General features: G+C 41.5%; 10 protein-coding genes and 1 long non-coding RNA gene across 33 annotated transcripts in view; 7 read left to right on the plus strand and 4 right to left on the minus strand.

Moving 5' to 3' along the window:
- rpl31 (ribosomal protein L31) overlaps positions 1-1556 on the plus strand; it is a 2193-nt gene extending 637 nt beyond the window's left edge. Inside the window, exons 2-5 of the mRNA XM_078243942.1 lie at positions 1-49; positions 278-403; positions 1295-1407; positions 1492-1556. The exon at positions 1-49 is cut by the window's left edge and continues 55 nt beyond it. Coding sequence (XP_078100068.1) covers positions 1-49; positions 278-403; positions 1295-1407; positions 1492-1523 — 320 coding nt within the window. The 3' untranslated portion in view covers positions 1524-1556. The remainder of the gene's footprint in view (positions 50-277; positions 404-1294; positions 1408-1491) is intronic.
- A 1361-nt stretch (positions 1557-2917) lies between these two features.
- On the plus strand, positions 2918-7039 carry chst10 (carbohydrate sulfotransferase 10). Its single transcript, XM_078243887.1, has 6 exons — positions 2918-3039; positions 3346-3489; positions 3572-3681; positions 4357-4582; positions 4803-4908; positions 5513-7039. Exons 2-6 carry the CDS (start codon positions 3384-3386, stop codon positions 6063-6065), a joined length of 1101 nt encoding a protein of 366 aa, XP_078100013.1. The 5' UTR covers positions 2918-3039; positions 3346-3383; the 3' UTR covers positions 6066-7039.
- A 3643-nt stretch (positions 7040-10682) lies between these two features.
- On the plus strand, positions 10683-44322 carry LOC144513065 (mitogen-activated protein kinase kinase kinase kinase 4-like). 9 transcript variants are annotated; one of them, XM_078244138.1, is made up of 32 exons: positions 10683-10959; positions 11300-11365; positions 22711-22767; positions 26284-26409; positions 26638-26748; positions 26869-26959; positions 27061-27191; positions 27332-27386; positions 27474-27552; positions 28395-28570; positions 28703-28775; positions 28891-29101; positions 29241-29402; positions 29972-30058; positions 30709-31182; positions 32515-32664; positions 33249-33527; positions 34192-34292; positions 34444-34583; positions 34813-34907; positions 36156-36334; positions 36491-36620; positions 37035-37337; positions 38735-38852; positions 39261-39431; positions 39583-39726; positions 40074-40208; positions 40460-40560; positions 40650-40799; positions 40890-41049; positions 41222-41361; positions 41569-44322. In XM_078244138.1, exons 1-32 carry the CDS (start codon positions 10903-10905, stop codon positions 41650-41652), a joined length of 4536 nt encoding a protein of 1511 aa, XP_078100264.1. In that variant the 5' UTR covers positions 10683-10902; the 3' UTR covers positions 41653-44322. The 9 variants fall into 9 exon arrangements, with proteins under 9 accessions (XP_078100264.1, XP_078100256.1, XP_078100257.1 ...); XM_078244130.1 differs by lacking the exon at positions 30709-31182; XM_078244131.1 differs by lacking the exon at positions 30709-31182 and having other exon boundaries at positions 39264-39431.
- Positions 44323-45821: 1499 nt separating this feature from the next.
- LOC144512738 (putative ribonuclease ZC3H12C) lies at positions 45822-60370 on the plus strand. Of its 3 annotated transcripts, none has more exons than XM_078243635.1 (7): positions 45822-45929; positions 49786-50038; positions 53485-54359; positions 54519-54658; positions 54771-55005; positions 55408-55514; positions 55650-60370. In XM_078243635.1, the coding sequence occupies exons 3-7, from the start codon at positions 53554-53556 to the stop codon at positions 57230-57232; spliced, it is 2871 nt and encodes a 956-aa protein (XP_078099761.1). In that variant the 5' UTR covers positions 45822-45929; positions 49786-50038; positions 53485-53553; the 3' UTR covers positions 57233-60370. The 3 variants fall into 3 exon arrangements, with proteins under 3 accessions (XP_078099761.1, XP_078099763.1, XP_078099762.1); XM_078243637.1 differs by having other exon boundaries at positions 49977-50038; XM_078243636.1 differs by lacking the exon at positions 49786-50038.
- Positions 60371-61138: 768 nt separating this feature from the next.
- Positions 61139-66768, minus strand: LOC144512740 (uncharacterized). Its single transcript, XR_013501030.1, has 3 exons — positions 66568-66768; positions 64489-64621; positions 61139-62846 (listed from the first exon to the last, which is right to left on the minus strand). It is a non-coding gene; the product is annotated as an uncharacterized LOC144512740 (long non-coding RNA).
- A 1357-nt stretch (positions 66769-68125) lies between these two features.
- Positions 68126-92392, minus strand: LOC144512739 (radixin-like). Of its 3 annotated transcripts, none has more exons than XM_078243640.1 (16): positions 92191-92392; positions 90025-90118; positions 79110-79193; positions 77446-77541; positions 76964-77086; positions 76670-76821; positions 76417-76500; positions 75944-76090; positions 74281-74377; positions 73991-74154; positions 73362-73492; positions 72740-72900; positions 72481-72573; positions 72076-72312; positions 71653-71697; positions 68126-71011 (listed from the first exon to the last, which is right to left on the minus strand). In XM_078243640.1, exons 2-16 carry the CDS (start codon positions 90034-90036, stop codon positions 70847-70849), a joined length of 1791 nt encoding a protein of 596 aa, XP_078099766.1. In that variant the 5' UTR covers positions 90037-90118; positions 92191-92392; the 3' UTR covers positions 68126-70846. The 3 variants fall into 3 exon arrangements, with proteins under 3 accessions (XP_078099766.1, XP_078099765.1, XP_078099767.1); XM_078243639.1 differs by having other exon boundaries at positions 71653-71700; XM_078243641.1 differs by lacking the exon at positions 71653-71697 and having other exon boundaries at positions 92191-92391.
- Positions 92393-95051: 2659 nt separating this feature from the next.
- mcf2la (mcf.2 cell line derived transforming sequence-like a) lies at positions 95052-142563 on the plus strand. 4 transcript variants are annotated; one of them, XM_078243529.1, is made up of 31 exons: positions 95052-95141; positions 97067-97192; positions 117714-117794; positions 119744-119858; positions 122470-122560; positions 128836-128949; positions 129095-129211; positions 129462-129611; positions 129743-129867; positions 129991-130105; positions 130198-130317; positions 130918-131109; positions 131261-131452; positions 131549-131702; positions 131828-131880; positions 132188-132267; positions 132506-132572; positions 132688-132803; positions 132986-133055; positions 133180-133272; positions 134096-134188; positions 134285-134410; positions 134515-134736; positions 135190-135282; positions 135368-135446; positions 135541-135613; positions 135723-135823; positions 139330-139439; positions 139557-139669; positions 140049-140152; positions 140365-142563. In XM_078243529.1, the coding sequence occupies exons 2-31, from the start codon at positions 97126-97128 to the stop codon at positions 140442-140444; spliced, it is 3306 nt and encodes a 1101-aa protein (XP_078099655.1). In that variant the 5' UTR covers positions 95052-95141; positions 97067-97125; the 3' UTR covers positions 140445-142563. The 4 variants fall into 4 exon arrangements, with proteins under 4 accessions (XP_078099655.1, XP_078099652.1, XP_078099653.1 ...); XM_078243526.1 differs by lacking the exons at positions 95052-95141; positions 97067-97192 and adding an exon at positions 99244-99493; XM_078243527.1 differs by lacking the exons at positions 95052-95141; positions 97067-97192 and adding an exon at positions 101942-102143.
- Positions 142564-143792: 1229 nt separating this feature from the next.
- Positions 143793-155292, plus strand: cab39l (calcium binding protein 39-like). 2 transcript variants are annotated; one of them, XM_078243347.1, is made up of 9 exons: positions 143793-144279; positions 151974-152100; positions 152463-152627; positions 153222-153340; positions 153445-153613; positions 153783-153842; positions 153993-154058; positions 154192-154335; positions 154494-155292. In XM_078243347.1, the coding sequence occupies exons 2-9, from the start codon at positions 151999-152001 to the stop codon at positions 154671-154673; spliced, it is 1005 nt and encodes a 334-aa protein (XP_078099473.1). In that variant the 5' UTR covers positions 143793-144279; positions 151974-151998; the 3' UTR covers positions 154674-155292. The 2 variants fall into 2 exon arrangements, with proteins under 2 accessions (XP_078099473.1, XP_078099474.1); XM_078243348.1 differs by lacking the exon at positions 143793-144279 and adding an exon at positions 146724-146818.
- Positions 155293-155990: 698 nt separating this feature from the next.
- cdadc1 (cytidine and dCMP deaminase domain containing 1) lies at positions 155991-164334 on the minus strand. 2 transcript variants are annotated; one of them, XM_078243346.1, is made up of 11 exons: positions 164231-164334; positions 163038-163138; positions 162449-162626; positions 160418-160715; positions 160127-160333; positions 159925-160046; positions 159750-159799; positions 158406-158575; positions 158092-158281; positions 157960-157993; positions 155991-157880 (listed from the first exon to the last, which is right to left on the minus strand). In XM_078243346.1, exons 2-11 carry the CDS (start codon positions 163083-163085, stop codon positions 157780-157782), a joined length of 1398 nt encoding a protein of 465 aa, XP_078099472.1. In that variant the 5' UTR covers positions 163086-163138; positions 164231-164334; the 3' UTR covers positions 155991-157779. The 2 variants fall into 2 exon arrangements, with proteins under 2 accessions (XP_078099472.1, XP_078099471.1); XM_078243345.1 differs by having other exon boundaries at positions 163935-164320.
- Positions 164335-164615: 281 nt separating this feature from the next.
- Positions 164616-172234, minus strand: rcbtb1 (regulator of chromosome condensation (RCC1) and BTB (POZ) domain containing protein 1). Of its 3 annotated transcripts, XM_078243726.1 has the most exons (14): positions 172151-172234; positions 172025-172051; positions 170992-171286; positions 170434-170584; positions 170138-170304; positions 169263-169421; positions 169071-169178; positions 168820-168962; positions 168455-168518; positions 167909-168035; positions 167688-167814; positions 167413-167564; positions 167187-167317; positions 164616-166676 (listed from the first exon to the last, which is right to left on the minus strand). In XM_078243726.1, exons 2-14 carry the CDS (start codon positions 172039-172041, stop codon positions 166536-166538), a joined length of 1782 nt encoding a protein of 593 aa, XP_078099852.1. In that variant the 5' UTR covers positions 172042-172051; positions 172151-172234; the 3' UTR covers positions 164616-166535. The 3 variants fall into 3 exon arrangements, with proteins under 3 accessions (XP_078099852.1, XP_078099854.1, XP_078099853.1); XM_078243728.1 differs by lacking the exon at positions 172025-172051 and having other exon boundaries at positions 172117-172199; XM_078243727.1 differs by lacking the exon at positions 172151-172234 and having other exon boundaries at positions 172025-172110.
- Positions 172235-179359: 7125 nt separating this feature from the next.
- Positions 179360-243579, plus strand: LOC144512709 (fibroblast growth factor 14-like). 4 transcript variants are annotated; one of them, XM_078243585.1, is made up of 5 exons: positions 179360-179459; positions 218609-218719; positions 225082-225185; positions 242839-243037; positions 243431-243579. In XM_078243585.1, exons 1-5 carry the CDS (start codon positions 179366-179368, stop codon positions 243577-243579), a joined length of 657 nt encoding a protein of 218 aa, XP_078099711.1. In that variant the 5' UTR covers positions 179360-179365. The 4 variants fall into 4 exon arrangements, with proteins under 4 accessions (XP_078099711.1, XP_078099712.1, XP_078099709.1 ...); XM_078243586.1 differs by lacking the exon at positions 179360-179459 and adding an exon at positions 209849-209870; XM_078243583.1 differs by lacking the exon at positions 179360-179459 and adding an exon at positions 210361-210553.
- The last annotated feature ends 214 nt before the right edge of the window (positions 243580-243793 follow it).

Below are 243793 nucleotides of genomic sequence, written 5' to 3' on the forward strand. Positions count from 1 at the left end.
TGGTGACCAGAGAGTATACCATCAATGTCCACAAACGCATCCATGGAACGTGAGTACTGCAAGGACACAGTTTAAGGGACATTAATGCACATCCCATTTCACAGGTGTCTTGAAATTCTTTACCCAGACTATTCAGACACAATGAAATGACGACAATATAACAATGTTATTTGCACAAAGCTTCTTTTTTTTTCCAGCAAGTGTTTAGTATTGTTTAATAAATTACAAAATAATGATCAGTATTGGAATTGATCGATTTGTTGTTTTCTTCTTGCAGGAGTTTCAAGAAGAGGGCTCCCCGCGCCATCAAGGAGATCCGCAAGTTCGCCATGAAGGAGATGGGAACTCCTGATGTTCGCATTGACACTCGCCTCAACAAGGCAGTGTGGAGCAAGGGTGTCAGGTGAGGTGATGCACTGTAAATACTCGTATATGAGCAAAAGTAATGACTGCCCAGAAATATAAACCTACTTTCACTGCATACTGTCCTGCCCGTGCTACATCACAGAGCGCTGTGAGGAAAGAGCATGGTTTGTAGGGTTTCTGTGAGATGGTGTAATATAGCATAAGTGCATTTCTGTCTGACAGTCATCACTTTACTCGTCAATTAGTGACTGCCACCAGCTTGTATTTAAGAAGTGTGACAAATGTTACAACGCACAACAAAAATAACCTTACTGTAAAAAACAAACTATTACGACTGCCCAGAGTTTCTCATTGTAATACTAAATGTTGCATACATCTCACAGCTTTGTTTTTAGACCTTTTTGCAAGTAAGGGGCAATTACATTTATGAAAACAAATCTTTTGTGGCGGAAAAATCATAATACGAAAATGTTAATCGCTCCGTCTTACTGTCAGCTCAGGCATGAAGTACCTTCCTTATGCACATGAGGCATACGCAAGTCACTGTGGTTGATTTTAAGAGATGTGTAGAAAGTACAGATACTTTGAATGCTGTGTTTGATGAATAGACTGTACAAGGGGGTTGGAGGACTTGGGGGACAAATCCTTTACTTTGAGTGGGGTGTCGTAGTCCACCAAATAATTCTCGGGTGTCATTAAACCTTAAATGTTTGGCAGTGCTCAAAGTGCAGTACACCAGCCTGAAGTGAATGTGGACTTTAAAAGTAGTTTGACATCTTGTTAGGTCAGTGATTTTTATTTAATTTTTTTTTTTACACTGAAAAAAGTTTTTGACACATGTAACTTAAATTGGAGCCATGACACACCTGCTAGCCAATGAATGGTTACATTTAGTGAAGTTCGTAACATGACGTTGTGTGTTGTGTAGGAACGTGCCATACAGGATGCGCGTACGACTGTCCAGGAAGCGTAATGAGGATGAGGACTCCCCCAACAAACTGTACACCCTGGTCACATACGTTCCTGTCACCACATGCAAAGGTAAATGCACTACTAACTGATGATGTTATTCACCTACTGAAGCAACAAAGATATTTAATATTTTCTCCCCTCTTTTTCGAACAGGTCTGCAGACAGTCAATGTTGATGAAAACTAAACTCTGCAAGTCGAATAAATCCATTTAAAAGGACCTTTTTTCTTGTCTATTTCTTTTTCTGCACTTAACTAGATGTCATATTTGGGGTGTTTGTTAGATTTGAATTATTAGTTGTAATCATTGCAGATGAATGTACATGGAAATAATGTCCTCAACCTTACAAATTGCATATAAAGGTCAATTAGAACCTAACTATATACTCTGAAAACAGAAATTGTTTGTAATGACATGCTTGTTGAGAAGACTGCTCCTACCTTTTCACAGTGATAATTGTTTCAGGGATGCAGACAGACCTTGTCCCTTTCTATGAATGTCTTTTAGTATGTCTTCTGTCCAGTGATAGTCCTTACTTGGCATTAAGGACTGATATTGTGGCATCCGTGTTACAGGGCTTTTTTATAATACAAATGGGATAGTCGCAAAAAGTGCTTTGCCAGGTCATTAGTATGATCAGCTATGGGCAGTATACAATTGAATCATAGTACTCAATGTATTTGTCACGTGAAAGCATATCAAATACAATTTCAGTGAAATGTAAACTCAGTTCCTGCAATTTATGCATTTAAACTAATATGTTTATGCTTATTCCCAAAGCCCGCTATGATCTCCTTAGTCTTGCTGACATCAGCAGATCAGGTCCTCTACTTGTCATTGTCTGTGATCAGGCCCGCCACAGCTGTCTCGTCAGCAAACTTGAAATGATTGACTGCTTGTCATTGTTACAAAACGAAATGAATGCACTCAAATCTGTATTAAGCACATTATTTAAGGGAATACAATACTAAAAGTGCTAGTTCAACGCCTTTTGAACTATGCTTTTACCAGAGCAGTCTCAACACAGATGCCAGAGGGAAGACCCCCAAAAGCTTTAGTTATTGAGATACACTTATTGGAGGTAGAACAAAGCAAAAGAATGTTTTTCATATTTTCTTAGGTCTCCTACATCTGGAATGGATTATTGTATAATATTACTGCATGAGTGATTAAACTGACTGATATTATGAAACACCCCATAAATTAAAGACGTGCAAAGTAAAGCCAGGCCAAATGGGAGATGTTATGACCTCAAGTAATTTCATAATACAAGCTCTGATTGATCGCAAATTTGGTGTGACAGTGGGGTGGGGGGGGGTTTGAATATATCCGACTACACCTTGGATAAACATAGCTGCACTTTCATATGGCTCTTTGCAGTTTTGCTTATTTAAAGCTAATGTACTTGCACTTACTACTTGTTGTCTGGAGTTTGCACCTTCAGGGTTGAAAGCACAATTGGAAGTCTCTTTGGATAAGCGTCAGCTAAATGACATGTCATGTAATGTAATATATTGAAGCATTGAGGAAATAAGAGTACTAAACGTGCGCTGCTACTATGCTGTCGCTAGTGGGAGCTACTTGTTTGTTAGCAGTCGGATGTTGTGAAGAACATGGACGCAGCAAGCTCGAAACAATGGCAGCGTTCAACATTTCCTCAAGAGTTTGTGCAGCTGTGAAGTTGCTGTAACACACCAAGAAGGTAAGACGCAAGGCTGCTCTGGTGCTGTGTCGGTTCTGACATATTGAATTGACCTCACCGAGAAAGACTAGTATGGTTCAAGTTGTCTGCTCCATGTCTGGGAGGGACGGGTGAGGCTAGCTGGTTGGCTAACGAACTGACCAGCAAGCTAAATACAGTTAACGATTGCTACTGTTATTTGTATACGCTAACATTAGTCGTTGCTATCTATTCATATTAAACAAACTTGAGCGCGCGCGCGCGTGTGTGTGTGTGTGTGTGTGTGTGTGTGTGTGTGTGTGTGTGTGTGTGTGTGTCTCTCTCCAGGTGGGAGCGCCGCTCAGTGTTTCCATGGCCGTCGGCTGATGGGCGAAGCGATGCGGCACCACTGGCTGCTCCTCGGGGCTTGCGGCTGGGTGCTGCTCATCCTGATGTTTGTCAGCAAGTTGATTAGTTTCAGAGCTGTAGATGGTAAGCTGGCGTATTTTATGATGATTACTACAGTCAGTCATAGGGGTACATGTGATTAGCCCACTTTAATATGTATTTTCAGACTATGGAGACAGGGTTGGTGGTCAGAGTTGGACAGTGCCAGGCACCAAGGTGGTTAAACCCATTCCTGTTTCCAGCCCAGAGAAACCAGTTGTCAAGCCAGCCGATCAGGTGACCAATGAAGCTGATTGCTAATTATACTCCATCACTGACTACATTTGAAACAAAGTCATTCACATTTTTCTCTCTGCAATAACACCATCATATGCTCTTTTTTTAATTTACATTTTAATTACAAGAACTCTACAAGAATACAAAAACAAATACACACACACACACACAACACAAGGACAATACGTCAGTGGTTACAGATAAAACGATATAAATGTATATACTTAGGAAGTCATTGCATTGCCAAACTTTCAGCTTGAACAGTCAAAACAGACCAAAACTAAATTTCTTTTAAGCGTGTCCGTGGTCCATCGAAGCCATTATCTCTACAAAGCTGAGGCTGCACGTTCCGTTTTCCAATTTGATTTTGTTACTTTCCAATCCATAAGAATAATCATTTTCACATACACAAATGCAATTTTTTTTTACTACTGTTACTGCAGATTTCAGTCCGTCCACTTCGGCTCCCAACAGACACACTTCTGGCCATGGTGATCGATCCACATCTCAAATTAAACATACCATATTTTGGACTCTTGGAAAATGGTCTTATTTCTGGACAGTGCCATACCATATTCAATTAGTATTAAAGTTCCTCTCTCTCCACAGCCATGCCAACACCATCATATTAAAAACAAGGTTATCGGTCACATTAGTGTTGTGTGTGTGTCTCAGCCCTCAGCGGTACCCACAGTGACAGATTGGCAGTCAGTCGTTGAGAGGCGAATCGAGTTGCTCTCCACTGTCTGTAAGAACAGCAGCCTCAGGAATTTGACTCACGTCTCCATCAGCAAGTTTGTCCTGGACCGCATCTTTGTCTGCGACAAACACAAGATCTTGTTCTGCCAGACGCCGAAAGTGGGCAACACACAATGGAAGAAGGTCCTCATTGTGCTCAATGGTAAGTATGGGTTGGATGAAGGTGATAGCAGTGTCTACTTTAATGATAAGGAATAGCTGATGAATACCATTTGTGGTTTTGTGAGTGAGTAAAACATGGGCAAAAGCACAGAAATAAATGAAATATTTGTAAAACATGGTGCTGTATATTTACAGTGACTCGAGGTCTGTTTGTTAAATTTGTTAATTCAGTTGATGACTTATGCTATTAACATTGGCAGGAGCATTCCCCACCGTGGAGGAGATCCCAGAAAACCTTGTTCATGACCATGAGAAAAACGGCCTGCCCCGTCTCTCAACACTCACGCCGCAGGAAATTACCCACAGGTTAGTTAGGAGTTCCAGCAATAAATGTAGACGTGTCAGGCCCAGGTAGCACGATGTGCTAGTAGTTACTGTGAATGGATGACAATTGCTGAGAGAGCTTTGTTCAGTAGTTCCCAAACTTTTTCTGTATCTAAACAAAGGGGAGACTGACAGACAGATTGAACAGACAATGCACTGGTTCTCTGTCAAGGTGCGAGAGAGAACGAGAGAGGTGCGCCATAATCAGCTCAACCAAACAACACTGCAAAGTTTAGACTTTGAGATTGGCAGTCGAATCAGGCTCCTTAGATGGAGTTGTGATCACCACTAAAAAAAAATTCTCATCGTTGTGGCGTTGCTTTACGTTCACAGCATCCTTTCACAAACATGTCCATGCTTTGCTAGCAGTGCAGCAGAACCATGCATCAATTATTTATATTTAGCCTTCTAGTTTGGGAACCACCCGCTTAGTTGATGCTAGTATAGGATCCATTTTAAGGCATGTGATAAGTATTTACGATAGTCCGCAAGAATGCAGAAATGCCTGCTGTGACAGTCCAAACAATGAATACAAATGTCATCCTTCACAGCCATTTTCTATTAAACCCTGTATGTGCCTCCACAGATTAAACGCTTACTTTAAGTTTTTCATCGTGAGAGACCCCTTTGAGCGCCTGATTTCTGCATTCAAGGACAAGTTTGTGAAGAACCCACGCTTTGAGCCGTGGTACAAGCACGACATCGCTCCAGCCATCATCCGGAAGTACCGCAAGAGCCACCGCGACAGTGACCTCGCCGCCTCCGGCCTGCACTTTGAGGACTTTGTCCGTTACTTGGGTGACGTGGACGGCCGCCACCGCATGGACCGGCAGTTCGGTGAGCACATTATTCACTGGGTGACTTATGCAGAGTTATGCGCACCGTGTGAAATACACTACAGTGTGGTGGGCCACCATGAGACACTGGAGCGGGACGCCCCCCACATCCTCAAAGCAGCAGGCATCGACCATCTGGTGTCCTACCCAGCCATTCCGCCAGGCATCACCCGCTACAACAGGACCAAGGTGGAACACTACTTCTCAGGCATCAGCAAGCGGGACATCAGGCGTCTCTACGCACGTTACCAGGGTGACTTCCACCTATTTGATTACCCAAGGCCAGACTTTCTACTGAACTAAAATGATTAACACAGACTAAAAGACATGTTTTCATATGAAATCCTCTCAACGTGTTTGGTTTACTGAGACAGAGGTGTATTGTAGCTGACTGCGTGTCACCTAACTAACAGACCTAAAAGGCTGGTATGCAGTTCTTATTTTAGGAATAACTGACATGTTGTGGCTTTTGGCTGTATTTGCAATGACTTTTTGATTAACTAATAAGCGGGCTGTCCGCAAACCTGTAGTGTCACGATACAGTGAAGAGAAAGAAAGCGTTGCTGCAAAAGATGGGATGTGAGTACAGGCAACGCAGTCACATAATGAGATTTAGCAGTAATATAAAATCTGCCGAATTGATCATTTTGTGTGGGAGGGGGGAACAAAGTCAACATAAAGATCAAATGCAGGTACAGAACAGATTTGCTATCTTATATTTAATGTTCATGAATGGATTATCCTTATAAGTCAAAGAGGTGTACTCCAGGGTAATGCCAGGGATACGGGCCCGTTACCCTGTAATGTAGCCATTATACTGCACTGTATGGATCACCAGTTTCAAAGATTCATCTTGTTAAGGAATACTATGGCTAATGCTATGTGTTTTGACATGTCATGTCTTTTCTGTTGTTCTTGCTATCATGCTTGACATAGGCGAGGAGTCTGTATCAGGGATGCCAACATTTTTGGACAAGTATTGCGAATGGCAAGAATATAATGCGAACTAATTGGACATTGATATTTTTCATTGATGTTTTTAAGAGTTGCAATCAGTGTTCACTTTTTACCATTGTTTTATGCTTTATGCAAGGCCTATTAAAGTAAATTATTCTTCAAATACCATGAAACAGTGAAACGAAGACCTTGGTCCTGCCCTGACCCATACTGTAGCCATTGTTCTGGTTGTTCTGCCTTTATGAAATGCCTATGACTCCATTTATTAGCTGTTACACTACACTGGGACATTGGAAGGAAATGAGCACTGGATTTTAAAGGATCTTCCTCTCAGAAATGTACTGTGTAAATGTTCTTAACATGACTTGCAACTCAACATTTGTATTACATTTTTTCTTTTTATAATATTAACCTGACACCAACAGTGTCTCAATTGTATGACAGCGCTGCTTCCCGGCAACCTTTTGGACAGGCGGTCATAATACAGGAAAACACTAGTTAGTAATAAAGTTCCATGTGAAATAATGTGCTGTTTTTTCTTCTAACTAGGAGAAACTCAATGTTTAAATTTCAATTGGTGTGAGCTCTATAAAAAGGTACATATACCATCATGTCACACTTCTGGATGTGATCCCTTAAAACATGTAGTGTGGATGTTGCTGCAATAAATAACAAATCCACAAGGTGGCAGTACACCATTTAAAATTTGACCACTGTAGTTATTATGAGGCCACAAACCCTGTTGGTCCTAGGACCAAATATCACAAAGGATTTTTGACATGATGATGACATTTAAACAATGAGACTGAGGGCGAAGCCATAACTTCATAGGCAAATGTCAGCAACAAACATTTCAAGACAGTGCTGTGTGGAGCAGTATTTACATTATCAGTGTCATCTATATAGGTTTACCTTAAAGTGCCCATATTATGCTCATTTTCAGGTTCATAATTGTATTTTGTGGTTGTAACAGAATAGGTTTACATGGTTTAATTTTCAAAAAACACCATTTTTTTTTGTACTGCACATTGCTGCCGCTCCTGTTTTCACCCTGTGTTCAGGTCTCTGTTTTAGCTACAGAGTGAGACCTCTCACTGCTATAACATCTTTATATAACAGCTAGGTAAGGATCACATCATCTAGCTAGCTGTTTGTTTCTACAACTTCAGTTGTACAAGGCAGGATTAGCCGGGAGACTTATTGTAAACGAGGGCACACTTCCAACTTTGCGTGGAATACCTGCAGAATAGGGACATGTAAGTAGTTATTTTGTGCGTGTTGTAGCAGTGCTTTGCCATTCAGAACGAGCTAGCATGCTAGCATGCTAGCGCTAGTATGCTATGGTTAGCCACCTTGTTTCGGCTAGTGACGTAAAAAGCCCTGCCGATTTTAAACAGCTCACCTGGAGACTGAAGGCAGGACACATTCAGAAACTGTATCTCACTCAAAACAGCGTGGATGTTTTTTTTTCCAAGTTTGTATGCATGTGGAAGCACCAGAGACACAACATAACACCCCAAATCCCAGAAAAAGTAATTTTTTTCATAATATGGGCACTTTAAAGAAGATGGATTTAAGTTAATTAATGGACCTTAAGCAAGTGTGTTACGTGTTACACTGAGTGCTCTAAGTTAAGACTTTGTGTGTGTGTGTGTGTGTCTCCCCACTGCCAGGTTACCGCTCACATCCTGTCAGACTGGTTCCCTGAACGCTGAGGTGAAGTTTGTTTAACAAAAGGCTTAGCTTTGTTTTATTGAGGATTAGTGTTGAATAACTAAAACATTGCGGACGAACATTTTTTCTTGTCTGCAGTGGACTTAACACAACACTATTAACACACTGCCTATTCTTTTTGTATTGTTAGTGAAGATCCATGCTGGGGAGTACCAATGTATTTAAAAAAAAAAGTCCTCTGTTTGTGTAACTTGTGTATACCATACCATGTACTATGTAGCTGTATACACTATATTCAGCTGTATCGTGCTTTGAAAGTACGGAAAGATAGTGCTGAGCAGAAGTTAACCTAGATCAATGAGGGTACTGCAGTTTTTGTTTTTTTTTATAAGTAGCACCTTTGGGTGCACGGCTGAAAGGCTTTTAAAAATTCAGTATCCTTTACATTGATTTGCCATGATGGGAAACTGAGGCTGCAACTCAGACAGAAAGAATACAGACTGCCTGCTTGGACTGAGCTCTAAACAATGTCAATATAGAAGAGGTAATTATTGAAAAACATGATGTGATAAAATACTCTTCTGTAGCTATAGGCCTACTATATCCCTATATGAAGAAGGTAGTAAAACATTTCATCTTAAAAGCCAGTATTATACATTTGGTTTGAGTAATGATGAAATGAAGTAGTGCTATTTATTCCTCATGTCCCATGCTGCTTTGAGAACCACTGCACTAGCATACCCAGCATCACTCCTGAGATTGCTCACTTGCCACACCCATGATTACCAATATTGACACTCGAACATGCGCATGTCCATAAGGATGCTGTGTGGTGGGGGGGGGGTCCGCGCCTGTCTGCCTCTCTTTATCTGACCTTCCCCGATACTTGTGTTAGTTGTTTAAATACTAACATGCACGTTGGTATACAGGTATACAAGTGGTAAGGTGATTCTGTGTGGATAGAGCATTAAAGATCATCTCGGTATCCATGCTTGGTGTATTGAGGCCCAGCCCTTTTCTATCTGTGTGAAGCCGACCGGCTTCCTGTGTTTGTGCGGTTCTCAATCAAAGCTGAGTCAAGTCAGACGGAACCAGGCAGGATTAAAGCGGAAATTAGGCAGTTTTTCTTTCAACATAAAAGATTTTCGAAGACAATTTTGACTTGCAGGCACTCAAAATAAGAAATTGTATAAAAAACAACAACTTGGTAACTGTATGATATAATTTTTACCAGGAAAGCAGGTTAATATAAATTGTATGAGTCTTTATGGCCCATGCCAAATGTTTTTTTTCTTCATTTTATAGGTACATATAACACTTTTGCTCATTCAGAAAAATATGCTATTATTCACCAGTGCCTGAGCCAGCAAATTGCCTTGATAATGCCAGTGGTGGACAGTAACTACATTCACTCATGCAAGTAATGTAATCATGCATTTAAGTACTGTACTTAACCTAACTAACCTCAACATTTTACATACTTGTAATTTATTTGTTTCTTACTCCACTTTATTTATTTTAGAGCTTTAATTACTAATTGATTTAAAAAAATCTGATGTGTCATACTCAACCAAATTAATAACTGAATTATGATGCATATATAGGCATAAAGTAATTAAAACATTAAAGTGATGCTTACACATTAATTGCAATCTAATAATATAATGCACAGAAATGGGTAATTCTTCCTACTGACGCTTTAGTATATTTTGCTGACTACTTATGTACTTTTACTTAAATGTCATTGCGAATGCAGGACGTTTGCTTCTAATAGGGTTTGTTTACACTGTAGTGTTACTACCTCTACTTCAGTCACTTTGCACACAGGGCCAATGCAGTTTCAAGTTTTTTTTTTTTTTTTTTTGTAATATGCACAACAATTAGAAGCAGTCTATGCAATGAAAATCTTGGATCTCAGGCTTCCTCTAATAATAATAATAATAATAATAATAATAATAATAATAATAATTATGTATACAAAGAAAAGTAAGAATGAGAATCTAGGGCATAATCAGTGCAAAAGTTAAAATATAGAGATACACAAAAACATATATAAAATAAAAAAATATTTGTGGTAGACAGGTGTACAGTAATTGCAAAGTGAATACCGAATACAAGCTGAGGCCATTTGAAAAATAAGAGAATTATTATATTGCTTAAATTCACATTTTTTTCACAATGAAACGAGGATATCGGTGAGGCTTTTATGCTGAAACTCTTAGGCGGAAGCCAAAGTTTTCAGCCTAGCTTGACAACAGTGGCACGAGCAGGGAGAGAGAGAGAGAGAGAGAGAGAGAGAGAGAGAGAGAGAGAGAGAGCGGACAGGGAGCCCGCTGCTGCCACCTCAACATGGAGTAGCGAGATCCCCGCATTTACTGCTAAGAAGCGGATCCCACAGAGAGGAATACGCGACGGCCTCTATTTGATTTATCCGCCAAAGTCATTGCAAATGATCCAGCAGCAATTATCTTTCGTAAACGCAAAGGAAACCTCTGCTTTTATTTGAAAGATGGCGAACGACTCTCCAGCTAAAAGTCTAGTAGACATAGACTTGGCTTCATTGCGGGTGAGTGCTGCCGAACCGAGCCTATGTTTTTTTGTTGTTTTGCTATCTTTTATTTCACCTTGCTCGATTAAACACATGTCCCCCAGTCTGACTATCATGAGCAAGTTTTAAACTGTTCCCAAATGCCCCTTGTTGTTGGAGCTGAAGTATTGAAAATGACCGCTGAGCCAAAGCGAGGTGTTGCCAGTGTCTGGTTTTCCTTTGTTCGAGATGCATTTGGCATGTAGGGTAGACCAGGGCGCAACAGCTGGCTCACAGTGGACACTGTTGTGTATAAAAGAAACATATTATAATTGCTATTTATTCACACTAAATCGTCTTTCTGTCTTTTTCTTTTCAGGATCCAGCTGGGATATTTGAATTGGTGGAGGTAGTTGGAAATGGCACCTATGGACAAGTATACAAGGTTGGTTGGAGGCGCAGTGCATGGCCTGTCCTGTTTTCACTGTGAATGCTCAGGATTGCCAATGTTTCCTCCCCCCTTATCAACAAAGAAACTGACATGTATCTTTCAGATGGTGCAATCAGACCACATCATGGATGATTAACGTTAACCTGAAAGAAACAGAGATGTAATGTTAGAGTTTCCAGTAATGGTAGTTTGTTTTGATATCAGTCTGATCATTGTTTAGCTGGAAGTGTGTGTGTAAAGAGTGAATCAGACAGTCTAGTGTCTGAATCATCACCTATCGTGCATCACCTGCCTTACTGAAAAGTAGGTGAGGAGGCAAGGATGGAGAAACGATATCTGCCATAAGACTAATCCTGCTGGCCTCACGTTTCTGTCTGCAGCTCATTCAATTTTTTAATTATTATACCAAAACAACAATCTCAACAACAAATTTCATATCCTGTTTAAATCAGGACTTTTCCAGTTCAGTGGATGGGAATCCCACTCTGGGCCATCTGCTCTTGGTGTCACATTTCTCTGTTGAAAATTAACATTGCGGCTGTTGAAAGACATTGCCAAGGAGGAAGCGAGAGAGACACAGCGGGTGCTCATGTAGAAGTCAAAGATGTGGCCGATGTGTTTGATGGAGGGATGGCCTTGGATTGGAGACACATCTGTCCATCTGCCTAATGTTGCAATGGGCCTCCTAGTATTTGTTATTGATGCAGCTAGCTAGTCAGGAGGCTCCATTTTGTTCCCTGCTGCTACACTGTAAGATGACATTTACCACATGCCTTTATGTTAAGCAGACATCTAGTTTGCTAAGCTCGGTGCAGACTGTTAATAGGCTAGTAGAAGCAGACTAGCCCAAAAAAAAAACATCAATTTGCTTGTGCACTTAGCAGCAAGCTAAGCTGAGTATTTAATTCTGACAGCCCACAGTGCTCCAGTGACCTGCATTCAATCCCCTAGTGCAGTGAACTTCCAGGGTCTCCACCGCCTGAACTCACAGAGCAAACCCATCTGTGTGCATGTGCTCGCATGATTGCCACACCTGAAATCAGCCCTGTGCAGCATGGAGAGAAGGAGCGGATGATTGTCATTAGGAAGTGTGATGCAGCGTGCTATCTTGCCACCAGATGGTTTTGAGCCGGGCGTATGGGACAGAGAATTACTGCTTCTCGCTCTTTTTGTTCCTTTAATCTCTCGTTCCATTCACCGTCCAATGCTAATTCTATTTGCGAGTGCTGCTGTGTGGGAATGGAGCTTGTACAAGAGAGGGCTGTCAGATTAGCCTGCAGTTAACACAAGGACATGGTCGTAACAGCCTGAATGAGCTAAGCCAAACCGTCTATAGCGAAGTTATAGCTTACTGTAGCCCAATACAGCTTGCTGCAGTAGCCTTTCGATCAGCTGTCGGTCACTGCATTGACTGTCATGTTAACCAGTTGAATGGGCATGTGGCCTGTGGTGGTGGTGGTGGTGGAGGAGGAGGAGGGGGGTGTTTGCAACTGGTAGAAGAGCAGCTGTCCAGTTCCAGACAGAACCTGCCCACCACTCTCACAAAGCTGAGTTTGTCCACTCACTCTTTGGGTCTCTCAGTCCGTCAGTCAGTTGGATCCACAGAAAGGAGGAGTTTGTCTGCAGGGTTTCAAACGCCAACCGACTAAATAATCACAACAGCCCCCCAACTGAAAACGGGGTGGAGTTTCATTACCCTCTGAGGCCTTTTCTGCTTTGTCAAGCACTTGGTCACAGATTGCAAGGCCCTTTTAGATCACACAGTGTGACCAAGCTTCTTTACTCGTTGATTTGTGGTGACTTTTGGTTCCTTTGAGACAATTTCCGTTGGCTTTTTTTTTGTCATTTAAGGCGGACTATATGTAGTAGAACGTCTGATCTTGATAAATATGGACTTTAAAGTTAGTTTTCACAAATGTCAAGCGTAAAAGTGCAGTTTTTATTTATTTATTCATTTCTATTTTCGCTATGATGATATGTGGAGAAAAGCCTATTTGTTTTGCAAGCTTTCGCTGACTTATGCTTTGAATAGTTTTTCGTGCATTGCTGTCGGTTTAAAAAGGATTTTTTTTTTAAATCACACAAAGGTGGTGTAGAAAAACATAACCTCCTTATTTCCACAGCAGAATAGAAATAGAAATATTTCAAACAAAACTCAACTATAGGTCCTAATTAAGACCTATCGCTGCTGGCCTAGGATCAGATCCCACAAAAAATATATTTCTATATCTCTGCTGTGTTGCACCACATGCAGCTTTACCCAGAAAATTAAAGAACCAAGCTGTTCTCTAAGACCTGAAATACCATGTCAAGGTTCTTGTGGCCATGCTGTGCTGCAGGCTCTCTAGCTGTACTCTCTGCCAAGTGGGCAGCCGTTGCCCCTGGAGAGGTGCCAGATTAAAGTCAACTTCAGAAAACACAGCACAGCAGAATTTGACTGACAGTCAAAAAGCACTTTTTTTAATTTTACTTTGGTCAGCTGGCTTATCGGAATGTGAGCTTGGATCTATATACAGATTGATCACCCTTGTGTACAGTATTATTATCATGAGTGATTCATTAATTAGAAAAAGTATTGGGGTCATATTCTTGTGCTAAAAACTAGGCCGCAAAAGAATTTATTGCAACATATACCCGTGTTTTAACCAGATTATGCTGCGCTGTAAACCAGTGAATGATCTATACCTCCGTGTTGCAAATAACTACCCACTGGAAGCATTTTACTATATGTGTCTGACGTCATTAGTTGTTTAAAAATAATGCATTTACATCCACACTCTTTGAAATCACTGCCCCTTGCACTAGAGACTCTCTCTGGCTCAGTATCTCAGGTGCCTCACTTACTCTGGATATAGTAGTAAAAAAAAAAAAAAAGAGAGAGAGAGTAATGATAACATACCAAAAGACATAATTCCTCAAATTGTGCGTGGTATGCAGGGAAGATTCCCTCTGCTTTACAGAATGGCCATATATAGTCAGGCCTGAGGCTCCCGAGCCCCTGCTGACCTGCCTCCATGCCTGCTATGCATCCATGGGATGTGCCAAGGCTGTGCCACCATTATTTTCATACCATCATGTCCCTATGTTTCTTATGCATGCGTGTGTTAGTTAGTTAGTTAGTTTAATTTTATTTCTGTGGCATGCCAAACATTTGGCCCATCCCACATGGGATGCCACAAACTTAATTTTATACAAATAATTCTGAGAAATAAATGAATATATATATATATATATATATATATATATATATATATATATATATATATATATATACACACACACACGTACATACACACAACACATCCTCATCTACGGCTCATCTCGGTAAAGAGCTTTTTTCCTTCCTTCTTTTGCAGGCTTTCTCAAGATAACTGGCTGATTTATATGTTTCACATGTGAACAGCCATCTCAATCTTTGAGCATCATCCATATTTACCAAATCAATCTCTGCTTTTATCTTACTAAACAAAGAGTCACGCTGTTCACAATAAAAAGGACCGTAGAAAATAAAATGGAACTCATTTTCTATATCATTCAAACAACACACGGGACAGATCCGTTTTTCCTCTTCTACATTAATATATCGTCCCGTTTCAGTAGTCAAAGGTAAAACACCAGATCTGAACGGAGCACATAGAGATCTTTGCCTTTTAGACAAATTATATACGACATCATTCTCTGTGCCATATTCAGGTTTTATCATGCAAAAATAAGCAGTTTTGTGTGTTTGTCTAATGGTTAAAATCTATAGTGAATTTACTTGGGGGGGGGGTCTATTGATAGTCACCAGTTGGCTGAATACTCACCACAAGCATAAGTATCCAATGGAAAGATGATTTATTTTTTTATGTGCACATGCACTACACAAAACACACTCATATCATATGCTAAAGACAAATTTCCTCCAGCAAGCTAATTCTGTAGCTCAGCAGCTCCACCTCTCTCAGTACTGTCCTCCCATCTCCTTCCTTTGTTTTCTCCCCCAACCTTAGGGGCAGCCTCGCCCCTGCCCTCAGGACAAGTAGCTCTCTCTCCTCTGGGGGCTAGCTATGCCTGATGGGCACAAGGAGTGTGAGCTGCTGCTGAGGAGGGAGCTGAACCTCTCCTACCAGTGCCATATGGTGCTGGGTGGGACTGGTGCTTACCCCAGTGCAGTAGTTATCAGCAATCAAAGCAGCAAGGTGCTTTGAATGTTTGTTCAAATTGTGGATTTTATCAAATAGGCTGGTGCTGGGATCTTAATGCAGTTTGCAAACAAGTGACCGATGCTTCCGATTGCATTTCAAAATCAGTGATGCCATGTTGCCGCATCAGTTCACTGTAAAGGGGGCGGGAGATGTTGTCTGACAGTTTAATCCCCATGGACCCCATTGCCAATGTCTGGGAAGTATCCAGCCTCAGCAAGACAGAGCTAAGCCATGTCCAGCCGAGCCTGACTGATATTGGATTATTAGACATCAGTGTTAATAATCCGGTATTGGTCAATCACTATCATAAATTTCAAGTACCCTAGTAGAATCTAGCAGAAGCCTTGTGATTATTTTTTTTTAATATGCAGTGATGTGTGACTATTTTGCGAGTCAAATGAACTTTACTGGATTTAACCCTATTAATGACTTGTTACTTGCAGAGCAGTGTATTAGATGTCAGGCTTGCCTAATGAAGGAGCTGTTGTTTAGAGCTCATTGCTAAAGGTCCTGGGAGCCTGGGTGCTGAATGGCTGTGTAGCTTTTAGGTCAGAATCAGGGGGTATTGAATGTGTCACCCATGCTGCAACAGGGGCCAGGTTCCCATATTGAGTCACACTTGCGCTCTTTTTCTATTTTCACTGTTAGCACACAGGCTAGCAAATACATTTGTTTGTGCTCTTTTGAAATGGCTGAACGGCATGTGTGAAATATTTTAAGCTGAAGTTGAAGCAGACGCACTCAAACACACACTCTTCCACTCTGCATCCTCTCTAGCTGACACAGTATGCATCTCTTTTGCCCCCGTCTCCCCCACAGTGACCCTCTCCCTAATGGGTGTCACAAGACCCACAACGTCCCCTGACTGGCCACGCTGCCTGAACAAAACTCTCTGTGTCTATCGGTCCGTGAGCGTGTTCATGCCACTGTCTGTGTGAAGCTCATTGAGAAACCTCATTACCCGAGTGGCGTTGAGATGAGACACAAAGGCGCTGGCAAGACGAGACAGTCTCTTGCCTGTCTTTCCCCAGCGCCTTTTCTTGACGGCTTCTTTTCTCTTCAAGACCACTTCTTGTTTTAACGTGCTAATGTGCTGGGACAAATAGATCCCAGCTCAAATCATAAATGGAACTTTCTCAAGAAGAGTAAATTCCTTTTCTTTTTAAAACCCACTCAACTTGCTCTCATTCCTACCACATGCAGTTGAATTAAAAACCATTTCCGAAACAACCGCTCATCCTTTAGTTTTTATGTTATTTTAATGACATCATACCTGGGCTAAAGGTGTTTTTCCTACAGTGAGAATCCCTTTTGCATCTTTCCCTGCTTTAAAAACCTGATGTGAAATAGACATACCTATCAATTACAGCTATAATTTACGGCATTTCGTTGCTGGCCGATTCTTTAATTTAAACCTGTAAGTGTAATATTACAAATTTCTTTTTAGACAAGGCTCCAACATGCATTTTTGATCCTTTACAGCAGCCAACTACTGCACTGTGATCAATAGATGTACAGTCACAGTCATCAGCTGGCCTCCTGTTTTGTGATCTATCTTTCCATGTGTGCTTGCTCTTCCCATTCACACATCATCCTTCCCTTTTCCCAGCTTCTCTCCTCATCTCTCCACTCACTTCCTGGCTTTTATTCTCCTTCCAGTCTCATCACTGTTTCTTTCTTTGTCTCTGCCACCTCTTCCATCCTTACTTCTCTGGAGTGTGTGTGTGTGTGTGTGTGTGTGTGTGTGTGTGTGTGTGTGTGTGTGTGTGTGTGTGTGTGAAAATTGGGTCAGTGTGCTGGAATGCAGCAGCAGTATAAAGTGGAAGAACCCAGAGAGGCAGGGGCGCAAGGCACTGCCCTGGCTCTCATGTGCTGCTGCTTACTGCCAATTGATCATTTATTTCCCCGGCATTCACCTGATCTTGTGTGTTGTGGAAGGCGTAGGCACAAGAAGTGTGCATCTAGGTGTACTCAAGACCTTTGTATCGTTGCTTCCCAAGGTAGATGGAGGCTGTGACCGGCTTATTTATCACCTTCTATCCACCCACCTACTCACTCTGCCACTTCAAATGTCAACTTAGATCTTCACATGACCCTACCAGCTCACACCCCATGACGCACACATTCCCACCGGTGACCTTTTGAAGAACCAAACCATGGCACCCAGTAGTTCTCTCCCTCCCTTGCTGTGTGAACTAATAACATGAAACCGAGTTTGTTTTGCACCTACATGGCTAGTTAAAACGCATGTCGCTCAATTTCAGCACTCTGTTGTGCAATGGCAGCGTGAGCCAAGTTTCTTGTTGGTGGGGGGGGGGTAAAGTAGGTTGACCTGCTTAGAAAGCCAGCCAGCATTTTGAAGTAGTTGCTAAGTGTGATTGATCTTACATTAATGTGAAAGGTATAAGGAGGGAGAGGTTATTTGCTTTCTGGTCAATTAGGATGCAGAGGATACGAGCCTTGTATCCTTATCCTATCCGTGAAGAAAGTGTATGGGAAACGGCACTCTCCGTTTGTCCACACTGACAATACTGCTGAGCATTACTGCTCACTTCTGTTAAGTGAAAATCCACCTTAAAACACAAATCACTGGTTTCCTAACCATGATCTTAAACTGTTTTTATGTCTGTAAGCTCAAACATTGTGGCAACACCTGATGCATGTATTTTGCTTTAACTGGCACAGTTTGTAGTTTATTCATGAAATAATGCTCATTTAATAGGACATTTTCAAATTCTACAAACCCCTTATGTCAGCACTTAGTTTAATAGAGTAGCCAGCTTTTGAAGTGTCTAGCGTTGAGTTAGATTTCTTCTCCAGCGTTGTTAACAGAATGGTATATTTTGTTTTGGGTAGATTTTAACTTAATGCCTAGGCTAGGCTCTAAAGGCAGTAAGTCAGTCAGTGGTTTAGTGCTGAGCTGGAGAGAGGCCAGCAGCACATCTGGCCATGGTTAAGAGGAGCTGCGATGGAGGAGTGGAGATGGAGGCCAGGGAGGACTGAGTGATAGCTCAGTGCCTCAGATAACCCCTCCACAGACACGCCTAGCTGGCTGCTCATAAGGGGGCCCTATAGGGCCTAGCCGCAGCCATCCTGTGAACAACCCATGCTTGTAACAGGGGCCCAACCACAGGACTAGAGCTGAAACCATCAGTCGATTATCCATTAGTCTGTCGTCAGAAAATTTGATTGGCAACAGCTTTATGAATAATTCATTTGTTAATTTTCAGTTTTGATAATGGTACTGCTTCTCAAAATGTTAGGCTTTTGACGATTGATCAATAAATAGTAAAAATCAACAGATAAATCAATAATGAAATGATTAGTGGCAGCCCTAATATAGGACAGTTGGCCTTTAAAAAGTAGAGAGTGAAAGATGTTGTCGGTCGGTTTTGATGAGAGGACACAAGACAAGTTAGCATAGACATTACTGTATATTAGTTTTCATTTACAAAATGTGTTTTTGAAATTCAGTGTGTCAGATGCTGCATTTTCTTTCTTAAGTCAGTCATTACTCTATGCATTGTTACGCTTAATGATTAAATATCTTTGTGCTGGGTGCCCGGATAGCTCAGTTGGTAGCGCAGGCGCCCATATATAGAGGTTTGCTCCTCGACGCAGCGGGCCTGTGTTCGACTGCGACCTGTGGCCCTTTGCTGCATGTCATTCTCCCTCTCTCTCCCCTTTAATTTATTCAGCTGTCCTGTCAATAAAGGCCTAAAAATGCCCAAAAAAAAATCTTAAAAAAAAAAAAAAAAAAAATTCCTTGTGCTTGAGAAAGGCATAATTTATGGCTTAGACGACTAAAAGCGGTCACCAATATTGGTAATAAGTTAATAGTAGTGTAATTATTGTAGAATACTTCCCTACCAATGCAAAGGAGTGCCAGATCCATGCTTAAACTTGGGAGCATGGCAACAGTGCCTAGGGCAATATCCTTATTTAAAAAAAAAGTATGATGTGATAGTATGAGTTTTGGACTGTTGGTCGGACAAAATTAAAACAATTTTTTAATTGGGGAAATCTTCTGCAAATTAATGGATGATGTAAGTAAGTGTTAGTCATAGCCCTAATCTACTGCTGTAGCTGTAACTTCAAAAATGCTTAATTTACAGTCTGGATGAGAAATATCTGATGTTGACTTTGGCACATTCCATCATTTTGTTTGCCAGTCCCTCTTAGAATAACCTAATTAATAGTAGATTTGTAAGATCTATTCAGCATATTTGGCAACATCCTTTCTCCAAATACAATTTTCACAAAAATTTGTGCTGATTCACAGCATTTGTAATTACTTTACTTTATTACAGCTTTGTGTCAACCCCAGGTAACTGCTCAGTGTTCTCCTTTTTTCCAAGGACAATGGATGGATGAAATGAGGGGAATAAGCATGTCAAGAAACTTGTGTGTAATCCAGCCACACATCACATTTCTCATATGCTTATGTTGTGCAACCCAGTTGTTTTGTGGTATCAAAATGCAATAACCTTGTGGCCTAGATAACCCTATCTCCACCCACAAGCTAAGCGATGTTTATGTTTTATACGACTGAAATGTCTTCAGGCGTACAGAGAAGAGAAGGAATCATAGCACATTCATATCCTCATCTCCTGCTATCTATTCCAAGTGATGGATCTTTAAATCACCAATAAACCCAATGTAAACAGACATTTTTGTTAGGCTTTAATAGGTTTACACAGGTTTTATTTAGGCACTGTAAAAATTGTAAGACTTACCAGCTTTGGTTTAATTACAGCCAAAAAGAGACACGAATGGTATTGTTAGTATTGGTGAGCTGTATCCCACAGATATCTGGATGGAATTCAGAGTAAGCTGTCGTGCTTAAAGGACAGTTGAAGAAGTGCAGGGACACAATTGGCGTCTAGATTCTACAATTTCCGACCTCTTTTCTCGATCTCTTTTCCCCGTTTTTAAGAAAGAGAAAGCCGTTGTCTGATATTTACACCATTTACCTCTGCAGGTGCAGTGTTTACACCTAGTGTGGGCTGGAGGACTGTAGCGTTCATGTTTACATGTGGGCGCAATCTTGGAAAACAATCATGAGCAGTCGAACGCCGTGCAACCAGTAACATAGCTCAAACACAGCGTTCTTGATTCGACTGCTCATGACTGTTTTCCAAGATGGCGCCCGCTTGTAAACATGAACGCTACTGTCTTTATAATCTATCTTTTTAATAAACGGTCTGTACACTTACAAAGTTCTCAATCAGTCTTCGGTTTACATGTAGGGACCCTCATTATGCTACCGTTGACGCATGGTGCTATTTTGAGCCTTGTTAGTGGTATAAAATAGCGATATACCATGTGCCCCGAAAGCTAGCGTTATACCATGTGCCCCGAAAGCTAGCGTTAGCAGTTAACCACCGGTTTGCCGTAGCTTGTTTAAAGCTATAGACGCATTCGATTAGCATGAAAACATGTCCCAGAGAACGTTCGACTCCGTAAACATATTTTATTAACCCCTAGGTGCATTTTGCGCCAGAATTGTCCTTTAAGCAATATTGATTCCTGTCATAAGAGAAAATGTTGTGGCAGTGAGTCACTGTTGACTCTCAGTTTGGGGTTTGTAGCTACAAACAAAATGGTGATTTATGTAGTAACATTATGCTTTCAATACTGTGTGTGTGTGTGTGTGTGTGTGTGTGTGTGTGTGTGTGAGAATCAGCAAGGCTGTGTTTTATTGCCTATAAACTTTTCATTTGTAAGAAGAATGATGTGACATTTCTTCCATCTGAAGTTACACTGGCTTGCTTTAGCTGTTAAAATGGTTTCAAATTAATTTCCTGCTGTTCAACTAATCGACTAATTAATTAATGAATTCACTAATTGTTTCAGTTCAATAATAAATAATAGTCACCAGACTTTCAGAGTCTAATTAATTCGTTTAATTCATAAATCCTATGACCACCAATCAACTTTTCACTGAAGGACAGTACAAGTGCATAGTTATGAGGTTGACGACGTCTGAGTTCCTCCTGGTAACACCTGTGACCAGTGTACCCAGCAAAGGAGGCTGCATCAGCACGAGCAGCGAGTACATGGGGCGCTGACAGCCATAATGTCAGCTTCACTGTTTTTGTAGTGGCGACCCCTGGGATCAAAGTGGAGAGGATTAAAGGCATTGTAAGTGTCCCTCTCATCCCCCTCTCCTACCCAGTGAAAAAACAGGGGCCCCTAAGCCCGCATGGCTTTTATTGTCATAATCCATACACTTTCAATTGACTGTGGAATGCACTGGCTGAGATGATGGTGGTGGTGTTTGTGGGGTTGTCCATATGTGTGTCTGAATGTGCATTTCCTCGTGTCCTCCTCCACCTGCAACCACGAGGTCTGCACAGTGTATTGATGTATGTGTCTCTGATACAGTTGCTGCAGAGACACAGCAGCGCTATCACTGCAGTGTTGTCCTAAAGAGCCAGAAGGGGAATACCCATACCCAATTGGGCCAGCTCCCAAAAAAGTCCCATGCTTTATCTCCTCTTTGGGTTTGGGGATTGGAGGGAGGGGTAGTAGAGAGGCCTCTATTTCTGTCCTTTGTTTATGTAAGGAGTGGTATTAGGGTGTTAGGAGAGCAGAAAAGTCTGGGAATGTTGACTATATAGCTTTGGAAAAATATGCTCATCTGTGGTATGTACTGTATATAGCAAGTTTACTTATACCGTGGGATACATCAGGCTTGAGATTGTAATCTCTAATGAGAACAATTAAACAGTTGAATTTATGTTTAAACCCCAAAGATATTCAATTTACAATGACATAAAACAAATCACATTTTAGAAGCTGAAACCGCCAAATGTCTGGGATTTTTTTTTTTAACAAGAAAAACAATGAAATATTAGGAACTGACAGATGACCCTGTGACGCCCAATCTCATGCAACCTGGTGTGAGATTCATCATGGCGGCACCATGCTGCTGCTTACGACGATCAAGTAATTAATCATCAAATCCTTTCGTTGCAATACAAATGTGTCTTTTGTATTTTGAGTTTACATTCTGTGTTTCTGTCAGTCACACGTGCACACACTTCCTTAGTTCATTGATCATCACCTAGTTGACAGTTAATAAGAGTACGATGAGTTTGCCAAGTGGAGTGTGGATGCTCACGGTCACCTCGTTTTGTGTCTTCACAGGGACGACACGTCAAGACTGGACAGCTGGCTGCCATCAAAGTCATGGACGTCACAGAGGTAAGGCTAAACAATAGATTGTTCCAGCTTCGACATCACAATGCAAGCATGTGCAGTAGTAGTCATAGTAGTGGTATGCTTGATAGAAAATGAACTAGTAACAAAGTTCTTGCATGTATTTCAGTCTTTGCTCTTATTGTCTGGTTAATATTTAAATCGGTAGACATTCATTGGAGATGACGTCTAAATGTTTTTGAGCTTACAGAGGAGAAAATGCCACGTTCTGTAATGAGTCCTTCCCCCCATAATAAACAGCATGGGAGGGGTAGAGGCAACAGGATGCTTATTGAGTGAAGTGCGTCATTTAGCGGCCAGCAGGCTGCCCTCAGCTGTGGGAGGTCCTGTCTGCAGATGAGAGAACACACACACACACACACACACACACACACACACACACACACACACATATATATGCAGAAACACAAAGCAAAAGGTTTCAGAGTAGCAGTGAAGGCCAGCGGGGCCAACCACCCACACAACCATAATAATAATGGAGGTACACACACATGCACCAATAACTTGTATAATAATAAGTAAATAGCTTTACTGGTGAATTCTGGAGTCTAGTGAGGTAGTTGCACTTGTAGTGTTAATCATCAAAGTCTTAAGTCATCAGCTTCATTTTCATCAATGCAATTATAAGGACACATGTATCGCTATTGGCATTGTCATCAACATAACTCTGAATAAGGCTACTGATGCAGTGGCAGATGTTTGGCCCTTGTGCCCCGACTTGCCTGCTGCCACTCCTCAAATTAGCCTACGTCATAATGAATCATGAGTGACACACTTATTTGTTATAAAGAATATTGCCCAACCGTTTCCTGTTCTGTGTGATGGGACACTACTGTAGGTGTGCCTTCTAGACATGTAGTGACTTATGGGAACTTCTATGGAAGTCTTTTGTCACATGAAGCAGGTGCCCACTGAGACTAAACCTGTTTTGCCATATGTTGTGAAAATGAGTGCTGCAGTTGATCTTGGGTGTGTGCCTTTAACATTAGCTTGTGCTGCAGTAAATGTCCTGGACGACTATCTTAAGCCATATTTTATTACCTGCACACGATTGAATGATTCATTTATGTGTCTCCACCATTAACATGATAAAGCTTACTTGGTAGATCATATGCTAATCCAATTTTTCACTATTTTATGACATTTTATAGTCCAAACAATCAGTTGATTAATTTAGAAATGAATCGGCAGATTCATCAATGAGATTAATTGTCAGTTGAACCTCATGGTCACTCATTAGAAAGAAGTACCTGGATAGATGGAGAATATATTCTTACCGATATTGCATTAAGTAATATCTAAAGTTACTTTAATGCTAAAACATCAGTGTGTGGCCAACTCAACAAGGTCTTGGACTTAAACTTTATCTTTATCACACATTTTTTCACAAGAAAGAGTCATGCTCATCATCTGTTACCCGATCATCATCATCATCACTATGGTTTAGTGAGGCCATGTTGCACTCTCTCCTCTGTCCTGGCTGTAGAGCTCATCCACAGGCACGCTGGCCTGTCCAGTGTCACTCTGACCCACATTCTCATCCCTGCTCCACATTCTCAAATCCAAACACTCCACTCCTTTTCTGTGCCGTCCTATAGCCCTGAAGCTAAAAATGGATGCCTTTCTACTTGGGCTTTATTTAGTTAAATATTAAAAGCATTTCCGATCATACTGGTATAGAGTTGATTACATGATTTGGGGCAGATAATGATTTTGTTCTTGTGTAGATGCTGTGTACTCCTCATAATCAGTTTGGGACCCAGCATTTAAACACTTCATAAACATCATATTGTCTTTGTTTTGAATTGTCATATTGCAAAATGCATTGTGAAGTTTTCAGCGAATAAGAACAGGGCTAACTATCTAGACTGTATTAAACAGATTTGTTTAAACGTCTAATGTTGGAAAAGACATGAAAACAAACTGAATTATTCCATAAATTACACAATGAAAATTCTGGTCCACCACTTTTAACGTTTAAACCTTGTAATATGTCGTCTTGAATTGTATCCTAAAGCATAATGCGTGAATGTTATGTTTGAGCTAGTACTACATATTAATAACCTTGTGTGTCTATTTAGCCATTGTTTCCTCTCATATCCTCCGTGTCCTCTCTCTTTTTCTTTCTCTCTCTCTCAACATCAACATATGATTGTGTCAGTCTTTCCTTCACCGTGTACCTTGTGGTAGCGAGGCTTTCACAGTCGGGAGTGTGATAATCCAACAGCTGCACAGCAGAGAGGGGGTTGATGGGAGAGGGAGGGTTGGAGGGGGGTGCACACAACAGAAAGGCTTACGTCAACTCAAACGAGTCGTGCAGCAGCAGAATGGCCGCCTGCATAGACAGCCAAATGCCATTTTGCTATAGGTGATGCATGCGCAAAACACAGTGTAGTAATATGCACACATAGCATCCCCTTTCTCTTAATTTCACCTCCATTTTTGTGCTGTGCAGCCCGGTGATAATTGAAATAAAATCACTGTTAACATAAAGAGGCGCACAATGTAGTCTGCAGTGATAATGCTGTGGTTTCTGCCCCCCTCCTCCCACTGTACTTTCTATAGGAGAGGCCATGGAACCATAAAGCAAAGCACTCGCGGGCTGACCCCTGCATGTGTTCAATTAGTGTGTCACTGTTAATCATTGTCAAGTTACTATTGGGTGCATGCAGGGAGTTAGCACTGCAGCTAGTTGTGGCCTTTTTTATCAAGATGAGATACTGGTCAGGTTTGCTTCTATTACTTGCGCTAAAGGACATTTCCAACAGAGACTATAAACACTGCATTAAAGCTACATCTGGCAGTTGATTTCCCTATGACGTTCAGTATCTACAGGACCCATGTGTCATTATCATGTCCGTTTTATAGGTTGCTTTTGATTTTTAAAGGCATCCATTTTCTTCTGATTTATTACTCTTCCATTAGGTGGCCCTACACCCATTATGCATGATATTTACTATGTTTTTGCATGTAAATGGTAAAGGCAGGATTCTTAGCTTTCCTCCCAGCTCTATGCAACTCTATTCAGGATAATGTCTGATACTAATTGATATCTGTAGGGAATTCGCCATCGATCTAATTTAGTTGCTTTGTTGTTGTTTTTTACAAGGGATTACCGATAATGGCTACTGTACATATCAACTCACAATGAGACTCACTCATGCATCATTAATCTCTAAACAAAGGACTCATTTGCTAGTAGACAGACGACTCCTACTGCATTGTTATATAGCTGGGTCCCAGACGAAAGATGAATAAGGCCTAACCAGACTGAAATGAAACCACACCACATAGCTTGACACTTGCTACGACCCTAAGTATGGAAGTGAATTGATTTGGATCTGAAATGAAATGTCACTCAAGGCCAAATGATGATTAAAGGCCATTGCCACACAGTGATTATTGTATTTCATCAAAAGGATTTTCCAGTGGGAGGACAAACACACTATTGTCTGTTTATAACTTGTGTGTGTGTGTGTGTGTGTGTGTGTGTGTGTGTAGGATGAAGAGGAGGAAATTAAACTGGAGATCAATATGCTGAAAAAGTATTCCCACCACCGAAACATAGCCACCTACTATGGTGCTTTCATTAAGAAGAGCCCCCCAGGACACGATGACCAGCTATGGGTAAGTCCTCAAATCCATTCAAGATATTAAGGTTGAGTTAGAAGTATGGAAACTATGTAGCTGCCGTGATTATTTCTTCCACCAACTTTCCTTTTTCAATCATCTTAAGCTCTATGATCCCTAACCCTCTAGTATTTTCAATTTGTGTTTAGTTCATTTATGTCATGTTATTATTGTATGGCCATGTATCACTGACTTATCTTTTGATGATTCATACCTGATTTTTAGTTGGTGATGGAGTTCTGTGGAGCTGGTTCGATCACAGACCTGGTGAAGAACACCAAGGGGAACCAGCTGAAGGAAGACTGGATCGCTTACATCTCCAGAGAGATCCTTAGGGTGAGCTCATCCTCCTCTCCTCTCCTCTCCTCTTCTCTTCTCTTCTCTCCTCTCCTCTCTCACTCATGTCCTGTGTGTGTGTGTGTGTGTGTGTGTGTGTGTGTCTCTCCTCCTCCTCAGGGTCTGGCCCACCTTCATGCCCACCATGTCATCCACCGTGACATCAAGGGCCAGAACGTCCTGTTGACTGAAAATGCCGAAGTCAAACTAGGTGAGTGGTTTTTCCCATGTTTTTGCTAACTTTTCCTCAGACCAGTGTCTGAGGTGACCAACACTTTGTTGACTGTGGTCACTCTTAATTACTCTCTCTAGTTGACTTTGGCGTGAGTGCGCAGCTGGATCGGACAGTGGGGAGGAGAAACACCTTCATCGGGACCCCTTACTGGATGGCCCCCGAGGTCATTGCTTGTGACGAGAACCCAGACGCTACATACGATTACAGAGTAAGAGCCTCCATACAAGTCTAAAGCACTCAAGACTTATAACAGCAAAACGGGTGTATCGCAACTGTAAACACTTGATTTGTCTGAACATATGTGCATGCTGCGGTTTTTTGGTTAATGGGTGTTGTTTTTTCACGCAGAGTGATCTGTGGTCTTGTGGTATCACAGCTATTGAAATGGCTGAAGGAGCACCACGTGAGTAACAGTTTTTCTTAATATTAGTGTTTTTGTGTTGGTTCAGTCTGTTAAATTCTTAATGGTGTTCTGTGCGTCCTCTTCCAGCACTTTGTGACATGCATCCAATGCGTGCACTCTTCCTTATTCCAAGAAACCCTCCTCCCAGGCTCAAGTCTAAAAAATGGTGAGTATCAACCAGAACCGGTGTGTTCTCTGTGTATTTCTATCCTTTTCAATCCAATCCCCCCTTTTTAAATCTTGAAACAAGTTTTTTTTAAGATGTTTTATGTATATATTTCTTACTTTGCCTCTTTGTGTGTACTTTCGTGCATTTAGATTTTATCTCTGACCTCAGACCAGACAGCTACAGAGGCCTTTTCCTCTGTGCTTTGCTGTTGAGCTAAACATCTGTGGTACACCTGCTCTGGCAGTCTCAGCCTCTCCTGGCACGCACCGCAGCGCTGCTCTGGACGCAGTGCAGAAAAAACTTTTTTTTTCTTTTCTCTCCGCTAGCACTTGAGCTGAGATGAATTGCTTTCTATTTTTAACAGAAGTTGTAGTATGGCCTGGCTTCTACATTATGGATCCTATCTTGCATTACATAATGCATTGCATTGATGCACATTGTTTTGCTGTTAGATCGTTAGATTTGTTTAAATTGTTTGATTGGGGGCAGGTGCAATGGTGATGATAATTTCATTGTGCTGCGCCCCATATTTCAGAGGTTTCATGGTTTATATGGGATGAAAGGTTCAATGCTGCCTGTCCACATGCATAAACCTCAATTCACACAGAAAACCAGAAGCTGTGGAGTGTTTGGGAGACTTGAAGCGAGCGAGTGTTGCTAGGACTGATGGGTCATTTGTAATCAGAGCTTGTTTGCAGAAGTGTCCGTTTTACTTAGAATCCTCGGATGTGCTCTATGCTTTCATGGCTGAAATATTTGTCTGGCATCCGCTGTCTCTGTTATGCATTTTCTCTCTCTGTTGACTCTTCTCCCCTGCTCTTCCTCTACAATCCCCACAGGTCCAAAAAGTTTTTTAGTTTTATTGAGGGCTGTCTGGTGAAGAACTACACGCAGCGCCCCCCGACAGAGCAGCTGCTGAAGCACCCGTTCATCCGAGACCAGCCCAACGAGAGGCAAGTCCGCATTCAGCTCAAAGACCACATCGACCGCACCAAGAAGAAGAGGGGAGAGAAGGGTACGTCTGTCGGTCTTTGTCTTCACTTGCCAACTTTTTGCTTTGCTTCCCTTTTTTGATGTATTGCCACTGAAATCTCATGTCATCTCTCAAGCCATTTTCTGGTGTGATTTTTAATTTTTTCATTTACAGATGAGACAGAGTATGAGTACAGTGGCAGTGAGGAGGAGGAAGAGGATCCCCCAGAGCAGGAGGGAGAGCCCAGGTATGCTCTAGTAGTTACAGCACTTGTTAAAAACCTACTTATTGGAAGGCATTACGATCTAAACCCAGTGTCTTTCCAGTCTAACCGGTATGTCCCGATTCCTCCCATCGTCCAGCTCCATTGTCAATGTGCCAGGTGAGTCAACGCTGCGCCGCGACTTCATCCGCCTGCAGCAGGAGAACAAGGAGCGATCAGAGGCGCTCCGCCGCCAGCAGCTCCTCCAGGAGCAGCAGCTCCGGGAGCAGGAGGAGTACAAGCGCCAGCTACTGGCCGAGAGGCAGAAACGCATTGAGCAACAGAAGGAGCAGAGGAGGCGGCTGGAGGAGGTAGGATGATTATAATTTTTTTCTAGGACATTTGCTTCTGTCATGAAGCTCTCAAGAGATGAGACTGATCTGACTGCCGTAAAATCATGTTTTTTTTTGTTGAGCAATGTTGACATTTCTTTGTCTTCTGCTCCCACAGCAACAGCGGCGTGAACGGGAGATGAGGAGGCAACAGGAGCGCGAGCAGCGTCGGCGCGAGCAAGAGGACAAGAGGCGCATCGAAGAGATGGATCGTAGACGTAAAGAAGAAGAGGAACGCCGGCGGGCTGATGACGAGAAAAGAAGGAACGATCGTGAACAGGTCAGCTTTAAAATAGTTACTTAAAATGTCTACAGTGGGGGCGCCTGGTTAGCTCACCTGGTAGAGCGTGCGCCCCATGTACAGAGGCTCAGTCCATGTCGCAGCCGCTGCGGTTTCGGTTCCGTCCCACGGCCCTTTGCTGCATGTCGTCCCCCTCTCTCTCCCACTTTCCTGACTTAAGCTGTCCTGTAAATTAAGGCAAAAAAAAAAAAGTAGAAAGAAGAGTGTCTTCAGTATAAGTGAGGTCTCTGGCACTCTCATTTCAAGATGGACTGGAGGTCTGTTAGTTCACACATGGGTGGAATTTGCTAGTTGTTTAAAAAAAAAGAAGGGGGGATGCTTTTTAGTGAGTTTCAAAATTCTATAGATCCTTGTGCAGTCAGGGAGCCGATTCTTAGTATGTAAATTTGATGTTGACTGCTGGCTTAAATGTCTTCTGTGAGATTTTCAAATTGTTGTTTGAACGGGACAGGCAACGAACCTAAAAAAATAACAAATAGAGATGAAATGCAGGAGGTAAAGCTGGACATTGTACAAACTACACTTTGCGCCTTTGCTTTGATTGACAGGAGTACATCAGACGTCAGCTGGAGGAGGAGCAGAGACACCTGGAGATGCTGCAGGAGCAGCTGCTCCGTGAACAGGCCATGCTGCTGGTCAGTCTCACACACACACACACACACACACACACACACACACACACACACACACACACACCACATGCTGCCCATTATAGTAATGTTAAAACAAGTTTTTTTATATGGTTCAGATTACAGTAACTTGTGCATCAAAGTTCAGTTAACCACTGCAATCAAAGATCTCTTCAGATCATAAAATTGTTGAATCATTTATACTACAAAGAAATGTTTTGTTTCTCCATTGTATCACTTTGTCAATGCATCCTCTTCCTTTTCTTCACATTTTGTATTATTATTGTAAAGTGAACCAAATCAATAATTTGCCAAAAGATTGTAACTCCAGTCTTCTTCTGCATTTTTATATTTTATTAGATTTATTCTGTTTCCCTCAGTCTGCCACATGCATTCTATTTGTAATAAGGATTAATGCAGTATGTTTTTTTTAATGTAACTACAAAGCACAAGTTGGCTTCACAGTCAAAATGGAAGTACTGGGGTATGAAACAGGCAAATGCAGTAACAAAGTCAGTCTGTATACAATGTGTTTTTAAGGAAAGGAATTAAAAGATGGCGCGGATTTTTAGTCAGTTGGTTTGTCAGGCCGACACATGCTGCCAGCTCTCCCGTCTCTTCTCACCACCTTGAATCAACCCCACACTCTGCAATAGGAGTTCAAGTGGCGGGAGCTCGAGGAGCAACGCAAGGCCGAGCGACTCCATAAGCGCCTGCAGCAGGAGCAGGCCTACCTGCTGTCGCTCCAGCACGAATCCAAACAGTCGCCTGGCGACAAGACCAAACTCCCTTCAGACCATAGCAAACCTCCACAGACTTCCTCCCTGCCCCCTGACAGAGTCCCCAACACAACCCCTCAAGCTCAGGTCCTTGACAGTACTGTTTCTGTAGCAACATGCTCATATGATTCCTCCAGTGCACTTCAGACAATCCCCTCAGACAGCCCTAAGTCCCATGCAGCAGTGCCAGAGAAGACTGACTCTGATGAGACATGTCCCAGCCAGCTCTCCAACTCCCTCAGCCCTCCTCATACTGAAACCCCCACTGACTCTGAACCTCGCCAGGCAGAAAGTTTGGAGCCCGATAGGCATGCAGAACCTGTCAGTCATCCTCCTCAGCCTATCAGAGAGGTGAACCTCCTCCTTGGCTCTGCCTACCCCGCTGCCTGCTCTTTCTTCTTCTTGCTTGTCTTCCCACAGCCTCAGTGACTATGATAATAGGGGTGGTGCGAGCAGCAGATGATGGTTTTCTTTAGCCCAAATAGTTGCATTTCATCTGGCATTTTCTGTTTTGGATGCTGTGGCGTTGTTCCAAAGCAAAACCAAATTTGTTACAACGCAGGCCCTCTCAGCCAGACCCTTTGAATGAAACAAGCGGGGGGTACGATGGAGAATAGAGACCCAGAGGCTCGCAGCAACCAGCCTTTTTATGTCCTGAATAAAACGGAGCTCTTCTCCTCCACTCTCTCTTGGCACTCGCTCTCACTTGCACTGTTGCTAGTCTCCTTGACTACTAAAACTGTTGGATGTTTTCTCAATTTTCACTTGAAGCAGGCTGAGCAAGAGAAATAATCAGTTTATAGGTTTGGGTGAAAGTGGAAAAATAAGCAAGATTCACAATTGACACCTTTTAGGCTCCATTTTCAAATAATTTCTTTATATCGTTTCCCTGTAGAGATAAAGGTTATTCATTTCTTGCTTACATGACCATCCTTTAGGCTTTTATTATTTTGAGTTCCCATATTTTTTCACTTTTATCTATTATCTTTTGAGTCCAAGTACTCCTTTCGTCCTCCTCAGAATATTATAGAGAAGTGTTAGGAATTTCTCTTGATCTTTAATGGCCGACCTCTGAAAGTCTTCGATGTGGCTGTTTTGTTTTTGTGTGGATCGGGCCGTTGCATGTGGATGGCTGAGGCCCAGACTAACATGCAGGACACCTAAGCAGTGTCTCCCTTCATCTACAAGGTTGTTCCGTGTCATTAACAATGATCTTTTCCACCATTTATCATTCAGATGTAATTTCAAGGATGTACTTGTTTGAAAGAGTCCTGTCTCCAGCTCTGTCTGTGTACCTGTGTCTATACGGCTGCCTTGAATGGGTTTCAAGCATGTTTATTATCGTTGCCAACAAATGTTGTTTGTCAGTTAAATATGAAGGTTTCTGAGTATGACAACAGACTCCTAAGGAACAGTAATATTAGAAGAAAAAAAAAAGATGGGAACCATTTTTAATCAGAAAAGATCATCTGTGCCATTGACCAGTAAATGTGTGGACCCTGAATATGCAAATATCGGGTGCCCTATTTCATGGTCTATACACACATTTCATCTTTGCCACTGTTATTTTAAACTTTAGAAGTGGTTCCCTTCTACTTGGATTTTTATCTATGTTATGTCAATCATTGAAATATTTCACCTTACCCTCATTCCATCTTTGTCCTGTACAAACCCTCATCCCAGGCCGACGAGCGATACCGTAAGAACATTCAGGGCTCCCCTCAGATTGCCCCTCCTCCCAAGCAGCCCCCTCTGCCGCCCCGCTCCTCTGAACCGTTCTCCAATGGCAGCTCCTCCGAGGCCTCCGCCATGCACCGGCCCATGGAGCCTCAGGTAACTCCTCCTCCCTTGTATTTTCCTCTTCCTCCTGTCGCTCTCTTCCTCCCTCACTGCTGGGTTTGTGTCAGTTGCAAGGCTTATTTGCTATCACTCTCATATCTATATGCTAACAATTAAGCCACCACCAGCAGCTGGTTAGCTTAGCTTAAAGACTGGAAACGGGTGTAGACAGCTAGCCTGGCTCTGTCTGAAAGTCACAAAATCTGCCGACCAGCACCTCGATTGTTCACTTGGTAACGTCTCCTTTGTTTAATCCGTAAAGTGTAAAAACGACACGTTGTGGTTTTAGCTTCATATTTACAGACATGAGAAGGATAACGATCTGCTCTAGCATATTTCCCAAAATGTGGAGCTCTTCCTTTAAGCATTTGTATCAATCTAAAGCCCAGACAATGAATCACATCATCACGTTGTGTTGTGCTTTGTCTGCTGTATGCATCTGTATCTATCTAAGCACATATATGTGAAAAAGCCACACACATCTTCCCCCATGTCTCACTGTGTTGTCTGCTTGTTTCACCTCCTCTTCCTCCTCCTGCTCCCCCCCCCCCCCCCCTTCCTCCCTCGCTCCCTAAAAGGTCCAGTGGTCCCACCTGGCTGCTCTAAAAAGCAGCAACAGCGCCGCCCCCTCTCCTCCTCCTCCTCCGCCCGTGGTCTCTCGCTCCCAGTCCTTCAGTGAGCCCGGCGGCGTGACCTCTAGCTTTGCACAACTCCACCTGCGTTCCCAGGACCCCCACCATCACCACCACCACCCATCGCCCGCACGCACTGACCCCCAGCCCCAAGCTCCCCTTCATCACCCTCAGGCCCATACTAGGGCCGAACACCAGGCCAGCAGCGAAGAAGTACCTCCCAAGGTAAGGAGCTGACGAGGGCCCCCTACTCCCCATCCCTTTCCTGCCCCCTCCCTCGTTCACTTCTTCTTCATGCCAATCACTCACCCTATCGTGCTGTTTGTTTGTGTTTGCCTTGATGTGTTCAGTCTCATTTCCTTCAACATTGAACGCTGTTGTGAAACACAACTACTATAAGTTGTGGTTAAATTAAACTAGGAAACTTTGCATTTCTGTGCCAGCAGGCGACTTTGCACATTAAAAACTCAATAATGATTTAACATGATGTCAATAAACAACACAATAAACTAACCTAAATTAGTTCTCAGTGTGTAGTGGGGGTGCTGGTGCTGGAGAGGTCGTGCCATCACTAAGAATATCCATGTGCTTTCTTTAAGTGCTCAGTTGTTGTGGGTTAAGAGGTGCTCTCGTACTGTATTTCACTGTTTGGTTTTGATGCATCACTTCAAGGATTATGTCCATACACATGGCATACTGGGTTTATCCAATTATAGTGGATTTGGTGGTTTCTTGTCTTTAAATTCTTGTATTCGATAAGATCAACTGTAATTCACAATGTTATGCTCAATGTCTATAGCAAAAACATTGAATTGAGTACACTTATCTGTTTTTCTTGTCATACACATACCTGCCACTATGTGAGGACATTTTAACCTGTTTCCTCCAGGTTCCAGTAAGGACAACATCCAGGTCTCCGGTACTGTCGCGCCGAGAGTCCCCTCTGCCGTCACAGCCCGGCAACCAGGGCGGACAGAGGAATGTTGGCGGGTAAGTAAAGAGACCTCACGATTCTCTCGTTTGATACTTCTTTTCTAAGTTGTGAGGCAGTTGCACACATTAAAACTGTTTTTAAAGTTGGAAAAGAGTATTTTTGGAGCATTACTTGTGCTTGTTAATGTGACGTTGTTCTCTGTGACAGTAACGTGGAGCAGCGGCCGCTGTGGGACCGAGTGGAGAAGCTGCAGCCTCGACCAGGCAGTGGCAGCTCCTCCGGCTCCTCCAACTCCAGCTCCCAGGCCAGTCCTGGTGACCGCTTTAGGCCACGCTGTGAGTCCCCTGGTACTGTACTCAGCAACATTTCACTACCTCTACTAACTGCTTATTAGCAATTTATCATTATTACTATAATAACACCATTCTTACTCATTACTATGATGTGCTATCTGCTCACGCTCCGGTAGGTTTTCTGCTGTTATTATAAAGCCGATTAAAGATCGTTTGAGAGCAAACTTTCCTTGCCCAACTCCGTTTCCCCTCACTAACTCTCCCTCCTTTTGTTCCCTCAAAGCTTCCTCCAAATCTGAAGGATCGCCTCTCCAGCGGCCTGAAAATGTTCCCAAAAAACCAGATGAAAAGAACCTTGCCAGGCCCACTCGACCAGCTGTAAGTCCAGTGTTACTAAAGTGCTGGTTAAACTTGTTTGATGCTGAATAGGTGAAAACTGTTTTGTGTCTTTCTCTATTTTCTACTACTCTAATTATTCAACCACCTGGTGCAACTTCTCATGAATCCAATGGTTCGTGATTGTTGGGGAACCTCTTAGGGTGATGCGGTAAGCCTATTAAATGAGATTACATTATCACACCTATGCTATGCTTGCACCATTGCCCCACTCATTGCATTATATGATAACAGTTTGTGATGAAAGAGCTGTTTCTCCTAATGCAGTAATTCTTACTTCTGTCATTAGTTCCTGTCCTTTCTGCCTGATAACCTTATGCTGGTGTCTTTCCTCGTGCCTGCACAGTTTTTTTTCTCACTTAATTTGCTTGTTGTCGACCAATGGTACTATGAGAGTTAACCCTCTGCAGCAGCTTCCTCAGCCTGCATTTGAATGCGACCACGTTTGAATGTAAACACACTCCTCCTGTTTCCTTGTACTTGCCAGAATTACTCCTAGTCTCACCTGGCTGTGTTGTTGGATAAATTGTGGCACATTTGCTTTGTTGAGCCTGTCTGGGAAGCGTCCCTCCTCCCTTTCTTGCTCGCCACTGACCTTAAAAGACTGCACTGGAGTCTGCAAGGAACAAGCCGAGGGCAACATGGTTACAAGACGTGGACTTTAGAGGTTACACTAATCTAGGAATCAGAAAACAATTAAACTATGATCTCATTACTTGATTTTCCAAACATTATGCCACTTAACTCACCGCATCCTAGAAGTTAGACTAACTCAAATCCTAGCCCAGGTTTAACAAGGTTTCAAACTGGCATTTTTCTTTCTGTGGGCTCTAATTGAAACATACCCACTCAAGGACAGGTCTATTGGTTAGAGAAAAATGTACTCTTGGTCTAAAAATAGACAATGCAAAAACAAAAAAGATGGCAACATTTTCTACTCCACGTACCCCAGAGATCTGAGGCTGTAGGTATATGTAAAACATTTTAATAAAGTGAGGAGGGATGACTTCAAGACTTCAGGTTGTCTCGAAAGCAGTGCAGTATTTAAGATGAGTTCATTTCTTTTAGAATTAATGTGTGTATTTGTGTGGCGCCAAATTTACTTAGTAGCTTTTTGATTTGGTCGGTGCACAAATTTAGAACCTGACAAGGGGTCATTCTAGTCAACCTGAGATTTGCCAAAATATCGGACTTGCGTCCTTTCTAAGACTTCCTTACTGTCCCTCTTAGGATCTGACAGCTCTGGCCAAGGAGCTCCGCGCGGTAGAGGATGTGAGGCCTCCCCATAAGGTCACCGACTACTCCTCCTCAAGCGAAGATTCGGGCACCACCGATGAGGAAGACGATGAGGAAGTGGACCAGGAGGCGGGAGAGGAGTCCACCTCAGGAGCTGAGGACTCCAGGGCTGGGTAGGTAGAACTGTGATGATGTCGTGTCAAAGTAGTTTGTTGGCCCACGCTGTCTGTTGCATTTATCTTTCTTTGTAAGAAAGTATTCTGTCACTTCTCAAGTGTTGCATGGCTTTTTTGCATGACTGTTAACACTGGTCTGGTTACGGACATCAGATATTCCCATGGCTTCCGCAGGAGGCTGAGTAACGGCGAGACGGAGTCGGCTAAGACCATGCTGGTTGAAGACTCGGAGAGCGACCAAGCCATTACACCCTCCAAGGATGGCACGCTGGTCATCAGACAGGTAAGAGGAGGAGACTTGGAGGAATTGTCCACTTCTTAGTTTAACATCAAGATAGTTCTTGTTAAGTTAAAGGCACATTCTGCTTGCATATAGTTGATAGAAATGTAATTTTTCTTTTTCTTTGTCCAGTGTCAGTGTTGTTTATCCACTCATTCTCCGACATTTCTTTTTATGTTTTTAGTCCTAATAGACTTGCTGCTTCACATTTCACATTTACAGATGGGTAATGTGATATAGATTGCATTTAATGCGACATGCTCATCAGTGGTGGTCTCCAGAGATGAATTTAACGAATATCTTGTGTAGAGGACAGTAAATGGGAGTTAATACAAAGCAGCAGACTAGCAGGCAAACATGCATCTCTTTCTGTCCACCTGCTTGCTCGAGCCCAAGTGTTCCTGTTCTTGCTTCCAGAGCACCGTTGACATAAAGCGATTGGTCAATCTCTCCTCCTCCTCTCCCTCGGCTGGCCCTGGTAATTTCCACGGCCAGCCTCAACCCCCCAGCCACGGCCTCGCAGAGAAAAACGGCTTTGCCGGCCGCATTCACCACCTACCAGACCTTATCCAGCAGAGCCATCACTCCCCTTCCTCTTCCACAACCATCCCTTCCTCCTCTTCCTCCTCCTCATCATCTTCCTCCTTCCCCTCATCATCAAGCTATGCCAGTCCTGCCATGTCCCCACAGAACCCCCTGGACAAGCTCATTGCCATAGAGGTATGTCACCCTCACATCAGCGAGACAAACAACGGAGGAATGGACTGTTGCAGAGTGGTACAGGCTTAGACATGCACAGTAAGCAGATTTGGCTCAAGTAGCAGTTGCATGTGTTTGTTCTATCTAGTTTGTGTCCAGAATGATAGAGGATTTACCGCTCCAAGACTCCCATAGAGAAGTATTATTAAGTGTCTGATTGTACGTTTTTTTTATATGGCCATCCTCTCCCTGGACTTGAAGCTAGGTAAAATAAATTACTTGCAAATGTTATTTTCTTTAAGTTATTTCAAGCAAGATTGGGAAATTTACCTCTGTAGCAAACACACCATCTCCAAGCCTGTACACACCCAGCGTCCATCCTTGATTGTTGGTTGGAGCCTCCTCTACACTGCCCACCCCCTCTGTGTCATCCTGGCTTCACTCTGGCTCTCTTCTGCCCCCTTCTGGCTTGGCTATCACCTCTGGTTCTGCAACCTCCTTCCCTCCTGCAATTCTCTGCGTTGCACTGTGTTGCTGCTAACACTGGTGCCTTCTGGTGGTAGAGCATGGTCATGGCATGGAGGAAACTAAACTGGAGCTTCTAGGGTGAACCATGAACTAGCATCTCTTAACATTGCAGTGTTGGGTGATGGCATGGCTGGTGTGATGGTAGGGGTGAAACAGGGCTATATAATTGAAATATTTAAATACGGAATGGACTGCCAGTCCTCAAGCACACATGACCTACTTACAGAGAAGAAATCACATTTATTTTTAATATGTACTATTATAGATTACGGCCTCTTTGGTGGTGTGACACACGCGTCACAAACAATGCTCATCTCTGGTGGTGGAATTACTAGCCTCCTCTGTGGAACAGCTTTTTCCTCTAACACTTCACAGCAGCCAGTGTGTCGATCATTTCTCATTTCTCTCCACACATTTCTTCTTGTCACACATGTCTTTCCTCTCTAACGTTTCTGCTTTAAAAAACCTAACATAACTGCACGTCGTCTTTTTCATTTAATTTGTCACAAACTTGAATTGCTGTGCCAACTATGTATTCCCAGTTGTTTGTGTCATAATAATGTAGTTTGATTGAACACAGTTAAGCTGAATGCTGTTTTGAGCCCCCAGAGGTAGAACTGTAACTCATACGTTCAAAACAGAGGGGGCCTTTTGCTATTGTAGTTTATAAATCTACAGTCATTTTTATTTTACAAATCAGTGTAACAATCATTTTTGGACCAAAGGCCTAATCTCTGATTGTGTTGGGCCCACTGTTTCCTGTCAGTGTTACAGTTGTGTTGTCTCCTCACTTCATTCTAAAGTTACCTAAATGATTAAAGTCCAGTTATCTTCATTGTTTTCTATGCTGGCTAAGAACAAGTTGAACAATGTCTTTAAATCTCTCTCAGTCCCAGTCAGAAAGCAACTCCATGTCCAAACACAAGTCTTCCTCTTCCTTCACTCCCTTCATCGACCCTCGTCTTCTCCAGATCTCTCCATCCAGCGGCAGCTCCCTCAACAACATGGGTAGGTCGACAACTAACTGAGCAAATGTGTTTATCAGGGCAGCTCAGTAATTAAAAACTGTTGAACGTAGTCAGCGTCAGTTCCCCTTGAGAGAGTTTTTATGAGCAGTAGCTTCTAGGCCAAAATTTTTTCCTGCACTGATAAAGAAATTGTGAAACATCTGAGCTTGAGGTGATGAGTCAAGTTGAACGCTGTACAGTGTTATGCCAGGGGATATTGTCAGTATAGTCCCATAGACTCTTTACTGTAACAACTACAAGATTGATGGTAATAAACTGAAGAGATGGGGGCAGATAAACGCACAGATAAGCGTACACGGCACCATGTGTTCAAACCAGGCACCAGGTTGTTCATTAATAATGAAATCGCATGATGGCATCTAGCCTGACCTCTATGTGCACCCTCCAGTAGCATTTGGGCCGGACGGACGGCTTGCAGACCCGCTGAGGTCCGACCCGTCCCGTAAAGGCTCAGTGGTCAACGTCAACCCAGTCAACACTCGCCCGCCCAGCGACACGCCAGAGATTCGCAAGTACAAGAAGAGGTTCAACTCTGAGATCCTGTGTGCTGCACTGTGGGGTAAGTTATGGCAGTGTGCTGCTGCATACAACCATTGTTGGGGACTCGTGGTCTTGCTCAGAAACACCTCAGAAGGGCGGTTGCTTGTTAAATCTAATCTACTCTGGTATCCATCAAAGCTCTACTAACTATGGGTGTTTGTCTGTTCCAGGAGTGAACCTGCTGGTGGGAACAGAGAGCGGTCTGATGCTGCTGGACCGAAGCGGTCAGGGGAAGGTCTACCCTCTGATCAACAGGCGACGCATCCAGCAGATGGACGTCCTGGAGGGACTCAATGTCCTGGTCACCATATCAGGTACACGTCTTTGGCAACTGAACACAGATATTGTTGTTTTTTTTTTTCATTCATTTTCAATCATGTAGAAGTAGTGATGAAGGTTTGGATGGCTGAGTGGTTTTATTGGTTGGACTATTTAGAGTTGCTGTCACTTCTGAGAAGCATCTTTTATTTTCTTTGGAGACATATAATGCCACAGTCTGACCCATCTCAGAAAACATATTGTTGTCATTGCATTGTCGCTTGCAACACTGACGGCTATAAACCTTTCGTTTACATGCCGTCCACAGTGTATAAATTGTGACTATATACTGTAGCTGTGAAAACCATATTTATTTCTCTCAATCAAACTCCACCTCCTGCAGGTAAAAAGAACAAGCTGCGAGTGTATTACCTGTCGTGGCTGAGAAACAAGATTTTGCACAACGACCCCGAGGTGGAGAAGAAGCAGGGTTGGGTCAATGTGGGCGACCTGGAGGGTTGCGTCCACTACAAAGTCGGTACGTTTCCTCGTCCGTCACAGATTTCTGAACCTAAGAGAGGGTTTTTTTTTCTTTTCTTTTCCCAATATGTTTAGGTAGGACTTTGAACAACATACAATAACAATACGGACGTTTGAAATTAGACATTACCTTGACATACATCTCTACTCACATACACAAACACACAACCTAAGAGAGGGTTAAGATTTGTAAATAAGCCCTGCTTTAAGCAATACTATCACTCACGAATTACTCGCTTTTCATTCCAGTGAAATATGAGAGGATTAAGTTCCTGGTGCTGGCCTTGAAGAACGCTGTGGAGGTGTACGCCTGGGCACCCAAACCCTACCACAAATTCATGGCGTTTAAGGTAAACAGTGGTCATTCTGCAAGTAGAATTTCACACACCGAAGATGTAAGTTTGACCTGACTAACTTATTTCTTCATGGTTGTCTTTAGTCTTTTGGTGATCTGGTGCACAAGCCTCTGCTGGTTGACCTGACAGTGGAGGAAGGCCAGAGGTTAAAGGTCATCTATGGCTCCTGTTCAGGCTTCCATGCTGTGGATGTGGACTCTGGTGCCGTCTACGACATCTACCTGCCCACACATGTAAGCACTTCAGCGCAGTCTGTTCATACCTTGGTTTTTTTGCCCCATGTGCTTTACTCTCTTAACTCTTCCTCCTTATTCTTCCCTTAGATCCAGACCAGCATTCAGTGCCATGCTATCATCATCTTGCCCAACACTGACGGGATCGAGCTGCTGGTGTGTTACGAGGACGAGGGTGTCTACGTCAACACCTACGGGCGCATCACCAAGGACGTGGTGCTGCAGTGGGGAGAGATGCCAACTTCAGTGGGTAAGTGGGGCCATTAAAAAAACAAAAAACAAGACTCAGTTTATTCTCATGCTCAGTCTATTATCTGTTCTTCCGTGAGGGAAACTGTGGTGTCTTTTTTAAATTTAAACAGTCTTATGAATCTGGGCTCCTCTAGTCATCCCTTCTGTTTTCTCCCTCTGTGTCTGAGCAGCCTACATTAGGTCAAACCAGATAATGGGCTGGGGTGAGAAGGCCATAGAGATCCGCTCAGTGGAGACGGGCCACCTGGATGGCGTCTTCATGCACAAGAGAGCCCAGAGACTCAAGTTCCTTTGCGAGAGGAATGACAAGGTGATAACATAAGTCTCTGTTGCCTGCCTTCCTACTGTTTCTCTCTATTTTCCAACTATCTCAATTGATTTTCCGCTGTGTTGTCCTGGATAATATTCCACAAACAATACATGTACCCACCACAGACACGAAAAAGATCACATCCTTTACCTCCCTGAGTACAACCCGCTACATCTTGTTCTTGTCTTGTTGTTCCCTGTCTATCAGGTCTTCTTCGCCTCCGTGCGCGCCGGAGGTGCCAGCCAGGTGTATTTCATGACGCTGGGACGCTCTTCCCTCATGAGCTGGTAGTCGACATCCTACCACACCAGCCAACACGACGACCATACCTAAGCAGTGACCAACAGATGACGATTGTGACTATGACCAACAGCGACGAAGAAGAGAACAGCCTTGAGCATCTCGATGGAGGGAACAGCTTCCTCTCAACCTGCTCGGGCAAACAAACAACGGATAGGACTGTAATCATGAAAAGAAGCCAGGGACGGGTGTGTGTTTAGGGGGGGGGGGACAAGGAGGTGCGTTCTGTCCGTGTCCACTGAGTGTACTAGTAAACTATATTACGACAACAGAAACCCCTGATGAGCCTCTAGGTTTTTCTCACCCAACCTTTGAGCCGATCCCCTCCTCCTCTTCCTCTGCAGGACGTGGGATCTGTTGCCTGTTGATGGTGAATCTTTATGTGTCATAGTAAAACTTTGCATCCTGTACGTGTGTGAATGGAGAAAACACTGAGCATGTGAATGACTGAAGGGACTATTAAAGAGGCTAAACGCGGCTGTTACTGTATCGAAGAAGACAAATACTTTATGTGCCACACCTTGAGTGTAGCCGTTTGTAGCTGTGTCTAGTCCAGGTCCTGTTGAGGTGAAGTGAATTCCTATTCCCACCACGGTAGATTTCAACGTCAAGCATGTCATTTAACACTACTTCACCGCCACACAAATAAGGCTTGACATGTAAATCTGCCTCTGTATCTTCACTTTTTTTTTTTTTTTGCCTTCTCCTTAAAGTAAAGATTTTTTTAAGGGACCTTCTTGATATATCCATTAAATACAGGGTACTGGATATCAGCGTGTACATACTAACTACATCAACCTTGTAGGCTTCAGACTCTCGCAGGTTTTACAGACACTATCTCGTCTTTTACCACATTGCCTCACGTACTGTAGGTTATGTCGGACAGAAGTAGCCCTGTTTATGACAGCATGTTGCTTTGGTGTTATCGACTAAATTAGCTCCAGTTTTTCGTACACTGTATATTTTGTATGTGACTTGCTGCACATAAATAAAGCATAAGAATGCAGAACACACCCATAGATGAGTTTTAAAGGAAAAATCCACCCTATTTATCAAGCTGTCATTGTTGCAATTTGCTTCTCTGGTCAACCGGCTTTCCCTTAATCTGCTTCGTCTATTGCAGTTGCACACATCTACTGGAAATATGAAAACACTCCAACCAAAACCACAAATGGACCCCGTAATGTGAGATGCATTAACCAAAAGCCTTTTTTTTTTATTATTATTATTCAGGTGGATTTTCCCTTTAACATCAGTCATAAGTAGGGCTAGGATAAACTGTGAATTAGACATGCAGAATTAGCAGGTGGTCATTAAGGTAGCATGGAGGCCAGTGGGCAGAAAGGAATAAAAGGCAGTGTGTATAGATCCAGAGGGCTGAGAAGAAGCTTTGAACATCACACTCCACAAAAAGGGGACAAAATCAGGATGAGCTGATTGTCCTCCATCTGCACGACGTTTCAATCTCACATTTACACTATCATCCAAATTTAAAGGAGACTTCTTAGCTTAATGTTTAGCTAAACAGTTTGCCTTAGTAGGGTCTCCGGCTGATTAAAACTGCTTGAAATCCTCTGCAGGTTTAAAAGTTAAAAGTGAAGAAGTTTGGATTTTGTGTACTGTAGGAACACAATGTTGGACCTCCTTTTGCCATTTTGAGCTTCAGACAGGCAATTAGTTAGTTTACTCAGTCCAGTCTGGATTGAAGAGACAAATACTTTAACTGGATCATTATTCCATCCCAGAATTCAATTGGCGTCATTCTTTACATTTCTTCCTTCAAAACCCGAATGACAAGGCAAGACTTGTTTGTCACGTTAGACATCATGTTCATGTTAGACAGTCTCATTCCCCTGTTAAAATGTTGAATCCATCCTGCAGCTGTGTGTATGTATAAATGAGAAAACTATATAACAGGACTCATGGAATTTGCAAGGTCGTTACCGCAACCCCCCCCCCAAACTCGACTCTTTGACCCTGCTCTCAGTAAAGGTGGTGCCTTCACTGTCCAAGGTGGGACCTGCTGAGAGCTGCAGAACATGGGAATGAGATGCTTTCACTGTCCTGATCATCTGTGAAAGGCAAAGAAAGTCACGTTCTAACAGCAGTGTTACAAAACCACTTCAGACGGCGTGAACTAAGCGGCATATTTTTAACTCTGACTTAGTTTTTAGTCTTGTTTCTGCTATTTTTATTATGTAACCCTTCAGACAAGTATGCGACTGCAGTGGTTTTTAAATTGTAATGCACACCTTATGTTGGAAATGTTTACAGAAGCAATTGTTTTGTTAAACCAATGTGCATCGATATGAATATTTATGGTTTATTTTGAGGGCAGTTTTTCCCTTTTTTTTGTATTTTGTATTCCCTTTTTGTACTATCATTTAGACGTTTGTGTACAGGAATAATTCACTTTTGCTCACGTCTAGAGTGTGATTTCACAGATTCCTCTACATCCTGCTTAGTGCACAGTGTGCCCCTGGCTGTGTGGCAGCATGGATCAAATGTTTTCTACCACCCAGGTGCCAGGTGACACGTTCCCCCTCAAACGTCTCTCTGCCATGCCTCTCTAATTTATGTCCTCTCTGTGTGTACTATGGGAATTACTGTATTTTCCTGAAGGTCTTTTTTTCCATTGAATAAAATCAGAAGTAATTTACAGTGTGGTGTTGTTGATTTCAATAGGTAGGATTCCAATACAGTCCCTGTGTTAAAAAATACTACTACAGTAAAAGTACTTATTAGCTAAATCTACATAAAATATCAAAAGTAAAGGTACTGATACATTGTGTCTGTAAGTAGTATTTTGTACACTGTTGGGTTGTTACATCTATAACAATGCATCATATTTTATAGGCTGGGAAACTTAAACCGCTACCTCCATACTAGGCATGCAAAAGCCACATACACAACATATTTCACGAATAATGTCATTTTTAAATGTTGTAAATTAAAAATGTTATGTGACTGTGTTAACTACTCCAATCTTGTAAAAGAAATCAAGTATGTCAAGGGACTTTCTGGTTAAATAAGTAAATCATGTGTTTTGCATGTAAAAATATTAATTTGTGAGCTAGTAAACTAATGGTTGGTTTTTTTTTAGATAATTTTTTTGGGGCATTTTTAGGCCATTATTTTATTAGGACAGCTGAAGGAATGAAAGGGGAGAGAGAGGGGGGGATGACATGCAGCAAAGGGCTGCCGTTCAGAATCAAACCTCAGCTTGCTGCGTCGAGGAGTAAACCTCTATATATGGGCGCCCGCTCTACCAACTGAGCTATCCAGGTGCCCAAACTAAAGTTGTCATAGAAATGTAGTGGAGTAAAATACAATTTTGGAATTTGAATTGTAGTATTAAGTACACATTTATGTTAAAGCCCATTTTCTTGTATATCACATCTAAATATTTGCTTGGCGTGGCCGGTATCAACCATATTAATGCACCTGTTGCCTGGCAATTTTGACCTTCCATAAATCTTCACAGGGTATCCATCATAGACTGTATATTAATATTAACAGTCTATGGTATCCACCCCATACTCTGTTCTAACACATGCCTCATACTATTGTAAATGGTTAGCAAATAGTTATAAAACTTCCTATTAACACCACATTCTATCAATTTAAATGCTAGAAGAGCTCTATAAATTAAATAAATAAATATCCCAGTGAGGAAAAAACTCCTGCCCACATCCCCCATTTAAAAACGTACTCTTATTTATTTTAACCACGAGATGGCGCCGTTGCGCACTTCACTGCCCTTCCCACATATGCTTCCTAAACATGTTGGCAGTTTAGTAAAGTTGGCCTCGATAGAAGGCAACTAATACCATATAGTTTCCTATTTACGCCAACCGTTTAATAATGGGTTACAAGCATTATCTTAAACTTTATTAGAGACGTCTGTTTTTTCCAAATAAGAAATGTATTGCAAATGAGGTTAATGTGAATAATATAGCTTCCGGAAGCAGGGTTATCAACCTTTTTTTCCCCTTCACAAACCAAACAAACGTAAGATGTATTATGAACAATACAAGTTTTCCTGTTAAGTTATATATTATTCAAACACGTAATTGAACCACGCATTTGCTTTTATTCTGAAATACCGTCAGAGCGGAAGCCGACTCGATATTCTTTGTAACTTGACTCAGTTTGGCTGGGTCACGCTGCAATCCAGCCGGATGTTTTGCGTCGCCAGTATGTGATGGGAACATTTGCTCATTTTATCACAAAGCTAATCTTGCGGCTCCAGCGGCGGCCCTGACCAGGTGAGCACCCGTATACAGCGTTAGCCGAGTGGACTTGTTAGCTAAAGGAGCTGCAGGTTGGTGTGGGTGAAAGCTGCAGGGAGGTCGTGACGGTGTAGGTTTGCAGTGACCGTGCACGCCCCTGCGCGCTCCCCAACAAGCATTATGTAGTTTCTGTGGGTTGTAGCCCCTTCAACAGGCGGATGACGGGGATGCTGCTGTGATGTGTATCACCTGTTTGACTCGAAAACCAGGTGAACATGTATTTAAACTAGAGGAAATGGAGTCTGTGTGCTCTGGAGTGAAGAAGGCCTGAGCAAAACACCAGCTTCCACTAGTTTTTTTTCTGCTGGAATCATGAAGGGGCACTGCAGGCCCTGTCAGTCTTCTTTTTCAACCTGTCTAGTGTTCATTTGAATGTGCTGTCTCTGACAGCTGTGTCTATGTTACACAATGGTTGATAATGGCTCCCTGAGGATCAGAGCAGTAGTAGTCCCGGGTTTGGGTTCACAGTCTTTGATGGGCAGGGGGAGGTGGTGTGAGCACGAGCCCCAGCAGCTGTCTTTTTATTTCATCCTCTCTTTTAACTTCTGTAGCCCTACATCCTCCCCGACTTTTTAACTGTGGACTGGAGATCTGGCTGCTGCTTCTGTCTTTTCCAACGCTCCTCGCAAAGGGCAGTTTTCAAGGGCTGATATAGTCAAACAACCCCTCTTATGTTAATGCACAATATCCTTCTTACATCCCATAGTTATAAGTCATTAAGTTAACTTGCAAATAAAATGTTCATTTCATTGTATTTTAAAGATCTGATTGGTTTGAGAGCTGCAGCAGTGGTGTTTCGGCCGTTTGCCTTTCCTCATTCATCTTCAAACTTTATCTGATTTCCACATAATGAGTATTGATTTGAAAGACACATGCATGCAGAGTGTTGCCATGATGTCCTGAATTGATCTATAATGGCTGTTTAGATGCATTGCTTGGTAGAAATGCAGGGGTCAGAAATCCCTTCTTTTGCTTAGACCTGGCTCGGATTGTACATTGTGCTGAAAAACCTTAAAAATAGTAATTAAGTAGCAACGATTAATAGTTTTTCAAGCAAAAAAAGCCAAACATTCCCTAGTTCTAGCTGTTTAATTGTGAGTAGGCTTACTTGCTGACTCTAGTTGTTTAAACTTTAAAGTGATAATAAACTGAATATATTTAGGTTTTGGACTGTTGGTCAAGCAAAAGCAAGCAAATTTAAGAAGTCCCCTTGAGTTTTAGGAACTTGTGCTGGGCATATTTCACAGTTTTCGGATGTTTTACAGACCAAAGATTAATCAAGAACCAAATTAAAGCAACGCTGCAAAGAATTAATTTCTCTGTCTGTGCTGTTTCCCTTCTCAAAACTTTTCTTTTGCCATTATTAAACTCCGTAGCTTGAGTTTGTTTTGTGTGCATTCAGTGTAATCTGTCTCCAAAGAGGAAAAACGATCACCCTGCTGCTGGTGCTGCAGTTGTTGGCACGCATGCACGCACACACACACACACACACACACAGACACACACACACAGACACACACACACACACATACACACACACCTGTTTGTTAAGACAGATGGTCGACAGGGTGCTCTTGTGTCTGTGTGTTTGGATACTGTGCAGTTGGTCAGCTGTTGTGTTTCCCCTCATTGCCCTTATCTCGCTGCGTAAGCTGACTCCGAGCACATTCTTATTTAATCAGGCAGTTGCTTTCCTGTTGAGCCACTAAGCTGAAAGGACTCCTATTTTATTTGGCAAGTCGACTGAAAACACACACTAAAACACACTGACGCACAGACTGCTTCTTGTTGCTTTAGATTACATACTAACGTCTTGCTGCCAAGATAAATTGTGCTTGATATGTAACCTTATCTCACTAAATTAATATTTCTGTTGGCAGACATGCTGCCTTCCAGTCTTATGTAAAACTATGACACTGGGCCATGCTCTTTGACCAAAAATTCAAAAGCATTCTCTGGTTTCAGCTTCTCTAATGTAGGGATTTGATGCTTTTCATATTATAGTGAACTGGATAACTAGCAATTTGAATACCTCTCCTTGGGCTGTGAGACATTTTATAGACCAAATAATAAATGGAATAATCAAGAAAATAATCTGCAGATGAATCCATAATGAAAATAATCAGTTGCAGTCCTAATTCATTTTACAACGATTTAAAAAAAAAAAAAGAAGGGGAAATCAGCTGTGAAGCTGGAACCAGAGAATGTTTGGCAGTTTGACTGAAACAATAAATACATTGATTAATAAGCTAATTGTCCCTTTTTCTCACTGTGTATCAGCAGTCATGAATACACAGTCTGAACAATAAAAATCTTAAATTTGCCTTTCTCCTTCCTTTACAGTGTTTCCTCTGTTGATTTTGTAGTGGTGGCCCACCATGGCAAAATTGGCTGCCACTCACATTGCAATTTAACAACAAGTAGAACTATTCAGAGGTTATTGGGTCTGTCCAGTTTAACTCCACGTGGGGGGTGTTGTTCAGACAGACCTGCCCCCACTGCTAAAAAAAAAATCCTAAAGGAAACACTGCTTAAATGATCAGTTTTGAAACTGAAACAATTAGTCAACCTTTTACTTATTTTATTCTTACATCTTATAGACTAAACAATTCATTCTGAAAACGGTGACGTTAAAAAGGTGAAGACCGTTATTATTATGCAGTATGTGATTATAACTATTATTTGAAAATCTTGGTATGGATCCAGAGTCCTTTTGTTTTAGTAGAAAATGTCTTTGGGATGTGTAGACAGCTCAAATATTTAGTCTGATTCAAAGCTAATACATAGTCTTCTTTGGCTTGCTTGGTGCATTTTATTTAACTTTCTCCTTTTTCCACCCTATCTATGTTATCTCCACGTTTCCAGAGTGCCACATAGCTAAATATTGTGTGCATATTCCTACAATGAGTAGAGTATTGCAGCACTAAAGTGTCCAGCGAAAGTAGTTCAGTCAAAACTTTATTTTCTCCCCGTTGGCAAGTTTTTTTGTGAACTGCGCAATGGGAAACATTTACTGTATGTATTTTAACATGTATTTGCATCAGTGACACTGTTGCAAATAACTGCTATTATATTACATTCAATATCATATTAACATTGACGTGACTTTATTTTGAAATCATTCAAATTTCGATTATTTGCACATTGGCTCCGTAATCACATAAAAGACAGAAAGGCAAAGATTTGTGCTTCCGAGTCATCTGCCCCAAGTGTGCTGCAACAATGAGGAACAGGTCCCCTCCTCATACTCATGAGGACATACAACTTTCTGATGTCTCTCGCCCCCCACACTTGTCCTTTTTCCCCCTTTCAGCCCTGCCACACTCTCTTTCCTTTTTGCACTCTCTTAAAGGCCACGCTAGTCTTTTCTTTCTGTTTTGAACCCCCCCCAGTCCGAGACAAAGTGCGGAGAGTGACTGTGGTGCTCTGTAGCCAGGTGTTCTCCATTGCTGCCCAGGGCCGTAATAGCACCACCCTTCACACTGCAGCTGCCCCCCCCAGCCTCCCATTGTGCAGCTCTATTGTTCAGCCGCCCACCCCCTCGTTGATTCATCGGCCACACAGGCAAAGTCCTTTCAGACTGAGAAGGTGTGTGTGTGTGTGTGTGTGTGTGTGTGTGTGTGTGTGTGTGTGGTACGCGTGCCTTGGGGTAACTGGGTGTTGCAGGCATTTGCCCACAGCCACTCCCCTCCTCCTCCCCTTGTGTCTGTGGCTCATTACAAGGCCGCTCTGCTCTGATTGGTGGAAAAGCAGCCACTCTAAACGAGGGAATGGCAGACATTGTTGGTCCATCTGTTCTGCTACTCATTGTCCAACTTGCCTGCTTCTGTAGAAAGAGAAAAAAAAACAGCTCTGGAAGACACTCAGACAGTGAGGACAGAGACGTTTGGCTGGAGTTGGATGCTCTGCTGTACCTGCAGCAAAGACGTGCGTCGGCCTCGGATGTAGCTGCTCTGGGAAGTTTGGGACCTGTTTCTTTTCCGTTTCACCTGCAGTGTTTTCTAATCTGATTTTCAAGAATAGACGTGCGGAAATGAGCTGATCTACTTCACTTTCTTCATTCTTTGTTGATCTTCTAAGGCCTGGTAAGTGTGTCTGCCTATAACCTGATTTATATACTGAAATCTTACTTCTTAGCTTCTCTTTTTGTGGCGGTTCTGAGCTCTGTTCTGATCTCTATTTTAAAAAAGCAACTGTGATGTTTACTACCCATGTCTCATTAGGGCCATTGAAATGATGCAAAGGGCCCTAGGTAAAGATGTGCTATCTGCATGACAGGCAGCAGGGCTGCAGCATCCTAAATCACTTTAATGCTGACCTACCTAAATATTTAACAGAACTGACATGACCTAAATCACTGAATTTCCTTGCATTTTAAATAGATGTCAGTCATGAAAAGTTCACATTGCTACGTTCATAATAAAGAGGAGAAGGTGCATTCCAGCTTCTGTCTAATGATGGCTTTGGATGTGAAATATTGTACAGAAAAGATAAAGTAGTCTTACTTTGAACCATACGTACCACAGGGCCCAGCTGTGACTGCCAGTCTAACCACTACATCTTTATGTGCAGCCTCCAGTCACAAGAGTTTGTAGCACAGGACTACACCTGCCTAAACTTTGCTTTAGCCTTTAGCCAGCTATGGGTGCTATGGTAGTTGCTTGACATTCAAATAGTGTGATCTGTGTTGATATGAAACTTGATGGGGGGGGAATGGGCCAGTGTCATGTGGTTTTGGGTGGAGATAATGGAAAGAACGCTTCTTATCTCACATGAGGCTAGAGGTGTGTGTGTGTGTGTGTGTGTGTGTGTGTGTGTCAGTTGCGAGTACCGCTCAGCAGACATCTATTGTCTAGCTGCTGGCGGGGAAAGCGGCATCTATACACACACAGTATTCCCCTGGTTGATTATTCTGACTGGGACAGCCCCTTTTTACAAATACCTTTTTGCACAGTATCAGGCATACAGCAGTATACCGCCAGACAACCCCTCACCTCCTCCCCCCCCTCAAACCCCTTTACCCCCTCTCTGACCCACTGCATATACACAGACACTTTTTTTTTAATTTTTTTTTTTTTTACACAAAGCTCCCACATACAAAGCGCTGTAAGGGCTGTGTTACATATTCATTACTGCCTCCATCAAAGCCAGTAGTGCTGCTGATGTTTGAAAGATGCACCCACTGAGCCTGGAGGTCTGGAGATGGTGATGAGGTGGCTCTGCCGTTGGTCCGTTAACACTAGGCCTGATTTGGGAATTCCACAATGCACTGAATGCATTATTCTGTGGCCCTTGGACCACACTAGAAGACTTTTAAAATCCAACCACTTACATTTAATCAGATCACACATTTAACAGGCTTCAACAGTGAAAAGCACACTATTCAGATTTCTGCCATTAAGCAGCTAAAACAGGATTATTATATTTATAGACAAAACAATTTATCCATTAATCGAGAAAATAACCTGCAGAATAACGATAATGAAATGAATGATTAATGGCATCCCTAGATTAGATGGGTCAGGAATCCATTACCACTTCATTATTCTGCGTTGTTGTGAATGGATCCCATTGTATATTGTTTTTTTTGCCTTTTGATGATCATCTCTTTGGGTATCATCTAGTGCTGATACGATACCTGAGTTTTGGTACTAATACAAAACAAAAATGTACCTTTTCTATAGATTTTTTTTTTCTCCATTTTAACAAAGAAGCCAAACTTCTGAATGTTGAATGTTAAACACAAGCTGCTGTACGAGAACTTTGTCTAAATAAAATAGTGTGAAGTTGGCAAAGTCTTTTAAATTAAGGTGCTATCTGATCTAAGAATACACAACATTACGAATCTGACAGTTTTTGTTAATTGTTGCTAATGACACAGTTCTGTACCTAAAGTAGTGAGGTTTTATATAGGGATGAACTGATGCAACACGTTCTCTCCCAATGTAGGCTGGATGATAGCAAGCTTTAGAGAAATGGAAATGGAAAGATAGTTTGGATGTGTCAGTTTAGACCATCAACCAAGTAGAGTGAGCATAAAATGTTCCCAATAGCCCCCACTCAGTCATAGAGTCACTTTGTGAGGTACACATTGTATATATATGTGTGTGTGTGTGTGTGTGTGTGTGTGTGTGTGTGTGTGTGTGTGTGTGTGTGTGTGTGTCTTCATATGTGCATAGGTACCATCAACGCCCACATTCGTTGATGCCAAGGTCCCAGTCCTAATAGCAGGTCTATTGTTGTCTTGGTGGCGGGGTGGGTTGCCAGTGAGGCACACTTAAGCCTGTGTGTGTGTGTGTAGGGGGGGTGTGTGTGTGTGTGTGTTGTGTGTCGCAGACTGAACGCTGCAGCCTCTGTCTTGGCATTTGGAGGGGAGAATGCTTTCAACAGCTGTAGCTTAGCAACAGTAGCTCAGCCGCGTTGCTAGGCAGCCCTTTTTCATAAAATGCGCTCTCACTCCAGCCCACCCCCTACCCACCATCTTTAAGTCACTTCCCCCTCCCGTCATCTGGTTTGTCCAGATAACATGGGTTTGACTTGATTTTGAGTAATGTCCAGGTTAAAGCGCTTTAGGCTAAATCGAACTGCACATTTACATTTGTAGAATTCGCTATTATTGTTTTCTTCTGGGAAAATATTTTATTTTAGATATGAATACCTTCAAGCCGAAATTTCATTAGACTTAATTCTGTCCAATCAGAATACAGCAGGCCTGTAATTTTGCTTCTACAGTTTAACATATCAGTTTCCTGATCTCAGATTAACTTTCCAAAGTGCTCCCTGTAATTTGTGTGCAGCTAAACCTTTGACACCAATCAGATTAGCCTAACCAGATCCCATGCCCTTGTTGCTTGAATGCAATACGTTGATGGGCTCTAGTAGCCTCAGATCCCCTCAGTGTTTTAATGAGTGACTCCACCACCCCAGTGGGAAGAAGCATATGAAACTTAATTAACAGGTTGAATGTAAGGGGGGAGGGTCTGTTGGGCCCATCGCTAACGGCTTCACCCTCTGTTGACCATTAGATTAATGTGCTTTGACGTGGCCCTATAAAAACACGCTGGGGCCAGACTAAATAAAAACGCGGGAGTCCCTTAATTAGGGTGAGAGAGGCCCCCTTGGGTCTTTGAGTCAGCCAGTCTGTGCCTCAGCAGAGTCCCAACTGCCTGAGACAACCAGTCAGAGCCAGTGTAAACAGCTAAGGCAAAAGAAAATACAGGTAAAATGTCAGATTTTCCTAAAGTGACAGTCAGTGTTGACTCTGAATTATCATGTAACAAAGCATGCAAATTCTTCATTATGCAAATGATTCCCCAGGCATTTTAGTGGACTGGTTGCACCTGTAACCAACACCATACTTATTTTTAAGTATCTCTCTGCACTTAAGGGAGTTACCCATTTTTTTACCCAATTTCCCTGTCAGCATCATATTCTCTGAGTGTCATCTCAACATGTATAACATGTCAGCTGGACCTAATTTCCTGAATGTACCTCACACTCCCTCCCTCCTCCTCTCTTTCTTTTACTTTAGGCACCAATGAGTCGAGCTTTGTGAGAGGGCAGCAGTCAGCCCAGTGTGCTGGATGTCTGTGACAGATCCATGGGCCAGAAGGACCATGTGGAGGCAGGAACAGGCCACCTCGACCTGGGGCTGGATTTGGAGTATCTCCACGTAGCAGGGGCCGACCGGCAGGCTGGCGGTGCTGACGTGCCCCCTGCTATGGAGGAGCAGGGGGAGAGCTCCGGCAACAGCAGCACCGCCAATTCCCCTCCACCGGCTGTGGTGGATGAAAATGCCGGGTCTGATGCAGAGTGCGAGCCGGCGCCGTCTTCCAGTGCCCCCCTAACTGACCCGGATGGAGGAGAAGGAGGGTTAACTCACAGTAAGAACACCCACCAGCCCCTTTGTCGGACCCAGTGTGTGGACTTAGGCACTGAGGGTCCTCCTGAGCCCCCGCCTAAACCCCCATCAGACCTTGAACACGACACCCCTGCACAGTCCTCACCCAGCTCCCCACATAAGCACCCACCTGAGCCTCCGTCCGATCCCTCCTCATCAGAGCCAGCGGCCGAGGCTGGCGGGAAGGAGTACCAGGCTAAGCTGGAGTTTGCCCTGAAGCTGGGCTACTTTGAGGAGACAGTGCGACTGGTGCTGTCCAAGCTTGGCCCCGACACCCTCATCAATGACATACTGGGAGAGCTGGTCAAACTGGGCACCAAGTCAGACAGCGAGCAGCCGGCTGGATCATTAGCCTCTACCTCATCTTCTTCATCCTCCTCGTCCTCCTGTGCCTGTTCAGATTTGCTGGACAGCCAGAGGTCAGACTCGCCCTGTCCGTCCGACTCTCTGTGTGACCAGGACAACCTGCGGCCAATTGTGGTGGATGGCAGTAATGTAGCGATGAGGTGAGCAGTCTATGGTAACCGGTTTAATAAAGACACATAGTTAAATCACTTTAAAATATCCTTTTACATACATATTATATGTTTATTTCTGATTAACCTACATTAAAACCGCAAATGTTAATTCGCTATTATCTTCTGCCTCTTAACTATGTCCTGCAGCCATGGCAACAAGGAAGTGTTTTCCTGCCAGGGCATCCAGCTGGCTGTAGACTGGTTCCTAGAGCGTGGCCATCATGACATCACAGTGTTTGTGCCTGCGTGGAGGAAAGAGCAGTCCCGCCCCGACGCCCCTATAACCGGTCAGTGCAGCAGGCTGATTGAAACAAACCCACAATGCATTTGATAAAGTTGAGAGATTATTATTCTGGCACAGTACTTTTCTCAACCTTACCAAAACTCCCTCCGACACAGATCAGGAGATCTTGCGTCGCCTAGAGAAGGAAAAGATCCTGGTCTTCACTCCCTCACGGCGTGTCCAAGGTCGGCGCGTGGTTTGCTATGACGACCGCTTCATCGTCAAGCTGGCCTACGAGTCAGACGGCATCATCGTCTCAAATGATAACTACCGAGACCTGGCTAATGAGAAGCCTGAGTGGAAGAAATTCATCGATGAGCGGCTGCTCATGTATTCCTTTGTCAATGACAAGTAAGTAGAGGTGGATCTGTGAGGGACTTATTCTGTCAATATGATAGATCTTGATGACTTAAATGTGATGACTTGGATGTGTTCAAAGAATTGTGACATTTATGATTTATGTCTGTAATTTTGAACTCTGAGATCTTAGTTACAGTTCACCTTTCGTATCCCATTCCCAGCTATTACTCTATCACATCTGACATTTGGTTTAACAAATGCTGTGACAGCTGACATTTTCACTTGGTTTTAAAAGGAGAATTACAGCTTGTTTTATTCTGTCTACCTCCAGTTCCTCCAATCATTTAACATTGAAAATAAGAGATGTAACCTAAAGAATATGCACCTATTTTTATTGTCCTTATTGTCATGTAACTATCTTGTCCTTTCTAACCATCCCCTCCCTTCTTTCAGATTCATGCCCCCAGATGACCCTCTTGGTCGTCATGGCCCCAGCTTAGACAACTTCCTGAGGAAAAGACCCGTCATGCCTGAGCAGAAGAAACAGCCTTGTCCATACGGTGAGAACACAGATATGCACAAAATTCACCTAAATGCACATACACAGAGAAATAACAACCCATTTAATTTTCATAATTACAATCTGGGGTATAAGAACACACAAATGTAATAAAACTGAGACATTCTGCCTCCAGGAAAGAAGTGCACTTATGGCCACAAGTGTAAGTACTACCACCCAGAAAGAGGTGCTCAGCCTCAGCGTGCTGTGGCTGATGAGCTGCGTGCCAGTGCCAAGACCTGTGTCGCCACAAGAAACCAGGGGGACACTGGGTTGGTAAAGAGCCACAGTGTGCCAGCTGGCAGCATTGAGGCAAAAAAAGGCGCCCAGAAAAGGCAGTCCGACCCAAGCATCCGAGCTCTGTCGTACAGTGATGCTGAGGAGAAGCTGGCAAAAGGGAGGGCGGAAAGCCAGAAGAACAGTATGTGTGGCAGTAGCAGTGGGAGTATACCCATGTCCTCAGCCCCAGGAGGCCCTTCATCCAGTTTCAGCCTTCCCCAGGACCAGCAGTCCAGAACAGTGACCCCTCATAGTCTACCAGCCCCCAGCCATGACCTTTACCCTCACTGTGAGTCTCCAGACCTGAGCTACTACTCAGTAACGCGTGCTTACTCTGGCCTGAGTCTCTCCTCCAGACGGAGCCCAGACTGTCGCTTCCCCAATGACACAGACCTGCGGGTGGGCTCGATGGGTTCAGCCGGCTCCGAATGCGGCAGCGAAAGCAGCGTGAGTTGCGGGAGCAGCTGCGACTCGTACAGTGAGAGGCCGTGTCCCGGGTGCCCCCCAGACACCTTACTGGAAGACAGCATCCATTTTGCTAATCCCCACAGCCGGCTGTATCCCCATCATGCCGCATCAAACCATGAACTGTGTGGCCTTCATCCGGCCGATTACACAAATATCCAACACAGCCACACGTCTAATACAGGAGTACATAGCTACCACCTGAGTATGGCACGCGGGCAGAGCTGTGCTCACGATCAGCCTCCACCAGAGGCTCCCCAAAAGCGGCCTCTATACCCCTTGCCCCCTCATCTCCAGCACCAGCCGCTGGCTGCACGCTCCAGCTGCCCAGGCGACTACCACTCAATGCCCCAGTCCAACCCTCACCCCCCTGGCTCTCCTCTCGGCCGCTGCCTGGCCCCCACGCGAGGAGAGAGTGTGTCAGACTCGCATCTGTATGAACACCTCTCTACATCGCACCATCACCACCGGACAAAAGCTTTACCCAGCTGGGACTCGTACTACAGACAGGCTCCTTTACCGCCGTCCAGGTATGAGCCATCTGCCTATCAGAGCCTGCCAGACACACAGCAGTCATCCTGGCACGCCCCTCCCTGGGCACAGGACAACTACACCCAGCACCACACCTCCCACCCAGCTCTCCACCCATCCCCGACACATTACTTAAACCACCCACCGCCTCCAGCCCACTCTCCGCACCCGCCTCACCCATCCAGCACTCCTCTCCCGCCGTACCCGCCTCACAGCGCTCACCTGGCAGTGCCCTCCCACGCTCCTCCTTCCTACATGCCGCAGCACCCAGAATCCCCTGCACACAGCCGCTACGGGGACATGAGGGAGAAAGTGTACGTCAACCTGTGCAACATCTTCCCCTCAGAGCTGGTGAGCCGCGTGATGGCCAGGAGCCCCCACATCGCAGACCCCCAGCAGCTGGCAGCTGCTATACTTGCAGAGAAAGCCCAAACAGGGTACTGAAGAACAAAGGAAAGTGTGATCTCCCATTAGAAAACAATAGCAGTTATGTAGTCGGAGTAAAAATAGGAAAACACAAACTGTGGGTGGTTTGCATCAGCAGAGCAAACTTTGCCTTTGAGACACTTGAAAGCATGTTGGGTTTGCATGGTGGTATTTTAAATACTGGAATGCTTTTGGATTGTCTACATGTAGAGCTTTTTCTTTTCTTATGACATTAATGAGACAATGCATAGGTTTCAAGGATATAAAATGCTAAAGATAATCCAAATCCAGCTCTGGTTATTGTGCAGGGACAACTAAATCCACTGAACTTTAAGAAGTGTGGAGAGTGCAAGTCATTTGACAAAGTCTTTGACTTTGACACAAAGTGCAACTTGTTCCAGACCTGCCCAGTTAGTCTTTTTTTATTTATTTAGTAGCTTATTATGTGTATTTCACATGCAGGACTTTTAATGCATCAAATTCAAAAGGCCCTTTTTTACACCCAAATCATAACCTAGAGTTGGTATCACATACATCAAACCTATTATGATTCTGATTTGTAGTGACTGTACACTGTACCTACTCTGAGCTGAGTCAAATGGTGTTTGCAAATTTTCTTTTCTTTCATGTGCAAAGCCAGACAGATGGGATTTGTTTTACCTCATAACTATACAGAAAAGTGTCACAGATTTCACTGAATCATTTTCTTAGTGTTACGTGGAAAATCCATCATCACATGACAGTTTCAAACTACTATTTGATCAAGGTCTGTGTATTGTATTAATCTCTTTGTGTGCGTTGTGTGGCCATTTGTTGGTAAAAATGGGTGTCTGAAAGATGGTCGTCTTATTTGAGATGACGTCAGTATTTTGGTCAGAGTTGTAGCTGTAGAGATGGGTGACCCTGTCGTGTGTACCTTAGTTTTAGTAAGGGACATCTCTCTCTCTTTCTCTCTCTCTCTTTCTCTCTCTCTCTCTCTCTCTCTGGCCCTTTTCATTTGGGTCAACTCTGGCATCTGCTACAGACAGAGGACATCTGGACATCAGAACAAAACATGTATGTATTGTAAATATATTTAAGACTCCCCTGCTGGGCTTTTGGCTAACAGCGTCAACTGTTGTCTGTAGCAGATCCCAGCTGAATCCATGCTAGACGGAGAAAAACCTTGTTTGATACAAATTGTATCATTAACTAAGTCGCTGATGTTATATACAGTACATGGACTTGTTGATCAGTATCTAACACTCTTGATGTATTGCTATATGATGAAATGCATTGACAACAGTTATGTTCCAAACGAGATGTTCCAACTCCTAATCTTGTGGAAATTGCTTTTGAGACAATTATTTCAAATATGTTATGAAACAAGAGGAGTTGTCTGCCTACTATGTTTAGGTATCACAACTTCTTTATCTGTGCTTTTGGGTTTTAAAGCTGGCTTATTTTTTTAAAGGAGCTCCAATTCAATCATGTGAGAAATATGCTTTGGTTTACTTGTTAAATGCCCATTTGAAAACAAAAGTGTATTAGCCTGTTTTTTTCACGGTTAGGGTTGGGGTCAGTTCATTTTAAGCTTCTTTTTTTTTAGCCTCTTTTATTAAGTCCTTTTAAAGTAACATTATACAACGTTATGCTTGGAATAATAGATAATTTAAGTTTTATCATTAAATCATGAATTAAGTGAACAAACCCCAACCATGTTTAATAAGTAAAGTTTTATATTTGGGTCAGTCCCATATCCCATGGTGGCCATTTTTAATGTCTGTAACACTCTACCAAAGCTCTACCTGGAGTATTTGCAAATGTATAAGACCATGTTTGCCTCATAGAACCAGAAATGATCCAGTCAGTAAAGAGATCTCGAGAATAACAACTACAGCTGCTCAAATGTGGACAGACACATTTAGCTAGCTAACTGGAATGGGAAGTGTTTTAAGGACAAAAATATTGAAATATCTTTGTGCACAGTGCATTACAGGACGGTAGTTTGAAGAAGGGTTTTAATTTCTCCACACACAGGAGGCTCTCTGAGCACTTGCAAAGCTTATGCCAACATGTCCTTGTGTAATTACACACCTGAACTGTTGAGATGTAACATATGCTGGGATGGCCCAAAAATTGAAATTCAGACAAACGTTGCACTTCTATTAGTAGGGTGTTATATATTCTGAATGCAGCATTAGCCTATCTTTGACTAGCTTAGGTGTACTTAATCAGGTAGAGCCCAACCAAAGTGTAACGCCAGTTCAAAATGGCCACAAAGGAATTAAAGTCTACAGAGTGAGCTCATCATACAGTTCATTACAAGCCAGCTACATAAAGCCCACAGGTTTCTTTCCTGTCCAACGTGTCACATTGTACAAATAATGAATAATTGTACAATGACGTGCTGTTGATGAGAGAGAACCTTTGTGTGTATTGAAGAAGCGCCTTCTCTCTGGCCTCCTGGCACTGTGTGTCAGTGTGGCACCTGAGTGTGGGCCAAAAGTAATGCCTCTTCATGGCATTGTGCTTATGACACATCCAATACTCTGAACTATGTTCAGCTAACTGTTATGCATGTTTTGATTTGTTTTGGTTTCTGCATGATTCCTTGTGTTTAATTTGTGTACATAGCTGTGTTTCTGTCCTGGAAGCTTTGTCTTGATGTTACTGTGAGATGATTGTAGCTGTTGCGATACCTCTAGGCTTACTTATATAGAAAACTGACTTGTTTTTCTGTTTTGTTTCATATATCATTTAGTATTGATTTCACAACAACACCCCCCTTTACAATATAAAGTCAAGAGGGAATGCTATTTGTTTTCTGTAAGGCTTGAAATTTACTTCAAAGGATCAGGAAGGATATTTTAGAATGTTTCCCAATTTTGCTTTATTACATACATTTTATGACAAACTTCTTTGGAAGTGCACTTGGCCATAGGTAGCGATAATGGAAATGATTATGATAAGTTGACTTCTGTGCTGCAGATATTTAAATGCTATACAGGCCACAACACTGATAGAATGAAAATCCTGTTTCAAATTAGTCAGTAGTAGAATAAGTGTAACTAATTGATTATTGTAACATTCTTACTGTAACTGTGATTGTTCATTAAACGACTGCCTCGAAATGTGATATCCATTGGCACTGTTGTAGTACCACCCCACACTTATTACAATTTTAAAACATTTAGAATATTTCATTTAGAAAGCCCTGTACTTTATCTTCCTGTAAAAGTAACATTTAGCCTGGTATTATTTTGCGTAATAATAACAGTACTTACAGTACCCAAGTCTTGGCAATCAGGGGAAACAAAAATACACACTGTAACTAATACAAATATAGAAATAGTTAGATTATTTGCCCAGAAATGCCTATACACTTTTATCCTGCAATAGTTGTGTCCTCTCCAATGCATTTTCTGTCTGCTACTAGACACCAGTAGGCCAAATCCCACTCTATCCACACCTCTGTGTCTCTCTCTCACACACACTCACATACATACACACACACACACACACACACACACACACACACACACACACACACACACACACACACACACACACACACACACACACACACACACACACACACACACACACACTACAAGCCCCTCCTGCGTGTATCAAGTTAGGGTTATCTATTGGCTGAGCAAGCTGTCGCCTGTCATGTGATTGGTCGACGTAGCCATCAGTCAAGACAGTCAGCGGCCAAGATGGCGGCGGCTAAGGGTAAAAGAAAAGCTTCTTTCTTTCATACAAAAAGATGACTCAATAACCATTCAGTCGTGGATTTATCTTCATGAAATTATTATGAAAAGTCACTGAAGTACCACGCCGGATTACTAAACTTCTGGAAGCGCTACGATTGCACTGAAGTCCTCTGTCCTTTGAAACGGCCAAGCTGTTAGCTATCAGGCTAAAAACACAGACCAAGGCTAGGTTGATTCATCATTTATTTATTCCATGATAGATTAAAACGCTTCTGGATGGCCTACAATGACATAGAGAACTTCGTTGAAATAGCGCATTCTTCCGCTTCTAAACAAAAAAAAAAAGTAAGTCTCTGCACTGTCTCTGGAGATATGAAATATGACATTAATTAATTAACCCATGTTTGGTCTGTAACTAATTTCACATATTAGGTGTTCTAGCATTGTGATTAGTGGAATACTTTTGTATGTAAATGCATGTTGGAGAGGTCTGAGTGTGAGCCAATGCCAGAGTAAAAGTTAAGTATGACATACTGTGGAAACACCAGACATATTTTCTGAAATAAAAAAGTAACACAGCCATTGTTTTATCTGCGTTTAGAAAGAGGTGGGTGCAGGAGCCACCATCTTGCCAGAGGCAGTGCTAGTAGCCTACTACTGTCGTCTTTTTAGTCTTGCTGACATTCATGAGTAGTGGGTGTAAATGGAGTGAAGCAGGGTACGTAAAACCCAGCCCTTGGGTAGTCTGGTGTTAAGGATGAGGGTGGAGGAGGTGTGTCCGCCCACCCTCACCACCTGGGGTCTGCATGTCAGGAAGTCAAGGATCCTCATGCACAGTGAGGGGTTTAATCCCAGGTCCTTGAGCTTTGTGACGAGCCTGGAGGGAACTATGGTGTTAAACGCTGAACTGTAGTCAATGCACAGCAATCTCACATAGTCCTCCTATCTTTTCCAGGTGAGATCGAGTGGTGTGGAGGATGTGTGCTATGGCGTCTTCTGTTGATCGGATGGGACGGTCATTTTTAGACTTTGCCACTTGTTTCAGGGGTTGCCTTCCTGGAACTGTAGTTCCACTTTCTTCCCGTAGTCCCTTTTTGCCTCCTTTACTGCTCTTTTCACATTGTAGGCTGCTGCTTAGAGTCGTGCATTGGATTTTATTCTTAATTCAAAGTACACAAGTATTCTTAGCAAAATCTACATAATGTATCAAAAGTAAAAATACTCATTACGCAGAATAATGGCCCACAGCAGTTATTTAATTATATATTATAAGATTACAATAACTAATAGTAACTATAATAGTCTATGTATAATCTTCATACATAAACATTTTATTTGACTGCTTTTTTGGATGTTTTTATATTCTGTAAATGTACAGGAATTATCTAAAGTAAAAGTAGTCATGCATGCAGAATGTGTATATTTATTATACCATATTAATTCCTGCTTGAGATATTTTCAGTGGCAGAACTGTCACCTTCTGTATGTTAGACCCAGATTGTGGTGTGTTGTTTATAATGCTGAAGAAGTATAATAGGACTATGTAGCGATAGAGCAGAGTGTAAACTGCTGTCTTCCCTGTGTTACATCTTCTAAAACCCGCTGGTCAGGTGGCTGCTTTGGTGTTCAGAAGGTTGTAGTTTGAAGCCCTCGGCAGGTCTGTCGGGTTTAAAAGAGTAAACACACAAAGCAATGTGTGAAATGTTTTAAAGAATTTGTGCTGAAGCTGAATGTTCTGTCAGCTCATGACAACGATGGCAGCGTTAGTGTTAGAGTTGTTGGTAAGCTGTCAGAGAAGACGTGTGAGTGTGGTAGGCTTGGTGGTGTAGTGCTGCTGTTGTCATAAATCTCTGAGAACGTTTAGCTGGTTCCATCTTCTCCACTCAGATGGGTTTTGAATTTGACATTTTGTAGACAAAACACTGAAAAGAATGCTGCCAAGGGTGAAAGCAGATTGAAGTTATTTCCGATACTACTACCCTTCATCGCTTAATATTGTTCTCCTCCCGCCCTCAGCTTCATGCATCCCTGAACATTAACATATTTAAATTGTGTAAGTGCCACAGAATCGTTCTAACCATACAACTTTGCTGGTAATTTGTTACCAGCAAAAATTAAATACGAGAAGACATTAAATCAAACGCACACTTTCAAGCACTGTGTGTGTTTAGAAGTGCTGTCGCCCACCATTATTATGCCACAGTTACAGTTAAGTTACATAGCTTGTTTGACCTGCTGCCCAGAATAATCCAATAAACTCTCTTCCTCTTGTTTTCTCCCCAGATGAGTTTCTGGACCACAACTGCCTTCTTCATACTGTACTAACGGTATTTTTGTCATGTGTTATATGTCATGATTTTTGTGCGTAAAAAAGGGCTAAAAAAAGTAATTGTATAGTATGTCGAAAAAGTGATTAAAAATCCATAGTATAGTATGTGGTAAAAGTGAAAAAATCCATAGTATAGTATGTTGAAAAAAAGTGATAAAAAGCCATATTATAGTATGTCGAAAAAATTTGATAAAAAAGTCATAGTATAGTATGTCATAAAAAAGCCATAGTATAGTAGGTCGAAAAAAGTAATACAAAAATCCATGATAAAGTATGTACTCATAAAAAAAGTAAGTAATAGTAGTAGTATTATGTGTTATGTCAAAAAAATCAATGTAAAAGTCATACAAAATGTCTAAAAGTGTTGTTACACAGTTAAACTGCATTACATAAAAGTGGATGTACATTTTTTAGGTGTAAAACCTTTAAATAAATTATCTGTCGGGGTGATTGAACCCATTACCTGCGTTTCCTCAAACCAGAGTTCTGTCACACTGAGCTAACTCCTCCAATACTAAAAGCCTTTTCTGTAATTTCGTGCTGGGAGGTTGGTTGGGTGGCACTGAGTGTGCAATAATAGTCTCGACCAAGCACGTTGTCAGGTTCAAGACCTGCTCGCTGCCAGTGTATGTGCAAACCACTTAGGACACACATAGGAATAGACAAATAAAAAGTGTGAACAATAAATAATAGTACCATCAGCTTCAGGGATAGCTCACTGAGATAAGCTACTAACTCAACAATCAAAGTTTTTCAACTTTGAAATGTGAACAATAAATACAACTTCCAACCACTGTAGAGTATCAAATCAGATAGCTCAGTGTGATGGACCACTGGTTAGAACAACACAGGGCTGTGAGTTCAATACTCATGAGGAGTATACCTTATGATGAGGTCCAACACCCAGGAATACAAGGTCCTTTACCCAGGAGACTGGGGTTTGTGCCCTGTGTGTTGTGGAAAAGTACTTTCTAAAACCCAACTGTCAGTGTCTCCATAAAGATGCTAAGGACAGTTGGGATTAGGAAAGTACTTAACTGGGACATGAACCCTGGTCTCCTGGGTGAAAGCCCTGTGTTGTCTTTATGACACTTAGAGAAAAAAATCATGGTTGCAGTTGGCAAGAGGTAGGGTGTGCACAACCCCTTTTGGGAGAGTTGGGGTACTTTGCTGCTCCCTGACTGCTACCAGGATTTCTCCAGCTGTCTAAACCCCAATGCTGCCCCTTTGGGTGGTGCCTACCTTACCTTGCCTTGTGTGTTGCTGCTGGGGCATGCTGGATGTGAACCTGGGTCTCCTGGGTAAGGGACTGATGCTTATTTGACTCTGCTGCCACCTCTGCCGCCACCTCCAGCAGTTACAGCGTGCAGTTAAGACGAACTGTTGGGTTTAGGAAAGAAAGAAATTTTCTGTGAAATGTAGGATACAAACCCCAGTCAGTCAGGGTGATTGAACCCAAGACCTGTGTGTCCTCTAAACAGCATTCCATCATGCTGAGCTATCTGATCTTATACTCTGCACTGGTTGGAAGTTGTATTTATCCTTCACATTTCAGAGGAGAGAGGTTGAAAAACTATTGAGACAAATGTGGGATTTGATCCTTCAACCTCAGATTGTTGCGTCAGTAGCTGATCTCAGTGAGCTACTTCTGAAGCTGACATTTCAAGTTTCCATTCTATTATTGGTTGTTCACACTTTGTCCTTGTAGACTAATTGATTTAATGTGACAAATAAAATGTATTGATTAATTGGTTGATTGATGAATTGGTTGGTTGATTAATTGGTTGGTTGATTTATCTGCTAATTGACTGGTAATTGGTTGATTAATGTATTCATTGATTGGTTAATTTGTTGATTACTTAAATGATTAATTAGGAATAGCTCACTGAGATAAATTACTGACTCAATAATCTGAGATTGAAGGATGGAAACAAGCTAAGGTGAGGGTTAAACTTTCAAGAAGACTGGAGGTTGAGGGTTCCATCCCCTCTGTGGTGCTGTCATTTTCAAAGTCTGAAAACTGGAAGGAGAAAAAGCTAACTTGCATTAGCTTGACCACTACAGGGAAAAGTCACAATGAATTAAACGTGTGTAAAAGTTGGGTTGGGAAAATACCGCCGATCACTGCGACTAGTGAGTTACTTCATTGATCTAGGATCCCCATTAGTTGTTACTGTAGGGGTGAAAGAAGGCTGGTGTGCTGCTATACTGTGGATTGGTTACTCTGCTTAGAATAGTACTTTACACATAAAGCTCTTATAAATATAATATGGTACAGTAAACATACACATTCTGCCTGCATGTCTACTTTTACTTTAGATACTTCCTGTACATTTAGCAGCATATAAAACATCTTATATAGCAGTCAAATAAAATGTTTGAAGAAGATTATGCACAGACTATTTTAGTTACTATTAGTTATTGTAATCTAATAATATATAAAATAACTGATGTGGGCCATTCTTCTGCATAATCAGTACTTTTACTGTTGATACTTTAAGTACACGTTGCTAAAAATACTTGCGTACTTTCAACTAACTAACATATTTCAATGCATGGCTCTTGTATTTGAGTTTCTTTACGCTGGTTTCGTTTCTTTTACTCTACAATCTGAATAATGATCCACAAGTCAGAGTAAATGGTTTGAGTGAATTATTTTTTTTAAGGTTCCTGCTTCTCCAGTTTGACTGATTCAATGAATTTACATATATACATATATATTATAGTTTTGCTAAGTAAAGGATCTGTATACTTCCTCCACTGCTGGTTTTAGTCTTTATTTCACCATGTAGCCAAATATGTGTAACTTCTATTAATTAAGCCATCTTTTTTTCAACAGCAGAGGAAACTGATGTGTTTGTTTTGTTTTACACCAACAAGGCAGGTTGAACACTATTAAAATCCTTGTGTCTGATAGTTAAACATTAAATGTCTAAAATGAAACAATAACAAATATAAGAAAATAAATTTCTAAATAATACAAATTAACAACATAATACATTTAAATAAATGGTCTAGTAAAAGTTAGTATATTCAAACTATTAATTTGTCTGCCTTTATAAAAGTACATTGTTTTGTTTGAGGAGACTGATGTGTAAACACCATACATGAAGGGGTGAAGACACGTCATCGTGACGTAGGGTTGTATACAAGGAAGTGGATTGTGAGTGTGCTGGCTAACACATTCTTGCTAGCTACATAGCTTTAATTTACAGCTTTTACGCAGCATGTTAGCGGCACTTCTAGCGGTAAATCTGACTCAAGCGTTTAAACAGCAACACCGTGTAAAAGTCTACCAACAACACAGAACTCGTTACGTCACTTACTAAATGGTGAGCCAGGAGCACGTGCAGGTGGATAGCGAGTCTGGTAACTAAAGAGAACATGTCTGCAAGTTATCCCACACCAGTTTACTGGCACGCAGGAAGAGGAGACTGTCATTACGAGCCGGCGGAGGACTCTTTCTTATTGGTTGACGCCCTGGAGAAAGACGCAGACAGGCTGCAGCTGATGACGTCAGGTACAGCTCCGACCTGCCGAGGGCTTCAAACTTCAACCTCTCTGAACACCAAAGCAGCCACCTAACCAGCGTGTTTTAGAAGATGTAACACAGGCTACTTCTACATTTCTACATAGACTTATGTGTATATAACATTTACTTTATTCTGTATTTGCGTGTATATAAAGCTAGAAATGTATGTCTCGAATAATTACCAACAGTCATTTATTTTTGCGCTATCATTTGTTGTTAACACTACTGAGGACAATACTTAAACATAGAAATAAACATAGACAGGTAATCATAAACATAGACACAGAGAGTGAGAATACACTTGATATAGAAATGGACACATAGACGCTAAGCATAGACAATGGACACATATACATAGAAATGGACACATAGGCACAGAAGGTAAGCATAAACAAGTATTTAGATGTTACACAGAAACAGTAATATGAACATTAACACTATGGACCCAATTTCTGACCAGAGAAGTGGCTCAGCAAGGTAGGCTGATACCTCAAAGTCTGAAGTGAAAGGATCAAATCCCAGCTCCCCTGTGTAGCCTAACAATCTTGAGATTGTCCAAGTATTCTCCTCAGTAGTGTGAACTACAAATGATAGAACGAAAAACCAAATTGTCAGAGCTCACCAAGAGGCTGACTTAAGTGATATTTCATAATTTGAAGTGGAAGGGTCAAATCCCACCTCTGTCAACATAGTTTTTTCATTTGCTCTCCTCAGTAATGCGAACAATAAATACATTGAACCATAACAGATAGCTCTGCAAGATAAGGTGTTGTAGATGAATACTGGAGGTTGAGAATTAAATTCTTATATCCCATTTTATTTACTTTTATTTTATTTTTTGTTTAACTTCCTTCCCCACCACCCCTTTTTTTCTCTCTTACCTCTGAAACATGTCTGAAAGAAGATCTCAGAGTAAAAAGTATAATGGAACTGGGCTGGGAGTTAAGTGAAAATAACTCATAGTTCTGAGAAAAATATTTAATTTGTCATAACCTGTATGTGCTTTCCGGAATAAAGTGAAGTTAAAAAAATAAATAAAAAAGGCGATTGAACCAGGCCATTAGTAAAATGTTTTCATTCCAATCTTTATTCAAGATATTGGTTTTTAAAGTGACCAAGTGGCTCCAGCTTGAAGCCAAATCAGTCAAATCTTAAAATGGATCTAGAGATATGGATTCTGCTGTTACATCCTGTGAAAAACCATTGAGATATGAATACATCCTGATACAGAAATAGCTCAGCAGTATGATATTCAAACCTCATTCTGAATTATATACAACAAAATGAGCTTGAATACTTCACAACGCCATTAAATCTGTGATATCGAACAATACAAATGGGCCAAAACACAATCAATTTAAAACTTTTATTTGTGAATCAATGAAATTAATTGCAATCCATCTGTGCCTTCGATCTTAAAGAATACATGAACATAAGGAAAAAACAAACGGCAAAATGTGACAGCTGGTGCCAGAGCAGGCATCATCACAGACACTGGCTCCATTGGAGGGGACAGGCAGGTCAATGACATTGTGCTGTGAAAATAAACTAACTGAAGCCTTACAGCTTGAATGTGGGGGTTGAGGGTGTGGATGTGTCAACAATAGTTTTCCCCTCCAATGAAGCTGGTCAGTATAGCGATGCATGCTGCCGGTTTAGGTCTTTGAACACAATACAAAAATATGAGCTGGAAGCACAGGATCTTTTTTTCACCTGCTATGGCAAAACAATACACTAACAATTGACACTGAAGTTAAAACACAAAAGGCAGGATTCAGTGTCTTGTTGCTTACAAGTGCTTTAACTTTAAAACTCTTGCCTATTAAAACAATAATAACCCACAACAGCTGTCAAGTATAGTGTAACAAATAATACCATAAACATTTTTCATCATATTGTTAATTAAAAAAAAGGATAACTTTATGTTCACTTATGTCAAAAATGCACCTTGGAACATATTTTCCACCCCACAAAAGATGGAGTTAGTTTGTTCGAGCAAAAACAATGTTGTCAGATGGGAATTTATAATAAGATTTGAAGGGAAGAAATTGGCCTACTCTCTATTTGATTCAAGACACTTGCACAATTTTCAATAGCAAGGTCCGTTCACATTAAGAACTACGAATAACATCTCTTTACGTATTCACAAGTCTCAGTCCCATGATCCATTGCAGGTCTGCAAACTGTCTCCTTGAAGTGAAATTGAAACAAAGGAGAAAGTTCTGCGCAGACATTAAAGGGAATTAAATATTATACAGGAGAGCCTTCTTTTAAAACAAGGTCTTGAGTCCCGGCAGCTCTGTAGACCCAGTCTGTCACCACCAACAACTTAGAACCAAATGATTCACAGGTCATGACCAAATTACCTTATTTATTCTGAAAATTAGCTTTATACTAAAGTACATCTTAATTCTGATATTTGCAACATTTATTTATTTCCCCTTCATTGTTTGGGATTCCCCCCCCCCCGGACAAAATGACAATGAACCAAAACATCTGAGCAAGGCCAGGAGCAAAGAGAGACCGTTGTGTAAAACTAGCTCAACCTAGATCTCAATGAGAACCCTTACTGTTCTCTTGAAATCCTTAACCCAACGTACAGCCACAAGGCGGCTGACAAAATATAGCCTGCCCATGAGCACCACACAAGGATGTAACGGCAACCAAGTAAAATCATGACCTTATTGGGAGGGAGGGAGGGAGGGAGGCAGGGGGGGGCCACACCCTGAGTGTTTGACTGTCAGTCACCACTGCTAACATTACTGAGGTAGAGATTTGTCCTGGGTCGAGGACTGATGTTTTCATAAGCTCCCCAGCCAGAGAGGTGCCAGGTCTCAGCTTCTACACCTGCACACATGTATATACTTTCTCTCTCTCTCACACACACACACTCACACACACACGGTTGGACAGACGGACAAACAGCTTAGACATCTCTCTGTTCCTCTGTCTGTCCATTTAATACCCTAGCTTCCTTTGTGAGCTGGTAGGCAGAGAAAACCATCTATGGTGACTGGGAATGAAACACTGGGATGCAACTAGAAAAAAAAACACACACACAACTACCAATTAGCTTATCTTCTAACACTTTTAAGCTTGTGGGTGATAGCTCAGTGGCACAAGCTCATTGCATGCTATCACCTCCGTGTGAAAAAAAACACTTTCCCTTTGTTACCTTTGCTACATTCGTTCATCAAAACCTGCCATGTGACAAGTTGGGTGGCTCTTTTCCCTACGAGGGTCAATTCATTTACTGCTATTCTTGATATTGAGCCTGGAATTAAACTATTAAAATACTGCTGTGCTTTTTTTTTTTATATATAAACCTGCAACATTCAAATAAAAGTTTAAATTGACTGAATAGAGTGAAATGACCTCAGCTCTCTAATGACTCAGATGCTAAGAGTATTAGCATGACTTGTGATATGTTTTGACATGATGCAACATAAGCAGCGCTTGGACGCTGAATTAAAATGATTTTCCCCAAACTCCAGTCTTTATTCATAGCCTGCAGCTAAATGTGTTCAACAGACAACTAAAAAGAAGGGCATCATCAATAAAACGAGTCAAACCAAAGCGGGTTAGAGGGAAAACAACTTAAAAACAAGGAGAAGACAGGTAATCTTTAACTGAAAACATGGGATCATACTCAACTATTGCATACAAGTCGTCAAAAACCCCCAAAAAAAACAAACTAAGTAGCTTTATATGGCCATGTTTGCTCAAAAAAAATTCCAATTGCTTCCATTTTGGTTTTAACAGTTTCTCTTTTCCCCTGTGTTTAAGGATTACAGATGATCTCTGCAGTACGATGATATTTGCTTGTTCAGAGTGGCGTGTAGGCAGCTCCATATTGGGGAGATATCTGTAACTTTCAGAGAGATGTGGGGCAAGACTTTGGCAAGTTTGACAAGATGATTTCTCAAGATTGCCTTGGGGTGTAGAGGGGGACATGGTGGGACTACAAGGATGGCAGCATCTGTTGTCCACGAAAATGAGCAGCCGCTGAGGGGAAAAGTTCAGGAGCAGGTACCCCTCAGGGAAAGAGGGGCGAGGGGACAGCGGTGCTGTTCTCACATGGACTCAAACTCATCGATGCGCTGCTTTGTGTTGCCCTGTCGAATCTGACGCAGCGTTTTGTATTTGTCTCGGCCTGCTTTCACATTCTCCGCGTGTAGCACATCATTCTGTGTCTTCTTGGTTTCATCTCTGGCATCGGCCAACTCTGAGCTTAATGTCTGGGAGATAAACGAGAAGGAAGGATAAGAGGACGAGGAGAAGGATGGAGGAAAAAGATGAATAAAAGCAGCAAAGATGAGGGTAGAAAATGAAAGGGGAAAACAACAGCGCAATAAAGAGGCATTGAGGTAGCAGAGGAGAAAAGTGGAAAAAAAGAAACAAGACACCGGTGCAGAAGAGCAATAATGGTAAATATATGCCTCAAAGTAAACATCTGATTGATGCAAAGCTACAGCCTCTGGCTATGTGTTTAATATAAATAAATCCTTCCAATAAGGGGTGCAACAGTACAACTTACTTTAAATACTGAAGCAGAGGTTGGCAGTTACATAGGTTTGAGACAGAGGACTGTTTGTTAATTCATTTTCTTTCAAATTTATTTAGTAAATTAAGCTTAATAACTGAATTTTTCTTGCCATAGCTTCAGTACAAGTCCTGGTTTAGGCAGTAGCCCGGCTTAGATCTACAGGCCCTGGAATATATTTAAAGTTAGGAAAGATATGGAGAGATTTGATGTACTTTACGATTGATTAATTACTTGTATATCTTTCTGAAGCCAGGCTACAGTCTAAGCCAGCACATTGACTCCTGTTAAAAGCAGGAGTTTAAAGAATGGACAGAGAAGTATGCCTTATCTTACCCTTATTTGCCATTTCTTGGCTGGTGTTTCTTCTTTGCAATAAAACTGCTGTTAGAAAATAATATAATCTTTAGTCATATTAGTCTAGTTGTTATTTGTGTTTGTGAGACTCAAATCTCTTTTCGTTAAAAAAAATAAAACCGGAAGGATTTTTGTTTAGATTACACAGATTTACATTGTTTATTAAAAAGAGGTGGTTTTATTCTAAGTGTTTTATTCATAGGGTACGTTTTAGACTCATTTCCACTACATGGGGGTATCATTTATCAGATGCGGTTTTCATTTTTGGGGATTTAAATGAACTTCATATTGAGCGTGAAAGTTCATTTGAACATGGGAAAAGCAGTTCCCAGGGTCATATCATTTTGGCAACGAACTTTGTGATATGTCAAAAGTTTTGACATGGCCCTAAAACCCTCTCACCTGCAGCTGTTTCTTGACCCGCTCGTTCTTCTGGGCTTCAGTGACGCGCGCCTCTTCACTGCGGAGGTCTAACTGGCTGACGCCTTCATTGGAGAGCTCGGCGCTGGCTTCCGCGTGGTTTTCATCCTGCTCATCATGCTCACTCTCAGCATGGCCGCTCAGAGGCGCTGGCACCACAGTCATTGCAGACTTCAGCTCCTCCTTGGTCTTCTCGAGGTCATCCTGGGCTGACAGAGCCTGCAGGTGAGGGCAGTGAGAGGGAGAGGGTAAGACAGAGACACATACCGAATTCACACCAGGCCGGGAAGAGTGAAATATATATATGCTGGTAGACCGTGAGTGTAAAAAGACATCTGAGGAAGCCCATGTTAGCCTATGTAGGATTGGGGGAGAGGAGTCCTGTACCTTGTGCTGCCATTCTGTTGCCTCATCATCTTTCTTCCTCTTGGCTTCTTCCAGGAGAGCGATCTTGGCTGTAAATTCAGCCAGTTCAGCAGCCTGGGATTAAATAGAGACCCTGCTATTACACACACTGTACATTTACACACACAAGAATGTGCTCATCCTGAATTATCAATAACACACCAGTGAGCAAACACATACTGTAAATCCACATAGCCAACCTGTAATTGCTAACACCATCAGTGAAAACAAACGCACGCACCAGTTGTTCCTGGGTCTTCTGCTGGTCTGCGGCCTGTTTGGCCAGTTCTGCCTTGGCCTCCTCAGCCATTTGCCTCTCTCTCTCCAGCCTCTCGGCCTCCTCCCTAGCTCTCTTTCTCTCCTGCTCCAGCTCCAGGGCCCGGCGAGTCTGTTCTTCAAGCTCTGTGGAAGGGCAGACACACAGACAGGTTACACATCATGTCTATTTTAATTTGATCTTCTACACATTTCAAATTCAAACTTCAGTAGGATCTCTGCTGGTAGTGACTGTTCAAGTCAGGTACTGTTGATGCAGGGAAATCAATCTGAACTAATACATTAGGTTTAACCTCTGTTGTTCAAGTCCTGATGTATTATCATCTCTAAATCCGACATTGGACATGGTGCTAGGGAAAAAACAACTTTCTGAACTTTCTGATTACATACAAACGGGAAAAACAACCAGAGAGATTAAAGAGATATCAACTTTTCAGTTCATTATGATAAGTATGATGAATAGACCTGTTTTTGGCATTGATCACAGCCCTAAAGAGATTCTCTGATTTGACAGACACGAGGAGGGGAGAGGAAAGCAGCAGCAAAGATGAATGAACAGATGGATGGATAAAAAGAGAAACGGGTACCTTTCTGAGCTCTCATCGTCTGATCTTCAATCTGTCTCAGCCTCTGCATGAGCTCGTCTTTCTCCCGCTCTATCCTTTCCTTCTCTTTCTCTGCATACTCTCGCTTCTTCTTCTCATTCTCCAGCTGAGCCCTGAGAAGTTTAGTAACAACATCTTTCAGTATCTTTGAGTGAGAAACCTACATTTTACTATATTATAGTGACAAATACAGAGAAACACAGCAAATCAAGCACTCTTATGACCTGAATAAAGTACTCAGGCACTCCTTTTGCCTAGGATAATGTATGTTAAAGAGGCAAGACTGCCCTCTAGTGGAAAAAGCTCTACCTGCTACTTCTCTGTTTGGACATGTATTTATGTTTTGTCAAAAGTCAGTGAAGTGGGGGGGTGGGGGTTATTGCCATAAACACAATGAATATACATTTTATATGGTCTGCAAAACTTTAGATATGCGCGCGCATATACATATAAAGAAATTTAAATATATATGTCTGTGTGTGTGTGTGTACACACACACACACACACACACACACACACACACACACAAATTTCTTTTCAAGAAGGCTTTTCTATGACCTCAGGAACAAACTAAAATGACAACATGGGTTCACAGTATTCCTGTGCAGTACCTCTCCATCTGTTTGTGGTGCTTCTCCTCGCGGGCCTGAGCCTTCATCTGCTGCACCTCGATGGTGTCGGGCTTTCTCCTCCTCATGTACAACTCGTGGTTACCCATACACAACGCCAGGATACGCTTGTTGATGCGCAGCCGCGGGGCATAAAACACAAAGTCCTACATGTTTTAAGAAAGAGGGGCGAGAAAATATATTCTTTAATGTGAAGCACGACATGTTCTCTGTATACATCAAGCAGAAAGTCAAATATTTGACGTTTTTGAACTTTTGAATCCGACACTCACAGGTGCTTTCTTGTCGATAGGTTTGATGACAAACTTCTTGTCATTGAAAGAGATGTTTCGAATCTCACTCCACGGGAAGCCAATCTTTGGTGTTAACCTGGAAAAATAAACATTTAAACTTCAGCGTCCCACTCACATGATGATATACAGCACAGGGTGTAACACAGTTGGTTGTAGAAAGTTTCATTCAGCCAGCAGATGGTGCCTAGTATGAATAGACCACTTTACAGGAAATCATGAGACTGAATTTACACTTTGATCTTCAAATACAGCTTTTCAGTTAAATGGTCAAGAATAGTGACAGGAAAGAGAAGTAGGTGGATAAAACTTAGCACTACTGCCAAGATGTAAAAGTATGGTGGGTGTTATCTAATCAAAAATGAACAAACAAATAGAAAGGAAAAAGAAGGGATGAAGTGATAATGAGATTCTTTTGTTTCCTTCCCGTCACCTAGGCAAGAGAAGGATGGCAGCTGTGCTGACCTCAGGTAACAGACAGGAAAGGGAAAGTAGTGAGAGGAAATGCTACAGGAGTTGTGATTAAATCTATCCTTTCTTCCACAAAAGGGGAAACATCTCTGACCAGAGAGGACAGGAAAGACTCTCCTACAATGGACAACACAGTCTTCCTTTCTCCACTTCTAAAAATACCCTTGCTTCCTTTAAACTTGTTGAACATTGTGCATCTCATGTTGCCATCAAGCCTCCCACGAAGTGAGAAAATAGAGATAGTCTGGCTGATTGGCTAATATCAATAAAAAAAATAAAAAAAAGATGCAATACAGAAAGGCAACAGTTTTGTAAAAACTGTAAAATGTCCAACCAAGTACGTATCTTGGTCACAATTCTTTAAAAAAAAACAACAACTTTTGGATTATTTACTGACAATAACAGCAACAGCAGCTTAGTGGACAGAAATAAACAGTGTAATATTCATTGGCAAATAGATCTGTATTCTGGTACAGGGTACAGATTTAGGATCACTGCATTAACTAACTTCAGGTTTTAAAAAAAAAGTTCCTGCATGCTTGTGAACACATTTACAGTACTGATTTTAATTGATAAAAAAAAAAAATATATATGTCATAACTCATATTTATAAACGCCAAAGCTAAACAGACGGATGTTCAATAAAGTAGAACTAGTCTGAGTGCTTACAGTATGTGCACTGCGGTCATAACAGAAAGAGCCTGCACAGAACCCACATAATTATCCCTGTCCTTTGGGCATTGGATGACTTAAGTCTTTGGACATCTATAAAACATATTAAAAGCTATAGTCAGATGAGAAATAATCCAAAAACAAAAAGCTCCAGGCAAAGGAAGCATACTCATGCTCAAGGCTCTGGCTGTGATCTTGTTGTGAGGTTGGGTGATACAGCAGGTTTAACAGACACCGTTATGATGACACGGTTGGCACACTTCATGTCATAACTGCAAACCACAGCTCTGATCCCCTTGCAAGCATGTGGTAGTATGTGACTGGATTTAGACCACAACACGACATCCATTTTGGGGGAAAAGAAACTGGTATTTGAATCTGAAAGCTGAGGTCTTAACATGTCTCAGCCTTGATGGTAACTTTTAATAGTCTTCACCATTTTGTAAATAAACTCAGCAAATCTGTTAGTGTGTGTGTGTGTGTCTGTGTCTGTGTCCCTTACTTGTCTTCGTGTTCGTAGATGTTGAGGCCAAGGGCATCCACCCCCAGCCACAGCTGTGTGCCCTTCTTGTTTTTGATTTCAAAGTAGTTGACTCCGTACATCTCCAAGTCCTGGGCGATTTTAAGATATTCCATCATCGAGTCCTCTCTGGAGAGGAGGAACATTAGCAGGAGTCAGAAGATTATAAATCATATAGTTTTTTATTTTAGAAAATGTCCACATTAATATTAGTAAAACAAAACCATTTAATTAATTTTTTTAAAGCGAATTACCAAGTAATCATATGTTCAAGTCATACATTCCAATAAAGGAAGTAAACTTTTGGTAGGTCGACTTTTGGCCTTGTACAGCCCTCTAGAATAAGTATATAGATATAGTTAAATTTCCTAAAATGACACAAGGCCAAACACCTACCCTCCGATACAAGTTTTCTTTGTCTCTCTAAGGGGTTTTCAGGAAAGATTTAAACATACCTGAGCATTCCTCGGTGTTCTTCGTGCCAAGTCTGTATCCTGTCCTCCCACTGCTCCTTGGTCAGCTTGTGCTGCTCCAGGACTCTGTTTACACAAAACACAATGACTTTACCTGAAGGGATGTTTAACAGCACAGAATTGTTTCCTGGAGAGGAAATCACTGAAAATTCCAACAACAGATGTTTTGATGTGAAAACTCAACACTTTGGCTCGCATCAGAGCAATAGAAGTTGTGACATTTTTTTCCAGGTACCTCTGAGGAAGCAGCCTGTCATGGGTAAGATACCCAGGCTTGTGGACATCTTTGTTGTAGTCTCCATACTTGGCCTGGACAGAGTATGACGCCAGAAGCACAGCCGTCTCTGGGGGACAGTAGTTCTCATCGTTCAGGATGGCCTCTTTCACCTGGCGGAACGGCAGGGAGTGAAGGAGTAAACAAATGGAACAAACCTATTCATTGTATTCAGCACTGCTTTCCCCCCTAAATATCAATGTCAAATTCAGTCGAACATTTGGATGGAATATTCACGAGTGAGCGGCTTTATACCTGCAGGAAGAACAGTCTCTGAGTGATCTCCTGGATTAGTTCCTCTGAGACATCCTCAGGGAAGAACTTGGCTCTGAACTTAAACTGCAGTGGGTTCTCTTTCTTCACATCCTGCTGGGTCACCTGGATGAAAAAGACAACATCATCAACATTTATCAGCCTGTGTGATTTTATATTATAATTTCCTTTAATCGATATCATAGCAGGACTGTAATATACAAGCATATTCATCACATAACACTACTATAATCTGTCACTATAAGATCTTTGGATATCTTTGGGGGGGGGGGGCTGTATGTGAACAGTTGACACACACATAGGATGAAAGAGAAACAGATAACATGTGAAGGAAAGGACCCTGACAAAGAATTAAAAAGACAAGGAGGCAGTGAGATAGTAAAAGGAAGAGCAAGTGTGTAAATGAAAACTGTGTTTTTTGGTAGTTGTGACAAAGGATAAAATGAACGTAGAGGAAGTCTAACCTTCTTATTGAGTTTGAGCCAAGTGCTGTAGCCTTTACTGTCCACATACTGTAGTCCAAAGAACCAGACCTCCCGCAGTCCTACTGTCTTCACCACCTGACAATAAAACAAAAAGAAATCTTGCAGGTCTTGCATCACTTTAAAAATTATGTTAAATTGCTTCTTTTATTTTATAGTGACAGATATAAACAGACAGGAAATGGTTAACAAGAGATAGGGTGATAGATAGTGGCTCCCACTGATGTATCTTGCATGTTTATTGAGATATCGAGAGAAACGAGAAAAAATGGTGCCTGTGGTTGTAGTGGTTTAAAATTTGGACTGACTTTTGGAGCCCTTTTTTTTTTTGGGGGGGGGGGGGGAATCAAGAGAAGGGCAGTTGTGCATTATATACTTGAGTTATGTCTTGTGTATGTACCATAGAGGGTTTTCACCGACGTCACATTCTGGGCGGTAACCTGGATGCGCGGCCATATTGGAGGCACTCTGTGTAAACAACTGAATGGAGTAATGGAGTATTGTGCACTTTGGATACTTTATGTCTAAACAACAGAAAAGCTTATCAAAACGCATCCAAGATGCAAAGGCATGGAAGGACGCGATATTTTGAGAAATTGCAGTTTATTGGCGGTGCAGATCCCTACAAGTTGGCTCCCTCTTCTTGGATCCATGGCGACCCGGTGATTCTTCCTTCAGTTGCATATCCCGATATAGTCAACTACCTGGTTTTCTCACCGAGCCCATACACAGCAGAAGATCCTACAAAAGTTTGGGAACTTATAACCAGATGGTGTGTGGATGGGTGAGGGAGACGCAGTACCAAGTCATCAACGACCAATGTGTTGTGAAGGCCAAAGTAATGCAATAACGTCTTTAATCAACCTAACCTTAACTGTATGATATCATTGTGATACTCGAGGTGTAGCCAAGTGACTCTCAATAGTTTTTTGTTTTTTTTCAATTCAAAGGCCGAACAAGAAAGATTTTTCCCTCGTAGATCCTGGTTGAGCTTTGCCAACCACAAGCACCTCCTTTCCTCTGATAACTTCTGGCATTCCTCTCCCTGGTTTTTAATAACTTTTGGAAGTCAATAATATTCCAAATGTTTTCCTTGGTCTGACCTATTGGTACAACCTAAAACACGACAATAATTAACCATTTTCCTTGACGCCGTTCGGGATCTACTTCAGTGCCTGTGCTTTGTTGTGATGCGGAGTACCTCCAACATGGCGACTCCGGGTGTGATGATGCGTCGTGAAAACCCTCTATAGACTTAAAACATTTTTATCAGAGGAGATTTGGTATTTTAGTTTTCTCTCTGTGTGATCATGGACACACCTCCAACACAGCTGTGGATCATCATGTAATCATGATTTGTATTTAAGCACTATACACTATGTCACTTTACTATTATGTGTCTTGAGAAAGGTCCTTGTGACCGAAAAGTCGACCGACCAAATAAACCAATGCAGAGGTGACAAATGTGTGCGGGAATTTTCTTCCTTTTCTTGGAAAGAGACAGGCCGTTGACGTGCCACAAAGGACCCTGGTCTGAATTGAACCAGGATCATGGTTAACCAGCAGGAAGCCTACATACATAATTTTAGCTATTTGGAAAGCGGTAAGCAGTCGACATTTGTGGTTATTATGTCACCCATGCTCACCTGGTCAAAGAGCTGTTTTCCTGTGGTATTAGGTTGGATGGCAAACTCCAGCTCCGCATCCATGGTGGTCACACGGACATTGATCTAGAAACCAAACACAACAAGAAGTTTATTTTTTTTCTCCATATTCCACAGGCCAATGTTTTACATGGAGTGATCAGATACAGCACTGCTGCCTGACCGTTCCTATTACAAAAGGTCACAATGCCCTCTCTCTAGTTTTCTTGAATTGTACATTGTTTTGTTTACAGTGAGAATTTTGAAATCAGGCCAAAAAACCAACTTCTGAAAAAGCTTTACAGCATTTTGTTTAAACTAGTAAGTGGATATGCCTGGGACAATTACTGCCATACTACAATAATATGATGTCTACCTCAGCCTTGAGCTCATTACTATGAGGACTATATATTTTTTATATTTATTTTTTTATTTCGACTACACATCCACTAATCTAAATCATCAATCGGGCAACATTACTTAATAAATTTGTAAGATGCATGGCTGTTCAATTCAGGCCTGGGACCTTTGTTGCATGTCTTACCCCTCTCCCACATTTCCTGTTTGTATCTCTACTATCAAATGAATGCAAAATGAAGAAATAATATCAGGACTATTTATACTTTCAAATCTGAGTTAGAAATGAGTGCTGCTGTCTGTGCTTAACTCGGACATTAATAAGCCTGTTGTATGTCATGAAATAAAAAGTTAAACATAAGTTTACTGTAGGATGTGGCACACATGTATCAACACAACTGACAACGCAGAAGTGCTGCCGTCAAACGCTCTCAATCGAGCGAAATCTTCCAAGAAATTAGAGAATTCCTGCAGAAGAGAATGGAAGCATGTTAGCTCAGTATTCAATTTGTCAATCCCAACCCAGGTTTTGTAAAGGGGCGGTGTGAATTTGCATCTCTCCCCCTCTTTCCATCCCCCACTGCCAGAGTGAGCAAGCCCCACCTTTCAAGGCAGCCCACTACTCCAGGACCTCTGTTGGGGTGGAGCAGAGGATAAAACTCAGTCATTGGTTGCCAGTAAAAGGCAAGGGCGGTAGGCCAGCAGCAGCTGATGGCAAAGAAACAGAGTGGGTCTGACCTCCGAGGCATCTCACATCCTTCCTCCCACACCTACGCACACACTGAGCGGTGCGTCGCTTTAGTAGGGGTTAACAACGCAAGAAGAGAGACAGAGGGAAGTGCATGGTAGAGAGGCAAAGTGAGAGTGCAAAAGCAAAACATTTAGCAAGAGTACAGAAAAAAGCGGTGGAGATTGAGTGCAACAGGAAGCAAGAGAGATGATCTGGGGTGAACTCCCTTTGAGATTAAGTTACAGCGAGGTTACTGTACATACGCCAACCATACAGAAAAGGAGGGAAAGGAAAAGAGACACAATGAACAAACTTGAAGAAAAGAACCTCTCTTTTTCCTCTTTGCAATTATACACAAAACCTCAGGAAGGCTTACTTTGCATTTCTCTCCCTCTCCTCTCAATATTTCTTCATGGTCTCTCCTGCCTTCATCCCTCTCTGTTTCTCTCAATATCCGTGCAATGAATAATCCATGAAACTTGTGTCTATACAGCACATAGCTGGACTCCCCCACACCACATGGAGCTCAGACCACAATGTCTCCCACTCATTAATTACCCATGAAAAGTTGCAGCACTTTCACTACACTATAGGGCCTGTTCTGACCTGGTATTAAAATCTGATCTGAGTGATCCGATCGCAAGTGGACAGCTCTAGGCGCATGCGTTTTCACCTGTCTGTAGAATGTGTCTCCAAATGCATCCTCAGTGACGACTTATGATCGGATCTTACTTCCCCGCTCTATATGCAAATAAACATGTACATCATTTTCATTTGTATATAGGCTGGTTGGGTGTGTACTGTTTATAATGTCAGTTGTTACTTTCACATAAATCAAGTGAAAAATGAAAAAGCGCTGCCCACAGTCTGCCTGTGTGCCGACCATAGACTGTAGCCTTTATAAAAGGGTGCCGACTGACAGGACCTGTGCAGGAGAGAAAGATGTTTTTAAGAGTCTCAGTGTGTTCAGCTCTCAGTAAGTTTGTAGCTTCTAACGGAATCTCTGTGGTTTGAAGTTTAGTTTATATTATAACTGCTTTATTTTACGTTTCATGTTCGTTTATAGGAGTCGCATTACATTACTGCTGTAGAGCCCCAACATTTCCTGATTTTGCTGCTTCATAATAAAAGCCTTCAAATACCAAAATAATGGAGGACTTTTATTGTGAAGAACTTATAGGAAATTAAACTCCACACAGCGCTGTAGCTCTGGTAATGCGAGACTAATAAATAACAGAAGGAGATGACATAAGAGCACGAAGTTTTCTAGCAGCCTAATGTCCTACATTGGTGAATTTGGCAACGTTTTATGAAACTAAAAATAACGTTATTTTCAAAGCAACAGTGCTGCAGAGAGCTCGAGACAGTGGGGGATATAGGAGCAGGCAGCATGCAGGAACAAAAACACTGACACAATACTAACAGAATATGATGATGATAACATCCAAAACACAATTCACTCAGTAGTTTGTGTGACATGAGAAATACTTTGAATGAGTAGGCTAGCCTACGTTTTTCAGCTCACAGTGGAATAGGCAGTCTTTTGGCGTTTTTCCATTACATTGTACCTGCTTGACTCGCTTCGACTCTACGCACTGTGCGTCAGTTTTCCATTGCAGATTTTAGTACCGCCTCAGCCTGGCTGGTCGTCATAGCGGCGCCGCAGTAAACTGCCGTGACCTCACACACACACACACACACACACACACCCACACACGACGTCGAAGGTGTTGTTGTTGCCACAGCCAGAAGACACATTTTGTTTCAAATGAAGCTGGAGGCAGCAAAAACACAGCTGACTAAACTATTAAAAAATGGTGGGTTTGTTCACGACACCCCCCTCCCCCTGTCGCTTTCACGTCACCTTTTGGTATCGGCTCAGCTCGCTTGGAACCTCGACTGAGGTGGTACTAAAAAAAAACTTTTTTTTTCGTAATGGAAAACCACTATAGGCGAGTAGAGTCGAGGCGAGCAGAGCAGGTACCATGTAATGGAAAAGCACCTTTTAATGTGGACACAGGACACATTCCTGTTCTCACTGCTATTAGAATGTGGACACCTAAGACTCAAACCACCTCCAAATACATTTTTTGCGATCCAATCTCAATGCTTCCTCAATGCGTCCCAAGAGTGTTTTCACCTGTCCACTTGTAATCTGATCACTCAGGACGGATATTAATGCCAGGTGAAAACGGGGCCAAAGACTTCTCGCATGGACACTCCTGCCAGGCCTAAACTATTACTGCAATGTGCGATTCAACATTGTTTTACTAATCTGGACTAAACTGTACGCCTGCCCCATGTTCATAATCTAACCTTCTTAAGGCCAAGCTTTATTTTGGTTGGAAAATGTGGCCAGCTTCCCGGGGAAAAGATTAAGTGACTAAATAATTGTATTCTGCCTTCAGTCAGGGTCCATTTTCAATGGATGCAGTTTCTCTAGTTTGTGCTCTTTGAGACCAAATCTCTGCTATTTCTGTTGCCAATGTGTTATTCAATGAAGATTCCACACAGAGAGGCACTTGACCTTAAGACCTAGGCTTAATCCATGTCTGGGAAATCATATATAACCCACAACATATGCAAGTTATCTGCAGGGGAGGGAAAAAGAAATGGATTCAGTTGGTTTTTCAGGCAATTAGGTGAAATCAGAGTTCAGTGTGATGGACAACACTGGAGTAGGTAATCTCTATGTAATGAAACAGGCTTGTATAGTTTTTAGAGTGACTGTCCTAAGCTTTTAGAGTTGCCAGCAGGCGATGAATAACAGGAAAGAGATGCACACACATTCAGTACAAACGTAGATCGATCAATTAACATTTTAAATCATTTTGTCCAGGATATTTACTGCATGAACAAAATTGTGCCTGCTCTGCAAAATCCCGATTTTTCAGTCAGCACTTAATTGACAGGGAAACATTTAAGAAAATTCAGCTACAAAAGCAATGGTTTCCAGCAGGACAGTAACGTTGGTAGTGATTTCACCCAGGCAGATTTTGGTCACTGCCACAGTGTCACAACCATGCAAGATGCAGTCAAGAAAGTTTACAGCTGTGTGTGGTTGAGATCAAAATAAAGGACAACTTTAAAAATGGGTGTAGTCTGAGCAAGGGCACCAAAAGAGAACAGTATTTAATGAGCTTATAATTAAAATCAAGTCCAATTTTTAGTTTAGTTTTTTTGCATGGTTCAGAGATGCTTTATGAATGTGAGTCTAGATCACTCTGGGCACTCTACACCAATGCCATTGACATCCAATAACATTAGCTGCTTTTTACAACACTGTCAACATCATTTCAATGAGGATGGTAAGGATATAGTTACATAATAGAACATGAGCTAACTAGGAAACCAGCTCTCGGCTCTGGTTAGTTTTGCTAAGATGCAAGATACTTAAAAACTCAAAACAACAGACAATATGAATCCAATTATAAACCATCAACCAGAAGAAATATTTGAAATGTCAAAAAGAAGAAGAAGCTAACAATTATGTTTTGCAAAGTTCTATCAGAAGTAGTCTCGCATTGCCAGACCTACATCCACAGCGCTGCGGAGGAGGGTCTGGCTAGTTTACACAAAACATTCCAGGAAGGGAGAAAAACGTGCTCTGGTTTATTGGCATTTCTTTAAACCAATCACAGTCGTCTTGGGCGGTGCTAAGCACCGGACAATGATGGTGCCTCTGCAAAATAGTCTCGGGAAGGATTTTGTTTCTGTGGAACATGTGTACGTTCGAAGGTCGTTTTAGTCGTGCAACAGAAAACTCAGGTTTGACAGATAGTCTAGCTAGCTGTCTGGATTTACCCTGCAGAGATCTGAGGAGCAGTTAACCATAGTCCTCAGAAATCCACCGGAGTTTAGAATGACAACGCAAAGAAAGCAGAAGGAGAGGGACATCCGGCCAAAAATGAGGGACATCCAGCGGAATTTCTGGCAGCATTTGCACAATCCCAGAAATTAAACGATACATACTGCATCAGAAGCTACTATAAAGCAACAAGGTCACTGCGCCCCATTTAATACTACTGCAGTCGGCCTTTAGGAACTATGCACAACACACAGCTTTCAAACAAGAGGATCCATTACTCAGAAAAGCAGCTAGAAGAGGTGGTAAGCGTCGACATCTCCGCCCCTCTTTTTCACACCATGTATGTCCTGCGCACAAACACACACAATATAATACACCGTAACTGAATTTTCGCATGAATACATTCTACAAAAAAGGCCTTTCACATATTCCTTGATTTACCGTTTACTACCAGCCTGTGGGTCTCGGTCAGGAAACTGTGGCCTTTTGCTCCTCTGTAAAAGTTATGTGCAAGATGGAGACCTACTACACTTCTGAGTTACAGTCACATGGTGTGATAGCATTTAACTTTAACACGCACACACAGACTTTGTTTCTTTTGTTTGTAGGGAAGCATTTAGCCCATCTCACAGCGCTGTAACAAATGCTATACTGCCCTTGTGTGCAGAGCATGTGAACGGAGTGGAGCAGTGGGAAAAGTGGTGTTGCAACAGCTGCTTGTGATGAAAAGAGCCAAACTAAACGTGCCGGTGCCGCATACATTTTACTGGCACATGGTAAAAACCTGATTTTACTTTGGAAAACAGACTGCAACAAATTCTATCACACTAAATGAAGCAAAACTACTAGGGCAACATCTTAATCAACTCTTGCATGTGCACAATACAAGCCCCTGATAAACACACATCGACAAAATAACCTGGTCATGGTTCACTGGTGAATTAAAACTAGCTGCCTCATTGACTTTCTGAGATAGGAGTAGTTATGGAGGAGTAGTTATGGAGAATGTTGTGCTGAGCTGGGGTTTCCAAGTGACCGGCCTTGAATGTCCCTTCCCTGCATTTGTGTGGGGCCCAGCTGCCATCAGCAATCAGCTGTGAAAGAGCCAACCTTTGTGCTGTATGTGTGTGTGTGTGTATGTCTCTGCCAAAACATAGCCAACCCACGGAGCAGAGAGAGGTGGAATCCAGTATGGACCAGACAGTCCGTTAATCCCATCTCTCCTGCTGAGAGAGGGGGAGGAAAAGAGGGACAACATGCCGAGGCACTGACACAGCTAATCGCACACTGACAACTAAGAAGTCTCGAGGGAGCGACTTTTGTAAGCCTGTCCTTATATGACACTGTCTGGTGATACTAGATAAACTGACTGGGCTACATGACCATTCTCTTTTTTTCCCCTCTTTTTCTTTCCCCACTTAGATTTTTTATTATAAAACTCACGCAGACCATACACAATCAAAATAATACAGTAAACAAAATTTTTGTTTGGGAGTTACATTTCTAGCAGTTCATCTTTTCTTCTCGTGTCTTCATCTAAATCATTTGTTTCTGTCCATATTCCTCGTCGCTGGTTTTGGTTCTGAATATTGTCCATTTCTCCCACTTTTCTTCAAGCTGTGCTTGTTGTAGTCTCAGGCGGTATGTCAGCTTCTCCATCATATAGATTTCTTTTACTATACCTATCCAGTCTTCCTTACAAGGAGGATCCACCTTACCCCATTTCCTTGTTACAGCTTTCTTACTAGCTATCAGTAGTATTTTAATCAAATATTTGTCTCTCATTCTTATACTCTTTAGTAGAATTAAAATTACAGAGGTACAGTACCGTGTAGGTCATAGGAATATCGTACCCTAGTACCTTTTGTGTACAATTCTCCAAAACCTCAGTACTTTGTGACTACATGACCGTTCTTAAAATGACCAAATTACTCTATTTAAAAAGAACGTTAGACATACGCGTTAGACAAGCAGTAAACTACAAAAAGACAATTTAACATGTTATTAGATTTACCCAATTTCTGCAGGTAAAAGTGTGTATACTTCCAGAAAATTATTGCGGGTTGGTTTAATGCCGCCACGCCATATGAGAGAGCCTGCGAGTCATGATGTGGACTGACGTGCCTTAAAACCTCCTAAAGGCAAGAGGTAAACCCTAAAAGTAATGTAACCCCTGATGTTCCCTTGATGTGGCTGAGTCATGTTCCAGTTGCAGCACTGGTCCGAAACATCTTCATTTTAGAAGCATAGCGTCTAAAAAATAAAGCCTATTCATCAGCATTTTCAATAACGTTTTAGTTAGTTATGTATGCAAGCATAATTAATACACATTTGCAGCTAATATTCAGATGTGGTAAGTTGCTTTATGGCTGTACTTTACCCCACAGCATCTTGTACCTGTGTTTCCTGCACAGTGTATATCAGCAGCAGCAAAATCATCTGTCTCACTAACTCCCTCTCTTTTTTCCATCTTTTTCTCATCTCTCTCTTTACTTACCCAAAACCAAGAGATAAATGTGTTGATACAAGGTCAGCAACAAACAAAATGCATCATTATATGTCAATTTTAAGTAAGCTAGTGGCAGGCAATGGTTACATGACAAGGATTTTCTGTGTTTTTATTGATTTTTTTCTCTTTTATTTTGTTCATTGTTTTCCACCTTCCTCATTTTCTATATGACAAAGTTTAAGGCTGGGAGTATTTGACACCATGCGTTTCTTCCTATCTCATACGTTTAACACTATAATTTGCCCTACCTTCCTTCCTTCCTTCCTTCCTTATGTGCAGTGTCACTAAACAGGCCTCAAGTGGTGGGGAGTATAGCTCAAGATTTGACAAGCAAGTGACAAAGGAGGCCAATGAGTATCTCATTGAGTCTCAAAACCAGTGGCACAATCATTTACATTTTTAGTTTTTTTCTTTCTACGTGCCTTTAAGGATTTTTCTAACTCCCCCTCTCAATTTCCACTGCAAAGAAGTTCTCACTCAGACGGGCCCTTTGTTAAATGTACAGCTGTTAAGTTACTGTAAGCTGTTTAGAGGAGCTTTGCTCTGAGACACACACACACACACACGCAGCTGTCTGTCCCTCTGATTTAGCCCCCCCCCGCAGGGTGAGGCAGGCTTCGGAGGAGGAAAGGAAGGAGGAGTGAGAGCGTAAGAGTAATCACTGCTACCTACAAATACACATCATTCTTTGGGGAAGGGAAGGTGAATGCTGTGTGTGAAGCATCCCTTACACAAGAGGACAAAAAAAAAAAAAAAAAAAATCTACTTATCCATGTACAGTCAACTGTAAAAGGGATGTTATATAAATAAATAAAAATAATACACTTTCCAGTGATTTTACAAGATACACTAGAGGGATAATAAAGAGTAAGAGGGACGGCCATACTTATTCTATTTAATTACGGGACCTAACTTTTGTATTTTTTTGTAAATGAGGTGAAGGGTCAAACACAACAGGCAAACAGAGTTGTAATGGTGCCCTGCACCAATATTGCAACTCCTCCTTTCCAACAACCCTCAGCATTTTCCTACCTCTTAAAATTCCTACAGAGTATCTCCTGAACACTACAACAAATTCCCATCTCCCTTTCTTCTCTTTATCTATTTCCTATTATTCCCAAATTTGATGTTCACCCATCTGACTCATTCCTGCCTTGACGGTGCCTCAGTCGTCTGGTGATAATCCTCTGTCTTCACCCTGCTTCTGTACTTCCACAAACAGAATGTTGACATAGACTGGGCCCCAGTGTACACAGCGGGCCCCTTGTCCAGCAAACGGGAAAAGAGCCCCTAGCTAGAAGCCAGTGAGGGCCCTTTCCTGTGGGTTGCTATCACCTCATCATGCCCCGGCCTCCAAACATATGTTCATAGACCCCCTGACACTAGGGCTGTGCAAATAACTACATTTTGATCGTGATTTCGGCTCCTGACAATCACAAAAACAATGTAGTCGAAAAAAACAATTATTTTGCATATTACGTTTTGCAAGTAAACTCTTATTTGTCTTGTATTCTGAATGAAAAAAAATATTAAAAAACGGTCAAAGTATTAAGAGACATTTAATAATTCAAGGTGTTTTACTGTTAATTTGTTCAACTGTTTCACTGTTTTTTTTTTTAAGATCAATAAATTCAACAACTTTCCACAAGTCAGTAATTGTGTTAAATAATCATGAATCAATATTGACCAAAATAATTGTGATTATGATTGTTTTCATAGTCGAACAGCCCAGCCTGAAAAGCTCAGCTGTGGAATGGCCCTTTTTACATATAGAAGATACCGTGTTGCTATGCTGCCTCTTGAGTGTCAGTCTAATTATTTACTTTTAATTACTATTATTAATTACTTCAATTACGCAATGAAGTTTAGGAAAACATTCTCCCTGAATCTGTCAGTTATTAGTCACTGGTTCACTTGCAATGCAACATAATGCACGTAATTCTACATGCTTTGCTGCCATTAAGAACATCTTATGTGCGTTTTATGTAAAACCAATAAAACGAATCTCAACACAGTCAAATGGTATCATCGGTTTGTTTTTTGACACCTCACCTCTAATATCACCACAACCTTAACCATGATGTGCTCATAGTTCACTGCAAAAGCCAAGTGTTTCTGTGCTATTGTAGGTTGTGACTGATAATGCATAATCACTACTGAAAAACAAATTGAGGAGTACTACTTCCCCCGCTAGCTCAACATACTCTTATGTTACTCAACCTTGTGACTGTTTTTATTCTTTGGTTGCAGATGAATGTTGAAACTGAGGCATAAGAGGCCAATTCCAAAAGTGTTCATGTCTGGCATCAATCCCAGAGAAGGTCATGTTCTTCCTCTGTTTACTGTGTCAGTGCCTCCCTGCGACAAGCTGTACTTTCCCTCTCAGTTATTGTCTGTGACAGAGATGCCGCTCTGAGCAGAGTACTGTACTAGTTGTACTGTCCTAGGAGCGGTTTTGGGATGACCGCGTGGCCTGGTGACTCAGGGGACAAGAGGGGGGAAGTAGAGGATGACATCAGTGCCCGGCTGTTCCTCTTCTGTAGCTTCCTAAACCCCACCACCGACCCACAAACACCCACCACCTCAGGACACAGAAGATATGCTTCACTTGTGGTAAAGCCTGAAGCCTACTGTACCGAGTTCCTAGGAAGGTTTCTGATGTAAGTTTTAGCAACTTGACCTTGAAAACTTTCCATGAAAGAAATTCTAAATCAAAACGTAACGTAAGCTTTGTTTTAAAATTCGTCAAGTACACCTGAGTTTGTCGACTAAAAAAGCCAAACCCTTAGAGTGACAAGTGGCCTGGGTAACTTTATACTTTGAAAAATATATTCCTGTAAAGTGAAACTTAATTGTGCAACATGCAATATCCCCAGACTCATGCGTGAGCTCTACCCAAGTAAGTTTGTTTATGATGAAAAAGCAGCATTACAACAGTGGGAAAGACAGCCATGAAGAGACTGCATCAAATTGCTTTTGTTTTGGTGTTGTTCACATCCCAGGACTCTGGCATTCACTCCACCCTTTAAGCAACAATGGCAGCAGTGTTGCAGTTGCAAGGCCTGTGGGCCAGGCAGTTCATTTCACACTCTGGCTGTTGTTTACTTGGAAGAGGAGTATGAGGAGTGGGAGCAGCCATGGGGATAAAACTGCCACTTTGCAGAATGCACAAATGTAGCTTTCGGCAGTAGTGTATAGCGACTGGAGAGATTCAGTTTATACAAGCAGACTATGCAGGAACAAACAAGCAACTATAATCTTTCTGATTCAGATCATGTATCCTGATATGGCTACTGCTTAAAAAGTTCCAACCCTGCAAGTCATTTTTCTTTTTTTTTTTAATACATTAAACAAGATGACTCTATTAGCAGGAAAAGTGCCTAACTTAAGTGTTTTTTTTCCCTGGCTTCTTTCCCTTAGCGCTGCATTTCTGTATACGTCTGTAGAACACAGTAGGATAAAAGCTGCTGACATTTGTATGCCCACTCTCATGTAGCTCCTTTCAGCCTCTTACCGGTTTCGGCATCTTTGCTTCCTCTCCTCCTTACACACAACAGCTGAGAGGATAAATCCGTCACAGGACGGCAACAACAGCTGTATCACAGGACCTGAAAGCAAAAGAGACACTTTTTCACATCTTCATGAGTGAAACAATATAAGAAGCTGCCTACGTACAACATGATTTACTTGGGCTTTTTTTTTTTTATTCTCTCTGTAACTATAAGATTTGGCAAGTAACAATACACCACAATGACTAATCTTTAAATTTTGCAGAAATTCTTCCATCCAAGTTGAAAGTTTTCTTTTTGGTTCTATCAGATATATCAGTCAAGTCCTGAATTCAGAGGTGTAGACAATGCACACAACAGAAAATAACAGAACATAAAGTTTAAGGAGAAAAAAAAAAAAAAGACTAATTGAACTGAGCGAAAGTAGAGTGCTCCAAAGAACTGACAGAATGAAAAAACTAAACTTAAATTAATTCCATTCCTAAATATGTTCATGACTACAAGGCACAGAAACCCCAAACAGAGAAGTGGTTTCACATTCAATCTCAACATGCACTATCATGTTGCTGTACATAGTGCACATACGGTAACTATTGCAAGCATGCCTATGGGGGGGGAGAAAACTGCAAGACAGTCAAGGCATTGTGTAATGATGACTCATGGGCATTGTAAAATGATCATCAGTTATACTTGATCAAAATTAAAAGATCTGTCTGACACAAATTACCTGATATTTGGACTACACTTTTTTTCGCCCCCATCTATTTCACCATGCATCTCATCAATGCACGCTGTACATGTCACAGTCTAGGTACACTATAGTTGAAACACAAGCTTGCATGACTTGGGTTGAACTGCCATATGATACTGAAATGATCCAGGGAAAACAAGCGTTTTCATTATAGGAGCACGTCACATCAATCAGATTTGGGTGCTTCAGTATATGGTCTGATGGTATAGTGCTGAGTTATAGACAACATATCACAATCTTAAAGCTTACAAAGTGGTCTATTAGCAAATGGCAGAGCAGTAACACATCATAACCTGCTTGAACAGCATCATTATTTGCTGCTGACTGTGTCTTGCTACAAAACACTTTTGCAGAGGGAGTGCTTTCTGTCACTGGGCCGGGCTAGCAACCAGTTTGGAAGACAGTTTTATAGTTCAAACCTCATTTACTTGTCATTGCCAGTGTTACATTTCTATACATTTTCACGAAACACTGCTGGTCGAACAGCCAGCTGTCCTGTTAGCTTATATCCTTCAATTTGGGGGAAATTCGGCATGCAGTTCTAGTCCTATATAATCCTGTAGTGGCAAATTAGCAACTATGACGTTAATAATACCACCTACTTTATTTTGAAAGTAAAGCCCAGGGAGTAACGTTACAGCTCAAAATACGTCCAGAAACTAAAAACAAGACCATCAAAAGGACCCTACTCCATATTGGTAACTGCAGAAAGAACAATGATAACCATCACACAGACTAAGTATAATGCTCTCAACAGTCAATGATAGTGGATTTATAGAATAACTGCGGCAAATACAAGGGTTATGTTCAAGAAAAATGTGTAAGTTAAGGAAGCCCACTGATAATTGGAGCTGTACGTTAACGTGAGCGTTTTTAGCGTTACTCCAAACGAAGACATGCCCACTTGTAGCTTGTGAGCAATTAGCTTGCGTATTTACCCGCCGAGAGTTGGCTTCCGTTACACGGTAATTTAACCGCAATTTAATCAAATGGGTTACACTTTTAACATAACGTTAGCTGCAACGGAAAAAATACATAAGTTTGATGTGTCAAAAGTCTTATTTTCTGAGTTTCACTCGGTTACACACTCATAGCCTGACATTTTCATGCTAGTTGGTGGGTGTAGTCTACATAACGGGACAAGCACAGCCAAGGTTTGCCTCGCTCGTAACGTAACACGTGAAGTTTTAAAGCCTAAAATGTTTGGCCATCATTAATTCACCATCTTTGCCAACAAAAAAAGAAACAACCGAGAAATTGTGACTAACGCTACGGTGCGTTTAAAGGCAGTTTAAGGGACACAACTTCGTACAAGTCATCATTTCTATCGTTTCGTATACACTATAAATTGGTCGAACACGAGGATATCCACTATGCATCAAACTTAAAGAGAAGCTTATTCTAGGGAGAGGCAACTCACCGGGGGTACGAAGTATATATTTAGGTTGACACTAGGGAAGCCTGTTATTGTCAAACGTGACAAAATATTCACGGTGAGAAGTCCGTCCAGGTCCTCGTTTCTTATCTCTTAGTGTTTTTGACGAAACACATTCCCACTGACAGAAAACCCGTTGAAGTCTAAACCATAAGGCGATTTGGGGTGCTAGTGTCGAGCCAGCCGGAATAAAATACTACGGCTTCCGGTCTCAACTTTAAAAATAAAAGCCTCATTAAAGCATGAGAAGAAGAAAATAATTACTTAAAGGTCCCATATTATGCTCATTTTCAGGTTCATACTTGTATTTTGGGGTTTCTACTAGAACATGTTTACATGCTTTAATGTTCAAAAAACACATTATTTTTCTCATACTGTCTGTCTGAGTATACCTGTATTTGTCATCTGTCTGAAACCCTCCGTTTTAGCGCCTGTCTCATTAAACTCCCCTCTCTTGAAAAAGCCCAGTCTGCTCTTATTGGTCAGCGTTTCCAGGTCTTCCGCATTTGCACTCGCAAAGGATACATCCCAGGTCCTTAAAATACATCCACGTTTGCTTCACTTGCTTCCCTTCCCTAGGTCGTAGTCCTTTGGGTGGAGTTAGCAACAGCTTTCAGCAGCATGGCTTTCAGGAAGGCTGCTCTTGTGTATCCTTGCTCATAGGGGACATATTTGATAGCTCCTCGCTCCTCGGCTGAACCGAAAGTTGTTCTGTCCCTCCTCCGTGAAGGCCGTCTCAAAGCTTTATTTCTAACCCGAGGACTGAGGAGCGAGCATCGAGGAGGGATCACCGAGGCGCTATAGGCGAGGTTACATGAGAGCAGCCTTCCCGGAAGCCGTGCAGCTGAAAGGATTGCTAACTCTGCTCAAACAGCTGACAAATTCATATGACTCATCACAGGAAAGGACGTCTAAAACACATTTGCTCGTTTCCTCTCTCCTCCCATGATGAAGGGAGGCAAGTGGAGGAGGCAGGGATGCAATTTAAGGGATCTGGGATCCAGCCATAGCTCCTCAGAGATCTCTCCTAGTTCCTCGATCGCCCTCCTCCGGTAGAGTTTAGATTCTCTGCCTGAGCCCGAACTGGACCCGACCTGACCCTCGGGCCGGGCCGGGCCAATATTTTCCGCCACTATCCTCGGGCCGGGCCTATGTCCTGCACTGACTTGAGTGTGAGGTAAACTGGGCTACATCGTGTCTCCCCCATCTGCAGCACTGTTCACGGCCAGTGCGTCAGCATGCAGACCGTGGTGAAGGACAGTATTAATTAGGTGATCGAGACAAGAAAGTCTCCTACATGGTTCCAGGGCTTTGATTATGTTGCTGCCTTGATCTGTTACCCACACTATTCGGCTGAGGGAGCTAGGGTCGAGTTTTTTGTTACGTTTCTTCACTCGGATCCATTTGCAACGTCCCACGGGCTCGGGTAGGGTCGGACTTGATTTTTTGGGCCCGATCTAAGCTCTATCCTCCGGGCAGGAATAAGAGCCTTGAGACAGCCTTCACGAAAGTGGACCAGAACGACTTCCTGTTCAAGCGAGGAGCGAGGAGATCAAATAACAGACTTATTAGGATCCACCCCATGTCTCTGCACCGTCATTGTAGCCAGGGAATGACTGTAACGGCACTGTAGTGGCTCTTTTGACACCAATTGAGAGCTCTAAGTGTATTTGCAAAAAAATAAAAAATTTACAGTAAAAATTTTTTACTGTATATTTTCTCTCAGCCTATATTTATGTTTTACTTTGAAGGGAACAATGCCTAATTTCCGGTCTTGTTTTCAGTTTCTGTCGCATACTTGACGCAGCTAATTGTGGAGATGTTCAATATGGCTGTCAGCAGCAGAGGGGTGGATACGAGGCATGCATCGTGCCATTAGCTGTAGTGATTAATATCAGACTGGGCATTTTAAATAGACTAAATCAGTGGCAGAGTTTCCCTCTCTGGACCCCCTGGCATATGCATATGCATATGTGGGCTTGCACTGGAAGTAGGCTAGTTAATTTGGCATAAATGTAGCCTACTTGCAGAAAGTTTGTTGCAGACAGAAGGAGACAGACCACAAAGACCCTATTCTTTCAAGACCTCTGGATTCTATAATCAACTGTGTCTGAAACAATTGTAACTACATTTGAATAGTTATATTCATGTTGCCTACAACCACATAAATACATCTATATCCAATTGTACAATGTAGTTATGGTTGGCAACTCTTATCATTCTAACTACAGTTCAAATGTATATCATACTTTAAATACTCTGTACGTGCCCACTGACATAATTGATATGGAGCTTCAGGGCACATTTAGGCTGGCACGTATCACCTGATCCACACCACAGTCATTTAAGTCTTGCTTCTACAGCTGGTTGGGTACCAAAATAGACCTATAACATTTTGAAATAAATAGCTCAACTACTTTTTGACATAGAGTACTGTAGGATAGTTGTGTGGTTTCAGAAGTCATTTTGTTATTTTGTTCTACCACCAGATGTCATGGTGTCCCTTCTGTTGGTGTCCCAGGTACACTTAAAACGTAAAGCTTCCTCCATTTGTTGGTGCAGAAGAGGGATTTAATGCATGCATTCTATTGTCAAGAGTGTTTTATGTCACATTACCCGGACACATCATTACAATCCATCCCACACTAGTGAGGAAACTGCTGCATCTGCTTAAAAACAACAATACTGCAGAGGCCATTCTGTGTCCAAGCTGTCACCTTAGAAGCTGTCACCCTCTACTATTTATCTTTAACTCTTAGAAGTTCAAGTTATTCGGAAAACAAAGTAAAAAGGACTCTTGGAAAGGACAAACTGACTAACTGAAGTATCCCCCTTCAGGAAGAGGAAGAAAAGGAAGGAGGAAGAGGAGACAGCATTGAACTGGGGGTCCAGCCAATTGGATGGGCGGAGCTGTTTGGCTTAGGGATAACGTGCAGGTAAGGACCAGGGCACACCGTTTATATTAGCTAGTAATCTCGTGCACACAACATTTACAATCCTCGCCATCAATTTAGGGTGCAGTGAAAGTCAAATTTGTCGAATCGCTGTCATTTCCTAATAGGACGCATGGAGGCAGCGCAGCTGTATCGGTAGGAATCTTAATGAATTTACTGGACCATGAAGGTTCCTTTTAAAGACGGTAGCACGCCCAACTCCATTAATCGGGCAAATTAGGTGTTTGTATATAGACAAAGGTAAGCTATCACCCCACATTGGATATTTGAATTGGTACAGCCAGGGTTACAGTTCGGCAATGACCAAGTGTAATGAAATATTGAACACATTTAAGTACAAAACTCCCTGGAGATGCATTTTTTTGGTATTTTACCAGGTAAATATTTTCAGATTATGGAATGAGGTTTGGAGGGGATAAAGAACATTGTATGGCCTTCAATATTCATTAAATGAGCTGGGATGTGGTCATAAATTAATTTATTAAACCTAGAACTTCCAGGTTTTTAATAGAGTACAATGAGCCCGTCTGCTGTCACTGGTTCTATGCTACAGTGTGAGCAGGTGTGGTTGGCCCTCCACTGGGCTCTTACGTGAATTGGCGTCACTAACAAAATGCAATATTCAATTCATGTGAAATGAAAACTAAATAGTTATGCTTCATTATCAATGTCCAACCAATGGCATACAGTGCACCCATGGGGTGCGTGTGTCAGTTCTTATGAAAAGATTTGGTGAACCAGTTTCTGTACATCTCATACAAATAATGTCATCTTGAACTGCACTCTTGTGTTTTGTGCTTTAAATCGTTTGTATACAGATGTACAGTACACTGGTGACAAATGTCTGCATAGGGGTTGAAACTGAAAGTTTCGAAGTGTTCGAAATCTGTTGCCTCTTTTATTGCCATGCACTCATGATGACATCTCCTGGGCCACGTCTGTGAACTTGGCTGTTAAAAGTGTCACATTGTATTGCATGTGGAACTAGTCTCAGTCTGTATTTAGCCTGGCATATCACCACGTCACAAGGTCTCTGTCCATATGACTAAGGGCGTGCTGCTCTATTGTCAAAGAAATGAAAGGAGCCACTGTTGGGGAACTGGTAATTGAATGGGGAGTTGAACAAATTTGCTTTGATTTTGTGTATGAGTTCTGTTTTTTAACAGCAGATCAAATATCTAGGCAGGATGCACATACTCCTCATGTGGCAGAAAATACACATGACAATACAATGAAACCATGTTGATCATTTCACATGATATCATAGCGAAATCGATAGACTGAAACTAGCCATTAACATTAGAATTATGATCAGTTGAAAAATAAATAAAATGCTTACATTAGATGTGAAATATACCTGCAACGTTTGGTCAAAAAGATCTACTGATTGGGCCTTTAACTTGGGTCATTCAGCAGATGCTGGCACAGATCACTGAAAGGAATGATGCACTGGGGAGACATGAATTTATGTGCCTGGTGCTATTTTGTATAATGAATGCTAACATTGTAGGAGTAGTTGTTTCAGTAAAGGTTGTCTCTACAACACAATGTTGTTGTTTTCTTTCCGGAAAGTGCAGTTTTGTTAAGATCATTTGCTGCCCAGCTCAATCTAATAGAAGATAAAATTAGCATCACACAGAGGTATGGATGTTGTTAAGTGTTAAGCAATTGCAAAAGTGTGTGTGTGTGTGTGTGTGTGTGTGTGTGTGTGTGTGTTTTCCTTCCTCCCCTCCCTCTCTGTACACTGCTGACCAAATCAAATGGACAGTGCATCACTCTCTTTCTGTTCTCATTATTCCTTCTGTCTTCTTTCACCTGAGTCTACTGCTCATGTGTGGTTCAGTAGTTTTGATTTTTTTTTTTGATTTACACTTAAAGTTGTTATAGTAATATTTGGTATCTTTTAGGAGCTGCAAAGTACATGTGAAGAAGGAAGTCTGCTCAGTTGTGGTGTCCCGGTTCAAGGATGGGAGAGCAGCTGTCGGTACCAGACGACTTGGAGCAAACGCTGGAGGTGCTGTCGACAACCTGTGGTAGGGATCTCTGCAGTATCTGTCACCCTAGTGTAGCCAGAAGGTTGTCCTGGTCATGTCACACAGAAGACATGTCGCACACTGACATTAGACAATTCCAAAAAATTGGTGTAATCTTAAGTGTGGTGCCAGCGTCCCATTTTAAGAATGATTGAGTTCTATGAGGGCTGTCGCATGTGATACGTGTTTCATTTCAATTGTTAAATGTGCCAAAATGTGTGAAGGGAAAATGATCTAATGTGGCAAGTCACAGCTTGCATCTGGCAAATTTGGTTTTGAAAATGGGATCTGACCCCAGGTATCTTTTTAGAAGGTTCCACCAGAACAAGGAGTAATTTAACCCAGTGTGATAATATGTAATAGTGACTATACAGTGTACTATTATCATGTCCCCACGTACAGTGTTTGATGTTTCCTGAGGACAGAATCTGCTCACATGATAGTCTGTGGCAGAAAACTATGACTGTATTAGGTTTCCAAGACGTGAGGAACATTTCATAAACCTTAATTTAGTTTACATCATGCACCATTCATTTAGATTTTACATTTATGAATTGGTCATGATCTGAGTAATGTTCCAAGATAGTAGATAGTGGACGATCCAAGTTGAGATGCAATGGTCTGCAGCCATTTGGACCCTTACACAACGCAATAGTGGGCCTGACAAGTTTGGAAATCAGTTTGGATTCATTTGGTTACTATCATACATAGGGACTGGTAGTTCTTTTGATGAAGCTACCAAACCCTAATAACCCTAATACGCTCATTCAAAATGAATGGAACGACCTGGGTTTTCTTATTCCTCTGCTGTGTCTCTCTGTGCTTTTTGCTAAAGGTGGAATGCCATGGTGGTGTTGTTTTTTGAAAGACGTATATAAATAGTGCCTGTATAAATAGATTGTATTAGATGATATAACAAGTATTAACTAGTACAAAGCATGCCAAAGTATCCAAGATAGCAGTTGGATAATTGGCTTTACCAAGAAGAAGCCAGAATAATTGAGTTTATTGTCCAGTATTATCAGTTTTGAAGCCATTTCAGAGAAGGAGCCCATAGGTTTTGATCTTCCGTATTGTGACTCTTCTACTTGATTAATAGAAAATCCAATGAATGCCACATAATAAAAAGTGCATGACCATCTTTGCTTGCTACCTTTTGAAGTTTAAATTGGGAATGTTTGTGCGATTGTGTGATGATAAATTAGGTAAAATAAAGATAATGTGATATTCTAAGGGAGGTGGAGCCCTTTACAGATGGCACCAGTGTAATCTCTCTCCCCATCATAAGTAATGCCCAAAAAAAGTCTACACCCACCGATGCCACAGTCAGAAGCTCCTATTGTCAGAGTTCTTTTGACTTATTTGAAGTCATAAAACTACATAAAACGGGACTATTTAGTTATCTTCAGTATTTGGTCGACGTTGTTGAGGCCACAGAGACACTTTAGTGTAGCGTCGGACAACCCTTGGCATCATGTCAAAAGTACTTTTGAGTAAAAGAAGAAATTAAAATCAGCAAGAAACCGCAGAGGAAACAATTAACCGTTTTGTTTCTCTGGCATCATTTCTATGATTTATTGTAGCCTGTTTTAAGACTTCTTTTCCAGTGATTCACATTCAGTAGTGTATAATATAACCATTCATGATGATAAAATGTAGCCTTGTGCAACTTTTAGGATCATGTGTTGTGATGAAAAATCAGTCACTGTTTTCCTCATAAGGACAGAGTGAGTTTTTGTTGTTGGGAAGATAATGTGGGATAGTTAACACTTTCTTTATCTTGTGGATGCACACAGGAAAACACATTATTGATAAACTCAGACACCTGATTGTGCTAATTTCCTTCTAGTTGGAAGTAAAAAAAAAAAAAAGAAGGGGATTGTATACATTTTTAGTGTCCTTTTGTACCCTGGTAAACAGTCCAAATCACACACACACACACACACACACACACACACACACACACACATATTTGCCAAGTTAGTATAATTAGCTGTAGGGGGGTTTATGTCATCCCTCCACCCCTCACTTCCTGTGATAAAGACGGAGCAGACATGAAGATAAACAATCACACATTTAGAAGAACAAACAGCAGCTTAATCGAGGGGAGCAGGAGGAGAGGCAGGCAGCTTAAAGAACAAGCTCATAGTACATAGTATGAAAGCTACTGGTATATGACAATGTCTCTTCTGGAGTTAATTCAAGAGGGCCGGGAGGTGTTGAGTGGACTGCTTCACAGTCTTTCCATATCTATTAGTCTGTTGACTCGACATACACACAGCAGGAGCTCTGGACCAACCGGTTAGTGTTAGTTTGTGTTTGTGTGTGTGCTGATTGTAAAGGTCCAGGTGTATGTTTTGTGTTACGTGTAACTGAATATCCATGTTCAAAGAGCGTTCTGGTCTGTAGTGTCTGTTATTTAAATATCAATGTGACAGGATGTCCTATCACCATGAGGAGATTTCCCCTGCTGTGCTTCCCCCTCATTATTCAAACATCATAGAAGAGCCTTACTATTTAAGTTTCCTGCTGATGCTACAGTATGTCTGCGGTAGTTTGACATACTACCACATACTACCATTGACATTAGTTTTGACTTGAAATTTGACCATAGCAACTACAGAGGGAAACAAACATAAAATGATATTCTATTTTGCATGTACCTCTCTCTCTAGAATGAACTCAGTGTACTCAATACATGATATTTGAGGTGTTATTTATTAGAAATCAGTGTGGTTATTGGGAATGTGGTTTACAGTAGGCTATGTGTTATATGTAGGCAACTTTTTCAGGTGAAAATGTAGGTACATACCCCTAATACAATAGAACTTTACCCAATCTAGGATAAATGAATGCATTATGTAATGGCTTTTAATATGTTAAGGAATATGTTTGAAGGTGATTTCTGCATCATTTAAGGTACAAAACCACATTGAAATTCCTCATGTTAGATGAACGCTACCCCTGACTTTGCACATTAACTGAAAAAATAAGGCCATTTCTTTTAAGGGTATAAATTCAGAAAACACATTTTGCAGCAGCCCCACTTTCTTAAATTAAGCCATTAGTTGTCTGAATGTCTGACTGAAAATACCTTATTTAAATCATTATTAATTTGAAGATTACTATTCATTGCATATGGTATACATTTGTTGATACAACATGTAAATGTGACAGCATTGGAGTTGTTGAAAGGCCATTTAAGGGAGCTAAACTAACGGTTGCTCCCTGCTTCCAGTCCTTGTGCTAAGCTAGGCCTGACCAACCTCTATATTGCACACACAGGAATGAAATTTTCAATATTCTCATTCCAGTAAGACAGTAAACGCATGTACTGTACTTCCCAAATTGTTGCAGTACTTCTTTAAGTGTGGACTCAGCAGACCAGCACTAGCTGTCACTATGTTCTCTACCATGGAGTGTAAGTCCTTGAATGCAGCCCTCTTTGGTGTATGACCTTTGTAACTGATTACCTGATATAGCCCTTGTGAGTGGCTAATTGATAACTTACCTTATGTTTTATTAAACCGGTAGCAGAAATGTTAGTTCACTAGTTGGATGGTTAAGGGACAGATAAACAGGCAGACCAACAAAAATTCAAAGAAAGTGTTTAGAAAGACAAACAGACTGGTGTTTGTCTTCATTATGTCCGCCAGCCTTTGCTGTGGCCGTCAACATGCAGTCGGGAAGCAGAATCGTAAATGCACGCAGACTAGCAGAGGAGGTGAGTGTCGTCTTAATGCAAAATGTTCTATCATTCTACTTGGAACTTGTTGAGTAGTTTAGACAAGAAGCAGGCACATGTTCACTGGTTGTACTTTGTAAAGGGGTAATTTTAGGGTTGCAGATTGGGTCAAGTTTAGTCGGTGAAAGTGCATTGATTGCTACAAATTTACATATTAGTCACGCGGCACAGCCTAATCAATATTTGTCTAAATGAATAACTTTCTCACAAGGCCAGAAACCAGGCAGGTCAGAGGATTAATCTTGTTTTGTAGACATTAGATGGGAGGGTGATTTTGTGTTGGAGCTTTTCTATCCAAACACTGTAATCCCTTCAGGCTCTTTAGGTGTTAACCCATATGCACTGCCAGCAATGATACGGAGAGTTAAAAGAACTTTACCTGACACTTTATAGTTCTAGCTAAAGCAACACAATCTCTGCTAACAAACCTTTTAATCCAATGCTAAGCAGCATACAGCTGGATTACTGTTATGCACAGTACGGGCGATAATAAAATGTTATCAGAATACAAGCAACCATGGGTGTTTGTGTAGTTGTGTTAATGCTATAGATAAGACTTTCCTCATTTTGAGGCGGGGAAGTTAGAGACACTGACAACCAGGTCCTGGCTGGACTATTGTTTTAAAATCGTAGATTTGTTTTGAAAGGTTTAAATCCGCAGATTTTCTGTCACTTTTATTACCTCCACGTTGACACCACTGTTATACAAACGGTTATTTTGAAAAGTCAGCACTACATGGAATGAATTGTGAAGATGAATATTTGTGCGCATGTGTGTGGCGGCGTCTGCGGCAAGACAAGTGATAATTTAAATCTGTTTATCAGTATATATTCTTAGTCTCTTCCTCAGTCAAATATGAAACGCAGATTTCCACAGCAGCAGGGAGGGGCTGAGAAGTGGGGTAATCACTCAATAACTTAAGAGAGGTGTGTGTGTGTGTGTGTGTGTGTGTGTGTGTGTGTGTGTGTGTGCGTGTGCGCGTGCGAAACAGGGAGGGTTTGGAAAAACAAATGAGCAAAGCAGGATGAGGCGGGCGATCCTCTTCTCTCTACCTGTGGTGAGGTAGGAAGAGGATAACAGACGGAGTGACGGGATGAAGGACTGCACAGGAAAACGGGAATATGGAGGAGAGAGGTTTGGCCGCATCTCACTGGAAGAGATGGAGAGCTACTACAGATGCACCCAGTGCTGTCAACAGCTGCAAAGTGAGTTTTGCAGGGATGGCTGTATCGTTGAGTTTTAACTGTGGTGTGTGTGAGGTGTGTCCGTGCATGAAAAGGCTCATGTTGAGATGGGAATCATGACAGATGAAGGAAGACGGAACTCTAAGTAATGTGCATACTCTGCAAATGTTTTTTTTTTTTGTCTTAGCTGTGGTTCCAGTTCCAGTTTTGGCCCTCGGTCTCCAATTCATGTTTGTTTCCTTTAACTTCTCATAAAGTAAATGCATTTATCACAATCGCAAAGAAGTACTTCTAGTTGGAAATGAAACTGAAATAATAAAATGCAATAGCTTGTCGCGTTCACTGACCTTGGAATTCATGCGTTTGCAAATTCAGCGGGATAACTACAGTACAGATAAATGAAGCATGGCTAAATTGCATTCTTTCTTCAAGGTGTTTCCACACGCTTCTCTTTTATCGCGTAAATCTGATTCGTAGCCTCTGCCTGTTTTTTTTACAAGGGGTGTAAAAACCAAATCCAACAATGCCAAGAAAACCTACTGATAAATGTCTCCTGTGGCCATCATAGCTATGTAAATATGGCAAAAGGGTTTTATAGTATACTACTACATCCTTATTTACTCAAGGTGGTTCATTAAAGGGTGGCATAATTATCTGACAGCCTGTGTGCGTGTGGTTTGTGCATCATTGATTACTCAAACTCCCAGGTGTCTGCACACATGTGAGGACTGTGCAGTGTGTGATTGATGATTTTTAGATCTTGGTGCTCGTCAGTGAGGGTTCAGGTCTATTTTGGTCTGTTTTCTGTAGGCTTTGGTCTGTATTTAGAGATATGTGTATTTTTAGCAAGAGCTTATCTTGAAATGCTGTGTCACAGAGAGACAGGTGCTTGCTCTTGATCTTATTTTCCTCTTTACTGTTGCTTTATCAACTCATATTTCCATTACTTGTTTGTTTAGGGCTATAAAATGTTGATGCTAAGATATAAGATATTATTTTCGACTTTTCTTGTCAATCTTCAAAGCCATTGTTTTATAATGTCACCTGCTCTAACTTCCTCTGGTGTTTCCCTGAATGATAATCCATCGTGATAGTCTTCCGCCCATGTGGCAAAACTTCCTCATCATGGGTGTTTTCATGATTTTGCAATCTGTTTCCCAATATTTTAACTGTCCTTCCCATGATATACATTTTGCTGTCACACTCTTTGTTTGTTTGACACCTGCTGACCTTTTTAAGATAAAATCCCTGGTCATCATCTGAGTTGTTGTTGTTGAGTGACCGTGACCCTTACACACACACACACACACACACACACACACACACACACACACGCACACACTCACTCACGCGCACACACTCACTCACTCCTCTCTTTCATGATTATTATTCTCATCCTGATCAGGGATTGATTGGAGGGTTGTGAGCTGGATTTGAGCCTACATTGTACCACAACATGCACCATGGAGACACATTTATCAGCTGTTCCAGTGCAGTTTTATTGGGTTTTATTAGGGCCTTAATGACTGTCGACAAGGTCTTGACACTCAGTCAAAGGAAACCTGGATGATGGTTTCGTCTTGGAAAACAATAAACCGCCCGTGACGGATCTGTCACGTGGCTGAAGCAAGAGTTTAAATGTGGTCATTGTCAGCTAGTTTTTGTCAGCACACCTTTTGTTGTTCTCCTGCCGATATGCTTGTTTCGGGCTTGTGAGTCACTTGACAATTGGGGGCTTCCTGTTTTACGCCACAGCCGACCAATAGTGTTTGATCCTGAAGCGGAAGGGGTCAATAGTGTTTAGTCTTTGCCGACAAAGACGTGGGGGGGGGGGGGAGTCTCAAATAAATAATTCAGCTGGGAGTTATTCGAGCCGTAGTCTGCGCCACATCCCTCATACACACACATACACATACAGGTCTCCTTTATATCCCATAGACACACACTGAAGTCTGCTCTGCATCCCATGTAAACACACACAGATGCAGTCATTAAATATTTTTAACTCAACGTTAATTTTAGAGGCTTTGCATGTCATATTAACTGATGCATTGACACACACCTATTGTCACACACACATTTCCTGTTCTATTGAATTTTTTTCTCAGCGTTTGTCCTCAGTTTAAATTGAACAAATGAAGTCCTGAAAATGACAAAGTCAGTTTAATTTGACCTGCTTTATTAATGGTGACCCTTTCATAAGAGAAGATCACATCCTTTCATTATATGGGTCAAATGTTTAGAGTAGAGTGAAGTTTGAAATAAGTCGAGGTCATCGGTAGTGATAATTCCTACATACAGAAGACAACGCATTTGTAATATACAATGTGGTTTAAAACCGCTCATTAATGACAATTCCAAAATGAGTGTGTTCAGGGTGGAACTGTAAATCAGCCACGCGTGGGGGATTTCAGAGCTGCTGGAGGATAAATCAGCACAGACAGGAAGTGAACCATTATAAACCCTCTGCCTTTTCCTGTCCCACAGCCAACGTGCTCTATCATCTAAATCTGACAGTACTGTAGGTAAACACACACCCCTCTAAACGGACCTCCTCTGTTACATTCAGATCTTTCAAAATCCTGTTGGCTCAAACTCTGTTGAATCCCTTCATTTATTGATAATGTTATCTCAGACTAGACTGAGAGATTTATCGTTAATCTAACCCTTAATCTCACACATCCATTGTTTTTAATCTCCTCGCGCCTAATCTCGGTCCTTCTATTGCTACCACCATAACCCTGTGACATGGCCGTATTTTAGTCCATATTTACTTAAATGTTCACCCCTAATGATGAAAGCATTTCTATTAGTGTTCAGAGAAACTGTGTGTGTGTGTGTCTCTCTAAGGAAATAGAGAAATGTATAAAGGACTCTAAACAGGAAGTTCCAGACCACTGCCTGTGTATATGCTATAACAGCTGAACTATACATTTTGTGTGTGTGCATTTCTGTCCAGATGTTATCGTGTGATCACCTAAGAAGGAATAGAAGAGATGATTTAAGAGCATTTATGCATTAAGTTCAATGAGGTTTTATAGACTCAAATCTTTCTATCTGCTATTAAAAACAGAGTGACGCCAAAGAGGACGAGAGGGGGAAAGGAAGAAAATGAGGAACTGTGCAATTAAAGGGGCTACTCAAGCAATTTAGCACATTAATAAAGTGAAGGGACTTGTGAGGGACAAAACACACTGACCTTAAGTCCATACTGTATGGATCAAACTCCAAAAATGCTGGATCCCACCTTTCCCAAAATGCAACTCATTAGCCTGTGTCATTAGACCTTCCCTGCCTGCATGTCTCTCAAACTCCATGCCCAGGTTTTCTACTATAAATTTGAGTCTACAATCCCAAGATGAAATAAACCTGATGACATCACTGTGACATTATCAGGGTTATTTTCTCAGACATAGCAAATCTGAAAAGTATGTCACTATATGAAGTATCTATATGTATATTTGAATTTATTGTCAGTAAAGCGCTAATTCTAGAGCACACCAACCACGCTACCCTGTCTTGTGCAGCTTGCCATGGTGAAAAGGCAAACAGCAGCAACCACACCGTACGTTTTAAAGTGTGTGACATACACCAGTAACCCGCACCTATAAAGGTTTGGGCAATACGAGAAGATACAATTTCTTAAAGTCATCCTGCGCTTACAAAGCAGGACTGACAGGCAGCCTCATGGAAAAAACAAATGTGAGGAGTTACTGTATTCCTTGTTCATGTGAAGGACACAGGGCAATATGTCAAATAAACATAAAGCAACAGAAATACTGTAAAATGTGTGTTTTCCTCAGCAGGGCAGCATTTAAATGAAATTGTCTATTCACATTTTCACCAGTCCAACTTCCCACTGCTTCTGTGTGTGGCACACTGGGTCCCCCTGCTGTTGTGTGTGTGTGTGTGTGTGTGTGTGTGTGTGTGTGTGTTTGTGTGTGTGTGTGTGTGTGTGTGTGTGTGTTGTGTGTGTGTGTGTGTTTTGTGTGTGTGTGTGTTTGTGTGTGTGTGTGTTTTGTGTGTGTGTGTGTTTTGTGTGTGTGTGTGTTTTGTGTGTTTTGTGTCTGTGAGAAAGTAGAAAGAGACCTCCCTTCCCTCTGGCACCAACATGAGTCTACTGTATTTGAATTGTACAGTACACACACAAACGACTATGTTTACATTAGCCTAATTTGAAACTTTTATTTCACTTCTCTGCCAGCTTGGTGCGTTCAAATCTTGGTTGAAATCTGTAATAGCTAATGCTTATTAACCCAGAAGAAGCAGTAAGCAAAGCCAAATGAACATTTTAGTAGCGTCTTTTATTAAAAAGGCTATGAACATTGTTCTGTATAACTCATGACATTCGAGACATTTCATGTTTCTGCAAGTAGGTTATGTCCAGGATCAGGATGGAAACTTTTTACAACAGTGCTATAAATTCATTTTTATTAACAGAAACACATCATGTAGAAGCAGAACTAAGCGACACACCAACAACTTTACATAACTAATTTTGCAACCAGTTATAAACCCCCAAAAAGGCTGTGCTAACATGTTTATATTTAGTTTAAGCACAGTTATAAGGTACCAAAAAAATGAAATTAAGTTAGAGCGAGACATCAGACTAAGTATCAGCCAAGAGATTCTTTGTTCTCAGCTTAACCATATTTATAGTCTAATGTTCAAAACAAAATACAAATGTATTAATATTGCAGTAATCTAATTTGTCAAATGTATCATCTAAATGTCATGGAAACACACTGGAGACAGATTATACATGATGATGATGATGATGAACTATAATCATTGTTAAATATTAGCAGTTATTGTCACTGCAAAGGGCTGAAGCCTTTCAGTGAAAACAGTTTGACATGTGAAACTGGAGGCGGACCATGTGAAACTCCGCCTCGCAGGCTGGTACAGATGGGAAGGGGGGGAGGTGTGTGTGTGTGTGTGTGTGTGTGTGTGTGTGTGTGCGTGCGTGTGTGTGTGTGTATGTAGGCTGCGCAGTGCACTGACAGCTCAGTAAGCAGCTGAAGTCCTCGGCTGTGGCAGAATGGACTGCCTGAACTTCCACCGTCATGTGCTCTGACAGAATATGCTGCTGTGTGTTTGACTGTGTTTTAACTGTGTGTGTGTGTGTACATATGTATCAGGGGGCATACATGTACCGGCAAAACAATGGCTCTAAACGGAGTGTCTCAACTCTGCCACGATATCACCAGGCTGTGGCTGCAACTGAAGATGCTGACAGGTACAGTGTCTGTGTGTACTCTGTTGTTATGTATCTAAATGTTATGAAGCAGATGTGCACTTGATCATGCATGGCCAAGTTTGTCTGAATTAGGAGCAAAGTCTGTCATGAACTGACTCCACACTTTTGTGGTTGCATCCAGCTCGTCATTGAATGCTCCTTTTTGCGTCGTGTGTGTGTGTGTGTGTGTGTGTGTGTGTGTGTATTTCTGTCCAGCTGAACAGAAAACTAGCCTTTTTTATTTAGAGCTTAAGTAGTGGGTCTAAAAATGTATGTCCTGGGTAGTGCTAGAGGAAGGCCACTGAGTGATCAAGTTGAAAGTGTTTATCCACTGTGAGTTACCAATTTGCTCAGCAAATAACAATGGAATCTGTTTATTAGATAGATATTTTTGTCATGGCTGTGAAGCAGGGCTATAGCCAAGAAGACCAAAGTTGAGATGTTCACAGTAAAGCGTGATTTACGCTTCTGCGTAAAATCTACGCCGTGGCTACGTACGTAGGTACGTGGAGACACGGACCCTACGCCGGACCCTACCCCGTAATCACCGCGCACCTCTCGAAAAATGTAACTACGTGTCGCGGCGATGCACGTCGCTTGGCTGTGACTTGGTAGCGTTGCATTTCCCCCGACTCATTTCCTGGTTCTCCTTCTCCATAAACAACATGAAATCAAGGAGAGGGTTCACTTTTCCTGCTACAGATTCCCCACCAAGATCAGAAAGCACAGGGGAGACGCTTTGTTTCTCCCACCATGACTCCAGAGTCGCTACTCGCTCCGAAGCGAATTGCCGTCACGCTCTCACTCGCTCTACCACACGCTCCCCACACACACACACGCCAGCCCTGCTATTCTCTTAAAGAGATCGACACACACACCAACGCACAAGTATAAACTTCAGTCCACTTACGTAGGCTACGGCCAAAGCTCTGCTCTACACATAGTGGACTAAGTGTTGGACAGACATGAACTTTTCAAAAATATGTCATAGCAGACACACAAACACACTTAAGTCATCACCCCTGTGTAACAAATCTATTGTTGCAAGCGTCTTATAAATGGATGTAGAAAGCATTGTATAAATGATTGTAAGTATGAATAAGCTAAATGAATGAATGACCTGACCTTGTTATCCACATTGATTTTGTCTCATCGGCCAAAGACGCTTTTCCAACTGAAGGCATTACTATCCATCAGAAGGTTACATAACCCAATCTAAAGTAGTCCTCGGGCCCTAACTGTGTGTTGAGCTGTATGTTAACGTGAGGTATACCCATCCTCCATACAGTACACAGCAGAGCACACTGACAGCATGTTAATCACATTTGTCCCTTTAACACAGTGTGTTTCCTCCTGTCAGTGGGGAGCAGCGTTGGGACAAAACTCTTTTGAGAGTTTGAATGTCAACATCTCCTCCCCCTTATTTCCACTCTCAGTTGTGTGTTCCGTTTTTGTTTGCTCTGATGTGAAATAATGGCAAACCTGTGAACCACAGTGTTGATAATAATCCATAGAGATCTTGGCATGCTTTTTTTTTGGCCCTCTGCAGGCTTTTTCAGGTGTCTGTCTGTCTGTCTGTCTGTCTGTCTCTCTCTCTCTCTCTCTCTCTCTCTCTCTCTCTCTCTCTCTCTCTCTCTCTCTCTCTCTCTCTCTCTCTCTCAGGCTACAATCTGCTTCCTGTTTACACCTGAATGTTCATGTGATCTTAATTTTCAGACGTGGTAATATGGATCATTTCAATAGGGAGCCTAAACGATTCTAATGTACCCTTCACAGCAAACAGTTACAAAAGAAGTGTATCAACACAAAAGAAAGAGAGCATAATCAATACACTCAGTACAAAGCTAGATTAGATTAAGTGGATGGGATGAATCTTTAATGATCCCTGAAGGGGGATAGGATGATGGCAACAAGAAGACACACCAAATCAAACATATTGATTTTTAAATTGAAGCAACATATTTATCAGGCTAGTACACCGCTCCATGAAGCTCCAGTGACTTGTCACTAGGTAGATACGTACTGAAATCCATTTCCTTTTTTTGTTCTGCTTTTCTAAAGTTAGGGGATTTGCTAGAGACTTAATAAAAAAGGGGAACAATTAATGCAGCAGAGGCTGATGTATCACAACTTCTCTTCCCTAGTTGAGTTCCCTAAACAAGTCTGGATCTGCACTTCCCATTAGCTTTTTTTCATTCACCGACGTGTCTGTAGGAGCCATTTAATGAGTTTATCATATATATTTCATTTACATTTACCAATTCTTTGTTTTATTAATAATGCACAGGGGAGACACTTGATATATACTATATATACTTAATATGAGATGGCCTACCTACATTATGAGTGGTAACATTATTTACATTTACTTTTACTTATTTAGGTTGTTTACTCCCCTTATTGTTTTTGTTGACACCCCCTAGTTTCTTATTAGCTATTTATCATGTATTTATCAGGTTGGCTTGAGACCGGGGTAGCTATTCTAGTTCAACCACAGACACACACGTACACAGTTTTTGCATCGCTGTACCTCAAATGGAAATAAATGCACTTAAAATAAAATCTTTTGTGCGTTGAAATCATATTGATAAGTGGCTCTCTTCAAAGCTGTACGTCATACCCTGGGGCAGTCAGGTCTTCTTTATGCCCTACATGTAAGCTTTGAAAAGAAGGATCACTTTCTGTTGAGGATTGCTGACCTTTTGAGTATGGCCTCCTCAAATTCTGCACAGATACAAAATAATATTAACTGATTCGGATCAAATTTCTGTGCTAGCCAAGATCAGATCCGTTTACTCTCCTCAGTGAATATTAGAATTGAGGTGGTTTCACACAATTTAGTTTTGCACAGAGTCAATGTAACCAATCGTACTATCCTCAAAACACCCTGAAGTGAATCCAACACACCCTCAGTGACCTTTTCTTCCAGTGCATGGTGTTATGATGTGTGTAAAAGAGTAGTGTCAGGTTCTTCCTACAGCTGCAAGTTTCTTTTAGGGCAGGTAAAAACACAGACCTTTTGGATTCTATTATTGTTTGCTGCCTCGCTCATATTCTCTCTGCGTATGTCATTTTCTTCCTCAGCTTTTATGTTGTTCTTTGTTCTGTGTAGTGTAATGACTGGTAGCTATGGCCAGAGGCAAACTAAAAAAAGGCTGCTGTTTTTTTTTACTCCTAATGGTGGAGAGAGAGGAAGGGAGGAGGAACTGTATTTAAACCCACATAATTGTCAGTACATGCTTTGTAGTTTAGTGAGTTGCACCACAGATGCCTCAACAGATCACAGCGTTTAGGAGGTACTTGATTTTATACATTTTCATGAGACTACAGGTCTCAAAGCTGGTGGAGGTTCAGTGCCACTTTGGCACAGATTGTGACATTATGGTGACGTTCTCCATGCACAAATAATGGGTGCACATTTTTAAGATAACTTAAAAAGAGTGGAATCTCCAAGGAGGGAACTGCTCCTAACCAAGAAATACACCTTTATCATTTTTACAATACAGTTTTGTATGGATTAAACAAACAACATATAACATCTTAATTATAGAGCTTTAGAAGTGCTGATAGTGATATTACCCTTGCTAGTTGTTTCCTCTTGCTTACAGTCTTTATGCTAAGCTCAGCTAGCCAGCTGTAGCTTCATACTACAAATAGAATTATGAGAGTCTTATCAATCTTCTCATTTAAACAAAATGTTGGTCTATTGCTGTAACATTTAGCACGAGTTTCAGCTTCTCTTTGTCTTTACTTTGAGACCATGTAAAAGTTATTGAAAGTTGTTGTTGTTGGCACTAAAAATATATGTTCTAAATAACAAGAGCAATATTTACAGTATTAAATAAATAAAGAGGTAGATAAATGGCTGAAGTATTTTTACATAATGTGACACTGGGGAACATTAACAACTTTTCTGTATTTTCTTAATGCAATGTATGTATTTATTCATGTGTATTCTTGAGGAAGCGCAATTTTTTTTGCCATCCTAGATAATGAAATCTCAGCTAATTGTTAGTTTTGGCAATGGATTTGCTTGAGCGTTTGATGGGAACTCGGCCACCGAGCGGTTGCGTGTCTGTGTGTGTGTGTGTGTGTGTTGTGACAGCAGCACAGACTGCAGACAGTGGGACAGTAGTGTGTTGTTTTGCTGAGATGATGATGCCACTATCTATTCAGTAAATCAGGGCTTACTGCCAGTGATAGAGTCAGGCCTATAGCCATTGTTCTGGATTTCTAACCGTTGCTGGATGTATGGAGGAAGAGCTTTCATCTTCTTGGCCTTCCCAAGACATACATATAGGATGAGGCATGGCAGCAGCAAAAAAATAGGACTTAACCAAGAAAACTATTGCAGAAAGTAAATAGGTTTTTATGACACACATCTGCTGACAATTTCAACAATTAATGAATAGCGTGAAATAAATCCCATTCACTGATACATACTGTACATTCAAATTTATAAATTGAATTTATCATAATTCTTACAGCCTTATGATGCATTTCATGTGAGGTAATTTTCTCTGAATCTGAACCCTGAGACACCACGTGTCAGGCCACTTGTTATTGTCTGAATATTGGATCACTGAAGTGTCTACACTGAATGCAGTAATAGTCCTTCTATTGGGATAGTGATATTATGCATCCTCGAACTGGGATCATGAAGTGCAAATACTGTAAAAGTGAAATTATTCAGCATTATCTTCAGTGACTCCTGGGTGTCCCCTGATTTCAGAGTGACTGCTGAAGAACCCAGACAATCGGGATTGAACTGACGTGACCATCTGTAATATTTTAATGTTCCTCTGGCTGCTGTTTTTATTTTCCTGATCCACACTAATTAAAGCTTTGGGTATGGGCACTACACACACACAGACATTCCAGGTCACTGTTGGTCCTGTGACCCAGTTGTTGTTTGTGTGTGTGTGTGTGTGTGTGTGTGTGTGTGTGTGTGTCAGATACCCCACAGCAGTAACAGATGGAGCTTTGGTAAACCCTGGAAATAATGTCAAATAATAGAGCTCAGAGCATACACACACAGCTGCAGAGCGGCTGGCAAATCCTTGCTTCTCTATATGCAAATGCACACAATACAGATGACCATCTCACTGCTGGAATTTAATACCCAACAACTTTTAAACACACACACACACACACACACACACACACACACCCATAGTGCCTTCAAGTCTGCATTCCAAGTCAGTCCTTTCCATTTGGTACATACCAGAGCAGCAGATGGAGAACTTAAGTGCTGGACGTCTGTCTTATGATTGTCTTGATCCTTTACTTTTATGATGCCATATCATTAGTCAGGATCAATATCTAAGATCATAGGACATCCTCTTTATCACAATATAGTCCTATGGCACACTCTTTATAGCCTAGAATATTAGGATACATGCCTGTTGCATATTTTTGCATACATACTAATAATTATCATTTTAGGCAGCGATCTCAGAAACAACTGCTTGAATCTAGCTGAGAAGTCCCTGAAATGTGGCTGTAATCTACAGCATCCAAAACATATTACCTTAAATTGTATAAATATACTACATATTTTTCTTTATGTCTGAAGTTGGTTCTGTGTGTTGGTGCACCTCTGTGTCCAACCGTGTGTGTGTGTGTGTGTGTGTGTGCGCGCGTGTGTGTGCGCGCGCGTGCACGTGTGCATCAGACAGCTCTCCAGCTTCCTGTGGCTTTGAACTTTGACCAGCACACCAGCACTGGCAGCCATTAACCAGCAGAGAACAGCTGGCTGCCATGTTTGAACTGAAAATATGTGTTGTAGCAATGAAAACTTGTAGGAACATGACTGCAGAACAAAAACTGTGTGTGTGTGTGTGTGTGTGACAGTAATCGACTATATGTAATGGACTGTACCTTGAGACTTAATTGGGCTCTTGTCTTTCTTTCGCCACGGAGTACTGACCTAACCAAAGTGTGCTTCACAAATTGAGTTTTTACAAATTACATTGTAGAGGAGTGTTAGTTGTCATCTAATCCAAACACACACATATGCAAGGTGTGTGCATTGTACTCCCTTATTTATGGTTAACTGTGTAGGGGTGAGATGCTGAGACAGATGATGCTCCAAACCAAGACTGTATTTTGGTGGTACTTCAGACTATAGTCCTGTTTGAATTGCAGTACTTCATATTATTTAGTTAGACCAATACTGGCCTCGTGATTTCAGCACAGTGATTCATTAGTTTAACTCTAATTTTTGAGGCTGTAGGCAAGATACTAAGTGTCAAAAATGAAATTTTGCCAAAGGTGGTGTCCTCAAATTTGCTTCTTTTTTAACAGTCCAAAACCCTCAAAGATCTTTAGTTTTTACTGTCATATATGACAAATAAAAGCTTAAAAAGTTCACATTTGAGAAGGTGGCACCTACAGCCAACATTTTATAATTGTTGTAGCTCTAAAACAAAGAGATGGCCACTAGGGCTGCACGATATGAGTAAAATATGCGATGTGCAATAACGTTGAATATCGTGATAATGATATTACATGCGATAAATGGACACATTTTGAAGTATACTCAGTTCTGCATTTCTGCTGCTTTCAGTGTTCTGCTAAAATACAAAAAACTGCTTGTTAAATTTAAAACAAAAGGAAGTCATTTTCAACTTTCCTTTATTAAACAAATGAACATTTGAATTGAATATAAAAGGCTCCACTAAAAAAGTGACAGTTCCATTTTAAAGTGCAGTTTTCTGCTGATATTTTCTTTCAACTAACAAAAAAGTCTCTCTTTCGCGATATGTCACAGCCTTTTGCGATGTGTATATTGCGACCGTTGACATCGCAATGACGATTAAAAAAACCCAGATATATTGTGCAGCCCTAATGGCCACCTCGTAGTATATTAGTTTATAATGTAGGTTTTGGTGTTTGCATATACTTTACAGTAACGTGTACTGCTGTTGACCCCCTACAGCAGAGAAAACACATCCACAGTATCCACTAGCACCAGGCCAACACATTAAATATGTAGGCATGTGTAAAGAAACCCTGTCCTCCACTTCATCCTATTGAGACGAGAGCACCTCTATGCTCTTTTTTTTTTTCTTCTTTTTTCGACTGCCTCATTCCCCCTCTTCCCCTCCTCCTCTCCACTATCTTTTCACCTCTCTAAATCCTCTCTCACACATACAGACACACACAAACAGGCATTCAGCGGGAGACACTCAAGAATCGGTATGATTCAGTTGGCTTTTACTTGTCGTTAAGTTTGTCCCATAAGTTATGACACATGTTAATACCCGTTATATCAAAAGAGCACCTTTGACTTGAAAGTATATTGAACTGCTGAATAGAAATGCAGATAGAGCAGAAGTGATCCTGATAAAACAGAGTTGAATGGTGTAATATTTAGTTTAATGGGAGAAAGTTGGGTTATGTATCAGTTTGCCCCTTAGCTAAGCCCCTGGAAAAAAAGGATGAATGAAATAGTGAAGGGGTGTCTGGGCTTGGGGGAAGGGTACAAGGAGGTGGAGGGACATTCTTTCTAGGCCCCCCCATAATCACTGTTTGTGTTTGGCTGCATTGCCCCACTTTGTGTGTGTGTGTGTGTGTGTGTGTGTGTGTGTGTGTGTGTGTGTGTGTGAGGAAAAAAAGGGGTTCCCTTGCAGCCTAGCTGCTATAGTTTAATTTCATTCATTCGACTCAGGACAAAGCAGGGAGTTTTAGGGTTTCAGCACCAATGAAAAGCAGCCCGACGCCTGAATGTCTATGTGTGCACCATTCACCCCTATAGGCAGCATCCATGGTTTGTTTCAAATAGTTAGTTTTTTTTTTCCCAAATTTTTTTCCAATTCCAACATTAATTTATTGGAATGCAAAAGACGGGCTGAGACAGGCCAAATTTATTTCATAATATTCAGAGAGATGAATTGATTTAAAGAAAACTGGAGAGAGCAACAACGGATATTATAAACTAGAGAAGGTGTGAATGCCGAATGTTGAAAAGGAGACAATGAACTGCATTACTGGCTTTAGTGTGTATGCAGACCCAGCTGAAGGAGTAGAAAGAGTTGGAAAAGTGGGAAAGGTTCTAATTAGCAAATCTCAATCAGCTGTGTGTTCCCACCTGTAATTAAAGGTTGCCATGGTGATAGTAACTGCTGAGTGACTCCTGGGTCAGTTCATTTAATAGAGACTCAAAGGCTGTAATTCCTATCGCCTACATTTTTACATCATGAGAGAGAGTGCTTATAGTTTGTGAATGGTAACCGATACAGAGGCCTGCCTCCAGGTTTTGACTAATGGGTTTGAGGTCAAAGACGCGAGCGCAGAAAGAAAGAAAGAGAAAGAAAGAAAGTAGAGTCAGACTGTAGTCAGAGCGCTGCGCATGCCTGGCTGTGCTCCAGAGTTTGGGTCTTAACCCGAGCTTACTGCCTGACACACTGAACTGACAGCTGGCCCGACAACACACTGAAACACACACCCTGACATATGACCACACACCCGCTCACACACAGTCTGAACATCTGAGCATTTCATAAACACAGCCATAACTCGTTTATGCTTTATCCATTGTGTTTTCATAGAGCTATTCGCATTCCAAAGCACATCCTCTCTTCCCATCTCTTCCTCCTTTTTGGTTTCTGCTAATTGTGGCAGAGCTGTTGTTTTGGGCTAAATTACAGGCTGGTTGACTTTGCTCGAAGCTCTGGGGTCTGTTAAGGTCTATGGAAGTGGACTTGTATTAGTGCCACGTTAACCATCTCTCTAAACAGTATCCTGCTTAAAATTGTGTACATACCCTCTTTTGGACTCTTAACTCTTTCCCTTCTTCTTTCCTACTTTTGCTTATCAATGAATCCCTTCTATAAAATCTCTCACTCATTTCTTCTCTTGCCTATTTCCTTCCTTTCTCCTTTTCCCCATCTTCCTCTTCTGTCCATGCTGCTTTTTCTGTCGGTGTGATATTTGATCCAGGGTGTTCCTGTATATGTGTATATGCACAGACATGGGATAATTCCTGAGTCACTGTTCTGTCATCTTAATGTAATACCCTGATATAAGGAGCCGTGTGTGTGTGTGTGTGTGTGTGTGTGTGTGCGCACGCACATAACTACATTGTTGCCTATTTAATTGTAAACCGCTGCCTACTCTCACACATGCTGCTCAAGTGTGGACTACACATGAGACCTACAGTGTGTGGTGTGAGTCACTATCTAGCCAACGGTGCGCTGACACACTGTATATAGCATTAGTGAGAATCTAAGCTCCTAATCTGTCGGGTTTCTTCATCATATGGAGCTGCTGCAGAAAACAAGTGAACTCTTTTCTAAAAACAGTTTGCTCGGTTTGCACTTAGATGGTAATTATTGCCTCTCACTGCCAGCCCTACCATACTGCTTGGAAACCTTGCCACACTTCCCTCACACCACTCTCAGTGCCAGCCTGTGTCCACACACACACACACACACACACACGCACACGCACACGCACACACACGCACGCACTTTACAGCGATGCTCCTTTACACACACTAACACTAACATTACAGTTTTCATTCACAGAAACACACACCAGTGTACACAATTAACAATTCTCTTCCTTGTGTTTGGCATACATGGGTCACACGTAGCAATGGGTGGTGGAGAATGCTTTTTTCCTCTGTCTCTCCATGTCTCAACGGCCTAATGAGATTATTGTAATCCAGCTTGGCCGTAGAAAGGAGGACGTCCAAATGCTGTTTACCTCCCTTTCTCCTCTTTGCATTTTCTCATGAAGTTCATTTTTCGCTCTCCTCTTTATTTCCATCTTTCCTCCTTTTTTCCCCCACTTCCTGGCCTCCTCCCCTTGTTTCCAGCTAAAATGCATACTGTATACATATATTATTTATATTTTTAAAGGGAAGAAATTAATCAGTCTTTACTGTAAATCAATATAGTCTCAGTTTATGTGTATCTGTGTATTTAACAACAAGGCTAGGAAAGGTTAACGAGGCAGCAACACCAATAGCAAGCCAACAAGTTGATATACTTGATTGAATTACATGTATCTGTAATAAAAAATAGGTTGGCTGTTGGCTATAAAGACCAAATGGGTCACACTGGATTATTGGCTCCATATCCCAACTCTGTTAAGCAGCTACAACACTCCTGACATCCTTATTTGAACTCCTGTTTCTCCTGTCTCTGTCATCTGATCCCATTTCTAACTTTTGTAAGACAGTCGCCCGACCTCTTCAGCCAGTGCAATCAGGTGTCCTTAATTGCAAACCGCTGATAAAGTTCAGCATGTTTGCCAGCTTTACAGGGTGATAATATAGATGTGTTTTATGTGTGGAGACATAAGCATCTAATAAATATATCTCCATCTCTCTGTCTTTTCTTCAGATGACATTCTGCAGAGGGAGGATGGTCCGTTTGCAGCAGAAATCGGCCATGAACTCCAGAAACAGTTTGCCATCCTGCCAGGTTGGCTTGATTTTCTTTCTCTCCTGACCGTCGACCGAGGATGTGGGGCACTGTGTGAACCTGGGCAACCAGTTTAAATATAACTGTGTGTTCTCATGTAATTGTATAGTAGGGTTTAGTGATACTTAGCTTGTGCGAGATGCTCAATTTAACCAAATTGAACAATTTAACTGCAACTCTAAACAAACATTTGCAAGTGATGTTTTCCTCCATTATAACAAAAGTAAAAGTGCAGGTATACCCAACATGTTGAATAAGCTTAGCAATACAATGAAATGAAGCAATGCATTGCTGTTGAATTACTGTGTTAGACTTGTAGTGAAGTAAAGTGGTGAAGTTCAGGATGAACTAGTAACCTCAGATAGGTCTTAAATAGGCAGCATGGATTAGATTAGGGAATTTGGTTGTTGGTGCAAAATCACATTAAAGTAAACTAAAGGGGGGGTTTATTTAAGGATAGAGCAAATTAGGATTATAAACACAATGCAACAGAACGACACATGTGGAGTCTAAATAAATTTCTGTGGGAGTTTTACCCTGAATTTACCCCTATACAGAAGATTCTGTTTACCTGATTTCCTCTCTTTCGATCGGGTAGGTCTGTTAAAGGTAAGGCTGGGCAATATATTTCGATATTATATCGATATTGTGATATGAGACTAGATATCGTCTTAGATTTTGGTGTCTTTTACTGGTGTAAGTGTTGTCTTTTACTGGTTTTAAAGGCTGCATTACAGTAAAGTGATGTACTTCTCTGAACTTACCAGACTGTTCTAGCTGATCTATTATTTGCCTTTTCCCCACTAAGACATTATGTCCACATTACTGATGATTATTTATCTAAAATCTAAGTGTGAAGATATTTTGTTAAAGCACCAATTGTCAACCCTAGAATATCGCCGCAATATCGACATCGAGGTATTTGGTCAAAAATATTGTGATATCTGATTTTTGCCCAGCCCTAGTTAAAGGCTTTCAGTCCGAAGTTTCAACAGCTTTTTCTTTTGTCAAACTGTGACAGCATTGTACTGGTGATGAAATCAAAGTGAGTGTGTGTCTCTGATGACAGGACAATTCAAGTTCAACACAACAGATTTGCCATCCAGATTCCAGAAATAGTTCCACTTTTACTCAGTCTGCAGACTTTAAAGTGGCATCGCCTGAAAGGTTATTCTGGACTTTTGACAATGATCTCTATTTATGTGTGTTAATTTAAACTCTGTGTATTAACGGAGGTGTGCTGTAGCTTCAGAAGCATCAACTTAATTAACCATTTGCCGTGTCCCCTTAATTTCCTTTAGACATAAAAACAATTTTGAGGTTTAGCTTTTGTTCCGTTTATTTTTCTTGTAATTAAAATGTGATGTCTTGTTTCTGTTGTTTCACTAAATAGCAAATTGAAGAAAGACAAGTATATGCATGCTGTACTTGAAAATGTTCTTCCAAAGTCAACTTGTCTTGCAAAGTAAAGCTCTCATGTAGAGTTTGACATTTTATTTAAATCTGTACACAAACGACCAGTCACATCAAAATGCACACATAGCAACATGAAAACAAAAATCACGTATGTACACAGAAACACACACTTGGGGCCCTGTGTTGGGTTACCATGACGATAATGCCTGCCCAATGACGGCATGTGAATAATTCATCAACATGATGATCTGCTTTGCAACTTGACCCACCAACCAAAGAGGGGTGGGTGTGTGTGTGTGTGTGTGTGTGTGTGTGTGTGTGTGTGTGTGTGTGTGTGTGTCCCTTTTTATAAGTTTAAGTTTTTGTCTTTTGTATAGGATTAGAATCCTTGAAATGAAAGGACCCAGAGAGTTTATTTCCTCCATTTAGAAAATGAGAATACAGCTACAAAAAGAAGGCCTAAACTGTAATCTTTTTTTACTCATTTGATCTTTAATCAGAGTTTGCTTCATTCCTGACCTCTGTGTCTCCAGGGGGCCGCGGGATGAACGGCAACCCTATCATCGTCTTCCCAGAATTCCCAGATTTCAGCGAGCTGGAGGAGGAGGAGGTCCAAAATGTCCTCAGCTACCTCAGCAGCATCCCCAGGTTAGCACCACGCACACACATGCACACAACATCTTCCCCGCAGCTTCATTTGGTTTGACAACAAACAAACTGTGAAAGGAATCTGGCCAATTTGTGAAGGTGCAGTACCACATGGAGCCAACAGATGTCAGCACAATACCAAAGGCCTGCCACAAGGAAAGAGCCACAAAAGAAACATAAATAAATAGATTATGATAATGAAAGATTGCAGGAGAAGCTATTTTGAGAAATTACGAGTTCCAGAAAGGAAACAAAAGATATTTTTGAAGACCTTAGATGATTATATGTAGAAGTTGTAGATAGAATTTTTCTAAATAAACTACCTTTTGCTATAATTGAATTCAAATTAAATCATTTATATACACTTCTTTTCTTCTCTCTGTCCTTTCTCCTCCTCTCCTCCTTTATTCTCTCCTCCCTCTCTGTCCCTCCTCCCTCTCCTTTCTTTCACCTTTCCTTTACTGCTGAGCGCTGCACTCCCATCACACACACACACACACACACACACACACACACACACACACACACACACGATGGCGGCCTCAGTTTTCGTGTCTCATCACCTTTCATATCCCCCCCCTCTGAGTCCCCTCCCTTTCTCCCCACCAGCTATTTGCACCCAGCTGCCAATCGGCTACACTCTGAGCTCTGATTGGTTGTGGGAGAACAGCAAGATGCAGGGCTTAGTTTTAATTGGCTGAGGGTGGGAGGCAGGTGGTGAAGGAGCAGAGGGAGAAGGAGAAGGAGGAGGGAGATGCTCTTTAAGGATGTGAACGGTCACCTCTTTCCATCCGGGAGCTGCAAACAGATGATTGTGGATGCAGGATATGAACACTGACAACAACGGAATAAGGAAAAATTAAGGAGGAATGGATTATTGCTGGATGCTAACAGTGGGATATTAAGCATTTGTGTTCTCTTTTTTTTTGTCGTGGAATAGCAAAGATTTCCCCCAGATTTCCAGCCGGCTTCATTCATGTGGTCTGAATATTTTTTTCCAGTAGAGATGGATTGAGGATTTGATGTCGCAGCGTTCACTGGGTAGTGTAGTGTGTACATTTTCTTGGTATGTCTGTGTGTGATGATGAAAATTGGCTAATGATGACACGCAGATGGACCAACTCAGCAGTATTCGTGATGTTGTCCCCACAGTGTGTGTATGTGAGTGTTGTGTTTGAGTCCTTTTTACTTGTGTGTTTATGTGTCAGGATGCATGACAATTTGTCCAGCAGGACCTTTGCTGGAAATACTGATGGCGGCCTCAGTTTTCGTGTCTCATCACCTTTCATATCCCCCCTCTGAGTCCCCTCCCTTTCTCCCCACCAGCTATTTGCACCCAGCTGCCAATCGGCTACACTCTGAGCTCTGATTGGTTGTGGGAGAACAGCAAGATGCAGGGCTTAGTTTTAATTGGCTGAGGGTGGGAGGCAGGTGGTGAAGGAGCAGAGGGAGAAGGAGAAGGAGGAGGGAGATGCTCTTTAAGGATGTGAACGGTCACCTCTTTCCATCCGGGAGCTGCAAACAGATGATTGTGGATGCAGGATATGAACACTGACAACAACGGAATAAGGAAAAATTAAGGAGGAATGGATTATTGCTGGATGCTAACAGTGGGATATTAAGCATTTGTGTTCTCTTTTTTTTTGTCGTGGAATAGCAAAGATTTCCCCCAGATTTCCAGCCGGCTTCATTCATGTGGTCTGAATATTTTTTTCCAGTAGAGATGGATTGAGGATTTGATGTCGCAGCGTTCACTGGGTAGTGTAGTGTGTACATTTTCTTGGTATGTCTGTGTGTGATGATGAAAATTGGCTAATGATGACACGCAGATGGACCAACTCAGCAGTATTCGTATGTTGTCCCCACAGTGTGTGTATGTGAGTGTTGTGTTTGAGTCCTTTTTACTTGTGTGTTTATGTGTCAGGATGCATGACAATTTGTCCAGCAGGACCTTTGCTGGAAATACTGCATTCACACACACACACACACACACACACACACACACACACACACACACACACACACACACACACAATGCAATGCAGAGCCAAGGTTGTCATGGTAATCACAAGGGTCTCATTATCATCACTGATGACAGATGATTACCAAAGACACACAGTTGGTATGAATGTTTTAACCGTATTGCTTTTTAATCCCAAAATAATTTTATTTTTTTCCTGTTGTGAAGACCAACAAAGACCGCTAAAGTCGTTTTTATATAAGTTTTATATATGCTATTATGTGTCAGTTATAGTGACCTGATGATAGCTGCTGAAAGCTCTAACCAGGCAGTGACTTTACCGTACAGCCTTTTACTGAAATTATGTATTTTATATTTTTTGTTTACACACAGAATCACATTACCAGCTTCCTTGTTTGAGAGACAAATACTCTCTGGGAAATGCAGTGCAGGAATATCATAGTGTTGGGTGATTAGTACCAAAGATGGAGACGTATTTGAAAAGTTGCAACTTATTTGCATATTTTTTGTGATCAGGATAAAACCTGATCGATAGGATTAGTGGGACATTAATCTATTCCTTCATCCTCATCTTGACAACGTCAAAAAATGGTTTCCTTGGTAATAACAGTGTATGCTTCTCTTTTGCAGCGTTGCTGCATCAGGAGTGGGTTTCAATCTGGTCATCGACAGACGACTGGACCGATGGGCTGCTGTCAGGGCTACCCTGCTCCGCATCGCAGTAAGACCGTGTGTGTGTGTGTGTGTGTGTGTGTGGGTGTTTGTGAGACTGTAGTGTGCACTGGATTAGTTTGTTTGTGTGCATCATTTGCTGATGAAGTACCTCTGACGACTACAAATGGCTGTTTTGGTGTGTGTGCATTACTCTACACGCGGTAATGCTTGTTTAAACATGGATCTGTGGGTTTAGTTGCTGGTGTCAGCTGTGTGTGTGTGTATAATTTGGTTTGTCACCACTTAGAGTAATGGATGTTTTGCTAGCTTGTACAAACTGTACATTGTGTGTGTGTGTGTGTGTGTTTGTTTTTATTCATTCGCTGTGTATAGAAAGGACAGGACATGTACTGGCAATTAGGCCAATTGTTTTCTTTCTGGATGTTGAAACGAAGCAGGAGGGGAGTTAAAAATAGCATATTATGCTGGAGTCGGTGGTAGATTCTCGCAACATGTGAACATAGTGTGTGCAATGAGATACTGTCCTGTTGGACATAAAAAGTCCAAACTGGTTGAGCCATTAGTCTGATTCTATAATTGTGCCACTGGCCTACTAGCCTACTTTTTGGACAGCGTAAAACTTTCTGACATGTTGAATTGAAGAGGCAATAAAAGAGTGAAAGAGAAGGGATCCAGGGAATTGCTCAAAAGTGGAAAGTGGGGGATGAAGAGAAGAGAAAAGGCAAAAAACTAAAGAAAGAGAATCTTGAACAGAAAAAAAGCAAGAGAGAGGAATTGATTCATTTCAAAACATACTTGAGAATCAAAGTGACTGCTGTCTGAGGCCCTTAATATAAAAAATAAAAGTAGAAAAAGAAACCGTTGTATTTGAAAGAAATTTGTGGTTAGGGTGAGGTTTCCAGATACTAACACAGCTCCCTTTATGATTTATTTTGGAATCACTCTAGCAGTTTCCTGGATTGTCCTCTCCATCTTTGAATCATGATTAGCTGGCTCTGCCAACATGAGGATGAAGCTTCACCACACCCTACACATCTGTTGTTAAGATGCTCCACCTGTATTACACCACTTAGCATGTTCAATATATGCAAATATATGCTAATATATGCTAATTGGACACAGATTATAATCACAACTAATGGTCTTTCCATGGAATTTCTAAGAAACTATCCCCACTGTGACAATAAGCCATTATGAAGCCCCTTGCTTTATTATGACTCCACCAAGTCAGTTTAACCTGTACACACAAACATCTGTACACTCAAGACACCCATAATGGACCATTCCAGGTCTATTATTTTATTCCAGTCCATTGGCCCAGTACATGTCCTTGAAAGGGACGTTGATGGACTGTGGGTTGCACTGATAGCAGGGAGCCAATCAGTCATTGTCTCTCTGTTATAATTGGTGTTATCCATGTGAAAGAATGAAAAACAAACTAAGATACATGGGAAATTCTTTTATTTTGTAGTATAAATGTAAAAAATAGTATTGATTTAGAACCCTTCAACTAACCAAAGTCCCTTTTTAATTAAATAGTTTTATGTTTTTATCAATGACCAGTGACTGACATTGTATCAGTGTTATATTATATTTTAGTCAGAGGAACCCTGATTTTTACCCTGAATAGTTTGACATTTTAGGAAACACTCACTTTTTACTTTTTTAACACACACATTTTCTACTGTTATTACCAACAGTTGGATGACAAGATTGATAGCAGTCTCGTGACTGTCCATACAATATGAAGCTTGAGCCAGCAGCCAGTCAGCTTAGTTTAGCATTAAAAGCAGTTACACACCGGGCTGATAATCGGCCGTTGGACAGTCTGGCGAGGTCAGTGACTCGAGTCTGTTCGGTGTGTTCCGTGCCGTCGTCCGTTGGAGGAGCTGTCGGCCTTCATTTTGGCCGACCTGACATGCTCAGTCGGCGACAGGGAGACAGGGCAGTCGGGACTCACCTGGAAATGGCAAGCGGGATGATCGTGACTAAGCCTCTCAAAATCTGACGAAAATCTTTTAAACTGACCTTTGTTGATCTGAAATGAAGACCGATTCAGCAACTGCGTGGCCTATTTCTCGCTTAAAATGTTTTCAGAAACACCTTTCAGTGAACTATTTTAGTACAAGATGAGATCGTAATCTGAATGAGTCGCCAGTAATGGCTGTTTGAAAAATCCCAAATCCGGAAGCAGCAGCCAGATCCATGTGACGAGTTCGTCCAATCAGCTGCCAGTTTTCATTTTTTGGGCGACAATACAGATTAGCGCCGCCTGCTGTTATGGAGACGTAATTACGTCTCGTCGCTTTGGTGTGTTCCGAGGCACTTTTTTGACCAACTCGGGGAGACTGATCAGTCCAACTGCCTTTTGTGCTGGGGGTCGGCCATCTGGTTGGTCTGTAACTGCCTTAAGACTGAAAACCGGTCGGGGCGGGGGACGGGAACAAAATCCACGTAGTGGAACCCGTAAAGCTCATTAATTAGTTTAAAGTTTGTTTAATCAGTATAAATCATCATCATATTTGTTGACAAAAACTATGGGAAATAATAGCTTAGATAAAATGAGTCCCACAACCGATCATATCCAGTCTTTAAGATGTGAGAGAGGCAGGTAGCAGAAGCTTCTCAGCAGGCTCTCCTATTTTCCCTTTACCTCTCCTGCTGATCACCACCCTCTATCTCCCTCCTCTTTTTCATCCATTACTTCTCTTCTTTGTTCTAGTTTTCTACCATCTCTTTGCTCCTTTGAGTCATTTTCTATTTCTACTTCCCACACAGCACACAAGTAAATAACAAGTGTGAACACTGCATTTTTATTTTCAGCTACATTTGTTGAAATGTGTATTATTTAATACCATTCTATTGTTGAAAATGAAATCATAGTGTTAGAACTGTAAACAAAGACAGTGGTTGAGGTTACTGTTTATCTTTTCTGTTATGGATTATCATGTTGCGAGTCATTTCTGCAGCTTCCTGTCTGATGCTGTACAGCAGGTCATCAGATTTACCAATGACCGGCAAGCAGGTTAGAGGCAGGTAGTCTTGTTAGGGGTGCCATTTTGGTTAACAGTATATCTCAAAATGATCGCAGTAGGGATTTATTTCTGTGCCTGGCATGTTTTCAGGAAGTCAAAACAATTACAGTGCCATCAACACAAAGAGAAATGTTGCATGATGCAAATACCGATGACATAAAAAAAAGAACAAGGTAATGAAAAATGCAATCAAGACTTTTATCAGCAAAGACGGGCCTTTATTTAGTCATACAATATACTTAAATATAATTCCTGTTCAAAAATATACACCAGATGATCAGCTTTAATGTAGGGGAGGTGGAGTGTGTGAATGGTATTCCGAGAAGGCCATGATGGAAGCAGGCAGCATTATAACTTAACCTGAAGGCATTAGGAGCAGGTGGTGAGAGCGGTGTCTCGCACGCTCTCCTCCTCAGTCCCCCTCGGGCCAATCCTCCGCAGTACATGTCCTTCTTGGGCAATGCCCGCTTTGTCCACCAGCCAATGACACACAGTCTTACCAGAGAATGAATGTCATTCGTCTTCCCGTGAGGCGCTCTGCTCATCAAGGCCATTCAAGGTGGCCCGCTGCTGTTTGCTGGTTTCACCCCCCGGAAGAAAAAAAATGGCAGTATTGTCATGTAAAGCCAGAGATTAGTGTACATGTTCAGATGCTCAAACGCCGCCATGTTGGTTGTCTGACCAGTAGTTTTTAGTCTCATGTACAGTGATGGAATAAAGCGGTAAATAAAACTGAGGATGAACTTTGACATCTAGTTTATAGTCATCATGAAATAAGCAACAATTGCTTGCTCTTATTAGCATAACTTTCTGTATCTTTTATGGATACTTAAACAACAGGCTTCCACTTGAGCACTGTAGATCCACCATCCAAATACCAAAATGTATTTAGGACAAACGGGGTGAATCCACATGCTTTTGCAGTCAAATGATGATGGCACACCATCATCTCTGTTGCAGCCCGTCTTTGTGATTTAGGGTAAGAAATATGCAGTCATTGAAGCATTGGACATTGCTGCAGGGTTAGAAACAGATAGCTCTATCATCTGGTGCAAAGGAGAGGCTTGAATTTGTCACATTTGTAACATAGCAGCTAAAAAGCAGTTACAGTACAGCAGTTCATCTCTCTTTTTATGTCCAAAAGCAGTGATATAGACAGAGGGGGGGTTAGAGCATGTGGAGGGAGGTGGTTTAATGTGGGGGCTATCCAACTCCCAGGAGAACAATGTGGATGTCATTAGAGGACATGAATGTAGTGGTTTTCCTCCCTGAAAGAATATACATCACCCCGGTCAACAGAAAATTATATTCTAATCCTAATCATTTATTTATGTGTGCTTTCTGTCTGTGAGAAGTGTGTGTGTGTGTGTGTGTGTGTGTGTGTGTGTGTGCGTGCGCTTCTACATCGCTTTTATGTATAAGTGTGTATCCGGGAGATGTGTATGCACATTAGCATGTCTCGGTTCATCTGTCAGGGGGATGCACCGAGCAGATTGTGTATTATCATGTTAATGCAGAGGTACAAATTAAACCAAGACCTCTCAGGGTTTATTAAATTGAATGGATTCCAATTACAGATATATTGCTTTCTGTGTTTTGTCTGGTGTGTTATTGGTAGGAGAACATTTTGCTTATATATATATTCAGCTGATAAACATGCTGAATTAAAGCAATTGTGATTTGCTTTAATTAGAGCTTAAGGGAGGGTGTGGTGTTATTTATTTAAAATATTCTGTCAGTTGCTTGGAAATTGGAAAGGAACTTACCAACCTGGCTGTCTTTCATAAGCATCATAGCGCGTGTGTGTGTGTGTGTGTGTGTGTGTGTGTGTGTGTGTGTGTGTGTGTGTGTGTGTGTGTGTGTGTGTGTGTGTGTGTGTGTGTGTGTGTGTGTGTGTGTGTGTGTGTGTGTGTGTGTCAAAAATAAATGACTGGGACAGCAAAGTGGAGCTGCAGCAACATAGACACAAACTGACAGACATCAGTTACTCTCTGTCGCTCTTTCTCTCTCTCTCTCTCTCCCTTAATTTATCACACACACACACACAGTCTTTCTCTGTATCATCACTCTCGCTTGCATCCCGTCATGCACTCTCCATCTCGCTCCATGCGTTTTTCAAGGAGGATGGTTTCCATGGCAACACCTTGCAGGCATTTCATGACTGTAATGTATGTGTGCCTCTGTGTGAGTGCAGGTCTCCTTGTAGACTAAATTAAAGCCATGTCCAGTATTTGTTTTACTGATTCTATCAAAGCAGTTTCATGGGTTGTGATTCAGTTGAAAATATGCGTTGTGCTGACAATGATGGATGCAGGCAGTGGGTGGCACCATTTTTATAGAGAATGTGGGCACCAGTTACTATGTTGTTAACTCAAATAATGCAATATAATCCCGGGTCCCATGGTCAGGTTATAATGTAATTTGCTAGTCAATTGGTTGTTTGCATTAGCAGCAATAGCTAGCATTGCTCACTAAACACCACTACTACTAACATTGCATTCCTGCTTTTAGGAATGCATATGATGTTTAATTGGGAGGTGATCAGCTTTATACTTCTTGCATATTTTCAATGTTTTCTACAATATGTCCACCACTATCTGCCACTTTATTTATGGCAACGCTGAGGATTTATGAGTGTGTGTGTGTGTGTGTGTGTGTGTCCCTACATTGATTTATGATGCCTGACAGGTTGAAGCAATTCACCCAGGGTTTTAGAGGAAGCTATGACCAATACAGCCTTTCAGCCGAGTGGGCTGTTGTCTGTGTAAAGGCAATTTGATATGCTTTTAACCTGTTAGTGTGGAGGTGGAGAGACAGAAGCTATGGTTACTCCCAAAGACCCAGACTAATTTACCTTGTAGTCACAGATTTCTAGATGGAAGGTGTAACAGGGGAACAACATCTAAAGATTTGTAGGAGATTTAGTGGATATTAAATCCCAGAAGAACCTCTTCATGGTTCAGGATTGCCAGCAGAGGGATGGCTGTCACACAAGTGGGCTCCATCTAGCTACATACCTCTACAGCAGGACTCTAAACCTGGAGTGTTAAAGAATAAAAATGATTGCATAGAAGTGATGAAAGCAGCTATTTCTTTCAACCTCACTATAAAAACAAGAAGTCAAAGCCTGAATTTCAAAATATAAAACAATGCATGTCACTAATCTTTACACTGGCTAGACTATTTCCACACCTGATTTGCTCTAAAATGGAAAGATGCACATACTAATAGATTAATAATAAATAATAAATAATAATAATAATACATCCCCTTTTTCCTCTCTCAGGGTTCATTTCCAGGGAACTTACACTTGGTTCTGGTGTTACGTCCCACTACTTTGCTCCAGCGGACTCTGTCAGACTTCCTGTTCAAGTACAACAGGGATGAGTTCAAAATGAAGGTGACTTGTACATTGTACCTGTCTGTCTTTCCTTTATTGATTTATTTATTTATGTATTGCTTTTGTTTGAATTATTCTGAAGTTCTAATTTCTATCTGAACACATAATTCTTTATATAATCAGTTGGTGGTGTGTGTTTTATCAGGTGGTGATGCTGAGTTCAGTGACTGAGCTCCATGCCTATATCGACCCAGGACAACTGACCACAGAGCTGGGAGGCACGCAGGAATACTGCCATGACAGCTGGATCTCACACCGTACTGTATGTGAACACACACACACACACACACACACACACATACATTAGCTTAATGAGGTTGCTATATGGCACTGCCTGTAGAATGAATGGCTAGATTTTCACACACAAGCACACACACACTCTTCTGTTTTTTTTGAAGTACCTATTCTCGCTCAAGTTTTTTGCACATGGCAAAATAAAAGTGCATGCACATACTTCTGCATCATTTTACCAGTTTGACTATTGTTGTACGAACTGAATGTCTCCTCCACAGGCAATCGAGGCATTTGCCCTCATGGTGAAGACCACGGCTCAGACTCTGCAGGCGTTTGGCACTGAGCTTGCAGAGACAGAACTACCTAACGATGCCGAGGCCACCATCAACCTGCTGCACACTCACACTCTGAAGAAGGATAAAATGAAGGTCGGATATGCTTTTCCGTGCATGTTAACCCCAATCATATGTCCCTCTGCGTTTTCCTTCTTTCTCTAATAGAGAGAGATATTTGCTGTTGCCTCAAGAGAGTTGAAGAAAATGATTTGTTCAATTTCCAGGAGGACCTGCAGGTGGCGCTGTCTCAAGGGGGACGCCTGTTGGAGTGTATAAACGAGCCTCTACAGACAGACCCTGAATACAGCATGACCTACGATGAACTGGAAAACTTAGCTACTGTACAGAGGTAGAGAACCAAATGAATGGAACCATAAATAGATGAGGAAGTCGTCCCTGAATGCATGAATAAATCCTCTCTCCTTTCTTCCCATCACTCCTCCTCACTTCTTTTTCCCACCCTCCCTCTCAGACTCCTGGGTCAGCTGGATGAAACACAGACAGCATTTGATGATTTCTGGGAGCGTCACCACACCAAGCTGGAACAGTGTTTACAGCTCCGCCATTTTGAAAAGCACTTCCGTGAAGTGAGTTGAATTATGGGAAGTGTAGTTTTGGAGAAATTAGTCAGGTAACACGTGTGCTCATGGCACAGCATTAACACTGTGTGTGTTCGTAGGTGCGCCCCCAGCTTGACGTGACATCGGAGCGTTTGTCGGGTTTCTCCGAGGTCAGCGTAAGCCCCGCCCACGCTGAGCATGTCCTCCGAGAGCTCAGCAGCCATGAGGACAAGGCCTGTGTAAGACACACACACACACACACACACACACACACACACACACACACACACACAATCTCCTAACCCGTGGAACAGAAAACACTTGTGCTCAACACTTTCACCTTTGATGCATCCTTGAAGCCATATGGCTAAGGATATAATCAATGTGATACCCTGTTCCATCCCCCACTCACTTGGACTGAGTGGAAATAGATGCGCGATAGACAGAGTGAGAGGTAGAGGTGGCACCTGTGTGTGTGGATTGGATCTATATAATGATACATATTGGACTTTTTCATGTGAAAATTATAAAATGTAAAGCTACTGCTTTGCATTTTGGCACCGACTACAGGCTTCACATGTGAAAATACCAATATAGGTCTTAAAAACCAGAAAGAGCTTGACTGATTTGTACAAAGTGTGTCCCACTCCATCCAGCATTAAGTAATTAACACTGCACTCAGAGGGAGAGGACTGGGGAAGAGGACGAGAAGAGGTTGTTGTTCATTTGTCAGCGATTGATTGATAATGTGTCCACCGCTGTTAGCTGCCAAGCCAGTGCTCTCTATGTATCCTTAAGTATATTCTGATATTAAGAACATCTTCAATGTGTTTCAATAGGACGTACTAGACCGTGCCCTGTCCCTGGCCAGTGAAGGTGACAGGCTGATAGAAAATTCCCACTATGCCGAGGACTCCATCAGGCCGAAGTGCAGCGAGCTGAGAGGAGTGTGCGAGGAGATCAGCTCCACTCTGAGAAACAAGAAGAGCCTCCTGCTCACGGCGTTGGAGCTCCACCACGCTCTGGAGAAGGTACAGTCAGATTGTATGTGCATGGGAGATAAAGAAAGATGATCCGCTGAGCTTTCCTTTGTGTTATCATTATTTGTAGTTAAGTAATAGAAGAAGGAACTTTTCCCAGACTTTGGGGTCCATTATTTCTATAAAACTTTTCCCCCCCAAGGCATCACGGTGGTGTGAGGACGGCATCTTCCTGTTGGCCAGCCAGCCAGTGGACCGCTGTCAGTCTCAGGATGGAGCTGAAGCAGCTCTGCAAGAACTCGAGCGATATCTGGACACAGCGCCTCTACACACCCTCGCCGACCGCAGCGCCATATGCTGCCAGTATGAGGCAGTGCTCACTACTCAGCTCATGGTCAGCAGGAAGTGGATTTAACAGATGACATTACATCAGGCGTATCTTTTAGTTAATTCACTGCAATGACTATGTTCGTGTTTGGTCTCCAATCAGGACCAGGTAGAGAGAGTTTTCCAGAAGCAAATCTCCGTCCAAGAGATGTTTGAGAAGAGACGCATCAGCCTGAAGAAACTCGCTGCCAAACAGACCAGACCAGTCCAGCCAGTAGCGCCAAGACCTGAAGTGAAGTCTCCACTCTCCTCTCCTAGTAAGCCTGGATCAATAGATAAACTGATTTGGTGAAAGAGTGCAGCAGTCGTACTAAGACTTGGCTCTTCTGACCTGGTTAGCGGAATAAGAGTATAAAAACATTGTTTTCTCTCTGTCCTTCAGATCAAGAGAGAAAAGAGAGGAGATACTCTGCAGATAATGCCATCTGCAAAAAGGTAAATTTATGACTACTGATCAATTGTTTGGCAGTAAATATTAAACTAGGATTTAGTTTTTGATGATCAGTTAGAGGTAAATATATATTTCATGTTTATTTGATAGGGACAGATGCTACCACATAGACACTTGAACAACAATTATCCAATGTACAGCACCACAGCATTTATAGCTATTGCTAATTTCCAGTGCCCGTCGCTACAAGGGCTTTTAAACGGTCATAAAAAAAATGTAATAAATATTCCTCAAAAAGGTTGAGATGTTTTTGTCAAAGCAAATACTATCTATGAATGGGTGTGTGTCCAGGTGGAGTCTCCCATACATAACGGTGGCACCAGACATGCTTCTCTCTCAGAAGAAGAAGAAAACCTGGCAGTACTTCGGCGGTAAGGGTGTCAAAGGTCATCCTCAGAGCCATAGATAAGAAAGCAGTCAAAGGAAAGTGATACTGTGATCACTTTTCTTTGTCTGTATCACTTTTAAGGTATACCATTATATTTAAACCAACATCCAAGTATTTCAGTTCTGGGGTCTTGTATTAGGGAGCTTTGGAGTGAGGGTGACAATATAATAGCATGCAGGCTTCTGCTAACTGAATTTGTATCTTGTTTTTCTGCGTTGCAGCCACGTGATGAATGAACTGTTGGAGACGGAGAGAGCATATGTGGAGGAGCTACTGTGTGTGCTGGAGGTGAGTGTCCGTCACCTTGTTACTTCAAATGACTATTGAAACGTAATTCAGTACATGCATCTATTCTCTATATCAGCAAATCTGTTGATTTAATGTGTGTAATATTAAACTCCAGGGCTATGCAGCGGAGATGGACAACCCTGCCATGGCTCACCTCATCCCCAGCACCCTGCTGAGCAAGAAGGTCGTCCTATTTGGCAACATGTCTGAAATCTACCAGTTTCATAAGAGGTAGGCTCCCCCCGTTTCCGGTCTTTATGCTAAGCTATGCTAACTGGCTGCTGGCTCCAGCTTCATATTTACCGTACAGATGTGAGAGTGGTATTGATCTTCTCATCTAACTCTCGGCAAGAAAGGGAATATCTTAACATAATCTAAACTCTAAACCTTTGTGTCATGCCATTTGTCTCCAGGACGTTTCTAAAGGAACTGGAAGCATACACTGACTGCCCAGAACTAGTGGGCCGCTGCTTTTTAGAGAGGGTAAGCACTTACTTCCTGCACTCTGGTCTGGACTTTTAAAATAAAGTCAATAAAAAGCCAATAAAAGAATCTTAAGCTTAACAAGTTAAATCAGTGACAGACATAATTTCATTTCTCTCTGTAGATGAAGGACCTGCAGATCTACGAGGCGTACTGCCAGAATAAACCTCGCTCTGAGAGCTTGTGGAGACAGTGCTCCGACTGTGCCTTCTTCCAGGTTGCCCTTTCACCTCTCACCTCATACTGTATAGGGGTGGGAAAAATAATCGATTCTTAGATGCATCCCGATTCTCTCTAGAATGAATCAATTATGGATTCTGATAAGTCAATCGATTTAAAAAAAATAAAAAATGTGTTGATTTTTATTTAAAAGTCTCCAGACAAGTACAAATCAGAAAACCGCGCGACTGAAAGATGATGGGATAATGGACAACAACTTAGAGTTTAGGCAAGAGTGCAGAAAAAAAACAAACACAAAAATGGCCAAATAATCTAAAAAAAAAATAATTAGGCAAAACACATAGGCTGTTCATCTACTTTATCACATTACATCTGACCACCTCATGTTTCATGTTCTAAGAAGCCAAGTATCCACCTTTTAAACATGACTGAGCCTCTGACATGGAAGATTACTGTGAGAGAAGGTGACTTTCACAAGCATGTTTAAGGCTTAAGCATGGAATGACTACAAAATAAAAATCTCAGTAGACAAAACATTTCATTAAAACTTGTGTGTGACAAATACTCTATATGTCAAAATCTAAGCTTTGTCTAGCTGCTTTGTCTAGGAAGTGATTAGCAAACTCTGAGTACCAAACTCAGATTTATATGTATATTTTTTTAAATCACGCATGGAAATGTACATAAAAAAATTGTTGCATCGATAATCGATTTAGAATCGAATCGTTGGCCTCTGAATCGGAATTGAATCGTGAGGTGCCAATCGATTCCCACCCCTAACACTGTAGCAACACCTTCCTTTTTGTGTGAACAACAAACTCAAACCAAGTATCGTCATTGGTTAATGTTTTGTGAACAAGGAGTGCCAGAAGAAGCTGGAACATAAACTTGGTTTGGACTCCTACCTCCTTAAACCTGTCCAGAGAATCACCAAGTACCAGCTACTGCTTAAGGTGAGTTGTGTCCATGTACTGTATATACTGTCTGTCTGTCTGTGTGTGTTTATTTTAGACTAACTGTATTCTCCACTTTGTCTTGTGTGTTTGCAGGAGTTGTTGAAGTACAGTAAGGGCTGCGATGGCTGTGACGACCTCCAGGAAGCTCTCTCCTCCATCCTGGGGATCCTGAAAGCTGTTAACGACTCCATGCACCTCATCGCCATCACAGGATACGAGGTCAGAGAAATTACACCAATGATTCTTGGAGATGTGCTCATTTAGCTGGTTGGCTTGGGCAGGAGTGGACCATAAATACCATATCTGTCTTTTCCCTTTTTCAGGGTAACCTGTCGGAGCTGGGTCGCCTGCTGATGCAGGGCTCCTTCAGTGTGTGGACAGAGCATAAAAAAGGCCACGCCAAGGTGAAAGACCTGGCCCGCTTTAAGCCGATGCAGAGGCACCTGTTCCTGCACCAGAAGGCCCTGCTCTTCTGTAAGAGGAGAGAGGAGAACGGGGAGGGCTACGAGAAAGCTCCGTCTTACAGCTTCAAGCACTCCCTCAGTGTAAGCTCACATTGGTCCAGTGGTGGAATGTAACTGAGTACATTTAATCAAGTACTGTACTTAAGTCCAAATTTGAGGTACTTGTACTTTACTCGAGTCAAGTACTGAAATGATTAGACGACTAAACACTCAGTTGGATGACAGAACTGTTTTGATCATTTCCAGTTTCTAAAATGTGAGGATTTTTCTGCATTGAGTACTTTTTACTTTTAATACTTTAAGTACATTGTTCAGATGATACTTTCTTACTTGTACTTAAGTAACATTTTCAATGCAGGACCTTTACATGTAACAGTGCATTTTTACAGTGTGGTATTAGTACTTTTACCTTAGTAAAGGATCTGAATACTTCTTCCATCACTGCATGGGTCAGATTTGAGTTCATATTTGGGCTCTGGATAGGCAGCTGTAATGAAGGATCAGGGCTGACTGTGTGCTTCATTCTCCTCTCAGATGAGTGCGGTGGGCTTTACAGAGAACGCTAAAGGAGACAACAAGAAGTTTGAGATTTGGTGCAACTCCAGAGACGAAGTTTTTATAGTCCAGGTAAGATCCCTCAGCCTCACTGCTTTGACAGATGGAGAAGGAACCCCATGACTGTTAATGCTGCGTCATCATTTGTCTCACCCAGGCTCCAACACCGGAGATTAAAACAGCGTGGGTGAACGAGATCCGCAAAGTTTTGACCCAACAGCTCAAAGCCTGCAGAGGTATCGTGAACACACAAAGCCCCACAAGCTTCTTTGCATTTCTTCTTCTCTGTCTTTTGCACAACATACCTGCTTTACTACTTTACTGTTTTAGATGCCAGTCAGCAGAAGAGCTCAGACTCTGTTTTCCCGAGTCCCAACAGCAACAACACCTCCATCTCCCTCAGGTCGGTGTCTAAGCCTTTCAGTATATACATTGCACACATAAGGTATGTACACCGACAGATAAGATGCATTTTTATTTATTTTTTCTTCTTCTTCTCTTCTATTTCCCAGTCCCTTTCGTAGCAGTGGTCAGAAAAACCAGAAGAAGCAAGAGGAGAAGAAGGCGGAGACGAGCATGATGTCTGACTCCTCTTCTTCGCCGAAACACAAAGGTGAATGTTTGATAAACGCTGCATCCTCACGCACAGACGTAAGGATAGTTTATATTAGTCAACTATGGCTGAAATGCTCCTACTAAAAGCTGCTTTTCTTCATCACCTTCATCTTCATGGTTCCTCTTTCTCTCTCTCTCTCTACCTCTTTCACTTTTATTTTTATTTTTATTTTTCCATGATCGCAACACTCTTTTTCTTTTCCTCCTGCTTTCCATCTGAAACCATTGTTTCCAGATGAACCAGTGACCAGTCCGACCACTGACAGGTCTTCAGTGGCTAAAAAGCGTTTTACTTTGCAGGGCTTCAGCAATCTCAAGAGTCCGAAAGGTAATGTTAGCAGAACGAAGGAGGTTTTTAAAACAGGCATACAATGCTTAGGCCGGTTACACACTGGATGCGTTGCGTGAGCGTGTCAGCTGCGTGGCATGTCCGTTTATATTTCGGCTCCCATGTTAACAAGTTAGAGCTTACACACTGCCTGCGTGACACGCTTGAGCCGCGCCGAAAACGCGTGCCTGCTAGAAATAGAACCGACGCCTATTTTTCACATCGGAAGCGTTTCCAGGCAAAATAGAATAGAAAAAGATGTTTATATGTCGTTTAGACACGAATACATATTAATAAATGACATGTTGATGTTTGAAAGTCTCTAGGTTTTCATATAAATGCAGATATAAATGTAATAAAAAAAAAAAAATCGATTTTCGAATATTGCACCTGTCAATACATGCATACATGACACACAGACATACATGTGTCCAGACAAGGCTAGCAGCAGACACGTTTCTGGTGTGTAAAGACATAGAAAAATCCACGCAGCTGACACGCAACAGAAACCCCACGCTCATGCTGGTGTGTAACCGGCCTTAGACCAGTTTAGTGTGATTAGTCCGCTACAGTGTGTAGCTCTTGCATTCTTTCCTTAACGAAATGAAAAGGTAATTTCATGAGCACTAAAACACACCCTTAAATTAAATAACTAAAGATGGACAGTGTTTTCCTTACAGCCAGTATAATTATCATCAGGTCTACATTAAATCCAGTTCATATATGTGCAGTGTTTTTAATTAATTATCAATTATTGCCCCTAGTCTAACCTGATTCAGAGCCTGATGCAGTATAATTGGCTGTTGTGAGAACTGGTGATTCTAGTTTTTATGTTGCGGACACTCTGCCTCCCGCTGCTAAAAGTCAAACATTACCACTGCTGGAGTTCTGGAGGCTTGAGGTCACATTTAGTTACAATATGTACACGCTTCTCACTGATTTAGATATTTAATGACAGTGTTATATTCTCTTTCTCACTTTTCTCTTCGTCTTCCTCCCTCTCTTCACTTTTTTCTGTCTGTGTGGCCAGGCTCGGCCCTGAGCCCCGAGCACTGCGCCAAACGCCACTTGGTCAAGAGTGACCCCACACCGTTTGGGTTCAAAGGTATATTGTCGTCCCACAATAGGGGCCCGTCTAATTCTAGAGGCCATCATTCATCCTCCCATCCCTCACCACTAAAGTGTACTCCGGTCTGGTGTGTTTTCATTGTGTAGATTTCACCTGCATCTCACATAGAGGGCTGAAACTGGATAAACCAAACATTTACCCAGCAGTAGAAGCTGTTCCTCATACTATCACCCTAAATTTGTCATGACAGTATTGTACATGTGCGGAGAAAGAAATGTGTTTCTGACTATCTGCAGGTCCTGGAAGTCTTCAAATCAGTTATGTAAAGAGCTTAAATAACATTGAGTTTATTATCCATATCCTAAACCCAGTTGTATTATCATCATGATAGATTTTCTTTAGACCAATGAAAGCTCTCCATAAGTCTGTTTTGGCTTTCTGAAACCTGCAGATGCTCTGTGATATTTCTTTTTTTCCTGAACACTGCAGTTGCTATGTGCATGACAACATGTTTTTCACAGGTCATAATCATTATCATCATTGAATTAATGAAGACTCGTACCTTTTAACATTTTGGGAAATATGCGTATTTGAGGCGTTGTATTGGAGTCCTTGCTGAGAGTTAGCTTAGCATAAAGACTGGAAACGGGGGGACACTGCTAGCATTGCTTTGTCCAAATACATAGATACATAGACGGATTTTGTTTCCTTTGGACAGAGCCAGGCTAGCTGTTTCCCCTGTTTCCAGTCTTTATGCTAAGCTAAGCTAACCGGCTGCTGGCTCCAGCTACATATTCTCCATACAGACATGGAGAGTGGTGTATCGATCTTTTCATTTAACTATCAGCAAGAATGTGAATTGAAAAGTGTATTTCCCAAAATACTTTGTAAAAGATGTTCATTTTCCTTGGGGAACATTTAACAAATGTCGATGAATGAATGATTTACTAACTGAGAAATTGATTACTTTACTAACCATGAGGAAGACTCTTGCGTGTGTCCCATGTCAATGATTTGGAGCGTGATTACACCTGTAGTTAGTCTTCCTGGTCCATTTTACTGACTGACCAGCTAACGCAGCTCTCTGACTACAGGACTAGCTGTCTGACTGACTTGCTGGCTGTTTCTCCCCGTCTAGAGCCGGTTTCCCATGCCACTCTGAGCAGAGTCAAATGGATGAGTACCTCTAGTCTGTTACAGAGCAAGCGGCGAGGTACAGTGCCGCTCTGAGGATGAGGCACTGTGGGTGTTTGCTGTGGTTTGTTGTGGTGATGATTGATTTTATCAGAGGTAGTGTAGCAAAATAGCCCCTCTTTCATTTAGCCTTGTATCATGTCTTATTGGCATGAGATGAGTTTTAAATGACCTGAAAGCTATTTCTACTCTTTTGCTTGTGAGTATTAGATTTTAAGTCTCAATCAAGGCTTAATGACCTTTTCAAGGTACCCACTCTACCTCAAATCAGTCATTCTCTCTGCTTCTACTATTGGGTGTTATGGGTTAGTGGTTGTGTGGCGTGGACAATAATGAGATTTAGAACTTATTTTTCAGTCAGAGCAGCCTTAAAATGAATCCAGGTGATTCAAATCTCGCACGCTCTTTGACGATGAATCCTTGATTCACTGTCTGTGTGTGTGTGTGTGTGTGTGTGTGTGTGTGTGTGAGAGACATGTTTTGACATAACAGATCATGTGGTTTTGTGCTACTCATGGGAGGTTTATGTGTAACTGGGACCTTCTTTCCAAGTGGCATTCAGTTTGCTCCTGGCCAAATTCTCACCGACTAACATGTCACTTCTTTGTGTGCCGTTTCTGTCCTTTTTATATCGACCAAAAACATCTATCTCACTTATATTACAACCATGATTACCCCTTGCTATCCACTTTGAGAAGCACACTCACTATGTCTGCATCATTCTACATGTTTTGAGTCCTCTAATTAGTGACCCAGGTAGCATTTTAATGCCACGTAGAGTGGGAGTGTGACTGATACTGATTCTTCAACTCACTTCTCATTATTCCACTTCTCTCATTTGCCTCTGAATCGCCTCACCTGTGTTCCCTTCTGTCCTCTCCGCACCACCACTACCACCACCACCCACCTACAGGCTGGAACAAGGCGTCTCTCTCGGTGGATGCCTCAGAAGAGAACGATGGGTACTCTAGCAGCGAGGACCCCATAAACTCTGACGCAGAAGACGAGGGAGGAAGGAAGCTGGTGAGACTTTCACTTACAGCATATGGTTTTTCCATCACCGTCTCTTTTTTTCTATACTTTGCTGTTTGACGTTTGCCAGCTCTGACTGTCCGTCTTTGCTGACCTTTGACCCATTAGGCTCCTGGAAAGTATACGGTGGTAGCGGACTGCGAGAAGGCGGGACCTCAGGAGCTGTCTGTCAAGAGTGGAGACATGGTCCAGCTTATCAGAGAAGGAGAGGAGGGACAGTGGTAAACATCTTCCTTTCTCCAGTCGGAAGAATCCAAATTTGATTTTATGCACACCTGAAAAAATTATTATTGGTCTACATTAGCTGGTGGTTTTAAGCCCAAAGAATATAAACAAGATTGAATATAAACAAGACTGTATAAAACCAGGAATTATGAAAGCAACCAGACCTATATCTCAGTCATTGAAAAAACCCTTGATTTCTATGTGAGGGCCACAGTATGATTCCTGCTTTCACCGAGCAAAATGCATCTTTAAAGTTTGGACAAAGAAAATCCCCAAATCTGCTAATAATGATGTGCAATAATGCCAACGAAGGAAGCTATATGAATAGATATTTACATGGTTGGGTAAAGTCACTGTTTGTTTAATGCTCTGTAGGTTTGTGAAGAACCTTCGCAGCAGTAAGGAGGGCTGGGTGGCAGCAGCCAACCTCCTCAGCCTCATCTCAGAGTCCAAGTCATCCCAGTCGCTCAGCAGCTCAGGTATTTTTTTCCATATACGCTATATATTGGGTCTATTGACACCTGTTCTTCAATACTTTTCAGCGGTAATGTGTTCTTTCTGTTGAATTACTGCCCACACCTCAGAATTGTTGCTGATTGGTGAGGGCAGAATATTTGTTTGACTATATATAAACACAGATGCTGCCTTTTTGGAACCAATAAAGCCACCAACATTGTTGTTTGTCCTGCAGATGGCAGCGTCTCTGGGAACCTCAGCACTTCTTCCAGCTGCAGCGAGACCTACACCAGCTTCTCTGACATCAAACCCTGACCTGCGATCACTGCCCTGGCAGCTCCATCCCTCAAACTAAAACAATTTCCATGTGGAATTAAAAAAAAAACAACCTAAAGCCGACCCTGACAGGAGGACGTGGTCAAAGCGTTTCATCTCGCAGACCATCCACGTCAGTTTGTCGGATCCAACCAAAAATCAGAAGGAATCATTGGATGTGCGAACGTTAACCAGTGTTTCAGCTGACGGTCGACTACAAACACCTTTTCTGAGTTTTTACAGCCACCTGTCAGTCTAATTGCAACATAGATGTTACAGTAATGTGATGTTTCACCTCCTGGCAGGCCTTCTTTAAAGATCACAATCTTTGTCAACTACAGATAAAAGCTACAGTAAATGTCTTCAGTCTAATATTTAATCCTTCTGATTATGTAGCAAAGTGTAGAAATTAAAATCTGCACTAAATGTGAGCTCTCAGCAGCTCACAAAGCTGAACCACTTCAAGTCAACAACATCCCAGCATAGCGGCAGATTCTTGTGTGAAACAGGTACAGATACTATCAGACTGGTATTACGCATGATGCTTTAGTGTCAGACATTAATCGTACACTGTGAAAACTGGCAGCTGGCCGCAACCAGAACAAATGCTTTCGGTGCATCTTGGAGCATCTCTGAGCAGGTCAGATTTTCAGGGCGTGTTACTGAAAGTCTTTTGTACGGGGAAAACATACTAGGTAAAGTGTGTTAAACCCCTGTAGTGTCTGGCAGTCCACTGGTGTCAAATTAGTTGCTTTATAATTTTTCCACATTTGAGAATGCTGTATTGCTCCCATGTTGTTGATAGGAGCTTCCTGGTTTCATGGTATTAACTTGTATAAGAAACACCGAGTCAAATGTATCACTAGGTGAATGTCACCAACAGCACTACCTGGTGGTCAGATGACATGCACTTCTCCAGCTCACTTACAGAAAAATCGGCAGCTTGGAACAACTTTTGAACCTCCATTTTTTTTTTTTTCCCAAGAGTGATTGTCTAACCCGCCTCTGAACTGCTCTGGATTTAACTCCTCAGGAAGCCCAACAAGTTGCATAGGAAGGCAGGTGTGACTGCATACCTGCTTGTGTCGACTACATGTCTTTGTGTGTGTGTGTGTGTGTGTGTGTGTGTGTGTGTGTGCGCACTATTGCACGTGTGTGCTTCAGAACAAATCCAACTAGCGTATGTCACCCCAGAGAGGCTGTTTAGCCACAGACAGCAGCTGCGTCAGAGTAAGACACAAGGTCCCATTTAGGGAAATGTTAGGGAAATTACTCATTCCTTTTGCCTGCTGGATTAATTTCTAATCAGGTAAAGTTACTGTAATTGATAACCCTCCAACCCTGGTCAGACAAACAGAAACAGACACTAATAAATCTCAATACTCTGCACATACATGTTGTGTCATGGCCACTGCGCTCACATATCTTTGGTTTGCACTGCAGCAACAAAAGCAGGTTTTGTGCCCTCCCTCTGCTCCCAGCCAGTAGCCACTTCTCTATAAGCAGGATGAACCAGGAGGGCCCAGACCTTTCTCAACATGTTTGCACCACCCCGCCCGACAGCAATATTTATTTACTTACCAAGATGTAGCAGAGTATTCGAATAATAAAGTGCAAAAAGGATAATGACAAAAGTCTGACTTTTGGTGTGAATTACACAGCAGGGGTGGTGAGTAAGCTAAGTTGGCCCTAGTTGAAACTAGATGGAAAACGAGGATGTTGATACAAGTTGATAGCACATCTCTGACAGCCAGCTGCTGTGGCTGTGACACACACACACACACACACACGGAACCTGTGCTATTCTGAACACTGAATGACACCTTTTTCTTACCTTGCTTTTCAAAGGTTTTTTATACCCCAAGATTTCTACTCTATCCTCAAGGCACACTGTAAAACAATCGTTTCCTTTTCCCATCTTTAATGTTGAATGTGTGACTCTGTTGTTAAAACAGAGAGTGCAGCATGCCGTTACTCACACCAGCCCCACCCGTTTATTACATAAAATGGGTTATTTGTCCACCACTGTTTAACACCACTGTGGTTTTGTTAAATTTTGCCACAACTATGATTAGTGCTTGTGGTTTTCTTGAACCCCTTTTTGCTGAGAACCACTTTTATACTCGCAACAATAAATCGCAACACGTGTGTCCTCCCTATGAAAGGAAAGAGCCTCCAGAAAAAGGAAGCTTACAGGCCTTTCTGTGTCAAACTGTGAGCTAAACCAGAGAGTAAACTGTGGCTGGCATTATGTGTCTATCCGTGGAAGTTCTGTAAGACTGAAAAATGTATGTCGCACTTGTACAGATGTGTCCTCTATACTTCACATTGTTTTCCTCGAGAGCATGGACATTGTGAAGAGGATCATGGTTTTTGTGAGTCTCCTTGTCTCGCTGTATGTCACCTTTCTTTGTGGCATGTTCTTCGTAAACCTCTCGTATCAAAGCCCTGAACAAGGCAAGTATTTTTTACTAGGCACTTGTATTTTGTGAGAGTTTATTTTCTGCCCTTCTAAAAGCTGACATGGGCACTAAACTTGTCGGTGTTCTCTCATGATCACAAAATAAAGCTTATTGAATAATTTGTACTTTTTGACTTGGAGGCTGGAGAGATGAGAAGGGTTATATTTTTTTCTTTTTATGCAGCACATTGCAGCAACCACTGTTTATTTTCCTATTGTATCTAATGAGTATAGTGTTGATATAAAGATATTATAATGAGACATCAGTGTACATTTGTAAATATGTAATTCTGAATTGTATGTAAAATGAAAAGCAGCTTTAATAAAGTCTGAGATGGTTTCCTCTATCGGATTGTGGCTTGTTTATATTATTTAGATGTTATTCATTTGTAACTGGCAGTTAGACAAGTCTAAGCCATGTGTGTAGGCTTTTGGAATCACCATTATCCAGCACTTTTTTTTTTTATTTAATGAAAAATATGTTAGTTTATACTTTTTTTTTACTAGTTTAATATTTAACGTAAAATAACATGGATACATTGCTAATGTTATGAATTATGTATTCTGATCCGGAAGTGTAATTTCAACCACGTGGTATCTAATCTCCAATGGTCTTTTCCCAGTTTAGACTGTCATGATTTGGCCTGGGGTACGTTCCCATATGTACACCATCCGACCTTTACTCGTTTATCTCCTTTATTTATTCCTCTCAGTGGTAGAGAAAAGACAATTATGTGGCCCAAGATATATTAAATTTAAACATAGTGAATAAAATTGTACTTTTGTCGATTTAAATGCAATATATGATAGGAATATTTGAGGCAAGGTGGGTAGAATGACTTGATGTGAGAGGATGTGAACGAGACCCAGCCGCTTCTGGAAAGATACAGATGTATCAAGTTGGCACACGGGAGCCAGACAACTACCGAAAGTGACGCAGTTTGCTCTATAAAGCAAATTCGTCTGTGCGACAATGTAAGAGGGACACTTTTGGTTTAGTTCGTAAATACAGGCAGTATTTTGATTATAAGTAGTTTTCCGTTTTAATTTCAACCTTGCTCCCCAATATTCTTCCATTAATTTGAACGGACGAGTGTCCGCGCAGTTTTTATTACGAAGGTTCATACCGGAAGTCATTAGGTTTGTTCATGCTGGCTTGACAGAAGACTGGAAAGCGACCAGATGGAATTCTGCACTGGCTTCTTAACAGATTCCACACATTTTAAATTGTATCGCACACATTTTTAGCTGACTTTCCTTCTAACAACCAGCCCTGGCGTGACAACAAAAGCCTATCTGGGAGGCTCGGCTGCGCTGTGAACCGGGACAGAAGCGGTCAAGACATTTGGATACCCTGCCAAACATCTTCCCACTGTAGGTATCATTATCTAGCTCATACTGTCGAAGAGAAATAGCTTCCAGTTATCATAATGGAGAGATATTATTGCCCTTGACAGTCTTTCTGTTAACTTCAGTCTGGGTTGAAATGTGTGTTATGTTGAAAAGTGAGACCTGTCTAATGTCATTTGTAGCAGTTGTTTCTGAAATGATGCAGACAACTGTGATTATCTTTGAGAATCTGTCAAACAAAAAGGGAGTTTAGCCGGGGGCGAGAGGGGTGTAGCCTTGTTAAATCACATTGTCTGGGACTGTTAATGCGGCCTTATTGTTATTTAGTGCCTACTGCATTATGCGCTCTTATTCCTCTAAACACTGTCGGTGACGGGATATTACATTTTTTTAGTAGCACAAATACAGTGTTTTTTGTGTTTGTTTTTTTCCTCCTTGCTATGTTGCTTTAGACGACCAGCGTCACGCTAGCAAGAATGAAAACAATGCAATTTCCGGTCACATATTTCATAATAAAACCTCTCTAACAATGATCTAAGTGCTGAAACTATTATTTTATTAATAAATTGATTGATCTCCAGAAAGTTAATCGCCGACAAATTTCATTATCGATTAATCGTTCAAGATAATTATCAAGTAAATATGAGCGTCTTTCATGATTTAGACTACCTACATTTTGTAGATCGTAGGCTATAATTGATTAATTGAAGAAATAATTGACAAGATTGATCAATATTGATTATAACAAATTGTTGCAACCCAGTTGTCATTGCTGATTTGCTGTATGGTAGTAACAATGGTATTAGCAGAACTTAGTTTTTTCTTCTTTCCCTCCCCATTAATCATCTCATAACCCATAGATTTATCTCGTTTGGGAACCATTGGACTAAATGTAAACTACCACAGTTTTTGTCTCTCTGGCTTTATTTTTGCTTAATCAGATTTAGCTCTTTAGCCCACTAAAGATGGCTGCAGCCATCGTTTATGGACAACAGCCTAAGCAAAGCAGATTTGCAGAATAACAGCCATAGTCTGACTCCATTTGTAACGCAGTTACTCCAGTTAATTATTTCTAATGCCATTTACCTATGCTAGGATTAGACTCTGTTTGCTGATTGATGTGACTGAGTTTTTGCTCTCTTTTTTTTAATCCTTATAGTGGACATGCAGTAATATCAACTTTTAGAGTGATACTCTATAATGAATATTATGTAGATTGATTTTACATTCATTGTATATCTGAGACTGATTGAACAAGTCTGTTAGCTCAGTTGTATCATTATTTCAGTGGACAGTTTCACAGTTTATTTGAGAAAACAAAATTAATTCTGGAGTGATCTGAACATTCATACATCTTGTATGTAGAGCTGAAGTGAGTTGCCCATTTATCCATTAGTTTTGATAGATTTTGAAATGTTTGTCAGTCAGTGCTTAATGATGATGTTCTAAATCTGCTCTGCTTTTATTTTTAAAGCACACCTACCTAACTGCCTAAAACGTTGGCTTACTCTATTGAGACTGACAGACTAGAATCAGATACAGTAGGCTTTTAATACCCTAGTAGGATAGGCCTGTCTGTCACTGGTTTAGAATGAATCCTTATTGACTCAGCAACGTAACCTCTTCAGATAAAGCTTCTGTATATGGTAGCAAGCAGACAGTGTGCTTGTACAGAACTGCAGGTGGGCATGCAGCAGGTGATGGCTACTTTGACATAATAACAATAGCACAGAGTCTTAACTCAGTCTTTATTGTTATGCAGTATGCTCAGTGAAGTGCATGAAATACAGGCAGGCATCAGGCAAGGACATTTGTGGCAGTCACAAAATCCTTTTGTTTCCCATTCAAAGTAAAAAAAAATGCTTTTTCATTCACATCATTATCAATCTCTCTGAGTTTGTCCTTTTCAGGGAGCATTCCTCCCAGGTTGCCTTGGAGAGGACAGTCTTCTGGTGAACGTCTGCAAAGACAACGCCTCTTTGTAGTTTGACAAGTGGCTGTGATGTAGTTCAAAGTTCAAACACTTGGAACTTTATTTCTCTCTCTGGGAGCTGTAGCAGAGAAAGAGCAACTTTTTGTAAGACTTAAAGAGCCCTGAATAGTTTTGAATTTGATTACCTACATTCAAGGTGGCGAAGTACAATCTGTCTTGACTTTGATTTAAGAAGTGCTCGAAATGTTGCAGCTGTTTTTCTTTGCAAGATATTTACCCTTTTTAATTGAACTTTTATTCAATTAACAAAAGTCTCATATAGTTTCATATAAGCTGAGTGAGTGTTTGAGGGTTAACTATTCTCCTTGCTCCTCCTTGAATACCCAAATTACAGTTGAATCATGTTTGACAGGAAATGCTTGTCAAATTAAAAGCCTCCACCTTTGCTCTTCTTTGAAAGGTGATACATTCCTCACGTTGTTCAAGACTTCATGAAATACATTCGCAAGCATTCCTGATTGTTTAAACGCTGTAAAGGATAGACACAAACAAGAGCTATACAAAGTAATTGTGCATTTTACTTTTCCATTTTTCTTTTAATCTGGAATCAGAATATTCTAACTTTTGCAAGTAAGTCTGTAGATTGTAAAATCAGTTCTTGTTGTTGTTGTTGTTGTTGTTGTCAAGCTAGCATGAACAATATAAAACCTGTTTTAACGCGAGCCATGAAATGTCCCAAGTTGTATTCACTAGCAGTGCTGGCAGACTGACATGTAGGTGTGACAGATAACTATCTTGCTACACTGGACTTACTTTGATTAGTCGTCAAAGCCACGACTACCAGTGTAAGTACTTGTTACAGTAGATGTTAACTGAAATCTGACACTGCAGAAGGCAGCTGTGCTATTTTATGATTGATAGGAGAGTGATGTTTATTATGTGTCACGAGACAGATTGTAATTGTGATATACTGGGGGGTATGGTGTATTTTTGTATTTGCGTGAAACAATTAGTTGATTAATCTGTCAGTCAAGCAACAGAAAAATAATTGTCAACTATTTCAATAGTCGTTTGAGTTATTTTTTTTACGTACAAATATCAGTCATTAAGTGGTTCAAGGCTCTTAGTTGTGGGGAATTGCTGCTTTTCTTTGTCTTATGGGACAGTTAACTGAGTATTTTTGAGTTTGGCACAGTTGGTCAGAAAAAAAAACAAGCAATTGAAGACGTCACTTTTGGCTTTAGGTCATTGTGATGGACAATATTCTTACATTTTATAAACAAAAATAATAGAAATCTTATTTACTGCTTGAAATGTTGATGATAATTGCTTGTACCTAAATACGTATAAAAGTGAAATAATTCTTTATAATCAGATTGATATTTTAGCTGTATAGCTTTATTCTGCATATCCGTATTTAAGACTCATTTGGTCTCATAATTATAGCTGAAAAATTAATATTTGGGGCAATGTGGAGCCTTTCTCTTTTTGATTATACTTAAACAGAGCAGCTAGCTGTGTGAGTTCAAGCCCAGTGGGCACCAGATTAACTCCATTACATAACATTAAGCAGGCTACAAGTGAAAACGAAGGCTTTACAGTCACCCAGAGCTTAAAGTTTTCCAGGATTCCAAGACGTGTTATATTAGATCATTAAATGGACCCTTTTAAGTATTCTTTTAATAAACAGAAACATTTAGTTACAGCTGCAGCAACAAGGCCGGATGACAGAGTGGAAATATTAGACTTTTGACACAGTAGTTTACATCATAATTGGATTAGAAAGCAGGGCAGTTCCACCCTTTTGATAACTACTTCGTCATTGCGTGCTTATCCTTTGACAAATATTGACTGGGCTGAAATTGTGTAGGCATGATGTAATATGATAATAAAGTGAAACAGAGGAATTATTGCAAATGAATGCATCATATTTAAAGGTCCCATATTGTGCTCATTTGCAGGTTCATGCTTGTATTTTGGGGTTGCACTTGAACATGTTTAGATGCTTTAATGTTCAAAAAACACATTGTTTTTCTCATACTGTCTGTCTGAATATACCTGCATTCACCCTCTGTCTGAAACGCTCCGTTTTAGCGCCTGTCTCGTTAAGTCCCCCTATGTTCTCAGTATTAATATAGCACACAAACCTGCTTTATAATGAAAAAAGACACTTTTCGCAATATGGGATCTTTAAGAGACTAAAGGGAATTTAGGTCTTTTCTGTTTTAAGATGCGTCTCCTTGAGTTCAAGTTGACCTTCTGATGGTGACTAAAGTATTTTGTGCACATAGCAGCCTGTGGACAAAGTATTTGTTTCCTTGATGTTATGAGGCATCTTATTCCATGTGATTTCACTTGTTCAATGTGAATCAGCAGTCTACCCTCCGACCGATGCCACTGTCTCTGTGTTGGGGGAAAAAGCTCATTAAAACCTTTAAATCAATTCTTTCCGCCCAAACCAAAAGGTTGAACACTGCGAGTTAGTGTTGAGGGAAATGAATACACTCAGTTGAGTTTTTGTCTTTGTCAGGTGAAAACCTTGTGATTCCACTTGGAGCTGTTTTCTTGCTTTTGCTGGCATCGAAGAACCCTTTTTCTGGCCCCTTTTTATGAAATCTCAAGTTGATATTAATAGAGCAGCATGTTGGGTCTTATGTCATATAATGCGATTTTTCTAATGGAGCAAAATTGATGTGATAAATCAATTGTACAGCTTTGAGTTTACCACTGTGTGTTAGTATTGTTAGGGGAAATCAGAGGGTCCCTGCTCTCCACTGCTCAGGCAGTACAGTAGAAGTGGATGACATGAGGTTGAAAGAAAGAAAGAGAGCGGATGGGAGGAGAAATGAAGGTGGGAGTTAGAGTTAAGAGGGAAGGTTATGCCCTTTTACATTTCCAGATGAGGATTAGCAGTCACAAGTTCTCTGCCTGTTCCTGACCTGGCCTGGATTGGAGCTCACACTCAGTCATGGACTTGACCACATTTTCTCCCTTTGGACAGTGGGAGGGCATTTCCCTAAAGGCGCTGACACACCAACCCAAATTATCGGCCGTCGGACAGTCTGGCGAGGTCGGTGACCCGAGTCTGTTTGGTGTGTTCCGTGCTGTCGTCGGTCGGAAGAGCCGTCGGCGTTCATTTGGGCCGATTTGACTTGTTGAATCGGCCAGTGGGCAGTAGGACTCAATGACCAATTACCGGAAATGACGAGCGGGGTGAGCGTGATGAACACCTCTCAAAATCTGACGAAAACCTTTTAAACTGACCTTTGTCGATCTGAAATGAAGACAGATTCAGCAACTGCATGGCCTATTTCTCGCTTAAAATGTTTTCAGAAATACGTTTCGGTGAACTATCTTCGAGATCGTATTCCAAACATAGACTGTATATAGAATGGACCAACAGATCCCGTTGCTCTGGACGGAGACCAGTGAAGGATATTAGAAGCACTTTTCCGGTGAGAGCCGAGCGTTACTGCACAGCCTCCAACTGAGAGAGACGACGTAGATGTGACGTGAGCAACCTTTCTGAAAGTTGTAAGTCTTCTGGTAGCTGTGCCAAGAGAAATCTCAATCATTCCCAATATTCCAGAGACGGAGAGCGTAGGTATATGTAAGGAGATAACATAGGCACAGGCTAATTATTGCTAACTAAAATGCTAGTTAACATTAGTAATTCAACTTAAACAGCTAATGTAAGTCGAAACTGCCTGCAAGCTTCTCCTGACTATACAGTATTATTATATACTATACTATGCGGCAGTAAGTCCCGTGGTTATGACACAATCGTTAGCCTATTTTTACAAAAACGTCTGCTACGGAGCCATAACGTGAGGTAGAAGGTAATGGAGCCTTTTATACATTGTCGTGTTTCTTTAGAAATAAACAATGGACAAATAAAGTCTTTAAATGCTTCAGATGTGAAGTTATTTGCTGTCAAAGTGACGTCAATGGGATGCTAACGGGGGGTGAGTGCTTGTTAGCATCAAAATGGCGCCATAGGAGGTACGTGCAGTGAGGAGAAGCTTACCGACTTGATTCCAAACGAGCCGCCGTTATGGTCGGTTTTGAAATTCGGGAGAAGCCAGACCCACGTGACGTGTTCGTCCAGTCAGCTGCCGGTTTTCATTTTTTGGGGCGACAATACAGATAAGCGCTGCCTGCTGTTATGGAGAAGTATTACTTCTCGCGCACGCGCAGAACGTATGCTCAAGTTGCCGTCGCTTTGGTGTGTTCCGGTGTACTTTTTTGACCAACTCAGAGAGACTGATCAGTCCGACTGCCTTTTCTGCCGACGGTTGGCTGTCGGGTTGGTGTGCCAGAGGCTTTAATGTATGTCTTGCATGACTGAATGCAACATGTAATGGCACTGACATTGACAGGGCTGATGTCCATCAATGCTAAAAGTCCTGATTGAGACTTGGTATGTCAGTAACATCAAAATACTGTAGTAACCTACATCTACTGACACCTTCTTAACTGTTGATACCAACAGTCCATGACATTCTGACAGTACCGGGGCAAAATACAACCTGAGTCCTACTCGGATGTTATGAAATAAAGCAAAACCAAATTATATGGACAGTAACTTGAAGCACCTACATTCATACAGTATACAGTGTATATATATATATATATATATATATATATATATAATATCGACAAGTCCACGTTTTTAACACCCATTTTGTCACATCTCTATAATTACCCTTGAAAAGTCTGGATACCATGCACAAAATCTTGACAGGGTTGTGGCAGTATTTCGTCCTGACTCATTACCTCTAAAAACCTAAAAGGAAGAACTATAGATGTTAGAGATGGAATGAAGCAAATGCAGGGCCTATTTTTGTCTCAAAATTATTTAAAAACTGAAATTGGGGCAACGTTTAGGGGGAAATTGGAGGTTTGGAGTTTTGGATTGTTTCTGGTCTAGTTGACATTACAGTGTATATCTGAAGAGTCTGGTGTCAAAAGGGGGCCACAGTTGTCACTCATGTAGGCTAGAGATGGCGATGGAATGTGTCTCTAAGGTGCTAGAGGAATCCTAACACACACACACACGGTTATTTCTCTCCCAGCCGCCTTTTGTTGAGTTAACTGGATGAAGAAAGAGAACAACTTTAAAGTTAAAAAATACATCCATTCCAGGAGTCCTCCAAAAATGCAGGAACATCTAATAAAAGTATTTCCTTTAGGACAGTAGTGTTCTTTGGAGGGCTGCTTCCTGAAACAGAAAATAATGTTGGTGTATCATGTTCTAAATGCTGAGTCCTTCCTGTGTCAAACATTGTGACAGATTACCACTCCTGATGCTCATTTAGATATTGGTGTGGATATATATCAGCTAAATGCAGCACAGACATTACAAAAACAGTGGTTTTATTTGTATTTAATAACAGAGACACCCAGCACCAGAGAGCACTAACAAGTTCAGTACATGGTATCTTCATCACAAATGTATGGCATCCGGATAAAAGAAAGTTGGGCATATATATTTATATATACTCAGTATTGCTAGGGCTCTCATCCATTATTATGTATCCTAGAAAAGCTGGCGAGCTCCTAAATGTCACAGAAATGTTATGAAGCAGATGTGCACTTGATCATGCATGGCCAAGTTTGTCTGAATTAGGAGCAAAGTCTGTCATGAACTGACTCCAGAACTGACTCCACACTTTTGTGGTTGCATCCAGCTCGTCATTGAATGCTCCTTTTTGCGTCGTGTGTGTGTGTGTGTGTGTGTGTGTGTGTGTGTGTGTGTGTGTGTGTGTGTGTGTGTGTTTTCCAGGTCCCAAGACGAGTGTGTGTCCATCATGCCGCTGTTTGGTAAATCCCACAAGAGTCCAGCGGATATCGTCAGGACCCTGAAGGAAAACCTGGCCATCCTGGTCAAACAGGATAAGAAGACAGACAAGGTAGAGAGTGTGTGTGTGTGTGTGTGTGTGTGTGTGTGTGTGTGTGTGTGTGTCCAGAGGCCCGAAGGTGACAGCCCTATGTGATGTAGGACCATGGAACAGCCTGGCCCTGTCATCTCCTGACACTTCACTGTCAAGACAGTTTATACACACACACACACACACAAATCATTAACCACAAAAGCTCATTTCAGGCTCATGTCGGTTTTAGATTTTGCCCTTATCCTCGTCTAACTCTAAATCTGTAATGTTTGTTTGAATTCCATATTTGCTTTTGTGTTTCTCCATATTGTCAGAGGCACCTATTAACCTCCTCCTCTCCTTTCCCATCTGCTTCAACTCTCTCCCTCTCTGTTCTCCAGGCGTCTGAGGAGGTGTCGAAATGTTTGGTGTCCATGAAGGAGATTTTGTACGGTAGCAACGATAAGGAGCCTCACACCGAGACGGTGGCCCAGCTGGCCCAGGAGCTGTACAACAGTGGCCTGCTGATATCTCTGGTAGAAAACCTGCAGGTCATAGACTTTGAGGTAAGGAGAGAAGGGTATAGTCATGATATTAGTCCACAAGTTCTCAGTTGTCTCTTAGACTGCAACATAAAGCAGTGTGCCATCCTTTATGATTAAAGGGTTTTTGGCTTTGTTATTTTTTTCAACCTGGACCCTATTTTCCCATTTGGTTCGTATTTTCACTGTTCCAACAATCACCACTTTGGTTTGGTTGAAACAAACCCTTAATTCTCCCATTTACATGTGAAGATATGCTGGCTCTATACACGTTAAAAGTATTGTTTATTTAAGTGGAGTCTGGTGAGTCAGCACTTTTAGTGGACAGAAAGTGACGGTGCGCATTTGCCATATAGGATTACATTGCAGCCCAGTTGGCGGCTGCTGGTGTCAGCGTTTTTTGCTCAATACTGGAGCAATTTCAAAGATTATTGTCTACATTTAGTCACTTAGACATGGAAATGCATGTAAAATAGGGTCCAGGTTGAAAAATACCGAAATTACAGCAATGATTGACTGTGGTTGACAACAGGATGAAGAACAGGAGGAAAAAGTACTTAAAGTGTGTGTGTGTGTGTGTGTGTGTGTGTGTGTGTGTGTGTGTGTGTGTGTGTCCAGGGTAAGAAGGATGTGTGTCAGATCTTCAACAACATCCTTAGGAGGCAGATCGGGACGAGGAGCCCCACCGTCGAATATTTCGGTTCCCACCAAGAGGTCCTCTTTATACTGCTGAAAGGGTGGGACACACACACACACACACACACACACACACACAGTACATACTGTACACAGTCGAGTGGCTTCCAAAGAGGTGACACAAATACTCTCTCTGTGTTGAAAGGTACGAGACACCCCAGGTAGCGTTGAATTGTGGGATCATGCTGAGGGAATGCATCCGCCACGAGCCGCTCGCCAAAATAGTTCTTCATTCGGATCATTTCCAAAGCTTCTTCAAGTACGTGGAGATGTCCACCTTCGACATCGCCTCTGACGCCTTCGCCACCTTCAAGGTACATCAGGTCTTCCTGTCCTAGCCTGTACAATAAGGCTGTTACCAGAAACTATATAAAATATGTTTTTTTACTGCATCTGCTCTGTAGGACAACAACACAAATGCGTTGTCATTTAGCTCCATTATCTGATCAACTTGATTTATTATTGATGTGTCTTTATTCCCAGGATCTCCTGACAAGGCACAAAGTGCTTGTGGCTGAATACCTCGAACAGAACTACGACGCTGTGAGTGATTTAGTAGGATTAGTCTGGAAAACACATGAATGTAATATCTACCACACATGTTAAAACGGGTTTGCCCTGTTGAAACAGCGTTGCATCACCCCCCACACTGTTAATAATGTATAATAAGATGTGTTTCTTATGTAATGGCAGGTGTTTGCAGACTACGAGAAGCTGCTGCACTCTGAGAACTACGTCACCAAGAGGCAGTCTCTAAAGGTTCGACTCTGACTCGTGTATTCATTTGTAGAGCAATATATACAATATATATCATTGGAGCAATTCAATTCTTAAGAAACAATAACCTCTCTAATAGATCATTTCTACGTTACATTGTTTTTCTCTCCTCCAGCTCCTGGGCGAGCTGTTATTGGACAGACATAACTTCACGGTGATGACACGCTACATCAGCAAGCCTGAGAATCTCAAGCTGATGATGAATCTGCTACGAGACAAGAGTCCCAACATCCAGTTTGAGGCCTTCCATGTCTTCAAGGTAAAAACGCCACGCTCATGCATGTAAACACAGCAAATATTGATCCATTCCATTAGAAATAAGTCTATCGAACTCCAAACACAGTGTGTGTACAGAAGGTAAATTCTCTGTTAGCATGCGTTATATGTAAAAATGTTCTCTGCTGCACCTGTCCTCAGGTTTTTGTAGCGAACCCCAACAAGACGCAGCCCATCATCGACATCCTGCTCAAGAACCAGACCAAACTAATCGAGTTCTTGAGCAACTTCCAGAAGGATCGCACAGATGACGAGCAGTTCAACGACGAGAAGACGTACCTAATCAAACAGATCAGAGATCTGAAGAAAACGCCGTCCTAGAGAAGCATCCCTCCTCTGCCCTTTACCCCAACTTTTTATCAATAGGAAGACATACAGTAGAACAAAAACCCACATTAACAATAACGGTTATTCTATTTAAATCTTCAAGACGTTATTTGTCTTTTTTTCTCTTTGTTGGTTCATTTGAACCTTGTGCAAAGTTTCTCTTGTCATTTTTTTCTCATGACACCTTGTTTTTCTTTCATCTGTAGCATGTAGTGCCACAACTCATGGTGTTGGAGGCAGCAGATTTGCTGTTGGGAGAACCAGCAAACGGTTCAAAAGCTTCGGACAAAACAGACGTGACCATTTTTTTTTAATGCTATTACAGTCAGCTACTGTTAGTCTCAGCACTCAAGTTGATTTTTTTTTATCTAAATGAAGTAGCTGCAAAACAAAACTTATAGAATATTTTAATTCTTTAAAATGAAGGGCCTTCTTAATTGAACATTGAGCTGCTATCGGTACGGTAAGCTTCAAACATTTTGATCAGTGGTTCTCTTTGCCGGTGGCTGATAGCACTTTCTGTATGATAATATGATTTTTTTGTGTGTTATACTTAAGCTGATCACTGGTTTTCACAATTGCTTGAGGGTCATTATATATTTTTATATATATATATATATATATATATATATATATATATATATATATATATAGGTTCATTTCTTGTCATGTACAGTTTAGGGTTTGTACACCTGAAGTGAGTGCCATTGTGAGTGAAAACATTGAACATTAACAGGAGTGTGTGGAGGAGAGCAGCTGTAAAGATGGCTGTTTGGGTTTCACTCCTTTTTCTTTCTGTGTTGTATGTAACACGAGTTTTGCTCTGATTTGGATCTGATGTTAGAAACAGGTGAGAAGATTCAGAGGTGCCTTTATGGTTTAGTGTGTTGTCCCTTGTTTTTTTGTATTTTCAGTATCTTTCCAGGGGGAGCTTAATTATTATGTTAATGAGAATATGCTCTGGATAGAACATATTTGTTGGGATTAAGCAGTGAACCTCTTAATTCACTCTATTTAAGTTACAATGTCAAAGAAACATTTTCAACTTTTTTTGCAGCTGATTGGCTGTCGTGTACGGACTAGGGTCCCAGCTTCACTTTGAGTTTCAATGTGCAAATTACAAACTGCGTCGGCTACAAACTCATCGGGAGACTTGTCGCAGAGGCCAAAGCTGTAACTGTGAAAAATCCACATGTAGTTAAAGGACCATAGAATTACAGAAAATTACATTGGCGCTTATGTCAGTAAATTTCTTAATTTATTTCCCAATCGATATTTGATGTGCGCCTATTTACTTACTTTGAGCTCCCACAGATGTTTTATGTTTAATGTAGTCGTGATGAATGACAATTACAAGCCTCTTAACTTAGGACACTCTAAACTGTGTTACAAACATTTAAAGACTAATGTCTACCTGCCACAGTGAATCTTAACATTAAAAAGGCAGTAGTAGAGTGCAGTTGGTCGTAAACCTGTGAATTGTCATTCTATTCTTTTCATTTGAAGTAGAAGAATAAAAACAGTAGTTCTCCATATTTTGTCTTCTGGGCTAAAAATAAAAATGCATTTTTTTTAATGCTATAAGCTGTGACATATCATACTTTATCAGAATACAACATGAGATGCAAAAGTAGGCCAACCAGCTTAACATCTGACTTGAGCCAAACTCAACTACATCTTTGCTTTTTAACTAAAACAATGAGCAACTTTGGTCCCAGCAGAACTCCACATCATCTTCCCAGTGTCTTCTCTGGAAGTAGCCCCCTTCATTTCCACATTGATGCTATTGTACCACATTCACAACAAATAAAAGGATGGGAATACATGCTTTGTGTGTGTGTGTGCTCATTTGTTGTTTAATGTGCAACTTTATGTACAAAGATATCTCAATAACTTTATTTTCATTTAGTGTGTATTTATCTCTGCACGTCAGCCTTAAACGGCCATCTTTTAACACTAAAGCACATGATGTTATTCTGGATGATTCAAACCTTTTAACGGTGTACCGGCGTGTTCATTGTACCAACAGAAAAAAAGACCTAAGTAAAACAGGTTCTTGTGCAGGAAATTAAAGCTTGACTTCAACATAATTCCTCATTAATAAATCTAAATAATGACACCAGAGTAAAGCTGTGCAATCAAGTTCCTTCCTTCTTACAGCTACTTGATGTATTCATATATTTGTAATTTAATAACTGTAATTTAACCATAAGTGAAATATTCTGACAGCAACGGCCTTTTGATTTTTTATTTATGGAGAGATGCTGCAGTGTTGCGTACCATCTGCAGTTCTCTTAAACCTTCAAGTCCACATCCTGGAGAACAGGGGCTACACCCATGGTAACCTGTGCATACATACATATACATATTGTATATATATATCCAACCAACCATTACACCATTTAAATAAACTATTCGCCACTTATATAAAAAGTAAAATGGCATAAACAAATCCCCATGTCACAGTTTATATTACTATTTAAAATATATTATTTTGGGGGGTATCCCTATTTCCCGGCCTTGTTCTTTTCATCCAACCTCCACGTGCTTTCCATCTTTTATCCATCCACTTTGAAGTCAGTGTGTTGTATTGTTTTCAGTTTGTTTCCATCTCTCCAACTCACTGCCATAACTCACTTCTTAGATTTGAGACTTAAAGGACATGGGGGACTGTTCTCCTAGTACCTACCACTAGCACTTCCTTTTTGAAGCCGCCTCCGGTAGTCCAAATTTAGCTTCTTAGTGCAAATCTTTACAAATCTCCAACTGAAAACTGCCAGAGTTGGCTGCCTATGACTCAGCATGGTGTAAAGCATAAACCTACAGCAGCAGGGACACAGGAAAGATGTCAATGTCTTATGTCCTGATGACATACAGACTGACCAATGATTGGGTTCACAAAACCAATCCCAGGTATTTTTATAAAAGTGCAAAGAATGTGCGCCACAGATTTGATCTTCAGATTTCTCCCAGTTCTAGCTGTGTTGATGCAGCCGTGAAATATCAAAGCTGCGGCACGAGAGCTAAAGACATGATTCCGTCGTTTTTGGTACATCCATTGATCCGTCAGTCCGTCCATCCATCCAATCGCAGCTGGTGTTCAGCTGACAGCCGTTGAGTCGTGGGATTTGTTGGTGCACAGCTTCTTGTTGCTGTGGCTCTCCTGCTCCGCCTGCCTGCTGTGCTTCCCGACATGACCATCTGGAACAGAAAGACACCGTTACACTACGAGACACTGAAGGCCCATTCGAAAACGTAAAGATAACAAGGTGGAGCTTACTGGCATGGTGAGGAGAGGTTGGGCTCCTCTGCCACTGTGAAGACAGTATAATGAAATTAGGTCACTGCTTTCTACTTTCCTTAACTGCACCAGCAGCAAGACATCAAACAGCTCATGGCTCCGTGTACTCACTATGAACTTGTTGATGTTCTTCAGGCTGCTGAACCTCAGGTAGGAGATGTCTCCCTTGTCCTTGTCCCTGTCCTGGTCGGTGGTGTAGATGTGTGTGATGCCGGCTCCTGTGATCAAAGGGACGCACTCATCACACGGACATTTAGTTACAAAGAGCATGGTGGGCTCCTCCGGTTTGATGTGTCGAGTCCTAAAGCATCGGGAGGATGAGGAGAAGAAGACTTCTGTCAAACACTGTTTAGAAGAGGGCGGCGTGTTAAGACTAGTATGCACAGATCACTGTCTTCCTCTGCTGTGTAGGCGGCTGTTCTGACCTGAAGGTGAGGGCGTTCTGCTCTGCGTGGACAATGTATCTGTATTTGCGTCTCTGCCGGTCCTCCTGCTTGTTGTCCATCTGGGGATATTCTGCGTACTGTGAGCCTGCTGGGTAAGCGTTGTACCCGCAACCCACCAGGTACAGACACCCGGTTCCATCACTGCCAGCCTGGGACAAGATATATATATATATATATATATATATATATATATATATATATATATATATATATATATAAATATATATATATATATATATATATATATATATATATATATATATATATATATATATATATATATATATATAAATATATATATATATATATATATATATGTATATATTTATTAGTTTATGAATATTACCAGGAGGGGGGGGGGGATTGTTGAAGATTCTATTTGCAATGAAAATTAATAAGAATGTTAAAAAATATTACCAATTATTTCTGCATTCTACTTCTTTGAGCCAATGCCAGGGCTCTGGTATTGTGCATGCTGACTCACTATATGGAATGGAACCATCATCAATATTATTAGTTCCTTCTATAACAGGTTAAATGATCAGTTCGACATTTTGGGAAATTATTTTCTTCCTTGCCAAGATTTAGATTGATACCACTATCACGTCTGTACGCTAAATATGAAGGTACAGCTGGTTGGTAGGGGGTTGGCTTGGCTTAAGGCTGATTTATGCTTCTGCGTCGAATCGACGGCGTACCCCACGCAGACTCCTCTGCGTCGCCGTGAACCCCCCTCGGAGCCCTCCGCCGTAGCTCGACGTGCACCTCCAAAAATGTGTAACTTTGCGTTGAGGCGACGCAGACCACAAGGACTGTGATTGGTCAACTGGTCCTGTGTGTTGATAGTCGGTGTTATAAGCAGCCTACTGTGGGGAGTAGCAACATGCTAGTTCACTGGCATAATCTTTGCAAATAAACTCAGACATATTTTGGTTACAATGACGGGGTTATCCGTTTGTAAAGTGTCTATATGTCTGTAACGTTTGGAAATTAGCACTTCGCCAGCAAGCAGTACTTTGTGGGCAGTTGTGCTAAAGTTTGCTTGCTAACATAACATAAACTGGCTGGCAGACACCTCGCAAATAACCTCAGACTTATCACCCCCTAGCGTTATGGCGGTGAAATGCACCACGATGCAAAGCAACCCCCAACGCAGAACTCCGAAAGGGTCACGACGCCGTAGGAGCGACGCCGTAGCTACGGCGTGGAGTTGACGCAGAAGCATAAAACAGCCTTTAGCATAGATAGAGGAAACCGGTGGAAAACAGCTAGCCTGGCTGTAAAATACCCAAATCAAAGCAATGGGAAGAAAGGTGGGCTCACCGACGGTCCCTTGGCCCAGATGACAGCACCCACACCCACCTTAGGGTCCTCTGGAATGAAAATGACAGTTTTGCACTTAAGAAGCTGGTGACAAACTGACAGGAACGCTGCTCTTTTAGTTCAGTCTGACCCAAAACAGGATATGTGTGTGACAAACAGAAAAAACAAAACTGACCTGTTCTATAAGCCAGCAGCCTGGCCTGGATGATGCAATGGCGAGCCACTTCTTGGGATAGTCCCTCGTGATGCGGAGGCAGTGAGCTGGCTAGTGCTGGCTCAGAGGTTGAATGCTGTTCCCTGGGTTACAGGAACAACACAATCAACAACCAATAAACAGCTGGGATTGGCAAACAAGTGAGAAACTGTGAGTTTCTCACCTGTAGAAGCCGTAGTGTTGCAGCGGCACCGCTGCAGCCACAGTAGCCAGAACCTCCACCAGCTCCCTCATGTTGTGTCTCAGGTTGGAGAAGTACGGCTCCACACAGAAGTTCTCCAGACCCATGTGGGTCAAAATCTCCCGGTGCTGCTGAGATGTCCTGACCAGGAGCTGTCTGGAAAAATCCTTCAGGAGCCTTGTCCGCTCTCTGGAAAGCAGGAATTTCTCCTATTTAATATGCAACACAACCAATGAAACTGAAATGCAAAGATAGGTAGGTACAGTACAGTACCTGTGGAAGAGTGTGTCTGTGTTCAGCCCCGGTTCATCATCAATCATTCTCTCTATGAAATCACACTCTCTGGACGTCTCGTCAACAAACTGCGCCAGGCCGGGCGCCAGCGGCTGCAGCAGCACGCAGATGTGAGGACGACTGTTGGATTTCAGCTTCTCCGCTGCCACGGCGTCCAGCGCAGCATCCTCTGTGATGCACTCAGGTGGACTGTGGGAGCTTGAGTGCTTTGCAGAGGTGGACCTCAACATGCTGACCTCAGGGTCTCCGGGCCAGAAGGAGATCTGACTGACTCCAGCTAGAGAGGAGATAACAGCGTCAAGTAATTTGTTTCCAGTTACTGTTCCATTTTTCCCAGCGGAGGTGAAGCCAAGCGTTCCAAAGTTCTGCTCAGTGCTCATTTCTAATAGGTCAGTATGATTGTAATATCCTTCAGTTTACAAAAGTGTGACAGCATCTGGACAACATGCTCGACTGCCCCTTTAGGATACACTATAAAAGGTTATATAAAAAGTGGGTTGGGAAAGCTAGCAGGATGGGGTTTATATATTTGCACAAAATGATACAACCCCATTTAGTAACTCACTACTTTGAAACTAGCTAGTAGTCACTAAGACCTTAGAACCCTGTGTGGTGGGGAATGCTCCCCTAAGGGAAAGTAAATATATAGTAGTGTTGAATGCAGCCTTGACCTGACCCCTCCCCTGGCCAACCCCCTCATTAGGGCTAGGATATAGACGACACCTGTGTTCCTTTGCTCTCCTTCTGCTTCCTGATCCGTCCCTGCTGTAGTTTTGGCTGGTGTTTGTTGCCCCAGGTATGTGAAAAGAAAATCATTGCACATTTCTACATTAAACAGTCGATTGTAGTTGATTACCTTCAGTTTGAAGCACTGTGGGGAAACCCTTTTTGCCCCTCCTGCCCTGTGACCAATGATTTTGTTCCTTAATGCCCATTTCAGAGGTGGTGAGTAGGTTCACAATTTTAAATATACTTTAATACACAGTAATGTTGAGCCTGGCTAATTGTATTTCTGCCCCTCCATTCCAGGTTCCTCCTGCTGTTTTGCCCTTTTTTTGCTCCTTTTCCCATTAATTCTCCCTTGGTTTTGTCCTAGCTTGATTGTTTAGTTCTTCTTGCCCCTTAGTTTTATTTTCTTTAACATGTGTTCGTTTAGTCTTATTTTATTTAGTCTCTTTAGTTTTGGGCTTTTGTGGTTATATGTAGTGTTTGTTTAGCCAACTAGGTTGCCTTATGTAAATTAGTATTTGGTTTCTTTCAGAGCAGCGTGCCATCTTGTTGGGAGGCTAGGCACCTGTGGTGAGGTCCCTTCACTTTTCTGCATGTGAGTAAGTGCGCTGGGACACAATATAGACTGCACCACTTTGCTGTGAGGTAGCCTGCCTCTCGGGAGGGAGGGAGAGAGAGAGGGAGAGAGAGACTTTATTTATATTGAGGCCTTTTTATTGATTTCTTTTTTTAAATAATTCCACCTTACCATTTTATCAAGTGCTTATTTGAGCAGTATTAGCCCCTGCCTTTTATTTTGCCAAATAAAAGTATTTCCTGGTATACTTTTGACCAGGAAATCCTTTTACTTTGCCAAATAAAAGTATTTCCTGGTATACTTTTGACCAGGAAATCCTTTTACTTTGCCAAATAAAAGTATTTCCTGGTATACTTTTGACCAGGAAATACTAGGTGCCGTTGTCGGTTCTTTCATTCAATTCATTTTCTGGTGACCCTCGCCACACTTGCACACTTAGTCATGACTATAGGAATAGCTGTTGCAACTGAAACGAGCAATTTCAGTCCATTTAGAGTTGAAATATTAAGTGGCAATAATCCCTCGGACAGACATCTTTCTCTGTTCAGGGATCAACATATAGAACTTGAAATGGATCATGAATGGGATTATTTTAAAAGTAAAGAATTGGTCATTTAGTGATGTTTCTGTAAATACTGTGGTCTCTAATTTCTCAACCTCTTTGTATAGAATCTAGTATCTAAAGTCCTTCCCTCTCTCCTCACCGTTGATGATCATTTTGAGGCAGGTGGCACAGGGTCTCCTAGAAAAGTACAACTGACAGTCAGCCAGGCAGGCGCCATGGTGGATAATGGCTCCCTGTCCTGCGTGGAGCTCGGGTCCTGAACAGTGGAGTCCCACCACCTTACTGTCCCGCACCACCACCAGACCCATCCCGCGGATCTGGAACACAGCACATTTTATTACTTAACAGGGAGTATGCTGGGGTGTTACCAGTAACAGACTGGCCATCTGGAATTTGGGCAAATGCCAGAAGGCCTGCCCCCCCCTCCCCAATGGACCACTACTGATAATGTTGTTGGTTAATTTTGATAAGTTATTTTATGCATGCAGCCACAAATATTTCTAGATTGTACTGCTGCGAGGTGTGTGGAAAGATTAACTCGGAAGGCAGATTTACTTTATTTCCAAGCTAGGTTATTGACAAAAATAGGGCCGGTGTGTTGCAAATGCCAGGGCTGTTTGTTGACCCAGTCCGTTACTGGGTGTTACTACAACTCACTGTAGTGTCGATTTGACCCCAAACTTAGCATTTTATTCTATATGGACTCTCTGTACGTTTTGTACACCAACCTCACTGTGGCGATCCTCTTGACGTTGCTCCTGTGGGAACTGCTCCATCCATAAACTCAACAAGGTAAAAAGGTTTACCTTTGATAGCCTGGGGCCATGACCTGCAAGAGGGACAAGAAAAAGATCTTGTACTTGCTTTGCTGCAAAAATATCCTTGTGCAGGTGTAATCAATCTGGCTGGTGTGGGAACAAAGTCACGTATGTGAAGGAGAGCAGGGGTTCAAGGTCGCCTCAGGCTGCTTTCATGTCTTCCAACTGAAGTCAAATAAAGCAGCAGCAGCAGCATTACAGCAGCAAAAGCAGATTCTATCCCATTATCTTATTCTGAAAAACTATGGCTGATTGTAATGACCATGCATCTAACATCTCAGTTGCACATTTACCACCAAAAATGACTATACCATAGCACTACTGTAGTTTAGGGTTGACTCCATTTCTTGGAACAGATGAAGTAATTGATTTGTACTTTCTTGGTGTAATAAGTTCAAAACTGCCAGCATACAGGGGACACTAGAGCTCAACGTTTAAAAGAGTTTTAAATAGACAGGATCTGGATTTTTGTTTTCCAGTGAGGCCTAATCCTAACACAATTCTCTCAAGCATTTCACTCCACTATAGACTCAGTAGTCTGAGACCAACAGAGCTAACACACCTAACGTTATACAATTAAGTATATTACCATATGGGCATTTCCTTTGAGATAATCCTGATGATTGACACACACTGCTTTCATTCACTCTATGAAAAGTCGTAGCTGCTATGTTAGGCTGGATTGGTAAACTATCCCCGTCAATACTCTGTCATAAATCTCCTGCTTTAGGACCGAACAGGAACCCATAGCCTATATATATATATCTAAGCCATAATATTAACTCTTTCTCTCTCCAGTTGGCTCACCCTGTAGGCCTATTCTGCTTTCAGTCTGGGTCATACTGTCCCTTGTATCTCCACCTGGCATGGACTGGCCCGGATCGGCTCGGTTCCTTATCTCGCTTTCCTCCATTCAGTCCGCCAGCTAGCGAAAACAATATCTTGTCCTGGTTTCCAATAAGACAAGTGCAACTAGCAAGATGAGAAGCGTTTAAGCGGCAGTGATGGTGACCTGTGGGGCTTCGGAGGCAAGACAGACTATCACCATTTCATAATCTGCTTCAAAATACAAGCCTTACGGCCGAACCAAATTTGTTACTTGCATAAACAAATGAAAACAGCACATCCGTTCTCATCCTGGTTCCTATCGGTTCCTATCGGCTTGATAAGTTTCGGGTTATTTCCGCAATAACCTCTGACGTAACGAAGAGAGCGGAACAACGAGTGGTTTGTTAAATATCAATTTGCTCCACTAGGTGGCAGCACACTATCACATATAACTGCTGCTTTAAATACTCTATGAAGATTGAAGAGTTAGCTACTTTGGTATGATGAAACACAAAATGAAATGCAAAGAATCACTGCAATGATAAGAAATAAGACATGATTTTAACAATGTCTGAGGTCTAAGCCCATATGTACACAAAAATGAAACGAAACGAATAAGAGACTACGTTAGTGTAAAATACGCATTATATGGAAGCAAAGCAGAGTTTGAGTTATTTATTCATTTACAGAAACATGTAAGTCCATAACTAAATATAAAAAAAATTGTCAGTTATGTAACGGCAAAAAAACAGTGATACAAATCCCAATATTGTAATGCTGATCACCTCAAGGTAAACCATCGTGCTACAAGTGGAATTGAAACCAAATTACCAGCAGTTCTATACACTTGTCCTACGTAAATAAGATTACCAAAGCGCAATAAAAATATACTTTAATCTAAATACAGTGGGCAAAACAATCAAGTTTGCTTTTCATATAAAACAAGACTGTAAACCTGCTCCTCATTCCACTAAGGCATTACCTGCCACACAAACCTAACCTCAATGCATTTGTAATTGTTTTCTAACCTGAATAATACTGTGCTTTAATAAACAGAGAACTGAAATGGTTCTTTCAAGCGTCTGAGTGCATCAAGAAATAGAAACCTAACAAGAAACAGAAACTGATCTCAGCAGTCAGCTGACCTGGACAATAACACCAAACGCTTTCCTACAACACCCAGTGATGCAACAGAAAATAAAAACTAGGACATGCAGGTCATAAGCCCAATTTAACACAATATAAAGAAAACATCTCACTCAAAGTGTTCATATTGCTTCAGCTTGCAGCGTCTTGTGCATTTTTACTGCATCTACAGAAAAACCTGCAGAAAGCGTGAGAAATGACCAAAGAATACTTTTGGTCTTCCTGAGTCTGCTGTGTTGCCCAAATAACATTAGCAAACACGAGCCGATTTAAACAGTTTCCGTGAAAGAGTTTGTTTGATAAAGCGCCCAATTTAAAAAGGAATATAAGGTAAGCCTTGGAATATAAAGTGTCTGCAACATAAATCTGCATTAGATACATTTTTACAACTTTTACACTCGGGAAGGAAGGATAAAAAGCTGCTAGTTAACGTAACAGTGACTCAGTGTTTACTGTTGCTTTCTAGTGCAACATATTTTAACTCCGTTTTCTAGTCTTCCCTTTCACAGCATTTTAAATGATTTGGACTGTTACTGTTTTACTGCATATGACAAAGAAGCGAGTGTAGTTTCTTAAAAGTGCCAAAAAGCAATATTTTCCAAGTCAGGCAGAATAAACAGAAAAGAAAACAGACTTGAGTATAAAACAAATCATCCTACATCCCATAATGGTTTTGAACTTCCAAAATGTACAGAACACCAGCTAAGAGAACAATTGCAATAACCAACCAAGTGACCCATAACAATGACACCGTAGCATCTGGATCAATTGGGTACAGTATGTTGATGGCTTAAAATGGGACTCAGCTTCACTTCATCAACTCAATAGCTTCAAGAGTTAACATTATATTTCAAAGGTTCAACACATCCAAGAGCTTCTTTTTCCTAAACACAAAGACTGCAAATGATAAAATAAAAAATGGAGAGCAGATGTAACTCAAAGATGTGTTTCAGTACAGTGGTATTAATATCCTGGCCAGTGTTAAGTCAGTTATCAAAGCTCTTATAACTATACATCTCTTTCGGGTCCCTAACAACTGAACTAGTTGTTTTTATTCCTTCAAGGTATTTCGTTGTCCAGATTTACTTTTCCCGAAGTAAAGGAAGACATGTCAGAACGTGGCAGAGAAAAAAGTTAGTTCAAGTATACATACAGCCCGTCAGGAATACAATGCAGTGCGACAGAGAAAGGTGCCATGACTCCACAGGAAATGGCCAAAGTGCTGACTTCAGATCCATCAATAATGCAGCTTCAATTCCAGTCCATCTTGTAAATGATGCTGCTTATGTGCCAAACAAGTGCCATGGTAAATATTTAAAGCTTTCTCTTAGGAATGTGATCAGACCTATGTTTTTTTTTTTTTTTTAGCTCAGCTGCTACAGTCGGAGCACAACCACATCCACTTGGTCAGAATATAGTTTATAAGAGTATCGCTTAGTTCTTGAAGGCTCCGCAACGGCTAGCTTTGCTGATAAACTCCTTGAGCATTGCTCCATCGACCTGCCAGAAGGCTCCAGTCTGAGTCACCTGAGTCAGATGGTTTACACAAAACCTAAAACAAAACACTTCCAGGTCCTAGAAAAAAGACAAATTATATGAGATGGGGTTAGAATATACATTATGTAATAACACGGGAAAAAAAAGACAAAATTGACACAATCCCTCTGATCCCTCATGTATAACACAGTACAGTGTAGGAGCCATTTCTAGAATAGAGGTGCATGTAATACTGTTCATGTAGTTCACTGTGTGTTCACTGGGTGTCACCTTATTCTGAGGAACTTCAAATCAGGTGTTACAAGACGGGAGGCTAATTATTTATCGTCTTGCCAGGAGAAATGCTACTGTGATTTATAAAAGAAAAGCGTTGGCTTTATAGAGAATTTGTTGACTGCAGTAATGGATTCTTACATCATTACTATTTGACGGAAAGTTCAGATCCAATCCTATCCAATGTATGCAGTTGCTTCAAATTCAGACTTATTGTCAAGTATATGAAAAAATAATGAAACTGTAAAAGTAGGGTGAATCATTACACCCAGGCATTAAATATTGTGGTATACAGTATGTCAGTATATATTGTACCTCTGCGTCGTATCGTATGGCGGCAGACAGCAGGGTGAAGGCGTTTCCGACAGTGATGCCTCTCTTGATGATCTGCTGACACAGACGTTTCAGCCGGTTTTCACAGTAAGAGGTGGCCAGGTCCAACAGGCCTGCAGCCAACACACAAACGCACACAGGTGAAGGAAATAAACAGAAAACATACAAATGAGAAAACGCAGTATTTGACAACTGTATGCGTGCTAACCGATGGCGTCCTCAGGTGGAAGGTCAACGGTGTCTGTGTAGAGAAACTGCAGGAAGGATCTGTAGACGGGGTAGGAGAACTGGCCGATCTCTATCACCTCCTGCTGATCCTCCGTCCATTGGGAGCGAAACATGGACCGGAAATGCTCACACCTACTCGAAACAAAAGACCTCATCTACACTGTATATATGGCTGGGTATGGAAAAAGAAATGCTGTCATTGATTTATCATGATTACTTTTTGGTTATGCCTTACATGCACATGGACACACGCACCTGATCTTCAGCACAGCTTTGTGAACGTGAATGCATTTGCCGTCGACGCTGAATTTCAGATCAGACGTTTCTGGATTGTCAAACTCTTTCTTCAGAGCCTCCGCAACAGTCATGAAGCCATCATGCTCTGAAATAACGCAGAACACAATAATCAAGCTTCATCCCCTTATTCAAGTTATGTTTTAAAAACAGATTTACATTAGCAAAATAATCTCTCTCACCAATAGACATGAGCCTCCACATGACGGAGGGTGTGCCGAAGCAGGCGAAGACGTCGTCGGTGTTGCTGAAGTGTGTGAGGTGTGGAATGACGATGGACTGACCCCGACACTGACCCCACATATACACCTGGGAGGTAAACCTTGTTACTTGCAGCCAAATCACAAACATCATCATTGTATAACACAAATCAGAGGCAGTTCTGTCACACTGTTATGGCTTACTGAGACACTTAGTGAGGCTAGAACAGAGCCATCGTTAATATTAAAGCGTTGTGACCGAGATATGCACTGAGCGGGACATTGTACAGCTGAAAAATAAACATGTCAGTGGTCTCTGGCCGATTAGCTATGACCTAAAACTGAAATAATATCCAAGACAAGGGAACAAAGAATACAAACAAAATACTGTATGCACATAGCATAAAAGGTGGCTGTGATCAGGATAAGCTCTAATCTTATCAGGAATGGATAACACTGCACAAATCCACTCATGTATGAACTAAATACATATGGTGCCATAGTACACTAGATTAATTGCATATATACCTGCCCGCTTTGGGTCTTGGCTGCTGAAGTATGTGTTGAATGGCATGCTGCGACCTCTACAATCCTGTTAAGTGAGAGATGTGTTAACAAATTGGCATGCTTTCAATTTTAAGTATAGAATCACATGGAAACTGTTAATATTGTGTTATAGCCACAACAAGAAAAACGGGTTGGATAGTCATTGTTTATGAAGGAACAATTCTATGACGAGTTCCTTATGCCCACTGACAACAGGAGGGGAAGCTGAGGTACAGAGGGAGGAAATGGGGACAGGAAACAGGAAGTTGAAGTCTTAACAGGATGGGAAGAATGTGCCTGTTTATTCTCCGAATACAAAGAAAATCAGCCCCTCCTTCTCCCCCTACCTCTCTTTGTCAGCCATGATTTGTACAGGGCTGAGGTGGTTGTTCTTGTTGCCAGTTCCCAGTTGACCGTAGGTGTTTGCTCCCCAGGAATACAGCAGCCCTTCGTCTGTTAGTGCCAGGCAGTGGCTGTAGCCTGATACAATCTGGAATACAGGGAATAATCTGTGAAGGAGTCATGCATAGAGACTAGTATGTGATGAACAACCCTGGCATACACAACATCCCCACACAGCATTAAGTTGCCGTCTCACCTGTTGCATACACAGCCCTTGGAGTACAGTGAGGCGACAAGGTGTCAGCTGGTTTCCATTGTTTCCAATACCCAGCTGTCCATTACCATTGTAGCCCCAGCCATACACCTAGATAAACATGAACAAGTTTACTGTATAAAGTTCAGATTTCATTAATGGTATCATTGGGATTTCATGTAATGCCATTTTAACCTCTCCGTTGTCGATCAGAGCCATGGAGGAGGTCTGTCCACATGTGATGCAAACAGCAGTCTTGCCCTGCAGGCAGCCGGTGACTCTCCTGGGGTAGGGCTGGTTGGCTGTGGAGCCTGAGCCGATCTGGCCACAGTTGTTATAACCCCAAGCGAAGACCTGGAGGGGCAAGGAAGGCCGGTCAGGACCAGGGATGCAACACAGTCAAATTGTAAAAGTTGTAGCACGCGGAAAGACAAATTTACAATAATGTAATGTATTCATATGGCTTCATGGCTTTCGGATTTAAGTCTGATGTGATTTCACTTTCATACTTCTTAGGTGGTAAGAAAGAGCTCTGTGTGAGTAATCCTGAGACAATTTGTTACATATATTTACACAACACTGTCTTTCCTGACACGGACACGCACACGGTTTAATGCCTTGGCGTTAAAGATAAGCTGCTTAGTCTGAAACAAGCAGAGCAGGAGTTGACTACGTCATGGTTTTCAAGTGACCCATTTAAAACTAAACATGAAACACAAACATATGTAACTGTAAGGTAAATATGCCCTTCCCGTTTCATGGTTAACGTAATGTAAAATTATATATATATTTTTTTAAAGATTATTTTTTTTGGGGCATTTTAGGCCTTTAATTCCACAGGACAGATGAAGACATGAAAGGGGAGAGAGAAGGGGAATGACATGCAGCAAAGGGCCACAGGTCGGAGTCGAACCCGTGGCCACTGCGTCGAGGAGTAAACCTCTATATATGTGCGCCTGCTCTACCAACTGAGCCAACCCAGCCACACTGTAAAATTATACTTAATTATTTTTTTATTTGAACTCTGTTAATGGTGATGAAAGTTGTAGCGTTATGGAAATAACAGTTACCTCTCCATCCTGAGTGAGGGCCATGGAGTGATGTGAGCCACACGCCACTTCTCTCACTTTCTTGTTCTGTAGGTTGGCGGTGATCAGCAACGGGGACAGTCCCTGGTTGGTATTCCCATTCCCCAGTTGACTGTAGCCATTGTGCCCCCAAGCAAACAGCTGTCCATCTGCAATAAATAAACACAACAGGTCAAGATCAGAAGAGTCAGTGGCTCACGAATCCAGATTCTAAGCTCATTACATTTTTGTGAAAAGGAGCCATAGCTACAGGCCAGATGACACAAGCAAGTACCTACCCTCTGTGGCCAGTAGGACATGAGGCCCGCTTCCATAGCTCAGGCTAACTACCTTCTTTCCCTGCAGGAAGTCCAGTTTCTTTGGCACAACAGTGCTCAGACTGTCTCCTGTACCAAGGCAGCTACTGCTGTTCAACCCAATCACAAATACCTAGGAATAACACACACACACACACACACACACACACACACACACACACACACACACACACATATTCATTAATATAAAAAGTTTTTGTTACCAGTAACCAAACACAGGCACAGAAAAGGTACAGAGAAATCCAAGAACACAATGTGACACAAACTAAATACAAATATGTAGGTACAACAATAGAGTGTAACAACCGACTTGTGTAACATTCCGGCTTACATGGTGTTATAGGGGTCTACTGATAGTGGTATGGTGACATTTCAGTCATAAGTAGAATGAAAGAATGTTTCCTGCAGTGTTTTGTAGCAGAGGTGGACTTGGTGAGATGTTTATTTTAAAGGCTTTAAATTTAGATGAAGACTTTCAAAAGAGGCAGGATATACTGGTGCCTCACACACACTCCTCACCTCATTGCCATGTGTGATGTAGATGGCTTCATTAGCAGAGGTTCCAAAGACACAGGCCTGTCGGACTGTGGCTAGTTCCTCAGTGCTCAGCAGAGAGAACAGGGGCCACTTACTGACATCCACCATGGCTCCCGCAAGGCTCAGCCTTCCTTGTCGAGGAGGAGCAGTCAGGGCTGACGGGGGGAAGGAGGGAGGAATGGGAGGGGGATGACGAGGAGAAGGGAGGACGTGAGGACAAGGAGGAGGTGATGCTGGAGGAGGTGGGGAGCAAAGACCAGAACCATCCCTGCTGACACTTCAGGAAGGACAAGATGAGAGGTAGTTGTGAATAAATGGAGCAAGGCAGAGAAAATGTCTCTCTTAAAGAAGGGTCTTCTGACAGAAAACCACATTAAAAACAACATATTTATATTAACAGACTGGGTTTCATAAACCAGTAGAACACGGATTGGACAGATATACACATACACAGACAGATGCGCTCAGAATGACATGCAAAAATCTGTCAGTGGTTCTAACCATATGTGAGAATCAGAAGCTGAAGAAACTAACTCTTCTACTTTAAGAGAAATGGGGAATCCCTTGTTAAAGCCACAACTAACTCACGGAAATTAGGCATGGCATGCATTCAAAGCAACACAATATTACAGCAAGGCTTTATGCTTCGTATTCTTGGCACATTCTCAACACAAAATCTGTCAATTCAATGTATTATTGCGTTATAAAAGCAATTGAGTGATATATAAGACATTCTAGCTTGTTACGGGGACCTTTAAATTGCTACATTATTAAGTGGAGTTCGGCATCGCGCTCTCTCCAGCGGAGCTAGCCAAAACACATAATAGAGCATTGTCAGCGAGCTAAAACTGTTATCTAACGCAACTGTTCCCTTTGAAGCTATGTGTAACAAAATCTTTTCATTTAAGCCATTTATATAAGGCACCACAGAAAGCTAAGTGGCACTGAAGCATATTGTAAACAAGAGAAGCTAGTGGCTTAACGTTAGTTATGGGTTTTCCTGTGCTCTTCCTACCTAAAGCATCGCTCCATGACGAGTCAACTGAGAAAAGAGACACACAGAGATAGATATTTAATTACAGTATCAATATCAGTAAAAACACCCACGTCTGCAATATGTAAACTAATGGTACAAAGTTACCCGACTGGAATCGTCTCCCCGCTGGTGTGGTGTCAACAGTAGAGCTGCCTGCCCTGTATCGATTGGTCAGTTTTTCGTTTCCTTCATTTCCGGCAGAGTAGACTATACATGGGCGTATTACTGCCCCCCTCTGGTCATTGGTCGAACAGCTGTTTTAAATATGTGGTTAGGCTGAAGTTCTAAGTAGCCTACTTATTAGATAGCTTAGTCAGAACCATTTATAATTTATTATCATTGAACCAAAACATGTGTGATGTACATCGGGAGAAAAAAGGACATCAGGTTTGTAACAATTGTTATGGTTACAATTATTTCATTCTGAGAAAGTTAGCATCATGTCAAAGCAAATGTATACAGAACATGTTCGCATTTAAGGGATATGGTTATATTGAAGACATACATACAGACAACATATTTACATATTACATACGATTACATAAATGTGTCAACTGTCACCCCTTGTGGCTCATTAGCTCCTTCCCCTCTCTCTCTCTACCTAAAATAAACAGGTCAGTTCCATTCAACATAGTCGTCAGACCGATAGCCGGTGGGTTTCGTATGTAATTAAATGCCAACCCAGTATTTTAATGTTAATGTATGTTGTTCTTTTCACAACGCCCATTCATTATTAGTCACACATTCAAGTTAAGTAAAGCAATGTTTTATAAAATGTACATTTGCATATCAGTCATACGGCTATTTATACGTTTTGATGATTCCTAAGTTTTGAAACTGCAGTTAAAAAAGTAAAAAAAATCTTTCCATGTACTTGTAGTGTAGCTCTCCTTGACAACCAGCAGGTGGAGTCCTGCCACATAGATCTGGGCTCATCGGCTTAGATGTGCTACGTCCCATAAGCTGCTTTTATACAGTGCCAGAGGATTAGAGTTTAGACATTAGGGTTTTTAATATGGGCTCAGTTCAGTTGTCATGGTGTCATGATGAATTATGACGGTTTGTAAACATTGTAAATTATTAATTTAATTATTTTGATATTATATTATATTCTCTAGGAAATTAGAATCAAGTCCAAATATGTTTATTGGGGCTTGTCTTGGTTCGATGTGCCCAAAAAAACATTTTTGTGTGTTTTTTTTATTTATAAAACATGTTTTATTTATAGACAGATTAAATATAAAGTCTTGCTAATCAGGATAATATTTTCCTACTTGGATTCTTTGTCCAGCAGCACCGAGCAGCAGTCTATTCTTCTTTTTCTAGTTTAGTGGGCAGTTATATGATATTCCCTGGATGCGAATGCGGTCCATGTTGGGGTTTTCTCTGGGAGCTGGTCATATGTTTAATACATCCATGGCTGCAGCCAACAGATCAATGCATCAGGCTTAGTGTTGACACTGGAGTCAACTGGCTCCTATACTCAGTCTACAAATGTGGCACTCAGACGGTAGTCTTCTGGTAGTTTCGTATGTTTTGTTTTAGAGGCTGATATGAGTTATAAATTGCCTTCACTCAAGGTATTTATAGTAAAAAAGAAAAGTGGTTCAAAACAACGAAAGTTCATGAAAAGTTTTACATTTGAAGTTTTTTACATTAAGTGTAAAACGTACGAAGTATTTTGTAGGCATAAACGGTTTAGATATATAGAATATTTGGTGTAAAGAACTTGGTAAAAACTGATTTAATGCACCACCCGGCGAGCATGCTAAGTGACACAAATCAAACACACCCACGTTGTTGCGTCAAAACAAACCCAGAGTGATAGAGAAAGACATATCTCTGGCTCTGAACAAAAAACGCAAAACCGGTGAAAACAGGTGCATGCTGGTCCTAGCTAAAATACAAAATGCTGACTTTGAGTAACAAACTTTGTGGTGGAGCTCCCAGCAGGGCGACTTCTACATTTACTTAAAAACTTCTACTTTCAGTGAGGTGTGTAGGCCTTTCTACTGTTTGTGACAATAAAACCTGTCACAGTTGTGACTGCAGGACACTCTTTCAGCTCAAAACCTAGCTAGTCGGACGTTCTATGTATCAGCCTCAGAGACGCTGCATCGACTCGGTTTATAACCTGACTTCGCGGTGCTCAAGACTCGAAGAACTAGCTACGTTCAGACAGGTGAGTACAACCATAGACACATAGATGTGTGTGTGTGTGTGTGTGTGTGTGTGTGTATGTGTGTGTGTATATATATATATCTATGTCTATTAGTACAACAACAAACTTGTACGTTAGGAGGACGTCCACTGCGTTGCCTAGAAACGTAGCGTTATGTGTGCGTGTTGTACGACAGAAACGTTAGCTGCTGTCGAAATAATGTCTTCACATCTCTGTTTTTACTGCCTTGGTGATGCTTTATTCTGCTGTTAAAGTGGCAAGTATGAAAGCCTAATTGTGCTTGTCTGAGTATTGGCCACTTTTCTGGTTAACTCTTGTAGCTAGGCTGAGGAAGACGGTTGTATATAAATACTGCAAATGTCTGTCTATAGAGAATGACTTTATTGTTGTCCACATACTTTTTACTTCTGAGTACAAGTTATTTAAACTTTTACGTGAGTCAAATTTCTTTAAAGTTGCAGTACGTTTACTTGACTTGATTATTAGTACTCTTTCCATCCCCACAGATTATATAGTTCTTTGCAGGAAACCTTCGAGGAAATTTAAGGAAAGTGTTGCTATTTTTTTCTCCAAACATGAAGATCTACACTTTACAGTTTCAAAACTCTCCCCATGCTGACAGGAATATAATTATGCAGGTAGAGTAATTGCATCCTAGTGGAAAAACACTACACCAAAAACTATTAGGTGCAGCCTAAAATGTATTCATTTTAAATTGTTGAATGTAAAACCTCCCCAAGTTGCTAAAATCTAAAAAATACTTAGCTATAAGATATAACTGATCTATAAGGATGTGCTTGTTCATATTCTGCAACCTTAGACCAAACTGTTCGTGGTCATTTTTATAGGGAGGCTATAGGGAACTGCCACTATTGTACAGTTTAAATATGCCCTGTTCTCATAGAAATACATTAGATTTCTAATACAACAGGTTACATGTAGAAAACAGAAAGAAAGACGTGCTTTCAGGGGCCACCATGATCTTTCTATACCCCTGCAAAAAGATTTTTATGAGTAATGAGTTGATACCTTTTGGAGTCTTTCTGAAGTCAAATATCTCTCTGACTGTTGTAATTAAAAGTCACCTCTTTTCTGGTTCATTTGCATTTAATGAATTCCCACTGGCTGCAAGCGTCACTCTCAGATGTCAGTGTTTTGCTTCCTCCTTTTTTCACTCCCCTTGTTTTTCTCTTGCACCCTTCTTCCTCCCACACCTTCTTTCTCTGTGTTCCTGCACCCTCACTGCTGTCTTTTTTTCCAGCTCCACTACTTTCTGTGTGTGACAAACACAGACATACTGTACACAGGCATGCAGTTGTGGCTGTTTGCTGTTGGAGCTGAAGCCTCACTCTGTGTGCACATGAATTATATTTTGCACCTTGATGACAGCAGTCCCATGCTGCAGCCTTGAGCTCCTCAGAACAATACAAGCTGTGAACACAGTGTGAAAAAAAAAAACCTGCCAGGCATCAGTCATCCTGCAGTAATGACTGTGTGTATCTCTTATGTATGTGTGGTCCTTGTTGTGATGTCAGAATATACAAGACTAGATGAGCAGTAGACATTGCTGTTTGTGAAGACCATTATCCTGGACTCATTTGCTGATACTGCAATGCAGCTGAGAGTGATGTCTGTTCCAGGAAGTTCAGTGTTTGTCTGTAATTGGTCATTTGTACCACTGCAGAATTTCACTCATTTGAGTGTGTGCCTGACAACTTAGAAAAATGCAAATGATGTGCAAGGGAGAGGGGTCAAATTCAGCTTAGATAGAGCTTCATAAATGGGTCCCTGTTGTCTGACAGAAAGTCACAGCAAATGCACCTACAATATATACAGTTTGGTGTGTTCAACCTTTACATTTGTCATATTCTGCAGGATGTTTACTGTCTCTAATTGCGTCTTTAAATAGTATACGTCTTTAATTTTCTTTTACTAAATTCCCAGGTCTGCACCTTTTACTTCTGTCAGCTCCGAGAGGGGATGTTATTACACTGCAAACATCAAAGGCACTTTATACTTAAACATTTTTTTCCCTTTTCCTCAGTAAAATGGCTGTTTTTGAGTTTAAATTTAGAAATTGACTGAGTCCCAGGCAAATGAGCCACAACCATAACTAGAGAATGGATGGTGTGTTTTAGTTCCAGAAAACGCTCTAAGGGACTTGATGGTGTGTGCTAGTTTTTTTTTTTTTTAAATAAAAGCATTTTCTATCATTCACTGGCATTTCATTATTTCTTTTATAAATACACACAGACGTGGCTTGGTGATTTGTATCTGCGGAAAAGTGAAATCTGGTCTGTTTATTGCTTTTCATTGTGGTTTTGTTGGTTTAATGGGTTTGAAATGTCACTGACATTGTGATTACGGTCCAGAGACTTCACATGCATGTTGACTTCGGGTCACATTGACCCGTTTTCAATTTTTGTTTTATATCAGGGAATATGGGACGTAGAAATAACCGCTGAACATGTGTTAGAAGAAAAATGTAACAATTTAAAACGTTGGAAAAAAGCAAAAACAAACTGTGAAAAAAAAGGCGTCAAAAACGTCGAGAAAAACAGTGTTTTTTTCAAGGTTGACGGGAGGACAACACAAGGGTTAAGCTGTCTACTGATAAGGTTTCTCGCGGGTGTGTGTTTGTGTTGTGAGTTTGACCAGCTAATGGATGTGGATTCAGCACTATGGACAGCGCCACTGCAGCATTTTCAGCTCCGTTTCAACCATACAGTCTATGGTTTCAACCCGCCAGCCGTCAGTGTGTGACAGTCTGTGCTAGACAGTCTGTTACTGAGATACGATTTTAATATATGAAATACGCCAAGCAGCACTTAATCCAACATCATTTCAACTCTTATCATTTAATTAAACATGCGAAGGAAACAATCAATTATAAAAGACGTCACTCAGATATCGTACAAGCCAAACTGACTAGAAGACCCCACTGTAACAAGGGAGTCGTGCAACAGGTGTGCACATTTGCCGATAGAAAGGCCGGCATTGCCAGATTTTGGAGTAACGCCTATCTGATACAAAGAAAAACGCGCTCGTTAAACAGCAGTAAAGAGAGACAAAGGAATGGGGTGGTCTCGTACCCATATAAGTGACGCCATTTCGGCGCCCCCTACCCAAAATCTTGTCGGATACAGTTTATATCCAGTCAGTCCAGATACTGACCAGATACGTGTGGGAACCACGTGTCTACCTAACTGCAAACAGCTCCTCTCAGTAGGGCTGCATCAAGCTGCACAGGCAGACCGGAGGTAACCCTTTCCTTCAGAACAAAAGTCGAGGGCAAACCAGACTGCACATTTTTCTAAGGAAAAGAGCTTGGGAAATAGGCACAGCTCTATTTTTGTAATCAAACAAAGTCTAAATTGTTTTGCAAGTACAGGCAACAAAGTCATACATGTGCATACTGCAAAACGTTGTAACGTTTCCATGTCATTTGGCACTTTTATTCACGCTGTAGCTTGAGGCCTATTCTTTTTATGTGATTATTTTTAGCCTGAACATATATGTTAATAAATATAACCAACTAACTTACTTTAGTTGCCTATATTGTACCTATGTCACTGCGGATTTGATTCTATGATGAACAGTTACATTTTCAATTCAATTTACTCCACATTGCTTCTTTAACATTTAGGCTATTTTCTTTATTGTACATTGACAAGAATGCTCTTTTACTAAATCAAGTAAAATGTTGTAAGAAAATAGCCTACGTACATAGGCTTTAAAAAAGTAAAAAGTAAATACAGATCTTTGGGAAAAAAGAGACAAGCTCCTCACATAAGTGTGCTCTATCAAAATTGTGACGGTTCGGACTTTTGTTTTGAAGGTGCCAACCGGAATAGGTGTTTGGTTTAATTGCTCCTACTCTGTTGCTGGTTGGGTATAGATAGCCTATTCAGTGCACCTCCTCGCGCCCCACCGGCCGTCGGTCGTCTCAAGCGCTGCTGAGAAAGACGCTGAAGCACCAGAGGAGCGTGAAAGGACCAGCCGGACCCGGTCTTCTTCTTCTACTTCTTCTCCATCTAGTTTATGGTTTAGTAGAGACAGCTGAGCCATAGTCCAGCTTTTTTCATCAGCAAGGTGAGGAAGAGGAAGAGGAAGAGGAGGAGGAGAGGAAGAGGAGACAGACAGGCAGACAGCAGCAGGATCTTGGCGCATTGGAGCTTATGGATTATTGAGAAGTGGAGGCCGAAACGCGGATCAAATATTCATAAGGACTTTTTTAAGAGAAAAACACAGAGTGGGATAGTGCAGAGATTTCCTGCAGTGATTCACCTGCCCGGTACAGCGCTACACGCGCTCACTGACCAGAGACCAGAAAACCAGCGCTGCTGCTGGAAAAGGATTCTGCATCTCGCGTGTGTGTGTGTGTGTGTCTGAGTGAGTGTGTCTTAGTGAGTGTGTTTGGAAAGGAGCCCCCCTGCTGCAGTACTTGTCTGATGTAGCCTACTGGAACAGGGATGCCACCGACTTATTGACGGACACCTGGTATCCGCACCCCTTCCCCCTCCCTCTCCCGGACAACGGACGCACCGACCCCAGCGATCCCCACTAATATGCAATGGTTTTTTGTGCAGAAGCCGACAGCTGCCGCGTACCGCCGACTTCACGCTAGCGCCGCCGCATGCTTGTCCGCCGCTGCCGCTCCTCTCCCCTTGCCGCGCGGCAGACGACGCCATTTGAAGAGGAGCGCTCGGGGGGTTTTCACGCCGCGGCGGCCGGGCGGCTGCAGCAGCGACCTATCCTCCGCCGCTGAGGACCACCGGCCGCTGGGGCAGCCTGAGGTGGAGACCGCAGAGAAAAGCGCTGCAGCGGTTGCTCTTTTCCTGTCGCACGGAGACGACGTCGACGCGGAATACGTGCGGCTGCTGGTCTCTGAGCTTGTGGAGGATCCGGGCGAGAAACCGGGCGACGAGCCGGGCTTCCTGCTCTTGTTTTTGTCTATGGTGCAGATTAGGGGGCCGAAACACCGCCGAACTGAGCCCATCAGCTGGCCGGCTCTGCTGGCATGCAAACAGGGGGGCGGATCAGCCCCCATGCGGTGGGTGAATTTTAGGCTGCCGCATCCGGAGCGCCTCTTGTCCCCCACCTCCTCTTCCTCCTCCTCCCCAGTCTCGGCCAAATCCATGCGGTTTATTTGGAACAACATTTTCAGCAAAGGATCGCATATGCTGCAGTGTCTTTGTGGCAGGAGCCTCAAGAAAAACAAGAACCCAACTGGTGAGTTTGTTGTGTTTGTGTGTGTGTGTGTGTGTGTGTGTGTGTGTGTGTGTGTGTGTGTGTGATAGATAAATACTTTATTGCTTTTATGTGCCTGTAGGAGTGTGTGTGAATTCCCTCCCGAGACTGCACTGTTCGACTGCTTGCTGGTGTTTCTCTGCAATCGCAGTTGTGCAGCAAGTGAGTGCAGAGGGAGGGGAGGGGTGTGTGACGAGGGGGGGGCAGAAGGAGAGGAGGGGGGTGATAACTTATTAGCACAGAAACTGACTACAGTGCCAGTGCGTGCGAAAAAGCATGCGAGTGTGCTGTGTGGGGCAGAAATGCTGCAGAAAATCAAGTCTAATGCAGCATGCAGACCCGTTCAGGCTCCAGTAACCTGCATGATTAAACAGCACATGGCCTTGTTTAGACTTTCACTGTGGATATTCAGTGCAAACTGTGGTACAGGAAAGAGTGTGTTTTAGTCAGTGTGGATACAAACTGTTTCTCATGAATGAGATTGAAGACTGAATGTGATGCTGTGTTCAGCAGAGCCCAGAGCTTCTTGGGGGAATGACTTTAAGAGGTTGTACAATGTTCATTGAAACTTTTTCATTAAGGTGAGCTGTTAATCATGTCCAATGTCATGCTTGGCTTGCTTGTCCATCTTCTAAAGTTGGATTTGTGTACATAGATAACTTTAAAGATCAGGGCTGGGAAACCCGTCAGTTACAAGTGACTGTGTTCATCAACAGCGATGATATAATTAAGAGTGAGATTCAGTTTAATTCACCAGCAGGTCTTTTGATTATCATAGTCATGCTCTCCAGGGTACAGGATAAATTCGAGCTTTGACCAAACGAAATAGTTTGCTTTGGTCTCGACCAGATTTTCCCTCTGCTTTGGTTGAGGGCAGGACAGAGATTGACTTTGGCAGCATTGCAACAGGAAGTTGACATTATTGGCATATTGACATTGCATCAAAAAAGTTGGCCAGTATATTCTCAACACAGTGTTTACAGGGCAACAGCAGGCTGGCCTCATGAGGCCACTTCTTGAAGTCAGATGGCAGAAAGATATTGTGTTTTTATTTAAATGTGTAACAGTGAGTACGGTATTTTTCCTACCATTGTAATTTGAAAACTTAGTTTTTTGGACTGGTTGACAAACAGGGAATTTTCATCACTTTGGACTTTGTTAAATTGTGATGGGTCATTCATTTTTATATTTTATAGACCTAATTACTCAGCCAACTGAAAAACGTATTGATAGACTAGCTGGTAATGATAGTACCTAGTTGTAGCCCTAATATGAAGTAAACTGTGCAGTATACAGTGACAAAATAGTCTATACTAATTTACCCAAAACTTAAAAATAGCTCACTGATGGAATTTGTAGTTATTGAATATGCAAATGTGTAGGCACTTTGTAGTTTATTTTTTTTTTGTCATATGAACTGAAATAATACATTTTACAGGCAGGTCAGTGGTCAGTCTGCAGCAGGTTGTTAATCTGTGTCTTGCTCAAAGGCACTTCACCAGGCCTCGATTAAAGGAACAGTACACCACTATACCAGCTGAAGGGCTAATAGAAAGTGGCCCATTTATAAGCTATAATTTATAATTTAGATATGTGGTGTTTTTCTCCTCTTTTCTTCTACTTTGACCCAACCAAGCTAACGTTTGCTTAGCTGCAATTACCTTAAATTGGTTTAATGGAAAACCTGTCACTGGCCTGTTTTTTGGTGCCTAAAACATATTTGGGCAAATGGTAGGAGGCCTGGGAGGTGACTACCATATCTGACTATAAAAAGCTGAGCCACCTGCCAATCAAGCAAACACAATTCTTTTTAAGCCTTAATATATCCTGAATGAAATCAGTGTTCTCTAGTCTGAGTTTTCTCTGACTCAGCGTCTAGTAGCATTTAGGTGCATTGGCAAACAACAAATTTTAGTGTTGTTTAGAGTGCTGTATAAGTGGAAAGAGTTTATACAAACGCTTTAAACGAGCTAGATGACAACTCTGCCCTGCTATCATGCACTATCATCAGAGCTAGCATAATGTAAAAGTTTCATTATATGGGCACTTGAATGTTTCCACTTGCCCTTTGCTGCATTTCTCTTTACATTAACATAGCTCTGTAGTGGCACATAGTAAATATTTGAGGAGCAACAGACAGTCAGCACTGAAAAGTGATCAAATGAGGTCAAATACATTAATGATGTGTCGTCTTTTTGTCCCTGAGTGCTTTACAGTCATATTTTTCAATTTAAGTGATTACAAAGCACTGTCCTTCTGGTTTGGATGTGTAAAAAGGACAAACTCTAAATAAATCAAATCTGTACACTGCAGCCTTGTGTATGTCAGCTTTGGTCATTGAGGTGACTGTCTTGTGACTATAAAGACATATAGAACCTCAATCACATCTATACAACAACACCATTTATGAGATGATTCTGATTATTATTATGTATAAACAGTTTATTAAAGGCTGGTAGTTCCTTCCTGAGAAATATATGTGTACTTTATTAACAAACATTCCAAGATAAAAGGCCATAAGTGATCGACAAGTAATCTCTGGGAAAACACTAGAGCAGTAAGACTTTAGCACCAAACATAAACCCCTAATCTTGCAGATTAAAGGTGAAAACAAACAAAATCAATATTGATGTGTTGGCGCAGGTGAAAGGACTAATTTGCTACACAGAACTTAACAGTTGTACTAACTGAAACATTTTCTCCCCTTTTCACTGCCTGCCAACACACCACAGCCTGCAATTTATAAAAAGTGTCCCATGACTGGTTGTTTTCTTTGTGTCCTCTGGGCTCTCTGTTTCTGCTTTTATTCCTTTTATATTTTGCTCCTCTTGGCTTATTTGATGAATTGGCTTGAAGCTAGACTTGCTGGATTTATGAGAGAACGCGTGCACTCCTGTAATACATTAGCAGGGATATTACCTTCTTACTCATAGTTACCCTGCAGTTTCAAACTCCCTCTTTGGGTGTGGAATGTAATTAAATGGACATCAGAATCAGAAAAGCTTTATTGCCAAGTATGTTTTTTACACATACAAGGAATTCGTTTTGGTGTTGTAGGTGCATGTCACACATTCTCTAAAATAAGTTAAACAAACAATATAAGTATAAATATATGTATATATATACACACACACAGAAAGTATTAAAAATAAGAGAGTAAGAATTAAGATAAAAAGAGCAGATTAAGTACAGTGGCATGTAGAGCCAGAGGTGGGGTGTGGAGAGAGTCAGGGTGGTTTCCAGGCCTTGTTAATAAGGCTAGTGGCAGAGGGGAAAAAACTGTCCTTGTGACGTGAGGTTTTGGTCCTGATGGACCTCAGCCTCCTGCCAGAGGGGAGTGTCTCAAAGAGTTTGTTGCCGGGGTGGGAGGGGTCAGCCACAATCTTTCCAGCACGCTTCAGAGTCCTGGTGGTGTAAAGGTCCTTGAGCGGCAGCAGATTGCAGCCAATCACCTTCTCAGCTGACTGAATGACACGCTGCAGTCTGCCCTTGTCCTTGGCTGTGCTAGCAGCGTACCAGATGGTGATGGAGGATGTGAGGATGGACTCAATAATGGCTGTGTAGAAGTGCTGATGTTCAGCTCCCACTTGAGGTCCTGGGAGATGATAGTTCCCAGGAAGCGGAAAGACTCCACAGAGGGTGATGGGGGCAGGTGGGGCTTAATTCTTCCTGAAGTCTTCAACCATCTCCACTGTCTTTAGAGCATTGAGCTCTAGATTGCTTGCACCACTTCACCAGGTGGTCAGCCTCCCACCTGTAGGCAGACTCGTCACCATCAGAGATGAGTCCGATGAGGGAGGTGTCGTCCACGAACTTCAGAAGCTTGACAGACTGGTGACTGGAGGTGCAGCTGTTGGTGTACAGGGAGAAGAGCAGAGGAGAAAGAACACAGCCCTGAGGGGATCCGGTGCTGATGGTCTGTGAGTCGGAAATGTCTTTCCCCAGCTTCACATGCTGCTTCCTGTCAGACAGAAAGTCAGTGATCCACCTGCAGGTGGAGTCAGGCACACCAAGCTGGGAGAGTTTCTCCTGAAGCAGAGCCGGGATGATGGTGTTAAAGGCAGAGCTGAAGTCCACAAACAGGATCCTGGCGTAGGTTCCTACGGAGTCCAGGTGCCGGAGGATGTAGTGGAGGGCCAGGTTGACTGCATCGTCTACAGACCTATTGGCTCTGTAGGCAAACTGCAGGGGGTCCAGGAGGGGGTCAGTGATGGCTATGAAGTGAGAAAGCACAAGGCACTCAAAGGACTTCATAACCACAGAGGTCAGGGCGATGGGTCTGAAGTCATTAAGTCCTGTGGTCCTTGGCTTCTTGGGAACAGGGATGATTGTTGAGGACTTGAAGCAGGCTGGCACGTGGCATGTCTCCAGTGAGGTGTTGAAAATGGCTGTGAACACTGGAGACAGCTGGTCAGTGCAGTGCTTCAAGCTGGATGGGGAGACAGCATCCGGTCCAGCAGCTTTCCTGGGGTTCTGTCTCCTGAACAGTCTGTTGACGTCTTCCTCATTGATGGAGAGAGATTCTCAGGGGATGGTATCAGGGAAGACCCTTTGTTGGGAGGTGTTGAGGGGGATGGTTACAGGACTGACCCATTGTCCATCAAAGCGACAGTAGAACTCGTTAAGGTTGTTGGCTAGGCGTCAGTCGTTGGTGGAGTGGGAGACTTTGGGCTTAAAGCTGGTGATCTGTTTGAGCCCTCTCCAGACAGAAGCAGAGTTGTTCGCTGAGAACTGGTTTTGGAGTTTCTCAGAGTACCGTTGTTTAGCCTCTTTCACCGCCTTGCTAAACTTGTACTTTGCTTCTTTAAGTCTGTCTTTGTCCCCACTCCTGAACGCCTCTGTCTTATCCAACCTTAACCTTCTGAGTTTTGCTGTGAACCAGGGTTTGTCATTGTTGAAACTCACCCTGGTACATGATGGAACACAGCAGTCCTCACAGAAGTTGATGTATGACGTTACAGCCTCTGTGTACTCATCCAGACTGTTGGTAGCAGTCCTGAACACATCCCAGTCAGTGGAGTCCAAACACGTCTGGAGATGCTCCACAGCTACTGGTCCACTTCCTTGATGTCCTCACTACAGGTTTGCAGAGCTTACGTTTCTGCCTGTAGGCGGGGATCATGTGGACCATGACGTGGTCAGATAGTCCCAGTGCAGCACGGGGGACGGCGTGATAAGCATCCCCGACTGTGGTGTAACAGTGATCCAGAATGTTCTCCTCTCTGGTTGGGCATTTAATATGCTGTCTATATTTAGGTAGTATATGAGTGAGGTTTCCTTTGTTAAAGTCTCCAAGGACAATAACTAGGGAGTCCGGGTTGGTCCGCTCCACACTAAGTATCTGGTCGGCGAGCATGCGCTGTGCGACCTGCACGTTGGCCTGCGGCGGGATGTAAACACCGACCAGAATGAATGAATGGAACTCACGGGGTGAATAAAAAGGCTTACAGTTTATGATGAAAGATTCCAGGTCAGGAGAGTAATGCTGCTGTTGATGTAGAAACAGATTCCTCCACCTTTAGTTTTGCCGGAGAGGTCCGTGTCTCTGTCCGCTCTGTAGAGTTGGAAGCCTGCCAGCTGCAGCGCAGAGTCCGGTATTAATCCACAGAGCCACGTCTCCGTGAAGCACAAAACAGTAGATGAAGAAAAGTCCCTGTTTCCCCCCAACAGCAGTTGTAATTCTTCCAGTTTGTTGGGCAGTGAACGCACGTTAGCGAGAAATATGCCCGGTAACGGTCTGCGTAAGTCTCACTGGTGGAGACGCACCAGCACACCGGCCCGTTTCCCTCTCCTCCGACGTTTCGCTCCATGAGCAAAGGTGAGCGCACCTTTGACTAGACTGTCCAAAATTTCCAGTGTAGGGAGAAGAAAAGTAGGAAATAAATCCTCTGGCGTTGTTCCCCTGATGTTCAAGAGCTCTTCTCTGGAGAAAGAGATCCGGGTACCATCGCAAAAAACAAAGTTAAAACACAAAACAAAACAACGCGCACAGACACACCGAGTCAACCGTCTGCGGCGCCATCTTAGATCTATCTCTGAGCTGCAGTTTTGTCTGATGTTTAATATCATTTTGAAGTAAAAAAATAAATGAACTTTAATGTTACTGTAAAATGTCATACATGTTTATACAAACAGTATAGTATCAGGGTTTTTTGTAACCGGGGTCATATTGCTGAAACAATTGAGTGTGAAAGTTTATTCTTGACCTAGGAAAATATATTATACACTCAAAGTCTACTTACTAGCTTTTTTTTGGAGCTTTTAACCACACCTCATGTTCTTCATTAGGGGATGGAGTTGGCTCAGTTGACCTAAAATCTTGGTCCCTATGAAGATATGAAGATAACTCCACCTGCTCATAGAGACCATGAGATCTAGTTGAAAGCTTCTGAGGAAGCTAGCAGGTGGACCTTGATTTAATGTTATTTTGTTGATTGAATAATTTGTTGAACCAATGAAAGTCAGTTTATGGCAGATTTGATATTCCATTGAATATTTAAGATACTATTTAAGTAAAAACATTTGTTTGAAATTTGACACATAACATTGGATTGGTGAACTTGTAGTGACCACTTTCATGTGTTTTTTTTTGACATTTTATAAGCTTAATAATCGGAAAATTAAAACATTGGATGCAACTAATGATAAAATATTGCCATTTATCCAATTCTCTGCACCAATGAGGCATATCACTGAGCATTTATGTGCCATGGCCTTTGAAGTCATTATGTCATGGTGAAGTAATTGTGTACGGCTAAGTGTTTATGCCTTATTTCTTGGTGTAATGCCAACCGCAGTGATGCTGTATAAATAGTTCAAATGCAAGTGATGGCAAACAAGGAGCTCAGCCCACACACACACACACACACACACACACACACACACACACACACACACACACACACACACACACACACACACACACACACACACACACAAACACACACACACACACAGTGGGAATGCAAAGAAGACTGGGAGTACATACTGTACTGTACATGAGTAAGTCCCACCAGCAACCTGCAGCCAGGCTCATAGATGTATAAGAGTCAGCACTATTTAGCTATCACTTTCTTATTTAATTAAAGGAAACATACTGTATGAGCTCTTTCCCTGGGAGTTGTGTTTATGGGTAGTACACAGCAATTGGTGGTGAAATATGGCCCCGCTGTCAATAGGGAGAGTTTTGCTGACTCAGCATTTGTTGAGGTCTTTCTTCTGAATTGCTAGTGAAAATCCACACACACACACAGACACACACAGAGAGAGAGAGAGAGAGATGCTGATATGCCATTTGAGCAATTTGAAATTAGATTTTTCCACCTTGAATTCCTGTTTTGATTGCTCGTGATGTGATACAGTGTGTGCGGTGTCTAAACCTAGTTTTGTATAGTCTATGGTCTAAACTAGGTTAGACCTGTGTCGTGCTCAGTTATACAAAAAAATAGCATAGTTTCATTGGCATTGTGTCCTTGTTTGGTGTGTGTTGATTTGAGAAAATGACTTAGATGGAGCATTTGGTTGTTTTTTGTCCCTGGAGTGAAAATGAGTCCCACCATGGGAAAAGGATTCTAATAATGATAGGCTAACTGGTCTATACAGTTGGTAAGGTATTCGCAAAGGTAGCCATCCACAGATACTGTACAATTCATCCTAAGGATTCACTGTGCTACATGTATGTTTAATATTAAAAGATCATTTAGAAAATCATGCCAAAATTATTATTTTAATAGCTTAGTATTATGCACTAAGAAGTTATGTATAAAGGCTTTAGGCCGCCCTACATGTTATTGTAGGCCCAGTTTTATAGGCAACTTCATTTTAGACAATATATGTAGAACTGCTCCATCTCTCTTTCAGTTAAGGGGTCATTGGCTTAAAAAACCTTGAAGGCCCTCGATTCTCTAAAGAGAATCACTAAAGAGAAAACAATATATACATAAGGACTTTCTAGCAATGTCATTCATGCAGTCCAAAATCTTCAAATATCCAAATATACAGTTTTAGGTATCAACTGTGGTTGGATATTTACTTATTTACACTTTTATTTGGCTTTCATAATGATTTAAACTCCCCCATGTTATGTTCTTTGCACTTTTCAAAAGTTTGCTTAGAAACATGACTTAAAATTACTTTTTTTTTTTTATTTCAATTACGTATATGGTAAGTTCAAATAATTTCATGGGCTGTGTGGGTGAGGCTTAAGACAAAAATAGTCCAGAAATACCACAGATATGACTGACAGGTTTGGGATGGTCAAAAATGATCCTACTGATGCTAAACTAATCCTATCCAGACAGAATTTAGGGTACTTTCAGGGATTTTAGTGTCAGTTGATCACTATGATGGACTCTTTGTCTCTGTGTGTGTGTGTGTGTGTGTGTGTGTGTGTGTGTGTGTGTGTGTGTGTGTGTGTGTGTGTGTGTGTTTGCTCATTAGTTCATGCCCTCATTGTCCAAACATGCTGCAGAGTCTACAGAAAAACATTATGACTTTGCTGGTCTGATCTGCTTTCCCTCTGAACTCTCATGTACGTCATACTTCACACACTCACAAGCTGTCAACTAGTCACACCAATCACAAACACATACAGTGCAGTCACAAAGGTCATTTATATAATCAGACAAGATAAACTGAACTGAAATGAACTTTGCAGGTAAAAAAAGCCAAAAATGATCCAGCATTTCTTATGTGATAACCATAGTCTTAAATATAGCTTCTTTTCATGTCTTATACACACTTTAGTACAGTTAAGTTTATCACATGTACCATTAAAGATCAAGTTGAGGCTAGCTGGTGAACATAATGGAACATTTAGCAGCATAAGAGCCAGATATTTCTGTCAGGAGTTGGTGGAGACTGTTTGTACTAACTCTATGCTCCATATAGTACTTTAGTGTAGTGTAAAGTGCAGTGTAAATAATCTCACTTAATCAAATTACATACAGGCATAGTGAACTTGGGGCTTTGGGGGCTCCTCAGAGTGTTGGGCTCAGGGCCGTTGCATGCTTTGACCAGTTGGTAATCCACAATAACTAAGTTTACTGTATGTAACAACCAAACAGGAAGAAGAAAACTATTGTTAATATTTACACACAATTAACTATTTCATTTCTTTGGTAGAAAGTTCCAATGTAATGTGTTGACAATGAGGTCTGTGTGCACTATCCATGAACAGGACTAGTGGCTTTTGAGATTTTTCAATGTATTTTTCAAGTGTGTGTGTGTGTGTGTGTGTGTGTGTGTTTGGGCGATTCAATAAGAAGCACACTAAAAGTTTTAGATTCTTTCCTACTACAGTTTGTTGGTGGGTTACTTTATTATACTGTATGTTATACTTATACTTCTGTAATCTGTATTATTATTATTATTATTATGATAAAATGGATTTCTATTGAATTTCTAAAATGTATGGTAAAATAAGATGTTTACTGCAGTTGTTTCTTCTTGTACACACTGTTCTTCAATCTTCCCTTGCAATTCAACGCATTCTCATGAATGGGTTCGTATGATATCCTACGAAATTACATCGAAAGCCAGCTGGTAATGTGACGACCGGTCACATGACAGTTAAGTTTAGCGGTATTTACAGGTGAATTTAGCCCATAAAAGGTTACTATGAGCCGGGTACCGGTCAGTGAAAGGTGCCGGGCGTTTCAGAGGCCGTTGCAGTTGAGTTTAGCTGACAAAAGGTGACCATCATGCGGCGACAACGGTTAAGTTTAGGCACCAAAACGATTAGTTAAGATTAGAAAAAAGATTTTTGTTTGGATTATAACACCGATCCCCTTAAAGCTATAGTGCGCAACTATTTTATATTAATGAACGTCCATTACATTCAAGCAATTGCCAAATGAGTTGATACAAAGCTTATTAAGCCTATCAGCTCCACAAAACTCTCTGTATTTCTCAGTATGGCTAGTTTACCAAATGGTGAAGTCTGGCGACTTATGCACGCAGAAGCTCGAGTAATACGTTTTACGTCACCGCTGAGAAAGGACGAGCAGCATTTAGCTTTGGAGACAAAGAGACAAAGAGGACATACAAATTACAAGATAATTACCTCTTCCGAAGAGTCCATCATGTTTTTTTAATCCTCTGTGTCCTTCTTGATTTGACGGTTAAACGCTATTAGCAACTGTGTGGAGCAGGGGTGGGGGTGCAATCACGAAGGCTTGCATCATGTGGATGCGCCGACAGTGTTGTTATCATTACTTAGAATTCCTCATGGGGGCAATAAATACGTGGAATACATACAAATTACAGTGCATTACCTTTCATAGCTATATGTACGACTGGTTCCTGAGAACCGCCTGCAATATTAATCTGATTCACTGTCAAAAGTCACTGAAAATATCTTGTTGCGCTTTGTGTACAGTTTGCATTAGCAGTAACAAATTCAACTCAGTTACAGCTGTAGGAGAGCGATCAGTAAACAGGGAGGCTTCCATCAATTTTGTGGATGGAATTATCACTGACAAAAAAATCAATTCATGTATCAAAAATGGGTGTACATTTAATCAAAACCTTCTAACTTTAAATATAAGCTAACTACAGACAGAGTCTTCTCCGGGAACCATCACCTTATCGTGGTGGAGAGGTTTGTGTGTCCCTATGAACCTGAGGGCTGTGTTGTCTGGAGCTTTGTGCTCCTGGTAGGGTCTCCCAAGGCAAAGTGGTCTCAGGTGAGGGGCCAGACAAAGAATGGTTCAAAAATCCTATGAAACATCGAGGAAGGGATGAAGTGACCCTGCCCGGAGGAAGCGTCCATGGCAAAAGCTACGTGGCGGACATCTCTCCATCCCATGGGCCCACCACCTGTGGGAGGAACCGCTGGGGTCGGGTGCGCTGCCACATGGGTGGCAGTGAAGGTCAGGGGCCTCGACGGACCAGACCCGGGCAGCAGAGGCTGGCTCTGGGGACGTGGAATGTCACCTCTCTGTGGGGGAAGGAGCCGGAACTTGTGCGGGAGGTGGAGCGCTACCGGTTAGATCTGGTGGGGCTTACCTCTACGCACAGTCTTGGTTCTGGAACCATACTCCTGGATAGGGGTTGGACTCTTTTCTTCTCCGGAGTTGCCCAGGGTGTGAGGCGCCGGGCGGGTGTGGGGATACTCACAAGCCCCCCGGCTGAGCGCCGCTACGTTGGAGTTTAACCCGGTGGGACGAGAGGGTCGCCTCCCCTACGCCTGCGCGGGTTGTGGGGGGAAAAACTCTGACTGTTGTTTGTGCATATGCACCGAACAAGAGTTCGGAGTATTCGGCCTTCTTGGAGACCTTGAGTGGAGTCCTGCATGGGGGCTCCAGTCGGGGAACTCCATAGTTCTGCTGGGGGGACTTCAACGCGCACGTGGGTAATGATGGAGACACATGGAGAGGCGTGATTGGGAGGAACGGCCTCCCTGATCTAAACCAGAGTGGTTGTTTGTTGTTGGACTTCTGTGCTAGTCATGGATTGTCTATAACGAACACCATGTTCGAACATAGGGATGCTCATAAGTGTACTTGGTACCAGAGCACCCTAGGCCAAAGGTCAATGATCGATTTTATAATCGTTTCATCTGATCTGAGGCCGTATGTTTTGGACACTCGGGTGAAGAGAGGGGCGGAGCTGTCAACCGATCACCATCTGGTGGTGAGTTGGGTCAGGGGTGAGGGGAAGACTCTGGACAGACCTGGTAAGCCCAAACGGGTAGTGCGGGTAAATTGGGAACGTCTGGAGGAGGCCCCTGTCCGACAGACTTTCAACTCACACCTCCGGCGGAGCTTTTCGTGCATCACTGTGGAGGCTGGGGGCATTGAACCCAAGTGGACAATGTTCAAAGTTTCCATTGCTGAAGCTGCGGTGAGGAGCTGTGGTCTTAGGGTCTTAGGTGCCTCAAGGGGCGGTAACCCACGAACACCGTGGTGGACACCGGTGGTCAGGGAAGCCGTCCGACTGAAGAAGGAGTCTTTCCGGGATATGTTATCCCAGACGACTCCGGAGGCAGTTGCAAGGTACCGAAAGGGCCCGAAGGGCTGCAGCCTCTGCCGTGAAAGAGGCAAAGCAGCATGTGTGGGAGAAGTTTGGAGAAGACATGGAGAAGGACTTTCGGTCGGCACCAAGGTACTTCTGGAAAACCGTTCGCCACCTCAGGAGGGGAGACGGGTGAACCATCCAAGCTGTGTACAGTAAGGATGGGACGCTGTTGACCTCAACTCAGGAGGTAATAGGGCGGTGGAAGGAGCACTTTGAGGAACTCCCTAAATCCGACTAATACGCCCTCTATGGTAGAGGCAGAGCTGGAGGATTGAGCTTGGGGATTGGCATCAATTTCCTGGTGGAGGTTGCTGAGGTAGTTAAACAACTCCACAGTGGCAAAGCCCCAGGAATTGATGAGATCCGTCCAGAAATGCTTAAAGCTCTGGGTGTGGAGGGGTTGTCTTGGTTGACACGCCTCTTCAACATTGCGTGGAAGTCTGGGACGGTGCCTAAGGAGTGGCAGACCGGGGTGGTGGTTCCCCTTTTTAAAAAAGGGGGACCAGAGGGTGTGTGCCAATTACAGGGGTATCACACTTCTCAGCCTCCCGGTAAAGTCTACTCCAAGGTGCTGGAAAGGAGGGTTCGGTCGATAGTCGAATCTCAGGTTGAAGAGGAACAATGTGGATTCTGTCCTGGTCGTGGAACAACGGACCAGATCTTTACTCTGCAAGGATCCTGGAGGGAGCCTGGGAGTATGCCCAACCAGTCTACATGTGTTTTGTGGATCTGGAGAAGGCGTATGACCGGGTGCCCCGGGAGATACTGTGGGAGGTGCTGCGGGAGTACGGGGTGAGGGGGTCCCTTCTCAGGGCCATCCAATCTCTGTACGACCAAAGCGAGAGCTGTGTCCGGGTTCTCGGCAGTAAGTCGGACTCGCTTTCAGGTGAGAGTTGGCCTCCGCCAGGGCTGCGCTGTCACCAATCCTGTTTGTAGTATTTATGGACAGGATATCGAGGCGTAGTCGGGGTGGAGAGGGGTTGCAGTTCGGTGGGCTGGGGATCTCGTTGCTGCTTTTTGCAGATGATGTGGTCCTGATGGCATCATCGGCCTGTGACCTTCAGCACTCACTGGATCGGTTCGCAGCTGAGTGTGAAGCGGCTGGGATGAGGATCAGCACCTCTAAATCGGAGGCCATGGTTCTCAGCAGGAAACCGATGGAGTGCCTTCTCCAGGTAGGGAATGAGTCCTTACCCCAAGTGAAGGAGTTCAAGTACCTTGGGGTCTTGTTCGCGAGTGAGGGGACAATGGAGCGGGAGATTGGTCGGAGAATCGGCACAGCAGGTGCGGTATTACATTCAATTTATCGCACCGTTAGACGAAAAGAGAGCTGAGCCAGAAGGCAAAGCTCTCAATCTACCGGTCAGTTTTTGTTCCTACCCTCACCTATGGTCATGAAGGCTGGGTCATGACCGAAAGAATAAGATCCAGGGTACAAGCGGCCGAAATGGGTTTCCTCAGGAGGGTAGCTGGCGTCTCCCTTAGAGATAGGGTGAGAAGCTCAGTTATCCGTGAGGAGCTCAGAGTAGAGCCGCTGCTCCTTTGCGTCGAAAGGAGCCAGTTGAGGTGGTTCGGGCATCTGGTAAGGATGCCCCCTGGGCGCCTCCCTAGGGAGGTGTTCCAGGCACGTCCAGCTGGGAGGAGGCCTCGGGGGAGACCCAGGACTAGGTGGAGGGATTATATCTCTAACCTGGCCTGGGAACGCCTCGGGATCCCCCAGTCGGAGCTGGTTAATGTGGCCCGGGAAAGGGAAGTTTGGGGTCCCCTGCTGGAGCTGCTACCCCCACGACCCGACCCCGGATAAGCGGATGAAGATGGATGGATGGATGGATGGATACAGACAGAGTAAGCATAAAATCAACCATGATATAATAAAAACTCACTTTTCTGTAAATCTGTGTTCAGTAGAAACAGCTGAAAGTGTGTGAATGGAGTTCCAGTGTTGTAAATGGTACCCCCCGCCCCGGCCGGTTCCTCCAGATAAAGCAGCAGCATCAGTATCATTCATTGTTAGAAGGAATAAGCAACAATGTTAGTCAATAGCTTGTGTCCCATGTGACATGACCTAGATAGAGTTTCACCCTTTATAGCCCACATAGGCGTGCATGCCCACGCATGCACATATACACACATGCCTGCTCACCTTCTCTGGAGAATTGCCATTAAGGCATTGTACTTTATATTTTATTTAAACACTGGATTATAGCAGTGGGGTTCGTGTCAACTCGGATCTGTACAATCTGAAGTGAAATGCCCACGCACACGTACACTACACATTTATGTTTAAATATATTGTATTTCAATTTAAATCTGTGGATATCTTTTGGATCAAAAATATTCACGTCATGTTTTCCTCAAGCTTGCAACAAAGTAAAATTGTGTGCGTCTCTATGTCATTGTTTCTTAGTTGCGTGCTGTTACATTGTGCTACAAAAGTGATGAGTGGACAAAACAGTGACAGTTATAGTGATGCCTGTCCTCTAAGGTCACATGAAGGGTTTTGGTGCAGTACTCTAATATGCGCTCTCTGTGTGTTTGTGTGTGTGTGTGTGTGTGTGTGTGTGTGTACTCTCATGTACGTCATACTCACACACACTCACAAGCTGTCAACTAGTCACACCAATCACAAACACATACAGTGCAGTCACAAAGCTCATTTATATAATCAGACAAGATAAACTGAACTGAAATGAACTTTGCAGGTAAAAAAAAGCCAAAAATGATCCAGCATTTCTTATGTGATAACCATAGTCTTAAATATAGCTTCTTTTCATGTCTTATACACACTTTAGTACGGTTAAGTTTATCACATGTACCATTAAAGATCAAGTTGAGGCTAGCTGGTGAACATAGTGGAACATTTAGCAGCATAAGAGCCAGATATTTCTGTCAGGAGTTGGTGGAGACTGTTTGTACTAACTCTATGCTCCATATAGTACTTTAGTGTAGTGTAAAGTGCAGTGTAAATAATCTCACTTAATCAAATTACATACAGGCATAGTGAACTTGGGGCTTTGGGGGCTCCTCAGAGTGTTGGGCTCAGGGCCGTTGCATGCTTTGACCAGTTGGTAATCTACAATAACTAAGTTTACTGTATGTAACAACCAAACAGGAAGAAGAAAACTATTGTTAATATTTACACACAATTAACTATTTCATTTCTTTGGTAGAAAGTTCCAATGTAATGTGTTGACAGTGAGGTCTGTGTGCACTATCCATGAACAGGACTAGTGGCTTTTGAGATTTTTCTGTGTGTGTGTGTGTGTGTGTGTGTGTGTGTGTGTGTGTGTGAAAAGTCACAACCTTTTTACATATCTCTGCTACAAATGTTTCAACCTTGAAACTACCAACTTGTTGCATTTCTGCTTTGAAAGGACAACATTAAGTTAAATGAATGCAGTTTTTGAAGAGTGTCAGACAAACTGCACTGTTGATTACAGTGTGACTCTGTTCAGCAGTGGAAACACTGTCATTTTCCAAATGAAACAATGAGCAAAAGTGGAAAGGTGAATGAGAGAATGTGTGTTTGGACGGCTCTCGCTCCAGGTTTCTGTCAAAAGAGAGTGAGGGATGAGTGTTATTTTTCCAAGTGCACTTAAAAAGCAGCAGGGCATCAAAGGCTCAGCTTAGAAGTGTTTTTCGCAGACTGAATGATAAGACAGAGAGAAACACTTGACAACATCGCAGTCCCTCTCCTCTCTGACAAGTGAAAAGTATTTAATTGGTGGAGCTGGAGATGCTGAATATACACACTGGATCATAATGCTTAAGCATGAAGACAGTTTACCATTCAAAAGAAAAAGTAACTTTAATGTAATATTGATGTGAAAGCTAAGCAGCTTATATTACAAATAAGCAGGAATCTGCAGATATTTTAGAAATAGTTTTCAGAATGAAGACTGTTTTTCTGCTTGGTGGAGATGTGTTAATTTATTTGAATTGTTTTTTTTTCAAATCTGCGGAAAATTCTGCAGAATTCTGTGTCCGCAGATTCCGTACGGCCCTGCCGATGAGTTCCCACTCTGTAGCTTTTTCTTAGCACCTCGTCTCTTTATCTTTGTTCTCCACTTCTTTCCTTTCTACCTCTCCCTCACACACACTTGAGCTGACTTTTAGTCTTCCCTTGTCTGCGTTAACCTTTTGCTTGATGACAGCCTTGCATGATATAATCTCCATATCTGTCCCACTCACTATTTGTGTGTTGGCGTGTGTGTCCTCGTCTGAGGCCTCGTTGGGGGACTCCAGGCGATTTAAGAAGTGAGTTTTCAGTGTCCAATGGGCAGGTGTGTGTGTGTGTGTGTGTGTGTTAGCCATGGACTATGAGTTTATACTGAAGGTAGCAGAGAGAAGAATAAAGGCTGCTTTGGGCAGAGCTGACCCAGGTAAGATACTCTTTACACTGGCAACAGCTGTGTGCATCTATCCTAGAGAGAGACTTAAGAAGAGAGAGAGAGAGCGATCACTTAAGAGAAAAAAATATAAGGACTTCCCAGCAATGTCATTCATGCAGTCATCCAAATATACAGTTTTAGGTATCAATTTTGGTTGTATATTTACTTATTTACACTTTTATTTGGCTTCATCATGATTTAAACTCACCCTTGTTATATTCTTTGCAACTTTTCAAAAGTTTGCTTAGAAACATGGGAAATAGAACTTATTTAAAAAAATATATAATTTCAATTACGTATATGTTAGGTTCAAATAATTTCATGGGCTGTGTGGGTGAGGCTTAGGACAAAAATAGTCCAGAAATACCACAGATATGACTGACAGGTTTGGGATGGTCAAAAATGATCCTACCGATGCTAAACTAATCCTATCCAGACAGAATTTAGGGTACTTTCAGGTTTTTTAGTGTCAGTTGATGATCAAGTCAGGCATCACTCTCTTGCCTCTGTCTGGAGGACTCTGTGTGTGTGTGTGTGTGTGTGTGTGTGTGTGTGCTTGTGTGCGTGCATGTACGTGCATGCATGTGCCGGACAAATGAGGTCATGATGCTCACCACTAAAGCTGAAAGTTGCTTTATTACTAGCAAAGATGTTTTATTCTTCCATTTAATTGTCTCCTACAGTATATGTTATTCTCATGTGTGGCTAAATTGCCTTTCCATATATGTATGTGCCAGTCAGTTTCAATCCTCAGTCAAAGAGTACAGTAGTTTTAATCCACCCTTCACCCTTAAATCCTCTACTTGTATACTTGTTGAATATTGTAATGGTGGTAATAATAGTAGTATTGTGAATTAAGCATGATGTGGCAAACACCTTCATAAATATTGTCCCACATGAGTCACTGCAGGTGATTATTCACTAGGCAAGCAAGTTCTTTTAATAAAAAAACAGCCGAATTTGCAGGGATGTGCAGCCACAGAAGAGCAAGTTGACCAACACATACCACCAGTTCAAGATAAACTTTAGATAGCCAACATGGTCAAATGAAAACAGTCGGATTGGGGGTGTAGGATGGACAGAGGTTTTTTTTCTAAAATGGCAGTGAAAAGCAAATTCATTGAAGCTGACTTAGATGTGTCATAATGAGAATCTAAAAGGCTTCACCTCTGATAAAAATGCTTATGATATTGTGTTTTAATGGTGAACACCAGTAATTCATACTCTCTGCCTAAGTCGCTTCTATGAAAGGAGAAGATTTGGAGCAATGTCCAGCCTTTTTGTCCAAGTTTACATGAATTGTAAACTGTCATCTCAAACCCATTAGCCTGTTCTCTCTAAGCCCCTATGGAAGCATTCATAAAAGGGTTAGAAAAATCAGTATTTTCATATCCCAGGGTGGGCATGTTGTATTTATGTCTGTATTCCCTCTCAAACCGCAGTTATACCTGTAAAAAGTGTTTCTCTTAGATTTGTATTGTGGCACAGCTTGGATTAGATGCAGTCTTATGTTAGCCTCACAGGCTGAATGGGATCCTCAAATTTACTGTGCTGCTGAAGTGTTGACACTGTCACTGAGAGGGATTACTGTACGCACATGCACATACTGTATACAAGGTGCCTTTAATGCAGCAATGTGGGGAAAGCAGATTAGTGAGAGGTCAGTCTCAGAAAAATGTTTTCACCACCCAGAGCAGTTAAGAATGTTGCATTTATACCCTGCCTATTGCCAGAAATCATGACAATACAAAGATCCTTTTCCAAGAATCCACCACCTCATCAGTTATCCTACTCCTCTGAGAAGTTTTCTCCACAGAAATGTGTGAGGAATAACACAGTTTCCAGGATAAAATAGCTAAATGCATTATTTTACTCGTACTATAGCTGACTGGAACTGCTAAGATAAGCTTAAATTCTCGCCCAGCGTGTGCATGACTGTGGGTGGCACTGAAAACATTCCGCTTTGTTAAGTCTTGAATCCTAACGTTTTATCTCTTGTCACACTATCTACCTACGCTCTCTGTTCCTGTTAATCAAAACAAATTTTTTGTCTTAGTCAAGCGGCCGGCCGTACACGAGCATTTGAAAGTACTCAGACGGTTGACATATTGTCACTGTTTTTCATGCAGTAACTAGCAAACTAAAACATTTTAAAGCCTGTGTCAAAATATTTTAATTTGTAACAGCAAAGATCCGTGGTATTAAAACCAACTCAAGTGCCATGTCTTTTATATGATGCCAAAGTGTTGTGACAGAATTGCCAACACAATCAAATAATGACCCGCCCGAGACGTGACTGACTCATTACAGAGAGGCCAGCAGTTTACAGTGAATTAAACATCTAGAGGCATGAGAATAAAATCCCTGTCACTACTCATTAAAGGGCCAGTACAGTGAAAAGTACTGTTGTCAGAGGAGCAGTGGGCTGGGAGTTGTGGTTTAGCTGAGGTTGAAGGAGTGCAGCTGTTGGGGAAACCATTTAATTCTAAGTGCTGTCTGGCTCCGATCACTGCAATACACTCACACAGCTGAAGACAGAGTAAATTAATTTGTATTGACAGATGCATTATATTTCTCTGACAATGGTCCAGTCAGTACTCTCCATCTCCAGAACTACACTGCACTAAAGTGATTGTATGATTCACTTGGGACACCGTTGTTAATATCCTGTGATTATGACAATGATCATTTTGTAACTTGTAACATGTTTCAGGCTCGAGCCGCGCCTGAAACATGCGTGTCACGCAGGCAGTGTGCAAACTCTAACCTGTTAACATGGGAGCCGAAATAAAAACAGACATGCCACGCAGCTGACACGCTCACGCCACGCAGGCGGTGTGCAAGCAGCCTAATAGAAATACAGTGATGGCACAGTAGTAACTGAATCCAGGTGAAAGCTGCAATTTCATAGATGTCAGCTATCAAATCCAGTCATGATGTGTAGCCTAGGTTAACTGGAGACATAATAAAGAGGAGATGAAGTGGTAACTAAAGGGGCAGTCTGCTTGACTGACGGCACAGTGTGATTGATTTAGAGAGAATGAGAAAGCATGAAAAGATATTAGCTTTTACAGTAAAAAATCCCTTTTATCTTTTTTATTTCTTACGTTGTTTGACTTTGTTGACTCTCGTGTTATCTTTTAGTTTAAATTCTATAAATTGATGTTTACCCTCTTTTTCTACAAATTCTCAACCATTCAACTTCACAAGTTTATTAAATACTCAAAACTAGCTCAAAACTTAAACAACCGATAATGGTAACAAAAGGTATAGGTAAAAAGTCATTGTTAACCTATTTTAACATTTCTAAAATCACAGAATCCAACTTAACTGTAGCCTAACAAATGTAGATGTTGTCTTCCTAAACAGTAGAGCTGTTAACTCTGCTTCAGACTGTGCCATGTTTTTCTCCACCCTTTGCCATTTCCTCCTAGCTTTGACTTTCAGCACCTCCCTAATTCAAAGGATTTCTTCTTTCACTCTCTGTAGTTATCTCTCCCGCATCCCCACAGTTCCACCCTCTCACTCATCTCCCCCTCTTCCCATCTACCACTGCAGTTTGTGGCTTTCTGGGGGAAAGATCTGGAGCAATTATGTAACCACTCTGATGCAGAAGTCTTCCAACTGTTCTCAACTGTTATGGCTTTGCGTGGAAAATTGTCACTAATGAGTTGAGCCTCCTTCTATACCTGCTCTAGCAGCTGCTTGTGACCTCTGACCTCTGTGAAAATCTGAAAATGGAGGGAAATACGATTAAAATAGTGCTTTTAAAATGGCTGTAATCCAGTGCCTACAGTCTTTTTACAGTCGGTCACTCTGGAGAAAAGGCATGACTAACACAAATTGACTTTCACTGTTATTACTTCACACTTCAAAGTACCAATGACACCAGGAATATTAGAATAGCACTTCCTTAGGATATCCCTGTGAAATGTCCCTGAGGCTAAAAACAGGGAGCTTTTAAGATTGATAGTAATATGTGAGGTGTTTAGAGGACCACGGTCCATTAGTCCTGCTGTTGTTGAGAGTCCGACATACTTAACGTTGGGGTGGAGGTCCATGTGGGGTTGCTTGATATGCAGACAGGAGATAACTTGATACACTGATAATTGATATATTTGAAATGAATTGAGTATAAAATATAATAAAATAAATAAACAGTATACTGTCTGTGTAATCTACTTGCATCATCCTCAATTTTTACTTAAACTGAATTTACAACTATAACAAACTGACATGACAACCTGTGACTAAATGTCCCCAAACTGTGAATTGTAACACACATAAACCAGTGTAATGTGGCTGATTTAAAAATCAGAATCAAACAACTTGGTTGTGGGTCACAAACACACAGAGAAATGAACACAGCCAAGCAAGTTAGGTATATTACAGTATATTGATTACTAAAACAATACATTTTATTCCCCAGTAGGAAATAATAGTAGAGGAAAATGTAGATTGATCTCCTGCTTAGCTTGAATGTTGGTCACAGAAAAACTACTCAGATTTGGTCAAAGGTTGAGGGAATAGTGCACCAGACAAACATTGTTTTTGCATTTTTAAAATAATGGCAATTGACTCATGTCAGTGCCTTGCCTTCAATGAGAGTCCAGAAGCCTTAGCACTCGACGCGGCTGAACATCCTTGCATTTCTGGGATCAACAGTTTGATTTTTAGCCCAAACATCACCTAGCAATGGCTGTGAATAAATCCTGCAGTGTGTGAGAAGGTGTCAACAGCCAGTCTGAGCTGAGGTTTCTTGTGTTTTAGGAGGTAAAGCAGGCCACTTGTTGCATTTTATGCAACTATATGGCAAACAGAGTAAGGGAAAGTAGAATGATGCCAAAACTTAAGTCCTATAAGGTAAAATGGCTCACAAATTAAAAAGGAGTTTTGTCTGGTTTTACTAGGCCTAAGTCTTTCCAGATAATCCATTTTCTTGTCTTCTTCCTCAGTATCTCTTCAGTCTATCTTCTGTTCTCTCTTGTTGCTAATCAAATCAGCTTCCTAGTCTGTTGGTTTAATTTTTCTTTAAAACCCTTTTAGGTTCTCTTTATTCAGGAAAGCCTAGTTACACACATCACATCCACACCTGGAAGCTGCCCAGTACAACCAATGTTGAAACAATATTCTTCTTTTAAATGAAAAGTTGAATTTATAAGCAATAAAACATACCGTTGCTCATTTCAATTGACTGAGGGGTTACACTGACTGACTGTTATAGCCTTACTTTTATTTTTATTATTTTTTAGGGCTTTTTTTTTTTTACCTTTTATTCGATAGTAACAGCGGATAGACAGAGACAGGGGTAATGACATGCAACAAAGGGCAGCAGGTCGGATTCGAACCCGTGCCGCTGCAAAGGACTCAGCCTACATGGGGCGCACACTCTACTAGGTGAGCTAGAGGTTGCCCCATTATAGCCTTACTTGGTCTGAACTGAGATGATTTTATTTGGATCCCCCACCTCTACAAAAAACCTGAGCAATGCCCTTGGTCATCAAATCTGCAGAGCGAGGTCAGAAACCTAGGTGTTCTCTTTGACAGCTCTCTTCATTTTAATAAACAAGTCAGCTCTGTTTGTTAAAGGTAGTTTTTACCAGCTTAGAACAGTAGCTGAGCTGAAATACTTTTTATCTAAGAACGATCTTGAAACAATCATTCGTGCTTTTATTACCTCAGGTTTAGACTACTGCAACTCAGGCCTAACCCAATATGATTTAAACAGACTCCAATTAGTCCAGAATGCTGCTGCAAGACTCCTCACTGGCACCAAAAAGTACGACTACATAACTCCCGTTTTAGCTGAGCTTCATTGGTTGCCAGTGAAATTCAGAATTGATTTTAAAGTTTTACTTTTTGTTTTTAAAGCACTCCATGGTCAAGCCCCTCCGTATATTTCCGATCTCCTGTCCACGTACTCTGCCGCCAGTTCACTCAGGTCCACAACCCAACAACTCCTCGTCATCCCCCAGACACACCTAAAAACCAGAGGGGACCGAGCCTTTTCTGTAGTAGCCCATATCAAATCCTGTAACACAGTTGCCAGTTTTAAATCAAACATGAAGACGCATTTTTACTCTCTTGCTTTTAACTCCCTTTAATTTTTTCCAGAGCAATGAACCAAACTCAACTTTTTCTTATCTTTTTGTATTTGCAAATTCTGTTCCATTGTTGTTTTATTCTATGTCACATTATTTGATTTTACCTTTGCCTAACTACATTCATGAAATCTTGCACACTTGATTACATCTTTAAGGCATACTGTTTTTGCCTTCCCTGCTCTACCTGTAAAGCACTTTGGGTCAACTGTTGTTCATTTAAATGTGCTATACAAATTAAATGACTTGACTTGACAGTATGGCTTATGGTGGCTAATGTTAGCTAATGATAGCAAACTTTGGACAGTGTTGTCTAACTGATACTACTGTGTGAAATTGCTGACTTTATGACTCTTCGCTTCGCGTATTGCTGTTGGGACTCATTTTAAACTAATAATAAAACCTCAAACATATCCACTACATTCATTTAGATACAGTAGATAATTGGCAATAAAAACAAGGTTTACTTTCACCACCCTGACTGACAAACTAGTATGAAAGGAAGAAAAACAATACTGTATGTTTTACTGTCTATCCCTGTGATACACATATCCCTGTGATTTTTTCCGACACCTAGTACATGTAAAGTTGTTCACTGGTCTTTGTGCTGTGAGCAAGAGAGGTGTCGGAAGAAATTCAGAAAAAGAAAGAACTAAGTATAACAGAGAGAGAGAGAGAGGAGAAAGAGGGGAGGGGGATTCAAGACACTAGAGGCCGAATGAAGAAGACCGATATGTAAGAAACGATTGAGGGGCTTTGAATGAATAATTTAGTCTCTCCATTTCCTCTCTCCTTCATCCCGCTGAGATGGGGATGTTGCAAAGATAGATAAGGAGAGAAGAGGACAGGAGACGGCAAGGAAAGGAGATGAAAGGAAAACGAGGGGAGAGGGGATAAGATAAGAGGAAAAAATCGAGCAGAGATGAAACTAAGAAGGGAGACCAGGAAGGTGATGAGAGGAAAAGAGAGGAGAGGAAGGAGGTGAAACAGAGAGGAGAGTAGACAAGGAAAGGAGATGAGAGAGGGGATGAGAGGAGGGAGGAAATGAGAAGAGCGGAGAGAAGAGGAAAGAAGGAAAGGAGATGAGAGGAAACAAGAGGAGGAGAGGAAGGGAGATGAGAGGAGACAAGGAGAGAAAACAGAACGGCGAGAAAAGAGGCTATTGATGGTTACTAGCTTGAATGTGTGTGAATATATGCAAGTGTTGTATGCATTTCAGAGAGAGAAAATAAAGTCAGAGATGCAGTATGATGAATGTAATTGATGCCAGATGTGTGCGTCTCTGTGTGTTATCCTCTCAGCATTCAGCAGGTGCTCTCTCCCTCCGTTCGGAGACCTACCTGCGTCACTAATCACTCGTAACCTTGGTAACAGTGGACTTCCCCGTGTCTGTGCCTCTGTGAGTGTGTGGGCGGGTGTCTGAGTGTGAATTATGACTCATCCTGCTCAGTTCAGAGTGGCTATCCTCACACCTGTCTGGGGAACACCCACCCACATCTGTTACCTCCCTGTCTGTTTCTCTTTTTTTCCGTCCTGTCGCTCCATCTCTCATCTCTCCATCATCATCATCATCATCATCATCATCATCATCATCATCATCATCTCTTTTTCAACTCTTTTCTCTTCTGCTGCCCAGGCCTACAGATGTTTGGCTGTTTGATTCAATGTATCATACTACATAAATGTTATGTTTATCTGTGTTTGTTCAGAGCAAGAGAGGAACACATTAATTAGCATGAGCATCCATAGTCACCATGATCAAACAAAGAGCTCCATCTGCAGAGATGCTGTTTGATCGACAAGCAGTCCCTGGGAAAAGTCTAGCTTTCATTGATAAAATGAACAGTATAAATGAAGCCTAATTCTTGTGGGCCATACCTATGACCAATGTCACCAGGTGAATCTGCAGTTCAACATTTTTGGGAAATGATATGTATTTACTTTATTTCTAAGAGTGAGAAGAAAAGATACTACTCTCATGTCTGTGTGCTAAGTGCTGAGATAGAGTCAGGATGTAGTTATTCTATCTTAGCATAAAATCATACAGTCAACTTTAGAGGTGTTGATAGGTAGTTTTCAGGCTAGCCGTTTTCACCATTCAGTCTATAAGCCATGCTAAGCTTAGCACATCCTGACTCCAGTCCAGCTATGTACCTCACGCACAGAGATTATTATCAAGCCGCTAGTAAGAAAAGGGAACAATTTCACAAAAGGTCGAACCATTCCTTTAAGCAGTTTAGTGGGATGTTAGGTCTTGTAAAGTTATAAAACTGATCAAGTAACACAAGTACACACTGCCAACTCCTTTCTTTCAGTGCAGCATCAGAAAACAAAGATCAGAACCAAATAGTCATCTTCATCCTCCCACATGCAACATGTTCAGTACTTCTCTCAAGGTAGTTGAGCAGTTTTCTCGCCAGTACTGTATAATTATTTTTTCTTTCTTTCTTGTTGGTGTAGGCAACACTCTTTTGTTGGTGTTTGAAAAAAGACAGAGACAAAGACAGTCTTTCAGCATCTAAATGCTATTGTTTTTGGCTGGTTCATTGGGTTTATTCACATTAAATTAGTTTTTTAATGTGATGCTTTGAATAAAAACAACAACTGTAAGTCTAAAGTCTATAGAGGCTATGGACAAAACATACTCAGCAACCATTCCTGCCCATTTCGCTCAGAGTGCCAAATTGCATGTTGTTTGAAACATTTCTAACCAGGATATGTCTGGTCTCTTAATGGGACATTTTTGGCCTGATGTCACATTAGAGGGGCACTTGAGCACCTTACAGTAAGAACTGCACTGCTAAACTGAACCCTAATTCGGCACATGAACAAGGTGCTAGTCTTTTCATACTTGCATGAGGAAACTATTTTCACATAACTGTAAGATCTGTGGCTCAAGGATGGGTCTCTGAACGTTAATATATCCCAGGCAAATGTGATTTCTTTTTTTTTACTGCTTGTAGAGGGCGCTGTTGCCTCTGAGCAGGCCCAGAGAAAAACTGTTTAGACACATAGACATGCACAAAAGCTTGAAATAGAATAGAAAAGAAGAGGAGTATCTGTCTGTGTTCTTGTGTTTTCTCTAGGAGAGAAGGCTGGACGGCCTTTTTTTTTTTTTCTTAATGCACACTATTGCATATTTCAGTTTACTTGCTTGTGTGTGTGTATGTGTGTGTGTGTGTGTGTGTGTGTGTGTGTGTGTGTGTGTGTGTGTGTGTTGCAAACTGTGTACCGTGAAGCAGGCAGATTTGTGATAGGCAGGGGTTTTTGTTTGAGGGGATGGATGGTGGAATAAGTGGATGGAAGAAGGATGGGGTGTGAAGAATTTATCTTTTGAAGTGTAAGAGCTTTGTCCTGCCTTCCTCCAATGTTATAAAAAGCAGCAGAAGAGATGAATTTTAATGTAAATGAAGCTTTGATTTATTCATAGCTCCTTCACTTGGACTGGCCTGGATAACAGTGTACACATCCTCCCTTCTTTATCCCTTGTTCTCTGCTGTCTGGGAGAGAGACAAGCAAGGGCGAAGCAGTGCTTCCTTCTGTATCTAAATTGTAGTGTGTCAGCAACATCAAAGACAAAAGAAGGAACGCCTGGGATCCTGTGGAAGTGTCTGGGTTTACCTGCTGAAATTGGACTAAAGATGAATCCAGGGTGACAGACTTTTGAATATACGCCATATTAGGACCAACAAGCAAAGTATGTCAGGACGGAAATTGTCAAAACCTATTGGCACATGTCATATTATCAGTTCACAAAAACGCCCAAATCTAATATGCTCTGGTCTGCATTCAGAACTCTGTTTGGTAGCTACTCTGCTACTGATCATTATGTACCACATACAGTGAACTACCACAGTGTTATTGATGTACTACCAATATTAATACTGTTATCAGTGAACTACTATTGTTGGACTGATGACTGACGCTCTGGTGCCACCTAGTGGTCATGAGGAACGACATACATCATATTTCTGTGATACCTGAGACACACACACACACACACACACTTATGTTTGTTTCACAATCTTTGTGGGGACCCATCATTGACATAATGCATTCCCTAGCCCCTTACCCTAACCTTAACCATCACAACTAAATGCCTAACCTTAACCCTTACCCTCACCCTAACCATAACCTAATTCTAACCCTAATCCTAAAACCAAGTCTTAACCCTCAAACAGCCCTTTAACCTTGTGGGGTCCAGCATTTTGGGCCCCACAAGACTGTGCAGACCCCACGAATATAGTAAAACAAGCACACACACACACACACATACACACCACAATCATGCACAAATTGACAGACTTGCCCTTCTCTCTTTTTCCCTCTCTCTTCTCTGTGTTGGTAAAACACACACACACACACACACACACACACACACACACACACACACACACACACGTAGGCAGAGGAAGACAGTCGCTGCATTTCAATGCCTATACAGTAAAAGATTAAGTATGTCCCAATACAAAAATACCAGGATGTCCTACTGCATTTGGTTGGATTTTGCAGTATGCAAACAAGCACACTTTTCTGGCTATTCTGACTCTCAGTCCTTTGCACAGCATATATGAGCAAGAGGGTCAAAGTTCAAGGCGCAATGTTATGAAGAAATATGTCCCAATTGTATGTACACTGAATGCAACAGTACGTACTTTTTAAGGGCAGCTGCAGCAAGTAAAAAGAAAAAGTATACAATTTGGAAATCAGCCAGTGTCATAGAGAGGCTGTTTGCTGTCCATGGTGCTGAAATGTTTTGGTTAAAGTGTTCTGACCTGCTTCTGACATCATGAAGCCTCAAAGCGACATCAGATTATTTTTTAATTGCATATGCTTCACCCTCTGCACTCAAGTCCTGTTTGGATCCACAATAACGTAGACAGAAATACTCAAATTCCATAAATTAATAGGACTTTCATTTATTTAGAATAGTTTGTAAACCAATAATTTCCTTTAAAAAGTAACACTAATAAAATACAGTAAATTCAGGCTACAAGTAAATACTACTAGTACCAATAATATATTCATTTTACATCTCATTTTATTTTTATATAACTTTTATTGCAAGCCTTTTTGAATGTAAGACTTTCACCACACCAGACTAACACACATACAGTATAACATCACAATCATAACAGTTGCAATATAGAAACAATCTATATTGGGATCAAAAGGCTTATCTCCTTGGGAAATTGATTGCAATCAGCATATTGAATGACAATCAACCTATTAGACAGTGAGATATCTTATATGCAAAGTTGACATTTGGGACTGACAGTGATGGAAATAGTTCAGGTCTTTGGGCACTTGAAGGTGACATGTACATTTCAAGAATACGATGGGGGTCCTACCCTGCCTTTAATAATCCACACAGCCAAAATAGACTGTTAGTTATCCATTGAAAGGACAGATTGGAAAAGGTTTTGGGACTTTCTTTAATATGCTTTTCCCCAGAAGAAAGGAACATTTAATTTCAGTATTCTTTGTGTCCAGCTGGGTCCCAGCCCAGCTTCTATTCTGGAGAGCTGGCTGACCTACATGCTGCACTGGAAAGACACATTTATTGGCTTGTGAAATTTAGGCAAAACTTAAATCCGAACATAACTTAAAAATAATAATACTTTGTCTGACTTTGTCTGCTTGTACATGCTAGTGCTACACCTGATACTTCCCCCACATACTGTTACATTGAGGAAGGAAATGTAAGTGGTACTCCTGTACAGTGTGTCCTGTAGTATAATCTTACAGCAGTCTCTGAAAGGTATAGGCACGTGTACAGTAGACAAACCAGACATGTGAGGCAGGTAGCCCTCCACTTTATCAGCCTGTCAATCTAGCCCACCTCTTGCATTTTTAAAGCAGAAAGCCTGCCACGAGCTGAATACAGACAGTAGCAGTGTATGGGTAAAGACGGTGAGTGGAGCAGGTTTCATTGTCTGCATTACCTTCCTATTATGAGTTTACATTCTTTACTTGTGTCAGTCTAAAATAAAATAATTATGATAGGGATGAAAAATGTTTCACAATTTTGCTGTATCCACAATGAATATGCGCTGTTCCCTAAAACAGGTAAAGTGATAATGTAGAAGGCAGGGTTGTTGCCACGTTTTATTCTCCATCCAGCCACCTGCTACCTTTTTTTCTTCTTTATTTTAAATCAGTAAGCTTTACAAGTATGCAAATAAACAGTAATACTTGTAACCATATATATAAGAAAATATACATAAAAGCAAAAGACAATTAAAATTTAATTAAAACATAAATGAAATAAAATAAAGTAACACAAAACATGCCAGGGGTCAGCAAAGAATAAATAGAAAATAAATTAAGTGAAAACATTAAATGGTGAGCACAATCTAAGTCTTAATATCTCTTTTGTTTTAAAGTTATTGTCTTCATTTATAGCACCATTCTTTCTTGAAAACATGAAAGAAAGGAGGTTTTACTTTGGCAAATTTACATTTATAAATGTAAAACTTTGCAAAGAATATAATGAGATTTATGAGAAAATACCAAAGAACACAATTTCCAGTAAAAGTTAAAGTTACAGATAATATTATCAGAGATTAATCTAAATATCTTGCCACAGTTTATGTTAATATTTACACATTTCCAGAATAGATGTGGACAACAGTTTTAGTTTTCAGTTTCAGTATGGGAATCACATAAGGCACATCAAATATCATTTTTGAATTTGACAAAAAAAGGACCTAACCGGGTAACATTAATATTAATGACTTTAAATGAACCTTCTTTAACCTTATTAATCAAAAGATTTTTTGTTGATAGTCCAAACTTTTTTTCCAGCAGAAATTGTTTACATGATTATTCCAATAAGTTATTCCAAGTGAAAAAAAAAACAATATTACATTGATATAGATTGATATAGAGCACTTATATACAGCCCTTAAACGTAACCTAAAAGTATATTTCTATTGTTCCATATAATAGCAGTGCAGTGGAAAATTGTTTTATTATCAATATGTAATTAGAGCGCAGCATAGGTATACCTAGAAATGCTGGTACCGGTTCCAGCCGACCGTCCACCAGTGACGCCCCCCGCCCCCCCCCCTCCACCCACACACCCCTCTTCACCGGCCCGTTAGGAGGATGACAGGTTGTTTTTGGGATCGCGTGTGTGACTGCTCGCTGGGCTCGTGGCTCCAGCAACGGTGTGAGAGCGCTCGCGCATTCAAATGTCAAATTACCCAGAACGACAATTACAGGGACATCCGGTCATTACTTTCAAAATAAAAATAGAATATAATTGATAGTTTAAGCTTTGAAACATATTTCTAAGTAAAAATGTTCTACGCCTTTCACGAAATGTTCGCTGTAGACTTTGAAAGGGAAAAACATGTTTAAAGAAGTTCCACAATACAGCCTTTATACAGGAAACTAGGTAAATGTTAAATGAAAACAGACACATTATAAAAGAGGACACCCTTTTGTGTCTTTACATAACACAGGATGAAACTGGGATACTGCAGGAGACATTTAGCCATGTAGCTGCCACTGTTAATGGTATTTTAAAGCAAATAGGCTATTCATAGTGTGGCTGATGTAAAAGGGGTGTAATGCATCGTTAATTTTACTAGCGCTGAAACTGTTAGTTGTATTCCTAGCTAGATAAAACAAAATCTTAATTTTTTTTAGATGAAATGATTTTGACCACTTGATGGCAGCAACAGGTAGCAAAATGACAGAAGATCAAAGAAGAATAGACTATAGGAATAGGCCTGTCTGTAAAGTGAGCCATTAATGTGGGCTATATAATCCATTCGAATAACACAAATCCCATTAAGCTTTCACTTTGAAAGTCCAACCGCCCTCTTTCCGGTGATGCTCTGGGTAACTCTCGCTAGTTTCACGCAGCTGGAGCAGCTCGCGGCTGCACGCGCGCCTCGCGCTTCTCTCAGTGGAATACAAACGGACGTTTTCAGAGGAGAGGACAGAATTTTTTTTCTGAGGCATTCTCCTTTTCTCCCTTTTTGTTTGTCTCGCCTGTTGACCATGGGAACAGAAACTGACAAACGACGTCCGGTAAAATCGGTTGGAGGAGCCGTTCAGTGACAGGTGCTGTTATCTGACTGACAGACACACCGGTGAAACGTGACGAGCAGGTAAACCGCTGTACGTTTCAAATCAATGGCCTGGGGAATAATGACACCAGAAAATATGCTTTAAGGTGAAGTGGTGTTTTTATTTTGGACTGTACCGCGTTGTGGCTGAAGTATGGGGCCGTTATAGCCGCTAACGCGGAGACTGGAGGTTTGTGTCTGGTTTTCTCTGCGCTCCGTCCTCTCCGGTGGACACAACTGAAGAGACTGGAGACACGGACGGAGACGGGGCTGTTTTTGTGTCGGCGGAGACATGGCAGCGGCCATCGCCAGCGGTTTGATCCGGCAGAAGCGACAGGCGAGAGAGCAACACGCCCACCGACCGACTCCTCACCGGCGGCGGAAGAGCCCCGGTAAGAAGCAGGGGCTGTGCAACGGGAACCTGGTCGACATCTTCTCCAAAGTCCGGATATTTGGTTTGAAGAAAAGGAGGCTACGGAGACAAGGTGTGGGGGGAAATGGGGGGGCGGACAAACGCGCACATGCATGCAGACAATTACATGCACGCAGATACATTGATATGCAGATGTGCGTCCTTCCACACAAATGCAAAAAGGCACACACGCTCATACACTTTTACGCGCGGCCACACAACCACCTTAATGCACTCCCTTCTGGTGCACAATCGCGCGCGCTCATACACGCGCACACACCCCAATACACACCACAATACACACCACAATCATGAACAAATTGACAGACTCGCCCCTCTCTCTTTTTCCCTCTCTCTTCTCTGTGTTGGTAAAACACACACACACACACACACACACACACACACACACACACACACACACACACACACACACACACACACACACTCATGTCCTGTAGTGCTGATGGTTCAGTAGTTTCCAGGTACATCCATTATTGAAGCCACAGATTAGTCTGTCTAGTCTCTCTCTCTCCCTCTGCCTGTTCTGCATTTCTACCTTGCTCTGTCATTTTCAGCTCATAATTTAGCTCTTATTTTGAAATTACACTTTGCTCAGTGTAATTCAGATTTTTCTCGTGGAATGAAAAATGAAAAGAAACAGGTTTTTGTTCATGTGGAGGTCAAAAAGTACAAATTTCCACTATTCAGATTGTGTGCCACTCAAATCCAGTTGTTCACTCAATGCACAGATAATTGATTAGATATCTCAGTGAATGCAGATTAATGAGAACGTTGTAATTGTGTGCTGTGGTTAGCGTTCAGTAGCAGAGGCGATAAGTGCTGTTGTAATCAATTGATTGTGTGAGAAACCAGCAGGTGCTTGTGAATGGAGGGATGGATGAAGGGAGGAGAGAAGGTGGCAGGAAATGAGAGGAGAGGCAGAGGAAGAGATAGAGGAGAGGTAGGAGTCATGAATTGGTTTTCACCAGTTTGGTCTGTTGAGTGACAGGAATATGTGGGATCTAAGAGCCAAATTCTAGAACCCCAATTCCTTTTCTTTCCTTTTCTAAACAGGCATTACAAAATATTTTATTTTTATTTTGATATATTTTGCATTCTGATGTGTTGTTTGATGACTGTGTGTGATGCCAGGCCTCGGAGTGGCCTGTGGGTCCAGAAGAATGACGTTGTCTCCTAAGTAAGCAGATTATATATAAATCACGCTGTCTTTTGGTCACCTTTCTCCCTACCTTACTGTAGATCTTCCCATCCCTTCTTCCAGCTACGTTCTACTTTTCCTCTCGTTTCCTCCCTTCAGGAGAAACAGACCAACAGCTTCCTCTCCTCTATCTTACCATCCTGTTTTTGCCACGTCTTTAGTTCCTCTGCATTTTTATTCCTCCCTTCTCTTCCTTTTTTCCCTTTTTGTCATCCCTCATTTCTTCTCGTCCTTTTGACCCTTTTTCCTATACCGCTCTTCTTATATCATCCAATTCTCCCTCCCTACCTTAGATCTTTTCATCCTCCTTCCAGCTTTGTTCTCTTCTTTCCTTTTTAGAGAAGAATAGATGACAAAAACCTCCTCTCCTCTCACCTTCCTTTTTTTCTTTTGCATTCTTTCCTTGTGTATCACCTTCAGTCCCTCTACATTTTTATCTTTCCTTTTTCTCCTTTTTGTCACTCTTCTCCCCTACCTCATTTCTTTCCCTCTTCTCCCCCTCATTTCCCTTCCTCCTCTCCATCCTTATCTTCCCTTCCTACCTTAAATCTTTTCATCCCTTCTTCCAGTTTCATGTTGTTTCTCTCCTCTTCTCCCTCTCTTTCATTTTGTCTCCTCCTCTTCTCATGTCTTTGCTTCAGTTCCTCTACATTTTATTCCTCCTTTCTCTTTTTCCAATTTTTGTCAGCTTTCTCTCTTACCCTCTTTCTTCTCCCCCTCCTTCTCCGTTCATCACATTTCTTCAGCCAATCATCCCCACATACCTTAGATATTTTCATCTCTACTTCCAGCATCATTTTACTTTTTCCTTTCTCCCTTCTTCCCTACCTCCCCCATTTCCCTCCATTCGTCTCTCCCAGCTGTGAGAGCTGCTGGTGAAAGCTTGGCAACATCCACAATCTCTGTGCTGTGTGTGTGTGTGTGTGTGATTTGCCAATATCCCCTACTGTCTTCCAGAGGTTTTGTGAAGGAGAGACCGACTCAAAATGATCTGCAGCCTTCATTACTAGATCAAAGATGTGGTTCAATACAGCTCAAATTTGCATGCTTTTATCAGGTAGAGTTAGACTGACATGGAGCCAAAATTGGCTTTTTGGAGAGTTCACGGCACTGGTGTGGGAGGATTTTACTCAACAGTATTTAAATCCTGCAGTGAAATCAGCCTCATTTAAGAGCTGCTACTCAACCTAAAACTACTTCATCAGTCTGACTTTGAGTGGAGCATTTGATTACGTCATAATGGACAAGAGTTCCCCGCCAAAGTGAGGAAACACACCACAAAATATTGGCTTTTAGTAGCTTTAGTACAAAAAATAAATCATGCAGCCTCAAATAATTCTCATTGGCTAAGACACAACACCAGCCAGGGAAGGTATTCTGGTACATGCTGCCACTGAAATGCATCTGTAATATATCTATATTTTACAGGGTTATATAAGCCAAAAGAAAGACAGTTAGTTATAAATATAGTTATAAATACAAAACTGGGCTGCAAAGTACAATCTCCTCTGAGCCTCCAGGCCTAATTCAGTAACATTTGACATTATGTTTTACAAATGAACATGTCATAGACGAAATATAAAGAACATGACACATTCTACACAAAGAAAACAGACAATAAATTTCCAGCAGCTTTCTCTGGCCGTGCTTCACAAAAACAAGGACGAAGAGATTGAAATGTGTCTGATTTCAGTCTGTCTGCAGTGGGCAGTGTGTGCTGACTTCTGTTGTGCTCTGACAGATGGATGCTGGGCAGGTAAACCTTGAATCATAAAGCAGCAAGAAATATCACAGCTGTCAGTTGGAAGGATGTTTTCTTCATGCTTGCAAGGTTGGACTGTCATTTTCATAGGAAAGTGGAAAAACTACTTTTCTCGGAGCTAATTGAAGCTCAAAAACCCTTAAACCACAATTATGTTTCAGTTCCAGGAAGGTTGTGGTGGTGGGTCGGGGCGTGAAGTATCCACGCGTCGTATCTTCATGTGACGCTAACGAGAAGAATAAGATTAAGTGCTGGTTAGGCGCTGCAGCTGAAAAAGTTGTGTTGCGCCCTCACCCATGGTCATGAACTCTGCGTAGTGACCGAGAGGATGAAAATATGGATATGTCAAAAATAAGGATTCACTGCTGAGATGAGGAGTTCAGTGATGCGAGAGGACATACAAGTCGAGTTGCTGCTCCTCACATTGAAAGGAACCAGTTGTGCTTTTTCAGGCCCCTGGTAAGGATACTCCAGTGGAACTTGGGCTTAATAAAATACATACAGTAGCTCAATATGTAGCTCTGTGGTTAACACTGTCACCTCTGTTGTCTGTATGTTATCCTGATGGACTGGCTATCTGTACAGGGTGTTCCGTCGCCTTTCAATCAATGCATAATAGTAAGCAGTTAAAGCAGATTAAGGACTTTTTTTTTTATTTTTTAGTGTAAATTAAAAACAAATTGCGCCATTGCTGCAATATTAGAGTTGATGTACATTTACTGTGTCTGAACAAGATCTGAATGGTCTATCTGTGTTTTAACATGAAATCCACCCTTTTCAGCACCCTAAAGGTGCTGACACAACAAGGAGATGGTCGGCTGTGAGCGTCCGTAGCCATAGCTTTGCAGTGTGTCACGCACCGTTGCTACTCATCGACTTTAAACCCTCTTTTTCGGTCGATTCAACAGATGAGCTTTGGGGATGTCGGTAAGAGGAATCCGTCTGATTGCCTATTCAGCTTAAGCGAATTAGTGCACGAGAAGAAAAAGGGTAGTGAGGAAAGCTAACAAATGACTGTCGAGAGGGCACACACAGAAGGCTTTTTCATCTTCATCTCATCCTTAACTCATCTGATCAATCAAATACACACAGAGCTGTCAAAACTGGAAAACAAATATGTTTGAATGTTCCTTTTAACAAGCTCTGAGAACTGAGCCCCCTAGCAAGCAAGCTACCTAACTATGCAGCGGGCGGCCACTAAATTAGTAAAACTAACAACCTAATGTTTCATTCACACACTGTTGCCACATTGTAGGAAAGCACATTGCTATTGCCAGATGAGTGACAACTTTATTAGGCTCATTTTCTGTAACAAGTGTAGCATGAAGGCATTGTTGGGTGGAATTAGCAAGCTAGCTAACTAGCCAGCCATCCGCAGCGGTCTGCTCGGTCGAGACTTCTTTGCCGAGCCTGGGAAATGGACAGTCTGGTTAGCCGTCTCCTGGTGTCTGCTGTCGTCTTGGCCGAGAGCCAAGCAGAGGGACCGTAGGCTCTGTGCTGCCGCTGCTGATTCGGGCAAACGCTGTTTTTGTTGGATGTATCATAGCAACTGTTTATATATCCGGTTTCCCTTTTTGAATGACAAATACATTACCGCTGCCTGCTGGCATGGAAAGTTATTTCCTTTCACGCAGGCGCAGAATGTACGTGCTAGTTGGCCGTCGACTGTAGTTGTTTAGGTGTGTTCAAGTGCAACTTTTTGGCCAAGACACAGGCGACCTAAGGAGACATGAGGCGACGCCACAGTCAGCCTTTGTTGCCACTTTGCTGTCTGCTTGGTGTGTCAGCACCTTAAGTGTTTCTCTAATCACAAATCACTCTGATGTAAATGAGGATGAAATTGTTGCATTCAGTTGCTACTTGTGAATTCTTCACTTGGGTGCTGTTGTTTAGTGAGATGGTGTATGTGAAAGATTGAGAAAGGTCTTTTAATGCATTGCTTGTATGAGACACCCATGTTGATATTTTATACTGTGTTAAACACTGTATTGAGACTCAGACTGGGGCGAATTAACAGACAATATGACATGTCAAATCAGCGTGGCCGCCTGACGGGCTGACTGATTGAATCAGATCACATTTTGATGAAAATATAGCTGTTTGTGTGTGTGCACTGTATGTGTATGTGTGTGTGTGTGTGTGTGTGTGTGTGTGTGTATGTCTGTGTGAAATGGGGGAATACCCTTTCATTGGAACAGTCTGGAATCTCATGCCGTTGCCATGACAACACAAGAATGGGAATTTCCCTAGTAACAGACAGGATGTGGAGATACTGGGAAAGGTAGGAATATCACTTGCTTGAGGGCCAGCGGTTGGGCATGTCAGGTTGGAATATGAGTAAATGGATAACTGGATGTTAGATGGATGGATAAACACATAAGTAGATGATGAGTTGATGCTAAGTGGATGCAGCAGGACAGTCCCCTGTTGAGAATTATTGATTTTTCATCCGTCACAGCAGGGAGTTATGCGAACACCAACAATAACACCGTCTGATTCTGTAATTATACTCATAATAGGGCTGGATGTCTGTGATTAAAAATCAATACCTGGATAAATGATATCACATAAGATAAATATATCCTTTCATGTGTTTGTCTAATCAGTTACCAGTTAAATATACTGGATTAGACTGAGTTGATTGATTAAACCTCTGGTTAGTTGTGATTGGTTGTTTTAGTTATTCTCACTTTAACTCTAAAACTATTTACAAATTTGAGTAAATCTAGGTTGATACAAGATCCATAATATTGGTAATTGGATACACTTGGTTTATTGTCCATAGTCATATGGACATAATAACCAAAACCTTTATTCTCCATATCTCACTTTGAGAAATATAAATGTTTTTCTACAAACCCTGTTTGAAAAATAAATGCGTGGACTTGAAAATTCCCATCGGCTGAGTCACAACACCAGCCAGGAAAGGTACTTTGATATGACATGCTGCCACTGAAATGCACCTGCTGTAATATATCTATATCAGACAGGTATAACCCAACAGAAAGACAGATTTATAAATGCAAAGCCGGGCTGGAAGGTACATTCTCCCCTGTGCCACTGCATCTATTTTAGTAACATTTAAGATATATGTTTTATAAATTAACATGTCATAGATGAAATATAAAGGACATGACACGTTTTGGGAAAAAATAAGAGACAATAAATGACATTTCCAGAGGCTTCCTCTGGTAATGCGTCACACAAACAAGGATGGAGAGATTGAAATGTGACTGATTTCCGTTTCTTTGCAGTGGGCAGTGTGTGCTGACTTCTGTTGTACTCTGACAGACTGATGCTGGTCAGGTAAACTTTGAATCATAAAGCAGTAAGAAATATCACAGCTGTCAGATGGAATTATATTTACTTAATGCATGAAAATACAGACTGGACTGTAGGAATAAACAACCTAAGTCGTTGTATGGTTTTGAGGACTTGTTGGTTTGTGAACAGGGCTGCAACTATCAAATATTTTCATTATCAATTAGTATGCCAATATTTATGTGTCAGAAAGAATGAAAAACCATCCATCCTATCCCAAATATATCTTAATTTACATAATTTCATATTCTGATTTCCAATAGCCTTGCACCCCCATGTGATGTGCGTGTAACTACGCTCCTCCTGGTGGTAGATCCTATGCTATCATATGTAATAGCTGTCCTTCTAATCTAACTGAGATTTATTATTGGCTGCACCACACAACATGCTACAGTAAGTAGTGTGCTGGGAGTTTTGTCAGTTTGAGTGCTGGCTGCAAGCTTCACCGCTCCTCTTCCCTCCTTCCCCCCTGCTGCACAAGATGGATCCTTCACAAAGATGGAAAACACCCCTGCCTCTCTCTTTCTCTCTCACACACACTAAAAAATCTGGGTCACTCTTTGCTTTTTTCTGTTCCCTGTGCATTTAGGGTATACCTTTATTCATTCACACTCACACACATATGTTCAAAGGGGATTCCCACACTGCTTTCGCAAGCGCCGACGAAGGTGAAGTCACTGATATTTTATAGAGGGAGAATGGGTGTGGTCACATCACATGTAAGTGTGTGTGAGCGGCCATATTAAATAATCAGTGTCACCAACCAAGGACCTACCAATGTGAGTGTGTTTTTGTTGAAAAAGGGTGCTAATCTGCAGAAGGGGTGATGGAAGTAATGATGATAAAATGGAACAAATGTCTGTCTGTACCTGCACAACCATCCAGATCTTCAGTCTTTTTTCTTTCTATCCTTCTATCAGTCTCTCACTCTCCATCTTTATCTAGTGACTCAGTCGGTCTTTGTCCCTCAGCTCCTTCCCAAACTCTTTGTCAGTTGTAGTTTTAATCATTTTCTTTTTACTTCAGTTGTTTTGTATTTGATGTTGAGAGGCAAGAACCAAACTGAGAGGCAAAGTGACTGCTGTTTAATTACTGTAAAGCAAGATGGATGAACACTGCATTTAGTGACTAATAATTAGAAAATTAGAATGGGAACAACAGTGATTTCCTTGTGTTTGTTATATTAAATCTGTAATGATGTAAACATCTAGATTTCAACCATTGTTGATTTAAGAATTTGTGGCAATAACCTGTATTTTTAATACAGTATAGTTCTCTGCCTTAAGACATTATAGATGATGTGCTTTAGGTGGGGAGAAACCATTAGAGATCCACAGTTATCTTGAGTTTTGTTAAAGGGAATCGTACCTACAAACCAATAGATAGCTAGTAAACAGAATATGGGAGCTACTAAGCCATTACGAAGCTGCCCGACACCATCAAAGGTTCAAAAATAATTTATCAGCGTTATTGAAATGGAACGATGACCATGAAGGAAAGATTAGTCCAAGAATCCTGTAGTGGATTGGATGTGCCCGACTAGTCTCTGCACATGAAATCCCTCAGGATGCATATGGTCGCATGCGGTCACATTGTTCTTTAATGGCAAACTGTAGTGTATCTCAAACGTGCCCTCCAGGATTTGTGCAAAAATTGATTTGTGGGGATGAATTTGTAGATAAATCCTTTTGTTGAAGCTGAAAAAAATGAATACCAATTTTGCCTCATTTTATTCTTTTGCTTGTTCTGAAGGGCTGTACTTATTTGATGATCCATTCTTCTCAACTATTCTTTCCTGTGTCTTTGTCTGTGTCTGTGTTGTGTAGAACCACAGCTGAAGGGCATAGTGACCAGGTTGTTCTGCAGGCAGGGCTTCTATCTCCAGATGGGCCAGGATGGAAGTATGGACGGGACCAAAGACGACAGCACCAACTCTTGTAAGCAGACATACACACACACACACACACACACACACACACACACACACCACAATCAGGTGTACCAATATATTACAGTACATTTGGCAGAGAATATGCCAAGAGTTGCTAGATGTGTGTAAGAGTTGCATTGTGATTTTTCTTTACAATGCAAGAATGTAGTGCAGTGCAGCAAGTACCTGAAAAAGAAAGAACTGAAGAGAAAATCGGTGCTCAAACCCAAAGTTTCATCATAGCAAAAGAAAAGACATGTAAGTCTCTCTCAAGGGCAAATAGCTATTTAGAGATCTCATCTGATTTGATGAAAGTTGAGAGATACCTTTTTTTTCTCTGTGAGAAGAAGAGGCCAGCAGGAAACATTTAATGAATCTTAGTTATTATAGAGATAATTAATGTTAATTAAATGTTAAAGTAGGATCAAGTTCCTCCATTTACAAGGAAATTTCAGAGAGCACACCAACTGGTAGACTGAAAGTGGCAAGTGGCTGCTCAGAGAATTTAGTTTTTTAAGGCCTAGTTTTTTAGACCTCTGCACCCAACACTGCCCTCAGGGAGAAGCTGCAGATGGATGGCTTACTGATTAATGTAGCCGTTGCTATATTCTGATGTGCTAGGCTGAGAGAAAATCAAACGCTAATCAGTAAACACCACAGCGGGCGACTCACTGGTTCTAAGTGTCCTTTCCACATTGTTGGAAATTGCGGTTTACTGGTTACTCTCTGCCGTCTGCATGTTGTAGCGATGTCCCACTTGTTTACTATTATTTTCTTTTCTTTGGCAAATGTCTTTACATCACCATTATTTAAATGTCTTCCACAGATCAAACAGAATATACTGCAGCTCACACTTGTTGCCAAGCTACATTTTTCATTTGTCAGTTTTTGGCTGAGCCGTGTTCAGCAGAGGGGAGACATCAGTGACATTTCCTGCAGCATTTAAAAGGAAGGTTGTTACCTTCTCTAATCAGCTGGCTGCATATCTTTATGCTAATGAAGGCTGTGCATGAGCGTGATGGTGGTTTAGAAAGTGTGATATTTATCGAGGATGATTACTCGCAGGTGTACTTACGCACATTTAAATTTCTTCTGCTCCACTCTGAACACTGTTGGTTGTTAGAGACCATTTCTATGTAACCTTGATTAAAGAGGGCTCTGATATCCCAGGTGTAGTCAGCCCTTGATTAGAAAGAAAACCAGCACGGCTGTTGGTCCCAAATAGCACATTTATTTTCACAGCCTTCATAACAGGTCATTTTCTAGTTATTTTGTAATTTTATAATACATCAACTACACAATATGTGTATTTCCTTTTGCATAGAATAAAAAAAATGGCATTGACTGTCTTTAGCTGGTGTGTCTTTTAAAGTTTTGCAGTGGCTCAATAAAGTCTTCGATTCAATCTATCACCACAAAAATCTTTGCATTAATTCAATCATCATTTCAGAGAGGGCAACAGCCTTCAAAACGTTACACCACTTGGCTTTAAAGGATTAATTAGATTATAATTAGATAATAGAGCCAAGTGTGCTTAGAGTACCATATTTTCAACACATGAGTGGGTTAGTTGTGTAAGCTAATATGGGCATTGTTAGACAAACTGAAGAAATATTCAAGATATGAACTGTTTACAGTGAGGTCTGTGGATTATCAAGAAGAACTCAGAATGTTTTAGAAAAGATGGGCTGCAAATGTTTTTTTTTATGTTTTGTGCAGCACAAACAACATTCTGTTCATCTCCATTGTGATGACAGAAAGGAGGCAGACATTTCAAAAGCTGGGTAAATGAAAGCAATGAATGAATTTCAGTTTACTGAAAAATGCAGCAGTTCAGCTTTTTCCAGGCATCAAACTCACAACATGAAACAATTAACATCTTATACTCGAGCCACGGGCTGTAACCACCAACCGAAGACAATTACACCATCAAAAATGGATGAAAACATCCCCAAAATGCTTTGCAAACCAGCTTAGGTTTTAAATGCTGTGGTTCAAGTAGAAAAATATGTTTTTTATGAACTCAGATTCTAGTGCAACCCATCCTCCACTTACTCCACAGGTTAATCCTGAGATGTATTTTGACTTTGTTGTATGCTGCATCATTTAATAAAGCAGCAACTGGTAAATGTAAACATTTAACACATTTACCTTGGCAATTGTGTTCGTTTATTGAAACATTTTCATTGAAACATTACATTTGAATGTGTAGTAACATCCTGAATGTAGAGAGAGAGAGAGAGGCAGCATTCACCTGGAATTTAGTTTGGCATTGTTTCTGTCATAACAAGTCGACTGTATGAGCTGTCAGCAGGCTAATCAATAACTCTGAAATAATAAAAGGCATACAGATTAAAGCGAGGGAGACGTTCATGTGTAATGATGGCCAATAATCAACAGAATATTTGTCCCATTAGAGAGAAGCTAGGTACTGGCTTATATCACGATGGAAATATAATAATAATAATAATTATCAACCTCATTATAGTGTTTTTATGTTTTAAAGCTAAGTATCAATTGCTCTTTTATTGCAGCTCCCCCATCATTTTGTAATGTGAGTTTTGAAAGCTCAGAGGTTTTCTTCATTTGATTGGAGTATTTGCTCATTTGTTATGTTAATTTCATGTTAATTCAGACTTTTTCTGAATAGATGTTTGTAAAGAACTTCTGCTAACTTTCTAAAGGCTTGCTCACACACTTTCAAATGTCATGCAAAACAACATTTTTTGTTTTTACTTCCAACAAAGTCAGTAAAAGTAATCCATTACTGTCACCAAAAAGCTGCCAGCTGAGGCTTCAAAATACTAGTAAAAAACAAAAATATCTCATAGGTAGAACAAATCGAAAAAGATACAAGACAGTAAGGGATTGCAGGAAGTGAACAAATACACCCGTGACACTAGCATTGTCCTTTAAAATACCTGCCTGAGGCTATAACGGTGTGATCAGCTGTCTGCTCCTTTACCATCACTGACTGCTGTTCTTCAAATAACACTGACCCGATGGAGCTGAGAGCATGAATGTGCCTTTGAACGAGACAAGAAAAATAAACAAGAATAGGCTGATATTAAAATGTTGTGGAAAAATGACCAAGGTCAAAATATAATACACAATGCCTCAGGGCCTCATGCAGGAACATTTTCATATTCTTATCCATCATAGGTGATGCAATGGTCAGGTGCAATGGAGGATGTTCACAGTTCTATTATATATATATATATATATATATGTGTGTGTGTGTGTGTGTGTGTATATATATATAAAGCCTATATAACACATTAAACATGGAATATGAACTTGGTGTAATAATTGTGCTTTATGGTCATTTATGTATTTTGTCACCTACATCAAATTTGCAAGCTCAGTTTGTGGCTAAGAGAGGGGCTATCACTTCAATATGTTTCTACATGTTGGGTTTTAATGAGGTCAGAAGAAATAAATATATATTTTAAAAGAACAAAATTGGTCTTTTGGACAAAGGAAGTAAAGTCAATGTCAACACAACACAAGAGTTAAGTTTTTAGTTTTTCTGATTTCTTTTTCTCATTCCGATTGAGGCATTATAATTGGATAAAAAAGGCACACAACTTCTACATGACTCGACTACAATAAGACTAAAATGAAATAACTTGAATACACATTTATACTCCCTTTTGTGGAGGCAAAAGTGTGGCAAAAATTAAAAATACAAAATGAATGGGTCTGAACAAAGATAAGAAAAGTTTGGAACTTGCCACTATCTTTGTCCAGGGCAACTAATATAGCTTCCATTAGTGACTTTCTGCTGGCAAAAATGGACAGTGGTGGGGCGACCTCTAACTCACCCAGTAAGAGCGTGCGCCCCATGTAGGCTGAGTCCTCTGCAGCGGCCCGGGTTCGGGTCTGGCCTGCGGCCCTTTGCTGCGTGTCATCCCCCATCTCTCTCCCACCTTTCCTGTCTATCCACTGTCACTATCAAATAAAGGGAAAAAGCCCCAAAAATAATCTTGTTGTATGGGCGGGGAAAGGTCTGACCACAGTAAATCAATTATTTGAGGGTATGACGTTCAGGGTTTTTCCCCAACTTCAAGCCCCATATGGTAATGCAAGCTAATGAATTGTTCAGGTATTTTCAAGTACGTCACTACCTGAGGACATAAGTAATGGGAAAAAATGTAAGCTTCGCCATCTAATTTTGAACAGTATTGGATTGAAGTGGTGGAGAACCAAACCCACTGTAGTAAAATTATATCATGTTTGTACAGCAGAATTTGTTTGTAATACATTAGATGTGAGAAATAAATGGGAACTGGAGGCCAATACCATAATCCCAGATGATGAGTGGGAAAAGTCCTGGGTGTCTTGGCATAAATGCCTAAATAGTCCAAATTGGAGGGAATTTGCATGGAAGTTGAGAATGCGGTATTTCAAAACACCCTTTGTAATATATGGCTTTGACAAAAGGGTCTAGTCCCCTCTGCTGGAGATGGTGTGGAGCAGGGTGGGAAATTAGGGTGGTGACTTTGCATGGTATACCAGCCGTGGTGCCGCTGCAAAATAGCGTCGGGAAGGAACTTGTTTTGGTGTTTTAGTCGTGCAGCAGAGTAACTCATTTGATTGGTTTTCAGCGCTAGTCCGTGACACGTATAGCTGAGCTGAGGGAAAGGAAAATTATCGGTTAAAAAAAATGTGGTGACAATTGGGTGCCTGGGTAGCTCACCTGGTAGAGCCCATATATAGAGGTGTACTCCTCGACCCAGCGGCCGCGGGTTCGACTCCAACCTGTGGCCCTTTGCTACGTGTCATTCCCCCTCTCTCTCCCCTTTCAAGTCTAAGCTGTCCTATACAAATAAAGGCCTAAAATGCCCCAAAAATATAAAAAAATAATAAAATTAAATGTGGCGACATATCCCCGGTGTTAAGAGGCCCGCCGCGGAGTCAGCGGTAGCTATGAATGTACAAACTGTTGAGGGCGAAGTAAAGAAAAAGAGAAGGTTCTTTTCGAACAAGTGGTGCATTGATGACGAAGGGAAAACGAGGGAATGGTTAGCCTACCTTCCCAACGACCAGTCCATGCACTGTACATACTGTCAAACCTACGCGTCGTCAGAAAATGCAAACAATTTGTTCGTTAGAGGAACAACTAACCTTAAATTAGAGGCAATAAAAGACCACGAGTCATCCAAGTCTAATATCAAGTGCACTTCCATACAGCTGGCGAAGACGGGACCCCGGGAGCAGAGTTTGACAATAAAGGCTATCTGCTCTATGCAGTCGGCACAGTTGGACCGAATGAGAATTCTATTCAGAAACGTCCATGCAATCGGCAAAAAGGGCAGACCTTTTTCACATCACTTTTTATTTGCCTATATTAATAAAATATGTATTAATAATACAAAATAATATATTGAAGCAATTCAAAATATTCTAGTGCACTTTCTTTTATAAATTTGAATTCTGGAAAAAGTGGCTGGTAAAAAATATAAGTGGCTGGTAAAATTGGACTTTTGTAAGTTCATTTCCCACCCTGGTTTGGAGTAATTGAAGATTTGTCACACACCTTTTGGGACTGCCCAAACTTAAAGTATTCTGGTAGGAGGTCATGAGTACATGTAGAGATATTGGAGTTGAATATAATGGTTGAACCACAGATAATCATTTTAGGGAACACACATCTAAGAGGATTTGGGAAAAAACTAACTGTAAATGCTCCGAGTTCTGGTGTTCTTAGCCCATAAAATGATTACGAGGAAACTGGCTTAAATCCCACCCACCCACTTTAGACCAATGGATCCAAAGAGTCAAAGCTGTCAACTATGGAAAATATAACAGCAAACCCACAGTTCAGGGTGGACCTTTATTTAGAGAGGTGGTCACCTGTTATACAGGATACAGCAAACTGAATAGAGTAAAATTTTAACTGGTCACTTTCAATTAGGAAGGTAACTCTTCACCTCTTATCTTTTCTTAGTGTTATGTCTATTTTTGTGTGTGTCATTTCATGTCAATACTATCTGTATCTGTCCCATGTGAGACTCTTTGTCAAGGATCTTGTTTAAATAAATGTTCAAAAAACAACATTTATATTGTTTATATAAAGCTTGGTTACTGTGATGATATATATGCTGAGATACTGTATATAGATTATAGTCCCACCCCTTCAGGAAAATAGAAAATAACTGGATATTTGGTATTGATTGTTGACTTCTTATGTTATTACATAGATTACTTTAATGGTCTGAATTTTCTGCCCTATGAGTAGCCCCTCAAGGCCGAGAGTTAGGGTTAACTGAGCAACAGACCTGACATTTCAGTTGTCAAAGCACTGTACAGTACATCAAGAACAGAAACACACAGACGAAAACTCATTTTGTCTGTTTTTGTCCTCAGCTCTGTTTAACTTAATTCCTGTGGGTCTGAGAGTCGTGGCCATCCAATCAGTCAAGACTGGCCTCTACATCGCCATGAACGGAGAGGGTCACCTCTACTCATCGGTGAGCATGCACGCACGCACGCACGCACGCACGCACAGAGAGAGAGAAACAGACACATAGACACAGACACATACTGTACGATATCCAAGCATGGGCACACAAGGATGAGAAATTCCCAAAGGAGGATGTCCACAAGACGTGTTTTGTTTCAGTATTTTTACCTGTGTCTATTGTGCTCAGCACTGTGCCGTGCATCTGTTTTTTTGTGTATAGTGGGCAGTCCTGCTAAAGGGCCTAATGTTTCATTTTTGGAAAATTATGGGGCCTAATTGCAAACCATGTGTTGCTCATCCAGGTCCCGAGTGTTTGGTTTTAAGCTGTGGTGATTATTTGTGGGAGACAAATGGAAGCCTGTTTTGACAAACCTCTGGTCATTTAAAAGACCTTACTTTATCTACAGGCGTAAGGACAAATAAATGGCTTGCAATGATTTAGGAAGGTACGTCTGTTGACTTTAGTTGTTCAACTAAAAGGAAGGAGGTGAAATCATGTATTTGTAACTGTCTTTGCTAAATAAAAGTAGGCATAGTGTGCAAGGTGTTTATTTTCTTGATTAATCATTAGATCTATAACCTGTCAGAAAATAGTGTTCCCAGAGCCCAAGGTGACCACTTAAAATAGCTTGTTTTATCCAATATACAGTCCAAAACCAAAAGATATTCAGTTTACTATCATAGAAGACAAAGAAAACCATCAAATATTCCTATTTGAGAGGCTGGAACCAGTGATTTCTTTTTTTATTTGTTTTGCTAAAACGAATAAGTGATTGCAGAATAACTTTCTTGTTTCAGCTCTAGTGCAAAGTAAGATTTGTCTCTTTATTCAAGTGTAGCTATCTGCATCCTGAAAACAGGTTTTGAGCTGAGATAAAACGGTCATCGGCCCGGTTGACATGATATGGTCATCTCATTTAATTATGCTGCTCAGAGAAACCATTGTATGATTTTAGTACAACTCCTGTCAGTTAGCCAGTGTACAGACCATTATATTCACTGTGTCCGGGGACCCGGGTCTGTCTACTCTGTCTGAAGGACGGCACACTGAGCAAAATGAGGCAAAATGGATCACTCACCTACAGAGCCGTTACAGACAAATCTTGCTCTAAATTATACAATAAGTAACTTACTTTTAGGCTTAAATTTAAAGAAGAACTGAAGCATGCATGATACATTAAAAGCTTTTTTCATGTCAGAAGACTATATGAAAGTCACATTTTTTTAGGTTTTGTGTGACAGAAGATTTGAGACAGGTGCATTAGACAGAGAGTCAGAGAGATGAAAAAAGACAAAGATATGAATTACTTTTAAAGGATGAAACATGCATATATGCCAGATTATGGACAAGTACGCATTAAGTAAGCATGTTTTAATGTCCTGAAATGCCATTCCAGAGGCTTGTTCTCATCGAGTGCAAAAGATTCAGAAAAATAAAACGTTTAAGTTGTAAATGAAAACTGGAAAATTAAACCAAAAAAAAAGAAAGAGCTAAATTAGTCAAACCTTTGTCTCATCATTGACGTTAAAGAGAGACATGCAGAACAATATGGAGGACGTGATTAGAGAGAGGGATGAAAGAGGTGGTGAAGAGCAACTGGAGGGGAGGAGGAGCGGGCGGCTGCTCGGAGATCTGCTTGAGCAGAATATGAATTATTTCAATGCTGACTCTTTAGAGAGAGTTCACACTCTTTCACTGACATCTTTTCTCCCTGACATCATCCCTCTTTCCTCCCCTGCATTTCTTATTTGGGGTGGAGATGACAGGAGCCAGAGAGGAGGGGAAAGGAGGTGAAGTGAGGAGAAGAGAGGAAAAAAGAGGTGATAGAGAGGGGATGGGGGAATAGAAATGGGTGGGATGTGAGAGGAAAGGAGGGGAGGAGATAAAAGGGACGAAATGAAAGAGAGTGATGAGAGGAATAAAAGGTGAGGTCAGGACCAATCATGAAAGAAAGAAGGAGAGGGGAGAAGAAAGGATAGACTTGGGTGGGAGGCAAAAGAAAGAAATAGGACACGGACAATAAGAGGAAAAAGATGTACAGGCGAAGAAGTTGTAGACAGAAATGGCAAAGATAGGGATGAAGGACAAAAATTACAAAAAAGAAGAAGCCAGAGAGGAAAGAGCAAAAATATTGAGAGGAAGGAGGAAAGGGTTTTAGACAGAGGAAAAGATGGACAGAAAAGAAGAAAAAGGTTGTAGACAGAAGAGTAAAAAGATGGAGAGAAAGGAGGAAAGGATTGTAGACAGCAGGAAACGGTGAAGGCGGATTTCAGATGGAAGAGAAAAAATATGGAGCGGAAGAAGGAAAAATGTTGTAGATAAAAGGGATGATAGGAAGAGACACCGGAGTAATCGGGAGGAGAAAGACAAGAGATCTGTGCTGCTCTGCAGGGCTTTCTCAGCCTGTCGTTGGAAGTCACAGATGCATGAGGGCTTCCTGTAAATAATTGAAGAGGGGGAGTCCCCCCCCCCCCCTTTACACACACACACACACACACACACACACACACACACAGTAGAAATCCCCTCTAAAGATGAGTAGAGGGAAAGTGTGTATGTGTGATCATGTTCCAGTTCTGTGACTGATGGGCAGGCAGCTACATGATAACAAATATATAAATGACATACAGCAGGTCTAATTTATTAATAATTTCCGCACTGCTTGATGTTTAATTGGCCGATGCAAAGGTACCGGCAGGTGTAGTGTGTTGTAGTATGTGGTAAGGATGGTGCCATGGCGCCTGAAGACATATTCATTAAACATTACCAGGGTGTTATCACAGCTACAGTTTGTTTTATCCCGGTCTCAACCAGAGCGGTGATGTTTACCTTTATGTACAGTATGTGCGTAATGGTTGTTTCACAGTGTCTTGTTTATCGAACCCAGTCAGGATTATCTTTCATCCTGCCAGGTTAGTTTTTAGTGGACGTGTCAGAAAGTCAATACAAATCACATTGTAGTTCCTGTACCTTCAACTAAACATGGCACACTTGTCAGCAGTCTTTGGTGCAACATGTTCGAGACACTACAGGGCTGCATTTTGCCCTTGGAAGAATTTGTTATTAACAAGCAAACAACTCGATATTCCTGGTACAAACACACATCACTGAGACACTGTGACTGCACTGTAATCATTATAATTAGAACATAATGTACTAAATACAGTGTGCACGAAAAGGTCTTTAATGATGTTACACGTAATATTTCTTCCTGGTGGATTCTGTTTTTGTTTCTTTGTAAAGGACCAACACGATTGTATTTACTGTATGCATGTCAGAACTAGAATATATAGATTTTTCTGAAGATATTAGTAGGATAAAACTTAATTCCCTTTTTATACTTTACAGTTTTTCTTGATTGCTTTGACCTGCTTAAAGAAACTGGGATCCACTCGGTTTTCATCATCACTGTCTCAGCAGAGCAGAAGACACCTCTTGCAAATGTGTTAACCATTTCTCATTGGATTGACACATTTTCCCACCCTTTTGCAGAACAGTTAACACGGATGTCATTCAAGCAGTCCAAACTCCATTGTTTTAGCTATGGTAACCAAACAGAAGCCATCTGTTCCTAACTATTAGAAACTACCTCCATCAGTATGAGATCACTGAAGCACCTGTTTGACACTCCTTCCCACAAATCTTCAATTAGCAATCAGTCTGCAGGCCTTAAAGGTGCAGCGTCTGTGTTGTTCTCTGCCAACATGGATGGAAGAGGTCTAAGACAGAAGAAACTGAGGGCGTTTCTCAATCTGTGTTCTTCTATTGACTTGTATTCTTGTGTCCCTGTGAAACGTCATCTCGTGTTGCCAAAGTACTGTCCCAATACACAAGTTCACATTTCACCAAGAACAGTTAAGATTCCCGGAAATGTTCTTGACACGCCCATTTTACCAAGGATGCATTGGTCGGTAACTTGTATGAACTTCGCAGCACCCGTATCCCAACATTCATTTCGGCATTCAATGATGGTCGGGTTTCCGGTACATAGACAGCCCAAAAACAATTTTCGCCATCTTATTCATCACTAAATTCACTTCTGAGAACATTTTAGGTGAGAAATGAACGGTTTAGATTTCGAATATAGGCAGTCTTGCGAAAATCTTTGCCAAATTGACAATTTGCTCCAAAGTTTTCGGAGTTTTCGAAGCTCCATAAAGTGACGCGGCCACCAGCTTGCGCCTGCCGGGGCCGCTAGCTCCCGGCAGTCACTTGGACAGTCACGCTCGGAGACCTCGCTGTAAGCCGGAGGTCTTTTAGACCGGTCCCGTAAATAAGAGGCTTTTATTTCGCTATTGACGGATCGTTTGTTTAAATATCACAACACATGTCCATCATAAGATTAACGGGAACCTGTGGTTAACTGTCTTTTCGGAGTTAAACTCCACAAGCACACACACACACACACACACACACAGACACACACAGACACACACAGCGCAGCAGGCAGAGGTGGGGGAGAGAGATATAACAGTTTCTTTTTGGGAGACTTGTTTAAATTATGCCATAGGCTATACATCATATTTTTTTGGTGTATTTGTTTTCTGATTTATTAGAAGTTGAGTTTCAGTCTGTATGATAAATGAACAGTTGTACATAAAGTGGTAACATTCTATGACATGTTATGTAGACTAAAGGGGAGACACCAACCTTTATAATGTTAATTGGTAATTTCCATCTGTTGTCCCTGGGCATATACAGTGCACTACAATAATATAGAAATGAAAATTCCACATAACACTAATAGGAACACATAGGACACACCAGTGCATATGCCTACTTATTTTTTTTATTTAAACTTACTTAAACTTATACACTAATAATAGTAGGGATCACATTCCACTCTTTTGAATAAGTTAGGGGTGTTTGAGCTAAACCATAAACAATAAAATTAAAGCTCAATTAGTTTTATTTTTCAATATTATTGCAATAGTTTTCTTGTTTTAATACAACATGGTTATATTGTTGTGGTTTTTATTTCTAGCTGTTATTTTGGAGCCCTGCAGGTAGCCTCTGTGCTGGGAGTGTTGAGCAATAACAGGAAGAACGCATCGTCTCAAACTGTTAACAGCGTTTTCTGTGCTTGTGAACTTGTGAGTTCATTCTTCCAAGAACAACCAGCAAGAACGTTCTCCCCAAGAACACAAGTCCATTCTTTACATTCTTGAGATTGAGAAACACCCTGTGTATTAGTAGTGGCTATTTCTTATACTTTACAGTAATAGATGTTTATACTTTACTGTAATAGATTATTTTTATTTTCTTATACTCTAATGGATTTTATTTTGGTTTACATGTATTTTGTGTAATAATTACAGTATTTCAGTTTTCAGCCACAGTTTCAAAATAAGGATCAGTGGAATCAATAACATTTGCATCAAAGCATTTCTGATTCTGGATCCAATTCTTTGCAAGAAGGCAAATTTGTCAACAAATGTCACTGGCATGAAAGCTACGTACAGTAATAGACTACAATGACAAGCAATGGTGCACTGATTCACACTGAGTGCTGTATTTAGTATTTTGTTGTCCACTGTGTAATGGTTGATTGGAAGAGCTCATACACTTGTTTGCAAGTTGTGTTGTTTGAAGGCAACATTTGCTTTTGTTGCATATTTTAAATGTTTTGGCACGGTTATTTTGACCATGAGTGCCACTGTTTCAGCCTGTGTGTTAACTGTTTTGAAAAATGTGGAGTTTGAGTTGACTGCTGTGTCAAAGCAATCAAGAAAAACTTGAATATAGCAACGTAGCGCTATCAAGACAGTTATGGGATTATTATTGTGATACCAGAAAGTTATTGATTTAGGACATTTCTTTGTTAAGTGTATTTTCTAGTTGAGTCTTAGCTTCTTAGTCTTAGTCTTAGTCTTAGCTTGTTTCTAAATTTGTGCTGCTCTGCTCTCCATGATATTCTTTATCCTCTTATTGCCAATTGTTAATGATATGCTGCAAACTTCGTTATACATGGTAGGACTGTCTTATTAATCGATCCCAAGCATCTGGCAGCGTGTGGTTGTGCATATACGTGTGGTGCGTGCATGTGTGTGGGTTTTGGTCGTGCGTGCGTGCGACTAACAGATGGCACAGTGTGCAATGAGCTGCTATGTGATAATTATGGAGCATGCTGGGGAAAGTGGGAAAAAAAAGTGATGATGAGTTTGGGACTGTGTGTGTTTGTGTGAGTGACACTAGTGTGTGCAAAAGACAACACATTGGTGTGTGGGTGTATTAGGGTGGTAGTTGTAGATGTCAGGACGTCAGCTGAGAGGTGAAAGAGGACATTAACACGTTTCCTGCAACTAACCTCTATTACTGCTACTTATACTATTATTATTATTATTATTATTATTATTATTATTATTATTATCTTCTTCTACTACTTATAGATGAATTAGGTGAGAATGATGACAGAATAAAATATTATGTTAGGGTTAAAAGTGCATAAAAACCGTTTATGTACCAGTGTGGTCGTGAGACATATCTAGATCATTACTCAGGTTTGTGTACACCAGAGCCCCCCTAAAATCTGCTTGTTTTTGAAATCTGAATTGTGCTGACTGTCCACCAGCCAAGATTAGAAATGACCTTCAACACCTTCAATTCCATTCTTCAACTATTTTTTTTTCTTCCGCTTGTTTCTTTGCTAATACTCCTCTCTCTTCCCCCCTTCTCTTTGAGTCCAGGTAACCCTTAGGTCATAGAAACATCTTAAAGTAAGGGACAGCATTGGCCTGTAGCATAATCTGGTGACTGGTTCTCCACAGAAACTCTTGGCCCCCCTGAAGGAAATCAGAAAGTTATATATGTTTCAGAACTAACAGTATACATCCAAAGCCTATTTAAATCCCAATAAAAGTAACATGAATTTATCCTCTAATAATTAACACCCCCGTGTGGAGAGCAAACCAAGACTTTGTCTTTGTCTGGGTCAAACCGTGGAGCTCCTGGTGCTGAAAAGAGGTCTAGTAGGCTTGCCAGATAAATAACATGACCAAATAAAAGTATGGTAGCATATTAAATCAAAAACAAATGTCATTCATGTCTTCTTTCTGACAATGAGAGATGAATGTCTCACACAAACAAATCACGGTATGATTGTAATATTAGTTAAATCAAAGAAAAAAGGCAAAGAAAGGTCAAATAAACGCATACTTACACACATACTGCCCATTCTTCTTTTCACTTTGCACTTTTCTATGCCTTATTTTTAATTTCCTAGAGCCCAACATAACATCTGTAAAGGCACTGAACACCCACACTGGTGTTTTGAGTTAATCTGGCTGATTAGACCTCTTCCCAGGACTGTTTGGGTGTGTCTAGACTGATTGGTTGACATCTTCCTGAGTCTCTTGTTAGCTTTGTTGCACCTGGGCAGGACAAATGACAGCTTATTGGTAGAAAAGATTTGTGACTTAATAAATTCCCATCTAAGCTCCAGCCCACTTCAACCTGAGCAGAGGTCTAATCAGCCACAATAACTGAAATCACTTGTGTGGGTGTTCGGAGGCTTTGAATCTTGTTTTATCTGACCAACAGTCAAAACCTAATGGTATTCAGTTTACTATGATATGACAAACGGAAACTCTGAGAGCATGGAATCAGAGAATGGTGTTTTTGCTTGAGAAATGACTGAAACAATGAATCAGTTAATAAAATAGCTGCTGGTTGATTTTCAGCTAGTTTCAGCTCATTTCATTAATTACAACATAAAAACTAGATGCAGAGCCCTTGTGTATCTTTTTCTATATAGTGGATTTATCTTCTCGACTCAATCTTTTCTCTCTCTTCCTCTGCTGCAGCATGTTTTCTTACAACAGGATGTTTTCAACAAACATAGGAGTGTGGTGTGTGTGTGTGTGTGTGTGTGTGTGTGTGTGTGTGTGTGTGTGTGTGTGCGCGTGCGCGCATTCATAACACAGTCGGTACAGCACTCAGACAGAGTGAGTCCTGTGATGTCTACATCCAGAGAGATGAGAAGGAAGACGAGTAGCAGAGAGAATAAATGTTAGCCATATGAGTCATAACCATGGTCATAACACACTCACACACAGACACACACATTTTCTGGTGACTAGTGAATACATTAGTTGCCTGTGTGCTCTGGAGTCTCTTCAAAGATGTTGCTCTGTGCATCATGTCATTGAAGCACCACGGGACAGACATCACACTCAATAGCAGGTTTAAAACTGTCGTCCACTGATGACGTTCAACGGTCTTTACTGGTGTATGTGTAGCCTTCCCAGCCTTCCTCTAATGAGTCACAGTCAGCACCTTTTATTAAGCTGTTCAGAGATTCTAATCAAGGTGGTTTACTGATACTGATAATGGATTGATATATTCAGAAATCTGATCAACTTCAAAACCCACAAACTCAGACATTTTCACCTTGATCAAATAATAATAATAATAAAGACTTTATTTCACCGATGCAATTGCATTTCTGCGGAAGTGATGAAATCGGCAAACTGAACTTGCTGCCAATAAAACTCTGACATTTCTCTAATGCTGCCATTTTATTGGTCCAAAACATCCGACCCGATCCAAAATGAACCCATGCGCAAACGTACTGAACCCGACGCGCACAAATTAATTCACAAAATAGAGGGACCTGATCTGATGTGGACCCGAACACAGTTAGACCAGACCTGAATAGACCCAAGGATAATTGCACCCGATCTGAATGCCGTCGACCTGAACAGACCCTTATAGAGAAAGATCAGTTAACAAGCCGCTGTGTTTGAAAAGTGTTGCAATATCATAGTAATGTCCTTAGAACGAATATAAACTATATTACTCAAACTTATAGATCCTATTTCTTTGTCTCACCAGTGCTGGGGGTCAACAGGCCTCCATGCAGCCCCCCTCGCGTAGGTTTGAGGGCATCCTGATATGAAATGGTGGTTGATATGCGGCAGACAAATCTTTAATTCAGGATATCAGCCATGTGATCTTGAGCACCACAAAGAACATAACCTTTAGGACAGTGCCTAAGGAGTGGCAGACCGGGGTGGGGGTTCCCCTGTTCAAATAGGGAGGACACTAACTAGGTATCTCCTAATACAATCCACTAGTTCAGTTTCCCAACCAGTCCTAAAGGAGTGCCTGTGCTATGAGTTGTTGCTCCAGCTTGAACACACCTGATCCAATTAAGAACCACACATTTCCATAACAGCGTAATTGGATCAGGTGTGCAGGTCTGGAGTGACTGAGGAACACCGTGGTGTTACTTACACGCCGAGAGCGACGCTGTGATTGGAGTCAGATTGATGCTTTGATTCAGTTTGTCTGGGCTGGAGGACATCCTTTCAAGTCCCCTCTCAAAGCACCCTCTTCACTTTTGTTTTCATATGCCGACACTTTTCTTTTCACTCCTCTTCCTTCTTCTCTGTGGGCTTTCTTTTTGTTAGAATGATTTGTTTACCCACTATTCCCCATGGTAATTAGTGCTGTGATAATAACTGGTGTTGGAAACAAACACACCCACTCACTGAGCAGTGCACGCAAACACACACACACACACACACACACACACACACACACACACACACATATGTACATACACATTGGGATGAAAAACAACTTCTTTGAGCTTAGTCGCATCAAGCAATGTTGCAAGGAGAGCAACTGCAAATCAGAACTATGCTTTCTCAATTAATTAATTAAACACATTTTTTATGGTTTAACTTAAAATAACATACTGTAAGAAACTAATGCTGTTTGTCAATTCATTATTACTATTAATTAACTTGAATGTGTTGATATGATGATATAACCATACTGTGTTATCGTTTCACGTAATTTAGTTGTAATTAATAATTCCAACTAAGGCTACATTTACATTGCTACGTTTTGGTTTTTAAGCAGAGTTTTGCATACAAGTAATTTGAGCTCCAGTAGAATAACTAATCTGGTTTAAACTAACACGCCCAAACCTGATAACTGCTTAATCTCAGAGAACGAGACGTCATGACCCAATCACGCGGCGAAACATTGGCGTCAGTGTTGGTGTTGCCAAAGGTCTCCATTTGCAGGCGTTGAGACTGCAACACAACCCCGGGGATTCCAAACCAAAACGGGCTCAGAAGTGTTTTCAAATGTCTCCGGTTTAGGGGCTCTGAAACACCAGAGCAGTGTGTAGGCAAGGTGTAAATGTAGCAAAAGATATTCATTTTTAAACCAAAATGTAGCAATGTACAGTGGCACTCATAAGTTTGTGAACCCATGCTAAAGTTGACTAAAAAGAGGAATAAAAAAATAATCTTTTTGAAATTGATCTTAATGCCTTACTTAAAAAAAATAGGAAAAATCCAACCTTTAAGGACACCAATTTTCTTTGTGAATGAATAATGTATCGTAAATAAATAAATGTTCTTCCTTAAAATACAGGGGGCATAAGTAAGTACACCCCTTAAAATAGCCCCACATCATCACATACCCTTCACCATACCTAGAGATTGGCATGGTTTTATTTCAGTTAGCCTAATAGCTGGTTTGATTTGCGTTGAGAGATGATCTTATGGAAAGTACCCCATGCCAATCTCTAGGTATGGTGAAGGGGATATGATGATGTGGGGCTATTTTAATTCCAAAGGCCAAGGGAACTTTATCAGGATGCATTTTTTAAAAATAAAAATCTGCCTGCCTCTATGGGAATTTAACATAGGGGTGTGTATACTTATGCCCCCTGTATTTTAAGGAAGAACATTTATTTATTTACGATACATTATTCATTCACAAAGAAAACTGGTGTCCTTAAAGGTTGGATTTTTCCTCTTTTTTTTTTAATTAAGGCATTAAGATCAGTTTCCTAAAGATGATTTTTTTATTCCTCTTTTTAATCAACTTTAGCATGGGTTCATAAACTTATGAGTGCCACTGTAAATGTAGCTGAAGTTGTAATTAAAAACATGAGTTGAAGAGCGTTGTCGAACAGTTAAATTCATTAAATATCGATTTGATCATTTAATGTGATTTTGCATACATTTGCCATATATACATATATATTATTATTGCAAAGTTATACACATACATACATATACAGTCAGGTCCATAAATATTGGGACATCGACACAATTCTAATCTTTTTGGCTCTATACACCACCACAATGGAGTTGAAATGAAACGAACAAGATGTGCTTTAACTGCAGACTTTCAGCTTTAATTTGAGGGTATTTACATCTAAATCAGGTGAACGGTGTAGGAATTACAACAGTTTATATATGTGCCTCCCACTTTTTAAGGGACCAAAAGTAATGGGACAGATTAACAATCATAAATCAAACTTTCACTTTTTAATACTTGGTTGCAAATCCTTTGCAATCAATTACAGCCTGAAGTCTGGAACGCATAGACATCACCAGACGCTGGGTTTCATCTCTGGTGATGCTCTGCCAGGCCTCTACTGCAACTGTCTTCAGTTCCTGCTTGTTCTTGGGGCATTTTCCCTTCAGTTTTGTCTTCAGCAAGTGAAATGCATGCTCAATCGGATTCAGGTCAGGTGATTGACTTGGCCATTGCATAACATTCCACTTCTTTCCCTTTAAAAACTCTTTGGTTGCTTTCGCAGTATGCTTCGGGTCATTGTCCATCTGCACTGTGAAGCGCCGTCCAATGAGTTCTGAAGCATTTGGCTGAATATGAGCAGATAATATTGCCCGAAACACTTCAGAATTCATCCTGCTGCTTTTGTCAGCAGTCACATCATCAATAAATACAAGAGAACCAGTTCCATTGGCAGCCATACATGCCCACGCCATGACACTACCACCACCATACTTCACTGATGAGGTGGTATGCTTTGGATCATGAGCAGTTCCTTTCCTTCTCCATACTCTTCTCTCCCATCACTCTGGTACAAGTTGATCTTTGTCTCATCTGTTCATAGGATGTTGTTCCAGAAATGTGAAGGCTTTTTTAGATGTTGTTTGGCAAACTCTAATCTGGCCTTCCTGTTTTTTGAGGCTCACCAATGGTTTACATCTTGTAGTGAACCCTCTGCATTCACTCTGGTGAAGTCTCTCTTGATTGTTGACTTTGACACACATACACCTACCTCCTGGAGAGTGTTCTTGATCTGGCCAACTGTTGTGAAGGGTGTTTTCTTCACCAGGGAAAGTATTCTTCGGTCATCCACCACAGTTGTTTTCCGTGGTCTTCCGGGTCTTTTGGTGTTGCTGAGCTCACCGGTGCGTTCTTTCTTTTTAAGAATGTTCCAAACAGTTGATTTGGCCACACCTAATGTTTTTGCTATCTCTCTGATGGGTTTGTTTAGATTTTTCAGCCTAATGATGGCTTGCTTCACTGATAGTGACAGCTCTTTGGATCTCATATTGAGACATGACAGCAACAGATTCCAAATGCAAATAGCACACTTGAAATGAACTCTGGACCTTTTATCTGCTCCTTGTAAATGGGATAATGAGGGAATAACACACACCTGGCCATGGAACAGCTGAGCAGCCAATTGTCCCATTACTTTTGGTCCCTTAAAAAGTGGGAGGCACATATACAAACTGTTGTAATTCCTACACCGTTCACCTGATTTGGATGTAAATACCCTCAAATTAATACCCTCGTTTCATTTCAACTCCATTGTGGTGGTGTATAGAGCCAAAAAGATTAGAATTGTGTCGATGTCCCAATATTTATGGACCTGACTGTATATATATATATACTGTATATACACACACATTTGGAGTTGTCCTGACAAAAGAAACAAAAGTGTATTCACTTTTACTTGACAAGGCCCTCTAGTCTGTCAGGAAAAAGGTCTGAAGTAGCGTAACATTATGATGTCACTATAAATCCTTAAAGAGAGGAGTTTTTGTGCTTAAATTGAACCAAATCTCCACTGTAGCGATGGCAGATCAGAAATCAGTCATATCAATAGTTTTGATAAAGGTCTAACTATTTTGGAAGGCAGTGACAAACAACATATTTTTTACAGGTTATTACAGGTTGCAAGAGGTGGAATTACACTTGTGCACGACAGTGTACGGTAGTTCCGACATTGGGAACATTAGACGGATGTGTTGTGCATTGTCAGGCTTATATAACTCTTTAATTAAATACCTCTAAGTAATTGTGTTTACATTCTTTCATCAATGTTGAGTAATGGTAAGGAAGGCTTGTCTCCCAACTGAATAGGAGGCTTAAATGTTGTTTGCATTTTTTCATTCACTTCGATAGAGAAAGTTAATTGCAACGAGCAAAAGGTGCAGTGGAAATGACAGATGTGTGTTAGTGAATAGGTGAATACTGAGGCTTTCTTCAACCTACTCCTGTTGACACTAACAATCTCCAGCAGTATCGGAAACTTGTAGGAGAAAACTGACCCTCTGGTCTCCACGGTATTTTTGTAGTCACACTGTAACCCACTGATGCACAAGTAAATGTAGATAAATGAAGCTTCAGGCTGTCAATCAGTCTGTCTTTAGCTTATTCGCCCTGAGAGTCAGATCTTGAAAGGAGAACTTGTGGCCTCAGAGTCATTCACCAGCTGCCCTGGTCAGCGAGGTCACAGGCCTGAACTGTCAGTGTATTGTGATGCCATTCATTCAGGTCTCTTTAACAAGACACAATCCTGATTGCCAGTGGATTAACGGCTTTGATACATTTCAACAGTCCAAAGGAACAGTAATTATTTCCAACAGTTAATTGTTGTATTATAGATATGCTTCTACTGGGAAGCTCCCAGTGGCTAGCAGTCAATCTGTGGTTGCACCAGGCAGCGCTAGTTGTCAAGTGTTGTTATTAGTGCAGCTTTGTGTAGTGCCAAGAGTGGAGTTTGCTTTTCCAAGTTTATTGGAAACTTATTTGCTTTTTCAAATAAGTTTCTTATTTTTAGGTCTTTAAGGGACAAAGTCCTGCCTGTATCACTTTAGTATGTTTTCGCGCAGGATGTTTAACATGTTAATGGGCTCCTCTCTATCTGATTACGGCTGCTATTCAGGCTAGGATGCATGCATGTGTGTGTAATTCAAAAGATAACAGTGTGCATGCATGTGTGCGCTTCCACTAAATATCTGCAGAACACTGAGAAATGAAAGAGGGAGAAAAAAAAGAAGAGCAATGAGAGAAAAGATAAGAAGAGAGAGAGAGAGAGAGAGAGAGAGAGAGGGAGAGAGAGAATCCCCTGCTGTTTTTCCAATCAGGAGGCGTCGTCCTCCTCCTCACTGGGTGATTTATTATCTCTTCTCTCCTTCATGTCCCAATTTCCAACCCCACCACCCCACCCTCCATTTCTTTCATTCATTCTTTCTCCCAATGTTCCTACTATGGGCAGCTTGTGAACATAGCTGTTTAGAAATGACGACCAACCACCTTCAGGCAGGCAGTGTTGTTAAAATGACTCACCTGTGACGTTTTCATCCAAAGTAATTCTTATAGTTTTTTTCTCACTGAATTCAGTGGGAAATAAATATTTCTTCTTCCGCCGAGACTGAAAGAGGCCTCAGGATCAAACATCTTTTACTTTAAAAGCAGTATTAAATAATGTATGATCTCACTGGCCCAACATTAATAAGTGTTGGGCACTGCTTTTTGCACGCCAGCAAAGATCACCCTTCTTAACAAATCAATAATGAATCTGGGGTGCCGGTCAAGGCTCAATGTACAGTACAAGTTTGTGGTCACTTAGAAATTTCCATTCCACTCCATTACAGACAGAATACCAGCTGAGATCAGTTGCATTGTTTTTTTAACCAGGGCAGCAGTTTTCAGATTACATTATGTGCTTACATAATTGCAAAAGGGTTCTCCAACGTTTTCTCAATTATCAATATTGTATTAAAGATCAGCCACTTCTTTCTACAACAGTCGAGAACCCTTTTATTCTAAGTGACCCCAAACTTTTGACTGGTACTGTATATTATTAATTTAATTTGATCCTGGAATGAAAAGTATTAAGCATAGTTAATCCAAATCAAAACCATGCTTACCAAAAAAGAACACTTGATTTGTGTGTGTGTCACTGCCATTGCCAATAAATAGAGCATTCATTCATTATAACCTTCTCTTGTTTTGTTGCCAACCAATCATTTAGTCACATTTCATATCCCAGACAAGCCCCCCTGCACCCCCTGTGTGTGTGTGTGTGTGTGTGTGTGTGTGTGTGTGTGTGTGTGTGTGTGTGTGTGTGTGTGTGTGTGTGACACGCCAGTGTCTAATCCCTCACAGCTGCGTATTGGTGCCACCCAACCCTGCCTTTGATAAGTCTCTTCCTATGTTAGTGTGTGAGTGGATGTGGTAGAGCATGATATATAGCACATTATATGTTAAATTACCAATGCATGTGTGTGTGTGTGTGTGTGTGTATTTCGCTCTGCCACTCTTGAAGTCCCCACTACAAACCCAGACACCCACCCATCCACCGACCCCTCCCTCTCTGCGCTGGTTGGTTGCCACGGCTACAGTGTCGCCTCTCTTCCTCATGTTGCTATGAGACTCGGACCGACAGACCTGAGCTGAATGACAATGTGTCTGTGGCTCTGGCAAAAGGCCCACAACAACCAATAAGAGACGGTCTAGACAAACACTTCCCAATCTGAGGTCTGGGGACCTCCGGGGTGATTGTTTGGGTTGGCAGGAGTGTCCTCAGCCATATGAGGGGTAGATTATTAAAACTATTTATATCCTCAGCCATTGTATACTAAATTATTATGAAAGTTCCTTTTATATAATTTGATAAAAATCTTGCCCCAAGAAAGGAAGATTATTGTTATACAAGGGGAGATAATAGTGATACAATAGTAAAAGCTACATTGATCAATATTGTTTATATTAACAATGGATTAATGACTATGTATAATATGAAAGGTGCTTGTCATAGTGACAAACCCACAAAAATAGGTCTGATAACCCATCTGCCAAGTACCAAGTGTCAGACAGACTAAGAGACTAGCTGGTAAAAAGAGTGGAACATGTAGCAGCTAAATAGTTTTTAGATATAAAAAAAGGAGATTGTTTAATCTCAGGCTGCCTTATATGCTTGCTGTGACTCAGTAATACATTTTTTGCCCAGTAAGAATAACACCTTTATTCAGTGCTGAAATATGCTCCGCTGAAGGCGCTGGTGACCATGGAAAAGAGTTCTGACACATCAGTCGAGCTGATGTGGGTGGGAGGGTGAGAGCTTTTGGGTTTTGTGTAACCAGAATCAATCCGTTTTTTTATCTGTTTAGTTTGTTTTTTATGTGCATACAGACACAGAGAGTGTCAGGGAAGAATGACATAGTGAGAAATACATCAAAGCACTCAACAGTGTGGTTCCAGAAGTGAAAATCCCATTCATTTTCTTCATAAGGATTTTGGCTGTTACCATGGAAATGTTTACCGCACCCGTGAACCCACGAATGGCTAGCTAGCTGCTACCATTAAAGTCTGTGATCGTTTATGTACACGGTCTTGTACCTTTACCTTTTTTGCCATTTTCCAAAAGGTTTTTCTGCGCAAAATCCAAGGTTTCATGGTGATGATTCATCTGGTAGCTGGTTGGCTTGGTTCCAGGCTTAAAACTTTTGATATAAGCATTTTCTGAAACGTCAATGGAAATATTGAATGGGGAAAATCACTTCCGGAACCAGAGCTGTTCAAAAAGAGGACGGTCACTGTTCAGCTCTATACGTTAGGCTGGTAATACGTCATCTAGAGAAGACTCTCATCACCACCAGAAGTTGAACATATCTCCAAACTTTTATTTTAAACAACCCGTTTTAAATTAATAATACTATGCTGAAGAGTTGCTGTGTAGTTGGTTGCACCACCAATACATCTAAAAACTTCTTCGATTTATTCCCCTGCCTTGTCCTAAAAAAAGATCCTGATAGGGGCTTTGGCTCCAGGCTATAGACCAGACCGGCATCACAGAGGCTCCCTAGCGCTGTCACATCAGGAGAGAAACAGGAAAAAGCTGAAAAGCTGTCATATAGGGGGTCAGTGTAATGGAGAATTTCACGCTGAGACTCGAGGCTCATAAGATAACGTTACGTGAATATTCACAGTCAGTGTGGTAAATCGCTAAATGATGCTGCTGACAGTTACTACTTATAGAAAGCTAATGTTAGCTTAAATAAGCGCGAGGCTGCTATTACCAGTAACAGTTAGAGCTGTCGTCTCAAACAGTTGGCTTTTAATAACAGGTTGGTTAATTACACACAACACTTTGCAAAATGATAGACGGGGGGGAGAATGAAGGGACATGACTGCGATCGACCTTCATTTATTAAGGTATTGTGAATGCTCAGGTTCAGACAAGATACAAAATAAAACATTAGACGTGTATAAAACAAACATTTGAAATAAATAAATCCATTCAATTGTCAAAATTTTTATGCAAACACAAGTGAAATTGCATTGACTTCTATGGGATTGTCTGACGTTTTGCAAAGTACCCGTATGTACCAGTACCAGGGTGTATTCAGTCAGTGTTGGGCTGCTCCTCCCTATGGCTGGTCAATATATTTCATTGTTTTTTTATATCAGATGTATTGGCAGCCTGACAACAATAAAGGAAATGTTTTGTTTGTATTTTATTCTATTTATTTTAATTGTTCATTGAAGCATTTTGTATATATATTCTAAGTGTCCTGTGGAACTACTTGATCAGTTTTTAACATAATATGACCCATACTGTATCTCTTTCTGTCTGTCTCCTCAGGAACTGTTTACAGCGGAGTGTAAGTTTAAGGAGTCGGTGTTTGAGAACTACTATGTGATCTACAGCTCTATGCTCTACAGGCAGAAGGAGTCGGGCCGGGCCTGGTTTCTGGGCCTCAATAAAGAGGGACAGGCCATGAAGGGCAACAGGGTTAAAAAGACCAAACCAGCTGCACACTTCCTGCCTAAACCTATAGAAGGTAACATGCATTTACACACACATAAACCAGGGATAATTCCTTCAGCTTTAATTATCATTTTTGGTTTAAGACCCGATTTCTTTTGTTTCCGTTTACTGAAATGTTTGCAGATGTTACGTTTTTATACGTTGTTATTGGATTATAGAGTAAATACACACCTTTTCCTCACATCTTCGTTTCTTTCCGTCATTCATGCTTCCCTGACCTTCTCTTTTACACATTTTCATCGCTATTTTTCTCCTCTTTTACCTCTCTTCTGCCCTCTTTCTTCATCAATTCCTTATGCCTTTCTTCTTCTCTGTTCCCACCACTACTGTATCTCCTTCATCTCTCCTCCTTTCTTTCTTTCCTCCCCCTGTCCTCCTCCCTCTCTCCCATCCGCCACTCCTCTAGTTGCGATGTACCGAGAGCCTTCGTTGCACGACGTTGGGGAGGCGGTGCCTAAACTCGCCGGGGGCCCGCCTTCCAAAAGCACAACCAGCGAACCAGTGGTCATGAATGGAGGCAAACCAGTCAACAAACCCGACAAGGAGGAGACATAACCCCGCCCCCCTTTTTACCCTCCCCTGGCCAACCAGAGACCAGGAAAAGCCAGACACTCGCCCCACTGCTGCCCACTCAAAAAACTAAACCGTAACAAAAGGTAATCAAACAAACAGCTAAAGTTTTGACTAGTCAGCAGTGGGGCCGCACGTCTTGCCCCACCTCTCTCCCTATTGGACGGATCTGGTGTTGTGGGGCAGAGCCAGAAGGACG

This window comes from Sander vitreus, chromosome 24 (genome assembly GCF_031162955.1).
Source record: "Sander vitreus isolate 19-12246 chromosome 24, sanVit1, whole genome shotgun sequence".
In the NCBI taxonomy this organism is placed as follows: domain Eukaryota; kingdom Metazoa; phylum Chordata; class Actinopteri; order Perciformes; family Percidae; genus Sander; species Sander vitreus.

Coding starts and splice junctions, on each gene's coding strand:
- chst10 (XM_078243887.1), top strand. CDS start 3,384: ATGGGCGAAGCGATGCGGCACCACTGGCTGCTCCTCGGGGCTTGCGGC. Junction 3,490..3,571: donor TAGTTTCAGAGCTGTAGATG/GTAAGCTGGCGT, acceptor ATGTATTTTCAG/ACTATGGAGACAGGGTTGGT. Junction 3,682..4,356: donor TTGTCAAGCCAGCCGATCAG/GTGACCAATGAA, acceptor TGTGTGTCTCAG/CCCTCAGCGGTACCCACAGT.
- LOC144513065 (XM_078244138.1), top strand. CDS start 10,903: ATGGCGAACGACTCTCCAGCTAAAAGTCTAGTAGACATAGACTTGGCT. Junction 27,553..28,394: donor AGGCTCAAGTCTAAAAAATG/GTGAGTATCAAC, acceptor CAATCCCCACAG/GTCCAAAAAGTTTTTTAGTT. Junction 39,727..40,073: donor TGTCCTGGTCACCATATCAG/GTACACGTCTTT, acceptor CACCTCCTGCAG/GTAAAAAGAACAAGCTGCGA.
- LOC144512738 (XM_078243635.1), top strand. CDS start 53,554: ATGGGCCAGAAGGACCATGTGGAGGCAGGAACAGGCCACCTCGACCTG. Junction 54,659..54,770: donor CCCCGACGCCCCTATAACCG/GTCAGTGCAGCA, acceptor CCTCCGACACAG/ATCAGGAGATCTTGCGTCGC. Junction 55,515..55,649: donor GAAACAGCCTTGTCCATACG/GTGAGAACACAG, acceptor TTCTGCCTCCAG/GAAAGAAGTGCACTTATGGC.
- LOC144512739 (XM_078243639.1), bottom strand. Junction 74,378..75,943: donor ATCTACGAACACGAAGACAA/GTAAGGGACACA, acceptor TTATTTTTCCAG/GTTAACACCAAAGATTGGCT. Junction 71,701..72,075: donor GGGTCAAGAAACAGCTGCAG/GTGAGAGGGTTT, acceptor ATTTTCTAACAG/CAGTTTTATTGCAAAGAAGA.
- mcf2la (XM_078243526.1), top strand. CDS start 99,367: ATGACAATGTCTCTTCTGGAGTTAATTCAAGAGGGCCGGGAGGTGTTG. Junction 132,804..132,985: donor ATCTACCAGTTTCATAAGAG/GTAGGCTCCCCC, acceptor ATTTGTCTCCAG/GACGTTTCTAAAGGAACTGG. Junction 134,189..134,284: donor AGTACCAGCTACTGCTTAAG/GTGAGTTGTGTC, acceptor GTGTGTTTGCAG/GAGTTGTTGAAGTACAGTAA.
- cab39l (XM_078243347.1), top strand. CDS start 151,999: ATGCCGCTGTTTGGTAAATCCCACAAGAGTCCAGCGGATATCGTCAGG. Junction 153,614..153,782: donor ACGCCTTCGCCACCTTCAAG/GTACATCAGGTC, acceptor CTTTATTCCCAG/GATCTCCTGACAAGGCACAA. Junction 154,336..154,493: donor AGGCCTTCCATGTCTTCAAG/GTAAAAACGCCA, acceptor ACCTGTCCTCAG/GTTTTTGTAGCGAACCCCAA.
- cdadc1 (XM_078243345.1), bottom strand. CDS start 164,040: ATGGAGGAAAGCGAGATAAGGAACCGAGCCGATCCGGGCCAGTCCATG. Junction 163,139..163,934: donor AAGCAGAATAGGCCTACAGG/GTGAGCCAACTG, acceptor TCCCTCTTGCAG/GTCATGGCCCCAGGCTATCA. Junction 157,994..158,091: donor AGAACATCAACAAGTTCATA/GTGAGTACACGG, acceptor CTGTCTTCACAG/TGGCAGAGGAGCCCAACCTC.
- rcbtb1 (XM_078243726.1), bottom strand. Junction 170,585..170,991: donor ACATCACACATGGCAATGAG/GTGAGGAGTGTG, acceptor TGTTATTCCTAG/GTATTTGTGATTGGGTTGAA. Junction 167,565..167,687: donor AAAGCTGTGCTGAAGATCAG/GTGCGTGTGTCC, acceptor TGTTTCGAGTAG/GTGTGAGCATTTCCGGTCCA.
- LOC144512709 (XM_078243583.1), top strand. CDS start 210,361: ATGGCAGCGGCCATCGCCAGCGGTTTGATCCGGCAGAAGCGACAGGCG. Junction 225,186..242,838: donor AGGGTCACCTCTACTCATCG/GTGAGCATGCAC, acceptor CTGTCTCCTCAG/GAACTGTTTACAGCGGAGTG. Junction 243,038..243,430: donor CCTGCCTAAACCTATAGAAG/GTAACATGCATT, acceptor CCACTCCTCTAG/TTGCGATGTACCGAGAGCCT.